At 44.7% G+C, this 288,358-nt stretch overlaps 2 protein-coding genes, 1 long non-coding RNA gene and 1 other non-coding gene across 15 annotated transcripts; 3 read left to right on the top strand and 1 right to left on the bottom strand.

The window, feature by feature from the left end:
* Positions 1–81,132: 81,132 nt before the first annotated feature.
* On the bottom strand, positions 81,133–111,563 carry LOC129474385 (uncharacterized). Of its 4 annotated transcripts, XR_010119483.1 has the most exons (6): positions 111,437–111,563; positions 87,319–87,445; positions 87,072–87,131; positions 83,678–83,872; positions 82,199–82,741; positions 81,133–81,235 (listed from the first exon to the last, which is right to left on the bottom strand). It is a non-coding gene; the product is annotated as an uncharacterized lncRNA (long non-coding RNA). The 4 variants fall into 4 exon arrangements; XR_010119485.1 differs by lacking the exon at positions 82,199–82,741; XR_010119486.1 differs by lacking the exon at positions 87,072–87,131.
* On the top strand, positions 111,462–217,677 carry SHLD1 (shieldin complex subunit 1). Of its 9 annotated transcripts, XM_063634023.1 has the most exons (4): positions 111,625–111,649; positions 126,416–126,506; positions 129,982–130,163; positions 216,786–217,677. In XM_063634023.1, the coding sequence occupies exons 3-4, from the start codon at positions 129,986–129,988 to the stop codon at positions 217,223–217,225; spliced, it is 618 nt and encodes a 205-aa protein (XP_063490093.1). In that variant the 5' UTR covers positions 111,625–111,649; positions 126,416–126,506; positions 129,982–129,985; the 3' UTR covers positions 217,226–217,677. The 9 variants fall into 9 exon arrangements, with proteins under 9 accessions (XP_055121658.2, XP_063490096.1, XP_063490095.1 ...); XM_055265683.2 differs by lacking the exon at positions 126,416–126,506 and having other exon boundaries at positions 111,462–111,649; XM_063634026.1 differs by lacking the exons at positions 126,416–126,506; positions 216,786–217,677 and adding an exon at positions 199,104–199,173 and having other exon boundaries at positions 111,462–111,649.
* Positions 217,678–243,861: 26,184 nt separating this feature from the next.
* Positions 243,862–244,020, top strand: LOC129474963 (U1 spliceosomal RNA). The gene has a single exon (XR_008654705.1). It is a non-coding gene; the product is annotated as a U1 spliceosomal RNA (small nuclear RNA).
* Positions 244,021–273,639: 29,619 nt separating this feature from the next.
* On the top strand, positions 273,640–287,460 carry CHGB (chromogranin B). Its single transcript, XM_055265588.2, has 5 exons — positions 273,640–273,936; positions 278,635–278,681; positions 279,135–279,228; positions 284,440–286,202; positions 287,071–287,460. Exons 1-5 carry the CDS (start codon positions 273,888–273,890, stop codon positions 287,146–287,148), a joined length of 2,031 nt encoding a protein of 676 aa, XP_055121563.2. The 5' UTR covers positions 273,640–273,887; the 3' UTR covers positions 287,149–287,460.
* The last annotated feature ends 898 nt before the right edge of the window (positions 287,461–288,358 follow it).

Raw genomic sequence — 288,358 nt, 5'->3', positions numbered from 1 at the left:
CCGGGTTCAAGCGATTCTCCTGCCTCAGCCACCCAAATTGCTGGGATTACAGGTGTGTGCTACTATGCCCAGCTAATTTTTGTATTTTTAGTAGAGACAGGGTTTCACCATGTTGGCCAGGCTGGTCTTGAACTCCTGACCTTAAGTTATCCTCCAGCCTAGGCCTCCTAAAGTGTTGGGATCACAGGCGTGACCCACCGCACCCAGCCTGTGACATTGTGAACATTAACCTTTGGTAAAAATTTTGCTGCTACTGGTTTGTTTGTTTATTTATTTATTTATTTATTTATTTATTTATTTTGACATAGAGTCTTGCTGTGTCCCCCATGCTGAAGTGCAGTGGTGTGATCTTGGGTCACTGCAGGCTTCATCTCCTGGGTTCAAGTGATTCTCCTTCCTCAGCGTCCCAAGTAGCTAGGATTACAGGTGTGCACTATTATGCCCAGCTAATTTTTGTATTTTTAGTAGAAACGGGGTTTTGTCATGTTGGCCCAGCTGGTCTCAAGCTCCTGACCTCGAGGTGATCTGCTGCTTCAGCCTCCCAAAGTGTTGGGATTACAGGAGTGAGCCACTGGGCCTGGCCAAGACAAGATCTTGTTGTGTTGCTGAGACTATGGGTGCACATCACCATGCCTGGCTAATTTGGGGTGTGTGTGTGTGTGTGTGTGTGTGTGTGTGTGTGTGTGTGTGTGTAGAGATGTAGTCTCACTATGTTGCCCAGGATCATACAGTGATTTTTTTTTTTTTTTGAGGCAAGATCTCACTCTGTCACCCAGGCTGAAGTGCAAGTGATGCAATCTCAGCTCACTGCAGCCTCCGCCTCCCAGGCTCAAGCAATCCTCCCACCTCAGCCTCCCAAGTAGCTGAGACCACAGGTGCATGCCACCATTTTTGGTGGAGGGCAGCTTCTCCCTGTTGCCCAGGCTGGTCTCAGACTCCTGAGCTCAAGCGATCCACCCACATCCACCTCCCAAAGTGCTGGGATTACAGGCGTGAGCCACTGTGCCCAGCCAATACACGGATATTTTAAACCAACCACCAACTATAGCTTCTACCATTATGAGTTGGCTTTTGTGGCCATTATTTCATGAGTCCAATTTTGCAAGTCTATATTTTGTTACAAAGTATTGATTCTTCCAACAATGTTTAGGTAATAGCACAGCTTACCTTGGCAGTTTTGCTATTATCAGCTTCGTTTTGCACTGATTCTTCTCCCAGAAATACTAATTATGAGTTGGATAAAAGAATAATCACTTATATTTATCTCTTGGCCAATTCATGAAAATATTTTGATTATTCTCAGATATTCCACAATTGCTCTACTGTGAGAATCTTTTTTTTTTTTTTTTTTGAGATGAAGTCTCACCCTGTCAGCCAGGCTGGAGTGCAATGGCATAATCTCAGCTCACTGCAACCTCCGCCTTCCAGGTTCAAATGATTCTCCTGCCTCAGCCTCCCAAGTAGCTGGGATTACAGGTGCCTGCCACCACACCCAGCTACTTATTGTATTTTTAGTAGAGACAGGGTTTCACCATGTTGGCAGGCTGGTCTCGAACTCCTGACCTTGTGATCCACCTGCCTCGGCCTCCCAAAGTGCTGGGATTACAGGTATGAGCCACCGCACCCAGCCACTACAGTGATTTTTTTAAACCAACCACCAACTATAGCTTCTACCATTGTGAGTTTCCTTTTGTGGCCACATTATTTCATGAGTCCAATTTTGCAAGTCTATATTTTGTTACAAAGTATTGATTCTTCCAGCAATGTTTGGGTAATAACACAGCTTACCTTGGCAGTTTTAGCTATTATCAGCTTCATTTTGCACTGATTCTTCTCCCAGAAATATTCATTATGAGTTGGATAAAAGAGTAATCACATATACTTATCTCTTGGCCAATTCATGAAAATATTTTGACTATTGTCCTCAGATATTCCACAATTGGTCTATTGTGAGAATCTTCTACCAGACTCAAACACTGTCAATTTTATGTGTTTTATGCACCTCTTTGGTGGCCCTGCTACTCAAAGGAGCTTTCCATGCCTTTTACTCCCCTGGCTTGAGTCCATGCGGCAATTTCCCAAATTATAGTATGCACTACCTAGGCTTCATGTAGGTGACAAAATTGGGTGTTTGCTATTGATTGTTCCTTTAGATAAGGATCAATCCTAAAGGCTGGGCGTGGTGGCTCACACCTGTAATCCCAGCACTTTGGGAGGCCGAGGCAGGTGGATCATTTGAGGTCAGCAGTTTGAGACCAGCCTGGCCAACATGGAGAAACCCTGCCTCTACTAAAAATACAAAATTAGCAGGGTGTGGTGGCACATGCCTGTAATCCCAGCTACTCGGGAGGCTGAGGCAGGAGAATCGCTTGAATCCAGGAGGCGGAGGTTGCAGTGAGCCGAGATCGCGCCATTGCACTCCAGCCTGGGCAACAAGAGCGAAACTCCGTATCAAAAAAAAAAAAAAAAAAAAGAAACAAACAAAATAAAGATTAATTCTATATGCAGAAGACCAAGGAATTGCTGATTTCCAAAGCAATTTAAGTGCCTCAAATGTGAGCCTTTAAACCAATCTTAAATTGGCTGCAGTTTTTTGGGTATATTGCTTTCCAACTTCTTGAATCCATCATAAGATCCAAATGTCTGGAACAAGAAAGGTTCACATGATAAGGTCAAAAGGTCTTCCTTGACCCGTTTCTTCCTTTATGAAATGGGAATTTAACACTACAGGACGTCCTGGTGTGGTAGCTCATGCCTGTAATCCTAATGCTTTGGGAGGCTGACGGGGGAGGATTGCTGGAGACCAGGAATGTGAGACCGATTGGGCAACATAGCAAGACCTCATCTCTAAAAAATAAAAATAAGAAATTAGCCAGCCGTGGTGGCTGACGCCTGTAATCCTAGTTACTTGGAAGGCTGAGGTAGGAAAATTGCATGAACCTGGGAGGCTGAGGTTGCAGTGAGCCAAGATTTCACTGCTGCACTCCAGCCTGGGTGATAGAGCAAGACTCTGTCTCAAAAATAAATAATAAATAAATAAATAATTAAGGGCCAGGCATGGTGGCTCACACCTGTAATCCTAGCACTTTGGGAGGCCTTAGCAGGTGGATTGCTTGTGCCCAGAAGTTTGAGGCCAGCCTGGGCAATGTGGCAAAACTCTGTCCCTACAAAAATACAAAAATCAGCCAGACATGATGGCATGTCCCAGTGGTTTAAGCTACCTGGGAGGCTGAGGTGGCAGGATTGCTTGAGCCTGAGATCAGGTTGCGGCTACAGCGAGCTCTGATCACACCACTGCACTACAGCCCAGCCAACAGAGGGGGGACCTTGTCTCCAAAAGAAAGAAAGAAAAAAATTCAAAAGCCATCTCAAAAGTCTAGTCTTAGGTTCTACAACAGTGATGTTAATTACAGGAGTAACTGGAGAAGTCGCAAACCTTGTGATTTCCAGAATAAAGATTTATAATACATCTGCATCTTAGTCAAATTTTAACCCCTTCCATCCTCCTTACCTGTGGCCTTTCATTAGTTTTACAAAGACAGTTTAGTTTTGGGAAAGGCTGTTATCATTTTTTTAATTTTTTAAATCTTTTTCTTTTTCAGGGTGGGTGAGGGAGCCAGACCCTGTCTTTTTTTTTTTTTTTGAGATGGAGTCTCACTCTGTCGCCCAGGCTGGAGTGCAGTGGCACGATCTCAGCTCACTGCAACCTCCACCTCCTAGGTTTAAGTGATTCTGCTACCACAGCCTCCCGAGTAGCTTGGATTACAGGCACCCGCCACCATGCCTGGCTATTTTTGTATTTTTAGTAGAGACAGGATTTCACCATGTTGGCCAGGCTGGTCTCGAACTCAGGTGATCCGCCCGCCTCTTCCTCCCAAAGTGTTGGAATTACAGGCGTGAGCCACCATGCCCGGCTTTTCTTTTTTCCTTTTTTTCTTTTTGAGAAGGAGCCTCACTCTGTCGCCCAGGCTAGAGTACAATGGCGCAATCTTGGCTCACTGCAACCTTTGCCTCCCAGGTTCAAGTGATTCTCGTGCCTCAGCTTCCCGAGTAGCTGGGATTACAGGCATGTGCCACAATGCCCAGCAAATTTTTTATTTTTAATAGAGGTGGGGTTTCACCATGTTGGTCAGGCTGGTCTCAAACTCCTGACCTTAGGTGATCCGCCTACCTCTGCCTCCCAAAGTGCTGGGGTTACAGGCGTGAGCCACCACTCCTGGCTGGCTTTTCTTTTTCATTAAGAAACATATTAATGCTTTTTCCCTCCAACCCCCCTTTTTTGAGATGGAGTTTCACTCTGTCACCCAGGCTGGAGTGAAGTGGCGTGATCTCGGCTCACTGCAACCTCTGCCTCCTAGGTCTAAGGGATTCTCCTGCCTTAGCCCCCGAAGTAGCTGGGATCACAGGCATGCGCCACCATGCCCAGCTAATTTTGTATTTTTAGTAGAGACAGGATTTCGCCATGTTGGCCAGGCTGATTTCGAACCTGTGACCTCAGGTGATCCACCTGCCTTGGCCCCTCAAAGTGCTGGGATTACAGGCGTGAGCCACCGCCCCCGGCCCAATGAAGCTCTAAAGAAAAATTACCACCTTTAACACAATGTAACATAATTGCAGCTCTTTTTTTTTTTTTTTTTTTTTTTTTTGAGACAGAGTCTCGCTCTGTCACCCAGGCTGGAGTGCAGTGGTGCGATCTCGGCTCACTGCAAGCTCTGCCTCCAGGGTTCACGCCATTCTTCTGCCTCAGCCTCTCAATTGCAGCTCTTTAAGGCATGTGTAATATAGACTCTTTAGAAATCAAAACCTTATAAAACTGCCGGGCGTGGTGACTCACACGTGTAATCCCAGCACTTTGGGAGGCCGAGGCAGGTGGATTGCCTGAGCTCGAGAGTTCGAGACCATCCTGGCCAACATGGCAAAACCCCGTCTCTACTAAAAATACAAAAAATTAGCCGGGCGTGGTGGCGGGCGCCTGTAGTCCCCGCTACTTGGGAGGCTGAGGGAGGAGAATCGCTTGAACTTGGGAGACGAAGGTTGTGGTGAGCCAATATTGTGCCACTGCACTCCAGCCTGGGTGACAGAGTGAAACTCCATCTCAAAAAAAAAAAAAAGTTATAAAACTAAGAAGCCAAAGTTACTTCAGAAAACATTGAACTGAGCCATTTTGTTTCCTCCCTGGTCCATTTATTATGATGATGAATAATAATGTTATTATGATTAATTTTTTGTATCTTTCCAAATGCCTCTCAGTCTTGTGCATTCTGCATTAAAATCGATTCCCCAAGAGAATTCTTTCTACTGCTTAAATGTTTCAACAATTCACTGGCTATCATTTTATCATTTTAGTGAAAATATTGATGACTGTCTACAGAATGAGCTGCTGTTTGCAGGGTATATCCTTACTGTGAACCAAAGAGCTCTAAGAGCGCGGTTACCACACACCAGGCTCAAAAACCCAGCTGCCAACTCCAGGCTGGAAGCCAGCCAAAGTGAGCTAGAACTGGAGTCAGGAAGACAGGGGTTCTTGGCAATGACACCCAATTAATTATGTGCATGATTTAGATGGGGGAAGATTAGAGGCCATGCTTTTGCTCTCTGTTCTACTCCTGACTTGCTGGCTCATACCCTACCTTTGTTATTTACTTATAACATGAAAACGAGAGTGACGATTAACACTTCCTTGCCTTTATCTGTTATATCTCTATTTTGCTTTCCTATAAGCAGGCTTTCAAGGCAAGGAGGTCTTTTTTATTTTATTTTATGTATTTATTCATTTATTTTTTGAGATAGAGTTTCACTCTTGTTGCCCATGCTGGAGTGCAGTGGCACAATCTCAGCTCACCGCAACCTCCATCTCCGGGTTCAAGCAATTCTCCTGCCTCAGCCTCCCGAGTAGCTGGGATTATAGGCATGCACCACCACACCTGGCTAATTTTGTATTTTTAGCAGAGACTAGGTTTCTCCATGTTGGCCAAGCTGGTCTCGAACTCCCGACCTCAAGTGATCTGCCTGCGTCGGCCTCCCAAAGTGCTGGGATTACAGGCATGAGTTACTGTGCCTGGCCCTGGCGAAGACTATGTCTTATTGATCATACCAGTTGTTATGTGCACAGTTGCTGGCACATAACAGTACAAATATACTCACAGAGAGCACTGAAATTTTCAGGAAAAAGTATTAGGTTTGTCAACCCTAGATGTCAATATTTTATTTATTAATCATATAACAATGCTGGGCTTAGCCACTGGAGAGGTTTTTTAAAAAATGTATTGACTTTGGAGTGCATACCCCAACCCAGCACAGGCCCCCACCATGCCCTGTTGCTCACTCACTCTCCTAATCATGCATTTCATATTTCCAGCCTGGCCCAGGATTCCAGGCTTTGGATTTCAGGGTAAAGAACAAACTCCTGATTATCTCAATCCTGTTCGGTAAAGGGAACTTTATCCTCTTTCATGAAAATAGTTGAGCATCCTGACTATGTCCCTTGCTATATTTTCCTGCTAAAAGAGCAAATTAAATCCAAACCCAAGGTGCATGGAAAGAGGGTGGAAATCATCCAAACCACTTGGAATTCACCAATGCTATTATACAATCAATTAATATGATTAGATATAAACAGGCTAAGAGATCAAAAATGAAATAATAAAAATATTTTCCTAACTAAAAAGGAAGACAGACTAGGTGGGGTGGCTCACACCTGTAATCCCAGCACTTTGGAAAGCTGAGGCAGGCCGATCACTTGAGCCCAGGAGCTTGAGACCAGCCTGGGCAACATGGCGAAACCCCATCTCTACTAAAAATACAAAAATTAGCAGTGTGTGGTGGCATGCACCTGTAGTCCCAGCTACTCAGGAAGCTGAGGTGGAAGGATCACTTGAGCACAGGAGGGTAAGGTTGCATTGAACTGAGATGGCACCACTGCACTCCAGCCTGTGTGGCAGGAGGGAGACTCTCTCTCAAAAAAAAAAAAAAAAAAGAGTAAATAAAATAAAAATAAATAAAAAAGAAACGAAAAAAATACCAAGGGAATATAAAAGTAATGATTAGCATTCTAAGGCTTTTTTTTTTTTTTTTTTTGAGACAGGGTATTGCTGTGTCACCCAGTAGCAGGGACTCCAGGTGCATGCCACCACACCTGGCTAATTTTTGTATTTTTTGTAGAGATGGGGTTTCGCTATATTACCCAGGCTGATCTTGAACTCCCAAGCTCAATGAGTGCACCTACCTTGGCCTCCCAAAGTCCTGAGATTACAGGTGTGGGCCACCACCCTAGCTGGTACTTTTTTTTTTTTTTTTTTTTTTTTTTTTTTTTTTTGAGACGGAGTCTCGCTCTGTCGCCCAGGCTGGAGTGCAGTGGCGCGATCTCGGCTCACTGCAGGCTCCGCCCCCCGGGGTTCACGCCATTCTCCTGCCTCAGCCTCCCTTGTAGCTGGGACTACAGGCGCCCGCCACCTCGCCCGGCTAATTTTTTGTATTTTTAGTAGAGACGGGGTTTCACCGTGTTAGCCAGGATGGTCTCGATCTCCTGACCTCGTGATCCGCCCGCCTCGGCCTCCCAAAGTGCTGGGATTACAGGCGTGAGCCACCGCGCCCGGCCCTAGCTGGTACTTTTTAAAATCAGAATAAGTGTTCTTTACTTATTTAATACAAACATTATACCTATAACTCATGATTGGAAAACTGAATTAGGGCCGGGTGCAGTGGTCCATGTCTGTAATCCCAGGACTTTGGGAGGCTGAGGTGGGCAGATCACTTGAGGTCAGGAGTTCAAGATCAGCCTGGGCAACATGATGAAACCCAGTTCCCACTAAAAATACAAAAATTAGCCAGGCACAGTGGCACACACCAGTAATCCCAGCCACTTGGGAGGCTGAGGCAGAAGAATCGCTTGAACCGAGGAGGCAGAGGCTGAAGTCAGCAGAGACTGCACCGCTGCACTCCAGCCTGGGTGACAGAGCAAGACACTGTCTCAAAAAAAAAAAAAAAGACTAAATTATAGTGTGTGCAGTCAACCCATGCCCATCAGAAATGAAAACTATCTCCCAAGTTATTTTATTACTCAGCCAAGTATGGAAAATAGCATTTGCGTGGGCGTGGTGGCTCATATCTGTAATCCCAGCAGTTTGCAAGGCTGAGGTGGGAGGATCCCTTGAGGCCAAGAGTTTGAGATCAGCCTGGGCAACATAGTGAGATACCATCTCTGAAAAAAAAAATTAATAGAGATTAATAAATTCTAATATTAGTTGAGGCTGAGCGCTGGTGGCTTACACCTGTAATCCCAGCACTTTGGGAGGCCGAGGCAGGTGGATCACTTGAGGTCGGGAGTTCGAGACCAGCCTGGCCAATATGATTGAGTTGTATGTTTTACCTCATGGCATGAGTAAAACATACTCATCTTTTAGTAGAGATGGCGAAACCCCATCTCTACTAAAAATACAAAAAACTAGCCAGGCGTGGTTGTGAGTGCCTGTAATCCCAGCTACTCAAGAGGCTGAGACAGGAGAATCGCTTGAACCTGGGAGGTTAAAATTGCAGTGAGCCAAGATCGTGCCATTGCACTGTAGCCTGGGCGACAGAGTGAGACTCCGTCTCAATCAATCAATCAATAGTATTAGTTGATTTTAGATAATTTGTAACCACCCTGTGGGTTCACCTTGCCTGCTATCTACATAGAGCTGATTTCTCAAGACAGGGGAATTGCAATAGAGACAGTAATTAACACAGAGCTGGTACAGGAGACTGGAGTTTTATTATTACTCAAATCAGTCTTCCCAAGCATTTGGGGATCAGAGGTTTTTCTTTGTTTTTTTGTTGTTGTTGTTGTTGTTTGTTTTTTTTGTGAGAGACTCTTGCTCTGTTGCCCAGGCTGGAATCCAGTGGCTCAATGCTCAATCTCGGCTCACTGCAAACTCCGCCTCCCAGGTACAAGCAATTCTCCTGCCTCAGCCTCCCAACTAGCAGGGATGACAGGCACACACCACCACACCTGGCTAATTTTTGTACTTTTAGTAGAGATGGGATTTCACCATGTTGGCCAGGCTGGTCTTGAACTCCTGACTTCAGATGATTTGCCCACCTCGGCTTCCCAAAGTGCTGGGATTACAGGTGTGAGCCACTACGCCTGGCCAGGGTATCAGAGTTTTTAAGGACAACTTAGTGGGTGGGAGGAAGCTGGTGAGCCGGGAATGTGGATTGGCCATGTCAGAGATGAATTATAGGGAGTTGAAGCTGTCTTCTTGCACTGAGTCAGTTCCTGAGTGGGGCCACAAGGTCAGATGAACCAGTTTATCTTTCTGGGTGTTGCCAGCTGATCCATCAAGGGCAGAGTTTGCAAAATATCTCAAGCACTAATCTTAGAAGCAGTTTAGGGAGGGTCAGCATCTTATAGCCTCCAGCTGCATGACTCCTAAACCATAATTTCTAATCTTGTGGCTAATTTGTTAATCCTACAAAGGCAGTCTAGTCCCCAGGCAAGAAGGAGGGTTTTTTTGGGAAAGGACTGTTATTGTCTTTGTTTTAAACTATAAACTAAGTTCCTCCCAAAGTTAGTTCAGCCTATGCCCAAGAATGAACAAGGACAGCTTGGAGGTTAGAAGCAAGATGGAGTTGGTTAGGTCAGCTCAGTTATAATTTTGCAGTGGTGGCTTCAACATTTTTCTGGGTTTGGGGAGAGAAGTTCCAGGCAGGGAATTGACTACAGAAAGGTTCTATAGAAAAATGGCCTCAGGTGGCAGGGCACGGTGGCTCACGCCTCTAATCCCAACCCTTTAGGAGGCCAAGGCGGGTGGGTCGCCTAAGGTCAGCAGTTCGAGACCAGCCTGGCCAACACGGTGAAACCATGTCTCTACTAAAAATACAAAAAGTAGCCGGGCGTGGTGGCACGCACCTGTAATCCCAGCTACTCAGGAGGCTGAGGCAGGAGAATCACTTGAACCCGAGAGGCCGAGGTTGCAGTGAGCCGAGATTGTGCCATTGCACTCCAGCCTGGGGGACAAGAGTGAGACTTCATCTCAAAAAAAAAAAAAAGAAAAGAAAAGAAAAGAAAAATGGCCTCAGATTGGGTGTGGTGGCTCATGCCTGTAATCCCAACACTTTGGGAGGCCAAGGTGGGATGATCACTTAAACCCAGTCCAAGACCAGCCTGGGCAATATGGCGAGACTCTGTCTCTACAAAAACTAAAAAATTTAGCCAAGTGTAGTGGCCTGTGCCTGTGGTCTCAGCTTCTTGGGAGGTTGAGGTGGGAGGATTGCTTGGGCCTGAAAAGTCAAGGCCATAGTGAGCCACAATCACATCACCATACTCCAAGACACTTTGAGACAGTATGACCCTGTCTCAAAAAAAAAAAAAAAAAAAAGGAAAATAAAAGAAAATGGTATCACTGTCTAATAAAGTATCAAAACATCATTAAAATCAGTGATTATGTCCTTAGGTCCCAGATCAAACTCCAGAGAAGCCATTTTCAAATCACCAATTCATGATTCAAATTATAAAATTATAACCAAAGTGAGGACCCATAGTATAAGGCAAACAGCCAAAATTCTTTCCCTAGAAGATCAAAACTCATTTGGAAAATTTTAAAGAACTCAGAGCCCTAAGATTCCTGTGATACCCAGAAATCTCTTTTTGTCTTCAAAATAATGCTGATCTGTAGTATGCCAGTGATAGGGACAGGAGTCAGAGAAATTGTAGGCAGAAAAGGGCAGGGTCCCTGGTAAAGCCCTACCCTCAAGCCTGCAACCTTGGCCCAAAATGAGAACATGCATTCCTGTTTTCCCACTTGAAAGCTGCCTTTTCCAAAACCACCCATGACCCACCCTGCCACTCATCCTGTACCCATAAAAACCCCTGACCCGACTGGCAGAGGGCAGAGAAGGGGAGAAGAGGAGAAGCAGCTGGACATCAGAGACTGCAGTTTGATGTCAGAGAGAAGCAGCTTGACTTCAGAGGGATGGCTTGACAACCTTGCTTCCATCCCCAGCTGGACTCCAGGGGAAGATCACCGTCCCACTCCATCCCCCTTCTGGCTCCCCTTCCTGCTGAGAGCCACTTTCATCAGCAATAAAATCCTCTGGATTCACCACTCTTCCGTTCATTTGTGTGACCTGATTTTTCCTGGATGCTGATCAAGAGCTCAGGTGCCACAGGTGCAGACGCTAAAGGCTGTCACACTGACTTTCTGCCCTCGCTGGCAGAGAGCAACCACCTCACGAAGAAAGAGAGGGCCCACTGAGCTGTTTAACACTTAAGCCATCTGTAGATGGCACAGCTAAAAGAGCACTATAACACACACCCTCTGGGGCCTTGGGGGTCGTGGGTACTCCCCGCTAGACACTGGCAGGGGCCCACATGGAATCTTGCTCCTGTTGGCACCCAAAAGCACTCACTCTGGCACCTGCTCACCTGCGTGCTCCCCCTTCTGTGAGGGGTTGAGAGCTGTGGGCTGAGTAAGCGAGGCATCCCTGTCATGAGGCCCATGATGGGATCAAGGAAAATTTCCTGTTTCACCAGGTTCAGCCAAACCAAGATGCCCACATCTCTTTATATAGTATGAAGTTTTCTTTTCATCTCTGTTTTTTTATAATGTCTCTTTTCATCTCTCTTTTTAAATACTATTGGTGCATATTCTCTGTGTTCTATATACAGAGTCATATCATAAACTATATTATGAATCTATAGTTTCAGAAGGCTTCCCTTTGTTTGCTTCAAGTAATTCTCTACCTTTTGGCCTCAATGAAATATGAGGAAGAGGAGGAGGCAGATGTGATGAACACGAAGCTCTGTTGCACCTCCACAGAAGAGGCCCCACTGTCATTTTCAACACAAGGCTCCAAGGAGAACCCACCAGCACAGTAGGTCGGAAAGAAACACATTTGCTCTCCCTGTCTAGCTGTGAATGTGTTCAACTCAGTTCTGTCTTCCTGTCTCTCTTACAACACTCATGAGAAATATCATTTACAGACACCGCTGTGTACCCATGGGTATCTCGTCCAACAGTTATTAAATGCCCTGGGGCCTTGGCTGCATCTCCTTTCTTGGTACTTCCACCCCAGACAGAACATCATAACATCCATGAGTGGCAATGACATTATTATCCCTGCTCTAATTTATTTTTTAAAATAATTTGCATGCATCAGTATACAACCCAATCTTGCTTACTTGCTTGCTTTTCTTTTCTTTTTCTTTTTTCTTTTTTTGAGTCAGCCTTGCTCTGTCGCCCAGGCTAGAGTACAGTGGTGCCATCTGGCTCACTGCAGCCTCCTCTGCCCGGGTTCAAGCAATTCTCGTGCCTTGGCCACCCAAGTAGCTGGGACTACACATATGCACCACAACTTCTGCCTAATTTTTGTATTTTTTCTAGTAGAGATGTGGTTTCGCCATGTTGGTCAGGCTGGTCTTGAACTCCTGACCTGAAGTGATCTGCCCAGCTTGGCCTCCCAAAATGCTGGGATTACAGGCCTGAGCTACCCTGCCCTGCCCCTAAACTTTCATTATAATCCAAACAGAATTGCATTCAACAGTTACTCAAGCCTGGGTGTGGTGGCTCACACCTGTAATTCCAACACTCTGGGAGCCTGAGGTGGAAGGATTGCCTGAGGCCAGGAGTTCAAGACTAGCCTGGGCAAAATAGAGAGACTCCATGTGTCCCCCCCCAAAAAAAAATAGGCCTATAATCCCAGCACTTTGGGAGGCCAAGGTGGGTGGATCACCTGAGGTCAGGAGTTCAAGACCAGCCTGGCCAACGTGGCGAAATCCCGTCACTACTAAAATTACAAAATTAGCTGGGTATGGTGGTGCATGCCTGTAGTCCCAGCTATTGGGGAGGCTGAGGCAGGAGAATCACTTGAATCCGGGAGGGGGAGGTTTCAGGGAGCCAAGATCACGCCACTGCACTCCAGCCTGGGTGATAGAGCAAGGCTCCCTCCGTCTCAAAAAAAAAAAAAAAAAAAAAAAAGCCAGGCATGATGGTACATGCTTATAGTCCTAGCTACTCAGGAGGCTTAGGCAAAAGGATGGCGTGAGCTGAGGAGTCTGAAGCTGCAATGAGCTGTGATAATGCCACTGCACCTCGGCCTGGGTGAGAGAGCAAGACCCTGACTCTAAAAAAGAAAGAAAAAAAAATTAAAAAAACAAAACAAAACAATTGCTCAAATGCTTCATCATTGAAAAAAGCATTTCATATGTTGGGACTGCCTTTCATAAGTCATATTAAGCCAGAACTGAATTCTCCACCAAGACTGTTAGCAGTTAATAGCATTTTAAATTTTCTTCTTTTGGTATATTGGTATTTTCTAATTTTCTATCATGAACACTTGTTGCCATTTCTTTTTTTTTTTTTTTTTTTTTTTTTTTTTTTTTTTTTTTGAGATGGAGTCTTGCTCTCTCCCCCAGGCTGGAGTGCAGTGGCGCGATCTCGGCTCACTGCAAGCTCTGCCTCCCGGGTTCACGCCATTCTCCTGCCTCAGCCTCCCAAGTAGCTGGGACTACAGGCACCCGCCACCGCACCCAGCTAATTTTTTGTATTTTTTTTAGTAGAGACGGGGTTTCACCGTGTTAGCCAGGATGGTCTCGATCGCCTGACCTTGTGATCCACCTGCCTCGGCCTCCCAAAGTGCTGGGATTACAGGCTTGAGCCACCGCACCTGGCTCTTGTTGCCATTTCAAGTAGAGAATAACTGCATACTAGGCAATGTGCTAAGAATTTTACATGCATTATCTTACTAACTGCTCTCAACCATCTTTGGTTTTTTTTTTTGTTGTTGTTGTTGTTGTTTTGAGATGGAGTCTTGTTCTGTCACCCAGCCTGGAGTGCAGTGTCACAATCTCAGCTCACTGCAACCTCTGCCTCCAGGGTTCAAGTGATTCTCCTGCCTCAGCCTCCCGAGTAGCTGGGATTACAGGTATGTGCCACCACACCCGGCTAATGTTTGTATTTTTAGTAGAGACGGGGTTTCACCATGTTGGCCAGGCTGGTCTCAAACTCCTGACCTCAAGTGATCCACTCGCCTCAGCCTCCCAAAGTGCTGGGATTACAGGCGGGAGCCACCACGCCTGGCCCATCTTTGAAATACTATTGTTAGTACATTTTAGAGCAAAGGAAACAAAAGCCATTAAGGTTAAATAACGTACCTAGTTCAGCTTGGCTGCTCAGCTTCATACAAACCGCTAATTCTCTTAGGCCCTTAGTTTTATGGCCTATAAAACTGAGATAGTATCTCCTTCATTAAATGTAAGGATTAAAAAAGAATGCCAACTGTGAAGGAGTTCTTATGTGAGATACCTGGTCTACAGAAAACAATACTCTTCCTTTATGTTCTCTGCAGATGTCGAGTACTACTATTAAAACAGACTCCTTAGCAATACAGTTCGGAAGATAGCTCAAATGCTTGGTACACCTATCTCTTCTCAACTTCAAGTTCACTGTCCTCAGCCTGGGGACTTGAAATTGGCCATCATGCGAATCAGAAGCCAGCAGAAAACACCATAAATCAGGGCTATTCTCCTTGGAGAGCCAGTTGTTCGATATTTACCTGCATGTACAATTCCTAAATTGAAAGATGATTGATGAACTTACTAATCTGGCTCAAATTCAGGCTTCATTTATTTATTTAGGTAGAATGCTTCAGAACTGGGCTCTGCCTGTCATGAGTGCTATCTTCCCAACTGTAACATGAAGGAATTCCAAGAATGGCAAAAAAAAAAAAAAAAAAAAATGTCTCCCAAAGATTTTTCCCATTTCAGCTGTTTCAATCTGATTAGGGAAACACAATCTATTATACATAACATCTTTGAGTGTTGATGTGAGCTTTTTTTTCTTTTTTCTTTTTTTGGATCTCTATGCTGCCTGTTGCTTCCACAAAAGGCCCCGATTAATGATATATGAATAGTCCAATTTGGGTTTTTTTGAGGCAGAGTCTCACTCTGTCACCCAGGCTGGAGTGCAGTGGCACGATCTGAGCTCACTGCAACCTCTGCCTCCCAGGTTCAAGCAATTCTCCTGGCTCTGCCTCTCATGTAGCTGGGATTACAGGCGATTGCCACGCCTGGCTAATTTTAATAGAGATGGGGATTACCATGTTGGACAGGCTGGTCTCAAACTCCTGACCTCAAATGATCTGCCCTCCTTGGCCTCCCAAAGTGCTGAGATTACAGGTGTAAGCCACTGCTCTCAGCCATGAATAGCCCAATTTGTTTGGCATACTTGCATCTTTACTAACCAGACAGTGTTTCTTCTCCTAAGGGACCATATCTTGTACAAATGCTTGGCATAGAGAAATTATGATATTTTATTAAGGCCAGGTGAGGTGGCTTATGCCTGTAATCCCAGCACTTTGGGTAGCCAAGGAGGGCAGATCATTGGAGCCCAGGAGTGTGAGACCAGCCTGTGGAACATTGTGAAACCCTGTCTCTACCAACAATTTAAAAACAAAAAAATTAACCAGGTGTGCTGGTGCGTGGCTGTAATCCCAGCTACTCGGGAGGCTGAGGTGGGAGGATCACTGGAGCCCAGGATATAACCACCCAACAGGTTCACCTTGCCAGCTGCCTAGACAGAGCCAATTTATCAAGACAGGAGAATTGCAACAGAGAAAGAGTAATTCACACAGAGCTGGCCACAGTTGTATTATTCAAATCTATCTCTCCAAGCATTCGGGGATCAGTTTTTAAACATAATTTGGCCCAGGTGTGGTGGCATATACCTGTAATTCCAGCACTTTGGGAGGCTGAGGTGGGCAGATTCCTTGAGGTCAGGAGTTCGAGACTAGCATGAACAAGATGGTGAAACCCCATCTTTACATTTCAACAACATGGTGAAACCCCATCTCTATAAAATACAAAAAATTAGCTGGGCATGGTGGAGGACACCTGTAGTCCCAGCTAGCCACTGCACCTGGCCAACCCACTGATTTAGAGTGAAATAAATTTATACTATCACAGTTCTGAAGATCAGAGGTCCAAAATCAAGGTGACAGCAGAACCAAGATCTCTCAGAAGGCTGTAGGGGAAAACCTGTTCCATGCCTTTCTCTGAGCTCCTGGTGCTCCCAGCAATGCTTGGCACTTATTGGCTTGTAGACGCATCACTTGAATCTCTGCCTGTGTTGTTGCACAGTGTTCTCCTGTGTATCTCGCTTCCTGTTGTCTTCCCTGTGTGTCTGTCTCTGTGTTTCTTCTCCTTTTCTTAGAAAAGGAGACCAATTAGGGCTCACCCTAATGACTTTATCTTTTTTATTTATTCATTTATTTTTGAGACAGAGTCTTGCTCTGACACCCATGCTGGAGTGCAGTGGCACCATCTCAGCTCGCTGCAACCTCTGCCTCCTGGGTTCAAGCAAGTCTCCCACCTCAGCCTCCTGAGTAGCTGGGGTTACAGGTGCCTGCCACCATGCCCAGCTAATTTTTGTATTTTTTTGGGGGGTGGGGGGGACAGAGGTTTGCTCTTGTTGACCAGGCTGGAGTGCAATGGCGCAATCTCAGCCCACCACAACCTCTGCATCCCAGATTCAAGCAATTCTCCTGCCTTAGCCTCCTGAGTAGCTGGGATTACAGGCATGCACCACCATGCCCGGCTAGTTTTGTATTTTCAGTAGAGATTGTATTTCTCCATATTGGTCAGGCTGGTCTCAAACTCCCCACCTCAGGTGATCTGCCTGCCTCGGCCTCCCAAAGTGCTGGGATTACAGGTGTGAGCCACCGCACCTGGCCTAATTTTTGTATTTTCAGTAGAGACAGAGTTTCACCATTTAGGCCAGGCTGGTCTCGAACTCCTGACCTCAAGTGATCTACCTGCCTCAGCCTCCCAAAGTGCTGGGATTACAGGCGTGAGCCACCACACCTGGCCTAGTGACATTACCTTAATTTGATTACATCTGCAAAGACCCTCTTTCCCAAAAGGTTACATTCACAGGTATGGGGGTTGGGACTTGAACATGTGTTTTTGAGGAACATGAGTCAACCCATAATAGATACTGAGAAGGTTGTTCTCAGAAAATGCTAGATATTTGGCACAGGAGGTTGTAACTAATCAGGCCAAGTTCAAGAGGATCAATCAAGGAACAGACGGGCGGAACAGATGTATAGAGGGAAGCAGAGAGAGAACATCCCAGAAAGTTGAAGACTGTGGTCTCCACGACATCCCTTGTGTCAACTCACCATTCCGTTCTTTATTTTTATTCACCTGAGTAACTTTCTCTTTCTTCTTTTTTTTTTTTTTTTTTTTTTTTTTTTTGACAGAGGGTCTTGTTTTATCACCCAGGCTGGAGTGCAGTGGTGTGATCATGGCTCACTGCAGCCTTGACCTTCTGGGCTCAAGCAATCTTCTGGTCTCAGCCCCTCAAGTAGCAGAAACTACAGGCTTTTGTCAGAGATGGAGTTTTGCCACGTTACTCAGGCTGGTCTGGAATTCCTGAGCTCAAGCAATCCTCCCACCTCTGCCTCCCAATGTGCTGGGATTACAGGCGTGAGCCCAGCCTGGCTTTCTCTTTCTATACTCTAAAATCATTAGAACCCTGAGCAGAAGAGTAATTTTCCCAAAGTCAGTGTGGAATGGGTCATGATTTCTGAAAACAAGCTCACTAGCCAGAAGAAAACTGATAAATACAAAGGAAATGTGATAGGTTCTTTCCTAAAGCAAAATTTGGCTGGGTGTGGTGGCTCACGCCTCCCAAACTTTGGGAGGATGAGGCGGATGGATCACAAGGTCAGGAGTTCAAGACCAGCCTGGCCAAGATGGTGAAACTTCGTCTCTACTAAAAATACAAAAAAATTAGCTGGGCTTGATGGCATGCACCTGTAATCCCAGCTATTAGGAAGGCTGAAGCAGAGAATTCCTTAAACCTGGGAGGCGGAGGTTGCAGTGAACCAAGATCACGCCACCGCCCTCCAACCTGGGTGACAGAGCAAGATTCCATCTCAAAAAAAAAAAAAAAAGCAAACTTTATCCCATAAAAAGGTATCCTTCCATAAATGTCTTTTGTTTCTACTTTTTTTTTTTTTTTTTGAGTCAGGGTCTCACTCTCATTGCCCAGGTTGGAGTGCAATGGTGTGATCCTCCCACTTCAGCCTCCTGAGTAGTTGGGACTACAAGTGAAAGCTACCACACCCAGCTAGGTTTTGTTGTTGTCGTATTTTTAGTAGAGATGGGGTTTCGCCATGTTGCCCAGGCTGGTCTCAAACTCCTAGACTCAAGCAATCCTCCCAACTTGGCCTCCTAAAATGCAGGGATTACAGGTGTGAGCCACTGCGCCCAGACAGTTTCTACTTTTTATGGATCAAAATATCCATTAAAATGGAAGTGACGGCAGGGTGCGGTGGCTCACACATGTAATCTTAGCACTTTGGGAGGCCGAGGTGGGCGGATTGCCTGAGGTCGGGAGTTTGAGACCAGCCTGACCAACATGGAGAAACCCCATCTCTACCAATAATACAAAAATTAGCCAGGCATGGTGGCGCATGCATGTAATCCCAGCTACTCGGGAGGCTGAGGTAGGAGAATTGCTTGAACCCGGGAGGCAGAGGTTGCAGTGAGCCAAGATCGTGCCATCGCACTCCAGCCTGGGCAACAAGAGTGAAACTCCATCTCAAAAACAAAAACAAAAAAACCTGGAAGTGACAGGAGTGTGTTTTGTTTTACACTGTTCCCTGTGGCAAAATTAAAACTGGAAATCCTATGTCTAGACCTAGAATTTTTAAAAATTTACTTTCTTGGATCAAAAATGATCTAAAAAGCAGGCTGAAACCAGTGTTCTGCCTGCAGAACACCCGCAAGCTTTGCTGAGTAGGAGATCTCTCCTGGATCCCACCTCTGCTTCTTTTCCCCCAGATGTCTCCTTTCATGTATGTTTTTTACCAGGCTGAATGTTCCTAAAGGCTTCCCTTGCATCGACTATGGAGCTCACAGCAATTTTTTTGTTGCTTGGAAATGACTACTCTGTAAGGGTGTGTTTCAGGAAAAACTCTCCCAAACTGTGCTTTTCCACTGTTCTCACACCACCACAATGATCGTCAAAGCAGAAGAAGGCTTCTGTGGCCAAATATGTGGGAGTTTTTCCCCATACACCAAGCAGCTGACGCCAGGTGAGGGCCCTACAATTTCATTCTGACTTTATCTACTTGGAGATAGCATCAGATCCCACGGGTTGAGGTCTCAGTCCCCAGCACCGCCTCCCTTGCAGAAGACATCAGTTGCAAGTCTGTGCCACTGGAACTTTGGACCTACCAACGACAAGTTGAAGTCTCCACGACCCCCAATTTGGGTTCCTTTAATTTGCTAGAGAGGCTCACAGGACCCAGGGAAACAGTGATGTTTACCAGTTTATTATTATAAAGGATACAGATGAAGGGATGCACAGATATGAAGAAAGGGGTGCGGAGCTTCCATGCCCTCCCTGTGTTCACCACCTTCTAGAAATCTCCACACGTTCAGCCATCCAGAAGCTCTCCAAACCAATCCTCTGTGTTTTTATGAAAGCTTCATGGCCTCAGCATTCCTTCTGTCAGAGGCATTTGAACCACAGCAACTCCATCTTGAGTATGAGCTGGGTAAAAAAGGCTGACACCTACTGGGCTGCATTCCCAGATCATTAGGCATTCTAAGTCACAGGATGAGATGGGAGATCAGCACAAGATACAGGTCACAAAGACCTTTCTGATAAAACTGTTTGTAGTAAAGAAGCCAGCTTAAACTCACCAAAACCAAGATGGCAATGAGAGTGACCTCCAGTCATCCTCACTGCTACACTCCCATCAGTGCCATGACAGTTTACAAATCCCATGGCAACATCAGGAAGTAACCCTATATGGTCTAAGAAGGGGAGGAATGAATAACCACAATCATGTTTTTGTTTAGCATATATTCATATACATGTTTAGCATATATGCTTTTGTTTAGCATATTTTCAAGGAATAACCATAAAAATGGGCAACCAGGGCTGGGCGCGGTGGCTCACGTCTGTGATCCCAGCACTTTGGGAGGCCGAGGCGGGCGGATCACGAGGTCAGCAGATCGAGACCATCCTGGCTAAGGGTGAAACTTCGTCTCTGCTAAAAATACAAAAAATTAGCTGGGCGTGGTGGCGGGCGCCTAGAGTCCCAGCTACTCGGGAGGCTGAGGCAGAAGAATGGCATGAACCCGGGAGGTGGAGCTTGCAGTGAGCCGAGATGGCAGCACTGCACTCCAGCCTGGGCAACAGAGCAAGACTCTGTCTCTAAAAAAAAAGAAAAAAAGAAAAAAAAAAGGCAACCAGCCAGGCATAGTGGCTCACGCCTGTAATCCCAGCACTTTGGGAGGCCGAGGCTAGTGGACCACCTGAGGTCGGGAGTTTGAGACCAGCCTGATCAACATGGAGAAACCCCGTCTCTACTAAAAATACAAAATTAGCTGGGCACGGTGGTGCATGCCTGTAATCCCAGCTACTCGGGAGGCCGAGGCAGGAGAATTGCTTGAAACCGCGAGGCGGAGGTTGTGGTGAGCCGAGATTGTGCCATTGCATTCCAGCCTGGGCAACAAGAACAAAACTCTGTCTCAAAAAAGGCAACCAGCAGACCAGCAGACGCTGGGGCTGCTCTGCCTATGGAGTAGCCATTCTTTTGTTCCTGCTTTCACTTTACGGACTTGCTTCAAATTCTTTCTTGCCCGAGTTCAACCCCCTCTTGGGGTCTGGATCCGGACCCTTTACCAGTAACACTCGAGTGTATAGGGCAGGACTGTCCCCGGGGAGGGTCCTAAGGCCCACTGCACCCGGCCTCCATGGGTTTTAAAAGCTTCCAGCACTCTAGGCTGGGCACAGTGGCGAGCACCGGCAGTCTCAGCTACTCGGGAGGCGGAGGCACGAGAATGGCTGAACCCAGGAGGCGGAGGTTGCAGTGAGTGGAGAGCACACCACTCTGCATTCCAGCCTGGGCCACAGAGCAAGACTTGTCTCAAGAAAAAAACAAACCTCCAGCATTCTGCTTCATGCTTAAGAAAAATGTTAACAATAAAGATAATGTGGGGCTTTACTTTGGGAGGCTGAGTTGAGAGGATTGCTTGAAATCAGGAATTCAAGATCAGCTGGGAAACAAAATGAAACCCTATGTCAACAACAACAATAAAAAATCAAAAAATTAGCCAGGCCTGATGGCACATGCCTGTGGTCCCAGCTACACGGGGGGTTGAAGCAGGAGAATTGCTGGAGCCTGGGAAATCGAGACTGCACTGAGCCGTGATAGTGCCACTGTGCTCCAGCCTGGGTAACAGAGCAAGACTCTGTCTCAAACAAACAAACAAACGAAAAAGATGTGGATGCTCCTGTAGGGGCCATGGCCCTTGGCCCCCTGGAGGTTTGAAAACCACTGACAGGCAGATTAATTGGAGAAAGGCATACAAATTTATTTAACATGTATACACGGGAGGCTTCAGAATGAAAACTCAAAGATACAGGAAAAAAATGTCGATTTTTATGCTTGGGTTCAACAAAGTATGAACAGCCAGGTAACTGGACAAAAAGGGCAAGATCTAATGTTAATAGACTGAATGAGGGGCCCAGCAAGGCCTGTCTGTCTAGATTCCTGGCCTCTCTGAGTAGCACTACTTCCTTCTGGGTGTGGGGCAAGACCCTCTCTGGAATAGGAGTCTTATGGCCTACAGTCAAACAAGGTAGGCCAGATAATTAGAATTTTTTCTTTTCTTTTTCTTTTTCTTTACTTTCTTTCTTTTTTCTTTTTTTTTTTTTTTTTTGAGATAAGATCTCTCTCTATCTCTCTGCCATGTCTGGTAGCCTTTTTTTTTTTTTTCTTTTGAGACAGAGTCTTGCTCTGTCACCCAGGCTGGAGTGCAGTGGCACGATCTTGGCTCACTGCAACCTCCGCCTCCCAGGTTCAAGCCATTCTCATGCCTCAGCCTCCCAAGTAGCTAGGATTACAGGTGCCCATCACCACGCCCAGCTAATTTTTGTATTTTTAGTAGAGATGGGGTTTCATCTTGTTGGCCAGGATGGTCTTGATCTCCTGACCTCGTGATCCGCCCGCCTTGGCCTTCCAAACTGCTGGGATTACAGGCGTGAGCCACCATGCCCAGCCAGCATGTCTGGTAACTTTTTAAATTGTTCACTGCAACTCCCATCTTCTGGGTTCAAGCAATTTTCTTGCTTCAGCCTCCTGAGTAGCTAGGACTACAGGTGTGCATCACCATGCCTGGCTAATTTTTATATTTTTAGGAAGACAGAGTTTCACCATGTTGGCCAGGCTAGTCTTGAACTCCTGACCTCAAGTGATCTGCTTGCCTTGGCCTCCAAAAGTGCTGGGATTACAGGCTTGAGCCACTGTGCCTGGCCAACTTTTAAAATTTTTTTGCAGAGATAGTGTTTCACTATGTTGCCCAATTTGGTCTCAAACTCCTGGCTTCAAGCAATCCTCCCACCTCAGCCTCCCAAAGTGGAATTACAGGCTTGAGCCACCACACTTGGCCCCAGTTTTATTAAATGCCCATTTATCACGCATAGGGTGTTTGATGTCTCTTCATGTGCCACGGTAAATGAAAATCTTGCATAAGCACTACTGTTTATTACCTCTCCTTCTGAACCTGAGAAGCTGAGCTGGAGGAGGTCACACAGCCAGACAAATGGTTCCATTACAAAACAAGGATTCCTAGTGTTTCCCTGATTAATTCCTTCTTTCATTGTTCTGATTATTTTTGCTACAGAACAAATCACTCCAAAACTTAGCAGCTTAAAACCACCATTTTATTATCTTTTTCAGTTCTATAGGCTGACTGGGCTCAGCAGGAAGGTTCTTGTTCAGGATTTCTATGCAGTTGGAGTAAGATGGCAGCCGGGGCTGGAGTGGGCCTAAAAGCTGAACCAGATTTCCAGAATGGCTCCTCCTCCTCCTCCTCCTCCTTCTTCCTCCTCTATTACTATTATTATTGAGACAGGGTCTCACTGCCACCAAGGCTGGAGTGCAGTGGCTCAATCGTAGCTCATTGTAGCGTCGAACTCCTGGGCTCAAATGTTCCTCCCACCTCAGCCTCCTGAGTAGTTGGGACTATAGTCATGTGCTACCATAGCCAGCTAATTTTTAAATTTTTCATAGAGATGTGTGTGTGTGTGTGTGTGTGTGTGTGTGTGTGTGTTGGGGGGGAGGGGCGGATTCTTACTATGTTGCAGGCTGGTCTTGAACTCCTGGCCTCACTCAATCCTGCCTTGGCCTCCCAAAGTGCTGGGTTTACAGGTGTGAGCCACCATGTCCGTCCAAAGATGGCCTCTTTACTTACACACCTGGTAGCTAATTGGAGTGGCTGAAACAGCTGAGGCTGGTTTTCTCTTTTCAAGTACTTTTCCACATGGCTAAATTGGGCTTCCTTACAGCATGGTGGGTTAAAGAGAATCAGACATCTCACATGGTGACTGGCTTCCCTAGGGGGTTATTTTTAATCTGCCATGATAATGTAATCAATAAAAGATTTTTTAAGTGTAGGGAGGTAAGAAGCCCTGACAAATCCAGGCTGGGCGGTGTTTGATCTGAAGGCAAGTTCTCAGGACCTACTCAACTATATCTCAGCTCCTTTTGCTTCTTTTTGAGACTTAGTCTTTTTTTTTTTTTTTTTTTTGAGACGGAGTCTTTCTTTGTCCCCCAGGCTGGAGTGCAGTGGCGCGATCTCGGCTCACTGCAAGCTCCGCCTCCCGGGTTCACGCCTTTCTCCTGCCTCAGCCTCCTGAGTAGCTGGGACTACAGGCGCCCGCCAACACGCCCAGCTAATTTTTTGTATTTTTAGTAGAGACGGGGTTTCACCGTGTTAGCCAGGATGGTCTCGATCTCCTGACCTCGTGATCCGCCCGCCTCGGCCTCCCAAAGTGCTGGGATTACAGGCTTGAGCCACCGCGCCCGGCCGAGACTTAGTCTTGATCTGTCATCCAGGCTGGAGAGCAGTAGTGCGATTTCGACTCACTGCAACCTCTGCCTGCTGGGTTCAAGTGATTCTCCTGCGTCAGCCTCCCGAGTAGCTAGGGTTACAGGTGCCCACCAACCAAGCCTGGCTAATTTTTGTATTTTTAGTAGACACGGGGTTTCACCATGTTGGCCAGGCTGGTCTTGAACCCCTGACCTCAAGTGATCCATCTGCCTCACACTCCCAAAGTGCTGAGATTATAGGCCTGAGCCACTGTGGCCGGCCTTTTTTTTTTTTTTCTTCAGACAGAGTCTCACTCTGTTGCCCAGGCTGGAGTGCAGTGGTGCAATTTGGCTCACTGCAACCTCCACCTCCAGGTTCAAGCAATTCTCCTGCCTCGGCCTCCTGAGTAGCTGGGACTACAGGTGCCCGCCACCACACCCTGCTAATTTTCATATTTTTAGTAGAGACGGGGTTTTGCCATGTTGGCCAGGCTGGTCTTGAACTCCTGACGTCAGGTGATCCACCTGCCTCAGCCTCCCAAAGTGCTGGGATTACAGGCGTGAGCCACTGCACCCAGCCCCTTCTGCTCTTTCCTACATCTCAAAACATGCATATGCACAGAAAAACTGTCTCCTCTCCTTACCCCCTGCCTTGGATCCATCACATCATGTTTTCTGTTTTCTAAAATTCCTCAATTACATACCTGAATTTAAAACAATCCTCTTTAATATATGTGAACCTTTCCTTCCCGGAGGTCATGAAGCTGTTCCCAGTCATTTAATCCCAGCGGTGTATTAGTTATCTATTGCCATGTAACAATTCACCCCAAACTTAGTGGCTTGAAACAATAAACATTTTATATATTGCAGTTTCTGTGGGCCAGAAGACTAGAAGCAGTTTAGCTGAGTGGTTCTGGCTTGGGGTTTCTTGGGAGGCTACAGACAAGATGTCAGCTGGGGCTGTAGTTATCTGAAGGCTTGCCTGGGGCTGGCAGATTTACTTCCAAGAGGGCTTGCTCACATAGTGCTGATTATTAGCCGGAAGCTTCCGAGCCTCCCTATGAGGGACTGCTTTACTGTTCTCATGATATGATGGCAGCCTTCCTCAGAGTAAGCAATCCAAGAGAGAACAAGGAACAGGCTGCAATGTTTTTGTGTGAGCTAGCCTCAGAAGCCATCCTCTGTCATTTCTGTAATATCCTATTGGTCACATAGGTCAGTCCTATTCAGTAAGAAAGGGTATGAACACCAGGAGGTGGTGGGAGACTGGGCCAAGGGAAAGCTAATATTGAGGGGAGAAAAGAAGAGACAGGCTAAGCGTGGTGGCTCATGCCTGTAATCCCAGCACTTTGGGAGGCTGAGGCAAAAGAATCACTTCAGTCTAGGAGTTCGAGACCAGCCTGGGCAACACGGTAACAACCCATCTCTGCAAAAAATTTTAAAAATAAATTTTAAAAAGGTGAAGAGGCAGGGTGTGGTGGCTCATGCCTGTAATCCCAGCACTTTGGGAGGCCAAGGCAGGCAGATCACCTGAGCTCAGGAATTCAAGACCAGCCTGGCCAACATGGTGAAACCCAGTCCCTACTAAAAATATAAAAATTAGCCAGGAGTGGTAGTGTGCGCCCGTAATCCCAGCTACTCAGGAGGCTGAGGCAGAAGAATTGCTTGAACCTGGGAGGCAGAGGTTGCAGTGAGCTGACTGCACTCCAGCCTGGGCAACTGAGCAAGACTCCATCTCAAAAAAGGAAAAAAAAAAGAAAGAAAAAAGAGGAGACAAAGGAGGTATATAATATTGGAGCCAGGATCATTTTAAGGAAAATTCAAGCACTAATTTGAGTCCCAGAGCTGGGAATGGAGCTGAGGGTCTTGAGACCTGGTTGTCCTTGACACGTCTTGCAAAAGATAAGAGGAGGGAAAACAGAAGTGAGAATGACAGACCCATTTTTCCTCTTTCAATGTTATTTTTGCACTGACAGAAGGAGCAAGCTGCCCTTGCCCTTAAAAGGTCATTTTCAATCTCTTGGCTAAACTAGAAGGAGAATATTTCTCCTGAATAATTAATTGGTTTTAAGAAGATGGAAAGATATTTTTAGCTTCTAAGAAGAAATCAGGGTCACTTGAATGATATCTTTATTCAACAAGGACACAGTCTTTCAGGAAGTTTACTTGTGCCAATGTAATTAGTAGTTGCTTTACAGGACAATGCTGTGCAGGTTTCACGCTGTGATGAAAGGAGATGATTTTCCAGTTACTGTTAATTGAAAATTGAAGCAAAGTGAACTTTGCAATCAAAACAGGAAGGGAAAACCAGACTGCAATAAGACAATAACCTTAGAGCTTTGTTCTTTCACAACACACAGAGAAGAAGCAAAGGGTTTTTTAAACTACTTTCATCTGGGCCAAATTTCTTGGAAGAATGCCTCTGTGTGCTATCCACTTCCCTCTGGCTTGGCTTTTGCCCCCACCACCACTTCACTGAACCTGCTTTCATTATGGCCAACAAGGACTCCATGTTGCCCGATCCACTGGACATTTTTCTGTTTTGTGTTTTCTGATCTCTAAGCAACATTGACTCAATTGACCACTCACTGTTTCTGAAAATACTTTCCTTCTGGTTTCAGGGATGCCATTTTCTCCTTGTTTGTCACCTCCCTGGCCATCTATATAAGGTCCTCCTCCATTATCCAACCTCTAAATGTTAAGGATCCTGGTCAGGCACAGTGGCTCATGCATGTAACTTCAGAACTTTGGGAGGTCGAGGTGGGAAAATCACTTGAAGCCAGGAGTTCAAGACCAGACTGGGCAGTATAGTGAGATCCCCCCCCATCTCAACTTTTTTTTTTTTTTTTTGAGAGGGAGTTTCGCTCTGTCACCCAGGCTAGAGTGCAGTGGCATGATCTCAGCTCACTGCAACCTCCGCCTCTCGGGTTCAAGAGATTCTCCTGCCTCAGCCTCCCGAGCAGCTGGGATTACAGGTGCCTGCCACCATGGCTGGCTAACTTTTGTATTTTAATAAAGATGAGGTTTCACCATGTTGACTAGGCTGGTCTCAAACCCCTGACCTCAAGTGATCCATCTGCCTTAGCCTCCCAAAGTGCTGGGATTACAGGTGTAAGCCACCGCGCCTGGCCCCCATCTCTACTTTTTAATAAAAAGAGAATAATAATAATAAAGCTGAGAATCTTAATCATTGCATCTCTTCCCTTTTTCTTTCCTTTTTTTTTTTTTTTTTTTTTGAGGTAGAGTCAGGCTGGAGTGCAACGGCAGGGTCTTGGCTCACCGCAACCTCCGCACTATCCTGCCTCCCAAGTAGCTGGCATTACAGGCGTGCGCCACCACTCCCAGCTAGTTTTTGTATTTTTAGTAGAGATGGGGTTTCACCACATTGGCCAGCTGGTCTCGGAATCTGACTTCAGGTGATCCACCCGCCTTGGTCTCCCAAAATACTGGGATTACAGGCATGAGCCAATGCACCCAGCCACATCTCTGCTCTTTCTGTGTTTTCTGTCATATAAGCACCGCACATTAAGCGATTGCACTACTGGAGCTCCTCTGTTCTCTTTCTGAGTGATTTTATCCAATCCCATGGCTCTAATGCCATCTCGATAGCAGCATCATCAACATTTTTATCTCCAGCCCTGATCTCTTCCTGGAACTTCAGACTGTTATTACTCACCTGCCTTCTTAATATTCCAACCAGGAAATTCATAGACAGCACAATATATCGCCTGGTGCTCTTGGTTCTTCCCTTCCCAAACCTGTTCTTCCACAGTAGGCCTTACTTGTCTTGTAGGTAGCACCACCTCCTATTAAACCACACTAGTAGGAAATTTCATTATATCTGGATTCATTTTTTCTCCTCACTCTCTACATCCAATTCATCTCAAGTCTTGTTCATTCCGTATCCAAAGCCATTTCATACTTGTCCACCTCCATTACCACTCCATCTCCTTGCCCCCTCCATTGCCACCCCATCTCCTTACCCTCTCCAGGTACCCGAGTACCTGGGAGGCTGAGGCAGGAGAATCGCTTGAACCCGAGATGAGGAGGTTGCAGTGAGCCGACATGGCGCCACTGCACTCCAGCCTGGGCAACAAGAGAGAAACTCCATCTCAAAAAAAAAGAAAGTGAGTCACTAGATACCACAAAGAATATAGGCTCCTTTGTGAGCTAAAATTTCTGGATCTATAACTCGCCAAAGTGATTTATGACTTTTATAAATGTTGGAGGCTGGGCACAGTGCCTGACACTTATAATCCTAGCACTTTGGGAAGGCAAGGTGGGCAGATTGCTTGAGCCCAGAAGCTTGAGACCAGCCTGGGCAACATGATGAAACCCCATCTCTACAAAAGTAGAAAAATTAGCCAGGTGTGGTGGCATGCACCTGTAGTCCCAGCTACTCAAGAGGCAGAGATTGGAGGATCACCTAAGCCCAGGAAGTCGAGTGAACTGTGATTATGCAACTGCACTCCAGACTGGGTGACAGACTGAGACCCTGTCTCAAAAAAATAATAAAGTTAAATTAAAAATTAAATGCAGCCGGGTGCGATGGCTCACACCTGTAATCCCAGCATGTTCAGAGGCTGAGGTGGGTAGATCACAAGGTCAGGAGTTCAAGAGCAGCCTGGCCAAGATGGTGAAACCCCATGTCTACTAAAAATACAAAAATTAACTGGGTGTGGTGGTGGGCGCCTGTAGTCCCAGCCACTCGGGAGGCTGAGGCAGGAGAATGGCGTGAACCTGGGAGGTGGAGCTTGTAGTGAGCAGAGATCACGCCACTGCACTCCAGCCTGGGCGACAGAGTGAGACTCCATCTCAAAAAAAAGGAAAAGTGAGTCACTAGATACCACAAAGGGCAAAATTCCCAGGCTCATCTCTTCCTGAGGAAATGTTGAGGAGGAAATGTAGTTAGTTGTTTGTTTATATTTGTTTCTATAAGGAAGAAAGCTTGAGGTAGAGCTGAAATGCTTTTTGCATTTTCTCATGCCACTTTAATACAGTCTGTATTCAGGACTCAGTGAAAACTTTTAAAAGAATATCAAGAGAAACATTTTTGTTGCTGTCGTTGTCTTAACCATAAGAATCATATGATTGGGCTAAGAGATTTCCCTAAACTGTCCAAGCATGCTGTAGGTGCTAAGGCCATTTTCTTGGCTGCTTCTATTTTTCTTTTTTTTATGACCTATATTGCCTCCAGATTGGCTGCTTCTAAAGGGGTTGTTTGTACTGGGCTCTGAACTGAATTACCCAGTTTAACTTCTATGTAGAAAATTACACCAGCTCTGGCCAGGTGCAGTGGCTCATGCTGTAATCCCAGCACTTTGGGAGACCAAGGCGGGTGGATCACCTGAGGTCAAGAGTTTGAGACCATCCTGGCCAATATGGTGAAACCCCGTCTCTACTAAAAATACAAAAAATTAGCCGGACATGGTGGCGGGTGCCTGTAATCCCAGCTACTTGGGAGGCTGAGACAGGAGAATTGCTTGAACCCGGCCGGGATGAGGAGGTTGCAGTGAGCTGACATGGCGCCACTGCACTCCAGCCTGGGCAACAAGAGCGAAACTCCATCTCAAAAGAAAAAAAAAGAAAAGAAAACAACATCAGCTCTATCTCGAATTCAGTGTCTGGTGAAATTCTGAAAGAACTTAAGAAATGCGAGCTGGGCGTGGTGGCTCATGCCTGTAATCCCAGCACTTTGGGAGGCCGAGGCGGGCGGATCACGAGGTCAGGAGATCGAGACCAAGGTGAAACCCCGTCTCTACTAAAAATACAAAAAATTAGCTGGGCGTGGTGGCGGGCGCCTGTAGTCCCAGCTACTCGGAGAGGCTGAGGCAGGAGAATGGCGTGAACCCAGGAGGCGGAGCTTGCAGTGAGCCGAGATCGCGCCACTGCACTCCAGCCTGGGTGACAGAGCGAGACTCTGTCTCAACAAAAAAAAAAAAAAAAAAAAAAAAAAAAAAAAAAAATGCTATGGGACAGGAGACACAAGACACAACTGTCTTCATTGCTCAACAAATGCTAACAGGGTGTGTGCTTCTGTTCTCAATGAGTCAGACAGACTGGCCAGCTCTGAGCTCTGTTTAATTCGGTCCCACAGTCATGGGCCTCCTTCAAACACTGTCACTTTCAGAAAGTAAAGCAAGACACAAAACAAAACAAAATATCTCAGAGCTGGAAGAGACCTGAGGGATCACCTCCTCCAACATTCTCACTTAAAAAAGAAAAAAATCTAGGCTGGATGCAGTGGCTCATGTCTGTAATCCCAGCACTTTGGGAGGCCAAGGTGGGCAGATGAGTTGAGGCCAGGAGTTTGAGGCCAGCCTGGCCAACATGGTGAAACCCCATCTCAGCCAAAAATATAAAAAGTAGCCGGGTGTGGTGGCGGGCGCCTGTAATTCCAGGTACTTGGGAGGCTGAGGCACGAGAATTGCTTGAACCCAGGAGGCAGAAGTTGCAACGAGCTGAGATGGCACCTCTGTACTTCAACCTGGGCGACAAAGTAAGTTCTTGTCTAAAAACAAAAACAAACAAAAACCTATGACTTCTATTATTACTATTATTACTATTATTATTATTATTTTTTTGAGATGGAGTCTTGTTCTGTCGCCCAAGCTGGAGTGCAGTGGTGCTATCTCGGCTCACTGTAACCTCCGCCTCCTGGGTTCGAGCAATTTTCCTACCTCAGCCTCCCAAGCAGCTGGGACTACAGGCACGCACCATCATGCCCAGCTAATTTTTGTATTTTTAGTAGAGATAGGGTTTCACCATATTGGCCAGGCTGGTCTGGAACTCCTGACCTTGTGATCCACCCACCTCAGCCTCCCAAAATGCTGGGATTACAGGCATGAGCCACTGCACCCAGCTGAAAACCTATGACTTTTAATTCAATTTTTTGTTGTTGTTGTTTCTGAGACAGGGTCTTGCTCTGTTGCCCAGGCTGGAATGCAGTGGTGCCATCTAGGTTCACTGAAGGCTCGACAGCCCGGGTCCAAGTAATTCTCCTGCCTCAAGCTCCCAAGTAGCTGGGATTATAGGCCTGCAACACCATGTCTGGCTATTTTTTTTTTTTTTTTTTTGCAGAGACGGGGTTTCACCATGTTTCTCAGGCTGGTCTGGGCCGCTGTACCTGGCCTGAAAATTTTGTTTTAAAAAATCGTTGACCAATTTTTTGTTTTGGAGTTTTGATAAAACATAGTAGAACTTTCCTACATTCTTTTTTTTTAGACGAAGTTTCACTGTTGTTGCTCAGGCTGGAGTGCAATGGTGCAATCTTGGCTCACTGCAACCTCTGCCTCCTGGGTTCAAGCGAATCTCCTGCCTCAGCCTCCCAAGTAGCTGGGATTTCAGGTGCCCGCCACCACACCTGGCTAATTTTTGTATATTTAGTAGAGACGGGGTTTTACCATGTTGACTAGGCTGGTCTTGAACTTCTGACCTCAGGTGATCCACCCTCCTCGGCCTCCCAGTGTGCTGGGATTACAGGCGTGAGCCACCGCACCTGGCTCCTACATTCTTAATGAATGACTATGTTAGAAAATGAGGCCAGGTGTGGTGGCTCACGCCTGTAATCCCAGCACTTTGGGAGGCCAAGGCAGGTGGATCACGAGGTCAGGAGTTCCAGACCAGCCTGGCCAATATGGTGAAACCCTATCTCTACTAAAAATACAAAAATGAGCCTGGCATGGTGGCATGTGCCTGTAATTCCAGCTACTCAGGAGGCTAAGGAAGGAGAATCGCTTGAACCCGGGAGGCAGAGGTTGCTGTGAGCTGAGATCATGCCACTGGATTCCAGCCTGAGCAACAGAGCGAGACTCTGTCTCAAAAAGAAAAGAAAAGAAAAGAAAAGGAAAGAAAAGAAAAGAAAAGGAAAGAAAAGAAAAGAAAAGAAAAGGAACATCAACTATATATTTTAGGGAGAAAAACTGAAAGAAAGAAATTAGGCCAGGCATGGAGGCTCACGTCTGTAATCCTGGCACTTTGGGAGGCTAAGGCAGGAAGATTGCTTAAGTCCAAGGGTTGGAGACCAGCCTGTGCAACATAGTGAGACCTTGTCTCTGCAAGAAAAATATAAGATAAAATTAGCCTGGCATGGTGGCTACTTAGGAGGCAGAGGTGGGAGGATTGCTTGAGCCTGGGAGGTTGAGGTTGCAGTAAACTGAGAGCATGCCACTGCACTCCAGCCTGGGCAACAGAGTGAGACCCTGTCTCAAAAAAAAAAAAAAGAAAAGAAAAGAAAAAGAAATAAAAAGAAAGAAAAGGAAAAAAGGAATAAAGAAATTAGTTTTTCCACTCTGAAGTATATTTGACTCACACCACAACCCAGGAAGAAACCCAAGGGTGCTTTCGTAGCAACTGTTTATCAATAGAACAAACATTTAGTAAATCTCAACTCTTACTGCTGTGACATGTATATAGATTCTACTTCCTTATTCTCTTGAAAAGGTGACACTGTCAAATCTCTTTATTTTTCCTTCACTCAGCTGATTAGTTCTCATCAAACATTTATGTTGGTCTGTGCGACCTCCCCTTTCTGTGCTCATCCTCTGCCTTAGAGGTCTACACCACATCCCTTCCAAGTATCTTTTCTCCTCCATCCAAGCCTGTCCTTGAATAAGTTCACTTTAGCATAAATAGCTAATGATTAGGCCTTTCTTTCTGCCTTATGATGATGCTTATTACTATGAGATGGAGTCTCCCTCTGTCACCTAGACTGGACTTCAGCGGTGCAATCTCAGCTCACTGCAACCTCTGCCTCCTGGGTTTAAGCGATTCTCGTGCTTCAGCCTCCAAGTAGCTGGGATTACAGGTGCACACCACCACGCCCGGCTAATTTTTGTATTTTTAGTGGAGATGGGGTTTCACCATGTTGGCCAGGCTGGTTTTGAATCCCGTCTCGGCCTCCCAAAGTGCTGGGATCACAGGCCTGAGCCATCACACCTGGCTTTGCTTTAATATTTTATTATTATTGTTATTTTTGAGACGGAGTCTCACTCTGTTGCCCAGGAGGGAGTGCAGTGGCACAATCTCGCTTCACTGCAACCTCTGCCTCCCAGGTTCAAGCAACCCTCCTGCCTCAGCCTCCCGAGTAGCTAGGATTTCTGGTGCATGCCACCATGCCCAGCTAATTTTTGTATTTTTAGTACAGACAGGGTTTCACCGTGTTAGTGAGGATGGTCTTGATCTCCTGACCTCGTGATCTGCCTGCCTCAGTCTCCCAAAGTGCTGGGATTACAGGCGTGAGCCACCGCGCCCGGCCTAATATTATTTTTAATTGACACATACTAATGGCAAATATTTATGGCATACAGTGTGATATTTTGATATATGTTGTTAATGGAAAAACCAAACTCTATAAAATATTTTAAAAAGCTTTATTCTGAGCCAGTATAAGTAACCATGGCCTGGGGAACAGTCTCAAGGGGGCCTGAGAAAGTGTGCCCCAGGCAGTCAGGTTACAGTTTAGTTTTGAACATTTTAGGGAGATAGGAATTGTAGGTAAAATCATAAATCAATATATGGAAGATGTACATTGGCTCAGCCTAAAGAGGCAAAATATCTTGAACCAGGGGAGGAAAGGCTTACAAGTCATAGGTGGATTCAAATTTTTTTTTTTTTTCTTTGAGATGGAATCTCGCTCTGTCACCCAGGCTGGAGTGCAATGGCACAAGCTCGGCTCACTGCAACCTCTGCCTCCCAGGTTCAAGCAACTCTCCTGCCTCAGCCTCCCAAGTAGCTGGGATTACAGGCGCCCACCATGCCCAGCTAATTTTTGTATATTTAGTCGAGACGGGGTTTCACCATGTTGGCCAGGCTGGTCTTAAACTCCTGACTTCAAGTGATCCACCCGCTTTGGCCTCCCAAAGTGTTGGGATTACAGGCATGAGTCACCACACCTGGCCAGTATGTGTATTTTAGCCGGAGGAAAGACATTAGGACACAAAAATGAATCTCTAATGGTGAAATTTGCAACCCTCTCATGGTAAAGAAGATAAATCTGAGGCACCAAGAGGCTGAAGTGACACTACTGGCTGCTGGCATCTTGAGCTGGAGCCTCTTCTTTCCTGTCCCACACCATGCTTCTCTCTTGCCACCTTGACATCCTGCCATGCAGCAACACCTACCAAAAAATACACTTGGACGTCATGGACCTGGGTATGTGAAAGGAAACTAAATCTCGTGACGCCAAAGTAACTAAGCCAAAGGGAAAAGTCAACCTGGGAACTGCGTCAGGCAAACCTGCCTCCCATTTTATTCCTAAATAAGATAGCTACAAAGATTAAAAAAAAAAAAAAAGCTACATCCCTCCCTTGCAGTTAACCCACAAAGAAATTCCCTCTGAGCCTCAAGATCTTTACTCTAAAGCAGTTCTGTTGGATTTCACCCTGGCGATGTAAATTGAAAGCTATCTTCACAGGTGTGGGCCAAAGGCCAGAAATCAGTCATCCCTCTGCTCACCTGAGACAAATGTGTATCTAATTGCTTCTTCTGCCCTACTGTTTATGGAAAAATGCAGATTCACTGAGCCAGACTAAGCCATAAGGGACTACTCCTCTATCCCGCTCTCATGTGTAAATTGTGTATTCAGCGAAAGGCTGATCAGGGACTCAAAATAATGCAACCGCTTGCATCTTATCTATCTAAGACCTGGAAGCCCCTGCTTTGAGTGGTTCTACCTTTCCAGACCAAACAAATGTACATCTTACATGTATTGATTGTTGTCTCATGTCTCCCTAAAATATATAAAACCAAGCTGTACCCTGACCACCTTGGGCATATGTCATCAGGACCTCCTGAGGCTGTGTTACTGGCAGGTCCTTAACCTTAGTAAAATAAACTTTCCAATTTTTTTTTTTTTTTTTTTTTTGAGACAGAGACTCACTTTGTCACCCAGGCTGGAGTGCAGTGGCACAATCCCAGTTCACTATAACCTCTGCCTCCCAGGTTCAAGCAATTCTCCCACCTCAGCCTCCCAAGAACTTGGGACTACAGGCACGCACCACCACGCCCAGCTAACTTTTGTATTTTTAGTAGAGACGGGGTTTCACCATGTTGGCCAGTTTGGTCTCAAACCCCTGACCTCGGGTGATCCCCCTGCCTTGGCCTCCCAAAGTGCTGGGATTACAGGTGAGAGCCACCATGTCTGGCAGAATTATGCTTATAACTCAATAGTCAGTTTTCTGGATTCCTGAAGCACAGCACTTTGAGTTATACGTAGGGCACTCAAGGATTGTTTGACATCCATATCCTGGATCCCACCAGTTCCCTAGGCCTGAGAGGCCTGTCTCTCACTTCTTTGCCTTGGACCACCACACCATTTTTCAGCCTGTCCCCCATGTCCCATCCCCCCAAATCTCCATGATTCACAAGGTATGTGAGTGTATCACATACCTTAAATGGTTGCAGTAATCTCAAACTATGTATGAAATATATGAGTAAAGCATAGAAAAATTAGGCTATGTAAGAAGTTCCTTCTTGTTAAAGGGAATATCTGGCTGGGCATGTTGGCTCACACCTATAATCCCAACACTTTGAGAGGCCAAGGTGGGCAGATCACTTGAGTTCAGGAGTTCGAGACCAGCCTGGCCAACATGGTGAAACCCCATCTCTACTAAAAATATAAAACTTAGCCGGGCATGGTGGTGAATGCCTGTAATTCCAGCTACTCAGGAGGCTGAGCCTGGAGAATCGCTTGACCCTGGGAGCGGAGGTTGCAGTGAGCCGAGATGGCACCACTGCACTCCAGCTTGAGTGACAGATGGAGACTTTGTCTCAAAAAAAAAAAAAAAGGAAAATCTGAAAAGTTCAAATCTTCACTGGGTTTTCTTGTTGGCACACTTCAGTTTCTAAATCTTGCCCCACCAACTCACTTCCTACTTCCTGTCGAACATCCTCTTTGACTGCCATGCATAGCTCTATAGCCCATTCAAAATCCCAGCCCCTGACCACAGGACTTAGTTTTGGGTCCTTGTCTATGTCCCTCCCTGAGCAGTACATGGTCCTGAAACTGGTTTGTTAGGTCTGGAGCAATGCCTTGGGGCAAGGGGGTCAGGACAGTTCTCGAAGTCTTGGCATTCCAAATCTCACCAAAGAGTCCAGTGTGGACATGGATGCCCTAACTACAAATCTTCCTACCAGTGTAGTTGCAGATACAACTATTTTTTTTTTTTTTTTTTTGAGACGGAGTCTCGCTCTGTCACCCAGGCACCCAGGCTGGAGTGCAGTGGCGCGATCTCGGCTCACTGCAAGCTCTGCCTCCCGGGGTCATGCCATTCTCCTGCCTCAGCCTCTCCGAGTAGCTGGGACTACAGGCACCCGCCACCACGCCCGGCTAATTTTTTGTATTTTTAGTAGAGACGGGGTTTCACCGTGTTAGCCAGGATGGTCTCGATCTCCTGACCTTGTGATCCACCGGCCTCGGCCTCCCAAAGTGCTGGGATTACAAGCGTGAGCCACCCCGCCCGACCAAGATACAACTCTTAATTTCTTTTTTTGAGACAGAGTCTAGCTCTGTTGCCCAGGCTGGAGCGCCGTGGCACAATCTCAGCCCACTGCAACCTCTGCCTCCCCGGTTCAAGCAAATCTCCTGCCTCAGCCTCCCCTAGTAGCTGGGATTACAGGCACGTGCCCCCATGGCTGGCTAATTTTTTATATTTTTGACAGAGACAGGGTTTCACCATGTTGGCCAGGCTGGTCTTGAACTCCTGACCTCAGGTGATCCACTTGCCTCAGCCTCCCAAAGTCCTGGGATTACACGTGTGAGCCACCTCGCCCAGCCGCTACAATTTCACATTTCTATATAAGGCAATATTAATTCCTTTTCTTAATTTGCCTTACCCTTTCCCCTTTCCCCTTTCCAGTTGTGTCTTCTCAAGCCTGTTTGGAATATGAAAGAGGGCTGTGACTGAGCTGCTGCGCCTCTCAACAACTGCTCTCAGCTACACAAAGACCCACCTAAAGCTCTGAAATGAATATTGTGTGTGTGTGTGTGTGTGTGTGTGTGTGTGTGTGTGTGTGTAGTTATTACTTTGGGCTATTTGTCTTACATATATTCTATTTCCTGCTTTTTAACAAAAGTCTTGTGACCCAAAGCTGATTCAAAGTATCCATTATTCAGAGTAAATAGAGAGTCATAGTCATCAAATTCCACATGAGATCCTCTGCACTCTCGTGAGTACAGAGGGAGAGGCTCCCTAAGAACTACAATAGAGATCACAATAGTGCTTACCTCACGGGGTTGTTGGGAGGTTTCAGTGACTCATATATAACGCAAGTGTACACACAGAATCTATAAGTAAAATGCTAAGCATGGCACCTGGTAAGTGCTTTATACGTCTTTAAAAATTATTATTATGTATATCATAGCTATGGTTTCTACACGGGATTTCAATTTTTTTTTTTTTTTTTTTTGAGACAGAATCTCACTCTGTTGCCCGGCTGGAGTGCAGTGGTGCGATCTTGGCTCATGGCAACCTCCGCCTCCTGGGTTCACGTGATTCTCCTGCCTCAGCCTCCCGAGTAGCTGGGACTACAGGTGCGCACCACCATGCCTGGCTAATTTTTGTATTTTTAGTAGAGATGGGGTTTCAGCATGTTGGCCAGGATGGTCTTGATCTCTTGACCTTGTGATCCACCCACCTCGGCCTCCCAAAGTGCTGGGATTACAGGCATGAGCCACTGCGCCCAGCCAGGATTTCAATTTTTAAAAATGGCACTGCTCACTTTGGGAGGCCGAGGCAGGAGGATTGCTTAAGGTTAGGAGTTTGAGATCAGACTGGGCAACATAGCAAGATGCTGTCTCTACAAAAATTTTAAAAATTAGCCAGGCGTGGGCATGGGGGCACATGCCGGGAGTCCCAGCTACTCAGGAGGCGAGGGGGGAGAATTACTTGAGGCCAGGAGTCTGAGGCTGCAGTGAGACATAATTGCACCACTGCACTCCAGCCTGGGTGACAGAGCAAGACCTATCTCAAAATAATAATAACAATAGTAATAAATAATAAAATGTCATTGCTTTAAAATTGTTGGAAAATCTCAGCTCCTGATCAAACTTCAAAGTACAGCTGAAGGAAAGTATCAATTGTCAAAGAAAGACCTTTGTACCTTCAAGGAACCCATGCTTAAAGAAAACAAACTGTCTCTCATCATGTAAATCAGCCATGGGTTTTGAAAACCATAAGAATCAATAACAGGCCAGGTGCAGTGGCTCATGCCTGTAATCCTAACACTTTGGGAGGCTGAGGCCAGAGGTTTGCTTGAGCCTAGGAGTTCAAGACCAGCCTGGGCAAAATAGTGAAACCTCATTTCTACAAAAAATTAGCCAGGCTTAGTGGCACACACCTATAGTCCTAGCTACTCATCCAGGAGGGTCACTGGAGCCTGGGAGGTTGAGGCTGCATTGAGCTATGATCTTGCCACTGCACTCCAGCCTGGACAACACTCTGCACTTCATTCTGGACAACAGAGCAAGACCCTGTCTTAACAAAAAAATCAGTAACATTTGTGGAGCACTTTCTATGTGCTGAATGCATTGATGGTTTATTCTCAAAAATATCCCCATAAGGTAGGCTGCAGTATCATTAATGCCATTTTACAGATGGGGAACTTGAAGTGAACTAGCCTAGGAGTAAACATATTGGCTCACCGGTTGGGAAATCCAGGGGAAGCCTGTCTTCCGATGCGGCTGGGCAGGTGTAGTGTGAGCCAGTAGGTCAAATCTTGTGATTATTTCTCGCCTTCTCTTTCCCAGGTCAGCTGTGATCTCAGCAAGCATCTTTCCTCATCATCTCGAGATGTCTGTCAGGAACTCAAAGGCTCCATACACATTCCTCACTCACATCCAATGATGTAGAAACTTCTCTTCTGGTGGATCTTTTGGAAAATTAGGAAAGCTACTTTTTTGTTTGTTTGTTTGTTTTTTGAGACGGAGTCTCGCACTGTCACCCAGGCTGGAGTGCAGGGGCGCGATCTTGGCTCACTGCAAGCTCCGCCTCCCGGGTTCACGGCATTCTCCTGCCTCAGCCTCCCGAGTAGCTGGGACTACAGGCGCCCGCCACCGCGCCCGGCTAATTTTTTGTATTTTTAGTAGAGACGGGGTTTCACCGTGTTAGCTGGGATGGTCTCGATCTCTTGACCTCGTGATCCACCCACCTTGACCTCCCAAAGTGCTGGGATTACAGGCGTGAGCCACTGCGCCCGGCCGGAAAGCTACTTTTTTGAAAGGCTTCAGCCAGCTTCTCATTGTCTCACTGCCCTGACTCAGAAATAATTGTGGCCCAGGGAAGGAGGAGAGGCTGGCTTTTCCTAATGCCTTAAACCTGAGGCTGAGTATGGACTAACTCACCCCAAAATTGCACTGCATAAATAGGGGAGGGACTTCCTTGGGAAAGTTCAGAGTTGTTGCAGATTTGTGTCCCGGGAGCTGATTGTGAGAAGAGCATTCATGCGCAGGTTTATTAGGGGGTGTCCTTAAGACCTGCACCTGTGGAAGGGAAGGCCAGATAGCAAGAGGGGGCGCAGGGAGAAGCTGGGCTGTGAGGCAGAGTAAGGGCTGCAGCCAGCCAGGTGACCCTTCAGACACGCCTGCATTGGAGCAAGGTGGGCGGGAGTGAGGGGGCCAGGCCTTTCTCCCCTCCCCTCCACAAACCAGGTATGGCCTGTGGGATGCCTGGGAAGGAAGCAAAGCCTGGAGCAGGGTGGGTGGCTCTTTTTTTAGAAGAGAGCAGTTCCTGGAGAGGCTATCAGCCATCAGCTGACAACACTTCCAGCAGCTGAGAGAAGAAATCCTTCCAGCCCGAGGAGGAATCTGGGCAGCACATCCCAGGAATCTGGAAGCAGTCATGGAAAAGGAAACAAGTCACCGAGAGGCCAATCCTGGATCTCAACTCAGTCCTTTCAGAGGCCACTGCTACAGCCCGCACCTCATTGCTTCCTGTTCAATGTGTGTTGATTTCTACACACTGACCGCTGTAGGCATTTCTGGAAAGAATCCCAGATCAGAGTTTCTAAGTATCAGCTGCCTATCCACATGCGTCTTGTGAGCAACTAAGAGGGCTGAAGGCAAGGAGGAAACCGGTGGTGATACACCTCATTGGGTGGTTAAAGAGACAAGATGTCTGGCCAGACTCTCACCAGAGAACTGTCCAGTCTGAACAAATGAGGAACGTGAAGAACTTGGAAAGGTTACAAGGAAGTCACCGCAATGATGAATGTTTTCCTGAACCAGCACGGACAGGAAAGAGCAAAGTCTGCAAATCAGGGCTGACCTTGGTGATCTCCGTCTTTTACACTGGGATGCAGAATTCAGCATGCACCCACCTGCAATTTATAAGCACAGGCTCCTTCTGGGAAATGTGCCAAATTATTTCATTCCTGACAAAATAATTAAAATGCTACAAGTATTAGGCTCATGCATTTAGCCATTTTATTTCAGCTGTTTTGTGTGTTCATAGATAGTGAAATTAAAAACACTTGTGGCCTGGCATGGTGGGTCACACCTGTAAACCCAGCACTTTGGGAGGCTGAGGCAGGAGGTCTGCTTGAGCTCAGGAGTTTGAGACCAGCCTGGGCAACATAGCGAGACCTTGTCTCTGCAAATATTATTTAAGCTCACAACTATAATCCCAGCACTTTGGGAAGCCAAGGTGGGTGGATCACTTGAGGCCAGGAGACCAGCCTGGCCAGCGTGGCGAAATCCCATCTCTACTAAAGATACAAAAAAAATACAGGTGCACACCTGTAGTCCCAGCTACTCGGGAGGCTGAGGCACAAGAATCATTTGAACCTGGGTGGTGGAGGTTGCAGTAAGCAGAGATGCGCCACTGCACTCCAGCCTGGGCAACAAAGCAAGATTCTGTCTCAAAAAAAAATTATTAAAAAATTATCCAGGGGTAGTGGTGCACACCTGTGGTCCCAGTTACTTGAGAGGCTGAGGCGGGAGGATCACTTGAGCCCAGGAGGTGGAGGCTGCAGTGAGCTATGTTCATGCTACTGCACTCCAGCCTGGGAGACAAAGCAAGATCCTGTCTCAAAAATGTACAAATAAATATTTTAAAACAGGACAACATTACAAAATACAAATAAAAACACATGTATTGGGGTCAAGCACAGGGACTCATGCCTGTAATCTCAACAATTTGGGCATACAAAGTGAGAGCATCACTTGAGCAGAGGAGTTTGGGGCCAGCCTGGGCACCATAGTGAGATCCCATCTCTACACAAAATGAACATTAAAAATTAGGAGGCTGAGGCGGGAGGATTGTTTGGACCCAGGAGTTCAAGACCAGCCTAGGCTACATAGAGAAACTCCATCTGTATTGTTAAAGAAAAAAAAAATTATAATTAAAAAAAAAAAACCACATGTATTGGAAGAAAATACTCTGGCAGCTTCAAAACACCTGACAAGAGGGGGAAACCTTGATACAGCTTCAGAACTTCAGCCCATGGAAGCTGCATTCAACAAACTACTGAATCACGTCTGGTTCCCATGGCAACAGCCCTGAAGCGGCTTCGCTGAACAAGACTGAATGTGATCAGCTGCCAACATGGAAATATCAACTCTTCCTCTTCTCTGTTTTTCAGCATTTCTCTCACTGACACATTCTGTGTTGCAAAGCAGGCCTTGGAACGCTGCCCGTATCTCCCTCCTAGATTCACCAAATTTCAACGGTGAAGCCCCCCTCCACTGCATTTTTAGTGTAGAACCTTGCCAGGGTTGGGGGTGGGGGAGGTGGGGGCCATTGCATACATTCTAAAGGACAAGGAAAATAATTTCAGAGAGTTCCTTACCCACCTATGTCCCTCACTAAGAGCCCTGGTTTTTCTCTCAGGCAGTAACGCTTCTTTCTGTTGGACTCAAATCAGCATATTTGTGTTCCACAGCAAGACAGATTTCCTAAGTAAGAGAGAAGCTATTTTTAGAGGATCTTGAAAGGGGGGAAGATCTCAGAAGCGACCTAAACTTAGATCCAGCTTTTGGTACAGTGTGCCTCACAGGGACATAGACTGCACGTGCACAGACATTTCTTGCAGCCTGTTATAAACTTCCTGAGATGCCCTCAAAGCCTGCTCTGGGGTGGGGCCCAGAGCTTCCCCCTGGAGGTGCCGTAGATCCTTGCCCTTCTTTCCCTTTAAGAACAGCACACTGTCAGTTCTCCAGCTCTTGAAGAGCCCTACAATGAGGTCAGACCATATCAGTGGTACATCTGGGCTGTCTGTCAATGCATTTGGGTGAGTTCGCTTCGAGGGAAACAGTGTCAGCCGTAGTGAGTTTGTGGTTAGAGATTTACTTGTAGATGAGTGTGGACCCCACGCTGGAGTGCAGTGGCGCCATCTCAGCTCACTGATGGAATATTTGATGATTTCCATCACCAAATGAAGCCAGGGGATGGGTGTGTGGGTGGTTATAATACTATTCTCACTACCATGGTGGATAGTGAGCATAAAAAGTACACGTGGCCGGGCGTGGTGGCTCACACCTGTAATCCCAGCACCTTGGGAGGTGGAGGTGGGCAGATCACTTGAGGCCAGGAGTTCAAGACCAGCCTGGCCAACATGGTGAAACCCCATCTCTACTAAAAATACAAAAATTAGCCCAGCGTGGTGGTGCATGCCTGTAATCCAGCAACTCAGGAGGCTGACACGTGAGAATTGCTTAAGTCCAGAGGCAGAGGTTGCAGTGAGCCGAGATTGTGCCACTGCACTCCAGCCTGGGCAACAAGCAAGACTCCATCTCAAAAAAAAAAAAAAAAGTCGTCTTTGAAGATTTGAAGATTTCTGAAAGAACTACCATTCGACTTGGCAATTGCACTACTGCATATATACCCAAAGGGAAAGACATCATTATATACTAAAGATACTTGCACCCATATGTTTATTGCAGCACTATTTATTCACAATAGCAAAGATACAGAATCAACCTAAGTGTCCATCAATGGATGATTGAATAAAGTAAATGTAGTGTATACACATACACACACACACACACACCATGAAATACGACTCAGCCATAAAAAAGAATAAAATCATATCATCTGCAGCAAAATGGACGGAATGGGAGGCTACTACCCTAAGGGAAATAACTCAGAAACAGAAAGTCAAATACTGCCTGTTCTCACTTATAAGTGGGAACTAAACAATGAGTACACATGGACATTCAGAATGAAATAATAGACATTGGAGACTCTAAAAGATGGGACAGTGGGAGGGGAATGAGGTTTGAAAAATTACTTATTGTAGGCTGAGTGCAGTGGCTCACACCTGTAATTCCAGCACTTTGAGAGGCCAGGGTGGGAGGATTACTTGAGCCCAGGAGTTTTCAGACCAGCCTGGGCAACACAATGCGACTTCATCCCTACAAAAATAAAAGTAAAAATTAGCTGGGTATGGTGGCACACGCCTGTATTCCTAGCGACTTGAGAGGCTAAGGCAAGAGAATTACTTGAGCCCAGAAGTTCCAGGCTGCAGTGAGCTATGATTGCACCACTGCACTTCAGCCTGGGAGACAGAGCAAGACTCTGTCTCTCTCTCTCTTTTTTTTTTTTTTTTGAGATGGAGTCTCGCTCTGTCACCCAGGCTAGAGTGCAGTGCATGATCTCAGCTCACTGCAAGCTCCGCCTCCTGGGTTCACGCCATTCTCCTGCCTCAGCCTCCCAAGTAGCTGGGACTACAGGCTCCTGCCACCACGCCTGGCAAATTTTTTTAGTAAAGACGGGGTTTCACCATGTTAGTCAGGATGGTCTCGATCTCCTGACCTTGGGATCTGCCTGCCTCGGCCTCCCGAAGTGCTGGGATTACAGGTGTGAGCAACCGTGCCCAGCCCTGTCTCATAAAAAAAAAAAAAAAAAAAAAAAATTACTGGCCAGGCGTGGTGGCTCACACCTGCAACAAAAAAAAAATTTCTAGTGGGTACAATGTTCACTATTTGGGTGATGGGTACACTGAAAGCTCAGGTTTACCACAATGCAGTATGTGCATGCAAGAAATCTGCACTTGTGCCTCCTAAATCCATACAAATAAAAAAAAATGGCTGTGTACAGTGGCTCATGCCTGTAATCCCAGCACTTTGGGAGGCTGAGGAGGTTGGATCACAAGGTCAGGAGTTCGAGACCAGCCTGGCCAACATGGTGAAACCCTGTCTCTACTAAAAATACAAAAATTAGCTGGGCATAGCCCTTTATTAATATGATTTTATGCTCATATATATGAATCTGTATGAATTTTTTCTGTGAGAATCATACTCAAGAACTGTCACTTTTTTCTTTGTTTTTTTTTTTTTTGGAGACAAAATCTCACTATATCACCCAAGCTGGAGTGCAGTGGTGGGATCTCAGCTAACCACAACCTCCGCCTACCAGGTTCAAGTGATTCTTCTGCCTCAGCCTCCCAGGTAGCTGGGATTTCAGGCACCGGCCACCACACCTGGCTGATTTTTAAAAATATATTTTTAGTAGAGATGGGGTTTCACCATGTTGACCAGGCTGGTCTTGAACTCTTGACCTCAGGTAATTTGCCTGCCTCGCCCTCCCAAAGTGCTGGGATTACAAGCTTGAGCCACCGTGCCTGGGCCCTTTTCCTTTCTTTTTGTTTTGAGATGGGGTCTTGCTCTGTTACCCAGGCTGGAGTGCAGTGGTGTGATGTGACCACAGCTCACTACAGCCTCGATTTCCCAGGGTCATGTGATCCTCCCATCTCAGCCTCCTGAGTAGCTGAGATTACAGGTGTGCACCACCACACTGGACTAACTTTTTCATTTTTTTGTAGAGACAAGGTCTCACTATGTTGCCTAGGCTGGTCTTGAACTGCTGGGCTCAAGCAATCCTCCTGTCTCTGCCTCTCAAAGAGCTGAGATTATAGGTGTGAGCCGCCATGCTCGCCCCTGTCACTTTTCTGTATATTCCTAAATAAAATTAAATCTGGTTCAACCTCTATTGACTTCAGTGGTAGATAAATTCAATCCCATTTTTCTGGTGAAGAGGTTCCTCCACAATTCTTTAGAATTATGCCAGCACCTAGGGCTTACTCAGTCCAGATGTCTTGCCATCTGATCCACTGGAAGAGGTAGAGTTTTACTACCCAGCTCCCGTGTCTTCTCCCCTCAAGTTTAGGTGGAGCCTGTTTGTCAAGGCCTCTGCATAATACCTAGAGCCCCAAACCAGTTGTATACATGCAGCCATCCCATTCAGAGGCTGTATCTCTACAGAGCTGTAAACCCTTCCTACCAGTGTGCAGGGCAGCTAACACCCTCCATCCTCACTCCACCCCTCATCCTTGTGCAGTGTAGCTCTGCCCTTCAACAAAGAGTTTGACTGTCACCACGTCCTCTCGTAATCCCACGCAGGCCCACCTTCTCTCATAATCCCAAAGAAGATATGTCAGGGCCAGGGCATCTATGGATATGGTGTGAGTGCTATTCCAGTGCAGTAACTCCCTTCCTTACTGTGGTCTTTCTTCTTATACAGCAAGAATGAGGGCCAGGTATAGTGACTCAGGCCTGTAATCCCAGCACTTGGGGAGGCCGAGGTGGGCGGATCACAAGGTCAAGACGATCAAGACCATCCTGGCCAACATGGTGAAACCCCATCTCTACTAAAAATACAAAAATTAGCTGGGCATGGTGGTGGGCACCTATAGTCCCAGCTACTCAGGAGGCTGAGGCAGGAGAATCACTTGAACCCGGGAGGTGGAGGTTGCAGTGAGCCGAGATCACGCCACTGCATTCTAGCCTGGCAACAGAGCGAGACTCCATTCCCCCCACCCCCTCCCCAATAAAAAGCAAGAATGAGAAAGTGGCCTCGTCAATGAAGGATTGCACGGACTGGTACCAAGTGGTTTGGATCTGGGAAGTCAGCTGTAAAATGGAGTTGTCTAGGAATATCAGGGGCCTTACGGCTGGGGCAGTTAGGGACCTTCTAGTCCCTGGGCTGTTGCATTTCCCCACTGGCCAAGTATCCCAGGCCAATAGGCACTGGAGCTTGGGTGCTGTCCTTTCACTGGAATGGGCCTACTGTGTGTCCAGCAGCTGTCTTGGCTATGGCAGATTGGTCCTTGATTTGATGAGAGGCTGAAGACTACGTGTGACTTTGTCTTGCTATCCTGGTCTTGTAGAACTCATCTTTCCACAATGAAGACTTTTTCTCAACCGATGTTGTATAATGTGAAATGTGTCCACCCTCTTGCAGGACACATAGCAGACCTGAAGAGACCCATCTGGCACCACAGCCGATATTCTTCCTTTTTTTGAGATGGAGTCTTGCTCTGTCGCCCAGGCTGGAGTGCAGTGGCGCAATCTCAGCTCACTGCAAGCTCTGCCTCCCAGGTTCACGCCATTCTCCTGCCTCAGCCTCCCGAGTAGCTGGGACTACAGGTGCCTGCCACCACGCCCAGCTAATTTTTTTTGTATTTTTAGTAGAGACAGGGTTTCACTGTATTAGCTGGGATGGTCTTGATCTCCTGACCTTGTGATCCGCCCTTCTCGGCCTCCCAAAGTGCTGGGATTACAGGCTTGAGCCACCACGCCTGGCCACCACAACCAATTTTCAACATGCTGCTGGGTGTGAGATAATCAGAAAAGCATGGAGCATAGGTAGACATTTAATGGTCTTTTGAGTCCAACCTCTACATTTTACTGATAATTAGTTTGGAGAATCCATTGTCCTCCCAAGATTTATTACCCATTTCTCATTTTGAGGAACATTTAACAGCAAGAAGATTGGATCAGGGTTCTGAGTGAGCCCCAAGAACTTTGAGAGCTTTCGAGGTTTGAGTGACTCCTTTGCATTTTGAGTACATATTCCAAGGGCATTTTCCTTTGGCTGTTTGTGATCAGAGATTATTGTGGTCATGATGTACCTGTACATTATTGCTGCAATAGCAAACCACTCTTCTGATTTGCTGGTGTCTCTGTGGGTCAGTCTTTGGGTTGGACTCAGCTGGGCAGTTCTTCTGATGCTCTCACCTGGGGTCATAGTGGTAGGGAGAGTAACAATCCTCCTGAAGATGTCGATTCCCTAATCCTTGGTTTCAGACCTGTGCAAGCTACATTACATAGTAAAGGAGACTTTGCAAATGCATTAAATTTATGCACCTTTGGGTAAGGAAATTATCCTGGACTGTCTGCATAGGTCTAACGTAGTCACCTGGGCCCTTAAAAGTAGAAAAGAAACTCTGGGAGGCTGACATGGGCAGATCACTTGAGCCAGGAGTTCAAGACCAGCCTGGGCACCATGGCAAAATCCTGGCTCTAGGGGAGATTCAAAGCATGAAAGGGACTTGCCTACCATTGTTGGCTTTCAATTAGAGGAAGGGGGCTGTAAGCCAAGGGACAGCCTCTAGAAGCAGGGAACAGCCCTCACTCACAGCCAGCAAGGAGACCTCAGTTCTACAGCCGAAAGGGACTGAATTCTGCCGGTAGCCTGAATGAGTAAAGAAAGAGCTTCTCCTCATAGAGCCTCCAGAAAGGAGCGCTGGTATCTCACTGTGGTTTCAATTTGCATTTCCCTGGTGATTAGTGATGTTGAGCGTCTTTTCATGTGCTTGTTGGCCATTCGTATGTCTTCTTTGCAGAAATGTTTATTTGCCCATGTTTACTTGGGTTGTTTGTTTTGTTGTTGTAGGAATCCTTCATATGGCTCGCATATCAACCCTTTATTATATATATAATTTCAAATATTTTCTCCCATTCTGTAGGCTACCTCTTCAGTCTTTTGATAGTGTCTTTTGATGCACAGAAGTTTCAAATTTTGGTGTAACCCAATTTATCTATTTTTACTTTTGTTGCCTGTGCTTTTGGCATGATATCTAAGAAATTATTGCCAAATCCGATGTCATAAAGCTTTCTCCCTCAATTTTCTTCCAAGAGTTTTATAGTTGGGAGAGTTTTAAGCAGTGAAATGCTATATAGGAGGCTGGACAGGGCAGGGATGTGGGAGGCTGATTGTGTTGAAAGCCCCAGTCTTCATGCCTCCCCTCATCTACACGCTTTGCTGTCACATTGCAGCTCCACCCAACAAGAGGCAACATGCAGTTTCCTACCACTTGATTCTATTTCAGCCACGTACTTGGTAAAGACCTTCTACTCTGACTCTGGGCTTGACCATATGACTTGCTTTGGCCCATAAAATGAGACAGAAGTGATGGCACAGAAGTTCCAAGCCAAGGCTTCAAGGAGCCTTGCAGGTTTCCACTTGCTGTCTTGTGCCTCTGCCATCATCCCGAGAACCTGCCCAGGCGAGCCCGCTGGAGGATGGGAAACACACAGAGCAGAGCTGAATAGCCTCAGTCAACTCAACCAGCTGATCCCCAGACATGGGCGTGAGCCATCAGCTGGTCCCCAGTTAACCCCAGAGGCATTAGTATTGCAGGCCACTGAGGTTTTGTGGCTGTTTCTTATGAAATGTACTCCATAATATCCAATAAGGATATTCAGTAAGGATAATATGGCATTGGATAACAGATACAGCGAGCAGACTGGAAGCAGAGAGATGTGTTAGGAGGATATTACAATAATTCAGGTGAGAGATGATAGCTGTGAAGGTGATGACAGGTGGTTGGATTCTGGATGTATCTTGAAGGTGGTGCTGATGGATTTGCTCTCACATTGGAAATAGGGTATGGGGAAGAGAGACCAGTTGAGGATCACTTCATGGGTTTTGAGCATCTGGAAGGATGAAATTGCCACTAGCTGTGGTAGGATGACTGCAGGAGGAGCAGGTTTGGGGAGGCTATTAGGGACTCAGTTTTGGATATTCACACATTCAGGGATTTGGGGAGAGTTAACACATATCCCTGGACTTTGGGAGTGCTCATAAAGCCAGAGGCTGGCAGTGCTTCTTGAATAAAAAACTGTGGAAAGGGGAGGCCTGATGAAGCAGCCTGTTGTGGATAAGCATGACCCACAAGGAGCGGATGAGGGCTTTCCCTTGGCCTGAGGGCAGGAAGAGTGCATCAAGGGTCCCACGCCTCCTTATGAAGGAGCACAAAGTGGAGTGGCGGGTGGATACCTAGGGCTGCCCAGGTGGTGTCCAGCAAAGAGAAGCTTCCCCCCGAGAAAGGCTAGAGTATGGAGGCTGGTAGAGGCTGAGGGGAGACCTGACTGCCTTTGCCTGAGGGGTGACCTCAGGAGTAGAAAGGGCCCACGTGAAGTCATGTGGCATTCCGAAAGAACGGCACTCACCATCTCAGTGGAGCCCACCGCCTCTATGGGGGCCTCCAGCTGCAGAGCCCAGCCTGAGAGAATCCTCTCAGGAGGGCAGTCAAGGAGGAGGTCAGAGCCTCTTCTCCTCATGAATGCCAACAGTGGAGAACTAGGCTGGAAAGGGCACCTGGGCGAGGTGGGGAGCAGGGAGAATCCCGGAACATAGATTTCCAGCTCTCGGAGAGGAAGAGTCTAACTTTTTTTTTTGAGACAGAGTCTCGCCCTGTCACCCAGGCTGGAGTGCAGGGGTTGCAGTTAGCCAAGATCGCACCACTGCACTCTAGCCTGAGTGACAGAGTGAGACACGGTCTCAAAAAACAAAAAACCAAGAAGTTGGTGTGACTTTGAGAGCTGTTTTGTTAAGGCACCAGTAGCATCTACTGTAGATATCACTGAGGGATGGGAAGGGGGATTCAAAGAGCACGGTAGAAAATGCAATTAGAGAAGATAGAATTTTCTTTTTTTCCACACGCACTAGATTGAATGAAAATAATTTTCAAAACCCCTCTGCCTTGTACTCCCTAATGAACTGATGATATACATGAATTAAACTGTGGGTGGCTTAATAGCTGGAGAGAGGCCACATGTATAGACAGAAATGAACACACATGTATTGCAACAGAAGGGCTCAAGACGCAACAGTGAAATTCACTAGCAGAAAATCGAGGTGAGAAGAAATTGATAATTGTTCTTTTAAACCTACCACTTTTGCTGACTGTCATTAAAAATGTGAAAACAGGTGGTAAAGGAACCATAAGTGATTAGTTTTCTTTCCTTCTGCATGACTATAATGATGTTTGAGAGTGAAACAATGCTCCTAAAATGTATTACTCTTTTGTCCACTAAAAAAAAATGCCCCCTATCTTTAACTTTAGTGGCACAAATCATGTATTTTTCTAATAACCTCAGAAACTCAGTATGATGTCCCCTTTGAAAATAATGGAAAGTTGCCGGGCGCGGTGGCTCCTGCCTGTAATCCCAGCACTTTGGGAGGCCAAGGCGGGTGGATCACGAGGTCAGGAGATCGAGACCATCCTGGCTAACACGGTGAAACCCCGTCTCTACTAAAAATACAAAAAAATTAGCTGGGCGTGGTGGCGGGCGCCTGTAGTCCCAGCTACTCGGAAGGCTGAGGCAGGAGAATGGCGTGAACCCGGAAGGCGGAGCTTGCAGTGAGCCGAGATCCCGCCACTGCACTCCAGCCTGGGCGACTGAGTGAGACTCAGTCTCAAAAAAAAAAAAAAAAAAGTAAAAAAGAAAATAATGGAAAGTTTGTGCTCAGCTCCTTCAGTGTCTGCAGCAAGAGAGCAAATGAGACCCATGAGAATCTGGGGCTCAGGCAAAAGTTCCAGATGACGTTTAAATGCTGAGGTGGGGCCTGTGAAGGAGGGAGGGAGGGCTGGAGACCAGGGGCCTTGGTGATCTGTTTACAACACAAGGGTGACCAGAGCTGTCTGTCTGTAGAGGGCCCTGATGGGAGCAGAGGCATCCCAGACAAACAGGGCTCATGCTCTTCTGGGAATCCCTGCCTCACCATGAAACAGAAGAGGGAGATTCCACCAACTGCTTGGATATGTCCCCTTTACATTTCTCCAGCCCAGATGGTGGTGGTGGTGGTGGTGTTGTTTTGAGCAAAAGTCTTGCTCTGTCACCCAGGCTGGAGTGCAGTGGTGCGATCTCAGCTCACTGCAACCTCCACCTCCTGGGTCCAAGACATTCTCCCCCATCAGCCTCCTGAGTGGCTGGGATTACAAGCGTATACCACCATGCCTGGCTAATTTTTGTATTTTTAGTAGAGATGGGGTTTCGCCATGTGGGCCAGGCTGGTCTCAAACTCCTGACCTCGGGTGATCTGCCTGCCTTGGCCTCTCAAAGTGCTGGGATTACAGGCATGAGCCACCATGCCCTACTCCAGATTGGTAACCCAGTGCTTTCCTTGGTGTATAACAATTACCCCACACTCTTGAGTGTCTTAAAATAGTCAGCAGATGTTAAAAGTTGCATCAGAATCCTTTTTTTTTTTTTTTGAGACGGAGTCTTGCTATGTCGCCCAGGCTGGAGTGCAGTGGCATGATCTCAGCTCACTGGAAGCTCTGCCTCCCGGATTCACACCATTCTCCTGCCTCAGCCTCCCAAGTAGCTGGGACTACAGGCGCCTGCCACCACGCCTGGCTAATTTTTTGTATTTTTAGTAGAGATGGGGTTTCACCAATGTTAGCCAGGATGGTCTTGATCTCCTGACCTTGTGACCTGCCCGCCTCGGCCTCCCAAAGTGCTGGGATTATAGGCACGAGCCACCGTGCCTGGCCTGCATCAGAATCCTTTTTTTTAAAAAAAAGTGACCTTGGACCAGGCGCGGTGGCTCACTCCTGTAATCCCAGTACTTTGGGAGGCCGAGGCAGGTGGATTATCTGAGGTCAGGAGTTTGAGACCAGCCTGACCAATATGGTGAAACTCTGTCTCTACTAAAAACACAAAATTAGCTGGACATGGTGGTGCACACCTGTAATCCCAGCTACTCGGGAGGCTGAGGCAGAAGAATCGCTTGAACCCAGGAAGTGGAGGTTGCCGTGAGCCAAGATTGCACCATTGCACTCCAGCCTGGGCAACAAGAGCAAAACTCTGTCTCAAATAAATAAACAAATAAATAAAAATAAAAAAGTGATCTTGTATTAGTCTGTTCTCATGCTGCTATAAAGAACTTCCCTGGACTGGGTAATTTATAAGGGAAAGAGGTTTAACTGACCCACAGTTCCGCATGACTGGGGAGGCCTCAGGAAACTTACAGTCGTGGCAGAAGGGGAAGCAAGCCGCCTTACATGGCAGCAGGTGAGGCCGGGGGTGTGGGGAGAGGGAGAGAGCACGTGTAAGCACAGGAAAAACTCGTCTAAAACCGTCAGATCGCGTGAGAACTCACTATCACGAAAACAGCATGGGGAACTGCCCCCCATAATCCAATCACCTCCTACCATGTCTCTCTGTTAACACCTGGGGATTACAATTCAAGATGAGATTTGGGTGAGAACACAGAGCCTAATCATATCAGATCTGCTTTTATTTTATTTAATTAATTTATTTATTTATTGAGACAGAGGCTAACTCTGTCGCCCAGGCTGGAGTGCAGCGCCGCCACCTCCACTCACTGTAAGCTCCGCCTCCCGGGTTCACGCCATTCTCCTGCCTCAGCCTCCCGAGTAGTGGGGACTACAGGCGCCCGCCACTACACCCGGCTAATTTTTTATATTTTTAGTAGTGATGGGGTTTCACTGTGTTAGCCAGGATGGTCTCGATCTCCTGACCTCGTGATCCGCCTGCCTCGGCCTCCCAAAGTGCTGGAATTATAGGCGTGAGCCACCGCGCCCGGCCAGATCTGTTTTTAAATATATATAATATTGAATTATATCCGTTCTTATGTTTAAAGTACTAACTAGTAGGAAATACCCAAAATATTAATAATCTTTGTAACTGAGGGATAGGTTTATACTTGATTTTCACTTTTACTTTTTATTTATCTGTAGTGCCTATATTGTCTACAATAAACATGTATTATATATTTACTTTTTTTGTAAGAAACAAAGGTTTTTCTAAACATGGGGAGTGAGACTCAACCCCAGAACTCCCCCCAGAAAGACCATTGAATTTGTTTTCATGAGAATTAAACATTTCTTGAGTCAAAGACACCAAAAATGAACTTAACAGCAGGAGATGAACTGAGAAAAAGTATTTACAATGTGCAGAGCGGAAAAAGAGTTTTATTTTTCTGAAAAAAATTTACTTATTTATTTATTTTGATACAGGGTCTCACTTTGTCACCCAGGCTGCAGTGCAGTGGTATGATCTCAGCTCACTGCAGCCTCGACCTCCTGGGCTCAAGTGATTCTATAACCTCAGCCCCCCAAGTATGAGTGACTACAGGTGCATGCACCACCACAACCAACTAATTATTTGTATTTTTTGTAGAGACGGATTTTCGCTATGTTGCCCAGGCTCAAATTTCTGGGCTATAGGAATCTGCCCACCTTGACCTCCCAAAGTGCTAGGATTACAGGCATGAGCCACCATGCTTGGCCAGGAAAAGAATTTTAATCATTATATACATACACGTGTGTGTGTGTGTGTGTGTGTATACATATATATATAAAACAAGTCAATAAGAAAAATAAAAACAATCAATAGAAAATTGAACAAAAGATAACAGCGATTTACAGAAGTTGAAGAAAAAAGTCCAGTAAATACATGAAAAGATTTTAATCTCATTAAATAGAGGTCGCAACCATTAATAAAATATTTTTTGCCAAAATTTTTTTTTGCTTATCACTTTAGAAAATACCTTAAAAATCAGTAGCAATCAGAGTTTGTGAGGATGGTTATTCTCGCTAATAATACCAAGCATCTATGTGTATACCTACTGTTGGTGGAACTGAAAATTGGCAGAGCCCTTTCTGAAAAGAACTTAGTGGTATATGTCAATACTTTAGGTATGCATGCCCTGTGACACAGTGGTTCCAATTTCAGGTATCTAGTTCAGAGAAATATTTGCCCATGTGCATGAAGAGGTGTGTACAAGAAGAGGCATGAGTCATAAAGTACTGGAAATAACACAAATGTCTAGCATGGAAGAATAGTTATGTAAACTATGATTCATCTGTTCTATTGAAAAACCACACAGCACCTAAAACAATTAGAAAGAGTTATATGTGGTGACATGACAAGATAGAGCACCATAGCTCAGGGATAACCACTGAGGGCCCGTCTGGATTCAAATCGTGTTTCTGAAACTTCCTGTCTGTCAGAACTTGGAGAAGCTGCCTAAAGTGCTCTAGGTTTCCACTTCCCCATTTGTAAAATGGGAAAGATAGTATTATGTGCCTCCTAGGGCTGTTAATGAGAATTAAATGGGCCAATACACGCACAGCATTTTTTTTTTTTTTTTTTTTTGAGACAGGGACTTGCTCTATCATCTAGAGTAGAGAGCAGTGGCATTATCATGGCTCATTGCAGCCTTGACCTCCCGGGCTCAAGCGATCCTCCTACCTCAGCCTCCTGGGACTATAGCTGGAACTACAGGAGTACATCACTGTGCTTGGCTAATTTTTCTTTTTTTGTAGAGATGGGATCTTGCTATGTGGCGCAGGGTGGTCTTGAACTCCTGGGCTCAAGTGATCCACCAGCCTCAGCATCCCAAAGTGCTGAGATTACAGGTGTGAGCCACTTTGCCGGCCATACACAACATTTTGAACTGTGTGTGTCTCACAGTAATTTATCAATAAATACAAACTTTTGCATATTAGAGAAAAGCAAGTTGTAGAACACCAAACATGATATTAAAGCCTTAATACTAAAGGTAATATATGTGCATATGCCTATATACACATAGAAAATGGCCCAGTAGAAAACATGTCTCATTAATAGCAGTGCTTATTTCTGATGAAAGAAGGGACTTGGGTAAGGCTGGGGTAGCAAAGCTGTCATATCAACTCTACACTTCAGTATTATTTACTTTTTTTACAGAAATAAATGTAACTTGTTTGCTGCATGCAGGCACTTGCGCGTGTACGCGCACACACACACACACACACACGCGCACACACACGCACACGCGCGCACACACGCGCACACACACACACGCACGCACACACGCGCACACACACGCACACGCACGCACACACGCACGCACACACACGCACACACGCGCGCACACACACACGCACACACGCGCGCACACACACACACACACGCACACATATATTGGGCAAGGCAATATAGGGTTTGACTCTAGTTCGAAGATTTCAAGAGTACCAAATGTTTTACTCAAGGAATTTGAGCAATTGTGCAATTTTCAACGTGTTTTGTGTCTATTTTGGCTACACAGAGAACTTCCTCAACAACATGGAAACAGATGAGTTTAGGTTGTAACAAGAATAATTTGCAGAAATAGAAAGAAGCAAATAATCTGTTCTGTTAATAACACTCGTCTGTCACCCATGCACTGCCTTTCACAGTTGACTGAGAGCCAATTTTATCTTGCTGTCACATAGAGTGTCCTTTTTATCATTGCAGTTGCACACTTCCCACAATCTTTAGGCAAAGAGGCGGAACTGCCTCATCTACTTGTATAGAATTTATCTTGTTGCCCGGGCTGGAGTGTTCAGTGTGCAGTCTTGCCTCACTGCAGCCTTGACCTCCTGGGCTTAAGCGATCCTCTTGCCTCAGCCTCCTGAGTTGCTAGGACTACATGCATACCACCATGCTGGGCTAATTAAAAAATTTTTTTTGTAGAGATGGGGTCTTGCTATGTTGCCCAGGCTGCTCTCAAATTCCTGGCTTCAAGTGATTCTCCCACCTCAGCATTCTAATATGTTGGGATTACAGGTGTGAGCCACCATGCTCAGCCTCTCTTGTGTTTCTGAAGAAGGTGCTGGTGAAGAGAGGATCTGGGGAATCCAGGTGAAGGAGAACTTTCCAACGCATACAATCCGTCTTGGGCCTCAGGTGACACCCTTGTATCATTCTGAATTAGGAAACACTTCATTTTTTTAAACCTCATTATGCAAGGAGAATATTTTTAAAAATATTTTAAGGCCAAGCGCAGTGGCTTATACCTGTAATCCTAGCACTTTTGGAGGCCGAGGCAGGTGGATCACCTGAGTTTGAGAGTTTGAGACCAGCCTGGCCAACATGGTGAAACCCCATCTCTACTTAAACAACACAAAAAGTACACTGGGCATGGTGGTGCCTGCCTGTAATCTCAGTTACTCGGGAGGCGGAGGCAGGAGAATCGCTTGAACCTGGGAGGCAGAGGTTGCAGTGAGCTGAGATTGTGCCACTGCACTCCGGCCTGGGCGACAGAATGAGACTCTGTTTCAAAAACAAAAAAAATTCAATCAAAACAAAAATAATAATCATTATGATATGATACCCATGTATTAACCACTCAGATTTAATGGATTTGAACATTTTTACACAATAGATTCTGGTATGATTTTTTAAAAAAAATTAAAAAAAAAAAATAAAACTGGCTGGGTGCGGAGGCTCATGCCTGTAATCCTAGCACTTTGGGAAGCTGAGGCAGGTGGATAGCCTGAGGTCAGGAGTTTGAAACCAGTCTGGCCAACATAGTGAAACCCTGACTCTACTAAAAATACAAAAATTAGCCAGTCATGGTGGCACATGTCTGTAATCCCAGCTACTCAGGAGGCTGAGGCAGGAGAATTGCTGGAACCCGGGAGGTGGAGGTTGCGGTGAGCCGAGATCTCACCACTGCACTCCAGCCCAGGCAACAGAGCTAGACTCGGTGTCAAAGAAATAATTAAATTAAATTTAAAAAAAACTATGCAACTACAGCTAACTCCTTCCACCCTGTCCCAATCCTTTCTTGTACTTCCTTTTACAGAGGTAACCAGCTTCCTGAACTGAGAGATATCATTAGTGAGCATAGTTTTATTTTCTTCTTTTTTTCTTTTCCTTTTTATTTAAATAATAGGGACGGGATCTTGCTATGTTGAACAGGCTGGTCTTGAACTCCTGGCCTCAAGCAGTCCTCCCATCTCAGTCTCCCAAAGTGCTGAGATTATAGACGTGAGCCACCATGCCCGACCAACTAGTGAGCATAGTTTTAAATCTCCCCACATAAATACATGCATCATTCAGGGCCTTGACAGGCATGTGCAAACGGGGTCATGGAAGACAATTTCATAAAAGTTCTCTTTGCAAATGTGGAGGCTGCAATAAGGGACCCCAGAAAGGGATGGTGAAGCATCTTGGGGTTAGCAACTGAAGGTTCCCTGCTACAAGAACTCAGGAAGACTTGCCACTGTAGCAGAAGTTTACCGACAGTACTTGTGGTCTTCAGTGAACACATGCAGCCTCCGCAAACCCCTGGCAAAGAGGGAGTAGGCAAGGAGAGGAAGAGAGGTAATTCCCCCTGCCTCTCTCTTCTCCTCCCCTCAGACTCCTACTGGTGCTTCCCATTGGATGAACCCAACCAAAGACAGAGAAAAGAGTTCTCTGATAAAGTCCATAAAGCTTCCCAGGGCCAGAGGGAGGTAGAGAAGGCCAGGAGGAGGATGTGACAGCTGGAGAATATGTGTCCACAAACAACACAAGCATTATTTGTGTTTTACAAATTCTCTTAAACGATATCATACTTTTACATGGTTTTTGTTTGTTTTTCTTGAGGCAGAATCTCACTCTTATTGCCCAGGCTGGAGTGCAGTGGCGCGATCTCGGCTCACTGCAACCTCTGCCTCCTGGGTTCAAGTGATTCTCCTGCCTCAGCCTACCAAGTAGCTAGGATTACAGGCATGCACCACCACACCCAGCTAAGTTTTGTATGTTTAGTAGAGACGGGGTTTCACCATGTTGGCCAGGATGGTCTCTAACTCCTGACCTCAAGTGATCCACCTGTCTTGGCCTCTCAAAGTGCTGGGATTACAGGCGTGAGCCACTGTGCCTGGCCTAATTCATGCATTTATTTTAACTACTCTGTAGTATTCCATTGTTTTGCTATCCCAAGAAAAGTTGCAATGAACAGGCTTAGGTACACACGGCCTGACCCATAAGCTCAAGAAACTTGCTTGGGTATTTATACAGAAGTAAATTTGGCTGGGTGTGGTGGCTCATGCATGTAATCCTAACACTTTCAAAGGTCAAGGTGGGCAGATCACTTGAGGTCAGGAGTTTGAGTCCAGCCTGGCCAACATAGCGAAACCCCGTCTCTCCTAAAAATACAAAAAATTATTTGGGCATGGTGGTACACGCCTGTAATTCCAGCTACTCAGGAGGCTGAGGCATGAGAATCACTTGAACCCAGGAAGCAGAGGTTGCAGTGAGCTGAGATCGCACCACTGCACCCCAGCCTAGGCAACAGAGCAAGACTGTGTCTCAAAAAGAATAATAAAAAAACCTGCTTAAAAAAAAGTAGATTTGTTGAAATGAAATTATGTACATACCAACTTTACTAAGTACTGCAAAATTGCTCTCTATTGTAATTATTCCAATTTTTCACTCCCACAGACTGAGTATAAAAGCCCGTTTCTAGTTCTCCACCCTCACCACAGTTAGTGTTTTCAGGATTGAAAAAGTTGCCAATCTAATGGCTCTGAAATTGTGTCTCATTGTTATTTTAATTTGCATTTCCCTGCTCTATACTTTTCTATGCCTCATAATCTCCAATGGTGACACTGAAATCATGACAAACCTTCTATTATCACAAAGCATGTATTAATGCTGCTAATGTTCACAGAATCAATGGCCATTACAGAATGTGCCTTCAGTTGATTGCTCACACCTCAGACTCCTTGAGTTTTCCATACATACAGCTCATGAATGCCAGATTACATGCTGAGTGATTTCATGAAGGAATGCTTGCCAATCAGCTCCATGAGAAAGCGATTCAAAATGATGTTGGTTTCCTATGTTTTCTTGTCACTTTTGAATAATCCTGTTGAAATGCAAGTCACTTATGGAATGAGCTCCAAGATCTTTTTTTTTCCCACATGAAAAAGACAAGATATGAAACAGCAGGTGTTAGCAGGTTTGTGTTTGTTTAAAATTTAAAAACATGTAAAATGCTTATGAGAGTGTGCCTCTGGGGAGGAAACATAATTTCAGACTTACAGTGGGAAATAGATTTAGTTTTCATATAGAACTCTTGAAAATTTTTCGCCTCTGTTTGTTTTACCACCTCCAAATAGGCTAACAAACCAAAAAAATATGATCTGATTAAAACACAATTTGTGACTTTTTTAAAATCCCAAATTCTTTTGTTTTAACTTGCCATTAAATGGATGATTAAATACTGTTTTGGTCCACTGCGGCTGTTATAACAGAATATCATAGCCTGGGGGGCTTATAAACAATAGAAATCTATTTCTCACAGTTCTGGTAGCTGTGAATTTCAAGAACAAGGCAATAGCAGATTCAGCCTCTGGTGAGGGCCCACTTCCTAGTTCATAAATGGCTGTCTCTTGCTATAATCTTGCATAGCAGAAGGGGACAGGGGAACCCTCTGGGGTCTCTCTCTCTCTTTTGTTTTTTTTTTTTTTGAGACGGAGTTTTTCTCTCGTTGCCCAGGCTAGAGTGCAATGGTGCAATCTTGGCTCACCGCAACCTCCACCTCCCAGGTTCAAGCAATTCTCCTGCCTCAGCCTTCTGAGTAGCTGGGATTACAGGCATGTGCCACCATGTCCGGCTAATTTTTGTATTTTTAGTAGAGACGGGGTTTCTCCATGTTGGTCAGGTTGGTCTCGAACTCCTGACCTCAGGTGATCCACCTCCCTCAGCCTCCCAAAGTGCCAGGATTACAGGCTTGAGCCACCACACCTGGCCTGGGGTCTCTTTTATGAGGACACTAATCCCATTCATGAGGGCTCCACCCTCATGACCTAGTCACCTCCCAAAGGCCCCAGTTCCTAGCCCATTACATTGGGGATTAGGTTTTAAGGTATGAATTTTGGGGGGGCATGAACATTCAGTCTATAGCAAATACAGAGCTATGTGAAAGGGAAATTTCTAAAATCAGAGATTTCCTTTTACTATAAACAATACACACTCTTCTTTCGGTTTACAAGTCATCATAAATGCAGGCCAGTTTAACACCCTGGAATAGAAGGACAAACAGTTGTCAAACTACTGCAAAATTGCTTAGAAAACTTTAGGCCAGTCTCATGTTTTTATTTCAAGGAAGTTGTGAAATTTACTTTTCCATCTATAAAACAGCAGCGTGACTGTGCTCTGTGGAAATCTATTTTTTTATTTAGAAAAAATATTCCATTGTGCATTCCTCCCATATGAGCAACACATTTACCTAGGAAGATAGCAGATGATTTTGTAACCCTAGGTATCCACATGCATGATCACTTTGTCCTCTGCCACGCCTGTGGTAACTCCCTCCACAGTGCCATTAGCGCTTTGCCCTGGTTCCTGGGAAGGGACACATGCTTTTTGGATGAGTGAAAACATTTTCCTGGGAGCAAAACGACTATCCAGATCAATCAAATTCTTTTCCCCATGGACTCAAATACACATTTCCTACCTAACAAGTTTTTTTTTTTTTTTTTTTTTTTTTTTTTTTTTTTTTGAGATGGAGTCTCACTCTGTCACCCAGGCTGAATGGAGTGAAGTGGCATGATCACGGCTCACTGCAACCTCCACCTCCCAGGTTCAAGTGATTCTCCTGCTTTAGCCTCCCAAGTAGCTGGGATTACAGGCAGTCGCCACCACACCCAGCTAATTTTTGTATTTTTGGTAGAGGTGGGGTTTCACCATGTTGGCCAGGCTTGTCTCAAACTCCTGACCTCAGGTGATCCATCCGCTTTGGCCTCCCAAAGTGCTGGGATTACAGGAATGAGCCACCGCGCCCAGGCTTCTTCTTTTTTTTTTTGAGACAGATTGTCCCTCTGTCATCCAGGCTGGAGTGCAGTGGCAGGATCTCGATCTCAGTTCACTGCAACCTCTACCTCCCAGGTTCAAGTGATTCTCATGCCTCAGCATTCCGAGTAGCTGGGATTAAAAGCGTGTGAGACCACGCCCAGCTAATTTTTGTATTTTTAGTAGAGATAAGGTTTCACCATGTTGGCCAGGCTGGTCTCAAACTCCTGACCTCAAGCGATCTGCCCACCTCAGCCTCCCAAAGTACTGGGATTACAGGCGTGAGCCACCACGCCCGGCTTCTATCAACTATTTAAAAAAAATTTTTTTTTTTCATTGATCAATACCTGAAAAAGTGTTTCATTTTGAAGGTAAGTTGTATGTTGGCTGGTTGCTTTTTGGGAGGTGATGTTAAAGGCACTATTATAATAATAGATGTACTAGATATGATTGTTATTTTATGTACCATTTCAATATATGTATAGACAAAATCATGTAATAATTTACACAGTATTTAAAATTTTGAAAGCAGTTTCATAAACTTCCCCCCTCCTTCCTGCATAACAAGTTCTTTTGAACCTACCAGAACAATTTATTTGTTTATTTTTCTTTTTTTTTTTGAGACAGGGTCTCACTCTGTCACTCAGGCTGGAGTGCAGTGGTGTGATCACAGCTCACTCCCAGGCTCAAGGGATCCTTCCACCTCAGTCTCTTGAGTAGCTGGGACCAGCGGTGCACACCACCACGCCTGGCTAATTTTTTGTATTTTTGGTAGAGATCGGGTTTTGCCATGTTGTCCAGACTGGTCTTGAATTCATGAGCTCAAGGAGATCCACCTGTCTTGGCCTCCCAAAGTGCTAAGATTACAGGCGTGAGCCACTGTGCCCAGCCATTCAAGGACAATTCAGAAATCAAAATCCATATGGCTAATTCTATTCATTTACTCATTCTTTCTCCCGGATTTTCACTCAACAAGCATATATTGAGTGTACATTGTGAGCTAGAGACGGGTTAGGTGCTGAGATAGAAAGACGAAAAATCCCAGTAAGATGTCACAGTATAGTAGAAGAGACAGGATGTATGGATAGCTAATTGCAATAAAGCACTACAAGGGCTGTGAGAGTCAGCTATATCCAACCTAGAGTATGTGTGTCAGTTAGCTATTACTGTGTAACAGCCCTTAAATTCTTTATAGCATTCGGTGCCATTTTGCTCATGCATCTGGGAGTTGTCTGGGTGTCAGCTGATCTAGGCAGGCTCAGCTGGGATGACTTGACTTGCCTCCATGTATCTCTAATCTTCCTCCTGGAACTAAAGGGCTGGCCTACACATGTTCTTTTCATTCTTACAGCAGAGGGGCAGGCAGGAACATATGTGGCTTCTTAAGGCCTAGGTACAAAACTGGCACATTGTCACTTCCCATTTTTCACTGGCTAAAGTAAGTCATGTGGCCAAACCCAAAGCCAAAGAGTCAGTAAATATATTCCAGCCATTTAGAGGGAAGGATCACACATTCACTCAGAAAATGGCATGAATAAGTGGGGAGTGAGTGAAGTATTTCAATTAATAATATGACCTTTCAGAGATGGATACAGAATGAGAAATAATTGGTTGAGGTTCAAGCAAAAGATGCTGAGGAAAGTGGTGAGCATCCATATTTTTTACTCTTATAAGTGGTTCACTATCCCCTCCCCTCCCCTCCCCTCCCCCTCCGTCCCTCCCTCCCTCCCTCCCTTCCTTCCTTCCTTCCTTCCTTCCTTTTGTTTGAATGGGGTCTCTTCTGTAGCCCAGGCTGGAGTACAGTGGTGCAATCATAGTTCACTGCAGCCTCCTGGGGCACAAGCAATCCTCCCACTTCAGTCTCCCAAGAAGCTGGGACTACAGGCATGTGCCACCATGCCTGGCTAATTTTTAAAAAATTTTTTGTGGAGTCTGAGCACAGTGGCTCATGCCTGTAATCCCAGCATTTTGGGAGGCCCAGGCAGGTGGATCACTTGAGCCCAGGAGTTTGAGACCAGCTTGGGCAACATGGTGAGATACAAAAAGATTTAAAAATTAGCTGGGCTTAGCCGGGCGCGGTGGCTCAAGCCTGTAATCCCAGCACTTTGGGAGGCCGAGGCGGGCGGATCACGAGGTCAGGAGATCGAGACCATGGTGAAACCCCGTCTCTACTAAAAATACAAAAAATTAGCCGGGCGCGGTGGCGGGCGCCTGTAGTCCCAGCTACTCGGAGAGGCTGAGACAGGAGAATGGCGTGAACCCGGGAGGCGGAGCTTGCAGTGAGCCGAGATCGCGCCACTGCACTCCAGCCTGGGCGACAGAGAAAGACTCCGTCTCAAAAAAAGAAAAAAAAAAAAAAAAAAAAAATTAGCTGGGCTTGGTGGCACACACCTGTAGTCCTAGCTACTTTGGAAGCTGAAGTGGCTAGATCACTTAAGCCTGGAAGGCAGACGTTGCCATGAGCTGAGATCACACCGTTGCACTACAACCTGGGTGACAGAATGAGACCCTGTCTCAAAAAATAAATATAAACGCATACATAAATAAATAAATTTTTTATAGAAGGAGGAGGTCTCACTCCTGGTTGCCCGGGCTGATCTCAAGCTCCTGGGCTCAAGCAATCCTTCTGTCTTGGCCTCCCAAAGTCCTGGGATTACAGGTGTGAGCCACCATGCCTGGCCATGGTTCACTATTATTTCATTAATTTTACTTTGTTCTCTGCGCATAGGTTGTAAATTCCTTGTGAGCAGAACTATAAATTACATGTGCTCTGTGTTCCTCTCCACACTTTGGCTTATACTGGTTTATTAATGGATTGACTATTAATAATGGACTCAGGGAATAGAAACTACAAGGAAGATACGATACCATTCCTGGTTGGATGCAGTGGCTCATGCCTGTAATCCCAGCACACTGGGAGGCCGAGATGGGTGGATCACCTGAGGTTGGGAGTTTAAGACCAGCCTGGCCAACATGGTGAAACCCTCGTCTCTACTAAAAATATAAAAATTAGCCAGGTGTGGTGGCGAGTCCCTGTGGTCTCAGCTATTCAGGAGGCTGAGGCACAAGAATCACTTGAACCTGGGAGGTGGAGGTTGCAGTGAGCCAAGATCATCCCACTGCACTCGAGACTGGGCAACAGAGCAAGACTCCATCTCAGAATAATAATAATAATAAAAGACACAATACCGTTCCTTTCAGAAATGTCTGTTGCCTTTTGTAATCATAGTGATCAAGACTACTAGTTGAATTTAATTAGCCTACTTGAGATAAAACTTCTGAAATGCCTGGATTTCTACTGTGTTGGGATTTTTTTTTTTTTTTTTTTTTTGAGATGGAGTCTCGCTCTGTCGCCCAGGCTGGAGTGCAGTGGCGCAATCTCGGCTCACTGCAAGCTCTGCCTCCTGGGTTCACGCCATTCTCCTGCCTCAGCCTCTCCAAGTAGCTGGGACTACAGGCACCCGCCACCACACCCGGCTAATTTTTTTGTATTTTTAGTAGAGATGGGGTTTCACCGTGTTAGCCAGGAAGGTCTCAATCTCCTGACCTCATGATCCACCTGCCTCGGCCTCTCGGAATTTTTATCCCTGATATCACTATTTCTCATTTAATGGTGTCTCTTGGATTGCAAAATGATGTGATTTACCTTCTTTATCTCTTTAGAAGAAATAGCTCAATGTCTACGTCTGCCTCATCAAAGTATTGGACTCCACATTAAACTAAAGAAATTATCAAAAGACAGTAGTTATAGGATGAAATTCAATTTTTCTGAAGAGTGATGATAAATAGTCTCAGTTGTGTGAGCATCCTACCAAACTGCCTGGCTTTGCTGGCAATAAAAATACATTTCTTATTTTTTAATTTTTTAAAATAAAGACAAGGTCTCCCTATGTTGCCCAGGCTGGTCTTGAACTCCTAGGCTCAAGTGATCCTCTCACCTCAGCCTTCCAATGTGCTGGGATTGCAGGTGTAAGCCACCATACCGGCCATATATTTTTTACTTCCAGAAAGAAGAGTAGAAATTGTCAGTTTCAGTTTTTAAGTCTCTGTATTGGTCACATCTATGAGGTTGTCTCAGAGCAACTATCTTCTGCATGTATGTATGTATGTATGTATGTATGTATGTATGTATGTATTGGCTAGTGTGGCTGAGTTATGCTGTGCTTAAAGCCTCAGAATCATTGCTTGAAACATTATGTTCATCCGGGGTTAGCTAGGGCTCTGTGCCTTGTCACCATCAGCCTCCCTCTAGAACACAGGCCAATGGAGCAACCACCATCTTGAGCATTGCTGGCCGTCATTGCAGAAGGAAAAGAGCTCCAGAGGGTCTTACACCAGCAATTAACACCTTCAACTCAGGCTTGGCGCAGTGGCTCACGCCTGTAATCCCAGCACTTTGGGAAGGCCGCGGTGGGTGGATCACTTGAGACCAGGAGTTTGAGACCAGTCTGGGCCACATGGAGAAACCTAATCTCTACTGAAAATACAAACCAAAAAAAAAAAAATTAGCCAGGTATGGTGGCCTATGTTTGTAGTCCCAGCTACTCGGGAGACTGAGGCAGGAGAATTGCTTGAACCTGGGAGGCAGAGGTTGCAGTGAGCCAAGATTGCACCACTGCACTCCAGCTGGGTGACACAGCGAGACTCTGTCTCAAAAATAAATAAATAAATAATAAATAAATATATAAATAAACCTTCAACCCAGAAGTGGCTCTTTGCCTTAAATTCATTGGCCAGCATTAGTCACATCCTTCACTTAACAATGAGCCTGGAAGGCTCATGAGGGCTCAGGAAGTATAATCCTATCATTTACCTGAAAAGGGGAGAACTGGAAGAAAGAGAAGTACCAGAATATTTGGGTACTACACACAGATATTTACCTTGTTAGTTTCCTGATCCTTAAGAGAACTGGGAATTCTGAGTAGACAGTGAGGAAGTGCAGGAAAAAGTGGGAAAGGACAGGCTACTTGGAGCCTTCACCTGAGCCAAGCTTGCTGAAAATGGGTGAAACCTGTGATGTCTCAACTCTGCCTCGTCTGAATGCTCTGCTGAGCCTGGCTCCTCTGACTCACTTGTTCTGTGATCTAAGCCTCAATTTCTTCAACTTTAAAACGAAGATGATAGCAGACCCTACCTTAGAGGGGGTGTGATGATTATTACATAAGGTAATACATGTGAGTGACTTGGAACAGCACTGTAAAACTTTCTGCAAGGATGGAAACGTTCTACGCTGTCTGATACTGTAGCCACTGGCTACTGAGTGCTTGGAATGTAGCTAGTGCAACCAAGAAACTGAATTATTAATTCTGTCACCCAGGCTGGAGTGCAGTGACATGGTCCTGGCTCACTGCAACCTCCACCTCCCAGGTTCAAGGGATTCTCCTGCCTCAGCCTCCGGAGTAGCTGGGATTACAGATGCCCGCCACCAGGCCCGGCTACTTTTTGTATTTTTAGTAGAGACAGGGTTTTCACCATGTTGTCCCGGCTGGTCTCGAAATTCCTGACCACAAGTGATCCGCCCACCTCGGCCTCCCAAAGTGCTGGGATTACAGGTGTGAGCCACCGTGCCTGGGCTGAATGATTAATTTTATCTAATTTTAATTAATTTAAATTTAAATGTACATCACCACATGTGGCTATAGCTATTGCATGAGACAGTGCAGACTTAAGACTTTGGCCTGGCACCGTGGCTCACACCTGTAATTTCAGCACTTCGGGAGGCAAAGACAGGAGGATCACTTGAGCCTGGGAGTTCAAGACCAGGCTAGGCAACCTAGTGAGATCCTGTCTCTATGAGAAATGGAAAGAATTAGTTGGGCCTGGTGGTGCACATCTGTAGTCCCAGCCACTCTGAAGGCCAAGGTGAGAGGATCACTTGAGCCCAGGAGGTCAAGGCTGCAGTGAGCCGTGATCGCACCACTGCACTCCAGCCTGGGTGACAGAGTGAGAACCTGGCTTTCAACAAAACAAAACAACAAAACAAACATTGCTTAACACACAGGGAGCATTCAACAACGGTTAGCTAAGTGTCAGATTGCTACAGCTAGAGTGGGAGAAGGAGACTCAACCCATAAGTCAAAGAAAATGAGAAAACATCTAGATTTGAAGGAATGACCTCCCACAGAACCTTGCCCCCCTGCATTTTACCTTCAGGTAACAGCTTCAAAGAGAAGATCTGCAAGCATCTAAAGGAAACGTTGGGGATGCTTTGTTCCTCTTGGTCACCTTTGCTTGGGCAGGAAGTCACTCCACATAGAAAGACTTGGCCATGGGCAGCTGGTGGGAAGCACACGTGTGTGCACTCGCCTCACCTTCCAGTTCAGCACCAGCTCCCTTTACACCCTAGCTGCCCTGTGTCCTCATGCTGAGCCCACCGCAGATCCTTGTCCTGCCCAGGACTTCATCCTCCTTGCCTTTAGATCTCCAGTGTCCAATCAGTAAACTGCATCAGTTTCCCAGGGCTGACATAACAAAGTATCACAACCTGAGTGGCTTCTCTGACAGTTCTGGAGACCAGAAGTCAAGGTATAGGTAGGACCGTGTGCTCTGAATGTTCTAGGGGGAGAATCTGTTCCATGCCTTTCTCTTAGCTTCTGGGCATTCCTGGGTTCTTGCATGCATCGCTCCAATAATTTCTATCCATGTCATCACAACAGGGCACTTCCTTGAGTGTCTGTGTTTCCTTTTGGGTCTGTGTCTTGTATTTCTTCTCTCTCTCTCTTTTTTTTTTTGACAGGGTCTTACTCTGTCATCCACCCAGGCTGGAGTACAGTGGTATGAACTTGGCTCACTGCAACCTCTGCCTCCTGGGCTCAAGTGATCCTCCCATCTCAGCCTCCTGAGTAGCTGGGACTACGGGCTCATACCACCACACCTGGCTAATTTTTGTGTTCTTGGTAGAGATGGGGTTTCACCATATTGCCCAGGCTGTTCTTGAACTCCTGAGCTCAAGAGATCCACCCACCTCGGCCTCCCAAAGTGCTAGAATTACAGGCATGAGCCACCGCACCTGGCCTCTTCCCTTCTTACAAAGACACCAGTCATATTGGACCCATTTAATCCAGTATGACCTCATCTTAACCTGATTGCATCTGCAGGGACCCTATTTCCAAATAAGGTCACATTCACAGGTACCAGGGGTTGGGACCTTAACTTATCTGCTTGAGGGACACAGTTTAGCCCACAACAGTCACCATTCCGTCGTGGGCCTATTTTCTGCTGGGTGGCAGCTACTTTATCTGTCACAGTTTTGAGGAGGACTCTTGTCATTCTGTGTGCCTGGTATATTTCTCCTGAGAATAAGTGAGCCGCTGCTAACATAAAGATGATTTAGGGCAAAAATTTTAAAAAGGCACTCCCTTTGGGTAGACAAATTGCAAAATTCATGCTCACTCCATGTGATGAATTACAGACAGTTTGCACTTTCCCTTTCCTGCTTATGCAAGGAAGTGTTACACCCTTCCTCCTTCCCTTTTGTCTGCTTGGAATTGGGTCTGATTGGAATTGGGTTTCGTCAGTTGCAACCAAAGAATCCTGACTGACATAGATGGTACTAGGCGCCACGAATTAATGTGTTGCCTCCCATAACTAATTTCCTGGAGGTAATCCATTCACTTGAATGAAGGTTGGAGCACTGTGACCAGCAGTGCAGCTTTATGGCATTGGCTCTTAGGGATCTCCATGCCCCTCTAGGTCCAGTTTAGGCTGCTCTCTGTTAGACCTGTAGCAGGTGCTCTTGTTGCCACCACGTCCCCTCACTTTGACCTCTCCATCAGGTGGGGCCCTGCTCACAGCCCCTTGGAAGTAGGGGCCCCTACTTCCTCACAAGAGGAAGCCAGCTGCTCAAGAGCTTCCTCTTGCTGCCAGAGCCCACTTTACCACCCACATGGCAGGCCAGAGTGTCCAGGACTTGGCCCCACACTGGAAGCAGCCCTTGCTGCCTGACTGATGGGAGGTGGTATGTTCAACACTACAGCTGCCTTTCCCGGCAGGGGCAGCGTGCAGAGGTATGTTCCACACTGGCTCCCAGAGGTCCCCTGAGGACAAATGCAGCTCAGCTCCCTTTCTCCCCAGTGCCTTAATTAGCTACTCTCTGTGTCAGTCTCCGCCCTCCCCACCGCTCCCCCCCTCCGCCCCACTCCCTTTTCCCCTCCTCCCCACTGGTGTTTCCTGGAGTCACCTCCCACATAAGCTACTTACACAAGAGTCCTTTTCTCAGAGTCAGCTTCTAGGGGTTTCCACCTTAAAATAAGACCTATGCCCACGGTCATCACATGAAGACCTGAGTCAGCCACTGACTGGCCAGACGGCCACGGGTTACCTACTCTGGGCCACGGGTTACCCACTCTGGGCCACCAGTTACCCACTCTGGCCCTCAGTTTCTGTCTGGAAAGAGGTAGCCAGTCACGCTAAAGGGGGACTTCTTTTGGGATAGGCTGTTAGAGAGGCTGATTCGATCATTGATTTTTTTTTTAAAGAAAGCTTATTTTTTTCCTTTGAGTATAAAAGCAAATCATGACGATTATATAATTTTGAAAAACACAAAAATAAATTTAGGCCTGGCATGGTGGCTCATTTCTGTAATCTCAGCACTTTGGGAGGCCGAGGTGGGCAGATCACTTGAGGCCAGGAGTTCAAGACCAACCTGACCAACAGAGAGAAACCCCGTCTCTACTAAAAATACAAAAAAATAGCCAAGCATCGTGCGGCGCACCTGTAATCCCAGCTACTCAAGGGGCTGAGGCACGAAAATCACTTGAACCTGGGAGGCAGAGGTTGCAGTGAGCTGAGATTGCACCACTGCACTCCAACCTGGGAGACAGAGAAACTCTGTCTCAAAAAAAAGAAAAAAGAGAAATCAATTTAAAAAGCTAAAATTACCCAAATTCCACCACTCAAGGATATTTTCTCTGAAAGTAGAGGGCACAGGGTAGCCTGGAACCCTAACGTACCCTGCTTTGCCTCTGGCTATGCTGCAGGACTACAGCCCTAAGATTTCTGCAAATGTCCAGTTGCTGTGTGCAGACACAGCTTGAAATAAACTGCTTGTACAGCATGAGGAGGAAATGTGACTGTCAGACCCTTATGTAACACAGTAGGAAACCCTGAGTGTAAACAGGGTTTTCTTTGTCAAGGAACGGAAATTGGTTTCCAACCAGTGCTTTCAAGGGCAGACCAGGAGCTAGGAAAAGAAATAGGAAGTCATGGAATGGAACAGAGGAAATTAGGAAATGAAAATCTATAGCCTCAGCATGAAGTTTATGAGGAAATTGGACTGTTTTTCTCAAACTGTGCTGGACAAATCTGGGAAGAAAGATTGATTTCTGATCCTAAGAAGACCTGCGGTATGGACCAGCAGGTCAGGCATAAGTGAGGCCTGGTTATATATTTAATAATAACAGAAAAACTTTTGCAAAGGCTGTATCCATACAGGGAGCTAGAGACCAGGTAGAAATACCATATGAAGGCAACCCCAGGAAGTAATAGGAATAATAGGGAAAATGGGCCGGGTACAGTGGCTCATGCCTGTAATCCCAGTGCTTTGGGAGGTTGAGGTGGCCTCGCTTGAGCCCAGAAATTCAAGACAAGCCTGGGCAACATGGTGAAACCCTGTCTCTACAAAAAAAAAAAATAATAAATTATCCAGGTGTGTGGTATGGGCCTATAGTCCCAGCTACTTGGGAGGCTGAGTTGGGAGGATCACTTGAGCCCAGGATGTAGAAGCTGCCCTGAGCCGTGATCATGCCACTGCATTCCAACTCCAGCCTGGGTAACACAGCAAGACCCTGTCTCAAAAAAACCCAAAAACTTAAAATAGGGAGATTATACTGTATTATCTGGGTGGTCCCAATTTAATCACATGATCCCCTAAAACAGAGAATTTTCTCCAGCTGGAGTCAGACAGATGTGGCAGAAAGAAAAGTCAGGGACGTTTTAAGTGTGAGAAAGACTTGACCTGTGAAGGGGCCACATGGAAAGCATGAGAAATAATGCAGGAAGCTTCTTGGAGCAAAGACTGGCCCTCAGCTCACAACCAGCAAGGAAGGTGGGACCCCAGCCCTACAACCACAAGGAACCGAATTTGGCCAACACCTGAAGGGGATCCATTCCCAGGGCTTGCAGTAGGGAACCCAGCCCTGTCACCACCTTGAGTGAGCTTTCTGGGGCCCCGAGCAGATGACTCAGTTGAGCCAGAGTTTGTGAGAGTGGGGCTCTGACCTACAGAACTGTGAAACAATAAATGAAATTGCTTTAAGCCACTAAAATTGTGGTAATGCTATAGCAGCACTAGGAAACCAACACCCTGACATGTCAACTAACCACTGCAAGCCGATGTGAATATGACCTTCATGGAGTGTGTCCCAGGCCATGGGCAGAAGAGGGAATAGCCAGCTCTGCTAAGGAAAGTGAAGAAGGCTTCTCAGAGAAGGCATGCTTTGGGTCCTCTAGAGGTGGACCCTGAGATGAGATTCCAGTGCAAGCAATGGTTTTAGGTGATGCTCCCAGGAAACAACAGTAAGGGAGTGACAGAGTGAGACAGAAAAAGGAAAAAAGTCAATAAAAATGAGTCCGGGTTGTGTGCGGTGGCTCACGCCTGTAATCCCAGCACTTTGGGAGGCTGAGGTGGGCAGATCACGAGGTCAGGAGTTCGAGACCAGCCTGGCCAACATAGCAAAACCTCATCTCTACTAAAAATACAAAAATTAACCGGGCATGGTGGCGGGCGCCTGTAATCCCAGCTACTCCGGAGGCTGAGGCAGGAGAATTGCTTGAACCCAGAAGGCAGAGGTTGCAGTGAGCCGAGACTGTGCCATTGCACTCCAGCCTGGGCAACAAGAGCAAGACTCCATCTCAAAAAAAAAAAAAAAAAAAATGTGAATCAGGCTGGGCATGGTGGCTCCACGCCTGACATCCCAGAACCAGCACTTTGGGAAGCCGAGGCGGACTGATAACTTGAGCTCATGAATTAGAGACCAGCCTGGGCAACATGAAGAAACCCCGTCTCTACAAAAAACACAAAAATTAGCTCGGAGGGGTGATGCATGCCTATAGTTCCAGCTACTCGGGAGGCTGAAGTAGGAGGATTGCTTGAGCCTGGGAAGTCAAGACTGTGGTAAGCCAGGGTCACGCCACTGCACTCCAGCCTGGTGACAGGGCCAGACCTTGTTTCCAAAAGAAAAACAAAACAAAACAAAACAAAACAAAAAAAACAAACTTATCAAGCAAGTTACCATTGTAGGCAGCTGGAGCTTTATCCTTCTCGGGGATGCTGGGAAACTGTAGATTGTGTCTGGGAGGGATGGAGGGACGGGGATTTATGCATCCACTTCCATCAACATTGGTTGGGAGCCTCTTTTGGGGCCATTAATTCCCTAGTACTCAGCCCTTCGATGTATGTATGCAGAGCAGGCACCAACGGTTTCAGAAAACACGCAGGCAAAAGGTTGCAGGTGCTAGCACTTGGCAGTCTGATTGGTGTGCACTGAACCAGTGAGGCCAAGGGGCCAAGGGAAGGGGGAGCACCGGCAGCATTTGAAGGCAGTGAGGGTTTACCAGGCAGAGACCAGAGCAGGTGTTTCAGGCAGATGGAAATGTTTATGCACACAGAGGCCCAAAAACAAGCAAAAGAGTTTTGTGAAGTGGCCAGAGGATTTGAGTCTGGAGTTGGACAAACAGGTTTGAATCCTGACTCTGCCTCCTCACTGCTTATTCTCCTTAGGCAAGTCACTCCACTGCTCTGAGCATTAGCTATATGATGGGAATTATGGTAGCACCTGCCTCATTGTGTTGTCACAAGGATTAAATTATTTTATTTTTATTTTTATTTTTTGAGATAGAGTCTCTCTCTGTGGCCCAGGCTGGAGTGCAGTGGTGCGATCTCGGCTCACTGAAACCTCCGCTTCCTGGGTTCAAGTGATTTTCCTGCCTTAGCCTCCCAAGTAACTGGGATTACAGGCGCATGCCACCACCTTGCCTGGCTAATTTTTGTATTTTTAGTAGAGATGGGGTTTCACCATGTTGGCCAGGCTGCACTCGAACTCTTGACCTCAGGTGATCCACCCACCTTGGCCTCCCAAAGTGCTGGGATTACAGGCATGAGCCACCGTGCCCAGCCACAGGATTAAATTAGGTTATGCTTTACAAGAGTATGGCACCTGGTCAGCCCTCAATAATGATAAGCAATACTTTTGTTGTTGTCCCACCAAGGGTGAATGTTGGCTAGTTGGCTATGCCCACACAAAGAGTGCATGGAGACAAGGGGTCCAGTGTAGTAGTAGGCCGGAAAGCTGGGTAGCAGCTTCGCGGTACCCCGTGAGGTATTTTCAGTTGTAGACTTACCCAGAATGAACCAAGCACAGCTCACACTTGTAATCTCAGTGCTTTGGGAGGCTGAGGGAAGAACACTTGAGAGGCCAGGGGTTCAAGACCAGCCTGGGCAACAGGGAAGACCCAACTTCTACAAAATAGTAATAATTTAAAAAAATAGGTACAGTGGTGAGTGTCTGTAGTCCTAGCTACTCAAGAGGCTGAGGCAGGAGGATTGCTTGAGCCCAGGAGTTCGAGGCTGTAGGGAGCTATGATTGTACCACTGTACTCCAGCCTGGGTGACAGAGCGAGACCCCATTAAAAAAAAAAATGTGAGAGGCTGGGCACGGTGACTCACGCCTGTAATCCAGCTTGACCAACATGGAGAAACCCTGTCTCTACTACAAATACAAAATTAGCCGGGCATGGTGACACATGCCTGTAATCCCAGCTACTCAGGAGGCTGAGACAGGAGAATCGCTTGAACCTGGGAGGTGGAGGTTGCAGTGAGTCAAGATCGCACCATTGCACTCCAGTCTTTTTTTGCCACCAAAAGGGTGGGCGGGAGGGGAAGGCTTATTTTTAGGGAAAGTGAAATAACAATTCAGGACTTCTGAGCCTGAATCTGTGGATCCCAATGAGTCTGAATAAAATTTAGGAGGTCCATAAACTTGGCTAGGAAAAGAATCATTCCTATTTTCACTAACTTCCAACTGAAATTGACCTTCCCCTTCCATGATGAATGTGGGCAACAAACCACAATGATATTAGCAGGAATTGTGATTTTGTCACAAGTAAAAAAAAAAAACAAAAAAGCCCCCAAGTATTTCCAGATTGCAGACATCTTAAAGTATCCTTTATACCCATTACTACTTCAAAATAATGTTTTCTAGACCTGTTTTTAGATTTAGATTTTTGTTTGTTTGTTTGTTTTGAGACAGAGTCTCACTCTGTTACCCAGGCTGGAGTGCAGTGGCATAATCTCGGCTCACTGCAACCTCCATCTCCTGGGCTCAGGTGATTTTACCACCTCAGCCACCCAAGTAGCTGGGACTACAGGCATGTGCCACCACTCCTGGCTGATTTTTTTTTTTTTTGTAGAAACAGGGTTTCACCATGTTCACCGTCCTGGTCTCGAACTCCTGACCTCAGGTGATCCACCCGTCTCAGCCTCCCAAAGTGCTGGGATTACAGGTATGAGCCACTGTGCCCAGCCTGGACCAGGCTTTTTAAAACATCCCACAGACAGAGATATTCTGTGTTTTTACCCCTTCTTGCTGTGATCTTCTTGTGATCAATGTAATTACAAGGGTGGAAGGGCCATAGCGGCCATATCCCAGTTAAAGAGGATGTCTCTTTCCCATTAGGATTGGAAAGGGCCAGGCCCTGCTTAGGTTGTGCATTTGTTCTTGGATGAATCACGACGGAAGCTGATGGATAACTGGGTCATGTTCCCAGCTCTGGGGGTGAGGATATGGCCCCGTCAGCCTCATCAAATCATGTGGAGTCTATTAGTTTCTATTGCCGCTGTAACAATTTACCACAAATTTAGGAGCTTGAAGTTGCACACATTGATTACCTCCCAGTTCCATAGGTCACAAGTCTAAAATGGGAATCACTGGGCTAAAATCAAGGTCATGGCTTGGCTGCCTTCCTTTCTGGAGGCTCTAAGAGAGAATCTGTGTCCTTGCCTTTTCCACCTTCTAGGGACCACCTACATCTCCTGGCTTGTGCCCTATTCCTCCATCCTCAACACCAGCAACCTCCTTCTCATGCTCTTATTTTTCTGGTTCTCATTTTTCTGTCTCCTTCTTCTACTTATAAGGACTTTTGTGTTTATATTGGGTGCACTGGATAATCCAGGATAATCTCCTCACTCCAAGTCAGCTGATTAGCAATCTTAATTCCTTCTGCAACCTTAATTCCCCTTTTCCCTTTTCCATGTAATCTAACACATTTACAAGTTCCAGGGGCTGTGACATGAACATGCTTGAGAGGCTATTGTTCTGCATACTATATAAAATCAACACAATCACACTGAAATAGAGAAAAAAGTGGTTCCCCAAAGGAAGGGATGTTGCACAGGCCAATAAGCAACTGTCTTCTACCACAAAGATTTAAGGGGGCCTGTGCACCGCTCTTGCTGCACTTCATTTATACTTTTATTAAGCATTTGTAGCAGGCGTTTGTGATGTCTGGTGTCACATCTCTGCAATTCACCTGATTTCAGTGCACCTTTGATAGACAGTTCTGTGCACTTTGCCAGTATTATTTCTCAAGCATATATGGAAACACCTCTCTGCTTTCTCTAAGACAGTAGAAGCCAAATTCAGGTGCAACCTGAATGTATCGGGGAATTAACAACCTGGGAGCTACCCTCACCCCACGTGGAATGGGAGCAGTGCCTAGATGCTGCAGCTTCCATCTGCTGGTGTTCTTCTCCTCCTCCTCCTCCTCCTCCTCCTCCTCATCCTCTTCCTTCTTCTTCTTTTTTCTCCTTCCTCTCCTTCTCCTTCATGGAGTCTCCCTCTGTCACCCAGGCTGGAGTGCAGTGGCGTGATCTCTGCTCACTGCAACCTCCACCTCCCAGGTTCTATCAATTATCCTGCCTCAGCCTCCCGAATAGCTGGGACTACAACCGTATGCTACCGTACCAGTTAATTTTTGTATTTTTAGTAGAGATGGGATTTCACCATGTTGGCCAGTCTGGTCTTGAACTCCTGACCTCAAGTGATCTGTCTGCCTCGGCCTCCCAAAGTGCTGGGATTACAGGTGTGAGCCACCACGTCCGGCCCAAGTGGAGCACTTCTTGGTGTGCTTTCTTCATGGTTCCTTCGAAGGTCCCAGCAGGATTCACACACCTCATTCAGACACCTTGTGTTGGCTTTTCCCCCTTTTTGGTTTCATTCTCCCTATTCCTTACTCCTGCTTCCTGGCATCACCTCCCAAATAAACTACCTGGATCCACGCCCTTCTCTCAGATTTTGCTCTTGGGGGAAACCCTATTAGACAGCACGTATTCCTGATGTTTGGCAGAGAGTTACTGATGTGGCTGTCTACACGGTGGAGCCCTGCCAGTACAAACCAGTGCAGTTTGTTTACAGGCATCTGTCCTGATGAGTTAGTGTCCATTCCATTGGCTGATGCTCACGCCACACAAGTCATCTGGCACTACTGAGGTCTATCAGCACAATAACATGAATCACTGTTCCTGATGCACCCTTTTTGGCTGTTTATCAGGTTCCAGTTTAAGACATATGGATAAGGAGTATAAATATCATAAGACGCGATCCTTAGGGTCATGTGCTAAAAGGTCTGTGTACCTATAATGGGGAGGAAAGGTTGTCTGAGGTCATCTTAAAAAAAGAAAAAAAAAGTTCAGGGTGAGAGCAGGGTTGTTTATTTGAGTTCTGGCAATCTCTCTGGGAATTTATTTACATGCCAAGGGAAACATGAGGACAGTGGACTCTAGAAAACTTGTGCCCCAAGCTGCAAAAGACAGCAGGCTTGGGCCCAGAAGGCACCGAGACCTTGCCGAAGACTCAACGAATACCTGATGGCCGAGCACAGTGGCTCACGCCTGTAATCCCAGCTCTTCTGGAGGCCGAGGCGAGTAGATCATCTGAGGTTGGAAGTTTGAGACCAGCCTAACCAACATGGTGAAACCCTGTCTTTACTAAAAATACAAAAATTAGCTGGGCGTGGTGGTGCACACCTGTAATTCCAGCTGCTCAGGAGGCTGAGGCCTGAGAATCACCTGAACCCAGGAGGCAGAGGTTGCAGTGAGCTGAGATCGTACCACTGCACTCCAGCCTGGGTGACAGAATGAGACTTGGCCTCAAAAAATGAACAACAAAAAAAACCCACAAATGCCTGATGACTTTTGATGGCTGTCAAGTGTTCTTTGTCAGCTGATGGGGACATCATTTAATCTATGTACTAGATGGAGATCAGGTAGAAGGCACGAAGTCTCAAGACTTTTATCACCTCTCTAGGTCATACAGCACTCCCCTGCCCCACTGCCTGACCCCATGCAGCATAGGGCCATTCTCTTCACCTCCCTTCTCAGAATCTCAGTTGGTCACCTTGGAGCAGAGAGGCTGTCCATCCTCCAGGGGGAGCACCACCAGCAGATGGCATAGATTTTCCATCACCCACCAAAACTGCAGTGTGACTTTGCAATGGGACAGGAAAAAAGAATGAAAAATCCCAAGGCCCTACTTTTTTACTTAAAAGTACTTTCAAAGGAGATTTTTGGCCAGGCATGGTGGCTCATGCCTTTTTAATCTTAGCACTTTGGGAGGCCAAGGCAGGTGGATCACCTGAGGTCAGGAGTTCAAGAACAGCCTGCCAACATGGTGAAACCCTGTCTCTACTAAAAATACAAAAGATTAGCTGGGCATGGTGGTATGTGCCTGTAATCCCAGCTACTAGGGAGGCTGAGGCAAGATAATGCTTGAACCCAGGAGATGCAGGTTGCAGTGAGCCAAGATCATGCCATTGCACTCCAGCCTGGGCGACAAGAGCAAAACTCTGTCTCAAAAAAAAAAAAAAGAGGGGGGGTGAGGGGAGTTTTTTTGTTTTTTGTTTTTTTCATTTTAAATTTACCATTTATATTTTTGTACATATTGTTAAGGGTCAGCCACACTTAATGATCTTGGAAGAGCAAATCAGTCTTCAGAGCGCTTGCTGTCCTACTTCCGACTTTACTTGTGGCATGACCATGTTCATTAAAATCTCAAAGGAAAAAAACCTTACAAAAAGAAAAGCAAGCCGGGCGTGGTGGCTCACGCCTGTAATCCCAGCACTTTGGGAGGCCGAGGCAGGCAGATCACGAGGTCAGGAGATCGAGACCATCCTGGCCAACACGGTGAAACCCTGTCTCTACTAAAAATGCAAAAATTAGCTGGGTGTAGTGGCGCATGCCTGTAATCCCAGCTACTCAGGAGGCTGAGGCAGGAGAATCGCTTGAACCCGGGAGGGGGAGGTTGCAGTGAGCTGAGATTGTGCCACTGCACTCCAGCCTGGCGACAGAGCAGGATTCCATTTCAAAAAAAAAAGAAAAAAGAAGAAAAAGAAAAGCAAAGCAAAAGGACAACTCTTATTCTGAGCATCTATTAAGTTTTTTTTGTGTATGTATTAAGCTGTATTATGAGTAGTCGGTTTGTATGAAATGGTCAAATAGGCCAAATACAAAAGATTTCTCTCTCTCTCTTTTTTTAGAGACATGGTCTCGCTGGACTGGTGCAGTGGTACAATCACTGCTCATTGTAACCTTGACCTTCCTGGCTCAAGCAATTCTCCCTCCTTAGCTTCCTGAGTACCTGGGACCACAGGTGCACACCATTATGCCCAACTAATTTTTAAAATTTTTGTAGAGACAGGGCATCTCACTGTTTTGTTCAAGCTGATCTTGAACACCTAAGCTCAAGTGATTCTCCTGCCTTGGCCTCCCAAAGTGCTGGGATTACAGGTGTGAGCTGCCGTGTCTGGCCAGGTTTCTCTCTATTTTTCCCCTCTTTTTTTTGTCTATAAAGTTGCCGTTTGTTTATAAATGTTTTCACTTGTTTGATGTATGTGTGAAACAATGTTCAACAATTAACCGGAATTTTATTTTGCTGATATACTCTTTAACAACAAAAGATGTGATAATGAATAATAACTACAGCCACTTACTATGTACCAGGCCTCATTCTAGGCCCCTTATAGATACTGTTTCATCTGTCCTCATAACAATTTCATGATGCAGATAGATGCAAAAACAGAGGCACGAAAGGTCAAGTAACCTGCCCAAAGTCACCCACCCAAGAGCATCTCTATAGCCAGTTGAGAAATCATGACCTTATATAGAAGCATCTCAAAACTAGCCCAATGCTATCAGAGACCCCTGGGTTCTAACAGCCAAAATGACAGCCTCTTCTCTTTTCATTGTGATTTTCTAAAATCACAGATGTTTAATCTTTCTGTAGCTCTGTTTTTGAAACAGTTTTTGACTCTGGGTTTAAGGAGAAAGGTGGCTTATGCTTGTAATCCCAGCATCTGGAAGGTTGAGGTGGGTGGATCGCTTGAGCCCAGGAGTTTGAGATCAGCCTGGGCAACATGGTGAGACCCCGTCTCTACCAAAAATACAAAAAAATTAACCAGGCATGGTGGCATGTACCTATAGTTCCAGCTACTTGGGAGGCTGAGGTAGGAGGCTCACCTGAGCCTTGGAAAGTTAAGGCTGCAGTGAACCATGATCGTGCCACTATAGTCCAGCCTGGGCGACAGAGTGAAACCCTGTCTAAAAAATAAAGAGAGAGAATGCTGTTTTCTCTACTCTTTTCTTTCCTTCTTTCTTCCTTTCTTCCTTCCTTCCTCTTTCTTTCTTTCTTTCTTTCTTTCTTTCTTTCTTTCTTTCTTTCTTTCTTCCTTCCTTCCTTCCTTCCTTCCTTCCTTCCTTTCTTCCTTTCTTTCTTTTTTATTTTGTTTTCTTTGAGATGGAGTCTTGCTCTGTCATCCAGGCTGGAGTGCAGTGGCACAATTTCAGCTCACTGCAACCACTGCCTCCCAGGTTCAAGTGATTCTCCTGCCTCAGACTCCCAAGTAGTTGGGATTACAGGTGCCTGCCACCATGCCTGGCTAATTTTTTGTATTTTTAATAGAGATGGAGTTTCACCATGTTGGCCAGGCTGGTCTCAAACACCTGACCTTAAGTGATCCACCTGCCTCAACCTCCCAAAGTGCTGGGATTATGGGCGTGAGTCACCACGCCCAGCTTTCTCTACCCTTTTCAATGCCAGGTAAATTCCTTGCACTATAGGATTTGCTCACTTGTTCTCATTCCATTGTTTTCTTCTCCTCTTTTTGACTTAACTGGCCTGTCTTCATTTCTTTGTTATGCCTGTGTCTCTTATTCTTAGAGTATTTTATTTATTTATGAAATTATTATTTTTGAGACACGGTCTCATTTCTGTCACCCAGGCTGCAGTGCAGTGGCACAATCACGGCTCACTGCAGCCTCAACCTCCCAGGCTCAAGCGATCCTCCCATCTCAGTCTCCTGAGTAGCTGGGTATACAGGTGCTCGCAACCATGCCTGGCTAATTTTATATTTTTCGTAGAGACCAGGTCTCACTATGCTGCTCAGCCTGGTCTCGAACTCCTGGGCTCAAATGATCCTCCTGCCTCAGCCTCTCAAAGTGCTAGAATTACAGGCGTGAGCCACTGTGCCCCACCTGTAAGAGTATTTTAGGCTGGGTGCAGTGGCTCACACCTGTAATCTCAGTACTTTGGGAGGCCAAAGCGGGTGGATCACGATGTCAGGTGTTGGAGAGCAGCCTGGCCAACATGGTGAAACCCTGTCTCTACTAAAAATACAAAAATTAGCCAGGTGTGGTGGTGTGTGCCTGTAATCCCAGCTACTCAAGAGGCTGAGGCAGGAGAATTGCTTGAACCTGGGAGACAGAGGTTGCAGTGAGCCGAGATCATGCCACTGCACTCCAGCCTGGCTGACAAAAAAAAAAAAAAGTGTTTTAGAGAGTATTTTACCTGTACTGAGTGTGATTTTACTGTGAAGGCAGGAATGTCATGAAGTGAACACAAATGCAATGCCGTTTGGTTGTTAGAGTGCAGCTATTTTGTGCAGGTTGTGAGCTGCACAAAGGTGTGAGTATCGTTATGTTTCTTCAGCATCTCTGTTGGAGCACCAGAATACTTGTCAAATTGCAGGGTAATGACTAAGCACGTGAGGGATGAAGTCACCAAAAACGGGGCTGGCTATGTGACAGTCCTAAAGAAGGCTCAGGTAGGCTGTTGCCAGTTTACAGCTTTACCTTTATTTATATTCTTTTTTTTCCTTTTTTTGGCAGAATCTCACTCTGTTGCCCAGGCTGGAGTGCAGTGGCACAATCTCGGCTCACTGCAATCTCTGCCTCCCAGGTTCAAGCGATTCTCGTATCTCAGCCTCCCAGTACCTGGGACTACAAGTGTGCATCACCACGCCTGGCTAATTTTTTGTATTTTTTTTTTTTTTTTTTTTGAGACGGAGTCTCGCTCTGTCGCCCAGGCTGGAGTGCAGTGGCGCAATCTCGGCTCACTGCAAGCTCCGCCTCCCGGGTTCACGCCATTCTCCTGCCTCAGCCTCTCCGAGTAGCTGGGACTACAGGCGCCCGCCACCACGCCCGGCTAATTTTTTGTATTTTTAGTAGAGACGGGGTTTCACCGTGGTCTCGATCTCCTGATCTCGTGATCCGCCCGTCTCGGCCTCCCAAAGAATTTTTTGTATTTTAGTAGAGACGGGGTTTCACCGTGTTGGTCAGCCTGGTCTCGATGCACCCGGCTACCTTTATTTATATTCAACAAGTGATCACTGAGCTTGCTCAGGCTCTGTGCTGAACATGCGGTTATACCTGGAATCATTCAACAGTGAAAAGATATGAACTTTATTTATCCATGTATTAACGTATACAGTCACCTTGTCATGCCATTCAATAAGTGCAAATATCTTCTATGTGTTCAGAATTTTCTGGAATTTGGAAAAACAAAGATAAATAAGGCTGAGAACTTGACCTGAGGAATTTACAGCCTGAAAAGGAAGATATAAACGAATAGGTCTGATGCAACAGTTCAGAAACATCAAGAACCTGAATCTTCTACAAGAGCCAAGGAGGATAAAAATCAAATAAACTTTTCATTCCTTCTTTACAGTGTTTTTGATGATCTCTATCTAAAAGTCTTGAGTAAATGCCTTTCTAGTTAATCAGTCACCATTGTCTGAGGGCAGGGGCTCACACCTGTAATCCCATCACTTTGGGAGACCAAGGTAGGAGTTTGAGACCAGCCTGGGCAACATAGCAAGACCTTGTCTCTATTTTAATTTAATTTTTTTTTTTTTTTTTTTGAGATGGAGTTTTGCTCTTGTTGCCCAGGCTGGAGTGCAATGGTGCGATCTTGGCTAACCACAACCTCCGCCTCCCAGGTTCAAGTGGTTCTCCTGCCTCAGCCTCCGGAGTAGCTGGAATTACAGGCATGTGCCATCACGCCTGGCTAATTTTGTATTTTTAGTAGAGACGGGGTTTCTCCATGTTGGTCAGGCTGGTCTCGAACTCCCAACCTCAGGTGATCCAGCCGCCTCGACCTCCTAAAGTGCTAGGATTACAGCCGTGATTAAAATGATTTTTTTTAAAAACGGCTGGGTGCAGTGGCTTACACCTGTAATCCCAGTACTTCCGGAGGCCCAGGTGGGAGGATCACTTGAGGTCAGGAGTTTGAGATCAGCCTGAGTAACACAATGAGACTCCCGTCTCTACCAAAAAAAAAAAAAAAAAAAGAAGAATCCTAACAACAATTTAAAAAAAAAGAAAAAGTAACCATCCTTTCTTTCTTAAATGAAGTAATAGCCCAGTTGCCTTTCCCCCTTGTATCTAGTGCTATTTAGAAAGAAATGAGAAACGAAGAGGGAGAAAGCCTAATATAATTGCACACTGACCTGCGAGGTAATTGAGATGCTTTCTCCACACTCCAGGATTTTTCCAAGGATACAAAAACTTTCATTGTTATATTCGTGGTAAGTTTATATTCACATCAGTGTAATCACTAGCTTGAAGTGTCTGGTGGATTTTCCTGCTGATGCTGCTTTGGTGAGTGAGGAACTTTATGCTCCAACAATGGAAAGCCCAAGTCTATAAGAGAATGGGTTCCGGAAACGTCACAGCACTGACGTTTTCATTAGTCTGGAAACTGCATCACTGGAGTTGGTGGAAGTAAGATTTAAGTCTTAGATGTGACTTCTACAGTGAAAATACCAAAGAGCCTTCCTATGAATAATTAAATGGCTGTACTGAGCCAGAGCAACAGCAAAAGATAAAAAGCACCCATTTGTCATCAGCCGGACTTAAAGGGGCCGAGTCCAGTTTTTATTCAACCTGCTTCAAGTGAAACTGCATCGGCCTTCACTCTTTTATTGGCAGGAAGGGAAGCTTTTGGCATCAGATGTTTTTCCACAGGAGAACTGTTTATTTGCTTAGTGAAACTGCAATAATAAAATTAATTAAAAGCTTTTTATCATGTAGCTATAGCACAGAGGAAGTATAAATGGACATTCAAAACGGCAAGATGAGTTCAAGGCTACACAGCATATATAACTATAGTCAGTGTAAGGATTAAAGCAATTAAGATGCTTTTTTTCTTTTAATTTTTTTTTTTTTTAAGATAGGGTCTTGCTCTGTTGCTCAGGCTGGAGTGTAGTGGTGCAATCATGGCTCATTTCAGATTCAAACTCCTGTTATTGAGGGATCCTCCCACCTCAGCCTCCCAAGTAGCTGGGATTACAGGTGCACACCACCATGCCCTGCTAATTTTTGTATTTTTTTAATGCAATGGAGTCTCACTATGTTCCCCAGGCCGGTCCCAAACTCCTCAGCTCAAGTGAGCTTCCCACCTCAACCTCCCAAAGTGCTGGGATTACAGATGTGACCGTGCCTGACCTGAGATTCTTAAAGTGCTTAGTGCTGTCTCATAGGAAATATTATTATGTGGTAGCAATTCTTATTCCTGACCACTTTTCTGTATTCGTTTCCTATTGCTGCTGTGACAAATTACCACAAGCTTAGTGACTTAAAACAACACAGATTTGGCCAGGTGCAGTGGCTCATGCCTGTAATCCCAGCACTTTGGGAGGCCGAGGCAGGCAGATCACAAGGTCAGGAGATCAAGACCATTCTGGCCAACATGGTGAAACCTTGTCTCTACTAAAAATACAAAAATTAGCTGGGCATAGTGATGCCTGCCTGTAGTTCCAGCTACTTGGGAGGCTGAGGCAGGAGGATTGCTTGAACCCGGGAGGCGGAGGTTGCAGTGAGCCAAGATCGTGCCACTGCACTCCAGCCTGGGCGACAGAGTGAGACTCCATCTCATAAACACACACACACACACACACAAACAACAAAAAACTACAAATTTATCTTACAGTTCTGGAGGTCAGATGTTTCAAATGGGTCAGCAGGGCTGCATTCCTACTGGAGGCTCTAGTGGAAAATTGTTTTCTTGCCTTTTGCAGCTTCTAGAGGCCACCTGTGTTCCTTGGTTCATGGCCCCACTTCACTCTGACCTCTGTTTCCATCATCACGTCTCCTTTTCTGGCTCCAATCCTCCTGCTTGGCTCCTATAAGGACCCATGTGATGACATTGTACCCACCTGGATAATTCGGAATAATCTTCCCATCTCAAATCTTTAATCTGATCACATCGGCAGTCACTTTTGTCCTGGTAAGGTAATGCCCACAGATTCTGAGGATTAGGATGTGGTCTTGTTTGGGAAAGAGGACATTACTCAGTTTACCACATCTTCTTTCAATTTCCCTGCTCTAGGCTGGGCACAGTGGCTCACGTCTGTAATCCCAACACTTTGGGAGGCTGAGGCGAGCAGATTGCTTGAGTCCAGGGGTTCAAGACTAGCCTGGGCAGCATGGCGAGATCTCATCTCACAAAAAAATATAAAAATTAGCTGCACATAGTGGAGTGCACATGTGGTCCCAGCTACTCCAGAGGCTGAAGTGGGAGAATTGCTTGAGCCCAGGAGGTCAAGGCTGCAGTGAACTGCACTCGTGCTGCTACGCTCCAGCCTGGGTGAGGCTGAAATGATAGCAGCTTCCATTGACTGAGGGGCTGCTATGTGCTAGCCCTGTGAGGGGATTTAGAAATGACAGAAAATGCATGGGTGTAGCAGATGCAGACCGTGCTGTTATCCTTGCCCTTAGTATTTCTGAGCTCCCTGGCCAGGTTTTCAACTGCCCACAGTTATAACTATCTGCCTGAGGGCCTTCTCTGGCTGCCAGAGCTGAACTTGCCCCCGGAAGGCAGATGACAAGTGCCAAGGAATTAGTCCTCCTCTCTGCCCCAAGCAGCTGTTAATAGATGGCTGATAATGACCCAACTCCCCTGCCCTTTGCTGAGAAAACTCCTAGGTGTGTGTTATACACAGTCTTCTAGAGTACCCCAGTGGAGGCAGGGAGCGGTGGTTCATGCCTCTAACCCCAGCACTTTGGGAGGCTGAGGCGGGAGGATCGCTTAAGCCCAGGAGTTTGAGACCAGCCTGGGCAACATGGTGAGGCTCCCATCTCTATTAAACAAACAAACAAACAAAAACACAAAGTTATAGAGTGCTCCAGTGGTCTGCAGTGGTGACTTGCTTGGTAATAGGCCCTCTCCTCTGTGGTCTGCCTTCCCTTTCTGATCTCATTTTCTCTACTCCCGTTAATGTTTTCTGGATCATCTGCTAAATAAACTACTCACATGTGAATCCTTGCCTCAGGATCTGCTTCTAGGGGAATTCAAGTTAGCATATTTGAGCAATCAAGTAAGTTGTCCAGTGTCCCATGGCTACTAAGTGATAGAAGAAGGTTTTGAACCCAGGTCTGCTGCAGAGCTCCTGTTCTGTAACCACTCCCAGTCACTTCTTGTCTTTTTTTTTTTTTTTTTTTAATTTCCGTTTTCTTTTTCACCTGCTGTCAAACCCAGTCACTTCTTTTAGCTGGATTTGCAGCTCATTGTACCTAAGGGAGACTGTTGACCCAGTGTGTAATAAAGCTAAAAGGTGCCTATTTTCAAGTTCCTGATTTGAAGGAAGAGTGTAGACCCTGATCTGGTGGGGATGGGGATGCTGTGACTCTCAGGCTGTGGCCGTGTGTGGGAGCGCCCTGGGCATCCTTGGGCAGCACACGCAGACTCATGGGTCAGATGGGAATGGCTGGATTTCCATTATTTTTCTGCTTTCAAATTCTGCGGCAGGACATAGTAACAAAAAACCGGCTTAAAAAGTATGTGCATGCATGTCCTTCATCAATACACAATGTGCTTAGGGTAGTACACATCAGGACAGAGACCCAGGACCCAGGCAACTTTCCTAGAATGTGGCTCTACTAGAAGTAGCTTTCCTAGAATATGGCTTTTAGCCCACAAACTGCCTGCACTACCGAAGAAGCAGGAAAAGAAATAGGTGGTCTGTCTCTGCTCCCATTTTGTTTGTTTGTTACTCTTTTTTACACTTTAGAGTTGATATTGTCATAATTTTATTTTATTTTATTTATTTATTTTTTTTGAGACAGAGTTTTGCTCTTGTTGCCCAGGCTAGAGTGCAATGGCATGATCTTGGCTCAGTGCAACCTCCGCCTCCCGAGTTCAAGCGATTCTCCTGCCTCAGCCTCCCAAGTTGTTGGGATTACAAGTGCCCGCCACCACGCCCAGCTAATTTTTTGTATTTTTAGTTGAGATGGGGTTTCTCCATGTTGGCCAGGCTGGTCTCGAACTCCTGACCTCAGGTGATCCACCAGCCTCCGCCTCCCAAAGTGCTGGGATTACAGGCATGAGCCACCGCACCTGACCGATATTGTCATAATTTTAAATCTGATTTCTGATTTCACTAGGAAAAAAATTAACAGGAGAGGCAAGGCTGATTTGGCCAGTCTTTCTACCCCTAAGAGTTTTGTGAAGCTTTTTTTTTTTTTTTTTTTCGAGACAGAGTCTAACTCTTTCCACCAAGGCTGGAGTGCAGTGGTGTGAACATGGTTCACTGCAGCCTCAACCTCCCAGGCTCAATTACTCCTCCCACCTCAGCCTCCCTGGGACCATAGGCGCGTGGAACCACACATGGCTAAGTTGGTTTTTTTTGTTTTGTTTTGTTTGTTTTTCTATATTTTTTGGAGAGACAGGGGTTCACCATGTTGGCCAATCTGGTCTTGAACTCCTGGGCTCAAGCGATCTTCCTGCCTTGGCCTCCCAAAGTGCTGGGATTACAGGCGTAAGCCACCACCTTGGTTTTTTTTTTTTTTTTGAGACGGAGTCTCGCTCTTTCACCCAGGCTGGAGTGCAGTGGCGCGATCTCGGCTCACTGCAGGCTCCGCCCCCCGGGGTTCACACCATTCTCCTGCCTCAGCCTCCCTCGTAGCTGGGACTACAGGCACCTGCCACCTCGCCCGGCTAATTTTTTGTATTTTTAGTAGAGACGGGGTTTCACCGTGTTAGCCAGGATGGTCTCGATCTCCTGACCTCGTGATCTGCCCGCCTCGGCCTCCCAAAATGCTGGGATTACAGGCGTGAGCCACCGCGCCCGGCCCTTGGTTTGTTTTTTAAGAGACAGTCTCACTCTGTCACCCAGGCTGAAGTGCAGTGACCTGATCATAGCTCACTGCAGCCTTGAATTCCTGGACCCAGTTATTTTTGTTTTCTTTTTGTAGAGATGGGGTTCTCTTTATGTTGCCACCAGACTGGTCTTGAACTCCTGGTGTCAAGCAATCCTCCTGCCTCAGCCTCCAAAAGTGCTGTGATTACAGGCATGAGCAACCATACCCAGTAAAATTCTTTACCTTGTGAGGTTTATGTGTTTATTTTGTGTTCAGACACTTTAGTCTTTGGAGAACAAAACCCTGAAAAACAGAGTTGCATTAGCATTAGAATATGAGAAAAAGAAGGGTCACATTCAGAATATTGCAAGGCTACCAATTCACAGAAGGTATACCTGGCACATCCCTCTGAGTATTGGATGCCACTTGGTTTGAATCCTTTACTTATGGGATAAAACCGTAGGTGTTCTGCCTAATCTCTATCAGTTACCTTATCAGTGACACAGGTGATGTTACAGTTGTTGGCTGCATCCCTACTGGAAAGCTGGAAGAATGGTCCACGCTGGTACATTATTCGTGGGTTAATCTATCTCTACAGCCGAACCATCCCAGGAAGCCTAAAAAATGTGAAGGTTTAGGAAATTGAAACGTTATTGACTTTTTACTCCTTGGCATCTTGTCATCCCTCAGTCCCGGCTCTTTTATTGTTGGTTTATAATCCATGGGCTCTCAATCTATCACAATAACTTTATGTTATCTATTACATATGGTATTATATAATAGCAAATATTATATTACCAATATCACGTGTGGTTGGTTGCATAGCATTTATTGCAAAATCATGATTTGGGCACATTTTACTCAAAATATGTTTGAATCAATTAATTTTTTTAAATTTATTTTTAAAGACAGGGTCTCTCTCTGTCACCCAGGTTGGAGTATAGTGGCATGATCATAGCTCACTGCATCCTTGAACTTTTGGGCTCAAGTGATTATCCCATCTCAGCCTCCCAAGTAGTTAGGACTACAAGCGTGCACCACCACACCTGGCTAATTTATTATTATTATGCTTTGTAAAGATGGGGTCTCACTATGTTGCCCAGGCTGGTCTCCAGCTCCTGGGCTCAAGTGATTCTCCTGCCTCAGCCTCCCAAAGTGCTGGGATTATAGGCATGAGCCGTTGTGCCCAGCTGAATCGATTTACTGATTTTGTTTTGTTTTGTTTTTGAGACCGAGTCTCACTCTGTTTCCAGACTGGGGTGCAGTGGCGTGATCTTGGCTCACTGCAACCTCCATCTCTTGGATTCAAGCTATTCTCGTGCCTCAGCCTCCCGAATAGCTGGAACTACAGGCGTGAGTCACCATGCCCACGTAATTTTTGTATTTTTAGTAGAGATAGGGTTTCACCATGTTGGCCAGGCTGGTCTCGAACTCCTGACCTCAGGTGATCTGCCCTCCTCAGCCTCCCGAAGTGCTGGGATTACAGGCGTAAGCCACCACACCCAGAATTCGAACTATTGTTCTAAAAAAAAAAAATAGATTTTACCTTGACCAAAGAGTTTGGGACTAAATATTTTCCCCACTAGAAAAATTTTGAAGTACTTATGTGGGAAAAGGGAACAGCACAGGAAATGTTGCTGAGCAAATCTCTCTACCCCTCTCTTCAGACTGCAGTTTCACGGGGATTCCTACGCCTAAGTGCTAACACGTGTGCCTAGAAAAACAGAGGTGGCATGGATGTTAGAAGGCTGTGTGCAAGTGGATGGCATCCAATCCATAGAGTGCTTAGAGAGCAGTGGAGAAAAGATGAAGGGACAGAGAGATTGTGAAGCCAGATATCCTAAGGCTGTTGAGAGAAGCTCAAGGGGGATTGGGAGTTGGAGACTTCATCCCTCATGTGGCTGAGCTGCAAGAGTAGCTCACTCCTTTCTTGATGACAATTACTCCAAGTCAGATAATATTTTTCCTGGCCTCCACTCAGTAAATTGAAAATGTGCAGCCATTTGAAACTACACCATGACAGTGGCTCATGCCTGTAATCCTAGCACTTTGGGAGGCTGAGGTGTACAGATTGCTTGAGCCCAGGACTTTGAGACCAGACTGGGTTACATAGTGAAAACCTATCTCTACAAAAAAAAAAAAAAATACAAAAAAATTATCTGGATATGGTGGCTCATACCTATACTTCCAGCTACTTGGGAGGCTGAGGTGGGAGCATCATCTGAGCCCAGGAGATTGAGGCTGCAGTGAACTGAGATTGCTCCACTGTACTCCAGCCTGGGCTACAAAGTGAGACTCTGTCTCTAAAAACAAAAGAAAACAAAAAACAAAAACAAAACAAAAAAACTACACCATGGGCCAGGCATGGTGGCTCGCACCTGTAATCTTAGCACTTTGAGAGGCCAAGGCAGGAGGACTGCTTTATGCCAAGAGCTCAAGACCTGCCTGGGCAGCATAGTGAGACCCCCATCTCTAATAATGATAACAATAATAATAAGTTAAACTACTCTAGGTGCAGATTTTGGGGGCACAAGGATTTGCTGTGCACAAGCTGGGACATAGCTGCCTGTCCTGAAAATGGAGGGGTCTTGTCCACTTTCCCACCATACGCTGTGGTCATCCTTTTGACAGCCCACTCCATTGATGGAACAGATAAATCAGAAGTCCTGCTGGAAGGAAACCAATTGTTCAACTCTGCTTTTGCAAAAGAATTCAAGTCATTTAAGGTTAGCCTTAAAATAGAACACCCCAGTAATGTGATCAACATGGAACAAAAGCTTCAGGAGAGACAGGAGGTCACAGAGAAAATGATACCTCTGGCCGGCAACCCTGCAGAGACTTTCAGGAATAAGCAGGTAGCAGGCTCAGAAATGCCACTGATATCTGATGTGTCAGCAGTTTCCAAAGACCCTGGATGTTCCTTGATTCTTTACTACTTTTTTGTGTCACCAAACACTGACTCTTACATAACACAAGTTTCTGAACAGAAATTGAATATAATCTCATTAATTAGATAGGGGAAATGAATTGCAATGTAAACTTAGTGAAGAATTGGTACCTAGACAAAAGAAGGGAGTGTGAGCTCACCAGGGGTATCCACAGTCAAAATGAACAGCGTGAGTATCCTGTGAACATACTGGGACAGAGGATAGGGCATAGGAAGACAAAAAGGGACTGTCATCAACTTTGGTGCTAAATGAAGGGAAGGAGGAGCAGGTGGCCCAGATCTGGATGGGTTTGGATGTTTAATTGCATGAGGAAGCAAGTCAGCAGCTGCGAAGGAGAAGAGGGAAATTTAAAATAATCCTGGTGGCGGGGAGGAGCCTGTATTTGGCTAAAAGACCAGACTCTGTTCAGTGAGTGCAGCTGGTGAGGATGAATTTACAAAGGAGCTGTTGTCCCTACGAGTGACTTTTCCCTGGCAGTTCTTGAGAATAGAGTTATTTGACTTTTTATTGTCTTCTCATGTAAAGGAGTCCCTTCTAATTTGACTTTGTCATTATGGGAACTTTTTCCCTACAGATCCATAAGGAAGAAAGAAATGAAGGGATGGTCAGCAAAAAGCAGTTTAATTACTACTAAAAATAGCATAGGCCGGGTGTGGTGGCTCACAACTATAATCCTAGCACTTTGGGAGGCTGAGGTGGGTGGATCACTTGAGGTCAGGAGTTCGTGACCATCCTGGCCAACATGGCAAAATCCTGTCTCTACTAAAAATATAAAAATTAGCTGGGCTCAGTGGCATGCACCTGTAATTCCAGCTATTAGAGAGGCCTAGGCAGGAGAATAACTTGAACCTGGTAGGCAGAGGTGGCAGTAAGCTGAGATCATGCCACTGCACTCCGGCCTGGGCAACAGATCGAGACTCCATCTTAAAAAAAAAAAAAAAAAAAAGCATAGACAAGGCATGGTGGTTTATGCCTGTAATCCCAGCACTGTGGGAGCCTGAGGTGGGAGGACTGCTTGAGCACAGGAGTTCAAGACCAGTCTGGACAACACAATGAAACTCCCTGTGTAGCTAGGCATGGTGGTACATGCCTTGCAGTCCCAGCTACTTAGTGGGGAGTGGGGAGGGAGAGTAGGTTGGACTGCTAAGGCAGGAAGATCACTTGATCCTGGGAGGTCAAGGCTGCAGTGAGCCATGATCGTGCCACTGCACTCCAGCCTGGGTGACACAGTGAAATCCTGTCTCAAAATAAGTAAATACAAATTTTAAAAGTATGTTCAATTCACTAAGTTTGTCAAGTAAAACAAGTAAGCAACATCAGACACAGAGAGAGGTAGAAAAACTCAGAAGTTTCTGAAAGGGACATTACGGACAACTGTTAGGGGAAGACTGGTGCTAAGTTTTTCTTATCACCTTAATTCAGAGGACATTCTCACTACTTTTTGTAACATGGTTGGGTGACTAAGCCCTTGCTCAGAGTTCAAAGTCCTAATGCTATTAATCTCTGAGATGATTCTCTGAAGAGGGCAGGATGCAGATTGTCTATGTCTGAAGTGGCTGTGGGTGCAGAAGATATCTAAACATTTGCAATTTGTTTGTTCCTTCTTTGCCACAACCCCACCCCCACTCCGTGCAATCTGCAGATTAAATACACATGAATCGTTTCCTGTTATGAAAATCTCTCTTCCTTCCTCCCTCCCTCCCTCTCTCTGTCTCTCTCTCTCTCTCTCTTTCTTTCTTTCTTTCTTTCTTTCTTTCCCTCTCTGGCCCAGGCTACAATCTACTCGGCTTGCTGCTGCCCGCGCCACGGACTGCCTGGGACTACCGGCGCCCGCCACCGCTGCCTGCCTTTTCTCCTTTGGATGCAGGCACGCGTTCGCCATCTTGGCCACGCTGGTCGCCAGCTCCTGACGCCGAGTGCTCTGCCCGCCTCAGCCTCCCGAGGTACTGGGACTACAGACGGAGTCTCGCTCACCCAGTGCTCGGTGTTGCCCGGGCTGGAGGGCGGTGGCGTGGTCTGGCCTCGCGGCAGCCTCTACCCCCCGGCCGCCTGCCTTGGCCTGCCAGGGTGCTGGGATTGCAGCCCCTGCCCGGCCGCCGCCCCATCTGGAAGGTGGGGAGCGCCTCTGCCCGGCCGCCCCGTCTGGGAGGTGAGGAGCACCTCTGCCCGGCCGCCCCGTCTGGGAGGTGAGGAGCGCCTCTGCCCGGCCGCCCCGTCTGGGAGGTGAGGAGCGCCTCTGCCCGGCCACCCACCGTCTGGGAAGTGAGGAGCGCCTCTGCCCGGCCACCCACCGTCTGGGAAGTGAGGAGCGCCTCTGCCCGGCCACCCACCGTCTGGGAAGTGAGGAGCGCCTCTGCCCGGCCACCCACCGTCTGGAAAGTGAGGAGCGCCTCTGCCCGGCCACCCATCGTCTGGGAAGTGAGGAGCGCCTCTGCCCGGCCGCCCCGCCCGGGAAGAAGTGAGGAGCGCCTCTGCCCGGCCGCCCCGCCCGGGAAGAAGTGAGGAGCGCCTCTGCCCGGCCGCCCCGTCCGGGAAGAAGTGAGGAGCGCCTCTGCCCGGCCGCCCCGTCCGGGAAGAAGTGAGGAGCGCCTCTGCCCGGCCGCCCCGTCCGGGAAGAAGTGAGGAGCGCCTCTGCCCGGCCGCCCCGTCCGGGAAGAAGTGAGGAGCGCCTCTGCCCGGCCGCCCCGTCCGGGAAGAAGTGAGGAGCGCCTCTGCCCGGCCGCCCCGTCCGGGAAGAAGTGAGGAGCGCCTCTGCCCGGCCACCCATCGTCTGGGAAGTGAGGAGCGCCTCTGCCCGGCCACCCACCGTCTGGGAAGTGAGGAGCGCCTCTGACCGGCCGCCCCGTCTGGGAAGTGAGGAGCGCCTCTACCCGGCCGCCCCGTCTGGGAAGTGAGCAGTGCCTCTGCCCGGCCGCCCCGTCTGGGAAGTGAGGAGCGCCTCTGCCCGGCCACTCACCGTCTGGGAAGTGAGGAGCGCCTCTGCCCGGCCACCCACCGTCTGGGAAGTGAGGAGCGCCTCTGCCCGGCCACCCACCGTCTGGGAAGTGAGGAGCGCCTCTGCCCGGCCACCCACCGTCTGGGAAGTGAGGAGCCCCTCTGCCCGGCCACCCACCGTCTGGGAAGTGAGGAGCGCCTCTGCCCGGCCACCCACCGTCTGGGAAGTGAGGAGCCCCTCTGCCCGGCCACCCACCGTCTGGGAAGTGAGGAGCGCCTCTGCCCGGCCACCCACCGTCTGGGAAGTGAGGAGCGCCTCTGCCCGGCCACCCACCGTCTGGGAAGTGAGGAGCGCCTCTGCCCGGCCACCCATCGTCTGGGAAGTGAGGAGCGCCTCCGCCCGGCCGCCCCGTCCGGGAAGAAGTGAGGAGCGCCTCTGCCCGGCTGCCCCGCCCGGGAAGAAGTGAGGAGCGCCTCTGCCCGGCCGCCCCGCCCGGGAAGAAGTGAGGAGCGCCTCTGCCCGGCCGCCCCATCCGGGAAGAAGTGAGGAACGCCTCTGCCCGGCCGCCCCCGTCCGGGAAGAAGTGAGGAGCGCCTCTGCCCGGCCGCCCCGTCCGGGAAGAAGTGAGGAGCGCCTCTGCCCGGCCGCCCCGTCTGGGAAGTGAGGAGCGCCTCTACCCGGCCGCCCCGTCTGGGAAGTGAGCAGTGCCTCTGCCCGGCCGCCCCGTCTGGGAAGTGAGGAGCGCCTCTGCCCGGCCACCCACCGTCTGGGAAGAGAGGAGCGCCTCTGCCCGGCCACCCACCGTCTGGGAAGTGAGGAGCGCCTCTGCCCGGCCACCCACCGTCTGGGAAGTGAGGAGCGCCTCTGCCCGGCCACCCACCGTCTGGGAAGTGAGGAGCGCCTCTGCCCGGCCACCCACCGTCTGGGAAGTGAGGAGCCCCTCTGCCCGGCCACCCACCGTCTGGGAAGTGAGGAGCGCCTCTGCCCGGCCACCCACCGTCTGGGAAGTGAGGAGCCCCTCTGCCCGGCCACCCACCGTCTGGGAAGTGAGGAGCCCCTCTGCCCGGCCACCCACCGTCTGGGAAGTGAGGAGCGCCTCTGCCCGGCCACCCACCGTCTGGGAAGTGAGGAGCGCCTCTGCCCGGCCACCCACCGTCTGGGAAGTGAGGAGCACCTCTGCCCGGCCACCCATCGTCTGGGAAGTGAGGAGCGCCTCCGCCCGGCCGCCCCGTCTGGGAAGAAGTGAGGAGCGCCTCTGCCCGGCCGCCCCGCCCGGGAAGAAGTGAGGAGCGCCTCTGCCCGGCCGCCCCGCCCGGGAAGAAGTGAGGAGCGCCTCTGCCCGGCCGCCCCGCCCGGGAAGAAGTGAGGAGCGCCTCTGCCCGGCAGCCCCGTCCGGGAAGAAGTGAGGAGCGCCTCTGCCCGGCCGCCCCGTCCGGGAAGAAGTGAGGAGCGCCTCTGCCCGGCCGCCCCGTCCGGGAAGAAGTGAGGAGCGCCTCTGCCCGGCCGCCCCGTCCGGGAAGAAGTGAGGAGCGCCTCTGCCCGGGCGCCCCGTCCGGGAAGAAGTGAGGAGCGCCTCTGCCCGGCCGCCCCGTCCGGGAAGAAGTGAGGAGCGCCTCTGCCCGGCCGCCCCGTCCGGGAAGAAGTGAGGAGCGCCTCTGCCCGGCCGCCCCGTCCGGGAAGAAGTGAGGAGCGCCTCTGCCCGGCCGCCCCGTCCGGGAAGAAGTGAGGAGCGCCTCTGCCCGGCCGCCCCGTCTGGGAAGTGAGCAGCGCCTCTGCCCGGCCGCCCCGTCCGGGAAGAAGTGAGGAGCGCCTCTGCCCGGCCGCCCCGTCCGGGAAGAAGTGAGGAGCGCCTCTGCCCGGCCGCCCCGTCCGGGAAGAAGTGAGGAGCGCCTCTGCCCGGCCGCCCCGTCCGGGAAGAAGTGAGGAGCGCCTCTGCCCGGCCGCCCCGTCCGGGAAGAAGTGAGGAGCGCCTCTGCCCGGCCGCCCCGTCTGGGAAGTGAGGAGCGCCTCTGCCCGGCCGCCCCGTCCGGGAAGAAGTGAGGAGCGCCTCTGCCCGGCTGCCCCGTCTGGGAAGAAATGAGGAGCGCCTCTGCCCGGGCGCCCCATCCGGGAAGAAGTGAGGAGCGCCTCTGCACAGCCACCCATCGTCTGGGAAGTGAGGAGCGCCTCTGCCCGGCCACCCACCGTCTGGGAAGTGAGGAGCGCCTCTGCCCGGCCACCCACCGTCTGGGAAGTGAGGAGCGCCTCTGCCCGGCCGCCCCGTCCGGGAAGAAGTGAGGAGCGCCTCTGCCCGGCCGCCCCGTCCGGGAAGAAGTGAGGAGCGCCTCTGCCCGGCCGCCCCGTCTGGGAGGTGAGGAGCGCCTCTGCCCGGCCACCCATCGTCTGGGAGGTGAGGAGCGCCTCTGCCAGGCCACCCATCGTCTGGGAGGTGAGGAGCGCCTCTGCCCGGCCACCCATCGTCTGGAAAGTGAGGAGCGCCTCTGCCCGGCTGCCCCATCTGGGAAGTGAGGAGTGCCTCTGCCCGGACACCCATCGTCTGGGAGGTGAGGAGCGCCTCTGCCCGGCCACCCATCGTCTGGGAAGTGAGGAGCGCCTCTGCCCGGCCACCTATCGTCTGGGAAGAAGTGAGGAGCGTCTCTGCCTGGCCGCCCCGTCTGGGAAGTGAGGAGCCCCTCTGCCCGGCCGCCCCGTGTCTGGGTAGAAGTGAGGAGCTCCTCTGCCTGGCCGCTCCGTCTGGGAGGTCTACCACGGAGGCCAGAAGCAATGTGGGGGCTGGACGTGGTGGCTCACGCCTGTGGTCCCGGCACTCTAGGGGGCGAGGCGGGTTGATCACTTCGGACTAGGAGTTCGAGACCAGTCTGGCCAACTTGGCGAAACATGAAGAATACAACAGACAAACCAACCAACCAACTCAATGACAACAAAACAGGTCTACCCTGGAGTCATACTCTAATTTTTTCTATTTTCCTCCCTTTCTGATCCTTTATCCCACTTTCTTTTTCTTCCTCTTCCTTCTCCCTCTTCTTTGTCAAATAGAGGATTGAGTTATTATCACTGATCCATATAAAGTCCCTCTCTCATTTATTTTAACTCCCACCCCCATTTCTATTCCCCGACTTCCCATGTGCAACCTTCCTAATATGTTTGATACGCATCTTTTTGTTTGTATGTATTTTTAGAAAATGTTTATTGTTTTTGTATGCAAAAAAAATTAATAAAAAAAAAAAAAATAAATAAAAAAAAAAAAAAAAAAAAAGAAAAAAAAAAAAAAAAAAAAAAGAAAATCTCCTCGGCCGGGTGCAGCGGCTCACACCATGACTGAGATCACGCCATTGCACTTCAGCCTGGGCAACAGGGCGAGACTCCATCCCAAAAAAAAAAAAGAAAATCTCCTCATGCCCAGGGCTCATAAGAATGGCCTTGGGCCTTAGGGGATGGTAGATTACATGTTAAGAGAATGTGAACATGGCTCAGTTATTTTGTAAAGGGGAAAAGGCATTAGGACCTTGGCATCCTTAATGAGAGCAGAATACTGACTCATGCTCCATAGAAAAGATTAGCAAATCTGTAACAACAGTATTATTTAAAAAAAAAAAAAAAAGCCAGTCCTCTGGGGTTCAGAGGAATGAAAAGTCTCAGGTGTCCTGCCTGGAAAACTATGTGTGCATCTAAGTACTGCCAGAGCCCCAGCTCTGTGGGTCTGCAGGGCTGTGCACCAGAAGACCGAAAAGCTGCTATGGAGTCACTGGTCTGCTTTGATGGGTAGCTGCTGTTTGTTGGGAAACTGCTGTTTTCAGGTAGGGAAGGACGTGATGTCAGGGGGAACCCAGCCAGAGTTGAGATTTCCTTGCTGTTGGAAGATAGATTGTCAGCCTGGGCTTGTTTCTGTGAGTTATGTTGACCTGGAAGTCTTCCAGCCCTTAGATCCATAGGGCTGGTTCTAGGCAAGAAGGTCTGTGTCTCCCTCCTGAGAAGCCTCCGATACCCCCTGATTCTGGGAGAGACTTCTAGGCATCATTCTAATAACCCAGCTTCAAACCTACTGCCCATGCAGAGAGCTGATGTGAAAGTATTTGCATTTTGAAGGGGGACTCCACAGGACTCAAAGAAATGCATTTTGTTTTGTTTTAAAATAGTCTCACTCTGTTACCCAGGCTGGAGTGCAGTGGCACAATCTAGGCTCACTACAACCTCCGCCTCCCAGGTTGAAGCAATTCTTCTGCCTCAGCCTCCTGAGTAGCTGGGACTACAGGCGTGTGCCACCATGCCTGGCTAACTTTTTGTATTTTTTGGTAGAGATAGGGTTTCACCATGTTGGCCAGGCTAGTCTCCAACTCCTGGCCTCAAGTGATCCACCTGCCTTGGCCTCCCAAAGTGTTGGGATTGCAGGCGTGAGCCACCACATCTGGCCAGGAATGCATTTCTAATGGTGGAACTGCAAATATGTAGAGTGAAAAAGATACTTTCGGCAGGATGTTCTACCCTGCGCTGTTCAAATTGCCTGTTAAATAGGAATCAGGTAATTTGTGGGTATTAGTGGGTAGCCATCCACTTCATCCTTTTGAGAGGTTGGCTCTGCCCTTTGGAATTTAGAAACATCCAGCTCACCGTTTTTCTGAAAAGTATGCTGACTTCAGTCAGTTGCAAGGACTTACTGATAATGAGTATTTACACCTAGACACTATTAGTGGACAGCAGGTTAAGTGCTTTTCTCTTTCAGAGAGAAGGTCTTATTACCTCCTTTTTTTTTTTTTTTTTTTTTGAGACAGGGTCTTACTCTGTTACCCAGGCTGGAGTGTTGTGGCATGGTGTTGGCTCACTGCAACCTCCACCTCTCAGGTTCAAGCAATTCTCCTGCCTCAGCCTCTTGAGTAGCTGGGATTACAGGCACCTGCCATCATCACACCCAGCTCATTTTTGTATTTTTGGTAGAGACCAGGTTTCACCATGCTGGCCAGGCTGGCCTCAAACTCCTGACCTCAGGTATTCCACCCAACTCGGCCTCCCAAAGTGCTGGGATTACAGGCATGAGCCACCATGCCTGGCTACCTCCTTTTTATAGAACAGGAACAACAGGAGCCCCAGGAGCTGGTGCTGTGGCCTGCAGGAGACATGAAGTTAGCACTTTGCCTCTCTCCTGAGTCTATATGGCCATCCACAACAAAGGAGGAAGCCAATTAAAGATAATAAGCCTAAGGAAAGCAATGTCTTCAGATTTTTATTTTCTACTTCAATTGAGTTGGGGCATCTGAGTTTCTTAATTACACATTTTTCTTTCATTTATGCTTTTATTAGTGGTTTTCCATGGCTTGGCCTTTAAGAAAGCCACTTCAGCAACGAGGCACTCTGACACTGGGGTTGTTATAACACACATGAAGGATGTTTCTAAAACACACAGAGGATTTGGGTCACAGCTATCCAGTACAGGGTTGTCTGCTGTATCTATTTTAATGATTTAATAATTCATGAGTTCAACATGCTCTGGTTCAATTTTTTTCTTCAATTAATACTAACTTTCAAATTATTTTCTCAGATTGGGAATAGTAATTGTTATTCCTTTTGAGATAATAGCACTCTTCGCAGTTTTTTTTTTTTTTTTTCGAGACAGAGTCTTGCTCTGTCACCCAGGCTGGAGTGCAGTGGCATTATCTTGGCTCACTCCAACCTCCACCTCCCGGGTTCAAGCGATTCTCCTGCCTCAGCCTCCCAAGTAGCTGGGAGTATAGGCACGTGCCACCATGCCAGGCTAATTTTTTGTATTTTTAGCAGAGATGGGGTTTCACCGTGTTAGCCAGGATGGTGTCGATCTCCTGACCTCATGATCCGTCCATCTCGGCCTCCCAAAGTGCTGGGAATACAGGTGTGAGCCACCGCACCCAGCTCTTTGCAGTTTTAGTATTTTAATATCTTTTTAGCCAGCTCTGCCACATATGAGCTCTGTCACGGCTTATCTATTAATATATTCTGTGCCTTAGTTTCTTCATCTGTGAAAGGGACATAATAATAGTGTCCTTTTTTTAAGAGGTGCTGGGGAATGAACCCAGGGAATAACAATATCTTAATCACAGCATTGTAGTGAAGAGTAAATAAAGAAATTCATGTAACTCATGCTCTTACTACAGTTCTGGAACACTCTACCAAGTTTAGCTATTATTAACATTATTATAATTGTTTTGAACTACAAAATTAGTATGTGCTTGTCATCAAAAAAAAAAAGTTCAGGCCGAGTGTAGTGGCTCATGCCTATAATCCCAGCACTTTGGGATACTCAGTGGGATCGCTGAGCTCAGGAGTTCGAGAACAGCCTGGACAACATGGTGAAACCCCATCTCAACAAAAAATACAAAAATTAACTGTGCATAGTGGTGTGTGCCTGTAGTCCCAGCTTCTCGGGAGGCTGAGGTGAGAAGATCACTTGAGCCTGGGAGGCAGAGGTTGCAGTGAGCCGAGATTGTGCCACTGCACTCCGACCTGGGTAACAGAGTAAGACTCTGTCCCCCACAAAAAAAAGAAAAAAAAAAAGGCAAGGCACTGTGGCTCATGCTTGTAATCCTAGCACTTTGGGAGGCTGAGGCAAGACGATCATTTGAGGTCAGGAGTTCGAGACCAGCCTGGCCTGGCCAACATGGTGAAACCCTCTTTACTAAGAAATACAAAAAAATGAGCCAGGCATGGTGGTGCGCACCTGTAATACCAGCTACTCAGGGGCTGAGGCTAGAAAATAGGTTGAACCCAAGAGGCAGAGGTTGCAATCAGCCAAGATCAAGCCACTGCACTCCAGCCTGGGTGACAGAATGAGACCCTGTCTCAAAAAAAAAAAAAAAAAATTTCAAAACAATCCAAAAGATAGAGGTTTATAAAGTAAGAAATGATAGCGTCCTCTCTTGACCCAGCCCCACCCAATCCTGCTTTCTGGAGATAACCACTGTATTTGGACCACAGTCTTTCCAGGCATATTCATGCAATGTCTTAGAACTTTGCCTGTCCCATCTAACAAATTGACCATGACATCTCTCCACAGCAGCTCTGCGGGAAGCACCTCTTTACATAATATGGGTATGATCTGACCTTGCCTGATTTGTATGTGGCTCCAGTATGTGTTTAGAGCGTCTTTCACATTATTATGTAGTTAAACCCTCCTTCTTTTCCTTAGACCTACTGGGTTTTGTCTAATGCTTTTAAAGACCTTTGCCATCAGGAGCATTGAGAAATACACTTGCCAGGATTGGAAAACGAAGAGGTCGGGTGTGGTGGCCTGTAATCCCATCATTTTGGGAGGCTGAGGCAGGAGGATTGCTTGAGCCCAGGAGTTCAAAACTAGCCTAGGCAACATAGTGAGACCTCGTCACTACAAAAAATGAAAAAAAAAAAAAATCAGCTGGGCATGGTGATATACTCCTGTAATCCTAGCTGCTCAGGTGTGTTAGGTGATAGATCACTTGAGCCCAGGAGGTTGAGGCTGCAGTGAGCTGTAATCATGCCACTGCATTCCAGCCTGGGCAACAGAGTGAGACCCTATCTGGAAAAAAAAAATCCACTCAAAGGTATTTGTCAAAAAAAAAATGGATATTCAAAAAGAGAAAAAAAACTGAGTGATTGTTATATCTTTGACAGTGAGATGTTTCTATTAATATGCTTTTTAAGTTGAAAGATAAAGTTGTATGTATTTACCATGTACATGATGTTTTAAAATACACATACATTTTGGAATGACTAAATCTAGCTAATTAACATAGGCATTGCCTTACATAGTTTTCACTTTTGTGGTAAGAACACTTCACATCTGCCCTCTTAGCATTTTCCAAGAATACAAGGTATTATTGACTATCACCACCATAATGTATAACAGATCTCTTGAAGTTATTCCTCCTATTTAACTGGAATTTTGGCCATCATCTCTCCAGACTGTCCTCCTCACAACCACCCCATCTCCTGGTAACCACCATTTTACTTTCTCTCTCTTTTTTTTTATTTTTATTTTTTTTTTGAGACGGAGTGTAGCTTTGTCACTCAGGCTGGAGTGCAGTGGCACAATCTTGGCTCACTGCAGCCTCCGCCTCCCAGGTTCAAGTGATTCTCCTGCCTCACCCTCCCAAGTAGCTGGGATTACAGGTGCGTGCCACCATGACCAGCTAATTTTTGTATTTTTAGTAGAGAGGGTTTCACCATGTTGGCCAGGCTGGTCTCCAACTCCAGACTTCAGGTGATCCACCCGCTTCAGCCTCCCAAAGTACTGGGATTACAGGAATAAGCCCCCATGCCCGGCCCACCATTTTACTCTCCACCTCTACAAGATCAACTTTTTTGGTTTCTACATTTAAGTGAGATCACACAGTGTTTGTCTTTCTGTGACTGGCTTATTTCACTTAACATAATGTCCTCTAGGTTCACTGCATGTTGTTGCAAATGACAGGAGTTTTCTTTTATGGCTAAATAGTATTCCATTGTTTGTATATACCACATTTTCTTTATCAGTTTATCCATTGATGGACACTTAGACTGATTTCTTTCTTTCTTTCTTTCTTTTTTTTTTTTTTTTTGAGACAGAGTCTCACTCTGTTGCCCAGGCTGGAGTGCAGAGACGTGATCTTGGCTCCCTACAACCTCCACCTCCCAGGTTCAAGTGATTCTCCCACCTCAGCCTCTTGAGTAGCTGGGATTACAGGTGTGCACCAACACACTCTGCTAATTTTTGTATTTTTAGTACAGACAGGGTTTCACCATGTTGGCCAGGCTGGTCTCAAACTCCTGACCTCAAGTGTTCCATCCACCATGGCCTCCCAGAGTGTTGGGATTACAGGTGTGAGCCACCGTGCCCAGCCTGGTCAATTTCATGTCTTGGCTATTGTGACTAGTGCTGCAAAGAACATGGGAGTGCAGATATCTTTATGAGGTAGTGATTTCTTTTCCTTTGGATATATACCTGGTAGTGGGATTGCTGGATCTTATGACAGTTCTACTTTTGATTTTTTGAGGATTTTCTATAATGTTTTCCAAAATGACTATACTACTTTACATTCTCACCAACAGGTACAAGGGTTCCCTTTTCCATCCTCACCAGCACTTATTACCTCTTGTCTTTTTTTGTCTTTTTTTATTTTTTATTTTTTTTGAGACGGAGTCTTGCTGTTGTTGCCCAGGCTGGAGTGCAATGGCATGATCTTGGGTCACTTCAACTTCAGCCTCCTGGGTTCAAGCAATTCTCCTGCCTCAGCCTCCTGAGTAGATGAGATTACAGGTGCCCGTCACCACTCCTGGCTAATTTTTGTATTTTTAGTAGAGATGGGGCTTCACCATGTTGGCCAGGCTGGTCTCAAACTCCTGACCTCATGTGATCCACCCACCTATGCCTCCCAAAGTGCTGGGATTACAGGCGTGAGCCACCGTGCCAGCCTGGCCTACAGTTTGTCTTTTTGATAACAAGTATTCTAACCGGTGTGAGGTAATATCTCACGGTGGTTTTAATTTGCTTTTCCTTGATTATTAATGCTGTTGAACTTTTTTCATACATCTATTGGCCATTTGTATGTCTTCTTTTGAGAAATGTCTATTCTGATCCTTTGCCCATTTTAAAATCAGGTCATTTGTTTCCTTGCCATTAAGTTGTTTGAATTCCTTATGTGTTTTGGATATTATCTCCTTATTAGATGCATAGTTTGCAAATATTTTCTCCCATTCTGTAGGTTGTCTCTTCACTTTGTGGTTTGCTGTGCAGAAGCTTTTAGGTTGATGTAATCCCATTTGTCTATTTTTGCTTTTGTTGCCCATGCTTTTGGAATCACTTCAAAGAGTCATTGCCCAGGCCAGGAGTGGTGGCTCGTGCCTGTAATCCCAGCACTTTGAGAGGCTGAAGCAGGTGGATCACTAGAGGTGAGGAGTTTGGGACCAGCCTGGCCAACATGGTGAAACACCCTCTCTACAATCTACAAAAAATACCAGGGCATGGTGGCACGCACCTGTAGTCCCAGCTATTAGGGAGGCTGAGACAGGAGAAATGCTTGAAGCTCAGGAGGGGGAGGTTGCAATGAGCCGAGATCGTACACTGCACTTCAGCCTGGATGACAGAATGAGACTCTAGCTAAAAAAAAAAAAAAAAAAAAAAAACAAAAAAACAAAAAAACAAAAAAAAACTTGAATATAGGCAGCATTATAAGCACATAAAAATCTTTATCACCGGCCAGGCACAGTGGCTCACACCCATAATCCCAGTACTTTGGGAGGCTGAGACAGGTGGATCGTAAGGTCAGGAGTTTGAGACTACCTGGCCGATATGGTGAAACCCCGTCTCTACTAAAAATACAAAAATTAGCTGGGCATGGTCATGGGCACCTGTAATCCCAACTACTTGGGAGGCTGAGGCAGAGAATTGCTTGAACCTAGGAGGCGGAGGTTGCAGTGAGCTGAGAGTGCGCCACTGCACTCCAGCCTGGGTGACAAAGCAAGACTCCATCTCAAGAAAAAAAAAAAAAAATTAGCCGGGCGTGGTGGTGCATGCCTGTAATCCCAGCTGCTAGGGAGGCTGAGGCAGGAGAATTGCTTGAACCTGGAAGGTGGAGGTTGTGGTGAGCCGAGATTGTGCCATTACACTCCAGCCTGGGCAACAAGAGCAAAATTTCGTCTTAAAAAAAAAAAAAAGTCTTTATCACCATATTGTACACACTGATTTCTAAGCATTGCAGTGGTTCCCCTAAGATGAGATAGCACATTTCAATAAACACATAAGAATCAAAAAGAATCAAATTATTCTTTTGTTTTGAGCGGAGTCTCGCTCTGTCACCCAGGCTGGAGTGCAGTGGCGCTATCTTGGTTCACTGCAACCTCTGCCTCCCGGGTTCAAGCGATTCTCCTGCCTCAGCTTCCCGAGTAGCTGGGATTACACGCACATGCCACCGAGCCCGGCTAATTTTTGTATTTTTAGTAGAGACGGGGTTTCACCATGTTGGCCAGGCTGTTCTCGAACTCCTGACCTCATGATCCACCTGCCTTGGCCTCCAAAAGTGCTGGGATTACAGGTGTGAGACACTGCGCCTGACCCAAATTATTCTTTACTATTCAGAAGCATCATCAGTTTCTTTGACAAAAAATTATACTCAAATTACATCTGTTTTCTGCTAACATACCATACTTTTCATTATTTCTAGCATGGTTCAAATAATTAATTTGGGAGGAAAATAAATTTAGAATTGCTGGCCAATAGTCTGTCACTTACTCCATCAAGCAATATTATTTTCATAGTCCTGAAAAGCATTTATTGTTCCCTTTTTACAGATGAGAAAATTAAGGCTCAGAGAGGTTAAATGGCTACGGTCATACAATTGGTTAATAAGAAAGCCAGGATTCAAGCTCGGCCTCCTAATTCCACATTCGGGGCATTTGCTGCTTCACTCTTGAATGTCCATAGTTGAGGGTGGCTCTGGGCCATGAGTCAGTCATGTCTGTCCCTAGCGTAATGAAATCTCATGCTCTCTATTAAGCCTTCACATACTTGAGGTGCCAAGAAATGGATTCTTTTTCCTAGCATCATGGAATATCCACCAAGTAGTGTTTATAAAGTCTTTATGACTTGCCTAGCATTGTGTTAATACTGATTTTAGTTCTTACAGTCCACACTTGCGTAACTGTAATAGGTTCATTACCAGATGCACATGGCAAGTCAGTACACCAAGATGCCAGGTTGTAGCAGAGAAAAAAGTTTATAGGGTGCCGAATGAGGAGATGGAAGGGGAACTTCAACTCTGTCTCCCTGAGGAGTTTGGGGATAAGACTAATAAGGGTTTTGAAGTGGGCCAAAGTGTGGAAGTCATTGACTGGTGGAAGAGTGTAGAAGATGTCACAGACAGGGAGATAAAGAAACTGTATTCTCTGCCGGGCGTGGTAGCTCATGCCTGTGATTTCAGCACTTTGGGAGGCCAAGGTGGGCAGATCACCTGAGGTCAGGAGCTCCAGACCAGCCTGGTCAATATAGTGAAACCCCGTCTCTACCAAAACTAGAAAAATTAGTGGGGTGTGGTAGTACCCACCTGTAATCCCAGCTACTCAGGAGACTGAGGCAGGAGAATCGCCTAAACCCAGGAGGTGGAGGTTGCAGTGAGCTGAGATCGCGCCACTGCACTCTAGCCTGGGCAACAGAGCGAGACACTGTCTCAAAAAAATAAAAGAAAAAGTAAAAGAAACTGTATTCTCATGCTTATTTGGTTCCTCTGTTGGGGGATCTTAAAATTGGTAGGCGTAAGTGGTTTCATTGGAATTTAGGATCTGAAAAACATCTTAAACAAAAGCCTTATGATTCTAATGTCAGAGATCCCATCCATCTTAAAGAAAAGTCTTATGCTTCTAACCTCAGAAATCCTATCCGTAGGAACAATGGGGGTTGCAAATGGTCAGTATCTAGTGATTAATGCATAATTATTGTAACTACATGTCTGCCCAGAATTTTTTTTTTTTTTTTTGAGACAAGGTCTTGCTCTGTCATCCAGGCTGGATGCAGTGGTGTACTCATAGCTCACTGTAGCCTTGACCTCCTGGGCTCAAGTGATCCTCCTGCCTCAGCCTCCTGATTAGCTGGGACTACAGGCACAAACCACTGTGCCTGGCTAATTTTTTTCAGTTTTTGTAGAGATGATGTCTCTACAAAAATGCCCAGGCTGGTCTTGAACTCCTGGTTTCAAATACTTGGCCTCCCAAAGTGTTAGTGTTACAGGCATGAGCCACCAAGCCCGGCCCAGAATTCTTAACCTTGTGAGGATGGCTTCATTTATGTTCATTATAAATGTACAAGAAGTTACTGAGAGAGACACTCTGCAAGTGCTAGACAGGGCATGATGGCTCATGCCTGTAATCCCAGCACTTTGGAAGGCCAAGGCGGGCAAATCAGTTGAAATCAGGAGTTTGAGACTAGCCTGGCCAATGTGGTGAAACCCTGTCTCTACCAAAAATATAAAAATTAGCAGAGGGGAGGGGGGAGGGACAGCATTAGGAGATACACCTAATGCTAAATGACGAGTTAATGGGTGCAGGAAATCAACATGGCACATGGATACATATGTAACAAACCTGCACATTGTGCACATGTACCCTAAAACCCTAAAGTATAATAAAAAAAAAAAAAAAAAAATTAGCAGAGCATGGTGGCACGCGCCTGTAATCCCAGCTACTTGGGAGGCTGAGGCAGGAGAATAGGTTGAACCCAGGAGGCGGAGGTTACAGTGAGCCAAGATTGCCCCACTGCATTCCAGCCTGGGCAACAGAGCAAGGCTCCGTCTCAAAAAAAAAAAAAAAAAAAAAAAATAGGGAGTTTACAGTCCATCTGATATTTTTTTCCCTTGGCTGTCAACTTACTGTTTAATTATGCCTTTAGACCATTGCATGATTGAAAAAGCACTAAGATGTCTTTTTTTTTTTTTTTTTTTTTGAGAAGGAGTTTTGCTCTGTTGCCAGGCTGGAGTGCAGTGGTACGATCTCAGTTCACTGCAACCTCTGCCTCCTGGGTTCAAGTGATTCACCTGCCTCAGCCTCCCGAGTAGCTGGGACTACAGGCGTGCACCAACACGCCCAGCCAATTTTTGTATTTTTAGTAGAGACAGGGTTTCACCATGTTGGCCAGGATGGTCTCAATCTCTCGACCTTGTGATCTGCCTGCCTTGGCCTCCCAAAGTGTTGAGATTACAGGCATGAGCCACCATGCCCAGCCTTTTTCTTTTTCTTTCTTTCTTTCTTTTTTTTTTTTGAGACAGAGTCTCGCTCTGCCACCCAGGCTGGAGTGCAGTGGCACAATCTCAGCTCACTGCGATCTCCACCTCCCAGGTTCAAGTGATTCTCCTGCCTCAGCCTCCCAAGTAGCTGGGACTACAGGTGCCCACCACCATGCCCAACTAATTTTTGTATTTTTAGTAGGGACGGTGTTTCACCATGTTGGCCAGACTGGTCTCGAACTTCTGACCTCAATGATCCACCTGCCTCAGCCTCTCAAAGTGCTGGGATTATAGGCATGAGCCACCGCACCTGGTATAACCCCATCTCTACATAAAATACAAAAGTTAGCTGAATGTGGTGGTGTGTACCTGTAGTCCTAGCTACTCGGAAGTCTGAAGTGGAAGGATGGCTTAAGCACAGGAGGTGGAGATTGCAGTGAGCCTAGATTGTGCCACTGCACTCCAACATCGGCAACAGAGCCAGACCCTGTTTCAAAAAAAAAAAAAAAAATGCCTTGAGACTCATTAATAAAAAAGTTCACCCTTGAACTTTTGTGATGTTTCCTTACCCCTTTCCTAAAGCCACATCCCTAGATGAAAAAGTAATTAGATCAAGGTTCAGAATGGCAAAGAGAGATAAGATAATTGCAAATAACATCATCCTACTTTGAAAGAGCTATTTTGGTCGTTGAACTAAAATGACTTTTTTCTGTTGAAGGAGATTTGGCTGAAGTAGCTGGCTCAGCTGATGGCAGAAAATCAACAAAACATGAAGAGCGTCATAAAATTGTGGCATAACCCAATTTATGCAGTCATTATATAATCAATGGCAAAACAGAAGGGAATCTAAAACAATTTATAATTTACTTTGGGAATGCAATAAACTATTTTGTTTTCTCTGGCAAGATTCTGTTGTGATGCTTATTTCAATTAGTTTTCATTTCTTATGCATGGACTAACCAAAAGTGGCAAGACAGTATGGTCGGAGGCATGCTTATGAAACTGCCTTTGCAAAAGTTACAACTGAGAAAATTATGACAGTGAAAGAGATCTGACCTAACTGACTCCATCTTGCTCCTAACCTCCAAGCTGTCCTTGTTCATTCCCGGGTGCAGGCTGCACTAACTTTGGGAGTTTACGGCTTAACTTTGAAACAAATACAGTAACAACCCTTCCCCAAAACAAATCCCTTTCCTGGGGACTAGACCGCCTTTGCAGGACTAGTAAATAGGCCTCAAGGTTAGAAATCATGGTTTAGGATTCATGAAGCTGGCTGGCAGCAGGGAGTGGGGGAGTCACTTGAGGTCAGGAGTTCAAGACCAGCCTAGCAAACCTGGTGAAACCCCACCTCTACTAAAAATACAAAAATTAGCCAGGTGTGGTGGCACGCATCTGTAGTCCCAGCTACTTGGGAGACTGAGGCAGGAGAATCGCTTGAACCCCTGAGGCGGAGGTTGCAGTAAGCCAAGATAGCAGCAGTGCACTCCAGCCCGGGTGACAAGGCAAGATTCCATAACAACAACAACAACAACAACAACAACAAACTAAGACCAGTGCTTGAGATGTTTTCCAGACCTTGCACTTGACGGATTAGCTGGCATCACTCAGATCAATAAACAGGCTCATCTGGTCTTGTGGCCCCCACCCAGGAATTGACTGAGTGCAACAGGACAGATTCGACTCCCTATGATTTCATCTCTGACTTGATCAATCAGCACTCCCCACTTTCTGATCCCCCTACCTACCAAATTATCCTTAAAAAACTCAATACCTGAGTTTCAGGGTGACTGATTTGAGTAATAATAAACTCTGGTTTCCTGTGCAGCTGGCTCTGCATTTGTTAAACTCTTTATCTGTTGCAATTCCCATGCCTTGATAAATCGGCTCTGTCTAGGCAACGGGCGAGAAGAACTCGTTGGGTGGTTACACTTATATGGCAAAAAAAGTCACTATCGACTTCAGAAATTTGCACCAGAAGCCCACAGAAAGATAAGGCTCATAATGGAAAAGCCACAACAGAATAAATAAGAGTTAATTTATACCCAGACTTTTTTTTCAAGCAAAGGTAGACACTAGCAAAGGCTTTAAGGTTTGTTTCACTGATAACAAGTCATGAAGAAGTCATGCTTCTGAGATTTCTTGGAGGGTATAAAGTTGAGTGGGGTGTGAATGAGGAGTGGGGAACAGGGGAGACCTGGGAAGAGACTTATTTATTCGTGCATACAACAATGATTTCTGAGTACTTATATGTGAGTCACTGAGCTGGGCTCCGAAATACAAGCAGAAAAAAGATAAACATGGTCTTTGCCTTTGAGATACTTACAGTTTGGCGGGAAAAGCAGAAAGGACAAAGGAGTTCAGAGCAATCTGGGTAAACAGAGGAAAGTGAGCTATTCTTTTTTTTTTTTTTTTTTTTTTTTTTTTTGAGACGGAGTCTCGCTCTGTCACCCAGGCTGGAGTGCGGTGGCGTGATCTCGGCTCACTGCAAGCTCCGCCTCCCGGGTTCACGCCATTCTCCTGCCTCAGCCTCTCCGAGTAGCTGGGACTACAGGCGCCCGCCACCACGCCCGGCTAATTTTTTGTATTTTTAGTAGAGACGGGGTTTCACCATGGTCTCGATCTCCTGACCTCGTGATCCGCCCGCCTCGGCCTCCCAAAGTGCTGGGATTACAAGCGTGAGCCACCGCGCCCGAGCTATTCTTACAAAGGACAACTAACTCTTTTCAGATAAGTCAGAGAAGGTTCCTGGAGGAGAAACTGGTTAAAGCTGAGATCGTAAGGAAGATAAACATCAAAGAAGAGAGAAGAGTGTTCGTAAGGGAAGAAATTGCATGGGGGAAAAGCTCAGGAGAGAGGGCAAGCATGGAGTATTTAAGGAAAAGAAAGTCCAGGCATGGTGGCTCACACCTGTAATCCCAGCACTTTGGGAGGCCAAGGTGGTGGATCACCTGAGGTCTGGAGTTTGAGACCAGCCTGACCAACATGGTGAAAACCCAACTCTACTAAAAATAAAAAAAATTAGCTGGGCACGGTGGCACATGCCTGTAATCCCAGCTGCTCAGGAGGCTGAGGCAGGAGAATTGCTTGAACCCGGGAGGCAGAGGTTGCAGTGAGCCAAGATTGCGCCACTGCACTCCAGCCTGGGCGACAGAGCGAGACTCCATTTCCAAAAAAAAAAGGAAAGGAAAATAGTGTATAGGTAAAATATTTATCTTAAGTCCAGGACTCCTAATTTATTGGTTATTATTCCAATGTAGGCATCGATAGGAGGCTATGAGTATACACCACTCTTTCAAGAAAATGGTGAAAGGGGAAAATAGCCCTGAGTTTTGTTAAATTTTATAGGAGTCCATTGATTTGGTCTGACCTCCTCCACTAGGCCCCAACAGGCCAGGCCAAATCAGAACTGAGTTACTTGTGCTAAGTGCCATGTAATCAAATTGAACTTTGAAACAAGCCCATCTTCCAGAAAACGGGAGATTCCAGTCAATCTGAGTAAATATAATAAGGAAGTCTCCTCTGTTTTAACCCTACAAGGAAAGTAACTTTGAAATGATCAATTTACAGGGCCGGGTGCGGTGGCTCACGGCTGTAATCACAGCACTTTGGGAGGCCCAGGCGGGAAAATCACTTGAGGTCAGGAGTTCAAGACTAGTCTGGCCAACATGGCAAAACCCTGTCTCTACTAGAAATACAAAAATTAGCCAGGCATGGTGGTGCATGCCTGTGATCCAGGTACTAGGGAGGCTGACACACAAGAATCGCTTTAACTCAGGAGGTGGAAGTTGAGATCGCACCAGGGCACTCCAGCCTGGACGACAGAGTAAGACTGTCTCAAAAAAAAAAAAAGAACGATCAATTTGCTTTTTGTTCTCTCTGCATTCTTTAGCCCCTTTTCTGCCTATGAAGCCAACCTTGTCTGCTCAGCTCATTGGAACATTCAATCTTACAGAATGAGATGCTGCTTGATACTAGAATTGTAAACAAAAGCCAATTAGATCTTTAAACTAAATCTTAATTTTGTAATTTTGTCTTTAGACTGTCTCTTTTTTGTGGTCCTGCAGTTGTGGCAGTTATGTAGTTATCTGCATGCATCAGAATATTACAACATTTTCATCCTCGTCTTTAATTTCTACTTTTCATATTTTTAAAATGTAGACATTTAAGTTTATTTATTAATTAAAACCATTTTGTAGAGACAAGGTCTCTACTGTGTTGCCCAGGTGGGTCTTGAACTCCTTGCCTCAAGTAATCCTCCCATCTTGGCCTCCCAAAGCAGTGGGATTACAGGGGCATACCACCCCACCCTCTCCAAGACATTGAATTTTTTTTTTTTTTTGAGACGGAGTTTCGCTCTCGTTGCCCAGGCTGGAGTGCAATGGCACGATCTCGGCTCACCGCAATCTCCACCTTCTGGGTTCAAGCGATTCTCCTGCCTCAGTCTCCCGAGTAGCTGCGATTACAGGCTGCACCACCACGCCCAGCTAATTTTGTATTTTTAGTAGAGACAGGGTTTCTCTATGTTGGTCAGGCTGGTCTCGAACTCCCGACCTCAGGTGATCCTCCTGCCTCGGCCTACCAAAGTGTTGGGATTACAGGCGTGAGCCACCGAGCTCAGACGAATTTTTTTTTTTTAAAAGACAAGGTCTAGCTCTGTTGCCCAGGCTGGACTGCAGTGGCAAGAACATGGCTAACTGCCGCCTTGACCTCTCAGGCTCAAGCAATTCTCCCACCTCAGCCCCTCAACTACCTGGGCCTACAGGCATGTGCCACCATGCCTGGCTAATTAAAAAAAAATTTTTTTTTTTATAGAGACACTGTCTCCCTATGTTGCCCAGGCTGGTCTCAAACTCCTGGCCTCAAGTGATCCGTCTCAGCCTCCCAAAGTGCTGGGACTACAGGCGTGAGCCACCGCGCCCGGCCAACATTTAAATTTTTGAATATTTTTTCTGTTCCCTTAGCGTTTACCAAGCACATTTATCGAGAAGCCTCCTCAGGAAACTGCCCAAAATAGCCAAATGTGGCAAGCCTCACCGACAGAAGAAAAGCCTCAGTCAACATGGCCGCGACTGGCTTCCATTGCCCTTCACTGCCCGCAGTAAGGATGGCTCCGGTGACTTCCTTCGAAACTCACATTTCCCGTAAAAAAGATGGCGCCATTGCTTCCGCGTTCCGGTTGCGGATGGTGAGTGTGTTGGGGGGCTTGGCGGCTATTCTCGTCAGTTTTCTGGAGTGCTTTGGAGAGAGGTAAGCGCGGGGTGGGGGGTCACAGCAATGCATCTGATCGTTCTCTCTCAATTAGGATGTTATGGAGGCTTTCCTTGGCATGTCAGGATTTCCTGCCAGCTCCCCGCCCCTTCCGCCCCAAAACAAGGTGTCTGCAGCATCTGCTTTGCGGAATTTGGGGAAATTGTGGGTAGTGAGTATGGATAAGCTTCGGTTTTTTTTTTTTTTTTTAAATTTTTTCAGTGACCTGCCACTTCAGAAGGTTCTGCTGAAAAACAAACAAACAAACAAAAAAACAGCTTTCTTGGGAAATTTCTATTCACCTACCACGTAAAATTTGCCCACTTAAAGCGTAAAAAAAATATCAAGCCGAGCATAGTGGCATTCGCCTGTAGTCCCAGCTGCTCAGGAGACTGAGGTGGGAGAATCGCTTGTGCCCCGGAGTTCCAGGCTGCAGTGAGCCGAGATTGTGCCACTACACTCCAGCCTGGGAGACAGAGCAAGACAACGTAACTAAAAATAAACAATAACGTGTAACATTAAGGTTTTTTTTGTTGTTGTTGCTGTTGACAGAATTGTGCTTCTATTACTGTGATCTCATTTTAGAATACTTTCATCACTCCAAAGAAAAATCCTGCCTCCAGTAGCAGTCATTCTACATTCACCACGTCCACTCTGCCCCAAGTTCTAGATAATTGCAAGTATACTTTCTGTCTGTATAGCCTTGCCAATTCGCACATTTGATATAAATGAAATCATACAGTATGACTGGCTTCTTTCATTAAGTATAATGTCAACGTTTTTGTGACTAGCTTCTTTCATGACTTTTTTTTTTTTTTTTTTTTGAAACGAAGTCTCATGAGTCTCACTCTGTTGCCCAGGCTGGAGTGCAGTGGCAAGAACGTGGCTAACTGCAGCCTTGACCTCTCAGGCTCAAGCAATTCTCCCACCTCAGCCCCCCAACTACCTGGGCCTACAGGCATGTGCCACCATGCCTGGCTAATTAAAAAAAATTTTTTTAATTGAGCCTGAGAGGTCAAGGCTGCAGTTAGCCACATTCTTGCCACTGCACTCCAGCCTGGGCAACAGAGCTAGACCTTGTCTTTAAAAAAGACACGGCACAATCTTGGCTCACTGCAACCTCTGCCGCTTGGGTTCAAGCTAGTCTCCTGCCTCAGCCTCCCGAGTAGCTGGGACTACAGGCGCCTGCCACCATGTTCGGCTAATTTTTGTATTTTTAGTAGAGATGGGGTTTCACCATCTTGGCCAGGCTGGTCTTGAACTTCTCAGCTCTTGATCAACCTGCTTCAGCCTCCCAAAGTGCTGAGATTACAGGTGTGAGCCACCACACCCGGCCGACTGTCTTCTTATACTATGTATAATATTTTTCAAAGCTTGTCTTTGTAGCATGTGTCATTCTGTTAGCAGATAAATAAAACTCCATAAACTATTTTAAAGCGGTTTATTCTGAGCCAGTATGAGTGACCATGGCCCAGAGAGAAAACACAAACCCAAAAAGCCTTGAGTAAGTGATCCCGAGGCAGTTGGGTTATAGTTTGTTTTTTTACATTTTAGGGAGACAGGAGTTACAGGCAAAGACATAAATCAATACATGGAAGGTATACATTGGTTAGACCCAAAAAGGCAGATATCTCAAAGGATGGTCTTAGAAGTCTTACGTGGATTTTAGGGATTCTTTAGCTGACAATTGCTTGAGAGAGTTAAGCTTTGTCTAAAGACTTGAAGTCAGTAGAAAATAATGCTTGAACTAAGATAAGGGAGTTGTGTGGTTCAAGGTCCTTGTTACGTACATGAAGCGTGAGTAGCAGCCTCAGAGAATAGATGGGCCAGGCGCCATGAATAGATGGGCTGGGTTCCATGGCTCACACCTGTAATCTCAACACTTTGTGAGGCCGTGGCAGGCAGATCACTTGAGGTCAGGAGTTCAAGACCAGCCTGGCCAACATGATGAAACACCGTCTCTACTAAAAATAAAAAAATTAGCCAGGCATGGTGGCATGCACCTGTAATCCCAGCTACTTGGGAGGCTGAGGCACAAGAATTGCTTGAACTCAGGATACAAAGGTTACGGTGAGCCAAGATCGCGCTACTGCACTCTAGTCTGGATGACAGAGTGAGACTCCATCTCAAAAAAAAAAAAGAGAGAATAGATGGTAAATGTCTCTTTTTGGAAATTTAGGTGTCAGAATTCATCTTTCCTGGATCTGGGAAAGGCCTAGGAAAGGAAATCCTGGCTGCATTAATGGAGATTCTCTACAGATGCAAATTTCTGTTAACAAAAGACAGAAAGACAGCTTTGTAGCTTTGTAGGGCCATTTTAAAGTATGTCAAAGAAATATATTTTGGGGTTTTTTTTGAGACAGAGTCTTGTTCTGTCACCCAAACTGGAGTGCAGTAGTGTGATCTCAGCTCACTGCAACCTCTGCTTCCCAGATTTAAGCAGTTCTCCACCTCAGTTTCTAGAGCAGCTGGGATTACAGGTGCGCACCACCACGCCTGACTAATTTTTGTATTTTGTTTGTTTGAGATGGAGTCTTGCCCTGTCACCTAGGCTGTAATGCAGTGGCGCAATCTCAGCTTACTGTAGCCTCCACATCCTGGGTTCAAGCGATTCTCCTGCCTCAGCCTACCGAGTAGCTGGGATTACAGGCACGCATCGCCATGCCTGGCTAATTTTTTGTATTTTCAGTAGAGATGGGGGTGTTTCACCATGTTAGCCAGGCTGGTCTCAAACTCCTGACCTCAAGTGATCCACCTGCCTCTGCCTCCCAAAGTGCTGGGATTACAGGCGTGAGCCACCGCACCTGGCTGACATAAAATATTTTTATTTCCTTCAGGGTTTGCTATCTGTCATGTGATGCTATACCAGTGTCAGGTTGGAAGATAAGCCACATTATACCAGGTTAATAAAAAAAAAATCCCGTTTAACAAGATTTTGTGGTCTGTAGGGTGTATCCTAACCTATGTCTTGCATGGCCTAGGTCTTGTTTATAATTTGGTATCTTTTTAAACAATATATATAAATATAAAACATAGAGACAGGGTCTTGCCATGTGGCCCAGGCTGGTGTCGAACTCCTGGTCTCAAATGATCCTCCCACCTCGGCCTCCCAAAGTGGTACAGAAGCTAAAAAGAAATTAATTAGGCAGTTAGCGAGGGTTAGGGAGTCCTCGGTAAAGTTTTCCTTTTAATAAAAAGCAGCCCCAAATCATTTCTAACAAAAAGCAGCCTGAAAAATCAAGCTGCAAGCATAGATAAGTGAGCTGGAAGCTTGCATAGGTAAATGCCGGCAGCTGTGCCAATAGAAAAGGGATTTCTGGAAGCCAGGTATATTCAACATAGAGGTTTCCTCTTCCCTTTTCTTTGTCGCCACGTGTACAAGCAACATGGCACTGGCCAGGTTAAAACTCTATTTGTATAATAAAAGATTAGGGTGGGATGGCCAGCCTGTACGCATGCTTTGTTAAAGGCACATCTGGTCCAACCAACCCTCTGTGCCCTATGTAAATCAGACACTGGCTCCTCATGCTCATCTATAAAACCAACCTCATCTTGCCCCAAATGGGGGAGATCCGTTCGGAACCCCCACCCTCTGCATGGGAGAGCTTTTCTCTTTTCCCTGTTAAACTTTCCTCTCTTAAACACACTCCTTGTGTGTTAGCGTCTTTGACTTCCTTGTCATGAGACAGTGAACCTTGGGTATTACCCCAGACAAACGACACCGCTTCAGAAGTGCTGGGATTACAGGCATGAGCCACCACACCTAGCCATAATTTGGTATCTTATTGCCACAGAGTCTGTTTTGTCAGTCATATGATCTCTTTTTTTTTTTCTTGAGACAGGGTCTTGCTCTGTCACGCAGGCTGGAATGCAGTGGTGTCATCTCAGCTCACTGCAGCCTCAACCTCCTGGGCTCAAGCAATCCTCCCATCTGAGCTTTCTGAGTAGCTAGGACTACAGGCAGGCACCACCATGCCTGGCTAGTTTTTGTATTTTTTGTAGAGTTGGGTTTTCACCATGTTGCACAGGCTGGTCTTGAACTCCTGGGCTTGAGTGATCTTCTTGCCTCAGCCTCCCAAAGTGCTGGGACTACAGGTGTCAGCCCCTGCACCTGGCCGTGATCTCTATTTTAACATTAATGCTGGTCAGTTGTGCCTAAACTCCAAAAAGAGGTGGTTATAACAAGGTATGTCTGACCTCCTTTCCCCATTGTTGATGAAAAAAGCCAAACTCTGTAAAATATTTAAAGAGGTTTATTCTGAGCCAAATATGAGTGACCATGGTCTGTAACACAGCATCAAGAGGTCCTGAGAACTTGTGCCCAAGGTAGTTAGATTACAGCTTGGTTTTATACATTTTAGGCCTCAAAATGTATAAATGTTTGGGGAGAGGGTTTCAGGTTATAGGTGAATTCAAACTGACTGGCAATTGGTTGCTTTGCCTGAAGTGTTGAAATCAGCATAAAGAAATGCTTGAATTGGGCTGGGCGCGGTGGCTCACGCCTGTAATCCCAGCACTTTGAGAGGCCGAGGCAGGTGGATCACCTGAGGTCAAAAGTTCAAGACCAGCCTGGCCAACATGGTGAAACCCCATCTCTACTAAAAATACAAAAATTACCTGGGCGTGGTGGCGCATGCCTGTAATTCCAGCTACTCGGGAGGCTGAGGCAGGAGAATCGGTTGAACCTGGGAGGTGGAGGTTGCAGTGAGCCAAGATCGTGCCACTGCACTCCAGCCTGGGCAACAGAGCAAGACCCTGTCTCAAAAAAAGAAAAGAAAAGAAAAGAAACGCTTGAGTTAAGGGGGGTTGTGGGAGCCAAGGTTCTTATTGTATAGATGAAGCCTCTAAGTAGCAGGCTTTAGAGAGAATAGGTACTAAATATCTCTTATGAGGCCTTAAAAGAGTCTTCTGGATGAGACCTACTAAGACAGGGATCCTCAATCCCCAGGCCACAGACCAGCACCAGTTTGAAGGTGAGTGGCAGGCGAACTAGCATTACTCTCTGAGCTCTGCCTCCTGTTAGATCAGTGGTGGTATTAGATTCTCATATGAGTGTGAACCCTATTGTGAACTGCACATGCGGGGGATATAGGTTGTGCATTCCTTATGAGAGTTTAATGCCTGATGATCGGAAGTAGAACAGTTTCATCCCAAAACCATCCCCCCACCCCCAGTCCATGGAAAAATTGTCTTCCATGAAACTGGTCCCTGGTGTCACAAAGGTTGGGGGTGCTGTAGTAAGGGAAGAACGTTTTCTTTTTCTTTCTTTTTTTTTTTGAGACGGAGTTTCACTCTTGTTGCCCAGGCTGGAGTGGAATGGCATCATCTAGACTCACCACAACCTCCACCTCCCAGGTTCAAGCAATTCTCCTGCCTCAGCCTCCCAAGTAGCTGGGATTACAGGCATGCACCACCACACCTGGCTAATTTTGTATTTTTAGTAGAGATGGGGTTTCTCCATGTTGGTCAGGGTGGTCTCAAACTCTCGACCTCAAGTGATCTGCCTGCCTCGGCTTCCTGGAGTGCTGGGATTACAGGCATGAGCCACCACGCCCGGCAGGAAAAACATTTTGATAGAATGCAAATGTCCCCTCAAAAGATGGCTTTGCAGAGCCATTTCAAACTATGACAAAGAAAATATATTTTGGGGTAAAATCCTTTGATTTCCTTCAGGGCCTGCTGTCATGTGATGCTATACCAGAGTCAGGTTGGAGTTGCGTATCTCATTGCTATGAAGAATCTATTTTGTCACTCTTATGATCTCTATTTTAATGTTAAGGCTGGTCAGTTGTGCCTACACTTCAAAGAGAGAAAAGTATGAGAATGAATCTCTGACCCCCCTTTCCATCCTGGCCTGAACTAGTTTTTCAGGTTTTCTCCGTGGCTCATGTCTGTAATCCCAGCACTTTGGCAGGCCAAGGTGGGAGAATTGCTTGAGCCCAGGAGTTTGAGATCAGCCTAGGCAATATAGTGAGATCCCCATCTTTACAAAAAAAAAATTAAAACAATTTTAAAAATTATATTGATCTTTAGTGGCCTAAATATCAAAGATATTTCTATTTGGGGGATATTGCCATCTTAAAATACTAAGTCTTTTGACCCATGAACATGGGATAGCTTTCCATTCCTTTAGATCTTTCATTTCTTCCAACATTTAAAAATAGTTTTCAGTATACATCTTACACTTCTGTAACATATTTCTAGGATTTTATTCTTTTCTATGCCATTGTAAATGGAATTGTGTTCTTAATTTTGTGTTTAGATCATTTATTGCTAGCATACATAAATATGAATGATTTTTCTGTACTGATCTTGTATCATGTGACCTTGTTTAACTCTATTACTTCTATGAGATTTTTTTAGTGGATTCCTCAGGATTTTCATTTTCTTTCTTTCTTTCTTTTTTTTTTTTTTGAGATGGAGTCTCACTCTTGTAGCCGAGGCTGGAGTACAATGACAATCTTGGCTCACTGCAACCTCCATCTTCCATCAGCCTCCCAAAGTGTTGGGATTACAGGCGTGAGCCACCACATCTGGCCTAGGATTTTCTATATGTAAGATCATATCTGCTAATAGAGATAGTTTTACTGCTCCCTCTCCAATCTGAATGTCCCTGCCTAATTGCCCTGGCTAAGGCTTCTAGTACAATATTGAATAGAAGTGATAAGAGTAGACATCCTTATCTTGTTCCTAATCTTTGAGGGAAAAGCATTCAGTCTTTTACCATGAAGTATGGTATTAATTATGGGTCTTTCTTCCTTTCTTTCTTTTCTTCTTTTTTTTTTTTTTGAGACACAGTTGCTCTGTCACCCAGGCTGGAGTGCAATGGTGTAATCTCGGCTCACTGCAACCTCTGCCTCCTGGGTTCAAGTGATTCTTCTGCCTTAGCAGGAGAGTTACAGGGTAGCTGGGATTACAAAGTACACCACCACGCCCAGCTACTTTTTGTATTTTTAGTAGAGATGGGATTTCACCATGTTGGCCAGGCTGGTCTCGAATTCCTGGCCTCAAGCAGTCTGTCCACCTTGGCCTCCCAAAGTGCCAGGTGTAAGCCACTATGCCCAGCCTTTTTCTCTCTTTATTTTTTTACTTAGCAACCTACTTGATAAACTATGGGTTTTTCAAAAATGCCCTTTATCAGGTTGAGGAAGTTTATTTCTGTTCTAACTTTGTGGAGTGTTTTAATCATGAAAGGGTGTTTGACTTTGTCAAAAACGTGTGTGTGTGTGTGTGTGTATCTGTTTTGGGTTTTGTCCTTTATTCTACTAATGTAGCATATTACAGCAATTATTTTCTTTTCTTTTTTTGAGATGGAGTTTCACTCTTGTTGCCTAGGCTGGAGTGCAGTGGCACCATCTCTGCTCACTGCAACCTCCGCCTCCCAGGTTCAAGCAATTCTCCTGCCTCAGCCCCCCGAGTAGCTGGGATTACAGGCGCCCACCAACACACCTGGCTAATTTTTGTATTTTTAGTAGAGATGGGGTTTCACCATGTTGGCCAGACTGGTCTTGAACTCCTGACCTCAGGTGATCCACTCGCCTCAGCCTCCCAAAGTACTGGGATTACAGGCATGAGCCACCATGCCCAGTCCACATCAATTATTTTCAAATGTTAAAACAACTTTGAATTCCTGGGATTAGGTCCATATAGTCATAGAGTATGATCCTCTTATATGTTGCTAGATTTGATTTCTTGCGCTATCTTTACCTGGTTTTGATGTCAGGATAATACAGGATGCATAGAGTGAATTGAGAAGCGTTTCCTCCTCTTCCATGTGTTAGAAGCATTATCCAGGAGAGGGAGATGCACCTCTGCTGGAAGGAAGGACAAGTGCAGTGGGAGGAAGCAGGGTATATTGGAGAACCTGAAGGAAATCCATTATGTCAGATGCAGGGACAGTGAGGGGGCCCAAGGTACAAGCTAAGGCGGGGGGATTTGGGCTAGAGATGTTTCTTGGTGGTAATTAATGTCTCAGAGAAGGAAAGGAAAGGAGGGTGGGGGGAGGGGGAAGAGAGGGAAGGGAAGGGAAGGGAAGGAGCTTTGGGCCAAGTATTTTGTTTGTTTGTTTGTTTTTTAATTTTTTTTTTTGAGATGGAGTCTTGCTCTGTTGCCCAGGCTGGAGTGCAATGGCACGATCTCGGCTCACTGCAACCTCCACCCCCTAGGTTCAAGCGATTCTCCTGCCTCAGCCTCCTGAGTAGCTGGGATTACAGGTGTCCGTCATCACGCCCGGCCAATTTTTGTATTTTTAGTAGAGACGAGGTTTCACCATGTTGGTCAGGCTGGTCTCGAACTGCTGACCTTGTGATCCACCAACTTCGACCTCCCAAAGTGCTGGGATTACAGGTGTGAGCCACTGCACCTGGCCTTGGGCCAAGTCTTAAGGAAGTCCATTTTGAGATGGAGGATAGAAACAGGCAAAGAGGTGGGAGGACGGTTTGGGAAGGTCATCCTGAAAAGAAAAGAAGTACCTACAAGTTATGAGTTGAGGAAATGAGCCAATTGTGGGGTCTTTTGAGAAGTTTGTGGAGGGGAGAGGAGACTGGCTATGAGGAGAGCAGATGTCAAATGTGTTTTTTTTTTTTTTTTCTCATCTTTCTTTCTTGACAAGTTTGTTTGTTTTTTTTTTTTTTTTTTTTTTTTTGAGATGGAGTTTCACGCTGTCCACCGGGCTGGAGTGCAATGGCGCGATCTCGGCTCACTGCAACCTCCGCCTCCTGGCTTCAAGTGATTCTTCTGCCTCAGCCTCCCAAGTAGCTGGGATTACAGGCACCTGCCACCACGCCCAGCTAATTTTTTGCATTTTTAGTGGAGACGGGGGTTCCATTATGTTGGCCAGGCTGGTCTCAAACTCCTGACCTCGTGATCTGCCCATGTCGGCCTCCCAGAGTGCTGGGATTACAGGCATGAGCCACCGTGCCCAGCCAACAACTTTTTTTAATTAATTTTTTTTTTTTGAAAGAGTCTCGCTCTATTGCCCAGGCTGGAGTGCAGTGGTGCAATCTTAGCTCACTGCAACCTCTGCCTCCTGGCTTCAAGCGATTCTCATGCCTCAGCCTCTCCAGTAGCTGGGATTATTGGTGTGCACAACCACGCCCAGATAATTTTTTGTATTTTTACTAGAGGTGGGATTTCGCCATGTTGGCAAGGCTGGTCTCGAACTTCTGGCCCCAAGTGATCCACCCACCTTGGCCTCCTAAAGTGCTGGGATTATGGTCTAAAATTTTTTTAGACAGGGTCTAGCTCTGCTGCTCAGGCTGGAGTGCAGTGGCATAATCACAGCTGACTGTAGCCTCGACCTCCTGAGCTCAAGTGATCCTCACACCTCAGCCTCCTGAGTAGCTGGGAGCACCGGTACATGCCACCACGACTTGCTAATTGTTTTTTCTTTCTTTCTTTTTTTTTTTTTTTTTGTAGAGATGGGGTTTCACCATGTTACCCAGGCTGGTCTCAAATTATTGGGCTCAAGCAATCTACCTGCCTTGGCTTCCCAAATTGCTAGGATTGCAGGCATTAGCCACTGTGCCCAGCCAACTTTTTATTTTGATATAATTTTATATCTTAAAAAAATGCAAGACTAGTACAAAGAATTCCCAAATAATGTTTTCCAGATTCACCAGTTATCTACTCTTGCACCATTTAACCATTTACTTTATCATTCTCTGTCTCTGTATTTTTATACACACACACACACACACACACACACACACACACACACACATACGTCTATATTTGACAGTATATTGCAGACATCATGTCTCCTTATCTTTAAATATTTAAGTGGCATTTCCAATGAACATCTTCTTTTTTGTTGAAAATGGGAGAGAGTTGGGTATGTTGAAGCATTTAAGTGAAAGGTCCAGTTGAACAGAAAAGAGAGAAGGGATTGTTGTTGCTGAAGGCTTCTGGAAAGGTCTAGAGAGTGGGATGTAAAACCCAGGTGTGTGTGTATGAGGGGGGCCTTTGCTAGGGGAGGGTCAGCTCCACAGTTGCAAGGAGGAGAGGTGAAGTGGAGTGCAGGTGTGGGAGCCTTTGTTGTGTTTGATAGGGGAGTTGAGGAAGTTCCTCTCTGCTGGCTTTTGTGTGTGTGTGTGAATTAAGAACCAAGATGAGGCTGGGCTTGGTGGCTCACACCTGTAATCCCAACACTTTGGGAGGCTGAGACGGGTGGATCACCTAAGGTCAGGAGTTCAAGAACAGCCTGACCAACATGGCAAAACCCTGCCTCTACTAAAAATACAAAAATTAGCCGGGCATGGTGGCGTGCACCTGTAGTCCCGGCTACCTGGGAGGCTGAGGCAGGAGAATTGCTTGAGCCTGGGAGGAGGAGGTTGCAGTGAGCCGAGATCATGCCACTGCACTCCAGCCTGGGCGACAGAGCGAGACTGTGTCTAAAAATAATAATAAGATAAAAAATCAAGGTGATTATGAAAAAGAGGAGGAAGATGTGTGAGTGTTGGAGGAGGGTCTGCATTGAAGAAGAGTGGAGAAAACATGAAGTGGTCAAGGAGAGGAGAAGAGACAGTTATGAGATAAGCATTTTAGTATTCATTTAGTGAGACAGCCTGTTTCAGGTTGACACTTATTCATCTAGAGCACAGCCAATCTGCCCTGTTTGGTGACTCACATGGAGAGTGGGGAGGTGGTTGAGTTCATCTAGGCTGGGGTTTTGCCAAAGGGGTGTGATGAAAAGACAAAATGGGGAGGGGGAGGGAAGTTTAGGACATTAACAAGATTATGGATCATAGAACATACTGGATAAGGATGAAAGAAGCTGCAGCCATAAAAAACAATGAGTTCATGTCCTTTGCAGGGACATGGATGAAGCTGGAAGCCATCATTCTCAGCAAACTAACACAGGAACAGAAAACCAAACACCACATGTTCTCACTCATAAGTGGGAGTTGAACAATGAGAACACAGGGACACAGGGAGGGGAATATCCCACACCGGGGCCTGTTAGGGGTTGGGGTCAAGGAGAAAGAGAGCATTAAGACAAATATCTAATGCATGCAGGGCTTAAAACCTAGATAACGGGTTGATAGGTGCAGTAAACCACCATGGCACATGTATACCTACATAACAAACATGCACCTTCTGCACATGTATCCCAGGACTTAAAGTAAAATTAAAAAAAACAAAAAAAAACAAAAAAAAAAAAGGATGAAAGAAACAAAATGGCCCCTGGATGGGAAACAGAGGAGCAAGTGAACTAGAGGCAGGCTGAGAAGATAGGAGCCTGTAATTTGTTTCTTAATGATTACTATTTTACTTATCAGAGTTAGCCATTAGTGAGCCACAGATACTGTGCTAAATATTTTTCATGTATTAATTTCTTTTTTTTTTGAGACAGATTCTCACTTTGTTGCCCAGGCTGGAGTGCAGTGGTGTGATATAGGCTCACTGCAACCTCTGCTTCCCAGGTTCATGTGATTCTACTGCCTCAGCCTCCCAAGTAGCTGGGATTACAGGTACACACCACCATGCCCAGCTAATTTTTGTATTTTTAGTAGAGATGGGGTTTTACCATGTTGGCCAGGCTGGTCTTGAACTACTGACCTCAAGTGATCCGCCTGCCTCCACCTACCAAAGTGCTGAGATTATAGGCATGAGCCACTGCACCCAGCCTCATGTATTAATTTCATAAAATTCTTATGACATCTCTAGAAGGTAAGTATTTTTTTTTTAATCACTAAAAATTTCAGGTGGCTCATACCTGTAATCCTAGCACTTTGGGAGGCTGAGGCGGGTAGATCACCTGAGGTCAGGAGTTCAAGACCAGCCTGACCAACATGATGAAACCTCATCTCTACTAAAAATATAAAATTTAGCTGGGTGTGGTGGCGGGCACCTGTAATCCTAGCTACTTGGGAGGCTGAAGCAAGAGAATTGCTTGAACCTGGGAGGCAGAGGTTGCAGTGAGCCAAGATTGCACAACAGCCTGGGTGACAGAGTGAGACTCTGTCTCAGAAAAAAAAAAAAAAAAAAATTCTTTTATTTATTGACACCAGTTTTGGTTTAGAAATACCTTCTCTCTTTAGATTTTTCACAACATGCATTTAAGGGAAGGGAATTAGAAATAAATAAATAACAAGCTGATGCCTAAGTCACTTCTAAACTCACCCTAGCCTGAATTAACCCCACAGGCCCACTGGATCTGGGAGTGCAGCGATACTCTCTGAGTGGGTAATGAGGTAGAGGGGTGAGCATTTGGCCAATGGCAGAAATAAAAGTGAGCAAACCAGCAGGTACATTTAATAACAAAAATGTTAGTCTTTCTCACCTGCAGGATTTGGGGACCAGTGCCTGCTCAACACTTTTTGGGTACTTGCTGAGTCCCTTGGCTATTGTGGGGGAGGCACTTGTCATTTCCTGCCATATGAAGGCAGCAGACTGTGAAAGAGAAAGTAAAAATAGCACCACAGGCCAGGCTCGGTGGCTCACGTCTGTAATCCCAGCACTTTGGGAGGCCGAGGCGGGTGGGTCACGAGGTCAGGAGATAGAGACCATCCTGGCCAACATGGTGAAACTCAGTCTCTACTAAAATACAAAAAAATTAGCCGGGTGTGGTAGCGCGCACCTGTAGTCCCAGCTACTTGGGAGGCTGAGGCAGGGGAATTGTTTGAACCTGGGAGGCGGAGGTCGCAGTGAGCCAAGACGGCGCCATTGCACTCTAGCCTGGTGACAGAGTGAGACTCTGTCTCAAACAAAAAAACAACAAAAAAAAAATAGCACCTAATTGCCACGAAGAAGTGTGTCTGTGGCTGGGCACAGTGGCTCACACCTATAATCCCAGCACTTTGGGAGGCCGAGGCAGGCGGATCACCTGAGGTCGGGAGTTTGAGACCAGCCCGACCAACACACAAAAACCCCGTCTCTACTAAAAAACACAAAATTAGCCAGGCGTAGTGGCGCATGCCTGTAATCCCAGCTACCAGGAAGGTTGAGGCAGGAGAATTGCTTGAACCCAGGAGGCAGAGGTTGCGCCATTGCACTCCAGCCTGGGCAACAAGAGCGAAACTCCATCTCAAAAAAAAAAAAAAAACTGTGCCTGTAAGATAAGTATTATCATTGTAAAAACTCGGGGCCCCAGTTCACTCTGCCAGAAGGAACAAATTAAGCTGAAAGCTGAGTCATGCAAGAAGCTGCCATTCCTTTTGTTCCTAAGTAGAATACTACAGGTAAAAGGTTAAATATCTCCACAGGTAGCTACTGTATGTTCATCTTATCTTCTGTAAAGTGCCCATTTACTGATCATGAGACCAATGTGTAATTGACGATTCTCCTGCCTGCTCCTTTTCTCTTGTGACACATGGATGACCATACTCTTCCTCTTTCCCCAAGCCCACTTTTCCCCTTTAAATATTGAAGCTCTCAAATTCATCTTTGGAAAAAGACACAGACCACAGACAGTTTCTGTGATTCTGTGTTTATTTCTTCTGGGTATTTCCTTAAAGTCAGCAAAATAAACTTCTACACTGATTGAGACCTGTCTCAGATACTTTTTGGTTTACATCATTAAGCCATTTTATAGACAGGGAAACTGGCCAGGTGCAATGGCTCATGCCTGTAATCCCAGCACTTTGAGAGGCTGAGGTGGGTGGATCACTTGAGGTCGGGAGTTCCAGACCAGCCTGGCCAACATGGTGAAACCCCGTCTTTACTAAAAAAAAAAAAAAAAAAAAAAATAGAAAAATCAGCTGGCCATGGTGGCATGCACCTGTAATCCCAGCTCCTCAGGAGGCTGAGGCAGGATAATTGCTTAAACCCAGGAGGCGGAGGCTGCTGTGAGCCGAGACTGTGCCACTGCCCTCCAGCCTGGGTGACAGAGCAAGGCTCTGTCTCAAAAAAAAAAAAAAAAAAAAAAAAAATATATATATATATATATATATATATATATACACACATTTCTTTGTCTATTTATAAAACAGGTTAAGTGACTTGCCCAAAGTAACACAGCTAAAAAGTGACAGCAGGGGTTCAAACCCATTCTCTTTAACTCCACAAATGAGTATGATACTCTAATTCATGCTTCCTTCAGCTAACAGAGTGAGTGTTCAAAAATGCAGATTGTAAAGGCCAGGTGAGGTGGCTTATGCCTGTAATTTCAGCACTTTGGGGAGCCAGAGTGGGAAGATGGCTGGCCTGAGCCCAGGAATTCAAGACCAGCCTGGGCAATATAGTGAGACCTTGTCTCAAAAAAAAAAAAAAAAAAAAATTAGCCAAGTGTGGTGTCTCATGCCTGCAGTCCCAACTATTCAGGAAGCCGAGGTAGGAGGATCACTTGAGCCCAGGAGGTTGAGGCTGTAGTCAGCTATGATCACACCACTGCACTCCAGCCTGGGCATCAGAGCTTTTATTAAGATATAAATGAAATAATGTGTTTTAAAAATATGATAAATTGATGAGTGGGTAGAAAGTTGGATAGATGGATCGTCGTGTGATGAAGCAAATCATAGTAAGAGTCTGGGGGTAGCTCTATGGATGTTTGAAACTTTTCATGCAAAATATTTGGAGGGAAGTGGCTGAATGGAAGAAAAATAAGTGAAGTTAAATCACTTCTTATGTTTGCACCTTGATTGACTTGTATTTGTAGGTCTGTAAGAATCTGTAGAGTAATAGAAGAATGGCTGTCTCCTCCTGGTAAACAGGTTTTTATGCACTATACTTAGAGACTTCTTGGTCCTGCAACCCAGGGCACCACAGACTCTCCAGTATTGAAAAAGAGTGTTTATTTATTTACTATTTTAATTTTTTTTTTTACAGACAATGTCTTGCTATGTTGCCAAGGCTGGTCTTGAACTCCTGGCCTCAAGCGATCCTCCCAACTTGGCCTCCCAAAGTGCTGGGACTACAGGTGTGAGCCACTGTGCCCAGAAAAAAAAAGAATGTTTAGATTGCATAGTTCAATAACTTTTTTTCATATTATTTATTTATTTTTTGAGACAGAGTCTCATTCTGTCACCCAGGCTGGAGTGCAGTGGCACAATCTCAGCTCACTGCAACCTCTGCCTCCCAGGTTCAAGTGATTCTTCTGCCTCAGCCTCCCAAGTAGCTGGGACTACAGGTGCACGTCACCACACCCAGCTAATATTTTTCGTATTTTTAGTAGAGATGGGGTTTCACCCATATTGGCCAGGGCGGTCTCAAACTTCTGACCTTGTGATCCACCCACCTCAGCCTCCCAAAGTGCTGGGATTACAGGTGTGAGCCACCATGCCAGGCCACGTAATTAAATCACACTTAAGAGAGGAAAATAAGCACTTCTAGAGAAGGAAGTTGAACCACATTATCAAAAGGTTTGGGACAAAGGATAATCATTACATTCTACTTGCCGGCCCAAGGTTGTTCACACCACAAGAAGGGTTTAATCTGCCTCCACTGCTTGTTTTTTACTTCCATACAAATTCACTGAGTCCCAAATAATGTATTTTATATGCACAAATCCTTTTTTTTTTTTTTTTTTTTTTTTAAGTAGAGACAGGGTTTCACCATGTTGGCCAGGCTGCTCTCAAAATTCTGACCTCGGGTGATCTGTTTGCCTCAGCCTCCCAAAGTGCTGGGATTACAGGTGTCAGCCACTGTGCCTGGTCATTTTTTTTTTTTTTTTTGAGACAGAGTCTTGTTCTGTCATACAGGCTGGAGTGCAGTGGCGCAATCTTGGTTCAGTGCAACTTCTGCCTCCCGGATTCAAGTGATTCTCCTGCCTTAGCCTCCCAAGTAGCTGGGACTACATGCATGCACCACCACACCCAGCTAATTTTTTATTTTTATTTTTATTTTTAGTGGAGATAAGGTTTCACCATGTTGGCCAGGCTGGTCTCAAACTCCTGACCTCACGTGATCCACCCATCTCGGGGTCCCAAAGTGCTGGGATTACAGACATCAGCTACTGTGCGCAGCTGACATATCTTCTTTTTGCGATCCAGTTCCCAGTTTGTGATGTACTTGGCATTTAAGTGATTCTGAAAACAAAGAAAATATAGGTATCACATCAATGTGCTATTTGTTTTCAAAAAGGATTCTATTCATTTCATATTGCTGATGACACTCTCAGTTGATGGTTGATTTCAAGGCACCTTTGCAGGCAGGCAGGATATGCCAGCATCATTCATTGACCCGTTTATTCCCTCCCAGAAGCCTCCAGAGCAGAGTGTTAGGTAACATGAAGGGAGAAGGGGGAGGACAAAGTTGCCTGGTGCAGAGGTGTTTGCTGAAGCTTCAGGCTTGGTTGGCTAATATAGAACCTGTGAAAAGACAGGATGTTCTTGCTTCTTTAGGAAACTTGATCACTCCATTCCTTTCAAGAGCAATCAGCTGATAGCTTGGCTCACTCTCGGCCTGAGCGAATGTGCACAACAGCATGTGCCTGGGTGTCCTCAAACAAAAAGATCTTGCCAGGTTTCACTGTTGATTTGTTTTAATATGCCTCCTATCTTTGCCTAATCGTGTGGTAGTTCAGGCTGCAACACTGGGGCTATGCAGACACAGGATGCTGGGAGGACTTTTGGCTGCGTTCATCCTAGCTTGGCTGCTTTCGAGATGTGTTTCCCTGGGCAAGTGACTTTACTTCTCTCTGTGTCTGGGTCTGACTGTTACTGAGGGATTACCTGCCTCATAGGGTTGTGACAGATGAAACTCTTAGCACAATGCATGGCCTCTAACAAGCATTCAATAAATGGGAACTACTCTTATGATTACACTGCTCATGTTATTCTGAAATTACTTCTTTTTAAAATTAATTATATTTTTTCTCATAGAGCTGGGGTCTGGCTATGTTGGCCAGGTTGGTCTTGAACTCTTGGCCTCAAGAAGTCGTCCCACTTCTGCCTCCCAAAGTGCTAGGATTACAGGCTTGAGCCACCACACCCAGCCTGAAATTACTTCTTTCATTCAAACATATGTTTTTGAGAGCTTTGAAGTTCTGTCATTTTAACAGCTGCATAGGATGCCATAATTTGGATATTGCCTCCTCTGAAAACTATTTATTTTCCTGTCACCTCTAACCCAGTTAATAAAAAAGCCCAGTCACTGAAACTGTCTCTCCTTGTTGACTCTCAGCTCCTCTTTGACACATTTCTCCATTCACTTTTTCTTTTTTTTTTTCTTTTTGAGACAGAGTCTCGCTCTGTCACCCAAGCTGGAGTGCAGTGGTGCGATCTCGGCTCACTACAACCTCCGTGTGGCTATAACTTTTGCAGTTTGAGGTGTGTCAGCAAGACTAGCATGAATTTCTTTTTCCTTCTTCACAATTTCACGGATAGAAGATTCATTGTTATGGTAGATCTTAGTAACCTAGGCATATGATTTTTTTCTTTGCTTATTGAGTTGAGAACTTTTACTTTTTTTTTTTTTTTTTTGAGATGGAGTTTCGCTCTTGTTGCCCAGGCTGGAGTGCAATGGCACGGTCTCGGCTCACTGCAACCTCTGCTTCGTGAGTTCAAGGGATTTTCTTGCCTCTGACTACCAAGTAGCTGGTATTACAGGCACCCACCACCACGCCTGGCTAAATTTTTGTATTTTTAATAGAGACTGGGTTTCACCATGTTGGCCAGGCTGGTCTTGAACTCCTGACCTCAGGTGATCCACCTGCCTCAGCCTCCCAAAGTGCTGGGATTACAGGTGTGAGCCAGTGCGCCCGGCCAACTTTTACCTTTTTGCCTAAAGAAAGTATTTTGTGGCCTATCTTTGGCATATCTGACTTGCTGGCATCACTACTCTTGTGTTTTGGGGCCATTAGTAAGTAAAATAAGGGTTACTTGAACACAAACACTGTGATACCACAACAGTCCATCTGATAACTGAAAAGGCTACTGAATGACTAAGGGGCAGGTAGCATGTACAGTTCAGATACACTGGGCAGAGGGGTAATTAATGTCCCAAGTGGGATGGAGTGGGACAGCATGAGATTTCATCACAATACTCAGAATGGTGCACAATTTGAAATTTATCAATTGTTTATTTCTGGAGTTTTCCATGTAATATTTTTGAACCATGGTTGGGTGAGATTAACTGTAACTGCAGAGAGCAAAATCGCACATAAGGGGGGACTACTGTAAATCATTCTGATTTCACTGTTGTTTGACCTTTAAAATTTTTGGGGTGGGTATGGTGGCCCACACCTATAATCCCATCACTTTGGGAGGCTGAGGTGGGAGGATTGCTTGAGCCCAGGAGTTCAAGACCAGCCTGGGCAACTTAGTGAGACCTGATCTCTACAAAAATAAAAATAAAAATAAAAAACAAATAAAATTCTTCAAGCTCTGTCTCCAATGAAGGATCCTGCTATGTGGTGCCTTTTGTATTGAATTGTTTTCTTTTTTCCATGGCAGGACTATGGCAGCCAGGGACGCCACTTCAGGCAGCCTGTCAGAGGAGAGCAGTGCTTTGGACCTGCCATCAGCGTGTGACATAAGAGATTATGTCCTGCGGAGACCCAGCCAAGAAGCCAACAGCGAGGCTTTCAGTTCTTTGGAATTCCATTCTTTTCCTTATTCTTCTGATGTGGATCCAGGTAATAAGCAGAGTTTAAAAAAAACTAACTTAAAAACAACATACGGGTGTGTGATAGTTTGTTTCTTTCTCTTCCAATAGCAGATCTCTGAGAATGCTTCATTGTCTTAGGCAGAAAAACATCTTACCTAAGCAAAGCTATCAGGAGGAACTTCAAAGGACAGCTTCCCTGGCACAGCAATGACAAGGAGCTGTTTCCTGGATGTCTTTTTGTTATTGTTGCTGTTAATCTCAGGTCTCTTTCTAATCTCCCCCAAAATGAATTCAGAAGCAGGGGAATATTTGGTTCAACAAAGAGAGAGTGGAATTGTTTTCTTGTTTTGTTCTTTTAAAACTTCAGAAAATAGCAATGTGGGCCTGTTACTTGTGGTGAGTAATAAAAATAGAGACTTTAGCATTCCTTGTATGAAGTATGCTCTGGATTTAAGTAACAGCCTTTCTGCAAGGTTTCCTGACTAGATTGCCGAAACATCTATTATTTAAACTAATGATAATTTCCTGATGTAGGTGGTGACCGTCTTTAGTGGTAAAGCCCTCTCTTTCATATTAATTACCTGATCTGAGTCTGGAGGCCCGCAGACCTGGATGTATTTATTTATTCATTTATTTCTTGTTAGTTTTGGTTAATCCCCTAGGTTTATCACACAGACCTGGATTTAAAGTTCAGCTCTGCCACTTACTGGCTATGTGACTCGGGGCATGTTCCTTAACCCCTCTGAGCTCCAGAGTCATCTACAAAATGGTGATCAGAATGCTTGCTCCACCCAGTCAGGTTTAGCTTAAGGTAAACCTGTAAGGTACTTAGCATGGTTTTTCTGCCATCGATGGGTGCTCAGTCAATGTTGTTGTTCTGGCAATTAAGAAATCCAAATGGTCAGGTGTGGTAGCTCACACCTGTAATCCTAACACTTTGGGAGGCCGAGGCGAGTGGATCACCTAAGGTCAGGAGTTCAAGACCAGCCTGGCCAACATGGCAAAACTCTGTCTCTACTAAAAATACAAAAATTAGCCAGGTGTGGTGGCAGGCGCCTGTAATACCACCTACTCGGGAGGCTGAAGCAGGAGCATTACTTGAACCCGGAAGGTGGAGGTTGCAGTGAGCCGAGATCATGCCACTTCACTCCAATCTGAGAAAAAGAGCAAAACTCTGTCTCAAAACAGAAAACAAAAAACAAACAACAACAGAAAACAAATCCAAATATATATTTTTAGAAAGAACTCGTTGTGGGTACTAAGAAAATGTAGGCTTTAATGATGATGAATTCAGTGATGACTACAGGTAGGATGTGTAACTGTCATTGCCTTCAAGAATTCTATGGAGAAATATGTTTAAACTCCTTTGGGATTCTCTTCTGATTTTCAGGACATAGAGTAATCAGGATCAGTAAGTCTCCTGTTTAATTTGTACCTGACTGTGTTAGTTCATTCTCACACTGCTATAAAGAGATACCTGAGACTGGGTAATTTATAGAGAAAAGAGGTTTACTTGGCTCACAGTTCTGCAGGCTGTACAGGAAGCATAGCGGCACCTGCTAGCCATCAATCAGGGCGGAAGGCGAAGGGGAAGCTGGCACTTCACATGGCTGAAGCGGGAGGAAGAAAGAGAGGGGGAAGATGCTACACACTTTTAAACAACCAGATCTCATGAGAACTCAGCACCAAGGGGATGGTGCTATAAACCAATTAGGAGGAACTGCCTCATGAACAAATCACCTCCCACCAGGCCCCACTTCCAACACTGGGGATGACAATTCCACATGACATTTGGGCAGGGACACAAATCCAAACCATATCACTGACCAAGAATTAGATAATTCTTTATCCTTTTCCTTTCTAGACTTAACATCTTAGTTCCTTTAACCTTCCCTTTTTTCCCTGCCATCCTGCTGCCTCTACATGACTTTCCATCCCTAAAACTGATTTTGTTCATCATCCCTGGGTAGCAACAGCATTTCTTAGAATGAGTGAATGGAGGCAGTTAAACAGAACTTTGTGTGTGTATGTATTTATTTATTTAGAGACAGGGTTTTGCTCTGTGCCTAGGCTGGAATACTGTGGTGCCATCATAGCTCACTGCAGCCTTGAACTCTTGAGCTGAAGCTATCCTCCTGCCTCAGCCTCCCAAGTAGCTGAGATTACAGGCTCACATCACCATACGTGGCTTTTTTTTTTTAAATTTTTTGTAGAGACAGGGTCTTGCTTTGTTGCCCAGGCAAGTTTCGAACTCTTGGCCTCAAGTGATCCTCCCACCATGGCCTCTCAAAGTGCTGGGATAATGGGAGTGAGCAACCATATCCAGTTTGAACAGAACTTTAGAAGTATTAGCATGTTGAAATACTTCAAGGCAATGGCTCTATTCCCTTAGGGAATTCAGTGTGGACTCAGTTTTTACTTTTTATTGCCTGTTAGTTGACTAATCTGTAGAAAAGCAACTGTTATTAATTGGAATTGGTTGACAGCTCTAAAAATAAGGAGCATGTTGAAATATTTATATAGGGGTATTTGTTAAAAATATGGATATTCTATGCCAAAAAGGTGGTTTGGGGAACCCATGTCTAAACATGGGAAGGGGTACTCAAATGCTAAGACAACCATTTTACACGGTATTAGTGGTGGTCGTGCTGGGTTAGACAGTCTGGTTGGAATTCTGGTTCTGCTTCTTCCCCTGGTTTGACTTTGGGCGAGCCACTTAGCCCCTCTGTACCTGTCTCCTCATTTGTAAAATAGAGATGATAACAGCACCTCCTTGTTGGGGAGGTGATAAGGTTGTACAAGGTAGTGCATGAGGCATAGTGTGTGGCAGGGAGTGGACTCTCAGGACATCCAATTCCTCATCAGCTGGGGTGCTCAGCACACTACAGTACTGTCTGGTCAGCTCAGGATTTTTTTGTTTTTTTTTTTTTTGAGATGGAGTCTCACTCTGTCACCTAGAGCACAGTGGCATGATCTCGGCTCACTGCAACCTCCGCCTCCCAGGTTCAAGCGATTCTCCTGTCTCAGCCTCCCAAGTAGCTGGAATTACAGGTGAGCGCAACCACACCTGGCTAATTTTTGTGTTTTTAGTAGAGATGGGGTTCACCATGTTGGCAAGGCTGGTCTCGAACTCCTGACCTCAAGTGATCCACCCACAGTGGTCATCCCAGGCATGAGCCACTGTGCCCAGCCAGCTCAGGCTTTTATCACAAATACCATACACTGGGTGGCTCCTCACAGCTCCAGAGGCTGGAAAGTCTAAGGTCAAGGTGCCAGCAGATTTGGTGTCTGGTGCTGTCCCTGTTCTTGATTTGTAGACAGCCACCGTCTTCCTGTGTCCTCACATGGCCTAGAGAGACAGCCTCTTTCTCATGTCTCTTATAAGGGCACTAATGCCATCATGAGGCTTCCACCCTCAAAACTTTATTACCTCTAACTGGGCACAGTGGCTCATGCCTGTAATCCCAGCACTTTGGGAAGCCGAGGCGGGTGGATCACCTGAGGTCAGGAGTTCTAGACCAGCCTGGCCAACATGGTAAAACCCCGTCTCTAATAAAAATATAAAAATTAGCCGGGCGTGGTGGCAGGCACCTGTAATCCCAGCTACTCAGGGGGCTGAGGCAGGAGAATCACTTGAACCCAGGAGGTGGAGGTTGTAGTGAGCGAAGACTGCACCATTGCACTCCAGCCCGGGCAACAGAGCAAGACTCCGACTCAAAAATAATCATAATAATAAATAAATAAACATAAAAAAAAAAAACATTCACATTGGTTTACTCATCCTACCCCGTGGAAGGCTCTGGGTGTAATTATTGCTCTCTGCATACTCCACACTGCAGTGTTTTAGGGCACATTAATAGTGATCACTTCCATTTATTGAGCATTTACTACTTGTCAGGTTTTGTATTGTCAGGCTCCATGCTAAATATTTCACAAACATTATCACTTTTTTTTTTTCTTTTCGAGACAGAGTCTCACTCTGTTGCCCAGGCTGAGTGCAGTGGCACAATCTCGGCTCACTGCAACCTCCACCTCCCTGGTTAAAGCAATTCTCCTGCCTCAGCCTCCCGAGTAGCTGGGATTACAGGCATGTACCACCACGCCCAGCTAATTTTTATATTTTTAGTAGAGACGGGGTTTCACCATGTTGGCAAGGCTGGTCTTGAACTCCTGACCTCACGTGATCCACCTGCCTCAGCCTCCCAAAGTGCTGGGATTACAGGCGTGAGCCACCACACCCGGCCCAAACATCACCACTTTTAGTTCTTATCACAAACCTGAGAAGTGGAAATCATTCCCATTTAATAAGTGAGGAAACAAACTTGGAAAAGTTGGGAAACTTTCCCAGTGTCACTTAGCAAATGACAGAGCTGACTGAATCCAAAGGAAATGTTTCACTTTTTTTTTTCTTTTTCGAGGTATGATCTTGCTTTGTTGCCTAGGCTGAAGTGCAGTATTGTGGTTCCCCTGGACTCAAGCAATCTTCCCTTCTCAGCCTCTGAAGTAGTTAAGACTATAGGCATGTGTCATCCTGCCTAGCTAATTTAAAAAAAAAAATTTTTTTTTTTTTTTTTGTTTAGAGATGGGATCTCACTATGTTGCCCAGGCTGGTCTTGAACTCCTGGGCTCAAGTGATCCTCCCGCCTCAACCTCTCAGTGTTGGGATTACAGGCATGAGCCACCACACCCAGCTAAAATCACATTGTTATTGGGAAAAAAAGAAAGCTTTTTCTAACCTGGGAAGTGACCAAGAGGATGACACCACTGAGTCAAGGAACTGCTGCAAATAAATTTAGGCAAGTTTTGTTAACTTGATAGAACAAACATTTTGGAGAGGTGGAAAGAGTTTTAGGGAGGAATATTAACTTTTTGATACTATTTTATTCAAACTTAAACATTTTAAAACGATTTTTATTTTGCTGTGCACTCTGCAATTCTGTAGTACTTTTATATGTTTTGCCACAATACCTACTAGGTTTGTTTTTTTTTATTTATTTATTTATTTATTTATTTATTTATTTATTTTATTTTTTTGAGACGGAGTCTCGCTCTGTCGCCCAGGCTGGAGTGCAGTGGTGCAATCTCGGCTCACTGCAAGCTCCGCCTCCCGGGTTCACGCCATTCTCCTGCCTCAGCCTCTCCGAGTAGCTGGGACTACAGGCGCCCGCCACCACGCCCGGCTAATTTTTTGTATTTTTAGTAGAGACAGGGTTTCACCGTGGTCTCGATTTCCTGACCTTGTGATCCGCCCGCCTCGGCCTCCCAGTGCTGGGATTACAAGCGTGAGCCACTGCGCCCGGCCAGGTTTGTTTTTAAAAAGGACCAGGGCTGTGAGTGGTGGCTCATGCCTGTTATCTGGCATATCTGGCATATTATGAGGCTGAGGCAGGAGGATCCCTTTTTTTTTTTTTGAGACAGAGTCTCGTTCTGTCGCCCAGGCTGGAGTGCAGTGGCACAATCTCGGCTCACTACAAGCTCTGCCTCCTGGGTTCATGCCATTCTCCTGCGTCAGCCTCCCAAGTAGCTAGGACTACAGGTGCCCGCCACCATGCCCGGCTAATTTTTTTTTTTTTTTTTGTATTTTTAGTAGAGATGGGGTTTCACCATGTTAGCCAGGATGGTCTCGATCTCCTGACCTCGTGATCCGCCCGAGAGGATCCCTTGAGTTCAGGAGTTTGAGACCAGCCTGGACAACATGGCAAAACCCTGTCTCTACTAAAAAAAAATTTTAAAATTAGCCAGGTGTGGTAGTACACACCTGTGGTTCCAGCTACTCTGGAGGCTGAGGTGGGAGAATCACTTGAGCCTGGGAGGTGGAGGTTGCAGTGAGCCGTGATCGTGCTACTGCACTCCAACCTGGGTGACAGAGCAAGACCTTGTCAAAAAAAAAGGACCAGATCACCCAGAGCTTCCCAAGAACTAAGTGAGAATGGTATCTTTCAGCCATGACAGGAGCAGGGAATACACTAGAATCAAATGGAAGCCCAGCCATTCTGTTATTTAATAACACCATCTCTAGTAGATCACCCTAAGCAGAAATAAACATGCTCAGGTTTATCTATCACAAAGAGAACTTCATTTTAACATCACTAGGAGACTTTTACACAGCATGGAAGGCTGTTGATTTTTCTGTAAACATTCCAGAGCAACCTTTTGTGAGAAATTATCTACAAAAGTCAGTTAGGAGGCCGGATGCACTGGCTCATGCCTGTAATCCCAGCACTTTGGGAGGGCGAAGCAGGTGTATCACTTGAGGCCAGAAATTCAAGACCAGCCTGGACAACATGGTGAAATCCCATCTCTACTAAAAATACGAAAATCAGCCAGGCATGGTGGTGGGCGCCTGTAATCCCAGCTACTGGGAGGCTGAGGCGTGAGAATCACTTGAACCTGGGAGGTGGAGGCTGCAGTGAGCCAAGAAGACACTACTGCACTCTAGTCTGGGCAACAGAGTGAGACTCTGTCTAAAAAATAAAAATAAAAAGTCAGTTAGGAGAGGTTATCGCTGGTAATCTGGCCGTTACCAAGCAATGAACTTGAGGTGACAGCTTTAAACTCTGAAGGAGGTCACTGCCCTAACAGCCCAACCTGGTTTACTCCGACCTGACCATTTTCCACCTTAAGTTTCAGAATTGTCCAGGGGCCTGGGTTTTTCATTTATAAGTTGAGTCCATTTTCTTTTCCATGCCTCTTGTTCATAGGTAGCTGTAGTTACGGGTTCTCTCCCCATGGACCTTCAGGAGGCTCTTGCCGACATTTTAATCTAATTCTGATAACTCTGGATCTATTGTTTGCTCAGAGACATGCCCACCTTTACACTAATCTCTACTGGGGTACTGATGGCCACCATTCTATCTCAGATTCTTAACACCTCCAGTTCCCAAGCCAGTTTGATGTTCTTGGTTTGCTTACTTGCTGTTATGTATTGTAAGGAAGTTGATCTTCCAGGGATTGGTAAATATAGCCAAGGTTTCCAGTTGGAGGGTCATTCAGGGTGACTCACCATTGGTCTCTGCCCATCCTGGTATTTACTCAGTGAGGCACACACTGTTGGCTACCTTCATGTAGCTTGTGCTTGGCTCAAAACAGAGGTGACTATCTCAAGAACCGGCAGAGTATGGCAGGTTGTTTACAGCTGAATGGGGGTCTAAGGGTGAACTTGGGACCTGGCTCCCCCAGCTACTGGGTGAAATAGAGCCAAGCTTTGATCATTAGGATTCATTATTAACTTGGCATAGTTTTTACAATTTCTGGTTTTTTTTTTTTTTTTGGAGACAGAGCCTTGCTCGGTCACCCAGGCTGGAGTGCAGTGGTGCAATCTCAGCTCGCTGCAACTTCTGCTTCCCAGGCTCAAGCGATTCTCATGCCTCAACCTCCCTAGTAGCTGGGATTACAGGTGTGCACCACCACACCCAGCTAATTTTTGTATTTTTAGTGGAGACAAAGTTTTGCCATGTTGGCCAGGCTGGTCTCAAACTCCCAGCCTCAAGTGATTTGCCCACCTCAGCCTCCCAAAGTGCTGAATTACAGGTGTGAGCCAGTGCACCTGGCTTGACCCTAAGAGTTCAGTCATATCATCTGTTGTCAAATTCTTCAGTCAAAATCCAGACACAGAGTTGGCAAGGGGTTGGGGTTCACAGTGGAGGCGTGGTGTAGTCTTCTGGTGGCACAGCACAAGCCAGCAACAGGCACGCTGGAGAGAATACCCAGAAATCCAGGCAGTGGCAGGCAGTGTGCAGTCACCTTCTCAGTGGGTAGCAAGGTCCCAGCTTCCAGGTTGGAGTCAGCATCACAGTTCTAACCCCTGGAAGAGTAGTAGGCCAAGGAAGGGTGACCTTAGATTTAGGGTGCAGCAAGGACCACTGCAAAACCCAGTTGCGAGAACATGGGCCCAGGCTTAGGCTTAACTTGTGTAAAGGATTCCCCATTTCACCTTGCAACTGCCCCTGACCATGGGCCTATCCCTGCCCTGCTTTTCCCAGCCAGGCTTTTTGAAGGGGCTGCCTGCCTTCCTCCTCACTTCTTCATCTCAGGATTGCTCCTCATTCCCAGGCACATGGCCTCTACCTCCATTCCCCTCTGGACTAAGCCCGCCCTTACTCAGATGCCAGTGATCTTCCCTAGGAGCCAAACTGGATGGACGCTTCTCTGTCCTTATGCTTTGTGCCCAGCTGCCGCATCACTGTTCATACCCTGGAGGAGCGAATTAGTAGCAAGGACATGAGACTTAAGAGCACTTTCCAGAAAACTATTGGGCTGATAAGAATCTGAGAGTGTTAGAAAAACCTCAAAAGCCAGTCATTCCAGTCATTCCAGTCATTCCAGTCTGAGTATGTAAAGACGGGTAAAACTAGGCTATATATGTCCAATAAAGACAGAGTCCATATGGCCTGAAGTTCCCACTCAGCCATTCCTCATGAAATGATGGGAAAATAAACAACTTTTCACTTAAGGCAGGTGCTGGATTATAAAATCCTCCCCTCAGCCCTTCCTAGTGAGATATGGCAGAAGACCTGCTGCTGCCAAACAGGGCTTCCTGAGGGCAGGTGCAGAGGCTCATGCCTATAATCCCAGCACTTTGGGAGGTCAAGGTGGGAGGATTACTTGAGCCCAGGAGTTCGAGGCTACAGTGAGCTATGATCGTACCACTGCACTCTAGACTGGGGGACAGAGTGAGACCCTCTTTCTAAAGAAAGAAAAATATAGAGTGTTCCTGGAACACCTTTTCCATAACATTCTTCTGTTTAGGACCCTTTGAGATGTCATATTACACTACTTTTGTCTTTAGACTGAGTCTCGCTCTGTTGTCCAGGCTGGAGTGCAGTGGTGCAATCTCGGCTCACTGCAACCTCCGCCTCCTGGGTTCAAGCGATTCTCCTGCCTCAGCCTCCTGAGTAGCTGGGATTACAGGCACCCACCACCCTGCCCAGCTATTTTTTGTATTTTTAGTAGAGACAGGGTTTCACCATATTGGCCAGGCTGGTCTTGAACTCCTGACCTCAAGTCATCCATCCACCTTGGCCTCCCGATGTGTTCAGATTACAGGTGTGAGCTACCACACCCGCCAATCTTACGCTACTTCTTTCCTTCCAGCTCCAATCAAAAAGCTCCTCTGCCTTGTTTTCAGGACTCTGTGTAATCTGCTGCCTGGAATATTTGTTCAAAATATTTAATAACCAATACAGCAGTATTGCAATATTTCAACAACTGGCACGGCTGTACAGGTGCACGCGAGCTGAATAGAGGCCCCTGCTGCTGTCCAACTGCACATTAACATAGGCCTGCCAGTCCTGTCGGGCTTGCCTTTAGGCTGAGCCAACTCTTAATGTCTTAGCTGCATTGTTCCCCTCTCTGGATGTGCCCCCTCCTCCCTGGTCAACTCCAGTCCACTCCAGCGATGGCTGAATTGAATCCATTAATTAGTCCCAGGTACAGACTTGCTGCTGGACTTGAACACCCTGCCTGTTAGATACTTGTTTTCTTTCTCGTTTGCTGCTTGGCTCAAGGGAATCATAGAGTATACAGAATGGAAGAGCTGAGTTAAGAGACAGATGATCTTGGTTAAACCTCTCAAAAGCAAGATCACAAAGGTCACCCGAAGGCCCAGTCCCATGTGTACTGCTGGAGCTTGATAAACTCTGGGTAGCTCATGTGGCGTATCTCACCTGTGCCCTCTGGAACCTTTGTCCTGGAGAGCATCCAAGGTACTTTCTAATATAGGACAAGGAGTTTCTCTGAAGTCGTTGTTAGACGTTAACAATACAGATGTAGGAAATATCAGCCGTTTCCTCAAACTTGAACTTCTGCCTAAGAGCAGTGTCGGGGAAATTGGTTGCATGTAGACAGCAAATTGAATGTTAAACACAATAAGTCTTTGATGATTAAAGGCCATAGCTGGCAGGCAGTTATAAGTTTAGAGTAAATAGTGATTTAATGCACCTTTAGTCTTATTCTGGGAATCTGTCAACATCCCACTCTTCAAAGCCCATTTTGTAACTTGTGTATTTAGGCATTTCATCCAAGGAATTTAGTGTTTAAGAGTAAAAAAATGTTTGTTGTCTTCCTCTCTATAATTCATATTTCTTTGGAATTCTATAAAATTTTATTTCTAAAAGGAATGAATTATAAGCTCTTAGATAAAAAAACTCAACATTTATATACTAATTGTCAAATTCTTGATGTGTTGTTGTTGTAGTTTTAAAATAGGAGTCAGGGTATATTTTAGATATATATATAATGCTAAAGACATTTTATCGGTGCAGTAAGTGATATCCAACCTAGTGGCTAATACCCAGTCACTAGACTGGACCTGAGATACAGAGAGTACGGAGAGGAAAGGAAAGAAGGGAACAATGGGTATTGAACCAATTCTCTGAGAAATAACTGAGGACACAGTTGGGTACGTTTATCGGATACCAAGTAGATGGGCTTTATTTGGAAGGTTTGGGTATTCTGTGTGGCAGTGCTTCTCTGCTTTTGTTGCCTCTTCCTAGATTTGGGGGTTTTTTGTTGTTATTGTTTTGAGACAGAGTCTCACTCCATCACCCAGGCTGCAGTGCAGTGGCGAGATCTCGGCTCACTGCAACCTCTGCCTCCCAGTTTCAAGGATTCTCCTGCCTCAGCCTCCCGAGTAGCTGGGACTACAGGAGCCCGCCACCACACCCAGCTAATTTTTGTATTTTTAGTAGAGACAAGGTTTCACCATGTTGGCCAGGCTGGTCTCAAACCCCTGACCTCAGTTGATCCATCTACCTTGGCCTCCCAAAGTGCTGGGATTATAGGCGAGAGCCACCATGCCCGGCCTCCTAGATTGAGTTATGCAGATCCAGCTATCTAGACTGAATTTTCAGCTCCAAAATTGGATTTTGAGCTCTTTGCATGCTGCTGTTAGAAGGCAGCAGTGAATTTTAATGGTATGGCCTGAGGTGTGAAGGATAAACCATAAGCTATATGACTAAGGCTCACAGAGTTAGAGAAGGTTACAGTCTCTGAGCTGGTGGATCCGCACAGCTCTTTAGGAACTACAAGTTTGAGATTGAGTGGGGTCATGGGCTTGTGGGGCCCTGGATGCTCTACCTTATGCATCCAGGCAGGCATTCATCCAAAGAAAGGGTGCCAGGACCAGGAGGAGTTCGAAAACCACTAAGTGGCCGGGTGCGGTGGCTCACGCCTGTAATCCCAGCACTTTGGGAGGCCGAGGCTTGTGGATCACTTGAGGCCAGGAGATCGAGACCATCCTGGTCAACAAGGCAAAACCCCGTCTCTACTAAAAATACAAAAATTAGCCAGGTTGGTGGTGTGAGCCTGTAATTCCAGCTACTCAGGAGGCTGAGGCAGGAGAATTGTTGAACCTGGGAGGCGGAGGTTGCAGTGAGCCGAGATCACGCCATAGGCACTCCAGCCTGGGCGACAAAGTGAGACTGTTTTAAAAAAAAAAAAAAAGAAAGAAAAAAGAAAAGCACAGAGCTCAGCTAATCCTCTCATTTTCCACATGGGAAAGTTGAATCCCAGGATAATGAAGAAAATCACCCAAGGCCATGTAGTAACCTGGCAACTCCTATTTTCTGGATGACCCTCTGTGCAGACTAACTGTAACTTCTCTATCCCTTCTTTAAAACGAAAAAAGTATAGTTCTCTATAACTTTCAATATGTACTGCTAAATTATGTGTCACATTAAATAGTCATTGGAGAGGATAATAATAGAATTATTTTATTTTTTATTTTTGAGACGGAGTCTCCTCTGCCGCCCAGGCTGGAGTGCAGTGGCGTGATCTCGGCTCACTGCAAGCTCCACCTCCCGGGTTCACGCCATTCTCCTGCCTCAGCCTCCCGAGTAGTTGGGACTACAGGCGCCCGCCACCACGCCCGGCTAATTTTTTTTATTTTTAGTAGAACGGTGTTTCACTGTGTTAGGCAGGATGGTCTTGATCGCCTGACCTTGTGATCCGCCCGCCTCAGCCTCCCAAAGTGCTGGGATTACAGGCGTGAGCCACCGCACCCGGCCCAGAATTATTTTTAAAAGCTCAAGAATGTTATTTGCCACCTGTGACATCTCTTGTTGTTCCTCACTTTTAAGTTTCAAGGGCACGTGCTATGGGGGAAGAGGCTTATTTACTTCTGTGTACTTTGCCTGCAGTCACAGTTTTAAAAAGAAATCCCAACTGAGTTGAAAAACTGGCCGTGTTACTGTCTCAAGCCACACCTCCAGGGCACTTATCTGCCAAGTCCAGGTGCACAGCAGTGTGACCTCATGTTCTGGCCTGATAGCTCCCCTCAAGGGCTTCTTCAAGTAAGCATTCATCTGACTTTTTACTCAGCTGTATCTTCTTAAAATACAAGGAAACAACTTGATTACAATAGTCAGTCCCAAAGACTGTAGGCCGTAAGACTCCCATTTCAAACAGACACTGTCACTAGTTTCATTCATTGTTATGTATTTATAAGATAAAGACTATACACAAGGGAAGACCAAAAGATGGATGGTTTTTCCATTTGTTGTGCACTTACATTTCAGGCATTGTGCTATGCATTTTACACACATTGTTCTTTTGATTCTCACAGCCACACCCAAGAAGTAAATCCTATTATGATCTCCTTGTCACTCATGAGGAAACAGAGTTTTAGAGAGGCTCGTTTCATATTAATGTTACCCACAGACTGGTGGAAATCTGAGACTCAAACCCGGGTCAGGTTGACTGCAAAGGCAGAACTTTAAAGAAATGCAGACATCTAGGTATGATTACATACTATGCATTAAGAATTAAGCTTTAGGCCAGGCACGATGTCTCACGCCTGTAATCCCAGCACTTTGGGAGGCCAAAGTGAGCGGATCACCTGAGGTCAGGAGTTCAAGACCAGCCTGGCCAACACAATGAAACCCCGTCTCTACTAAAAATACAAAAATTAGCCGGGCATGGTGGCGCACACCTGTAGTCTCAGCTACTCGGGAGGCTGAGACAGGAGAATTGCTTGAACCCGGGAGACAGAGGTTGCAGTGAGCCGAGATCGTGCCACTGCACTGTAGCCTGGGTAACAGAGTAAGACTCCGTCTCCAAAAAAAAAAAAAAAAAAAAAGAATTAAGCTTTAAATATTTGCAGTTACTTCTTTAAGTCTGAGCTAGCATCTTTCTACTAAGTCAGTATCTTCAAGCCGACATTGGTACCCTGTCAGGGTGACTGTGACTCCTGGTCCACTGGACCAGCATTTAGTCCACTGTCCACTGAGCTCTCCTTTCCATTTCTCCCATCTTCCTGTTGTGGAAGAAGCTCGAACTACTTGTGCACTAACTGGAGAGAAGGTATTGGGGCTCAGAAAGCAGTACCCCAAAAGGAAGGTCTCTGCAACAGCCTCAGAAGCAAAAGTTTTCCTTTGACCTTGGTCTGCCCACTTGTCTCAGTCTCATTCTCCACCCAAGGCCAGCCGTAGAAGCTAGAATCCCTCTTCCCCAAGGGGGGTCATAGAAACCAGAACCCCCTTTCTCCAAACCAGCCATAGAACCTAAAAATATTACTCTAATTTTCCCTCTGCCTTTCTGGGTAAAACTTGGCCATAAAGAAATTATCTGGCTGGGTGCAGTGGCTCACCCTTGTGATCCCAGCACCTTGGGAAGCCAAGATGGGAGGTTCGCTTGAAGCCAGGAGTTCGAGACCAGCCTGGCCAATATAGCAAGACCTCGCCTCTACAAATAAATTAACTGGGCATGGTAGCATGCACCTGCAGTCCCAGGTACTTAGGAGGCTGAGGTGGGAGGATTGCTTGAGCCCAGGAGGTTGGGGCTACAGTAAGCTACAGTCGTGCCACTGCACTTTAACCTGAGTGACAGAATGAGACCTCATCTCTTTTAAATTAAAAAAAAAAAAAGAAAGAAAAGTTATCTGACCTACCTTGTTTGACTGTAGGTGATAAGACCCCCATTTCAGAGCAGGTCCTGTCCCATGCCTCGAAGGAAGGAGTGCTGCTCAGAGAGGCCAAGAAGAATCTAGACAGAGGCCTTGCTGGGCTCCCCACTGAATCTATTAACATTAGATCTTACCTTTTATGTTCAATCATATTTCTACACTTTGATGTAGTGGGGTCCCCTTTGCCAGTGCCCCCCATCTGCCCCAGTGAATGTGAGCAGGGAAGGGGAATCTCTGGCCCAGGAAGACAAAAAGGCTTCTCAAGCCAGATCATTTGTTGAATTGGCAGGATCCTCTCATGTGTGCCTCCTGGCCACACTGTTATTTTGCTGTTGTAGAAATATGAAAGTCATATTTCTACAACAAAGTCCATAGTTTATTGAACCTAAGCATAAAAAGGGACAATTTCCCCTGTATCTTTGGGTTTGCATTCTGAAGCCTTCGGTGTATACACATTAAATAAATTTGTATGCCTTTCTCCCATCAATCAATCTGCCTCATGTCAGTGATTTTCCACAAACCTCCAGGGGGCCAAGGGCCTTGGTCTCCACGAAGGCATCGCCTTCTCGGTTCCATTTCTCACACCAGGTAGGATCCAGCTTCTTATGTGAAAACCCAGGGAAGAAAACAAGTCAGGAATTTTAACTCCCTTTGCTGGAATAAATGAAGCCCTTGATCACTTTTTCTACCCAGAAGAAATTTTATCGTCTGCCGCCAGAACTCTTCTTATTCTTGGCTCTTTGCCCTTGAAATTGCTGTTTGTCTGCTGAGTGGCTGCCCTTGGCCAACCTTTTAGCTCCCTGGAGTTTTTGATAGTTGGCTTGTGGTAACATGCTTGAAGTTACAAAAACCCAGCTTATTAGAACATAACTTTTAAGGATAAAGGCTTTTATGTTAATTCCTGGGTCCCCCATGTTTGACTGACCAGGTTCATGTTTTGCCCTCTGCCTGGCCCAATCACACAATGCCTGCAGCGTCTGCCTGCTACACCTAGACCCTGGTGTGAGTGGGGAATAAGGGTTGGTCAGTTCCTGGCACATGGTAGGTGTTCAGTAAAGGCTGGTGAATGAATAAATGAAAAACACATAAAGTGAAAGTTGATAAGGTTTAAAAATGGAGATCAAGTGTTTATCACAGTGCCTTGCTCATCCATTTGTAACATTATCATAAAATTTAAAGCTCTGTGTGATCTGTGTAGGATAATCTAACATTTCTAAGTTAAAAGCATATATTATTACATAAGCCCTGCAGATTTGTTTAACTCTTGACTGGAAAGTCAACTAGTCTCTCTTAAAAGCCCCTGGCTTTTTTTCCTTGAAAAGAAAACAGCAGAGAAATGAACAGCTGTAAGGAGATATAATGCTACTGAGAATAGAATATTATTCCTACATTTCCCGATCATGAAGAAAGCATGTTCCTAGTGGAGTTGTTTCTTTTTTAGCAAATGTTTCTGTAATAACCATGTATGCAATTATGGCTTTAAGGATACCCCTAAATTGCTTTCAAAGCTATTTTCTTAAGAAAACTCTATTCCATATTTTAAGCATGTGAGGTTTTTTCCTTCTTAAAAATAATACAATTGAGGGGCAAATTTAAATAAATTATAAAAAACAAACAAACAGAGGTGTACCCCTATTTCTTCATAATATATTCAGTAGTTGTTGTTTTGTCCAGAATTTTCTTTTACAAAGAACTCTTGGAAAATATTAGGGATTGTTAAGCGCAGTATAAATAAGATGAGGAAGTGACCCACAGACTAACACCATTTTAGAAGTAGAGTTTGAGGAAAAATTGGTTAAAATAATGTTGCATGTTTTTAGCCAATAATACCCAGAGAGCTGCTCTGAGCCTAGGCCTGGAGGTGGTGCCTGGCAATTTCTTGCTATCAGGCAGTGTTTGAGTCTACTGCCCTCTGGTGGCTCCTTTTTACACTTTCCTGAGCCTTACTGAGAAAAAGAATTTAAACATACCAGATGTGTGTTAAACCTTTCTCATTTATTCTTTGCAGAGTTCTGTGCCTACTCCAGGTAGAATTAAAAGTTCTCAGAGATTATTTTACTCAACTGAAATCCAAGAAGGTAATTTCTCTTAAGGTCACCACTGTTAGGTATATTCACTGCACATGAATTATATAATTTGAGATCTTTTTTCATTTATCCAGCTGGGTTGATTTCTGGCTAGAATACACACATGAATAGTGATGTCTAATTTTTTGGCTGGGCTCAGTGGCTCACGCCTGTAATCCCAGCACTTTGGGAGGCTGAGGCAGGTGGATCACTTGAGATCAGGAGATCAAGACCAGATTGGCCAACATGGTAAAAACCCTGTCTCTACTAAAAATACAAAAAATTAGCTGGGCATAGTGGCACGCACCTGTAATCCCAGTTACTTGGGAGGCTGAGGCATGAGATTCACTTGAACCCAGGAGGTGAAGATTGCAGTGAGCTGAAATCGAGCCACTGCACTCCAGCCTGGGAGGCAGAGTGAGACTGTCTCAAAAAAAAAAAAAAAAAGAAAGGAAGAAAAAAAATGACATCTGATTTTTCTTTATACATTTGCCAATAAAAGTTGTGCTTTTTTTTTTTGGCAAAGATAAAACCAAGGAATTTAAATTTTACTTTTTTGATGAAATTATAGTACCATTAAAGGATAATTGGCCAGGTGCAGTGGCTCACACTTGTAATCCCAACACTTTGGGAGGCCAAGGTGGGCAGATCACCTAAGGTCAAGAGTTTGAGACCAGCCTGGCCAACATGGTGAAGCCCTGTCTCTACTAAAAATACAAAAATTAGCTGGGCATGGTGGTGGGCACCTGTAATCCCAGCTACTAGGGAGGCTGAGGCAGGAGAATCGCTTGAACCCAGGAGGCAGAGGTTGCAGTGAGTTGAGACTGTGCCATTGCACTCCAGCCTGGGCGACAAGAGCAAAACTTGATTTAAAAAAAAAAAAAAAAAAAAAAAAAAAAAAAAAAAAAAACGGTAATCACAAAATTGAAAGAAAAACAAGCTTTTGGGACTTGTAATCTAATAAGATGGCATGGAACTATTTCTCCTTGTTCTTCCCTGCTAAGCAACTATGAACCCTGGAAATGCAAGAGGCAACCAAAGGAGAACTTGGAGATTTAGTAAGAAGGTGAATTGGTTTTGGGGACCCAGGACTGGAGGAACAATATGGTGTCCGAGTGTCTTCTGTCCTCCTACCCAACTGAAGAAGGCAACCCAGACCCAGTGCATCCTAACCTGCAACTGAGCAACAAGAAGGTGGCCCGGTACCTTCTCCCCAGGACTGACAGGTTATCTATCTGACATGACCAGGAAAGCCCAGCCCCCGGGAGGGGGAGATTAATAGGCGACCACTAAGTAGCCAGAGGAAGTGCTCACCTTCAGAGGGCCTGGGACTTCCTCCCCTGCTGAGTGATAGCTCTATGGCAAGCACGCGCATGTGGGAGGATTCTGCCAGTTCAAGAAATGATCTGGCCTGGGAAGCCTCTTTGTTCCCTTGGGCCAGAGCCTCCCTCCCCTGCCTACATTCACTGGGGAGCTGGGGGGCACTGGCAGAGGGGATCCCACTATATCAGACAGCCCAACCCAGGGACCTTCTTCCCCCCAGGGAGCTTGAAACTTCCTTCCTCCCCAAGAGATTCCCATACCCTGAGGATGAGGCCTGGGAAAACATCTTCCATTCCTTCAGGCAGCACCAGCAGGGGCCTTTGGAAACCTCAGCAGTTCCAGATAAATCAAACAGATCAAAAGAAGCAGCATAAACACTGAAAATTAAACTTTCATTGAAACCACAATCACAAAAGTAGGCCAGGCCCTGCATGCTAACATAAAGGATTTCTTTCTTTTTTTTTTTTTGAGATGGAGTCTCACTCTGTCACGGAGGCTGGAGTGCAATGGCACGATCTCGGCTAGCTGCAAACTCCGCCCCCGGGTTCAAGCTATTCTCCCACCTCAGCCTCCCGAGAAGCTGGGATTACAGACACCTGCTTCCATGCCCGGCTATTTTTTGCATTTTTAGTAGAGACGGGGTTTCACTGTGTTGGCCAGGCTGGTCTTGAACTCCTGACCTCAGGTGACCCACCCACCTTGGCCTCCCAAAGTGCTGGGATTACAGGTGTGAGCCACCATGCCTGGCCAAAATAAAGGATTTCAATAGGACCAAAATTCTCTAAATGTAATAGACAAAATGTTTAGATACAACTAAAGATCACTTGTCATACCAAGAACCAAAAAATTACAACTTGAATGAAGAAAGACAGTCACGGCTGGGCGCAGTGGCTCATGCCTGTACTCCCAGCACTTTGGGAGGCTGAGGTGAGTGGATCACTTGAGGCCAGGAGTTTGAGACCACGTTGGACAATATAGAGAGACCCTGTCTCTACAAAAAATAAAACAATTTGCCAGGCAGGGTGGCACGTACTTTTAGTCCTAGCTACTTGGAAGGCTGAGGCAAGAGAATTGCCTGAGCCCAGGAGTTCAAAGCTGCAGTGGGCTGTGATTGTGCCACTTACACTCCATCTTGAGCAACAGAGAAATGCCTTATTTGACAAGGATTTTAAAGCAGCCATTATAAAAATGCCTCAACAATCAATTATAAGTTCTCTTGAAACAATGAAAAAAACAGAAAATCTTAGCAAATAAATAAAAGTTATAAAAAGAAGCAAGTCAGCCGGGCACAGTGGCTCCCACCTGTAATCCTAGCACTCTGGGAGGCCGAGGCAGTAGATCGCTTGAGCCCAGGAGTTCAAGACCAGTCTGGGTAACATGGCGAAACCTCGCCTCTGCAAAAAATACAAAAATTAGCTGGGTGTGGTGGTGCACTCATGTAGTCCCAGCTACTTCGGTAACTGAGCTGGGAGGATCGCTATTGTCCTGGAGGTCGAGGCTGCAGTGAGCCATAATTGCACCACTGCACTCCAACGTGGACCACAAAGCAAGACCCTGTCTCAAAAAAAAAAAAAAAAAAAGCAAAGGAAATGATATAAATGATAGAGCTGAAAAATATGATAGCCAAACATTGATAAATTGGACCTCATAAAAATTAAAAACTTTTGCTTTGTGAAAGCCCATGTGAAGAGAATGAAAAGACAGGCCACAGACTGGGAGAAAAAATTTGCAAATCCCATACCTGACAAAGAACTAGTTTCTACAATATGTAAAGAACTCTCAAAGCTCAGCTCTCAAAAAAAAATGCAATTCACTTTTACAGGTCAATACACGATTCAGTTTCTCCACATCCTTGGAAGCACTTGTTATTTTCTACTTTTTTGATAGTGACCATCCTAATGGGTGTGAGGTGATATCTCACTGTGGTTTTGACTTGCATTTTTCTGATGATTGGTAACATTGAACCTATTTTCCACATGTTGATTGGCCATTTGCATACCATCTTTGAAGAAACATCTATTGAAATCCTTTGCCTATTTTTAAAATTGGGTTGATTTTTTTTTATTGAGTTGTAGGAGTTCTTTACGTATTCCAGATACTAACTTCTTATCAGATATGTGATTTGCAAATATTTTCTTCCTTTTTGTAGATGGCTTTTTCACTCTGTTGATTGTGTCCTTTGATGTGCAAAGGTTTTTGGGTTTGATGTTGTACTGTTTGTCCATTTTTGCTTTTGTTTCCTGTACTTTTGGTGTCATATCTAAGAAATCATTGCCAAGTCTAATGTCATGAAGCTTTTCCTCTGTGGTTTCTTCTAGGAGTTTTATAGTTTTAGGGCTTATGTTTAGGTCTTTAATCCATTTTTGAATTAATCTTTGTATATTGTGTAAGATAAGGTTTTGAGTTTGTTCTTTTTATCTTTTTGTTTGTTTGTTTTTGTTTTTTTGAGACAGAGTCTCACTCTATCCCTCAGGCTGAAGTACAGTGGCATGATCTCGGCTTACTGCAACCTCTGCTTCCTGGGTTCAAGCGATTCTCATGCCTTAGTCCCCCAAATAGCTGGGATTACAGGTGTGTACCACCACGCCTGACTAATTTTTGAATTTTTAGTAGAGACAGAGTTTCACCATGTTGGCCAGGCTGGTCTCGAACTCCTGACCTCAGGTGATCTGCTTTTTTTTTTTTAAAAAAAAAAAAAGTCTTGGTCTGTTGCCCAGGCTGGAGTGCAATGGTGTGATCCTGGCTCACTGTAGCCCCTGGCTCCTGGGTTCAAGAGATTCACGTGCCTCGGCCTCCCGAGTAGCTGGGATTGCAGGTGTGTGCCAATGTGCCTGGCTGATTTTTAGTATTTTTAGTAGAGATGGGGTTTCACCATGTTGGCCAGGCTGGTCTCGAACTCCTGATGTCAAGTGATCTGCCCACCTCGGCCTCCCAAAGTGCTGAGATTACAGGCGTGAGCCACCACGCCTGGCCTCGACTTTGTTCTTTTGCATGTGGATATGCAGTTTTCCCCTCACCATTTGTTGGAGAGACCCTCTTTTCCCTATTGAGTAGTCTTGGCACCCTTGTCAAAGATCATTTGAGCATATACATGAGGGTTTATTTCTGGGTCTTTGTCCTGTTCCATTGGTCCGTATGTCTGTCTTTATGACAGTGCCACACTGTTTTGATTACTGTAGCTATGTTTTGAAATCAGGAAGTGTGAGTCCTCCAACTTTTTTTTCCTCGGAATTGTTTTTCCTGTTTGGAGGTCTGTATGTATTCTTTTTTGATGTACCCATAAATATATTTTAGTGTGGATAAATATGTACATGTAAATTTATGTATTTTAGTACATTTGTTTATGCATAGATTTTAACAACAAAAAACCTGTAACAAAAACATGCTGTTCTGCAACTTGCCTTTTAAAATTCCATATTAGGCCAGGCACAGTGGCTCATGTTGTGGGTTTTTTTGATGTATAGAGATTTTAGATTCCTATATAGTCAAGTTTATCAATCAATGCTTCTGCTTTAGCATAATATTAGGAAAACTATTCTTGCTTTCCAAGATTATATAAACAGGCACCTCCATTTCTTAGTATTTTTTAAAAGCTTAATTTTCAACTTTGAAGTCTTTATTTTAGGGTAAAGTATGAAACAAGATGATAGCTTTATTGTTTTCCAAATGGAAGCCATTTGTCTCAATGTTATTTATTTAATCATCGTATTCCTTTCTCTCTGGTATTTTTTTTTCTTTTGCTTTTGTTGCCCAGGCTGGAGTGCAGTGACACAATCTCGGCTCACTGCAACCCTTGTCCCTGGTTCAAGTGATTCTCCTGCCTCATCCTCCTGAGTAGATGGGATTATAGGCACACGCCACCATGCCTGGCTAATTTTTTTGTATTTTCAGTAGAGACGAGGTTTCACCATGTTGGCCAGGCTGGTCTTGAACTCTTGACTTCAGGTGATCTGCCCACATCGGCCTCCCAAAGTGCTGGGATTACAGGCGTGAGCCACCATGCCAGGCCCCTTTCTCTCTGGTTTTAGATGTTCCCCTCACTTAAAAAAAAAAAAAAAAATCACATTCTACATTTTCTGATTGTTTGTTTGTTTGTTTGTTTGTTTTGGAGCCTGACTGGTCTGTTTTGACCTTGATTCTATAGCTAGCTAAACCTGCTAGCTTTCTGACCTTGAGCAAGTGACTGCACTTCACTTTTGCTTAGTTTCCTCATCTATAAGATGAGCACAATAGCACTATCTGCTTCATAGGTTGTCAGGATTGAGTGAGATACCTGGAGCTGAGTATACTTAGCAAAGGCTAGCTGTCATTACAACCGCTGCTGTTACAACTAGTGCTGCTACTGGGGTTGGTTTCTGGATTTACTTCTTTCTTGAGTTCTTTCAGGAGTCTAAGACTTCCACTTCTTTATGTTGCTCAGTACGAGGCAAAAAAGTGACTTTTCCTGGGACAGGCCCCTTACAGAGAAGTTATTCGGATTAACACTGACCAAAAGTATCTATAGAATTACTTCTTAGCATTTGCTATGAAAATATATATTTTCTGCTAACTTTGGATATAATTTTAGGCAAATTATCAAATCCTGTTCTTATATAATCTCTTCATTGTGAATGTCATCTGTATTTGTCAACAAATGCCTTCTTATTTGCAAAGTGCTTTGATTTGTATTTGAAAGGCGTTCCTATGTTGTCTTCTACAAATAATCTTATGATGAAGGATCCCTGTTAATCTGGGGTGTCTTTAAGCAAAGCCATGTTTGTGAGACTGTATTAGATACCATGTTTATTAGAGGTCTAATCAGTGAAATGAATGAGACCGTTTTTAAACTTATCTTCTCTGTACCATGCTACAGATTGAGGGTGATATAAATCAGTGAGAACACAGGATTCCTGTGCTCATGGAGTTAATAGTCTAGTTAGGAAAATAAGATATGTAAACTTAAAATACAAAGTGATGGCTGAGCTTGGTGGCTCACACCTGTAATCCCAGCACTTTGGGAGGCCAAGGCGTGCAGATCACCTGAGGTCAGGAGTTTGAGACCAGCCTGGCCAACATGGTGAAACTCTGTCTCTACTAAAAATTCTAAAATTAGCCAGGCGTGGTGGCACACACTTGTAATCCCAGCTACTTGGGGGGCTGAGGCACGAGGATTGCTTGAACCCAGGAAGCATAGGTTGTAGTAAGCCAAGATCATGCCACCGTACTTCAGCCTGAGGGATAGAGTGAGACTCCCTCAGAAAAACAAAAACAAAAACAAACCCCCCCTCCACACACACACAAAACCAAAGTGATAAAATCAGGCTGCATAGGCTGGGCACGGTGGCTAATCCCTGTAATCCCAGCATTTTGGGAGGCCAAGGCAGGCAGATCACTTGAGGTCAGGAGTTCAAGACTAGCCTGGCCAACATGGCGAAACCCCATCTCTACTAAAAATACAAAAAATTAGCTGGGTATGGTGACACATGCCTGTAATCCCAGCTACTCAGGAGGCTGAGGCAGGAGAATCGCTTGAACCCGGGAGGCAGAGGTTGCAGTGAGCTGAGATCACGCCACTGCACTCCAGCCTGGGTGACAGAGCAAGACTCTGGTCTCGCAAAAAAAAAAAAAAAAAAAAAAAAAAAAAAAAACAATCAGGCTGTATAAGTTTCCTAACTACACACAACAAATAGAAATGAACAAACTCATTACAGAAAATATCATCTACTGGCCAGGCACAGTGGCTCCTGCCTGTAATCCCAGCACTTTGAGAGGCTGAGGCCGGCGGATCACGAGGTCAGGAGATGGAGACCATCCTGGCTAATACGGTGAAACCCCGTCTCTACTAAAAATACAAAAAAAAAATTAGCCGGGTGTGGTGGCGGGCACCTGTAGTCCCAGCTACTCGGGAGGCTGAGGCAGGAGAATGGCGTGAACCCGGAACCGGGGGGGGGCAGAGCTTGCAGTGAGCCGAGATCGCACCACTGTACTCCAGCCTGGGCAATAGAGCGAGACTCTGTCTCAAAAAAAAAAAAAAAAAAAAAGAAAATATCATCTATTCTGGGAAAAGCAGATATCTACTTATTTCTCCATGTCAGAATTCTCTATGTAAAGATTAGTTGTTGAAGTTATTACATTCTGGGTGGTGCTAGAAATCATTACTTAAGGAATAGAAATTAGAATGTTATTATACATTTACCAAAGCAAAAGAGCAATAATCCAAATTTTGATCAGATCTTAGAGGAAACATTTTTATAGCTGTTTATTACAAGACCTCAGAGTTTTCTTACTGTGAGCACTCTCAAAATTATCTAAAGTTAAAGTTTTTTTTTTTTTTTTTTTTTTTTTTTTTTTTTTTTTTTATTTATTTATTTATTTTATTTTTATTTATTTATTTTTTTGAGACGGAGTCTCACTCTGTCGCCCAGGCTGGAGTGCAGTGGCGTGATCTCGGCTCATTGCAAGCTCCGCCTCCCGGGTTCACACCATTCTCCTGCCTCAGCCTCCCGAGTAAATGGGACTACAAGTGCTCACCACCACGCCCAGCCATTTTGTATTTTTAGTAGAGACGGGGTTTCACCGTGTTAGCCAGGCTGGTCTCGATCTCCTAACCTTATGATCTGCCCGCCTCGGCATCCCAAAGTGCTAGGATTACAGGCGTGAGCACCGTGCCTGGCCTAAGGTTTTCTTTTTTTTTTTTTTTTTTTTTTTATTAATTTTTTTTGCATACAAAAACAATAAACATTTTCTAAAAATACATAAAAACAAAAAGATGCGTATCAAACATATTGGGAAGGTTGCACATGGGAAGTCGGGGAATAGAAATGGGGGTGGGAGTTAAAATAAATGAGAGAGGGACTTTATATGGATCAGTGATAATAACTCAATCCTCTATTTGACAAAGAAGAGGGAGAAGGAAGAGGAAGAAAAAGAAAGTGGGATAAAGGATCAGAAAGGGAGGAAAATAGAAAAAATTAGAGTATGACTCCAGGGTAGACCTGTTTTGTTGTCATTGAGTTGGTTGGTTGGTTTGTGTGTTGTATTCTTCATGTTTCGCCAAGTTGGCCAGACTGGTCTCGAACTCCTAGCCCGAAGTGATCAACCCGCCTCGCCCCCCAGAGTGCCGGGACCACAGGCGTGAGCCACCACGTCCAGCCCCCACATTGCTTCTGGCCTCCGTGGTAGACCTCCCAGACGGAGCGGCCAGGCAGAGGAGCTCCTCACTTCTACCCAGACACGGGGCGGCCGGGCAGAGGGGCTCCTCACTTCCCAGACGGGGCGGCCAGGCAGAGACGCTCCTCACTTCTTCCCAGACGATAGGTGGCCGGGCAGAGGCGCTCCTCACTTCCCAGACGATGGGTGGCCGGGCAGAGGCGCTCCTCACTTCCCAGACGATGGGTGGCCGGGCAGAGGCGCTCCTCACTTCCCAGACGATGGGCGGCCGGGCAGAGGCGCTCCTCATCTCCCAGATGATGGGTGTCCGGGCAGAGGCACTCCTCACTTCCCAGATGGGGCAGCCGGGCAGAGGCGCTCCTCACTTTCCAGATGATGGGTGGCCGGGCAGAGGCGCTCCTCACCTCCCAGACGATGGGTGGCCGGGCAGAGGCGCTCCTCACCTCCCAGACGGGGCGGCCGGGCAGAGGCGCTCCTCACTTCTTCCCGGACGGGGCGGCCGGGCAGAGGCGCTCCTCACTTCTTCCCGGACGGGGCGGTCGGGCAGAGGTGCTCCTCACTTCTTCCCGGACGGGGCGGCCGGGCAGAGGCGCTCCTCACTTCCCAGACGGTGGGTGGCCGGGCAGAGGCGCTCCTCACTTCCCAGACGATGGGTGGCTGTGCAGAGGCGCTCCTCACTTCTTCCCGGATGGGGCGCCCGGGCAGAGGCGCTCCTCATTTCTTCCCGGACGGGGCGGCCGGGCAGAGGCGCTCCTCACTTCTTCCCGGACGGGGCGGCCGGGCAGAGGCGCTGCTCACTTCTTCCCGGACGGGGCGGCCGGGCAGAGGCGCTGCTCACTTCCCAGACGGGGCGGCCGGGTAGAGGCACTCCTCACTTCCCAGACGGGGCGGCCGGGCAGAGGCGCTCCTCACTTCCCAGACGGGGCGGCCGGGCAGAGGCGCTCCTCACTTCCCAGACGATGGGTGACCAGGCAGAGGCGCTCCTCACTTCTTCCCGGACGGGGCGGCCGGGCAGAGGTGCTCCTCACTTCTTCCCGGACGGGGCGGCCGGGCAGAGGCGCTCCTCACTTCTTCCCGGACGGGGCGGCCGGGCAGAGGCGCTCCTCACTTCTTCCCGGGCGGGGCGGCCGGGCAGAGGCGCTCCTCACTTCTTCCCGGGCGGGGCTGCCGGGCAGAGGCGCTCCTCACTTCTTCCCGGACGGGGCGGCCGGGCGGAGGCACTCCTCACTTCCCAGACGATGGGTGGCCGGGCAGAGGCGCTCCTCACTTCCCAGACGGTGGGTGGCCGGGCAGAGGCGCTCCTCACTTCCCAGACGGTGGGTGGCCGGGCAGAGGGGCTCCTCACTTCCCAGACGGTGGGTGGCCGGGCAGAGGCGCTCCTCACTTCCCAGACCGTGGGTGGCCGGGCAGAGGCGCTCCTCACTTCCCAGACGGTGGGTGGCCGGGCAGAGGCGCTCCTCACTTCCCAGACGGTGGGTGGCCGGGCAGAGGCGCTCCTCACTTCCCAGACGGGGCGGCCGGGCAGAGGCACTGCTCACTTCCCAGACGGGGCGGCCGGGTAGAGGCACTCCTCACTTCCCAGATGGGGCGGCCGGGCAGAGGCGCTCCTCACTTCCCAGACAGTGGGTGGCCGGGCAGAGGCGCTCCTCACTTCCCAGACGATGGGTGGCCGGGCAGAGGCGCTCCTCACTTCTTCCCGGATGGGGCGGCCGGGCAGAGGCGCTCCTCACTTCTTCCCGGACGGGGCGGCCGGGCAGAGGCGCTCCTCACTTCTTCCCGGACGGGGGCGGCCGGGCAGAGGCGCTCACTTCTTCCCGGACGGGGCGGCCGGGCAGAGGCGCTCCTCACTTCTTCCCGGACGGGGCGGCCGGGCAGAGGCGCTCCTCACTTCTTCCCGGGCGGGGCGGCCGGGCAGAGGCGCTCCTCACTTCTTCCCGGGCGGGGCGGCCGGGCAGAGGCGCTCCTCACTTTTTCCCGGACGGGGCGGCCGGGCAGAGGCGCTCCTCACTTCCCAGACGATGGGTGGCCAGGCAGAGGCGCTCCTCACTTCCCAGACGGTGGGTGGCCGGGCAGAGGCGCTCCTCACTTCCCAGACGGTGGGTGGCCGGGCAGAGGCGCTCCTCACTTCCCAGACCGTGGGTGGCCGGGCAGAGGCGCTCCTCACTTCCCAGACGGTGGGTGGCCGGGCAGAGGCGCTCCTCACTTCCCAGACGGTGGGTGGCCGGGCAGAGGCGCTCCTCACTTCCCAGACGGTGGGTGGCCGGGCAGAGGGGCTCCTCACTTCCCAGACGGTGGGTGGCCGGGCAGAGGCGCTCCTCACTTCCCCGACGGTGGGTGGCCGGGCAGAGGCGCTCCTCACTTCCCAGACGGTGGGTGGCCGGGCAGAGGCGCTCCTCACTTCCCAGACGGGGCGGCCGGGCAGAGGTGCTCCTCACCTCCCAGACGGGGCGGCCGGGCAGAGGCGCTCCCCACCTTCCAGATGGGGCGGCGGCCGGGCAGGGGCTGCAATCCCAGCACCCTGGCAGGCCAAGGCAGGCGGCCGGGGGGTAGAGGCTGCCGCGAGGCCAGACCACGCCACCGCCCTCCAGCCCGGGCAACACCGAGCACTGGGTGAGCGAGACTCCGTCTGTAGTCCCAGTACCTCGGGAGGCTGAGGCGGGCAGAGCACTCGCCGTCAGGAGCTGGCAGGCTGAGGCGGGCAGAGCACTCGGCGTCAGGAGCTGGCGAGCAGCGTGGCCAAGATGGCGAACGCGTGCCTGCATCCAAAGGAGAAAAGGCAGGCAGCGGTGGCGCGCGCCGGCGGTCCTAGGCAGTCCGCGGTGCGGGCAGCAGCAAGCCGAGTAGATTGTAGCCTGGGCCAGAGAGGGAAAGAAAGAAAGAAAGAGAGAAAGAGAGAAAGAGAGAAAGAGAGAAAGAGAGAAAGCAAGTTTTTTTTAATTGAACTATTGGTCATAGTTATTAATGTTATTAATATATTATTATAAAAAGGCATAGAGAAATCATAATAAGAAACAGATAATTGCTAAACTATGATTTGAGTTGCCCCTCTAGAGCTTTTTCTTTTGTGGTCTATATGAAAGGCACCCTATGGTTTTTCATTGCTTTATCTCTGCTTTAAAACCCATAGCTAATTCAAATAATAAATTTGAATTTGAAAGATTTTCAGGGTGAGTTAGAAAGGGGGAGATGAGGCTGGGCGCAGTGGCTCATGCCTGTAATTCCAGCTCTTTGGGAGGCTAAGGCAGGTGGATCACTTGAGTCTAGGAGTTTGAGACCAGCCTGGGCAACATGGAGAAACTCCGTCTCTACAAAAAAATACGAAAAGTTAGCCAGGCAGAGTGGCATGCGCATATAGTGCCAGCTACTCTGGAGGCTGAGGTGGAAGGATTGCTTGAGCCCAAGAGACGGAGGTTGCAGTGAGCCATAATTGCGCCACTGCCCTCCAGCCTGGACAACAGGACAAGACCCTGTCTCAGAAAAAAAAAAAAAAAAGGTGGAGAGGTGAGTTAAAGGATAATTGGCTGCAGTTTTACAGTCTACAGTTTTAGACTGTAAATCGGCATATCACTTTTCAAATATTAACTCAACTTTCAACAGGCATGAGAAGCTGAAGTTTGTAACAAGCCAGGAAAAATGAGAAGTATTATTGAATATCTCTCAGCATATTAGGAAGAATTGGAAGAAAAACAGACACAGAGCTCTGGATTCTATTTTTTGCTCCAAAGTAATGATAGGAAGCTTTATTCATCTAACAATGGATGCTGTGATTTTAAAAATTTAAAACTACTCTTCTTGATAAAATAAGGAAAAACAAAAGGGGGAAGGAAAGGAGCTAGGAAAGGAAAGAGGGAGAGGGGAGCAAGGGAGTGATTAGTATGCTTACATTTTATATTCTTGTGAGGATTAAGAATAATGTATGTAAGCTGGGCACAGTGCCTCATGCCTGTAATCCCAACACTTTGGGAGCCTGAGGTAGGAGGATGGCTTGAGCTCTGGAGTTCAAGATCAGCCTGGGCAACATAGTCAGACCCCGTCTCTACAAAACATAAAATTAGCTGGGCATGGTGACGTGTGCCTGTAGTCCCAGCTACTCAGGAGGCTGAGGTGGGAGGATTGCTTGAGTCCTGGAGGTCAAGGCTGCAAGTGAGCTATGAACACACCACTGCACTCCAGTCTGTGACAGAGCTAGAGTCCATCTCAAAAAAGAAGAAGAATGTGTGTAAAGTCCCATATAGTCCCAGTCCCAGCACATAGTAGCTGACGTAAGTGAGAATCTCCACCCGCAAACTTTAAAACTGGTGCTTAAGCATCATGCTAATCGTCCACAGTATATGGATTTGTGGATTGTGTCTTCTTCCTTCCATTTGAAAACTAGAACATTTGCTTATCTCCCTTCCCTCTATCACTTACCCCATCCTTTGTGATGGTTTTTAAGCACTGATCATTTTCCTATATTACTGTGGGGAAGTGGATTATCTGCAATAAATGCCTTGTGTTCATTTCCTTTCCTGCCAGTCAGGCATGCAGTTTTGATAAACTACCTCCCAAGTTCTGAAGGAATTAGGCTTAACCTAAAATAAACCAAACAATAGAATTTTGATAGAAATGGAGCAGAGGCCTGCAGTGTTGTCCCAGGAGCTGTTGAGGGCAGTGGCGCCGGCTTCTGGCCGTGGACAGAGAGATTCAGCATCACCATGTCATTACAGAATGAAGGGAGAGGTGGCTTTGTTAACCACCTTGGCTGCCTGTGATGTGGTGATCAGTTAAGATACCAACATTTCTTATTTACATCCTGTGTTGTTGTTTCTGTGCACCCAAGGGATGTGAACAGAGTGGTGGCAGTGATGGTTACCAGCCCTCTGTCACCACCCTCTCCACTAGAATGCCATGTATTATGTATTTCCACTGAAGGACTTGATTTTAGCACCGAAGAGTGAGTGAGTGGTCGTGTAACCTGTACCTGCAGTCTTGGCCTTGAATTCTCATTTTATTCCTCAGTGCACTGGCTTTGAAATCAGCTGGCTGGTAGCTGTGAGCCAGGCCCATGCCCACTGCTTTCAGCTGGAGCCCTGCACGGCTTTGCCCTCCTGGGTGGCCTTTGCCTGGTATACCTCTCTTGTGCTGGGCTGAGGGCAACTCTTGGTTATGTATGATTATGCTCAAATTGTGATTCAAAATTGACGCAATTATATCATCCTAATTTTAAAAAAAACCTGAAAATGTAGTATTAATTCCTAACTTCTGAAAATTTCTCATAATACCGATCCCAGTTTTCAAAGCAGTTTCATAAGTTACAGAACCCTATTTATTTTTTCCTTCTTTTCTTCTCATTCCTTCCTTCTTCCTTCCTTCCTTTCCTTCCTTCCTTCCTTCTTTTCTTTCTCTCTCTTTCTTCCTCTTTCTCTTTTTTCCTTTTTTTTGAATTGAGGATCTTGCTGTCTTTTGGTAATGCGATCATATCTCACTGCAGCCTTGAACTCCTGGGCTCAAGCCATCCTCCTGCCTCAGTTCAGCCTCCTGTGTAGCTGGGACTACAGGTGTGTTCCACCATGCTTGGCTAAGTTTTTACGTTTTTTCATAGAGTTGAGGTCTCGTCATGTTGCCCAGGCTGGTTGCAAACTTCCAGGCTAAAGTGATCTCCCACCTCAGCCTCCTGAGTCACTGGGACATATTTCTGTGGAATCTCCCAATTTGGCAAAACATTAGCCCTAGAATGACTTTAACGTTGTTGGAAAAGAGGTACCCCTTCAACTTCCTTTTGGAGAATATAGCCTGAGAATTTATGCTCCCTAGAAACCAGAAGTGATTTCAAGCAATGAGCTAGAAAGAGGAAATCTCTCTTCTTTTTGTAGACTTACTGCTACTAGTCTTTGGATGAAGGTCCCCAGTTGGGTATATGTATCATTGTTGTGACACTTGTGATACGGTTAGCCTATTTTTAATGTTAAAGCACTAATCATCCTTTTCTTTTAAAAAATCATTATAAAAATAAATAGTACAAAAGAGTATAAAATGAAACGTAAGGCCGGGCGCAGTGGCTCACGCCTGTAATCCCAGCCCTTTGGAAGGCCAGGGTGGGCAGATCGCGAGGCCAGGAGTTCGAGACCAGCTTTGCCAACATTGTGAAACCCTGTCTTTACTAAAAATATAAAAATTAGCTGGGCATGGTGGCACACACCTGTAATTCCAGCCACTCGAGAGGCTGAGGCAGGAGAATCCCTTGAACCTGGGACACAGAGGTTGCAGTGAGTCAAGATCATGCCACTGCACTCCAGCCTGGGTGACAGAGCAAGACTCCATCTCAAAAAAAAAAAAAAAAAAAAAAAAAGAAACATAAAAGTCCTAGGTCGGCCGGGCGCGGTGGCTCACGCCTGTAATCCCAGCACTTTGGGAGGCCGAGGCGGGCGGATCACGAGGTCAGGAGATCGAGACCATCCTGGCTAACACGGTGAAACCCCGTCTCTACTGAAAATACAAAAAGTTAGCCGGGCGAGGTGGCGGGCACCTGTAGTCCCAGCTACGCAGGAGGCTGAAGCAGGAGAATGGCGTGAACCCCGGTGGGGCAGAGCCTGCAGTGAGCCGAGATTGCTCCACTGCACTCCAGCCTGGGTGAAAGAGCGAGACTCCGTCTCAAAAAAAAAAAAAAAAAGTCCTAGGTCTTCATGCTTCTCCCCAGAGGTAATTATTGTAGATAACTTTTGTGTATCCTTCCATATACATACCTACAGATCTATATACATAGACACACATACGCATATACATGTGTATATTGTACACACACAAACAGCACGTGTATCTTTTTTTCTAAATACCAATGGAATTTTACCATAATATTATCTTGTATCTTGCCCTTTTTTCACTTATTGCTATAATAAGGCAACTCGCCATGTTGGTCCATGTAGCTCTCTCATATTTTTAGTGTCTGCATAGTATCCCATTGTATGATTGGATCATAATTTATTTAACGAGATGTCTATTGATGGATGCTTAGATTGACCCATGTTTTTACTCACAAACAATCTTGCGGGGAATCTCCTCTTACACAGCTTACCTAATGCGTTTGGTGAATGAATATTCTCATTCATGGAGTCAAAGTTGGTAACTATATTGTTGTATTTTGAATATTAGTGATTTAGTAGATTTTAGCAGAAAATATTTTAATGAAATTTAATGGCTAAGTAACAAAAGATCACCTTTATTTGCACAAGAAACATACTTACAGATGGTGAAACTGTTACAGAAGCCAGTTTAGTTGGCTTAATATTATCGGTTAGGAGTTAATTCACAGTAAAATGTTTGTTTTAGAACATCAAATTAATATGCCATGAAGGAATTTAAGGGGGTGGCATTTTTTATGAGTTGCCATAGTGGCAGATACAGAGTTGTGGCACATACATCATGAGAATGTACTTCCAGAGGTAGAATTAAAAAAGAATAATTTCTCATAAGAGGAGGTGAGAAATGATGGGGGTGGATTTTTCTTTCTAAAACCATGCTCATAAGTGATGAAAAGGACAGCTTTTAAAAATCACCAAAGAACTAAGTGTATGACTAAATAGTGGAAAGGATCTTAACGTACATGTTTGCACAAAAATAAGAAACTCATTTTAATTCCATGAAACAAATACTAACTATGGTTTACAGTGAATCTTGACGGCATTCATAGATATGGCTCTCCTTAAATAGACTCTTAGAATTAGATGTATTTGCTCTGAGCTCACAGTTAAATCCTCATTTCCCCTTATGTCACACCCTACCACCAAGTGTCTGATTAGCAGCATCCTGAAAGGAAAAGCCGGCTGCCTCCCATGAGGTGGGTCCCCAGTTCTGTAGTCCAGCTTGCTCCAGAGGTTATTGTCACTCTGCCACTGAAAACAACCCAATACAGTCAAAGCTTAGCAGCTCCAGCTCTAGCTGGATGAATTATCTTCTAACCACTGTTACCCCACATTGTACAACTGCATCCATCCTTCCTCAGTTGTATAGACAACTTAAATATTTCCTCTACACCACTGGTTCTCAACCAGCGGCAATTGCCCCATGCTGCCACCACCAGGGGACATTTGGTGGAGTTTAGAGACGTTTTTGGTTGTTAAAGCCATAGGATGCTACTGGCATCTAGTCGGGAGAGGCCAGGAATGCTTCTAAATATCCTGCAATGCACAGAATAGTTCCCCCACCCAACAAAGAATTATCTAGCCCGATAGTGCTGAGGGTATGAAACGCTGCTGTACACGGTGATGTCACGTACTGAGGTCTCATTGTTATTTCAGTTTTCTGGCATATCTAGTTTATCACATACTACACCTTTGTCAAAAATTGGATTGTTCAGCCAGGCGCAGTGGCTCATGCCTGTAATCCCAGCACTTTGGGAGGCCGAGGCAGGCAGATCATGAAGTCAGGAGTTTGAGACCAGCCTGGCCAACATGGTGAAACCCCATCTCTACTAAAAATACAAAAATTAGCCAGGTGTGGTGGTGCGTGCCTGTAATCCCAGCTACTCAGGAGGCTGAGGGAGGAGAATTGCTTGAACTCGGGTGGTGGAGGTTGCAGTGAGCCGAGATCGTGCCACTGCACTCCAGCCTGGGTGACAGAGTGAGACTCTGTCTCGGAAAAAAAAAAAAAAAAAAAATTGTATTGTTCAATAATGGACCACCTTAGACATCGAGTAATTAAGGGGACTGATATTGTGGTAGAGTGATATTAGCATTAGGCTAGGTGGCAATTAGGAGATAGGTGTTCTAATCTCATTATTGCCTCTAATTAGCTATGGGACCTTCCGAGCCATTTAATTATCTTTTGTGAAATGAGAGCATTTGCCTAAGTTGCCTAGAGTCTTTCTGAGTCTTAAAATATTCCATTACTCTGCCATTGCACATATATTTTTTAAGTGGGATAAGGATGAACAGTAGGTACATACAGGTGTTCCATTGATTCTTTCTGTTTCCCCTACCAATAGACATATTTCTGTAGGCCTGGCATGATGGCTCACGCCTATAATCCCAGCACTTTGGGAGGCTGAGGTCAGCAGATCACTTGAGATCAAGAGTTTGAGACCAGACTGGCCAGCGTGGTGAAACCATGTTTCCACAAAAAATATAAATATCAGCCAGGCATGGTGGTGCATGCCTGTAACTACATCCCAGCTACTTGGGTGGCTGAGGCAGGAGAATCGCTTGAACCCAGAAGGTGGAGGTTACAGTGAGCAGATGTCATGCCACTGCACTCCAGAGTGAGACTGTCTCAAAAAAAAAAAAAAAAAAAAAAAAGACATAATTCTGTTACATAATCTTTTGTTAACTCTGCAGATGTCCTGGCTTTGAGATCATCCTGTATGATCATCCAATGCTGAGAAGTGCTGATGACCTAATAATAATATATCACATGTGACACTTCATTTTCCAGCAACAGTAATATACAGCATTAGTTCATTCATACATCTACTTTTGATCAGACATTTACTGAGGGCTGATCGCTGCCAAGTATTTGATCCATATAGTAATCCTGAAGCCAGGCAGGAAAAGGCTTATTCTCTCCAAATTACGTACCAGAAACCACAGCTCAGAGAGATGTCCCAGGTCATATGACTCCATAAGTGACAGTTCTAGGACAGATGTTTCCAGGACTCCCTAAATTCTTGGAGAGAGCACCTTCCTTCTGTGATCTTGCCAAGTCATAGGACAGGAGAGCCACAGCCAGCAACTGAGATTGGAAACTTTACTTATCAGATTAGAAAACATGTGCCAGAAAGGTGAAATCTCACAAAATAGACACAAACCTCCGGAGTTTTAATTAAAAAGGACAGCTTTTTAATTTCCTTCTCTTCCAGTTCTCTAAATAATGTATCTCTGACATTAAGTGTATTAGGGCCAGACTGGTCTCTTCTGGCAGTAGAATGGTAGACAAAAAAACACGTGCTTTGAAGCTGGAGACCTGAGGCTGGGTGTGGTGGCTCACGCCTGTAAAACCAGCACTTTGGGAGACCAAGGAGGGAGGATTGCTTGAGCCCCAGAGTTCAAGACCAGCCTGGGGAACATAGTGAGACTGTGTCTCTACAAAAAAATTTGAAAATTAGCCAGGTGTGGTGGTGCACACCTTTGGTCCCAACTATTTGGGAGACTGCGGTGGGAGGGGCACTTGAGCCCAGGAGGTCGAGGCTGCAGTGAGCCATGACCATGCCACTGCACTCCAGCCTGGGCAACAATGTGAAACCGAGTCTCCGAAAAAAAAAAAAATGAGGTTGAACACCTGCATTAAATCCCAACTCCACTACTGCCTACTGTATGACCCAAGGCGAGTTACTTTCTCTTAAGCCTTAATTTTCTCATCTGTAAAATGGGGATTACTAATACTTAGTTCATAGGATTGCTATGAAGCGTAAGTGGGATAATATGTATCTGTGAAGCCTAGCCTAGGAACTTGTTTTTATTCTTCTTCTTCTTCTTCTTTTTTTTTTTTTTTTTTTTTTTTTTGAGGACCCAACCTTTTATTTTGCCAAGCAAAAATCTTAAAAACAACCTACACTACTATCTCCACAAATCTATTAGCATTTCATAAAAGAAAGGATATTTTAACATTCAAAATGAAAGAAGGACCTAATCCCAAAATAAAGATCAGTTTTCTATAGTCTCTAGTGTTTTTTTCTCACGTATCCATGGACTATAGGGTTTCATCATGGCCTAGCATGAGTCCATAGGCCACTGCTTGGAAAACTTTTATGTATCTAGCATACAATGCACATTACTGTGCTCAGTGCTTAACAGGCAACTGGAAGATGATAAGAAATATTATTAATAACAGACACTTAGAGGTTTTGATATATGAAACTTTAGAGTCCTTCTTTCCATTTCTAAAAATTCCGACAATTTTTGAACAAGTGAACGAGTGGTCTCTTGTGAGACAACAGAGCCACAAGTCCTCAGGAGCTCAGTACAATTGTGTCTTTGCTTTATAAGATAAATCATCATGAATGAGAAGTAGCTTTGCCATGTGTATCACTTTCACCAGGTATTATGCCTCACCAAATGCAGAGTTCTTTTCTGTTTTCTCCATATTATATTAGATTGTTTACCTGAACCCCGATGACTAGCTTCTTTGAAAGGTTGTGAATGTTGTCCATTCAGTCATTAGCGAAATGCTTATTGTGTATCTACTATGCTGCAGGCCCTGTTCCTAGGGTTGGAGATACACAGTGAACAAAATAGACAAAGGCTCTGCCTTTCTTTAAGGGGCTTTTTATTTTTATTTTTTTATTGAGACGGGGTCTCACTCTGTCACCCAGGCTGGAATGCAGTGATATAATCATGGCTTACCACAGCCTCAACCTCCCAGGCTCAGGTGACACTCCTACCTCAGTCTCCTGAGTAGCTGGAACCACAGGTGTGTGCCACCATGCCTGGCTATTTTTTTCTATTTTTAGTAGAGATAGGGTTTCACCATGTTGCCCCAGCTGGTCTCGAACTTCTGGGCTCAAGTGATCCACTCGCCTCGGCCTCCCAAAGTGCTGGGATTACAGGCGTAAGTCACCACGCCTGGTCTTTAAAGGGCTTTTTAAATTCTAGTTCTTTGGCTGGGTGCTGTGGCTCACGTCTGTAATCCCAGCATTTTGGGAGGCCGAGGCAGGCGAATTACCTGAGCTAAGGAGTTCAAAACCAGCCTGACCAACATGGTGAAACCATGTCTCTACTAAAAATACAAAAAAATTAGCCAGGCATGGTAGCACGTGCCTGTAGTCCCAGCTAATCGGGAGGCTGAGGCAGGAGAATTGTTTGAACCCGGGAGTTGGAGGTTGCAGTGAGCCGAGATTGTGCCACTGCACTCCAGCTTGGGTGACAGAGAGAGACTATGTCTCTAAATAAATAAATAAATAATTCTAGTTCTTAGGATCATGGTTGGAAGGGGCAGAAGGGGTATACAGACACTAAAAGAAATCTGTATCAGCTGGTGCTGTGAAGAAAGAAAAGCAGTGTTAGAGATGAAGGGTGTGATTAAAATATGGTGGCCTGAATAGGCCTCTCTGATAAGGCGATGTGTGTGTACCGTCTGGAAGAATTTTGGTATTAAAGGAGTAAATTAATACATTTTTCTTTTGCTTATAAAGTTAATTCTCTGATGAAGTGCCTCTTCTATTACCTTTCTGTGGAAGAGGAGAAAATGCAAATATTGGAAAAGAGCAAGAGAAATAGTAACATACTTATGGCACTGTTTCCTCCATTTATAGAGCAACAATGAAACAAACAAAAAACCGAATTAAGTGGCTTTTAAACTAAGACACGAGCCTGCTTTTCTCAAACACCTTTTTCTTTTTCTTTCTTTCTTTTTTTTTTTTTTTTTGAGACGGGGTCTCACTCTTTCTCCCACGCTGGAGTGCAGTGGCACAGTCTCAGCTCACTGCAAACTCCACCTCCCTGGTTCAAGCGATTCTCCTATCTCAGCCTTAGAGTAGCTGGGACTACAAGTGTGTGCCACTATGCCCGGCTAATTTTTGTATTTTTTTGTAGAGACGGGGTTTCTCCATGTTGCCAAGGCTGGTCTTGAACTCCTGAGCTCAAGCGATCCACCCACTTTGGCCTCCCAAAGTGCTGGGATTATATGCATGAGCCACCGTGCCCGGCCCCTCAAAACACCTGTTATTACTGCTTTTCCTTTATGGGTATCAATCCAGGAAGCATCTTTGAAAGTGTTAAATATTTACTCACACTGGCAAAAGTAAACTTCATCTGTGAAATTGTCTTATAGGACCCAAGAATCTTAAAGAAAAATATTGACCACTCAGTGGTGGCTTATTTAGGAATATCTGTATATTTTTTGTTAAGTGTTCTAGAATTTAAAATTCTTCCGAGTGCAGTCCCTATAGAATTGAATTAATTCTTTAACATAATTCCAAAGTTGAAAAAGATGAATGACTTGTCTACTTCCAGCTAGATTTTAACTTTTGAGGTAAAATTGCTAACACCCTTTCAGGTAAGTTCTTTATTTCCAAAATTACTTTTTCTTTTTCTTCTTCTTCTTCTTTTTTTTTTTTTTTTTTTTTTTTTTGAGGTAGGGTCTCACTCTGTCACCCAGGCTGCAGTGCAGTGGTGCAATTTCCTCGGCTCACTGCAACCTCTACATCCCAGGCTCAAGTGATCCTCTCATCTCAGCCTCCTGAGTAGCTGGTACCACAGGCGCATGCCACCACACCCACTAATTTTTTGTAGAGATGGGTTTCATCATGTTGCCCATGCTGGTCTCGAACTCCTGGGCTCAAGAGATCTGCCCACCTTGGCCTCCCAAATTGCTGGGATTACAGTCATGAACCACTGCGCCTGGCCCCAAAATTACTTTTTCTAATGACACACAACACCAGAGGATTGGAAGGAAACATCCAGAATTTGCTCCAGTGTTCTTTTTCATTACTTATGTTCTTTGGGGGTTTCTGTGGTTCCAGAAGCCATTCATGCCTGAGAGACAGCGGCCCTGGGGGAGAGTTGAGCTGCTTTCTCTCCTTAGCAGATGAGCTTGTTGGATTGCATTAAATGAGCCCCTTGAACCACTGTGCTCAACCCTGGCTGCACATCGACATCACCTGCGAGCTTTAGTGATCTTGATGCCCAGGACTCATCTCCAGAAGCTCTGATTTAATTGATATAGAGGGCAGCCTGGGAATCAGGATTTTGTAAAAGATCAAGTGCTTCTAATATGCAGCCACGCTGAAAAACCACTGCCTTAGAGCAGTGCTTCTCAAAATGTAATGTGACTATTAACCACCCAGGGATCCTGTTAAAATACAGATTCTAATTCAGTGAAGTGTGAGGTGGAGGCCAATGATGTGTAAATAAGACCACAGAGCAGGAGTCAGCAGCCTCTGGCCTGTGGACCAATTCTGACCCTATGCCTGTTTTTGTACAGCCTGCAAGCTAATAATGGCTTTCACATTTTAAAATGATTATTTTTAAAAAGACGAAGATATAACTGGGCATTGAAGGTCCACAAAGCCTAAAATATTTACTATCTGGCCCTATACAGAAAAAGTTTGCTAACCCATGATCTATCTTCATAAGGTTCCCCATAACCACTGAAGGTCTCTTCTCAGTATTATCCCACTTTATTGGATCCTATAGCCTCTTGTCTTAGGAATTCCCATACTTAGGAATTTGTTTTTATATAAAAGAAATGAGGTCTGGGTATAGTGGCTCATGCCTGTAATCCCAGCACTTTGGGAGGCCATGATAGGCTGATTGCTTGAGGCCAGGAGTTTGAGAGCAGTCTGGCCAACATGGCAAAATCCTTTCTCTACAGAAGATACAAAAATTATCCAGGTGTGGTGGTGTGTGCCTGTAATTCCAGCTACTCCAGAGGCTGAGGCATGAGAATCACTTGAACCTGGGAGACAGAGGTTGCAGTGACCTGAGATCGCACCACTGCACTGCAGTCTGGGTGATAGAGTGAGACTCTGCCTCAAAAAATGGAAAAAAAAAAAGAAAAAGAAATGGCATAAATTGGTAGACTACACAGCCCATGAATTGTTGGTCATAAAATTAACTGCAAATATAAATATTATTTTAAAATTTCAACTCTATATTTTTTAAAAATTATTTTGTGATTTTATTGTAAATGTAGTTCCAAAAAGACGTACTTCCCTTGAATGACAGTTTTTTTATTTCAAGTAAAGATTGCCAGGACAGAGAGAACCAAGAGTCACTGAAGAGTCCCCTTCAGAAATAGTAACGTTCTACTGTGCATATTCAGGGTTTGCCAACAATAATTTGAAAAATAGAAGGTTGCTTTCTACTGAAATGCTGAATGAATAAATTCGGGTGCATGAGAGATTCACTGTCTGTGGGTAAACAAGGGGCAGTGTGAGTCTTAAAAGAGGAAAATTGTTGAGGTCAATATCTACATTTCACAGATGAGGAAACTGAGCTTTGGAAAATGCAAGTGAAAATCTGAGGACCATAGCAAAATAGTGGCAGAACGAGAACTGGAAGTTGTTCTCCTGATTTGGTTCCAGTTCATATTTTTTCTGTGATACTGCATTCTACTCAAGAACTAATATTATGATTAAAATGCCGGACAGTATAAAAGGACCAGTTTAAAAACTATCACAGATATTCCTATTTGTCATACATTATGTTTTCCTTTAAAACCCTGAGGACAGGCTGGGCGCAGTAGCTCACACCTGTAATCTCAGCACTTTGGGAGGCCGAGGCGGGTGGTTCACTTGAGCTCAGGAGTTCGAGACCAGCCTGGGCTACATGGCAACCCTATCTCTACAAAAAATAACAATAAATAGCTGGGTGTGGTGGTGCATGCCTATAGCCCCAGCTATCTTGGGGGCTGAGGCAAGAGGATCACTTGAGCTCGGGTGATGGAGGCTACAGTGAGCTGAGATTGTGCTACTGCACTCCAGCCTGGGTGACAAAGTGAGACCCTATCTCAATAAATAAATAAAATGAAAATAAAACCTTGAGGATATTTATAATATTAGCTGCTTTCACGTCCTTGTTTGTTAATTCCATCATCTTTATCATTTCAAGATCTGTTTCTGTTGACTGATTTTTCTCCTCATTATAGGTAACATTTTCCTTCTTCTTCCCATGTCTAGTAATTATGAGATGCTGGACTTAGTGATATTACATTGTAGAGTGTCTGTATTTTGCTGCCTTTTTATAAAAAGTATCAAAGTTTGTTGTGGCAGGCAGTTAAATTACTCGCTATCAACTTGATCCTTTCAAGACTTGTTTTTAAGCTCACTAGGGATATTTTCTCTCTCTCCTCTCTCTCTCTCTCTCTCTCTCTCTATATATATATATATATATATATACATATATATATATACGTATATATATATATATATATATACATATATATATATATATACGTATATATATATATATATATACATATATATATATTTTTTTTCTTTTTTTTAATATTAGAGATGAGGTCTCACTATGTTGCCCAGGCTGGTCTCAAACTTCTGGGCTCAAATGATCCTCCCACCTTGGCCTCCCAAAGTGTTGGGATCACAGATGTGAGCCACTGCATCCAGCCTAAACTCACTAGGGAGGTTTTTTGAATGGCCTGTACTCTATAGCTAGTTTAGCTTGCTACCAAGGTTTAGCCTTTCTGGGTCTGTACTGAATATCCCAGGTATTCAACAGTCATCTCTCTCTGGCTATCAAAACATGCATGTCTCCCAGCCCTGTGTGAGTTCTGGAAGTTGTTCAGCTCACAGCTTGCCTGGCTGTGCCTGGCATTATGACTTAGTGTTCACTGTGAAATACTCAAAAGAATCCCTATGCTGATTTCTGGAGCTCTTTCTCCGTTTAGCTCCCTCATCTCCAGGACTCAGCTTCACAAATTCCAGGCACCTGAATCTCTGATCTCTGTCTCTTTGCTGAGGAAACTGCTGTGAGGCAGTGAGATTGCTGTGCTCTGTTTGGATTCCCCTTCCCTGCACTGTGGTCTAGAAAGTGCCTCCAGCAGAACACTGGGGGCAATTGTAGGCACATCTTGTGTCCCTTCTCTCAGTGATCAAAGTCCTATACTAACTGTGACCAGGATCTGAAAGCAGTTGTTTTTCGTCCAGTTTTCTTTTCTTTTTCTCCTTTTTTTGTTTTTCTTTCTTTCTTTTTTTTTTTTTTTTTTTTTTTTTTTGAGACAGAGCCTTGCTCTGTTGGAGTGCAGTAGCGCTATCTTGGCTCACTGCAACCTCTGCCTCCCAGGTTCAAGTGATTCTCCTGCCTCAGCCTCCCAAGTAGCTGGGATTACAGGCACCTGCCACCACGCCTGGCTAAGTTTTGTATTTTTAGTAGAGATGGGGTTTCACCATGTTGGCCAGGCTGCTCTAGAACACCTGACCTCAAGTGATCCGCCCACCACAGCCTCCCAAAATGCTGGGATTACAGGCGTGAGTCACTGCACCCGGCCATTTTGTCCAGTTTTCTAGCCATTTCTAGGAGAAGGGCAAATTTGGTATAGTTAACTCTGCCATTGCCAGAGGCTGTTTACTTAGGTTTGTCTTCTAACATTTTTATGTCGTAAGTAAAGGCAGGGATCCTGTCCTCATTTTATAGGTTAGATAATGCAGAGTTGCCAAGAAATAAGAGGCTTGGAATCACATACTTGGTTGGTTGGTAGGTAGGTCATATGATCCAGGAACTCTTGGTCCTTGCAAGGAGATAGAAGGAAATGCTCAAATTTATCTCCCCAGATGGGGGCCTGGGTTGGGGTTTATAAGCATATGGTAATGAGGCGTGAATGAGGTGACTGGATTGATCTTGGAATGAGGTGATTGATTGGATCTTACAATAAAGTGATGATGTTGGGGGTCATGATCTGACTGGAATCCACCATGGGGTGACTCCAGGGCTCAATCTGATTGGATCCTGGATCCTGCCATGCAGCGTCCACTTCTGTTTTGTTTTGCTTTGTTGAGATGCGGTCTTGCTCCATCGTCCAGGCTGGAGTGCAGTGGCGTGATCTCAGCTCACTGCAACCTCTGCCTCCTGGGTTCAAGCGATTCTTGGGCCTCAGCCTCCCAAGTAGCTGGGACTACAGGTGTGCACCATCACACCCAGCTGATTTTTGTGTTTTTAGTAGAAACAGGTTTCTCCATGTTGGCCAGGCTGGTCTTGAAACCCTGACCTCAAGTGATCTGCCCACCTCGGCCTCCCAAAGTGCTGGGATTACAGGTGTGAGCCACTGTACCCCCGCCAGTGTCCACTTCTTAATTCAGTCCCACTCCTCGGTCTGAGCACTTAGGTTCCCCCTAGTGGGACTAAGCATGGTTGCATGCTTGGTTCATTGGGCATGCTCAGGTTATGAGCCCTGAGGGTCCGTGGCAACTGAAAAACAACTCACAACTTTGTTACATAAAAGTTGAACCAGATTGATCTGGTGTGACCACACTCTTACCCTTATCTGTTATTTATCATTCCAAGCTTTGCTTATTAGCTGTAATGTTTGCCTTTGTCATTGCTTCACTTTCATCACATGTAAGAAGTACTCAATGAATGCTTACTGATTTCATGCACTGTAGGGACAACATCGACTATTGTCATATTGAAACATCATGTAGGCCAGTCATGGTGGTTCACATCTGTAATCCCAACACTTTGAGAGGCTGACACAGGAGGATCCTTTGAGGCCAGGAGTTCGAGACCAGCCTGGGCAATACAGCAAGACCCTGTTTCTACAAGAAATAAAAAAAATTAGCCAGGCGTGGTGGAGTATACCTTTAGTCCTAGCTACTTGGGAGGTTGAGGCAGGAGGATCGCTTGAGCCCAGGAAGCCAAGGCTGTAGTGAGCCATGATGGTGCAACTGCACTCCAGCCTGAGTGACCGAGTGAGACCCCGTCTCTTAAAAACAACAACAATAAAATCATCATGTAACTTGCTAAGACAGCCACACCTTTGTGTTATGCCTAAAAAATTACTGAGTTCTGGTGGATACATAATGAGGACTTGACAGTCTTTTTTTTTTGAGAAGGAGTCTTGCTCTGTTGCCCAGGCAGGCTGGCGTGCGGTGGTGCGATCTCAGCTCACTGCAACCTCCACCTCCTGGGTTCAAGCGATTCTCCCACCTCAGCCTCCCCAGTAGCTGGGATTACAGACGTGCGCCACCATGCCTGGCTGATTTTTCTATTTTTAGTAGAGACAACCATGTTGGTTGTCCAGGCTTGTCTCCTGACCTCAGGTGATCCGCCCACCTCAGCCTCCCAGAGTGCTGGGATTACAGGCATGAGCCACCATGCCCAGCCAGTCTTTTTAAGTGCTTCAAATATATGTCACATTCAGCTTCATGTCCCTGATGGTTCCCTGCACCATGCTACACCAATAAACACTCAACAGATACTCTTTGATTCCTTGGTAGATCTTCAGAGATGGAAAGCAAATTCAGTGCATTTATTGAGCAAAAATTCATTGAGCAGCTGCTATGTGTTGGGCACTGTGCTAGCCCCTGGGGATGAAGCGTGAATTAAAGGCAGTGTCGTCTGCCCTCTTGAAGTTCACCACCCAAGAAACCAGTCTCCAAGATGTTCAGATTAACAGAAATTCTTCCACAGTGACATTTTCACCAGGCAAACTCAGAGTTGTTTGACATGAGAAGGTTTAAAAAAGGATAGTTGTGAAAGACCAGGCAAAGTTCACAAAGTGAAGAAGGGAAAATATTATTTCAGACTGATATTAAATGATGGCTTAGCCAGTGCCATACTGTCTCACAGGGAAAAGTTTTATTTATGTCTCCTTTGATCTTTTCTCCTTTTCGTCTCTAGGTTTGATGTACAAGCTTTAGCTTGGGCCTTTGATTTACAGTGTTCTGGAGAAAGAGACCAGGGATGACAAAGCCAACCAGGCTGTTACCTAAAAACCTGATATATTGTCCTAGATCTGGGCTGTCTTAGAGCTACACAAAGAATTTCCAGCAGACTGCTCAGGAAGAGCCTGCTGGGAAGGCAGTTCCCCTAAAGTCCCATAAAATAAAGAGCTTCCCAGTCCTTCTTTGATATCCATGGTTTGCTTAAGTATTGGATGTTAGGGCAGCAACTTCTAGTCCCGTGGAAAATCTTTTAATATCTGTGCTTAATCAACTGAGAAAATAAAAATTTACAGATCCATCAATGACAAATATATTAAACATGGTGCTTTAAAAATTGCCTGCAAGTCTGTGACCAACATTTTTTTAGCCTGTAAAATATAGTTTGTTTAAACTTATTAAGGCTGGGCGTGGTGGTGGCTCATGCCTATAATCCCAGCACTTTGGGAGGCTGAGGTGGGCGGATCACCTGAGGTCGGGAGTTCGAGACCAGACTGGCCAACATGGTGAAACCCAGTTTCTACTAAAAATACAAAAATCAGTTGGGCGTGGTGGTGTGCACCTATAATCCCAGCTACTCGGGAGGCTGAGGCAGGAGAATCACTTGAAGCGGGAGGTGGAGGTTGCAGTGAGCTGAGATCACACCACTGCACTCCAGCCTGGGTGACAGAGCATGACTCTGTCTCAAAACAAAACAAAACAAAACTTCATTATGGTATACTGGATATTGAGGGAGTAATAACAAATTTCTGGAAAACTCAATGGCTTGAAACAACAAACATTGATCATATCAGAGTTTCTGAGGATCAGAAATCCAGGAGGGGCTTAACAGGGTAGTTCTGGCTCAGGGTCTGTCATGAGGTGGCCGCCAAGTGAAACCTTCCCCAGAGCTGGAAGAGCTGCTTCTGACAATACTGCCGCTAGGTGCTTGGCTGGAGTCTTCAGTTTTTCTCCACATGAGCCTCTCCCAGGGCTGCCGAGTGTCGAACTGTGGCAGTCAGCTTCCCCACAGTGAGTCGTGAGAGAGGGAGACAGCCAAACAGAAGCCCTGGGGTCTTTCATGATCTGATCTCAGACGTGATGGGCCATCCCCTCTGCTGCACTTGACAGTCACACAGACCAACCCTGGGACCACATGCAAGGGGACTTCCTGAGGGTGTGAGTGCCAGGAGGTGAGGAGCCATCCTGGATGCTGGCTACCTCACAGGCGACTGGCCAGGCAAAGTTCGTTAACTAAAAGCTCTTTGTGTTGGCTCAGGTGAACTAATATTTACTGCTTCAGTTGTTCATTTTCTTGAGAGATTTAAAGTAAGTGCTTAGGGCCAGGCACGGTGGCTCATGCCTGTAATCCCAGCACTTTGGGAGCCCAAGGCGGGCAGATCACCTGAGGTCAGGAGTTTGACACTGGCCAGCATGGTGAAACCCCATCTCTACTAAAAATACAAAAAATTAGCCGGGCATGGTGGCGGGTGCCTGTACTGCCAGCTACTCGGGAGGCTGAGGCAGGAGAATCACTTGAACCTGGGAGGCAGAGGCTGCAGTGAACCAAGATCGCACCACTGCACTCCAGCTTGGGCGACAGGGTGACTCCATCTCAAAAAAAATTAATTAAAAATAAATAAATGAATAAAGTGAGTGCTCAGAGCTGTGTTGCTTTGTGTGTGTGTGTGTGTGTGTGTGTGTGTCCCTAAGTCCCAGCAGTGAGACAAATTGTGTGGTTCCTTATCATACCTGAGAAGCAGGGAGCAGCCACCAAGAAGACTGTTACAGTGGGTGAATTGTTTATGCCCTGCTTAAGGCCAGCCCCTCCACTTTATCTTCATCCCCTCTCTCCTAGTCATGAACATCACACCCACCGTTAACCCCTCAATCCCGCATTATCGATCTTTCTCTCTTGACCAGCTCATTCTTTGCCACATACAAAGATGATGTAATATTTCCCATCTAAACAAAAAAATCCATGACCCCAGATTCCTCTTTAGATCCTGCCCTGTTTCTCTTTTCCTTTTTATAGCAGAAGGCTATGAAAGATGTGTCTATACTCACTCTCTCCACCTCTTCCCTTCCCGATTCATCTCCAACCCACTCCAGTCACACTTTTGCCTTCCCTCCCCCACCCCACCCCCCACCCCCATATATACTCCACCCCACTGCTATTGTTATGGAACTGTGGTGCCTTCTGTCCTTCCAGATCCAGTGGCCAGTTCCCAGTCCTTTGTATTTGACCAAGCAGCAGCATTTTACACCATTGATCCCTTCCTTCCCGGACACCTGTTCTTCCCTTGGCTCCTGGGACCCCTCGGACCCCTCCCTCAGCTTCTCCTCCTGCCCTCACTGGCTGCTCTTTCTCATCCTCCTCTGCTGGCTCTTCAAGGCACTTCTTACTGACCTCAGGCCTCAGAGGCCCTTTCCCTCCACCCCCTCTGCCTTCAGTCCCTTTTGTATTTTTTGTAGAGACAGGATTTTGGCATGTTGGCCAGGGTGGTCTCAAACTCCTGACCTCAAGTGATCCACCGGACTTGGCTTCCCAAAGGCATGAGTCATAGTGCCTGGTCTAGCATAGACTTTTTTTTTTTTCGAGATGGAGTTTTGCTGTTGTCACCAGGCTGGAGTGTAATGGCTCGATCTTGGTTCACTGTAACCACTGCCTCCCAGGTTCAAGCAATTCTCCTGCCTCAGCCTTCCTAGTAGCTGAGATTACAGGCGCCCGCCACCACACCCAGTTAATTTTTGTATTTTTAGTAGAGACAGAGTTTTGCCATGTTGGCCAGGCTGGTCTCGAACTTCTGTCCTCAAGTGATCTGCCCACCTCAGCCTCCCAAACTGTTGAGATTACAGGCATGAGCCACCGCGCCCAGCCAAAAATCTCATAATGTTCTAAGAAAGTTTACACATTTGTGTTGGGCTGCATTCAAAGCTGTCCTGGGCTGCATGGGCAAGCTTCCTCCACCGCCTGCATCTGTCCCCATAGGCCACCTCTAGAATGTGTTCCAAATAGAGTAATGTCTCACCACCTCCTCCACTCTACCCAAACCCCAGCCACCATCTTCCACAACTCCTGCAGTAGCCTCGTACCTAGGCTCCAGTCCCACGCCTGCCCTCCTTGGTCTCCTTTCCAGCAGCAGCACCAGAATGTCACTTCCACCTGCTTAAAACTTTTCAGTGCACTTAGGACACAATCAAAGCTGCTCCATCAGCTCTCTGGGCCCCACAGGGTCTGGCTCCTCCCTGCCTGGCTATGACTGCTCCTCCCACCTCTTCCCAGACGCACTGGCCTTCTTTCTGGCCCTAACACATGAGCTCACTCCCACCTCCGGGATTTTGCACTTGCTGGTCCCTTAGTCTGGAATGTTCTTCCACTACAGCATGACCTGTTCCCTCACTTTCTTCAGATCTCTGCTCAGATGTGACTTCCAAGAAGCCTTCTTGCCCTCCCCATCCAACCTGGGCCTCCATTCACCTCGCTCTCTATCCCCTTCCTCTGTTTTATCTTTCATTATGGCATTTATCACTGCCTGTGGTTAAATTCCTTATTTATTTGTTTATTGTCTGTTTCACCACTGGAATATAAGCTCCACAGAGCAAGTAGCTTGTCTCTCTTTTTCACTCCTGTATCTCCAGCACCTAGAATAAGCCTGGCACACAGTAGCTGCTCAGGAAATTTGTGCAAAATGATGAATAATTAATTATTTCTCTTGTATGGTCATTGAAGAGCTATGTTTTTGTTGTCATTTGTTTTTTGAGACAAAGCTGGCTCCCAACCTCAACTTTAGGAGATGAAGGTTACATTTTTAAGGGAAAAAAATGTACCCCAAGGAACAATTTTATGACAAAATCTCCAATTTTCTGTAACGTGGATTGAAGTTTGTGTCTTCCCAGTTTTATTCAAAGATCCTAAAATTCATACTGCTTTTTCCAAATCCTAACATTCAGATTGTTTTTCAGATCTAAAGTTGTGGATGAATTCTTGTGACTTCTGTACGTACTTTGACTGCTACGGTCACTCAAAGCTTCCTTTTCAAAACCACAGGATAGCTTAGCTAAACCACGTCCTTTCCAAACTACTTTACCGAGTCCCTCCTGTTATACCCCAAAGAGAAGATGTTCTCCTCTATTAGCAGTTGGAACCTGAAAGAATAAATAATTCAAAATAGATTCAGCCTTTGTTGATTTCCCTGGCTATGAAGGTATGGAACATCGTTGATTAACAAGTGTCGTCGGCTGACTGCCTTCTCTTGCACGTAAAAAATGAGCATACGTATAATCGCGGCAACCTGCCTTTGCCGCAGAGTGAACAGCTTCAGAAATGGACCATTCTGTCTCATCCTGTCTTTACATATGGGGACCCAGCATGAGGCTATTCAGAAACAGCAGAATCGGGTCGAGGCCGGTCAATACAGTCAGTAGCTGTTATTGAACGCCCACCAGGTGGCTGGAGGCTCCTACCTGACCACGTTTCTAAGAGCTGGTTAATGGAGTCCTCATTACAGTCTTGGTTAAGCTAGCACATTTAACAGCCCGCAGTGCAAATGAAAAATACATAGGTCTGACTAGGGAGCATTTTCCCTTTCTGTCTTTTTGCGTAGAGAGAGGAAAGTGATTGCTGTGGAAGTTTCTGACGTTAATAGCCATGTTGACATGTGGCTGTAAGACAACCTGAGTTAAGATGGTGATATGCCACTTAAAATAACAAGGCCAGCACAGTGGCTCATGCCTGTAATCCCAATGCTTTGGGAGGCCAAGGCGGGAGTCTGGGCTTAAGCCCAGGAGATCAAGGCTGTAGTGAGCTATGATTGTGCCATTGCGCTCCTGCCTGGGTGACAGGGCAGAACCCTGTCTCTAAAAGAAAAAAGTAATAGGGTGTGCTGTGCTATTGTTACATTTATAAACCACTCCTTATTCTCCAGAGCATGGTTGTTTTTATGATCTTATCTGCTGCAAGAGACCTTAAATGATATTGATCAATATTTTCCTGACAGTGTAAGTTTTCATTCTCAGAACTGAGTATTATGCAACTGACTACATGGGGAGTGGGGCTTGAATTTTCTGGACCACTCAGGGTTGGGATGTGAGTGCCATTGGAGAGTCCCTTGGCCCACAGGAAGGAAGGGCTGCACATGGGTATAGGGCCACACTGAGGTGCCGTATGAGTGGTGGGAGGCCAGCTGGCATCAAGCACTGTTCTCTACCATCAGTGGGTGTGAATATGACTGCAGGTTATTTTTCTGTGCTGTTCAGGTTTTGCTTTTATTTCTCTTTTGTTGGTCTGATCAAGCCGTTTATTATTTGCAGATGGTAACAAAATATAATTAAGTTGTTTGTTGTTGAAGCTCCTGTAGGAAAAAATTATCTAGTTTTGTCAACTCTGTAACCACAACTCTCCATTTCCCATATTGAAATAGTTATTTATATGATTTTTTTATAATGTGAGGTTCTTAGGAACATAGTTATTATAGCAGAGCTAATTGTAATGTATTTGAATACAAGGATCCAAATCGTTGAGGATTACTGCCATTCTGATACCTGTACAAAATTATGCACTGTCAAAAAAAAAGAAAAAGATTATGCATTGTCATTGAGGCAGTTTGTATAGGATAGCAAGATCTTCTCCAAGTGGCTTTCCTTTGACAGTCCTCACAGATGGCTTTCCTGGGAGTTGCCATCACAGTCCCCTTGCCTCCCCCAACATCTCCAGCTCTGAAGTCCTCCTCCTTGACCTCAATCAGAGTAGTCAGTTCAGTGCAGTAGTTGAGAATACGACTCTGGTACCAGACTCGCCTGGGTTTGAATCTGAGCTTCATCACTTACTAGTTTGGGAGGCTGACCAAGTCACTTGGCCTCTCTGTGTCTCAGTTTCCTCATCTGTTAAATAGGATGCCTCATACAGAATCTTCACGGGTTAAATGAATTCTGTGAAAGCCTGGGGGAGAGTGCCTGGCACACATAGGTTTCACGTAAGTGCTGTGGTCTGTGGCTAGTCTGTCATCGCCCCTCCCTCATATCCCCCCTTCACCACATCACCACCTACCATCCCCCAGTCCCCTCTTTCTCCCAGACCCTCCCTCTCTGCATTTGCCCCTAATGCCTTCAGTAGCCCCCACTCCCACCCCATTTCCTTGCTGCTTGACTGTATCAGCTCAAATCCTGGTGGAGAAGAGATAAAACAGTCCAACCAGGTAAAGTGAGGAGAGCTTAATGAAGAGCTTATGTACAAAGGCATCAATGGGTGTGGCCACCCACAGGGAAAGCACAAAGCCTGGGGCCCGCCACCATGAGAGCGTGTGCTCGCAGCAGCTGTGTGGAGGGGCTGCCTGATGGGAACTGTGGGCCTGCTGGAGGGATGCCGCCAGCCCAGGAAGGGATCCAAGGATGTAAATAGTCCAACCTTGCCTCCTCCCTCCTTCCACCTCCTGCCAGGAGGGCAAGGGCAGCCATCAGCCGTAGTCCATGTAGTCCGCCTCCCAAGGGCAGAGCAGGGTGGAGACGGGGAGAGCAGATATAGACCGGAGGTCAGGTGGAAGAGCTCTGCACAGTGCCCTATGGCACCTCCGGTCTGCAGCCCCCACTCAGCCTGGAGTCATGGGCCCCCGCAGTCTGGCCCACCTGCCTTCACCCACAGGCCCCCCATCTCTGTCCCCATACCCTCCTCCCCTGCCATTCTGCCAGTCTGCAGCCTGCTCACCAAATACACAATAACCTTTGCACTTCTTTTCAACTTTTCACGCCTCTTCCCTTTCCCAGGAGTGCCCTTCCCTCCTAGGCCTGGAGAAATGCTACATAGTCCTAGGATCCAGCCCGAATCCCCTTACTCTCTGCATATTTCCCTTGCCTCCAGTTAGCTTCCCTTACGGCTGATTCGACACGTACTTCATTACGGTGCGTACTTCACTAGGGTGCACTTCATGCCGTGGTCTTGCCGGTTATTTGTGGACCGCTTCCTCTATAAACCAGATCATTCACTCTTTGTGGGTAGAAACTACACCATGGCTATCTCTGCATTCCTTTGTGGTACCTCCAAGTAGTTGAAATAAAAACAAGTGCTCAAAAAATTAGTTGCATCGAAATGACTGATGCAAAGATACGATGAATATCATTTACTTGGTTAAAGGTGGTGTTAGTTATAAAAAGTAGATTCAGCATATTTAACACTGATTAACTACATTGCATGTTGTATGTAACCAAGTCACTCCCTGACATGCCTCCCCCCAACATACATCTAGATTTAGTCACTGCCGTCTCCTCTGAGGACACCCTTTGTGTCACTTATTAGAATTTATCTGTATAATTATTTATCCTGGGTTCTACCTCCTCTTCTAGATCTTTAACTCCATAAGGGCAGGGGCCATATCTGTGTTAGTCATCACAGAGTCTCCAGACCTTAGAACAGTGTATAGTACGTAATAGGTCTTTCATAGCTGTTTGTTGAATGAATAAATATGTTGGTCATAATACATTATAACATATCGTAACCTTAAAGACCTGCAGAGTGGGGACTCTAGGTGCCATGGAAGGGCCTATGAGGTTCCTTTCCACACCCCTCAAACCATTTCCTACTGCTGGAAGGAGTCATTTCTTGATGACCATTCCCCCATCATTAGAGCAGCCACCGGTTCCACTTGCATGGAAGTAGGTCTTATACCAAGAAGAACAAATTTCCTTTTCCTTCTGTCACCATAAGGAATATAGTAATATTGGGGGAATTATTCTTTTTCTGCAATTCTTTTGCTTCTCATTTCACTGTCCTTATTGTGCTGATTTGCAGTTTCTTAAATTGATGGCGCCAAGTAAAATATATTTGATTGTAGTTTGTACCATTTCAAATCGATTTAGTAATTTTGAAAATGTGTAATTGGCATTATCAGGTTTTAAAATTGAAAATTGGCGTGATTTTATGTCATTTTATATCATTTCACTGATGTGATAGTCTAGCCAGATTCTATTATTATTGTTATTATTATTATTGTTTTGAGATAGGGTCTCTCTTTGTTACCCAGGCTGGAGTACAGTGGTGCAATGTTGGCTGATTGCGGCCTCAACATCCCCAGGCTCAGGTGATTCTCCCACCTCAGCCTCCCGAGTAGCCAAGACTACAGGCATGCACCACCATGCCTGGCTCATTTTTTAAATTATTTTTGTAGAGACAGGGTCTCACTATGTTGCCCAGGCTGGTCTCAACTCCTGGGCTCAATCTATCTGCCCGCCTTGGCCTCCCAAAGTGCTGGGATTACAGATGTGAGCCATCATGCCCAGCCCCAGATTTTATTATTAATTGATGAGTTCAGGGAGTTCTTTTTAAAGGTCACAAATGATGTTTGATAACATGAAAAAAGATTATCTTTTGGAAACAGAAAGTAGCAACAGAGCCTACAAGCCTTAATTTATTTAAGCCCTACTATTACTCACTAATCTTTTTATTTGAGGCTTAACATTCTGACAAATATGTTCTGGAAAGGAAATTAAACTCAACATTTGAGATAACAGAGCTCTTATGAAGCTTATATACTGGAGATATTGGAAAAAGATACTAATCTTCCTCTCCCCTCAAAAAGCAAGAAAGCAATTAGTTTGGAGGGACTGTCTAAATAGCATTGTCTAAAGGAAAACCTGCAAAAAAATTGGGCAGATGGTCTTTATAAACTTAGAGAAGATTAAGGCTGCAGCCATGTTGTAACAGGTTTTTATGGACGCATTTGTTGCAAATTAATTGCCTCTTTTCGGCCTTAATAACCTAAATTTAAGTTTGGGGGTTTGCATAGAAGCAATTCAAAGCTCAATACTGTCATGTTTTTCATTAATTTACCAGTGAGTGGTTGGGTTTGTATGAATAATTTGATTTATTTTGAAGCTAAATGTAATTATAAGTTGTGTTTTGCTAGGCAGCTTGTCCTTTATAATAGAATTTGCCTTGAACTACAATATAATTTATTCTACCCTTCTTGGTTAACAGCCTCTTCTTTAGGAAAAAAAAAAACATAGGCAATATCTGTGAAGATAGTATTTTTAAGGTAGATGCAATAGAATGGTTTGGGAGTCTTTCAGTCTTGGGTGATAGAAGATCAGATTTGGTACAGATCTGGTATAGAACCCCATCATTAGGACTAAAAGCAGGCAAAAGCAGAACTGGGCACTCAGTTTTCAGATAAGCTGTTATACCTATTTGTAGTATCTTCAAAAGTGAGCATACGTATACAGTTCTACTTCCAGGTAAGTACCTAAGAGAAATGCATCCATATGTTCACGGAGAGACATGCACTGAAATAGTCACAGCAACACTCATTATAATGGCCCTAATTAGAAACTCTATACATGCCCTTCATCAGATAAATAAATGGTGGTGTGTTCACATCACAGAATACTATTCATCATTGAAAATGAACGAACTGCCACTGTATGCATATAAGGTTGAGTGAAAGAAGCCAGATAGCAAAGAGTACATACTGCATGATTCCATTTATATAAAGTATAAAAGACAAAGCAATGTGGCCAGGTGCGGTGGCTCACGCCTGTACTCCCAGCACTTTGGGAGGCCGAGGCGGGCAGATCACCTAAGGTCGGGAGTTCTAGACCAGCCTGACCAACACGGACCAACATGACCAACCCCGTCTCTACTAAAAATACAAAATTAGCCAGGCGTAGTGGCACATGCCTGTAATCTCAGCTACTCGGGAGGCTGAGGCAGGAGAATTGCTTGAACCCAGGACGCAGAGGTTGCAGTGAGCCGAGATTGCACCATTGCACCCCAGCCTGGGCAACAAGAGTGAAACTCCGTCTTAAAAAAAAAAAAAGCAATGTAGGTGTTAGAATGGTGGTAAGTCTTAGAAGGTAATAGTTGAAAGGAGGCAAAAGGAGGCCTTCTGGGCTTCTGGGGTTCTGGTGCTGTTCTGTTTCTTGATCTCAGTGCTGATTATACTGGGTATATTCAGTTTGTGAAAGTTAATAGAGCTTATGATTTAGTATACCATGAATATTATATACCATGATTTGTAACTCAGCTCCTCTTATTACCGCTTAAATTTTATTTATTTATTTATTTTTTTAGGGACTACATTATGCATTAGGCACTTTGATATATGCATGTTATAATTTAATAAAAGGTAAAAAAAAATCAGTTTGAAAATAAGGCACTGCAATAATTTAAGGAAGAGTTAGCCACCATCCTTCTGTGCTCCACCTCTAGGTGGGTGCTTCGTGCTGACTTATGAGATAAAGAACACCACAGCAGTGCAGACCATTGAAAATGACAGTGATCCAAGGTTAAAGGTTCACACAAGTATTTAATTGTCTTTAAGCAGAACTTTATTACCTACCAGAAGAAACTGTGGAGATACTTCAGCCTAGCCACAGTCTTTTTGTGAAGAACCATAAGCATTTATCCAACTCCCCACCTCCTTTGGGGGTCAACTCAGGTTTCCTGGCTCGGTGAAGTCTTTATAACACCTCTAGCTTCTGTTCTCTGTAAGCTCTGATTTACAGCCACCATCAAAAGAGCATGTCTTAGCGGTTAATACTACTTTAGGTATTTTGTTGCTTTTGAATATTCCTTGACCACAAGTTTGTTGAAGCCAACAGCCTACCTTTCATATCTCCATTCAGGAGACATGAAAGGCTGTGCTGTTGCTTACGTTTCTAGAACCATGCGGTGACTGGCCAGATTTGGCAAACATTTATTAAATGATTTGGCAACAACGATAGACTGGATTAAGAAAATGTGGCACATATACACCATGGAATACTGTGCAGCCATAAAAAATGATGAGTTCATGTCCTTTGTAGGGACATGGATGAAACTGGAAATCATCATTCTCAGTAAACTATCGCAAGGACAAAAAACCAAACACTGCATGTTCTCACTCACAGGTGGGAATTGAACTATGGGAACTCATGGACACAGGAAGGGGAACATCACACTCCGGGGACTGTTGTGGGGTGGGGGGAGGGGGGAGGGACAGCATTAGGAGATACACCTAATGCTAAATGACGAGTTAATGGGTGCAGCACACCAACATGGCACATGGATACATATGTAACAAACCTGCACATTGTGCACATGTACCCTAAAACCTAAAGTATAATAATAAAAAAAAGATACTTTTTGAACCAAGAAAAACAAACAAACAAACAAAAAAAAGATTTCGCAAACATTTAATAAATACTAGACAAGCGATGGACTGTGGCCTTGAAGAAATAGGAAGATAAACAGAAGCCCTACCTGAGGCAGCAGCAAAGATTTGCTTGTAAGTGGCAGTAGTTGTGTTGCTTCCCTGGAGTTGTCTCCATTTGACTTTCCGAATCCCTTTGCTCTCGCTCTCTCTCTCAATTTTCTTGTTTACATGTTCATTGTAGAAGATTAGGAAATGTGAAAAAAGCACAAAGAAGAAAAAGGTAAACACTCACAATCCTTCTACAGAGGGAAGCTCTCACTATTTTGTTGTATTTTTTTTCCTTCTTTGGCTTTTCCTGTAATACATGTGCTTTCATGCTCTGTGCCCCGTGTTCCCCACCCTTTCTCTTCATTTCTTTCTTTGAGACGGAGCCTTGCTCTCTTGCCCAGGCTGGAATGCAGTGGAGCTATCTTGGCAACCTCCGCCTACCTGGTTCAAGTGATCCTCCCACCTCAGCCTCGCAAGTAGCTGGGATTACAGGCGTGAACCACTGCGCCCGGCAAATCTTTGTACTTTCAATAGACACGGGGTTTCACCATGTTGGCCAGGCTGGTCTCAAACTCCTGGCCTCAAGTGATCTGCCCACCTTGGCTTCCCAAAGTGCTGGGATTACAAGCATGAGCCTCTGCGCTGGGTTTCTCTTCATTTCTTGAGAATAATGGAAGTGAAACCAGGAGGCAGACTTCTCCACATCGTTAAAAGTTCCTCGGGCAGAGTGGAACTGCACGTGTTGCCACTTTGGTTTTCTTTACTCCAAATACAAAGGTGTAACTTGGATTAAGATCGGGGCTTTCATGTCTTGCTGGAAAATAGTAAGCCATAATTTGTAACTCAACTCCTCTTATTCACCACTTAAATTTTATTTATTTAATTTTCTTTTTTAGAGACAGGATCTTGCTATGTTGCCTGGGTTGGTCTCAAACTCCTGGGTTCAAGTGATCCACCTGCCTCAGTCACCTGAATAGCTGGGACTATAGGCATGTGTCATCACACCCAGCTACTGCTTAAATTTTTAAGATTAGTTTGGCTAGTATATACCTTATGCTCCAAATCACGAAAAAAAAGTATTCTTCCGGGGTAAAACCATGCAGTCTACTAATATAATCATCCTCAGTCTCATCCTGAAAGCAGGGATCGTAGAAACCTGCTCACCCTGCATGTGTACCCCTGAACTTAAAAGCTGGAAATCAAAATAATAATAAATAAATAAATAGGGAAAAAAGCAGGTATCCAACATATTTTAGACCTTAAAATCCCATTAATCCTGGTCCTCTCCTGAGAATTATAACAGAAGATTTGCTTTTCCAGGTAGAGGGTATCTGAGCACTTGTGCAAGGCTGTGCTGTTGCTTACATTTCTGGAACCATGCGGCGACTGGCCAGTGTTGCATGGCTGACGTGCCCTCCTTCTCCTGACCTGAAGCTCCCGGGCTGCTGTGCTCCTGGTGCATGCACCATACAGTGCTAGTACTCTTGCGCTTTCCTCCTAAAAATAGACTCCTAAAACAGTCCTAAAATAGACTCCTCAGCTTCTCTCCTTTTTTTGACTTTTTTTCCACCAGACTCCTCTGAGCTTGTGCCCAGCTTTGCTTTAGACTCCTGAAATATTTGTTCGTTTTTTAATATCTTAACTTTTATTTTAGGTTGAGGGGTACACATGCAGGTTTATTATATAGGTAAACTCATGACTCAGGGGTTTGGTGTACAGATTATTTCGGACTTCCGAAATATTGAAATAATACTCATTTAAATGAAGTTGTTCATTGGTAAGAAGAAAAATCACTCCTGCAACCCTGACAGACTGTTTCTCCTGACCTTTAAAAGACCTTAATGGGTACCTTGTTTTGTTTGTTCCGCTCTGCCCTGGTTGAGGGCAATGTGACATTTGCATTATCTCTCTAGGCCTCTGCTTAATTATGTTGCTATAAATTACTGTCTGTCCTGAACAGAGTCCATCTGAGTGTCCTGCTGCCTGTAGGAAGAGGGAGATACAGAGAGACAGAGACAGAGAGAAACAGAGAGAGAGAGACAGAATGAGAGAGACGGAGACAGGGAGAAACAGAGAGAGAAAATAGTTTTCTAGAAAAGAGAAAAGAAACATAATTTGGATTCATGTCTAGACAGAGATAGGGAGAAAAAGGGGGGGGGGGCAGGTGAGGGGTGGAATAGTTGTCCAGAAAAGAGAAAAGAAACATAATTTAGATTCACATCTTTGTCATTTCCATTGGTCTAACGCTTAGCCTACATTCAGTTACCTAAAGTGGTCCTATAACCCTCTCTCCTGGAACCCCATTCATCTCAGATAATACTTCTGTCATTGGCATTGAGGAGATGAAACTTCAAGTGGTATTTACATTTGATTCCCTTCAGCTTTGTGACCCTTAGGATCCAGATTATCTGCCTACTTTGTAGATGTGATATTTATGTTCTGCTGATTGTCAGTGAACAGTGCTCAATTTTGGGGAAAGCAGATCAGGAGCTACCATTCCCGTCTGAGCCTTCTCCTGGAGGAGGGTGTCAGGACGCAGCAGGGAACAGAGCTCCCTGCCTCCATGAGAAAGGTTTACGGAAGAGTCTTCCTGCCTCTAGGAGTGGGTTCTCCTATCCTGTGAGTCCTTCTCTTCAAACATAACTTTTCCAAGTTAATTTTTTTCAATAGAGAAATTAGCATGTGTGACTTTTCTGTAGAACTTAGGAAAGAGATTATTTGTATAATAATATAGGCAAAAAAATGTTACAAACTCATCCAGCTGGGTTGCATTCTAATTTGACTAATGAGCTGAGTCAAGTAGCATTCTTTTTTTGTTTTTTTAATTAAAAGTACTTGTCCTCAATGTGAAAAAACAATCTACAGAAGTACAGATGTTTGAGAAGAGTAATGGTAATGAAAACAGTAGTTAGTATTAATCAAGCTTGGTAGCACTTTGCCTGGATTGCCTCATCCCATCCTCTTACAGTTCTGTGGGCTAGATACTGTTGTGCAAAGGTCTTTGGTAAAGATCTGTTTAATGTTTTTCACCCTGTGTCTTAGTCTATTTGGGCTTCTATAACAAAATACTGTAGACTATGTGGCTTATAAGCAATAGAATATTATTTCTTACAGTTCTAGAGGCTGGGAAGTCCAAGATCAATGTGCTAACAGATTCAGCATCTGGTGAAGACCACTTCCTGGTTCACAGAGGGCACCTTCTAGTTGTGCCTTTACATGGTGGAAGGGGCAGGGGGGCTTTCTGGGGTCTCCTTTATGAGTTCCATTCATGAGGGCTCCTCCTTCATGACCTAATCACCTCCCAATGGCCCTACCTCTTAATACTATCACCTTGGAGGTTAGGATTTCAACATATGAATGGGGGAACACATTCAGATGATAGCAGGCCACCCTTCTCAAACTTATTAGAAAACGGAGTCTCTTTTTTTCATGGAACGCCCACAACCATCTCTGAGAACATAGGTGGTGTTCTGTAGACACGGTTTGGGAAATAACAGAAGTCTAGCTCTACACTGCTGGCTAGGGGTTGAGCTGGGAACAGACACATTTGCCTCCCCTTTGTACTATCTAGCTTTCCAGATTCTTCCCACTAGTTGTGTTGATGGTGATTTGGGATTGTTCTTTCACATTCAAAGCTAGGGCTATACACTAATTCATTCATTCTCATTCACTAAAAAATATCTACCATCACGCTGTGCCAGGAGACCATAGCTAGAACAGGGTCCCTGCCTCTGCGAAGTCCCCGTGCCATAAGAAAACAGACAAACACAGATATTCAATGGGAGGTAAGACCTGCCAAGTACCATCTACTGAGCACTGCAGAAGCTGGGGTGGGGGCTGGCCAGCTCTACTTGGGGAACTGGGGAAGGCTTCCTAGGGGAGGGGATGGGCACAGCGTCCCCAGGGAGCAGTGGAGTCCTCCAGGTGAAGAAAACTGGGAAGCGGAGAGTTGAGAATGTGTTTGGCAGCATGTGAGTGCCAGGGCTTTCAGCAGGGGGAGCTGGTGGAGGAGCACAGATGGCCTTTAAAGTCAACTCTGAGTCACTCTCTGAAATTACAGAAATTCGAAGAGAAGGATCTGGAAGTCCTCCAACAAGTTATTTGACCTTCTGGTCTCTCAATAACCATTTGCTATCTAGCTGATAAATGGAAATTCTCTGCGAAATTGTGTTATACAGGAAAAGTTGCAGAAAAATTGTTAGAGAAAGAAAACCATTCTCCTGTCTTCACCTGTAAACCACAGAGCTCACATTTTTCCTAAGTGGCTTTATGCTAGCAAGTTGCCCCTGGATTCTCCATTCATGCCTCAATCTACTAAAATGACTGGTCAGAGGTTAAATAAAACTTCCAAAGCAGGGCCAGGAGTTATTCAGCTTCACTGTGTAAAGGTGGTTGAGATAGAAACTATTTTCTGTCTATTTTTTTTTCTCGTTGCCTTGACAACTGTTTTTTTTTTTTTAAGCTTTTGATTTTTCTCAACAACATGAGCTGCTTCCTTTGGTTGAGCTGAGACATGTGTACAGATTTATATCTTATTCAGAGAGTCTCTAGTGTAAATGTTTATGAGATACCAATTTTTTATTTTTCAGAATCTTCAGTGTTGAACAGAGTAGATAATTGCACAAAACTGTTAGCCTGCCTGATTAACCAAACAAAGGCAAATCAGTAGTGATTTTCCATGTCTGATGTCAAATACTGTAAAAAATGATTCCGATTCATTTTTACACAATATCATGGAATATTTTAATATTTGGCTTTTTAATGTCCCTGACAAGGTCTGTGTGAAAGTTGTTTCCATATACCAGAAGTGCACGTCCTCCTTCCTGCACTTCCCCCTGCTCCCACGGCTCTAGCCACAGTGGCCTCCCATCCTCGCAAAGCTGTTCCCATCTCATGGTCTTTGCCATTTCCTCTGCCTGGAACCTGCCTGCCCCGGATATTCGCATTGCTCACTCCATCCTTGCATTTATGTCTCTGATTCAATGCCACTTTCTCCTCCTGGACCTTCCTGTTTAAAACACCATGCTTACTTCTCATTGGCCAATCAGGACGTGGGAGGATCCCTCTCTGGAAAAACAGTTCAGTCATCCTATATGAAACTCCCCAGACCATAAGCCCTACCCATAGCAAGAGCTTCCAATGAGCATTTTAATGCCTCACCCTTAGATTTGAACTCACAGCCAAAAATCACCAGCTATTTGAGGAAATCCTCCATTACAAAATATAGAGACCAAGACTAATAAATAAAGAACTTGAAAGAAACAGAAACAAGGATGGAGCAGGAGAAATCTGCAACAAAATAAAACAAACAAAAAAACAGAAAATGGGGCAATGGGGCAGAGGAAAGCATCCTAGAAATCATACAAGAAATATAGGAGTGGAACTGAGTGGGGCCCAGGTCAGCAACTATGGAGCAGGCCTGGAGGGCAGCCAGGCCAACTGGAGCAAGAGGACAGAAGATTCTCCGGGAGGGCTGGGGTCCTGAGGAGCTATCCCAACAGGCTGACATGTGGAAATTTGTATTGAGAGGCTACTGGAGGGTATGGGTAAAATCAGGATACAGTTGACTCTTGAACAACACAGGGGTTAGGAGTATTGGCCTCCCCTCCGCCCACCACCTGCAATAATTTTTGACTCTCCAAAACCTTTTTTTTCTTTTTTTATTGTAAGCTCAGGGTTACATGTGCAGGATGTGCAAGTTTGTTACATAGGTAAACGTGTGCCGTGGTGGTTTGCTGCACACATCATCCCATCACCTAGGTATGAAGCCCAGCGTCCATTAGCTATTCTTCCTGATGTTCTCCCTCCCCCCACATGCCCCCCACCTCCAACAGGCCCCGCTGTGTGTTGTTCCCCTCCATGTGCCCATGTGTTCTCATCATTCAGCTCCCACTTATAAGTGAGAACATGCGGTGTTTGGTTTTCTGTTCCTGCGTTAGTTTGCTGAGGATGATGGCTTCCAATTCTATCTATGGCCCTGCAAAGGACGTGATCTCATTCCTTTTTATGGCTGCATTGGCTCCCCAAAACTTCAACTACTAATAGCCTACTGTTGACCAGAAGCCTTACAGATCATATGAACAGTGGATTAACAACACAAATACATTAGTATCTACATATATTTTACACATTCATGACATACCTAATTTTTCTTAATTTTTTTGATATTTTTAGGCTACGCAATTTGTCTGCAAGTTTTTTCAAATTGTTGCAAATCTCCAAAACATTTTCCAATATATTTATTGAAAAGAATTCTCATATAAGTGGACCTGCACAGTTCAAACCCACCTTGTTCAAGGATCAGCTGTAGTTACAAAACAAAGCAGGCAAAAAATACCTATTTACCACAGAAACAATAACGTTGTACAGTAAATGAAACATAGTACATTTAGTAGTGATCGATCTTTGTATAGTTATAATAGTATAAACACTGAATATTGCCCTAATAAAAATTGGATATGAGCATATTTAGAGAATGGGGCAAGGGAAGCATCTGCGTATCTGTGCATATATGAGTTTGTGTGCATGTGTGTGCCTGAGACTTATATTCTTACCTGCTGTAATTGGACGTCGACACATAATGTCTAAAGCTGATACATTATCATATATAAGCATATAATTAGACATATAAAGATTTTAGCCGGGCACGGTGGCTCACGCTTGTAATCCCAGCACTTTGGGAGGCCGAGGCGGGCGGATCACGAGGTCAGGAGATCGAGACCACAGTGACAGCCCGTCTCTACTAAAAATACAAAAAATTAGCCGGGCGTGTTGCGGGCGCCTGTAGTCCCAGCTACTCGGGAGGCTGAGGCAGGAGAATGGCGTGAACCCGGGAGGCGGAGCTTGCAGTGAGCTGAGATTGCGCCACTGCACTCCAGCCTGGGCGACAGAGCGAGACTCCGTCTCAAATAAAAAAAAAAAGAAAAAAAGATTTTAAAAGCCAAAAGGAATAGTAAGTTGGAGTAGTGAATTCTGGGGAATGGAAAGGAAAATGGAAGGAATAGAAAACTATTCTTTTTCATTGTAAGACTTTTAGTCTCATCTGACTTTTAAAAGCTATGAGTATATATTATGTAGATAAAAATAAAAATTAGTTATGAATTAAAAGATAAATTTTGGCAGGGTGCAGTGGCTCATGCCTGTAATCCCAACACTTTGGGAGGCCGAGACAGGCGGATCACCTGAGGTCAGGAGTTCAAGACCAGTCTCACCAACATGGCAAAACCCCATCTCTACTAAAACTACAAAAATTAGCCAGGCGTGTTGGCAGGCACCTGTAATCCCAGCTACTCGGGAAGCTGAGGCAGGAGAATTGCTTGAGTCTGTGAGGTGGAAGTTGCAGTGAGGCAGAGGTTGCAGTGAGCTGAGATGGTGCCACTGCACTCCAGCCTGGGCGACAGACCGAGACTCCATCTCAAAAATAAATAAATAAATAAATAAATATAAAAGATAAATTTTAAGCAGCCCTGCTTCTGTGTACATGTCACTGATAGTTTGATGTACATTTGATTAATATTAAATTTTGTCCAGCATGTGGCTCACATCCTTGTCAGGCTCATTTGTTTAACTGAATCCATTTTAACTTGCTCCTGGAGTAATTAACTCAGACTCAGCTTGCTGGAAGTCATGCTGAAGATATTTATCATTTCCTCCTACAGCATGGAGATAGATTGGACTGTGGCTCATGCTTGTTGAGGTTGTATGCTTTTTAAAAATGGACTAGATGCATGTGATATTAAATTGAGCTCTTTAATTTCTTTAGATTTAATGACGTACCTTTGTCATGTACTTAATCTTCAGCAAATATTTATCCTTCCGAAACTGGCAGATTTGCATTTTATAACTTGTCATGTCAAATGAAATATTTTCTCTTTTCTTTGCCCCAGAAGGATTTCTGCTCAAAATTATCTTTTAAAAAATAGCTGACACATTCTCCTTTGTGGGGAATATTCAACATTTCTATCCTGTGATTTGAAACGGACCCTTCTCACTCCTCTCCAGCTTTAGCCTATACATATTGATATACTTATTTTGGATACAGTTTAATGTTTTTATTCTTATATCTGGGTCACAGAGAGATGAATGGGTAAATGGAGAGATGGATGAATGGATAAGTTAGATAGAAGATGATAGATAGATAGATAGATAGATAGATAGATAGATAGATAGATAGAGATAGACAGACAGACAGACAGAAAAGCAAACCAAAGTATACCACAGATGTGTGGAAGTACATGTTCAGATAACAGAGAATACACTACAAGCTTTAGTCTCAAGCTCCCTAGACCATAAAAGCTTATAGAATGGTCAGCTTTCCAAAGCAGAGGCTAAATAACTGTCATTCTATTGCATCCAACATAACTTCCCAAACTTTGTTGATGTAGGATTAGTAAGATGTTCCATTAGAAACTCCTAAAATAACTTCAGGATACTTTTATGTATTCTTTTCATTTGTGCCATGGAACTAATGTGAGGAGCTGGCAGTTGGAGGTGGTTATCGAAGCCTGGGAATGGATGTCTCCAGTCACTGTTTGGTGGAAGAACCTTTTTCAGGTTGTCCCTGCACCCCCACAATACTTGAGAACACTTTCTAGACCAGAATAAAATGCTCAAGTAAATTAATGACATCTGTTTGCATTTTGAAGATGAGAAACTGTGAGACTTTTAATTCCTAGAGGTAATAGCAGGATAATTGAGTACAGTAAATTAGAAGTTGCTATTTATGAGCAAAAGTATATATGACTAGAGACTTCATCCCCATGAGCTTGCCTGTTCACCATACTGTTATTTTCTTACATGCTTTATTAGTCTTTGGAGCCATACTTCTTGAGTTTGAATCCTGGCTCTGTCACTTAACTAGCTAGCTGCATGCCTTTGAACAAGTTTCTTAATCTCTGTGCCTCAGTTTCATAATTTGTGAATCTATTGATTAGTCCACTCAATACCTATTCCAATCCCCTTTTAGCTTGATTTTTTTCTTCATCTGACAGAGAATGGAAACTTTCCATTTCCAGAATCCCTCGAAGCTGGTGTTCAAGGTTTGTTAACTAAATGCATTTCCATAAACCTTTGAATTCAGACCTAGATTGTGTGGGATGAGAGATGGGACATAGGACCTTCATTTTTCGCTGGTATGGATAGTGGCAGAGGCAGCATCGTTCTGGAACTAGTCGCTGTAGTGATAGCGTCCTGATTTAACAGTCAGCTTTTTTATTGGGAAGCTTCCAGATTGTTAGTTTGGAGAAACATCTGAACCAGCAGCTTCCTAATTCTTTAGGTTCTTAATGGTGATCAAGGTAACAGCCCCTTTGGCTGTTCAGTTCTGCTGAATGGTTCAAGAAGTAATTCCTAAAAGCTAGGCCTAAAGTCCGTTTCTGCAGCTCTCCTAACAATGATGTCAACTATGTGTTCCTTAATACGTCTTTTTGCTTGAAGCAGCCAAAGTGATTTATGTTGGTTGTAACTAAAAATCCAGAAGAATCAACTTACCTAATAGGGCTTTTGTGAGATGTAATAAGGTAAGGCATTTAAAGTGCTTAGAACATTATCTGGATTTTTTTTTTTTAATATTCTTAGGGCTTGTTCTGGCCTTAGTCAATGGAACACCTACAACCATAAATAAAAGATATTTATTAATTTCTTCGTTCATTCATTCATTTATTCATTCACTGAAACAAATATTTAGTGACTGTCTATTCAAGGCATGTTTCAGTGGCCTTAGGATAGTGGTTACCAATTAGAACCATCTAGGAATCTTTTTGAAAAAACTTAATTTCTATGCCACATCCATAACTTACTGAAAACAGCGAGTGTGTGTGTGTGTGTGTGTGTGTGTGTTCACATGCATATGTATACATAAATGTATTTTTAATTGGAATACAATTTACATATAGTAAAGTACATAAATCTTATGTGTTACAGTTTGGTGAATTTTTATATATGTGGGTGTATACCCACATAACCACTACCTAGATCAAAATATAGAAAAACAGAAATTTGCATGAAAGATTTATTGTGTGCATGGGTGTTTTGGGGGCCCCATTAGGAGCTAAAGTTTCAAATGCATTTGAGGTTTTGCCACTTAGAGGTCAAAAAAATTTAGTCATCCAGAATGACCAGTATAATTAGGTTATTTTTCTGTTTCTTTTTCTTCTTCATAGCATCCTTCAAATTTGTATTCCTTTTTAGGTTTATGAATTTATATGTGAAATGAAATTTAAGGAGAACCTTAGATAACAGAAAATTCTAAAATGTTAATAAGGCAGTAAATGTTATCAGTAATAACTCCATGACTCATAATTTCTGCCTCTGTTTATCTTATGATTGGCATAATTTATTGACTAGAAGAACATTTAACTGCTTTCTTGAAGCTTAAACAGCTTCTTTCTCATGATCTCTTCAAAGAGTGAATATCATGAAAGAGTAGAAATAATTATTTTCCCTTTTTTCCAAAAGAGTGTTTGGAATAGATATCTTTGTCTGTGGGCCAATGGCTGCACACCCAGTATTGCAATGCAGAAGCTGTTAGAGCAGCATGCATGAACTAACTTCCTAACTCATTAGGAAGACAAAGTTACTTAAAAGGCAAATGGAAATAGTTGACTATGGAGAAAGAGAACATTGTCTACAAAACATTAATAGCCTTTACAATTTTTATAAAACCAACCTAGAACAACTTTGAAGTTGAATGATTTTGCATAACTGGCTTATTATGGAATGAAACTTTCAGAAACAAAATATAGAGTGGAGATGAACTGTATACTTTTAAGATGATCACGTGTGATTTGAGATCAAAGTCTAGCATTGGAATACTGTTTCAAGGATAGCTGGACTATCTTGGTGAATTAAGCAGATGTGTCACTAAAGGAATAGAAAACCTTGAAATTTTATGTAGCTCCTTCCTCTACCTTCAGATAAAATTTCTGTACATCAGCCTAAGTGATATGAATATTGTCTATTTCAAGCAGTTTTAGAAAATGAGCTTTGGATATAAGGGCAATCTGGGTATGACATTTATTATTTTGGTTGATCTGGCCAGTTAAGAGACTGATGTCTTAACTCCCTCACCATTGCCTGCACGTCCCTAAGTTGGTAATTATTTTCTTGGAACTTTGAAGGCCTTGTTTCATTGCCTTCTTGCTTACAGAACATTGTGATTAATAAATCTGAGGATTTGTGCTTTATCAGTTCTGAGAAATTCCCACCCATTAACTCGTTGTCTCATTGTGCATTGCCTTTCCTTAGTTCTCTCTGTTAGCTCTTTCTGAAATTCCAATTACATGCATGTTGGACCATCTCACTTTGACTTCCATATCTTTTTTTTCTCTATCTCTCTCTCTATGCTAAATTATAAGTAATATCTTCAACTCTGATTTCTATTTTCTAATTGTCTTTCCACTGGACTCTAGTCTTGTTTTACCTATTTGCTGAGGTATAAATACCTAATTCCTATATTTTTTCTTTTTCTGTAACTTAACATTTTCTCATTGTGCTTTTTGTTTTTCTCATTTACCTGTTCATTTTTTGTAGTCTCTTGTTCCTTACTCAAACTGTCAACTTCCTATTTTATTTCTTTAATATATTAAGCATATTTGCCTTATATCCTGATTGTGTTAACACCAATATCTGAAGCCACTATGGGTCTTGTTTGCTGGCTAATTTTGCTTACTCCCACTCAGTAAAGGTAGATTTTTTTTTTCCCTGTGCATTTTGAGCTCATGTTCAATGGAACTCTGTGTGGAGGGTTTCTTTTGATGTTTGGTTGAAAGTACATCCCTCTAAGGTTTACACTTGCTTTCACTAGACATATGAGGGCATGTCAGTCTGGAACCGTATTAAAATAAATACCTGGCTTGGAGGGTTTTAGACCACAAAAATAGTTTCAATTTGAGCACAAACACATGTGAGTTCTGGCTCATGATTTATTGTTTTTTTCTTTTTTTTTCCTTTTATTTTCTTTTATCAGGTTAAATCTTGGGGCAGATATTTCTTTTTTTTTCTCTCTCTCTACCCAGAGCCAAGGCCAAGACAAGTTTTTGTTTGTTTTGCTTTACTATAACCTTTTACAAGGCGTATTTTTTTCCTCTAGTTCACTTTTTCTCTGGTGGCGTGACTTCAGGGCTCTCAGCTTTATGTGGTGATTTCTTGTTAAGCACCCCCACCTTGCCATGGCCCTGGGCTTTGTGTCCTGAACCCTGTGTGGACATTGAAGCTGACATGCTAGGTCTAGACACCAGCTCAGGGTTTGCAGACCTCTCAGAACTTCTATTCTCATTTTGCTTTTGGTCTCTACAGGCTTTCCTTGCTTTGTTACCAGCTCAGTCACACATTTTAAAAGATTTTTCAAAAATATTTTATCCAACATTTTTAGATGTTTGGTAACAGGAAGGATTTTCAGAATATCTTGTCTATCATATTCTTTTGTCAAAAATAAGTAACTATTTCTGTGACCACACTAGAGGTATCCTCGCAAAGGTGGAAATTCAATTCCATATATTCCTCACTTCTAGCCCTTAATAACTCATGTTAGAAAATTTCCCAACACAAATGCATCCCAAACCCATCTTTCTCTGTCACTTAGCCGCAGTTTTCACTTGTCTTCAGTCTATATACCTTTTCTGCATAAGTTGTAGTACGCAAAATTTGAATTTTGTGGCTTTTTTCCAGCTTCTTTAAGTTTTCTGTGTTCTCCAATGTTATGTGCTTCAGGAGAGAAGGCTCAAAGCTTTGCTCTCCTTAAATTCAAGTGTAAATGGGAGGCATGGGTGTTGAGAATGATCTCCTGTAACTGATCTCATGGTGTTTCCTTCTTGTCTTGCCTGTTTAATTCAGTGCTGCGATTCTGACTCAGCCAGCAGTCATTCTGTGAACTCTAGATCTTCTCCACCTATTTTCACAATTTTTTGTTTTATATTTAATGCTGCCTGTTTCTCTTCTTCAGTGTATTTACTAACTCAAACTTTTCCTGAAGCTCTTTGCTTGATTCATAGCTGTCATCAACTTACAAAAACCACTGCCACCATCAGGCTCTCTGGAGGTTGAGTCATTTCAGTCCCACCCACATCCTGGTGCTGGTCCCCTTTAGAGGGATGTGTTTGGGGATGGCTGGAGGGCTCTACCAGCCTGGGCTTCTGTGTTGACACTCCCACACACCGAGGCACCTGCTGTTTCTGCCCACACTAGGATCATGTTTACTTTGCAGAGGGTGCACCAGGGACCTCTGTATAGTCATAGTCCTCCTGCTGTGAGATGGGTAATGTTCACTATGATTCATCCCTTCAACTCTAATGCCAGGATGGGGCAGTAGCTATTGGTAAGGTTGATGTTCCTTCCAGTTACAAATAAATGCTTTTTTGTCTGGAGTTTCCTTTTGATATAATATCTATCACTGTGTAGTAGACATATATATATATATATAATTTTTTTTTTGAGACTGAGTCTCACTCTGTCACCTAGGCTGGAGTGTAGTAGTGCAAGCTCGGTTCACTGCAACCTCCGCCTCCTGGGTTCAAATGATTCTTGTGCCTCAGTCTCCCAAGTAGCTGGGACTACAGGTGCACGCCACCATGCCTGGCTAATATTTTTTGTATTTTTAGTAGAGATGGGGTTTCACCATGCTGGCCAGGCTGGTCTCGAACTCCTGACCTCAGGTGATCCGCCTGCCTCGGCCTCCCAAAATGGTGAGCTTACAGGCATGAGCCACCATGCCTGGCCAGACATATATTAATAGAAGCATTCATTATTCACTTTGAAAAATCCCAGATGTTAAAGAACAAGTACCTTAATACTCTAACAACTCTTCTGTGGGTACTATTCTTGTTACTAAGGTAATAATTATAAAGTATCTTTTATTTATTGAGCGCTTACTATGTGCTAGGCTTCCTGCTAATAAATCATTTAATCCTTACAAGGGTCCTGTGAGGTAGGAGCTGTTATTATCCCCATCTTATAGATGAGGACATGGAGATTCAGAGATGTGAAGTAACTTGCCCAGGATCTCATAGCCAGTAAAGGGCTTCTAGGACTCAAACTCAAGGCTTCTTCCCAAGTCCATGCTCACAGACATCTCTTCTCTTAGGACGAAACCAGATTTCTGATCTATGGCAATGAACTTTCGCAAAGGCCAGAACTTAAATCTACCTGACAAGGTAACATATTTGAAAGTAAAACTGTGTTGCCTGCATTGCACAGAACTGACGTTAGAATATTTTTGCGAAAACTGCTTTGAGAAGCAGCATGTGTAACATAAGAAAATCAATTTTCTTTTGTAGACAAACCTTGCTTTTCACCCCAGGCCATGTTATCCTGCCTGGTCACCTACATTATTTACAGATTTCACTCCTCATGCCTCTTGACAGTTTCTAAAAAGGAAATCTGTCCCCTGAGGATGGAGATATGTCACCAATGAGGACATTCATAAGAAGCTTCCAGAGGGAGTGAAGACTCCTAAGGGGCTCCAGCAGGTTCTGAGTGATGTCATTTTACAAATAAGAGCTCGGCCCTTGGGGTGATTACTTTAAAGGGGAAGTGCTTGGCTGTATCAGTACATTCTAGTGTGTTTGTTTACAATCCATTCTCTGACTTCATAGATATACTTAATGTCGACTTGATATGAGTGAAATCTGTGTACAAAAATCCACATCTAACAAAAATTCTATGGCATATAGAAAACCGCCAGACTTTCCTCATCTGTTACAGATGTTACCTTCTCTGGGAAAGGCTTATTGCAAATGTCAACACTGAAACTGGCTCTGTTTTGATAGAAATCTTCTTCTGTTTCTCTTTAAATCTTAGAACTACCAAATATTGACTTGTTGATTTGGACAGATTGTGGGAGGCCCACAATCTCCTCTTGAAGGAAAAAGGATCAGGTTTCTGCTTCCCCAGGAAATGGGGAATTATCTCTCTGCTGAATATGTATCAAGCAACACTCTGGTGTCATTTTTAAAGTGCTTATATTTTTCTTACCGGTAAGGTTGACGTTTGAAGCATCATCTTAATTAGCTGCTCACATTTAATGTAACTCGGCTGCAGTAAACAGTCGTAATCAAAATAGCAATGTTGCCATAGCAACCAAGATCCAACTCAATTGCTTTTCCTTTCTACTCACAAGTGCTGCTTACCATCTAGGCAAGGATATGAAACAAATCTGCTGAAACCTCCTGTGTGAAATGAAAGTTTAAAAACCACTGGGGAAAAACATCCTTGAATGATTGTTTTAAGTGTTTCAGTGAAGCTCCTGGCTCCAAATGGCTCCTGAAGGAAATTGCCTCCCTGGTTCTCTTGTCTGACAGCTTTGCCTCCTGAGACCTGTTCCCCACACGTGGACGGGATCAGGGGAGCCATAGCTTTATTCCAGCTGAAGCTGCAAGGTCCAGGAAGTGGGAGAGTTGACCCAGATAATCCCCCATGGCTTTTCTAGCTATAAAGTGTTGGGTTCTGACCCTTTAACTTGGTTATTCGTTTATTGCAAAATGCAAAACCACGCTGTTTTAAAACAAGCCTTGGGGTAAGCCTCAGTTTCATGGAAAAGAAGACAGAGGATTATTAATCATTTTTATGCTGTAAGCCAGTAGTTCCTAAATTTTTATTATCTGAATCCTTTAGGGAAGCCCTTAAACTCCCCTGCTCGGTCCATCATCACCAGCACTGGTCTAATGATGTCAAATGATAGCCATATGAAGATCATATTAGGGTTTTTTTTCTTTGTTGTTAATTATTGCATATCTTGGTATGAAGATCATATTAATGAAGAAAATTAATGAACAGATAGACCTTTTCTGTGTTCTAATTGCCAACCCCTTCTTCCAGTGATTCAGGAGACTTGGTCTTGGTCTCAATTTTCTTATCTGGAAAATAAGACACAGTAGAGCTGGATATTTTCCCTGCTCTTGGATCCAGCTTGGTACATGACTTCTTTATTACATAGAATAGAAAACCAGTATCACCTTTTGGTAGTGATAAGCCGACGCCGTGAGGGTTGTTTTGCTTGAGAAAACAAAACAAACCCTGTGGCTTCTCCGAGGTCCTTGTTTCACCCTCACCTTTTTATCGCTTTCCATGTAAGAGATGGGAATAATCTAATTGTGAGATTAATCAGAGAAATCAGACAAAAATGTTTTCTGTGTAATTCATTTTGTATGCCATTAAAAAGAAATAAGATAAAAAGAGAGAGTGAAAAAAAAGTAGGAAAATGGTCAAGAATATGAATAAGCAGTTCACAGAAAAGGAAACACAAGTGGCCCCTAACTATATGAAAAGCAGCTCCGCTACACCAGTTGTCAGGGAAATGGAAACCCAAATTGGAGATACAACTTTAATGTCTGACAATATCAGAATTTGGCAAAGATGTGGAGAAACAGGAAAACCCAAATACTGCTGGTGGGGGTGTAATTGTTATTCTGCAACCACTTTGGAGAGCAATTTGGCAGGATCTAGTCAAGTTGAATATGCACATTCCCTTCGATTCCGTAATTCTACTTTTGGACGTATTTCCGGAGAAAGTCTCCTCCTGATACATGTGCACAAGGTGGTATTTATCAGGAGGCTCACTGAGGCCTTATTTGTGATAGTGAAAAATTAAATACAGCCTACCTGTCTATCAGGAAGAGAATGGATGAAAAATAATGCAGCATGTTCCTATATTACAATACTATAAAGCAGTTTTACATAATCAACAATGGCTAAAAGTAAAAAATCATAAAGTAGCATGCAAAACTTTGTATTTTGAAAACAAAACGCAAAACTTTGCATATTGAAAGTTAAAATGACTACCACACACAAAGCAACATTGTTGCATATGGATATATATACATATATGTGTGTGTATGTGTGTATATATTTATATGATAAAAAATGGTCTGGGGTCTGGGCACGGTGGCTCATGCCTGTAATCTCAGCAGTTTGGGAGGCCGAGGCGGGCAGACCACTTGAGGCCAGGAGTTTGAGAACAGCCTGGCCAACATGGCAAAACGCCCTCTCTACTAAAAATACAAAAATTAGCTGGGTGCCAACTACTTGGGTGGCTGAGGCATAAGAATCACTTGAACCCAGAAGGCGGAGATTGCAATGAGCCGAGATTAATTTTTAAAACTGGGGTGAGGGGCTAGAAGCAATCAAATTATTAGGCTCGTGCAAAAGTAATTGCGGTTTTGGTCAATGTCAAAACCACAATTACTTTTGCACCAACCTATAATATCTGTGAAGAAACAGCCAACTTTAATTTAAGTGTATAATAAGAAGAAAGTTTTGAAGCAAATAGGACAATGTGTTCATTGCCAATTTGGGGTGGTGTGAGCTTGGATGTTACAGTTCTCTGTTAATTTTTCAAGAAAAATATAAAATGCCAAAGTAGAAGATTGCTTACAAATCAGAACATTGGTCTTATTAAATTGCCCTGGCACCTACTTTTAGGACTATTCACTAAACACACCTGTCTCTGTTTTTTTTCCGGCATTCATTTTATTCCTCCATGGTGGCCTCGTAGAGGGCCCCGCCCTCTGCTCATGGCATCTGCTTGTCCTTAGGATGAAGGGTGATGGCATATGCCACTTGCCCTCTGGGTGATTCATCCAGTTTGAACTTTCAGATATAAACAAGTACAGAGACTGGGGTTTCAAAAGCACCTGACCAAACCACCCATCCCTTTGAAATGTTAATTTGTATTAAATATCTTGATATCCACACACTCTCACTTTGTGAGGATGTGGTTTTGTCCTTTAAAGGAACAGTTGCAAATTCTAAAATATATGAATCGTGGATGGCAGGGTTGCTATTAGGAAAAAGGAAGCTTAAACTTATTGTTTTTCTGTCACTAATTTTATGTAATTAATGAGATAGGATGTAAGGTGCCCTAGAACTTCAACCCTGGTGTTACGACGCAGCAGGGAAAAGCCAGACCAAACCAGAAAGAGAACTCAAGCGAGGTGCCGATGGGTCGGAGTGAATCAGGGCCAATTCACTTGCTGGACAGTAACCAAAAGGTTTGTACAGCTAGGAAGTGGGAGAAATGCCAGTAGTGAAAACAGGGAAGAGGAAAGGAGGATTGGCTTGGAGTGTCATAGGACAAATCCATGAAGGTTGAGCCAAAAACAAAAGTCTGTGGACACCTTATTGTTTATAACATGGACTGGGATGATTTCCAGCATCAAATCTCAGCCCTCGGGGACATAACTGTGTGGCAGGAACTTTCCACTGTGAACCCAGGTATATCAGCCCCGCTCCTCCAGCACCAGGTTGCATAATGTGTCATAATACATGTATACATGTGATGAATTGTGTGATCAAGGGCCCTCTAGAAATGAAAAGTGGTGCCATTAATAATTCATTGAGGCTGGGGTGATGGCTTATGCCTGTAATCCCAACATTTTGGGAGGCCGGAGCAGGAGGATCACTTGAGCCCAGGAATTCAAGACCAGCCTGGGCAACATAGCGAGACCCCGTCTCTATAATAATAATAATAATAATAATTAATAATAATTAACTGAGACAACAGGCCTAAACCAGGACTGTCCTTGGCAAACTCCAGTCACTCTAGTGAGTAGCAGTCCCTCTAGTAAGAGCACACTTTTATAGAAAGGAATGCCTGAAGTTGAAAGGTTAGCAGAAGTGTTTACCTGGCTTCTTAGCCTAGCCCCACGCCCTCCAGAGCTTAACCCCATTTCTTCCTCTCTTGTAAGGATTCTCTGCACCTTCCAGACCACCTCTCACTAGGCTCTTGGGCATTCTCATGTCTGCACCTAGCACTGGGCTTCCCCTCCCTGAAGCAGCTTTCTTCCTCGACCTGGTCTGTCTGAGGATGACTTGCCTTCCGAGTCCCAGCTTTTTTTAATTTTAATTTTTTTTTTTTTTTGAGATGGAATCTTGCTCTGTCGCCCAAGTGGGAGTGCAATGGCGCGATCTAGGCTCACTGCAACCTCCACATCCCAGGTTCAAGCAATTCTCCTGCCTCAGCCTCCCGAGTAGCTGAGATTACAGGCATGTGCCACCACACCCAGCTAATTTTTGTATTTTTAGTAGAGACGGGGGTTTCACCATGTTGGCCAGACTGGTCTCAAACTCCTGACCTCGTGATCTGCTTGCCTGGGCCTCCCAAAGTGCTGGGATTACAGGCGTGAGCCACCGTGCCTGGTGCCCAGTCCCAGCTTTACCTCTCATCCGGCTTTACTCTGCATTGCCTCCTGGAACTTGGCCATCCTTCACTGAGCTGAACCTGTGCCTTGGCTGGTGGATGCTCCATAATTATTGAGTATGAAAGGGAGGGACAACTGGGCCACTTTGGAAGGCTGGTCCTTGCTTCTTTGCAGGAGTGGTCTACAGGGGCAGCTGGCCAAGGAAGACAATACAGCACACAGACCAACCAGTATGGACATTTCATGCTTCTCTAACCATGGGGGACATTGTAGCACAGCATAAATCAACATGGCTGCCATCCAAATGCCACCTCATCTCTGGGAGCTTCAACACAAAACTTCAGGAAAGATTACTGGAACCAAAGCTTTCTTAAACCACAACTATAAAGAATGTCTAGCCAGGCATGGTGGCTCATATCTGTAATCTCAGCTATTTGGGAGCCTGAGGCCAGAGGATCACTTAAGCCCGGGAGTTTAAGGCCAGCCTGACCAACATAGTGAGACCCCATCTGTACAAAACAATTTTAAATATTAGCTGGGCATCATGGTGGTGCATGCCTGTAGTTCTAGCTACTCAGGAGGCTGAGGTGGGAGGATCCCTCGAACCTAGGACTTCGAGGCTACAGTGAGCTATGATCATGCCCCTGCACGCTAGCTTAGGTAATAGAGTGAGACCCCTGTCTCCTAAAAAAAAAAAAAAAAAAAAGAAAGAAAGAAAAGAGAAGTCTACACCAGCCGTTGTCCAATAAAAATATTTTGTAAGTTACACAGGTCATTTTAAATGTTCTGGTAGCTACAGTTTAAAACATAAAAAAGAAGAAAAAATAGAAACCTAAACTATTAATTTTAATAATACGTTTTATCTCACTCAATATATCCAACACCTTTTCATTTTAACATGTAATTGATATTTTTAAATTATTGAGATATATATTTGATATCATTTGGATGTCTGTCCCCTCTAAATCTCATGTTGAAATGTAATTCCCAGTGTTGGAAGGTGGGGCCTGGTGGGGGGGGTGTTTTTTAATTTTTAATTAAATTTTAATTTAATTAAAATTAAATTAATTAACGTCTTTAGGAAATATCCCTGAGTAGTATTGTGTTTGGGCCATGAGGGTGGATCCCTCATGGCTTGGTGCTGTCCTCAAAATAGTGAGTGAGTTCTCACGAGATCTGGCTGTTTAAGTGTGTAGCATCTCACACCCCACTCTCTCTCTTGCTCCTACTTTGGCCGTGTGACATGCCTGCTCCAGCTTCACCTTCCACCGTTAATAAAAGCTCCCTGAGGCCTCCTTAGAAGCCTAGCAGATGCCAGTGCCATGCTTGTACAGCCTGCAGAACAGTGAGCCAATTAAACCTCTTTTCTTTATAAATTACTCAATCTCAGGTATTTATTTATAGCAACACAAGAATGGACTAATACAATATTATTTTTTCATCCTAAGTTTTTGAAATCTGATGTGATTTTCTGCTTATGGATCCATTCAGACTGGCTACATTTCAAGTGCCCAATGCTACATATGGCTAGTGGCTGACTGCTGTATTGGACAGCACAGATCTAGATGCACTAGATGCATTATGTTGCTCAAATCACCTTTCTTTTTCCCTTCGCTTCCCTTCCACTCCCCTCCCCTTCCCTCCCCTCCCCTCCCCTGCCCTCCCCTTCCCTTCCCTTCCCATCCGTTTCCTTTCCTTTCTTGGACAGTACAGATCTAGATGCATTATGTTGCTCAAATCACCTTCGTTTCCCTCCCTCCCTCCCTCCCTCCCTCCCTTCCTTCTCTCTCTCTCTCTCTGTCTTTCTTTCTTTCGAGACAGAGTATTGCCCTGTCACCCAGGCTGAAGTGCAGTGGTGTGATCTGCAACCTCCGCCTCCTGCCTCAGCCTCCTGAGTAGCTGGGATTACAGGCATATGCCACCACTCCCAGCTAACTTTTGTATTTTTAGTAGAGACGGGGTTTTGCCATGTTGGCCAGGCTGGTCTCTAACTCCTGACCTCAAGTGATCTGCCCGCCTCAGCCTCCCAAAGTGCTGGGATTACAGGCGTGAGCCACTGCATCTGGCCTCAAGTCACTTTCATTAGAGCGTGTAGACTTCCTTACTTTTATTGCTATTATAAAGTTTTTTAAAAAATCCTTGAACTATGTCAGTCTTTAGGAAATATCCCCGAGTAGTATGTGTGTTGGGACTAGAAAGGAGTTTGGCTACTCATACTTTTAACTTTTGTTGCTTGTGTTTCTCATTCAGAAGTGGTTAACCTTTGTTTCATTCGTTTATTCATTCCACAAATGTACCAAGTTCCTGGGCTCTGGAATTATTAAACATACAGGAAAGAGGTCTATTGTGTATTAAAGGTTTATTATGCCTATGAAACTAAAACTCATCAAATAAAACATACAAATTTTTAAATATACTGGGTATCTACCATGTGCCAGACACTGTGTTAGGCCCTGGGGAAACAGCAGGTAACAAGAGAGACAAAAATCCTTGAGTAGGAGAAGATAGAAAATAAACAAATGGTCAGGCATGGTGGCTCACTTGAGGTCAGGAGTTCAAGACCAGCCTGGCCAACATGGTGAAACCCCATCTCTACTAAAAATACAAAAATTAGCTGAGTGTGATGGTGCATGCCTGCAGTCCCAGCTACTCGGGAGGCTGAGGCAGGGGAATCACTTGAACCTGGGAGGCAGAGTTTGCAGTGAGCCAAGATTGCACCACTGCACTCCAGCCTGAGCGACAGAGCAAGACTCCATCTCAAAAATAAATAAATAAATAATAAATCGTGTGTGTGTGTGTGTGTGTGTATTTAGGAGATATTAGGTTTGTTGTTTTTCATTCAAGACCTTTTATGAAAATAGTTACAAGGCCACGGTTATCTGTTTTTTCCTTAATCTAAAGCTTTGACTGATTGGGTTGTTTAGGTGACAGAGTGATCCAAATTTTTTTTTTTTTTTTTTTGAGACAGTGTCTCACTCTGTTGCCCTGGCTAGAGTACAGTGGTGCGATCTCGGCTCACTGCAACCTCTGCCTCGCGGGTTCAAATGATTCTCCTGCTTCGGCCTCCTGAGTAGCTGGGACTACAGGCATGCGCCACCACACCCGGCTAACTTTTTGTATTTATAGTAGAGATGGGGTTTCACCATATTGGCCAGGCTGGTCTCGAACTCCTGACCTCGTGATCCGCCCACCTCAGCCTCCCAAAGTGCTGGGATTACAGGCGTGAGCCACTGCGCCCAGCTCAAACGTTTATTCCTGATGTAAGTAAACCCTCAGTAGTGGGTTAGGCTGCTGTCATCTACTAACCTGCCCCTTAGTGTCAGAAGGTTTGCCTGGGGATTCCCTGGACTATGGCCCCTGCCTCTGTTGCTCAGGGTGATCTTTGATAAACACCCTAGCCGGCACTGCAACCACCTTTTATTTGCCTGTTCATAGTAGCAGAGTCTCCACTTCTACTTTTTTTTTTTTTTTTTTTGGAGATAGGGTCTGGCTCTGTCGCCCAGGCTGGAGTGCATGGTGTGACCACTGCTCACTGCGGCCTCCGCCTCCTAGGCTCAAGCAATCTTCCTGCCTCAGCCTCCCAAGTGGCTGGGACTATAGGCATTCACTGCCATGCTCGGTTAATTTTTTTTTTTTTTTTTAGATGGAGTTTTGCTCTTGTTGCCCAGGCTGGAGTGCAATGGCGTGATCTCAGCTCACTGCAACCTCCGCCTCCTAGGTTCAAGTGATTCTCCTGCCTCAGCCTCCCAAGAAGTTGAGATTACAGGCGTGTTCTACCACACCCAGCTAATTTTTGTATTTTTAGTAGAGACAGGGTTTCACCATGTTGGTCAGGCTTGTGTCAAACTCCTGACTTCCAGTGATCCGCCCACCTCAGCCTCCCAAAGTGCTGGAATTACAGGCGTAAGCCATCACACCCAGCCTTATGTTTTTTAGTATTTTTTTTAGTAGAGACAGAGTTTCGCCATGTTGCCCAAGCTGGTCTTGAACTCCTGAGCTCACGTGATTTGTCCGCCTTGATGTCCCAAAGTTCTGGGATTACAGGTGTGAGCCACAGCGCCCAGCCTCCACTTCTGCTATGATAAAATTGTCTTCCTTGGTAGAAGCATTCCTCTTTAAGTTACTAAGGCTTCTAAACTAGCAGAACACAGAAACCCAAGAAAGGCAATCAAGCTATGAGTGGGACTTTAGATATTAGCTTTGTAAGAAATATAAGGCAGGGAAGGGAGATAGCAGTAGCCAAGACTCAGGGGAGTGGGAGAAATGTAATTTTTAAAAATTATGATAAAATGCACATAACATGAAGTCTTAATCATTTTGAAGCATATAGTTCTGTAGTATTAAGTTCATTTGTATTGTCAACCAGTCTCCAGGACTCATCATGTAAAACTGAAACTCTGTACCCATTAAACACTAAATCTGCATTTTCACCTTTTCCCCTCTCCCCAGCTTCTGGTAACCACCATTCTGCTTTCTGTCTCTGTGACTCCTTTTTTTTTTTTTTTTTAAGAGACAGGTCTTGTGCAGTCACCCAGGCTGGAGTCCAGTGACAGTGGTGTGATCACAGTCCATTGCTGCCTTGATCTCCTGGACTCAAGTGATCCTCTCACCTCAGCCTCCCAAGTAGCTGGGACTACAGACACGCACCACCATGGCCGGCAAAATTTTTTATGTTTTTGTAGAGGCAGGATCTTGCTATGTTGCCCAGGTTGGTCTCAAACTCCTGGCTTCAAGTGATCCTCCTGCCTTGGCCTCCTAAAGTGCTGGCATTACAGGTGTGAGCCATACCACCCAGCCCTGTCTCTATAAATCTGACCACTTTAGGTACCTCATCTAAGTGGAATCATACAGTATTTTTCCTACTGTGACTGGCTTATTTCACTTAGCATAATGTTCTCAGGGTTCATTCATGTTGTAGCGTGTGTCAGAGTGTCCTTTTTTTTAAGGCTGAATAATATTTCATTGTGTGCACATACCAACACATTTTGTTTTATTTTGTTTTATTTTTGAGACGGAGTCTTGCTCTGTCACCTAGGCTGGAGTACAGTGGGATGATCTTGGCTCACAACAACCTCCACCTCCCACGTTCAAGAGATTCTTGTGCCTCAGCCACCCAAGTAGCTGGGACTACAGGTGCACGTCACCACGCCAGGCTAATTTTTGTATTTTTAGTAGATACAGGGTTTCATCATGTTGCCCAGGCTGGTCTTGAACTCCCGGGCTCAAGAGATCCACTTTCCTTGGCCCCCCAAAGTGCTGGGATTATAGACATGAGCTGCCGCACCTGGCCTGCCAACCACATTTTATTTATCCATTTATCTGTTGATAGCTGGGTTGCTTCTAACTCTTGGCTAATGTGAATATGAGAAATGCAATTTGAAATAGTGTGCCCAGGAAATGTATGGTAAACTGAATTATTGTTCACCAATATTCTCTGCCTCTCCCTACAGGATAATCTTTCATCCTCATCCTTTTGAAATCAGGCTTGGCCATATGACTTCACGTTAGCCAGTGAAATACGAACAGAAGTAATAGAGCTTTCCCCGTCACTGCTGGCTTCCCCATACTCTTTTTCCTCTGCTACAGTCACTAGGCAATGTTGAGATAGTAGCTCGTCTGTTGGTCTGGGTTCTGGAGTGAGGGTGAGGATGAACAGATCTACTTGTATATATGTATATTTGTAGTATGACACAGATCTCTGGGTAATGAGAAGTAACCCTTTGCTGTTTCATGCCCTGGAGATTTGGGGCTTGCTTGTTAGGCAGCATAACCTGGCCCATTCTGACTGAGAAGGTCTCACTGAGTAACATCTGAGCAGAGACCTAGAGGGGGTGATCTGTGGAGCAAGCATGTTTGATGGCAGAAAGTGCAAAGATTCTAAAGAGAAGTTTGTTTCAAGGCTCAGGAAAGAAGCCAGATTTACGAAGGACGCAGTGAAACAGACAGAGTGGTAGGTGCTAGTCAGACTCTCATGCAGCCCATAGGGCTGGGCTGGAGGTGGGACTGAATCTTGTTCACCCAATGATTCTGTTCCCTCCTCCTTTCCTCCATGGAGTATGGAATGGGTGGCAGTAGTGAGGGGGTAGAAAAAGGAATGAAGGAGAAAAAAGTGAGGCATGGAGCAGGAAGATGTTGTATACTAAAAATGGTAGTGTCACCCATGGAGGCACCTTTTCCCGGGCATGGTGAGGCTTCTGAAGTCTGACTTCTGTCATAAGATTAATAGTGCATCTAGAGTTGCTGATAAGTGATCATCGATGACCAGAACGTTGCCCCCTACTCCCCGGTTCACCTTGTTCTTTTCATGCCTGTGACTTTAAAAAATTTTTCTTTCAATTTTATTTTTTAATTGGAAGAAGCATTTTATATTTACAGTTCAACTGATAATGCCAATACTTGTTACTGTACAGTGTATTACAGGATTTGTGGTTGCAAAAAGTTACGTAATTTAAGTTTACTGGTATTGCCACTCACGTAAGTCTAAACTAAATCTTATGTTCCCATTTGCAATTTAATTTGTAAATTAAAGGTTTTGTTTGTTTGTCTTTGTTTCTGGTTTTTTTGTGTGTATGTGTGTGTGTGTGTATTTTTTTTGAGACGGAGTCTCACTGTGTTGCCCAGGTTAGAGTGCAGTGGTGCAATCTTGGCTCACTGCAACCTCTGCCTCCCAGGTTCAAGTGATTCTCCTGCCTCCCGAGTAGCTGGGACTACAGGCGCCCACCACCATGCCCAGCTAATTTTTGTATTTTTAGTAGAGACAGGGTTTCGCCATGTTGGCCAGGCTGGTCTCTAGCTCCTGACCTCAGGTGATCCACCTGCCTTGGCCTCCCAAAGTGCTGAGTCACCATACCCGGCCAAATTAAAATGTTTTAAACATATGAGTCCATTATGAACATCAGTTTAAAAGGGGACCCATGACTATTTTTAGAGCCACACAAGCCCAGGGAGCCTCCAACAGACAAACCAAGGAAGCAGGGCCTGGGAACTTAGGAGTGTGCCATGCAGGGCCCTGAAAAAGGGACGGCTTCCCATCCAAGCAGCATAGAAGGAAATCTAATAAGCCACATACTCCTTCTTTCCTTAAATCCTGATACTTTTTCATTTTAAAAAACTTAAGTCTTGGCCAGGTGCTGTGTCTCACACCTATAATCCCAGCACTTTGGGAGGCCGAGGCGGGCAGATTACTTGAGCTAAGGAGTTTGAGACCAGCCTGGGCAACGTGGTGAAACCTGTCTCTATAAAAAATACAAAAAAGTTAGCCAGACGTGGTGGCATGCACCTGTAGACCCAGCTACTCAAGGCTGAGGTGGGAGGATCGCCTGAACCCAGGATGTGGGCTCAGGCAGTGAGCTGTGGTTGCGCCATGGCACTCCAACCTAGGGGCAACAGAGCAAAACTCTGTCTAAAAAAAAAAAAAAAAAAAAAAATCCAGGCACCCTGGCTCATGCCTGTAATTCTAACACTTTGGGAGGCCAAGGCAGGTGGATCACGAGGTCAGGAGATTGAGACCATCCTGGCTAACACGGTGAAACCCCGTCTCTACTAAAAATACAAAAAACTAGCCAGGCATGGTGGCGGGTGCCTGTGGTACCAGCTAGCCAGGAGGCTGAGGCAGGAGAATCACTTGAACCCCGGAGGCAGAGGTTGCAGTGAGCCAAGATCGTGCCACTGCACTCCAGCCTGGGCGACAGAGTGAGACTCCGTCTCAAAAAAAAAAAAAAGTCTTAGATTTCTTTCAGTTCTGTAACATCCTTGAAACCATACATAGGTCCTCTTAATCAGCAATTGCTAGTAAAAGAAACTCTGGACAGTCAAGCAGGGTGGGTGGGTGGCTATTGATTCAGATGCATGCAGAAGGCAGAATTCTAAATATCAAATCTATTTAGTAGAAACTTGTTACAGTTGAAGGCAAAAATGTTTCACGGAGATGAAACCCTGCTGTGCATTTATGAACCACAGAAATAGCCATGGAAAGTTCTCTGGAAGAATCTCTCATTAGATATCTGGGTTTCTAAAGGCTAATGGCATCTCTCGCAGAACACAACCATTAATCTCAAGTGCTCTATGCCAGTTGACTGTCTTCTGAATTCAAATAAGCACCTACAACTCCTAAATATATAAAAATATTTTTAGGTGTATAACAATCTCAAGTATCAGGCTGAGCGTGGTGGCTCATGCCTATAATCCTAGCACTTTGGAAGTCCAAGGTGAGCAAATCACTTGAGGCCGGGAGTTCGAGACCAGCCTGGCCAACATGGCAAAACCCCATCTCTACCAAAAATACAAAAAATTAGCCAGGCATGGTGGCACACACCTGTGGCCAGCTACTTGGGTGGCTGAGGTGAGAGGATCATTTGAGCCCAGGAGGTGGAGGCTGCAGTGACTTGAGATCATGCCACTGCACTCCAGCTTGGGTGACAGAGTAAGACTTCCTCAAAAGGAATCTGAAGTATCTATATGTTATCTCTTTTCTTGTTGGCAAAGAGAAAATTTAACAATTGGATGCATGCAAAAGCATTGTGATATCAAGCCCTGCCCTCCTCTTCTTCTTGTAAATTTCTAAAGAAATCCTATTCATGATGGAAAATATATTGAAATAAAAAGGGAAGTTCCATTCATTTTAAATAATGCTGGAATCATTGGGACCAGGGCCAATGGTTTTTCCCCTCAACCATTGCTGTGAGGTAAAAAAGCCATCTCAGGGTCTGAGAAGGGAAAATGCATAACTCGAATAGGTACCAGCAAGAAGGGTGCTGTGCAGGGAATGGGGACCAACAGCAAAAGTCTCTTAGGGAGCTCAAGGCAAATCAACATATTACAGTGCAGGGGGATTCAACATTGAGTTCCCACTCCTTTCAAGATCCATCCTTTGACCCAGGGGAAGGGAGAGGGGCGGGGGGACATTATTGGTATTTGGGAGATGGACCATTCTTTGTTTGTCCTGTGCACTGTAGAATGTTTACATCCTTGACCCCACTCACTAAATGCAAGTAGCACTTTGCAATCCCTGACACAAAAACATCCCTAGACTCTCGCTGAAGACATTGCTATCCCCCTTTGACAGTTCTACGAGGTTGGAATATACCAACAGAGAGAATAAGGTGGGGTTTGAACGTAGCTGTGAGGATGCATCACTGAGCAGGAACTGACTAGTACCCATCATTCTTTCCACACATAGGCACATCAGGAAAGGAAAAGCAATTAGCTGCATTTGCTGGCAAAGAAATGGTGACATCCAAAAAGCTACAACAGCCTTATGATTAGAGAGGAGGCTTTATAGTTGGTAGTAAAGCAAATTTTAAAAGGAAATCAAAAACTTAAATGGACTGCAGGCAGCATTCAAAAGAACTGACATAGTAAATGACTCAACCCGTATGTCATTGGTCTTCTGAAGGGGAAGGGTTGTTTCTCTGAAGACGACTGGCAGACTGCCTGACATGTGCATGAAAAATATAGGAGACAGCTAGCTTTTAGCCTCCTTTGTGGACACTGGATTTCAAAATTTTTAAATTAAATGAAACACAGATGAAAATTTTAAATCCTGCATATCAAAGCACATTGACAATTTACTTACCAAGTACGTGCCATGTTGCTTGGCGTTTTCTATTAAAAGTGGACAGTTTTGAGGGTTCAACTTTCCCAGTGTTGCTGGTGGGGATCCCCCGCTCTCTCCCACCCACCCCATTGGCCCTTCCCAGCTTCTGTCTTCCAGCCACCACCCCCGAACCCCTACCCAGGACAAGGTCATCTGTGGGGAAGAAGATAGGAAGGGACCCTTCATCCTGCCATCACGGGACCCCATTCCCTCTCCTTCTCCCTTCAGCTTTCTAACAGCAACATCATTTGTTAGGCAATTACCCAAGCTAAGGCTTCTTATTTGGTTGCTTGATATTAAAGTAGGCCAGCAAAGGAAGTTTTTACATCTGTCACCCTAGAGGTTTGTTTTAATTTTTTTACAACAATTTTTTAAAACAAAGAGCCCTTTTTCATGAATTATTTGAGATTTGCTCACTTGAAGGCCACCAATCCTGATTTTTCTACAAATGAGGACATTCTCTTCTAAAACAATAAAATCATCAAAATCAAGAAATTAACAGTGATGCATTACTACCATCTAATCCTCAGACCCCATTCACAGCTCTCCAGTTGCCCCAGTAATGTGCTTTACAATGAAAAGATGAAGTTTAAAAAAAGTGTTTTTTCGCGTTTGGCTGTCATGGCTGTTTTAGCCTCCTTCATTCTGGGACAGTAACTCAGTCCTTCCTTGGTTTTCACAAACCTGGCACTTCTGAAGAGTACAGGCCAAGAACTCCTCTCCTGCTGCTTCTATGCCATCAGAACAAGAAAGAGACCAGCATCTGTCTCCCTCCCCTTCCACCCATCCTGGAGTCTTCAGTCCAGTGATAGTGTCCTTGGGAAGAACCTGGGTAAAAGCTCTGGGCATAGCAAGGTCAAGGAAAGTTTCTTTACTATTCCTTTAAAAAAAAAAAAAAAAAAAAAAAAAAAAAAAAAAAGACGGGCCTGGGACATAGCTTTAAGCTTTCTGGAAACTAGTGTAGTGGAAATACCATCCCTGCTATCGAATTCCTTACAAAGCGTGTTCTCTGTTTTGGGTGCCCCCTGGCCACTCTGAGTTCTCTCTCTCCTTGAGCCTCCAGGCTGGGTCTCAGGCTGCTGAAGAAAGGCCAGTTGGCAGAGGAGGAGAACTGGAACCAGCCATCTCCATTTAGTTTCTGTTTCTTCTTGCCACTTGCCTTTTGTTCATCAACCCTGCCTCTCCATTGCCGTGGCCCTTTCAGAATAAGATTGCAGGTCACCTCCTCTGAAGAGGGAGCATGCACTCATTCTGCTACCCTTGCACTGCATGTCTCCACTGAGTCCACAGTGTCCCAGTTAATGTCACTACATCATTTCATATCTATGTACCTCCTGTGACTATATTTCAGTTGTTTAATGTCTGTAGTGATGTCTCTTCTTCCTGCTTAGGTTCCAGGTACCTTAGATGAGGGACATGATCTTCAGCATCCATCTGTGTATCTTCAACAACTTGTAATGAGTTGCCTTAATATCAGCTTTCTATAAATATGTGTTGAATGGATGAATGCTTGTCAATGTGTAGGCCTGTGTGTGACTCAAAGAACACATGTCCATATTCTTTTAGAATGTGCTGATACTTTCAGATAATCTCTTTCTCTGATCTTTACATTACCATAGACATTCTAGAAGAGAGATTGTTTAGTAAAACCCTCATTTTAAAGTTGAGAAAGTTGAAGCCCAGAGAGGTTGTATGACATGTCCAAGATGTCATTTCCAGCTAGTAGCAAAACTAGGGCCCAAACCAAAATCCTACCTCCTTTCCTAAAGCTCCACCCACTGCACCATGCACCTTACTTCAGCATTGGTAAGTACAGATGTGTTTATTATAGCTACTGATTGAGTTCGTAGGGGCAGGGAAATGTCAAAGCTAGTGATTTATAAAAGCTTATATCAGGGTCAGGCGTGGAGGTCCAAGAGCAGGGTGCCTGCCTGGTCAGCTTCTGGTGAGGGCTCCTTTCCTGGCTTGTAGACAGCCGCCTTCTCACTGTGTGCTCACATGGCTTTTCCTTAGTGCTTGCAAATAGAAAGAAAAAAGAGATCTCCTTTTCTCTTCCTCCTCTTATAAGGTTATCAATCCTATCAGATTAGGATACTACCTATAGACCTCATTTAACTTTAATTACCTCCTAAAAAGCCTTCACTCCAAATATAGTCACGTTAGGGGTTACAGCTTCAACACGTGAATTTTGTGCAGACATAATTCAGTCCATAGCATAGTGATGGCGTAAAAATTTAAAATACCTCCAACATACTATAATATGATATGAAAATAGTTGTTGTAGTGTGTAGTGGGTCCCCCACCAGGTGACTTAAGAGTGTATGTCTGCTGCTTGAAGCCTGAAGGCTGGGCAGTGAGCCAAGGCCATGGTGCCCAGCTGAGGAGTAGGTGTCCTCGAGAACCCAGACATCCCGGAGAGAATCTGAGAACCTACCAAGGAAAACAGTCCCATCGTGCACACGCACGGATCTCTAAGCTATCCTGCTGCCATCCGGGAGTGCCCTGTTATAAGTCCTAGTAAACTCAACTACTCATCAAGCTGGACTTGTCCAAGTTACTGTTTGGTCTTTCAGCACCTTCCCAGTTTGGGGGTGGGTACTACAGTCCCAAGTTTTTCCTGTAACAGTTGAGATCTATTGGTGACAAAGTTACAGGTACTGCTATTAATACTGTGATTTGCTGCCTACATTCATCATGGGAGGAAATGCTTAATTTCAGGTTGTGGTTAGTGGAAATAAATAAATACATATGTATATTTTTTCCATCCAAGTTCACAGGCACCCTAAATTTCTATACAGGGACATCGGGCTAAGAATCCTTGGTCCACGCAAGTAATATGTTCTTGTTGTGAGCAAGCAAGTGGCATAACCTCAGGATGGTGAGAACAGATTTTGAAATCAGCTGATATTTCCCATTGCCAGTTACTCAGGAACAGTAAGCATGTTGAACTGAAAATAGGCATCATCTGCTCTTGGCTTGCTTTCTGATATTTTTGATTGTGTGTTTGAGTATTGGAATATGTTTTGTCTTACAGACACCAGTAACTTAAATATAGAACAAAATAACTCCTGGACCTCTGAGAACTTCTGGCTTGACCCTGCTGTGAAAGGCCAGTCACAGAAGGAAGAGAACGATGGCCTTCGGAAATCCCTGGATAGATTCTATGAAATGTTTGGCCATCCACAGCCAGGCTCTGCAAACCCACTCTCTGCATCTGTCTGCAAGTGCCTGTCTCAGAAAATCACTCAACTAAGAGGCCAGGAGAGCCAAAAGTATGCCCTCCGCAGTTTTCAAATGGCCCGGGTCATCTTCAACCGGGACGGCTGCTCAGTCTTACAGAGGCATTCCAGGGACACCCACTTCTACCCACTGGAGGAAGGAAGTACATCTCTGGATGAGGAAAAGCCAAACCCAGGACTGTCAAAAGATATTATTCATTTCCTCTTGCAGCAGAATGTAATGAAAGACCCGTAACTGGTGCCGGGCGGTGTGCAGGGTAGTAATGGAGGTGCTGCGCCATGGCCAGCACTGTTGGTGGCCACCCAGATCCCCTAGGGTCTCTGGCCAGCTCTGCATGCCCAATCCCAATTAAGTGCTTTGAGGTTAAAGGCTGGCACCTGTGACCTGGTATTGGAGCCAGTCAGCCCATATGGAGAGCCAGCAGGGTCTGCGAGTTCTCCGTCCTCTTGGCCAAGGCCACTGACTGACTGGGCTACGAGTCAAAAGCCCAGCTTCCTTGCCTCAAGGAAGGACATTCTCTGAGGAGTAATTTATGCTCTAGCACTCCCTTTCCTTGAGATCAGCCTGAGGCTGGGACATTACATGAAATCACACCCTTGCTGGGCTTAATCCCTTTCCCTTTCCTCCTCCCATTTATTTACTGGTGTCTCTGGGAGCCTTTCCTTAATAAACCTCTTATATCTGAATCCTTGACTCAGAGTCTACTTCTGGGAGAATTCAGCCTGAGAGAACATGCTTCTGTGAGATGAGGTTTTAGAAGGATACAAAGCTCTACACTGAATCAGGTATAAGGAATCATATCAAGTTGTAAAACTGAGACCATGTAATTGAGAATACATGTCCTAAAATAATATAAAGATTGAAATACAGTTTAGAAACTTATATCACATCTTGTTCACACCCTTGCCTCCTCTCCAAAGCTAGAAATCCATGTTTTATCATACTAACTGGGTGTGGAAGGAACATTTGGACAATCTAAAATAACAGCTAAAATTCACAATTCTTTTTAAAATCTCTTTGTCTCTTATCAGATTGCAAATGTGAAAGGTGAGAAGATAACAAATGTGCACAACCCACCACAGTATATGTAAGCACAATTATGATACGCTAGGCTGATGCCATGTGGCCTTGTCAAGTTGTGTTTGAAGAGAATAAATAATCCTTTGCCCAGGTGGGGCCCTACTTTCTCTTGTATTCTGCCTGCCTGCACCCTCTGTCACCTTGTGAACGGTTGGCCCCTCACCCCTGCCCTGTCCTTGCCTCCAACACCCTGAGCTCCATTTGCAAAGCCTTGCCCAGAGCAGGACTTGGCCACCTTGTCCCTGTCCTCCAGGCCTGAGCCCTTCCTCACCAGGGAGCTCTTTAAATAGCCAGTGCAGGTTTGCACTGGCAGATGCTCCACTCCGCGGGTCATGTCCTGAACCCCTATTTGAGACTCAGTTGGTAGAATTACATCACCTGGCACCGGGATCTCTGAAGCTGCAATTGGAAGCCTTACGCTAATCCCTATCTCAGCAGCACTTTCAACAAATTGCATTGGCGAAAGGGTTATATTGCCTTTGGGTTGGGGGGAACAACAAAAGAAGCTGGCAGCCCTGAGCAATTAGATTTTGAGACACTTGAGGTGAAATTTAATTGGCCTAAGATTCCAAAAGCTTTCTAGAAAGCTGATTATGCAAATGGGTTGGCCTAAAAGTATACATTGAGAGTGAGTGTGCCATCTCAGGAAGGTCTCCCAGGGGCTCTTGGATGGAGAGAGAAGCCTTTTAAAGGTTAGGAATGACACACTCACACTCAGTCTTCCAGTGCTGGGGAGATTAGATGTAAGAAACAGTGTTCCAGATTGAAGTGTAGAGGCACCCCCTGGAAGGAGACCCAAATGGTAGAAATAGGAAATGAACAGGTCTTTGAGAGACGCTGGAGAAAACAAGACTTCAGGTTTTCCTCTGACAAGCAATCATCTGCTTCTTTCTCCATGGGCATTTCCTATTCTACTGGCCCCCAAATAATCGTGAAGCCAGGGGGACTTATAATTGAAAACCTGACAATTAAATTTTAAGGTAGCTAGCGTTACTGTTTTTTTAACGAGAAGCATATTAATAGATGTCCTTGAAGAATGCTATCATTTTTAGTATGACTCAGTCAGTGCAATGTTTGCAGTTAGTCTCCATGGCTACCTACAGAAGGAAACTGGATTATCTTATGATGTTTTTAAAAGGACAAAAAATACGAGTTATTTGAATCCTCATGTTGGGAAGCAGCAGCTTCTATTTGGCAATGAGATTTTAGTGTCAAACTTTTCATAACCTTTGTTAATATGTGTGCCAAGAGTGCCCAGTGAGAGGATAACCCAAAAGTAGAGAATTTAGAAGTCTCAAAGCCAGAATCACCTTAGGTTTAAAAAGAGTGTGGTATGTGTTTACTTGCATCTGAATAAGTGTTTGTGACAGGTCAATACAAGATATTTGATTCCCTGCAAACTCACTGCTTAATTTGATCTCTGTGAGGTTAGGATGGCATTTTCCATTTATTTCTGTGAATCTTTAATAAAGGCTAACAGATAAGGATATTGAGGCTTTGGCCTTTGGCATTATTGTCTAATTCTACCCTACAGATAAATTCACCAACGTTATACCATCGCATGCATGTTATGACTGGCCTGTGATATCATCTGTGGCTCTTTTCAGGTCTTTGTGAGACATCAGAACTAAGAGCGCAGAAACGTCAGAACCCTTAAGAAGAGAACTCCTACCGATGTCTTAAATTCGTGTGCTATTACTCATTTCATTAGTCTATTTCATTGCATAACCTATATAAAGGCCCATGTAACAGATCTTATTACCAGTAATTGGCACAAAACAATAGAGCTATGCTTTTTTATTTTAAAATAATTTATTTGACAAAATAGAGATGGGATCTTGCTGTGTTGGCCAGGTTGATCTTGAACTCTTGACCTCAAGCAATCCTCCCGCATCGGCCTCCCAAAGTGCTAGGATTACATGTGTGAGCCACTGTGCCTGGCCAGCTTTTTAAACTTTTTAAAGCTTTTAAAACTTTTTATTGGATAATAATAATTACACGAAAACATGCATATATCATACAAGTGAACACCTTGATGATTTTCACAAACAACCTGCCTGTGTAGCCAGCATCCTGATCAAGCAACAGATATTACCCACCAGCCCAGGCCCCCTTTTAAGTAGAGAACTCATGAGAACAGTTTGCTGTGACCAGTGTTTCTCAAACTGCTGGTAGCACAAATAATTTTAGATACTACATGGAAAAACAATGTTTATTTTAATTGGTAATCTATTCAGTTTAATGTGTTAGAAAAATAGAACTCCTACATCTAGTCCATGCTTTCAGATGTATTGCATAGGACAAGCCTAATATAAGTATTTGAAATTTAAAAGTGGACTGAATTAATTTAAAAATTAATAATAGTGCAGGTAACATATATGTCCAATTGTATGGTTTGGAATTCAGTGGTGTATTAATCTGTTCTCATGCTGCTTAGAAAGACATACCCGAGACTGGGTAATTTATAAAGGAAAGATGTTTAATTGACTCACAGTTCCACATGGCTGAGGAGGCCTCACAATCATGGCTGAAAACAAATGAGAAGCAAAGTCTCGTCTTGCATGGTGCCAGGCAAGAGAGCTTGTGTAGTAACTCCGCTTTATAAAACCATCAGATCTTGCAAGACTTATTCAACACTATCATGAGAACAGCATGAGAAAGACCCACCCTATGATTCAATTACCTCCCACCTGGTTCCTCCCATGACACATGGGAATTACGGGAGCTACAATTCAAGATGAGATTTGAGTGGATACACAGCCAAACCACATCAAGTGGGATAGGTGATCCATCATACCCCATTAGTCTCCCACCATTGCTCTTCTGGAATACTGCAAGAAACTTCCATCTGGTCAATCCATATCTACCTTTGCCTCTCTTTACCCTGCAGCCACAATGCAAATTCTTTTAAAAGGCTAAACATGCATGAATAGCCAAAAAATTTAAAAGAAGGAACTAGCCTTCTCAAATGTGAAAACATTTTTAATTCTATAGTAATTAAAGCAGCAAAAAAGGCATAGACAAAAGAAAAGAGTACAGTCCGTAAATAGATATAAATGCCTGTGGAAATTGAGTATATGGCGAAGGTGGCATTGCAAACCCATAAGGAAAAGGTGGAGGTTTTAGCAACTGCTCTTAGTCACTGGCTCCCCACATTGGGGGAGGGAGAGTGAAAAAGGCTGGATTCCCCACCTTATTTCTCATATCAAAATGAATATTAGATGGATTAAAGACTCAAAAAAATAAAATCACAAAAATGTTAGAATAAAACACAGGTGATATGGATACATAAATAGAGATATCTATATATAGATATATTGGAACAGGGAAGATTTTTCTAAGACTGACAAAAAGCCTAAAAATCATAAAGGACAAATTTGATAAAAATGACTGCCCAACCATACGCAAGATCAAAACTAGGAAAAATACTTAGAACACGTCTAACAGAAAGAACCTTTTCAAGAAACAAGTTGTACAAATCATTAGAAAAACAACTGAATGGAAACATTGACAAAAGACATGAACAGGTGGTTAAAAAAAATATATATATATATGTAAAATGATCATGAAATCACGTGCCACTACATTCAAACATAAGGAACTACAACTTTGAACACCAATGAGATAGTCTTTGTTTTTGCGTTTTGTTTCTTGATTCTTACATTTTGTAGGGCTATAAAAAGTTAAAAGGAATCTAGTGCTGGCCACGATGCAGAGAGACAAATGCTCTGATTAACTCTCAGTGGGAAGGTAAATTGCTATGGCTTTTCTAGGTAGAATATGGCAACCTCTATCAAAATTATAAAAGGATTTTTTTTTTTTTGAGAGGGAGTTTCGCTCTGTCGCCCAGGCTGGAGTGCAGTGGCGCAATCTTGGTTTACTGCAACTTCTACCTCCCGGGTTCAAGTGATTCTCCTGCCTCAGCCTCCTGAGTAGCTGGGACTACAGGTGCCCACCACCACACCTGGCTAATTTTTTGTATTTTTAGTAGAGATGGGGTTTCCCCATGTTGGCCAGGCTGGTCTTAAACTCCCGACCTCAGGTGATCCACCCGCCTCCGCCTCCCAAAGTGCTATGATTACAGGCGTGAGCCACTGCACCTGGCCTAAAAGGATATCTTTGACTCAGTAATTCATCCCACTGAATTCCAAGCTTTAGTCATTTTGGGGTACACCACTTTTATACTTTTTTACTTACCTGTATGTCACATGCACTATTATAAATTTAATTTTGCTCATTTAGTCCACTTTTATTTATTTATTTTTATTTATTTTTTTTTTTTTTTGAGACGAAGTCTCGCTCTGTCACCCAGGCTGGAGTGCAGTGGCGCAATCTCGGCTCACTGCAAGCTCCACCTCCCGGGTTCACGCCATTCTCCTGCCTCAGCCTCCCTAGTAGCTGGGACTACAGGTGCCCACCACCACGCCCGGCTAATTTTTTTTTTGTATTTTTAGTAAAGACGGGGTTTCACTGTGTTAGCCAGGATGGTCTCAATCTCCTGACCTCATGATCCACCTGCCTTGGCCTCCCAAAGTGCTGGGATTACAGGCGTGAGCCACCGCGCCCGGCCAAGTCCACTTTTAAGTTGTAAATATTTATATAGGCTTGTGCTATGTAATCTATGTGAAAGCACAGATTAGATGTAGTCGTCCCAGGACTGCGACCAAATCTCTACTACAGCTAGGGCTGCAGCAGTGAACCAGACCTGGAAGATCTCCTCCTAGTGAGGGGTGATGGACAAAAGCAAGTCCATTTCAAATAGTGAGAAGCACTCTGGGATAATAAAGAATGACGCAGCAGTGCCTGGGGTGGCCACTCTGGACACACTGGTGTGAGGAAGACTGAAGAAGTGGCATTTGAGCTTTCAGCTGCAGGAGTCACAATGCCAGGCAGAGAATGGCTGGAGCATCCAGTCAGAGGGAACAATACGTGCAAAGTTAGTGCAAACTCAGCCTGGGATGAGCTGAAGTGTCTGGATAAAGGGAGTCCCATGTGGCTGGAGGACCACCCTCAGAGGCAGAGGGGTAGATGAATTTCAGAAGCAGGCTATGGTTTTTTAGGCCAAGGGAAGGAATTTGAATTTTATTCTAAGAACAATGTGAAGCGATTTAAGGATTTTAAGCAAGAGAATAAGATAGGTGTTCAAATTTATGGAAATTTATGGCTAACATTTTTAAGTGCTGGTAAAGGATGAATTACCTAAATATCCAATAAATGGTGAGATCCCTACCTCACATTATACACAGAGAAAAAACTTCAGATGGATTAAGGATCTAAATGTAAAAAATAACACTATAAAAGTTACAGATGACAATATACCTAAGTGTTTTTATAGTCCTGCGTGAGAAATGCCTTCCTAAAACCGACAGCAATGCAAAATAATAAAAGATTGACAGTTTTTTGTTTTTTGAGACAGAGTTTCGCTCTTGCTGTCCAGGCTGGAGTGCAGTGGCAAGATCTCAGCTCACTGCAACTTCTGCCTCCCGGGTTCAACTGAGTCTCCTGTCTCAGCCTCCTGAGTAGCCAAGATTACAGGCGCATACCACCACATCTGGCTAATTTTTGCATTTTTTTTTTTTTTTTTTTTTTTTTAGTACAGACAGGGTTTCATCATATTGGTCAGGCTGGTTTCGAACTCTTGACCTCAGGTGATCCACCTGCCTCGGCCTCCCAACGTGCTGGGGTTACACAAGTGTGAGCCACCGCACCTGATTAACAGTTTTAACTACATAAAAATTTTAAACTTATTTTTTTAAATAGATCAGGGTCTCACTGTGTTGCTCAGGCTGGTCTTGAACTCCTGGGCTCAAGTGATTCTCCTGCTTCAGCCTCCCAAGTGTTGGGATTATAGTTCTGAGCCATTGCACCTGGCCAAATTTAAAATTTAGAGTGAAAGATATCATAAACGTGATAAAAGCATTGTGGTTTTGTGAGAAAATATCCTTATTTCTTAGAAATGTGTATTGAAATATTTAGACTAAAATATCTTAACATCTGTAAATTACTTTAAATATATTTCAACAGAAACAAGATAAAGCAGATATGACAAAATGTTAACAAGTTATCACATCCAGCTGATGAGTATATGAAGGTTCACTATTCTTTCCACTTTTCTATGTATGAAATTTTCAAACTATTTAGTTAGAGACAAGGTCTCACTCTGTTACCCAGACTGGAGTGCAGTGGCGTGATCATGGCTCACTACAGCCTTGATCTCAAGTCCAAGCAATCCTCCTGCCTCAGCCTCCCAAGTAGCTGGGACCACAAGTGCATGAGACCATGCCCTGCTAATTTTTTTTTTTTTAGAGAGAGAGAGATAGGGTCTTGCTTTGTTGCCTTGGCTGGTCTTGAATTCCTGGCCTCAAGTGATCTTCCTGCTTTGGTCTCCCACAGTGCTGGGATTACAGGCATATGCATTTTGTCTCAAAATACTTGTTTATTCCTTTTCCCCTCTCCATTCTCATTCTCTCAAGTCGCTTCACAGTACATGGCTCTCTCTCACTTTGCTTGCTTTCTCTGGTGGAAAGTCACCCTCCCTGTGTATCTGAGAACTCAGTCCTCATGATCAAGGTCACAGTCAGAGAAAGAACATATTAAGGCCATCGGAATGATGGCCCCTTTGGGATAGATGATTCTGTCTGCAAATATGCTTGTGGACCAAACCAGGCCTGTTTGCTTGTTTAACACCCAAAAGGCCTTATTCTCTCATTGCCTTTTTCTTAAATCCCCGAAAGCTGTGCATCAGAGATAGCAGTTTTACCAGCAACCGAACCAAGAGTTCTCCAAATCCTCCCAGGTGAATCCTTTCCATCTGCTGTCTCAGTAGGCAGTGCATTGATGAAAGCACACGGTTTAGCATTCCTGCCCTGTTATTTTCTCCTCTTCTTCCTTCAGCGTTTGCAGCTGAATGTCAGATGCCTTAAGCACATATTATTATTTCATGAGAAGGTAATTCATGTGTATTCAAACTGTGGGACTTTTCTGGTTGCCCTTACAAGCTCCTCCTGGGATCCTGATTAATTATTGTCACAATGTTTCTCTAGAAGGCATGAGGACCATTAGGATGTCAGGTGTGCAATTGTCAGTTGCTTTGGTTAGAATCCCTGGATGCAAAAATTTCTAACCCTGCCCTGATTTTCACATTATTTTCCCACTATCTCATATCCTCAAGCCTTCTCCTTTTTCCTCTCTCTTTTTCACCGTATATTTAAAGGTCTTCATTATTTTAAGAAAATTGTACACACACACATATCTATGCACTTTTAAAAACTTGATTTAATCATGGTTTACTTCTGTTCAGCTTCTCCTCTCCCCTTTGGTACCATCTTCTAGACCCACAGCCAAAACACAAGAAGCTGCTGGAATTTGGAAGACCTAGGTTGGGAACCCCTGGCTTAAACCAACAAGCATTTGGTAAAAATCCTGAGGCAGCTTCCAGTTTCAGGAGAAGATGTTATAGACTCACTTTTTCTGGCTTCTTCTTGTTAAACACAACCAAGTACCATGGAAAGAATTCAGCAATCATAAAAGGACTCTGAATGGCAGAAAGAAGATAGACGGACTAGGGACTCAGGACTCGAAGAATAACAGAACAGTTGGTTTTCTGGATTTTCTTTTTTTTTTTTTTTTGAGACGGAGTCTCGCTCTGTCGCCCAGGCTGGAGTGCAGTGGCGCAATCTCGGCTCACTGCAAGCTCCGCCTCCCGGGTTCACGCCATTCTCCTGCCTCAGCCTCTCCGAGTAGCTGGGACTACAGGCGCCCGCCACCACGCCCGGCTAATTTTTTTTGTATTTTTAGTAGAGACGGGGTTTCACCGTGGTCTCGATCTCCTGACCTCGTGATCCGCCCGCCTCGGCCTCCCAAAGTGCTGGGATTACAAGCGTGAGCCACCGCGCCCGGCCGGTTTTCTGGATTTTCTTTATCTTCCATATATCCTGGGCACCAGCCAGCCTGAAACCACAGACAGGCATAGGAGAGAGAAAGAGAAGGAAGGGAGGAAGGAAAGGAAAGAAGGGGAGGGGAGGGGAGGGGAGGGGAGGGGAGGAAAGGGGGAAGGGGGAAGGGGGAAGGGGGAAAGAAGGAAGGAAAGGAGGAAGGTAGGCAGGCAAGAGAGAGAGACAGACACACACACACAGAGAGAAAGAGAGTTCTTCTCCCTCTGGCTAAGGGACCAGGAAAGGAGAACTCAGTAAGGAGATCCACACCCAGTGGCAGTGGTGGACCCAATCTCCTCACAGCACTAGCACCAGCAGAAATGAGTTTCCAACCACTCCCCTACTCCACAGCCACAGACAGCAACAGGCTAGTACCCTTGCAGCAGTGGCAACAAAAGAATCCAAACCGGCCAACCCACTTCACATCCCATCCCCACCAGCAGCAGGGGGCTCAATCTGCCCGTATCCGTGGTAACAGTGAAACCCATGCAGGCCGGGTCATCTACTGCCCCACACCAGGTGATGGCAGGTAGGCTCCTTCACTTGCACAAGCAGTGCCAGCAGGCCTGGTATCTTTCAGCCATTCATGCAGAGGCAGAAGGTGGCCTAGGGCATCCCCCACACCCACATAATGACACCAGTCAACCTAGAGAAGTGCCTTCTGCCTCTGTAGGCACCATATGTAGCAACCCAGTAGGAGCTTAAGCAGAGCCCCAAGAGCAAAGCAGACCAGAATAGCACTGCAAAGGCTCAGAAAACACAACTGTCATTAAAACTATAGCCCACAAAAGTAGGCAAAACTGACACAATAAACCTAAACAGGGCGGCTGCCTGCTAAAATAGAAGATTTATATAGAATCAAGAGTCTCGTAACATAACTTGCAAAATGTCCAGGATACAATTGAAAATGACTTGTCATACCAAGAACCAGGAAAGTCACAACTGGAGCAAGAAAAGGCAACAGCTGACACTGATAGTGAAATGAATCAGATGGTGGAACTATCTGGCAAAGATTTTAAAGCAACTGCCATAACGTAGTTTCAGTAAGCAATTATAAAATCCTTTGAAACATATGAAAAAATAGAAAACGTCAGCAAAGAAATAGAAGTTAAAAAAGAACCAAATGGAAACCACAGAATTGAAACGTGCAGCAACAAAATTTAAAAACTCATTGGGTGGGCTCATTGGTAGCGTGGAGATTACAAAAGATAAAGTCACTGACCTTGAGGACAATTCCATTGAATTTATTCAATTTGATCAACAGAGAGAAGACAGATGAGGTAAAGGGTGGGAAGGAAGGAAGGAACTACGAGACAATAACAGAAGACCTAACATTCAGAACCCAGAAAGGCTCCAGAAAGATTTGAGGGCTAAACAAGTATTGAAAACATAAGGGCTGAAAACTTCCCAAATTAGGTGAAAGACAGAAACCTACAGATTCACAAAGCTGAGTGAACCCGAAATAGGACCGATCAAAAGAAATCCTCACCAAAACACATTATAATTAAACTTCTGAAGATGAAAGAAAAAAATCTTAAGAGCAACCAAGGAGGAACGCATTATCCATAGGCAAACAATCTGAATGAGAACAGATTTTTCATCTGAAACCAGGCAGGCTAGAATGAAGTGGCTGAGCATTTTTCAAGTGCTGAAAGAGAAGAACTGTCAACCATGAATTCTATATACAGCGAAACTGTATTTTAAGAATGAAGGAGAAATAAGAGAATGTGTGGCCAGCAGTCCTACCCTTAAAGAATGCGAAAGGAAGCTCTCCAAACAGAAAAGAAATGCTAAAAGAAGGCTGGAAGTTCCGAAAAGAAAGAACAACAGAATGGATAAAAAGAAAAGAAAATATAATAAACTATTCTCCTTATGAGTTTCTTAACTCATATTTGACAGTTGAGGCAAAAATTATAACATCTATTGTGGTGCTTAATAGATGCAGAGGAAGTACTTGAGGTAATTATACTTAAAAAGAGAGGCAGGTTATGACATTATGATGTAATAAAAAATACATATTTTGTCTCTGGCTCTAGTTTCTTGCACAGAGCTGCTAAAACCATTGTAAAGTCCTGAGCAAAAGAGATGCTAAGTGCATCTTTTGTTCTAATATTTGGTCTTTAAGCCCAGGTCCTGACACAGAGCTCCTAATACCTTGGAGTTTCCTGGGGGATGGGAGGGTCTTTTGTTCTATTGAGGCAACTCTTGGTGGATTCCTAGATGGAGGCTGGTGACCAGAAAGACTGAACCATAAGTAGAAGCTTGAAACTTTCAGCCCCACCTCCCATTCTCTGGGAAGGGGAGGGGAGCTGGGGACTGGGTTAATAATAGATCATGCAGACATGATGAAGCTTCCATAAAAATCCCTGAACTACAGGGTTCAGAGAGTTTCTGGGCTGCTGAACACATGGTGGGGCAAGGAAAATGATGTACCCAGAGCGGGCAGGGAAGCTCTGCAGCCCTTTCCACAGACTTTGCCCTGTGATTCTCTTACCTGGCTGTTGATCTGTATTCTTTATCATATACTTTAATTTTAATTTAATTTAATTTTTTTTTTGAGATGGAGTATCGCTCTGTCACCCAGGCTGGAGTGCAGTGGCATGATCCCAGCTCACTGCAGCCTCCGCCTCCTGGGTTCAAGCGATTGTCCTGCCTCAGCCTCTCAAGTACCTGGGATTACAGGCATGCACTGCCACGCCTGGCTAATTTTTGTATTTTATTTTCACCTTGTTGGCCAGGCTGGTCTCAAACTCTTGACCTCAAGTGATCCACCCATCTCGGCCTCCCAAAGTGCTGGGATTTACAGGCATGAGCCACCACACCCAGTCTGTCATATACTTTATAATAAACCAGTAGATGTAAGTGTTTCCTTGAGTTCTATGAGCCATGCTGCCAAACTATCAAACCTAGAGAGGGGGTTTTGGAAATCTCAATTCATAGCTAGAAGTATATGTGACAACGTGGGGCATGAGATTGGTGACTGAAGTGGGGGTCAGTGTTGGGTGACTGGGCCCTTAACCTGTGGGATCTGATGCTATCTGTAGGTAAATAGTGTCAGAATTGAGTTAAATTGTAGCACACTCGGTGTCTGCTGGAGGATTACTTGGTATAAGGAAAAACATTCTTGTATCTGATCACAAAGTGTGGGGTGTGTTGAGTATGAGAGTGGAGTAGGAGAAAGCCGTCAGTTTATTTTTTCCTCCCATACACACAGGTAAAGGGACCTAAATGGAAGTAGTGTTTCAGTATGTCACTGAGTGATAAAATGTCAATATACTAGGCTGCAATAAGATATGTGTATATATTTTAACACCTCGAGCAACAACTTAAAAAAAAACTACACAAAATGATTTATTCAAACACATATAAATAAAACACCAAGGTGACACCCTTAAAAATGTTCAAGTAACTCCTAGAAAGGCAAATAAAAAAACACATTAAAGAAATACTCAAATGACAAACTTAAGCCTTGACATATCAATGATCACTTTAAATGTATACAGTCCAAATACGTAAATTACAGTGTAGATATCGTCAGAATACTCCCCTCCCACAAAAAACAAAAAACCATGGCCCCACTATATACTGTCTAAAAGAAACTAACTTCAAATATAACAACAGGTAGGTTTAAATGAAGAGAATGGAAAAATATATATTACACTAACATTAATTAATTGTAAAAAACAATGGGAGTAGTGGTTCACTGTAAAAAAGTGGGAGTGATGCCTGTAATCCCAGTGCTTTGGGGGGCCAAGAAGAGAGAATCGCTTGAGGCCAGGAGTTTGAGACTAGCCTGGGCAACATAGCCAGACCCTGTCTCTTAAAAAATATATTTTTTAATTAGCTGGGCATAGTGACACATGCCTGTTAGTCCTAGCTACTAGGGAGGCTGAGGTGGAAGGTTGTTTGGGCCCAGGAGTTCAAGGCTACAGTGAGCTATGATTGCACCACCACAATCCAGCCTGGGTGACAGACTGAGATCCTATTTCTAAATAAATAAATAAATAAAAAGCAGGAGTGACTATATTGATATCATATAAAATGAACTTCAAAACAAAGAAAACATATTACACATTTATCAATCTGACAAAGCAATCTTAAATACATATGCACCAAACAACAGAACTCCACAATTATAGTTTAGGAACTTCAGCACCCCACTCTCAGCAATTAATATAACTACTTGTCGTAAAATTAGCAAATATATAGAAGAAATGAACAACACCATCAATCAACAAGATTTTACTTATATTTACAGAATATTCTATCCAGTAATAGCAGAATATACATTCTGTGCAAGCCTCAAAAAGCATTCAGCAAGATAGACAATAACCTGAATGATAAAACACACCTCAATAAATTTAAAATAATTGAAATCATACAGAGATTTTCCTCAACCATAACAGAATCAAAATAGAAATCAATAACAGAATATAACAGGAATGTCTTCAAACACTTGGAAATTAGACAACACACTTCTAAACAAATGAACAAACTTCTAAACCCATGAGTCAAAGGTAAAGTCTGAAAGGGTTGAGGGGGAGACACACAGAAATGAATTAAAAAGAAAAAATACATCATATTAAAGAAGGGTGCAGTTTAAGTAGTGCTGAGTGGAAAATTTATAACACTAAATGCTTGCATTAGAAATTAGGAAAACAAATTCAAATTTAAGTTCTTAGTTCAAGAAATTAGAAAAAGAAGAGCAAAATAGATCCAAAGTAAGCAGAAAGTAGGAAATAATAAAAATAAGAGCAGAAATCGCCAAATGTGAGAAAAAGAAAACAATACAGGAAATCAGGCAAAATGGCTCACACCTGTAATCTCAGCACTTTAAGAGGCGGAGGAGGGAGGATTGCTTGACCTCAAGAGGTTAAGGCTACAGTGAGCCACATGTGCACCACTATACTCCAGCCTGGGCGACTGTGAGACTCTGTCTCAAAAAAAAAAAAAAAATAAGAAGAAGAATAAAAAAGAAAAGAAAATCAATGAAACCAAAAGCTGGTTCTTCAAAAATAAGCTAAAAATCACCGATATCACTATTCTGTATGATAGTGGATACATAAACTTACACATGGGACAAAATTGCATAGAACTAAATATGCACAAGTGAGTACAAGTCAAAATGGAGAAACTGGCATAAGATCTATCAGTATCAACGGCAATATCCTGGTTGTAGATATTATACTACAGTTTTGCATAATGATATCATTGAAGGAAACTGGGTAAAGGATAAATAGGATCGCTGTCAGTTTTTAACAACTGCACATTTATCTACATTTATCTCAAAATAAAAAGTTTAATTTTAAAATGTTGAGGGTCAAAAAGTTGGGCCAGTTTCATCTGAGCAGTTGGGGTCACTCATGCAGCTTCAGTCATCTGGTATATCACCTGGGGCTGAATGCTCCCAGATGGCCTTGTTTGCATTTCTGGTAGTTAGGGCTGGTGTTGACTGGGGCATTACATAGAGGTAGAGTTCCTAGAGGGCATATCCCACCACACAAGCACTCTTCAAGCCTCTGCTTACATCACATGCCCCACTGGGCAAAGCAAGTCACATGGCCATACTCAGAGTCATTATGGGAAAGCACTACACACGGGCATGTAACACAAGGAAGCGTGATTCATTGGCAGCCATTTCTAAAATGATCTCCCACAAAGGGTGAGAATATTTTTCTTTCTTCTTTCTTTCTCTTTCTTTCTTTCTTTCCTTCCTTCCTTTTTCTTTCTTTTCTTTCTTTCTTTCTTCTTTCTCTCTCTCTCTCTTTCTTTCTTTTCTTTTTTTTTGAGATGGAGTCTCACTCTGTCACCCAGGCTAGAGTGCAGTAGCACGATCTCGGCTCACTGCAACCTCCACCCCCCAGGTTCAAGCAATTCTCCCTGCCTTAGCCTCCTGAGTAGCTGGTATTATAGGTGCCTGCCACCACGCCCAGCTAATTTTGTATTTTTTAGTAGAGATGGGGTTTTGCCATGTTGGACAGACTGGTCTTGAACTCCCAGCCTCAGGTGATCTGCCCGCCTCGGCCTCCCAAAGTGCTGGGATTACAGGCATGAGCCACTGCACCCAGCCTGCTCACATATTTTTAAACACCTTTCCACATTTAGATATTTCCCAGCCTTGGAAATACACCTTTCCCAGCTTCCCTTGTCAATCAGTGTGCTGCACACACAGGACTTGGCTCTGCCAACCAGACACAAGTGTGAGGCTCAGAGATTACCTATGAGGAAACAGGCAGGGCATCTGGGCATCCATTTTGTTGAAGCCGAGGCAATTGGAAATAGCATATTTCTGGAGGGGTGGCAACAACAGCTTGACTGTGGCAGAGGTGGTGTGATTCAGGGCTTGGTGAGGGTGAGGGTGGTTTCCTGACCAGGGTGAAGGAAGCCTCGTACAGAAGTCAGAGGCAGCCATATCTCCCTTGCCATTCTAGTTCTGTGGTGTGAGCTGGAAAGTTGTTGATATAATCCCAGCCTATAGCTTATTCTTCTAGCCCTTTCAACATTTTGGTGCATTTCTAGCAAATCCCTCTTCCTTAAATTAGCTAGAGTGGTGTGGGAAACCAAAATATGCCACCCCAAAATATACTTCTTTGGCATATTTCAAGTTGGTTATTCAGAAAAGCTGCAGATGGGAATAGCTCTGAAAAAGCTACCCTCTTGTAAAAGAAATTTACATCTATCTACATTAGTAAAGCAAGCAGGAGATGCAGGCACAGGCTTTCTCTGAGGTTCTCTTATCCATATCTAGGAAAGAGTAACTCACAGGAAAATGAGACTGGCGGTCTGACACTTGTGGTTTTGTTTATTTATTTTAGTTAGGGTCTCGCTTCCTCACCCAGGCTAGAGTACAGGGGCATGATCACGGCTCCCTGCAACCTTGACCTCCTAGGCTCAAGCAATCCTCCCACCTCAGCCTCCCAAAGCAGTGAGATTACAGGCATGAGCCACCATGCCCAGCCTGATACTTTTAAAGGTCTGACAGAGAAACCTTTACCACAGGCTGCCATCTATTTTGTTCTCAGGACTCTGCTACCTGAGAGATTTCATCTGCATAGTAAGACCGGCTTCGCTTGACTTGCTTTTCTTCCCCTCACCCTCCCATAACTTGTTACCACCTACCCCCAGGAGCCTCAAGCTCCTATTTCTTTCCATATATTATAAGAACGTCAGTCGTCTGGCTCTTCTTTGAGTCTCATATTTTGTATGGCTTCTGTGCATTTGCATGTAAATAAATTTATACGCTTTTTATCCTATTAATCTGTCTATTGTCCATTTGTTTTGTAGACCCAAATTATTGAACCTTCAGAAGCAGGGGGAAGAAAAATTCCCTTCACCCCTACAGCAGTGGATTCAGTTGTCTGCAGGTGGTAATGCTAGTGGATAAAAATCTCTTTTTGAATTATCAGCTATATGTCGGTCTTGCCTATTCAAAAATAAACAAAATTGTAATTTAAAAATGAATAATGTAAAAGGGTGTGATCTAAATCTTCCCCAATCCCTGTTTAATGTCTGTCTCCCAAGCAGTCCCTCTCCCTCCTGACCTCAACCTCTCATTTTTCCCAGAAGCACAATCTTGAGCCCTGCTTAATCTGTATGAAACCACTATTTTTATTGGTCAAAATAGCCAAGAACTAGCAATTCCATAGTCTTCAACTTCACACTTGCCATTTGTATTAGTCTGTTCTCAAGCTGCTAATAAAGACATACTTGAGACTGGGTAATTTATAAAGAAAAGAGGTTTAATTGACTCACAGTTCCACATGGCTGGTGAGGCCTCACAATCATGGCAGAAGGCAAATGAGGAGCAAAGTCACATCTTACATGGTGACAGGTAAGAAAGCTTCTGCAGGGGAACTCCCATTTATAAAACCATCAGAGCTCACGAGACTTACTCACTACCATGAGAACAGTAAGGGGGAAACTGCCCCCATGATTCAATTATCTCCACCTGGTCCCTCTCACTACACGTGGGAATTATAGGAGCTACAATTCAAGACGAGATTTGGGTGAGGACACAGCTGAACCATATCATCATTCTTCTGAATTTACCTTCTCTCAAAACTCCAGCTATTATCCATCTGCCAATTTTCAAGTCTTTACCAAGGTTCTATCCTATATAACTCTAATTTCCCATGGAATATTCTACTTATATGTGTCCTTGTCACTTTAAAGAAAATGTATAGAAATCAAATGTATCCTCTTTCCCACAAGTTAATATTCTCATCTGATGCCTCTAATCTGTCCATGGCACTAACATTTTCTAAGTCACTCAGGCTTGACGAAGTGTGGATTCATTATGACTTTTACTCCTAAATGTCTCTCTGTATACAGCAAGAAGTGGTGGTTAAGAGCTGAGACACAGGAGGAGGCCTGCCTGGGTGTGAATTTTGACTTGGCCATTTATTAGTGTATGTCCTTGGGCATGTTATTTAACCTGACTGTGCCTCAGTTTCCTCAACTGTAAAACAGGAATAACAATAGTGCTTAGTTCAGCAGGCACAAATGAGTTCAGATTTTTACAGACAGTTCCTGACTTATGGCTCAACTTAAGGTTTTTTATCGTTACAGTGGCATGAAATCATTCAGTACACTCCTCAACTTTTGATGGGATTACAATTTCATAAACCTATCACAAATTGAAAATATTCTAAATCAAGCGACTTATTTTCAATTTATGAGGGATTTATTGGGCTATAACCTCATCTTAAATCAAGGAACATCTATATAGTATTCAGAACAGCACCTAGTATATAGTGTTTTTTTTTTTAATTTGTTTGTTTGTTTGTTTGTTTGTGACGAAGTTTTGCTCTTATTGCCCAGGCTGGAGTGCAATGGCGTGATCTCAGCTCACCGCAACCTCTGCCTCCCGGGTTCAAGTGATTCTCCTGCCTCAGCCTCCCGAGTAGCTGGGATTACAGGCGTGTGCCACCATGCCCAGCTAATTTTGTATTTTAAGTAGTAATGGGGTTTCTCCATGTTGATCTGGCTGGTCTCGAACTCCTGACCTCAGATGATCTGCCTGCCTCAGCCTCCCAAAGTGCTGGGATTACAGGCATGAGCCACCGCACCCAGCCAGAGAGCATTTTGGGAGGCCAAGGTGCACAGATTGCTTGAGCCCAGGATCTTGAGACCAGCCTGGGCAACATGGCAAATCCCTGACTCTACAAAAAATACAAAAAATTAGCTGGGCTCGGAGGCGTGTGCCTGTAGTCCAAGCTACTTGGGAGCCTGAGGTAGGAGAATCACCTGAACCTGGGAGATAGAGGCTGCAGTGAGCCATGATTGTGCCATTGCACTCCAGCCTGGGGGGCAGAGTGAGACCCTGTCTCAAACACACACACACACACAAACACACACACACAACCTCTTACACCTGCCTTGTCTTTTTCTTCCCAACACCATCACCTGCATCATTTTCATCTCCTTAAGGACCTCCTCAAGGTTCTCCCTGCTGCCAGTTCTCCCCTTTTCAGCCTCTTCCATGCACTGCTGCTACCAAGTTGATTTTCCCAAATCACTAAGGGGATCCTATCTCATCCCCCACAGAAAGCTCCTTAATGCCAACAAAAGGAAACCCCACCACAGGTCCACACTGATCAAACCCAGATGTTCTGCCCTCTCCACATTTCTGAGACTGGACCCGCCAAAACGTTCCTTTCCTTCTCGAGCTCCCACGGCTCTACCCAACTACTCATTTGCACTTTAACTGCTACATAGCAGGACTGTCCTTTAACTGTTAACATGTGTACATCTGCCTTCCTTGAACAGGCAGAAAGTTCTTGAAGGCTGGAGAGCTTATACCACCCATACCAGGCACAGACTAGTGCTGGGTAAATACCAACCAAGACATAATTTTTTTCTGTATTCACACTTCCTTTTCAGCTTCCTGGTGGAGCCATCCTGAAAACATCTTTCTCTTTCCTACAACTGAAACTATAATTTTAAAACCAAGAGCAAGGGGCCAGTGTGGGAGACGGGTTCGTACCTTCTGAAAGACATCATGGCCGAAGGAAGAGTCCAGTTGCAGGTGTGAGAGGCTAAAGCACTTCCATTAACAAGCAGGGTGTCCAGTGAGGCTCATGTACCTCCTCTGAACTTCATTTCCGTGTCTGCAAATGAGGACATTAACAAAGCTCCCAGTCCCCCTCAGGCTTAAACATTCTGTGACAAATCTCTAAGAGGGTGGATTCGGGAAACTAATTTTCAAATTAATTGAGCAGTGTGGAGTTATTGCACGAATTAAACTGCTGTCCATAACAGTTCATTTCCTGAGTTTGTTTATCAACCAATGTTTAATAGGCACTATTTATTCTGCAGTATCATGGGTGGAGTGATATGGAGACACAGAAGTTGTATCTCACCAGATCCATAGCTTCAAAAAAAGTTTATTATGTAATTAGAGTTTATTATATAATAAAAGCTCACCAAGCTCATGACCTGACAAATGACATAGTTTGTTTGCCTAAGCCTTCTTTTGTAAAATAAGAAAGTTTTACTTGAATCATTACGTATAATACCCCTGGGAGCTGTGTGTTCTATGTGTCATTTCTATGTTATTTTATTTGAAATACACACACACAGTATGTTTCAGTGTAAATATATGCATTTAAAATGTATATATTTTAAATATCTCCATCAACAGGCTGATTCTTAAAACTTTTCAATATACCAAATAATGTAGATTTTCAAATATACACAAAAATATAGAGAATTGTATTATGAACTCCATGTACTGATCACCTACCTTCAACAGCCATCAGCTTTCTGCCATTCTTTTTCAGCAGATCCCACCACTACCTCCCTCTGTGTGTGTGTGTGTGTGTGTGTGTGTGTGTGTGCGCACGCGCCAAGACACTGCTCCTCAAGCTAAGGACTCTTTTGTTAGATTTCCGATCTGCCATGGACCAATCAGCTCACACCCAAGCCACACATAACACACCATGCAGGTTCAACAACACCCAAACTAAGTTCTATTCTCATTAGAGTCCACCAATCACTACTTGGATGCCATGGCAATGTCAAAGTACTATAGCCATTTCTAAATACTTGTTGTCAATTTCTGCACTTGTTACTACAGACCAAGAGCACGCAATTTGCAAACTGGCCCCAGTCCTCAGACTTTGAGTAGTACTGCACTAGAGTATTTTAAAATCAAATCTAAGGCGTTTTTATTGCAACTGCAAATTCAGCATGTATCTCCAATGGATAAGTATGTTTTTGTTGTTGTTGCTCTGTCACCCAGGCTGGAGTGCAGTGGTGTGATCTTGGCTCACTGTAGCCTCTGCCTCCCGAGTAGCTGAGGCTCAAGTGATCCTCCCGCCTCAGCCTCCCGAGTAGCTGAGACTATAGGTATGCACCACCACACCCGGCTAATTTTTTGTATTTTTGGTGGAGAAAGCATTTCACCATGTTGCCCAGGCTGGTCTGGAACTCTTGAGCTCAAGCGATCTGCCCGCCTCGGCCTCCCAAAGTGCTGGGATTATAGGCGTCAGCCATGGTGCCCAGCCTTGTACTTTTTAAAAACAACCAGAATATAATACTCCCAAGAAAATAATCAATAATTCCTGAACATCATCTAATATTTAGTCCATATTCAATTTTCCTCCTTGTCTCAAAAATGCCTTCTTACAGTTGGTTTGTTTGAATCAGGATTCAAACAAGGACTTTGCATTTGGTTGACATAGCTTTTAAGCCAAACTATAGTAGTCTCTCTCTCCTTTAAAAGCTGTTTTTAAGCCACTCTCCAAATAGATTGGTTTACCATTAACTATAAAAGGTTTCCTGACCCATATTGCTTCAAGCGGTTTTTGCATGCATTTGCTTTATGCCACAGTGTGACTGTGGCTTAAAAACAAATTACTTCTTCCCCCTAAAAATACCCATAATCTATGCCTATTAGAGGCACATTTACATTACCCAGACTTTTTGCTGGGGTGCCAGAACTATTTAGATTACCATGTATTAAAAAAGTGCCAGTCACTCTCACGGTCTCATCATCTCTGGTTCTCTTTGTCTCCGGTGGGCCCATTCATTGAGCAGATATCTGTGAATACTATTAAATGAACCATGGATGTTCTTGCCCTTGATATGCCAAAGCAGTGTTTACCAGGTACATTCATTTCTTTGGGGACCTATACAGACATATAGTGGGCATAGTGGGAAAGTGAGGAACTGAATATGGCTTGAGATACTCAAGTGACTTGATTTGGACCAGACCCATCTGTGGCTGTCACACAATGACATCTTTTTCCATACCCCTCTCACCTCTAAGGCTACAGAAGCTCAGGTAGCTTTGGGTCTTCACTGGCCAACATTTTAGGAAGAATCATAGAAAAATCATAGAACAGAAAAATAATCTCAGCAACTCTGCAGTCAAGCCCCCTGAAGGGATGGAGACGAAGGCCCCCACAGCTATCTAGATGCCTCCTGGACAAGGGCCCAGGTCTCTGACCTCCAGAGGAAGCTCTGTGTATATGGGATATCAATTTCTATGCCACTCAGGGTTCTCAGTTGCACATAACAGAAGAGGATTCTGGCTGACTTTAATAGAAGGATAGTAGGTGGCTAACAGAATTGACAGGATGGGTAACCAGGTTTTGAAATCAGGTAGGCTCTGAGGGAGGCCGGGCAGCAAGGACACAGCCTAGACCATGCTTCGGGGGCAGTCTGGGTAGGATGTCCCTAACTGTGGCTCTGCTGCCACTCTGGCTGCTGGACATCAACACAACTGAACACAGGAGCCAGATGCCACTGCTGCTTGAAATTCTAAACTATCCCTGAGTCTAAATTAAAAGTCCTGGTGTAGGAAAAAGAAAGAGAGATGAGACTGCTACTGTGTGTATGTAGGAAAGGAAGACATAAGAGACTCCATTTTGACCTGTACCCTGAACAATTGCTCTGCCTTGAGATGCTGTTAATCTGTAACTTTGCCCCAACCTTGAGCTCACAGAAACATGTGTTGTATGGAATCAAGGTTTAAGGGATCTAGGGCTGTGCAGGATGTGCCTTGTTAACAAAACGTTTACAGGCAGTATGCTTGGTAAAAGTCATCGCCATTCTCCAGTCTCGATAAACCAGGGGCACAATGCACTGCGGAAAGCTGCAGGGACCTCTGCCCAGGAAAGCAGGGTATTGTCCAAGGTTTCTCTCCATGTGATAGTCTGAAATACGGCCTCATGGGATGGGAAAGATCTGACTGTCCCCCAGCCTGACACCCGTGAAGGGTCTGTGCTGAGGAGGATTAGTAGAAGAGGAAAGCCTCTTGCAGTTGAGAAAGAGGAAGGCCACTGTCTCCTGCCTGCCCCTGGGAACTGAAGGTCTCGGTATAAAACCCGATTGTACATTTGTTCTATTCTGAGATAGGAGGAAAACCGCCCCGTGGCGGGAGGCGAGACATGTTGGCAGCAATGCTGCTCTGTTATTCTTTACTCCGCTGAGATGTTTGGGTGGAGAAAAGCATAAATCTGGCTTACGTGCACATCCAGGCATAGTACTCCCCTTGAACTTATTTGTGACACAGATTCCTTTGCTCAGGTTTTCTTGCTGACCTTCTCACTATTGTCACCCTGCTCTCCTACCGCATTCCTCTTGCTGAGATAGTGAAAATAGTAATCAATAAAAACTGAGGGAACTCAGAGACCAGTGCTGGTGCTGGTCCTCTGTATGCTGAGCGCCAGTCCCCTGGGCCCACTGTTCATTCTCTATACTTTGTCTCTGTGTCTTATTTCTTTCCTCAGTCTCTCGTCCCACTTGACAAGATATACCCACAGGTGTGGAGGGGCAGGCCACCCCTTCATCCTGGGTGAGAGCATTTGATTTGCTGAGACTAGATAATATGACTGTCCTCTAGTGGCCAGGGACCAGGGACAGGGCATCTGGCTCAGCTCCCTTCTATAGTAGGAAGTAGATCCTGCCTGCCTTCATGACCTCTTCACAGAGGGAAGGGCATTAGGATGCTAAGTAACCCCCACAACCACAAATAACTATTTCACCTCCCCATTTGGACTTCTGTGAGCATATAGACATCACCAACAGTTTTGTTTTTGTTTTGTTTTTCTTGAGACAGGGTCTCACTCTGTCACCCAGGCTAGAGGGCAGTGGCATTATCACGGCTCACTGCAGCCTCTGACCTTCTGGGAACAAGCAACCCTCCAGCCTCAGCCTCCTGAGTACCTGGGACTGCACGCATGAGCCACTATGCTTGGCTAGTTTTTTATTTTTTAATTTCTTGTAGAGACGAGCTCTTGCAGTGTTGCCCAGCCTGGTCTTGAACTCCTGGGCTCAAGCAATTCTCCTACCTTGGCCTCCCAAAATTCTAGGATTAGAGGTATGAGCCACTGTGCCTGCCAGTTCCTTTATTACTACAAAACATGGAGGAATTTCCTATCACTCCTCAAATGAGTTACACCCCCCACAAAAAGCACTGTTCTAAGTGCTGAGTTTGCAAAGGGCTTTAACCTCACCGAAGGGGAAAGAATTTCTTCTTCTGTCTCGCTAGTTCACCGATTGCCTCCTTCTGGCCCAATGTCTGGGGGAAAACCAAAGATCAATCTGTCCACTTGACTTTTGCTCAGATGCTTAGTGTGCAGCACTTTAGCTTCCAGGGGCATGGAAACTTCCTCTCCAAGGGTTCCATTAGTGATTAGATGTGCACTTTAATGTCATGCTGCCACGTATCAGGCTGGGACAGAGATGAACTGGAACATGAGAGATGTGTTGAGGTGACAGCCAGGATTCTGCCATTGTTCTTTCAGTGTATTTCTGATGCCTCTCAAATTCCATAAGGGGAGGTGCTGATGTCTGTGGTTAAGTAACATGAGGCCAGAGCTGACACTGTGGCAGCTGCTCCCAAAGGCACAGAGTTTCTTCATTGCCAGGAAAAGATGTCCTTGAATTTTCTGGGCTGAGGTAAGAAAGTTTGGCAGATCCTGCCTTCTCTGCTTTCTGTTTGCCTTAACGGATTACAAGATAGAAAATAAGGAGCCAGAAGGACCTTCAGAGAATCTATCCACGGCCTGTGTGTTTTAGGTTCCCCCAGAAATAGACTCTCAGGCACAAATTCAAGTGCAAGTAGTTTATTTGAGTGGGAAAGCAAGGAACTGAGACAGGAGCGGGAAAGAAGCAGTAAAAGGTACATTATCAAGCAAGTTACCACTGTGGGCACCTGGAACTTAATCCTACTGGAGCCAGTGCAGACTGTAAGCTTCAAGGTTATCCTGCAAAAGGAGTAAGGCAGCTGGGGTATTTAAACACCAGTCCCCATCTATCTTTGGTTGAAGGCTGAAACTGGGAGGGCACTAATTTCCCAGTGCTTCCAGCTTGCTGTGTGAATGGGCAAAGCAAGCTCTGGCCACCAGACAAAGCCCTCAGGCAAAGAGGCAGATGCTGGCAGTTGAAAGTCAGGTGCCATGGCACAAAATGCTAAGGCCCGAGGGGCATGGGCAGGGCACCCAAAGCATCTGCTGTGCTGTGTCCACTCTCATCTTCCAGACTTATAGACAAACTTCCTGTTCATCACTCATTCAAAGCCCAGCATAAATCTTCCCAGAATCATCCGGGCATGGTAGCTCACGCCTGTAATCCTAGCACTTTGGGAGGCCAAGGCAGGTGGATCACCTGAGGTCGGGAGTTCAAGACCAGCCTGACCAACATGGAGAAATCCTGTCTCTACTAAAAACACAAAATTAGCCTGGCTTGGTCGTGCATGCCTGTAATCCCAGCTACTCAGGAGGCTGAGGCAGGAGAATCATTTGAACCCAGGAGGCAGAGGTTGCAGTGAGCCAATATCGCACCATCACACTCCGGCCTGGGCAACAAACTCTATCTCAAAAAAAAAAAAAAAAATTCTTCCCAGAATCAATCATGAGGTGCACATGCTCCACCAGATTCCTAATTGGTACAGGTGGCTTATTTCACTATTTACTGCTCAATGACTCTCCACCCGTGTTACAGAGTCACTCGAGTTTAATCTTCTTTCAACCCTGCCAGAAAACTCATCAGCAGCCCATGGACCCTGACCACAGCCCTGGCATAACTGAATAAATGCTGACTCATTGACTAACTCTCGTTTCCTTCTATTCAGCAAATGTCCTGGATATTTGGAAATGCCACAGTTCACAGCCAATGCACTTTCAGCAAGTCCTGAAAAATGATTTGGAGAGGTTTACAATTCGCTAAATGTATTGAGTCTGGGATTGGTAGAGAACCAAGACCTTGGGAGAATGAATGTTTCTCTTCTCTGGGACATAGGTCGGGTTCCTTCAGGACTATGGATAGAATTTGCTTAAACTGTGGGTCAGCTAGCTGTGAGTTGGCAACTTGGGGATGTCTGAGAGGCTGGGATTGTGGTGAAAGCAGAAACACTTGCTTAGTTTTGTCTGGTGTATGAACATCCTAGTAAGATTTACTGAAGGAATTGAAAGACCATCTGAGGTTTGCCATGTGATCTTATATTAATAAAAGGATATCTTTGAGTGTCATGTCTTGCTGGTTTTCATCATTTATTTTTTTTCTTTTTCACCCTGAGTATCAGCCTTTAATAGAAATTGTGATATCTCAGGATCAGGTGGTTTCATCAAAAAGAACCTTAAAAGGTCACTTGGGCAGTCTCTCGGTCTCCAGGCTATACCATGCTTAAACTATTCCTAACAGGACGCTGCTTATCCACGGTCTGGAAATTTTTCCAAAAGTGGGGTCAGGCTGGGTGCAGTGGCTCACGGCAGCCTGACCAGGCTGGCCAACATGATGAAACCCCATCTCTACTAAAAATACAAAAATTAGCCAGGCTAGTCTGGCTAATTGGGAGGCTGAGGCAGGAGAATCGCTTGAACCCGGGAGGCAGAGGTTGCAGTGAGCCGAGATCGCACCATTGCACTCCAGCCTGGGCACAGAGCGAGACTCCATCTCAAAACAAAACAAAACAAGACAAAACAAAAGAGGGGTCAAAGAAATGCCATCTGCATTATCAGCACCTATATTTTTCTGCCCAGATCATAAAGTTTATAACATCTACCTTATTTATATCAAATGTGTCATCTATGTCTATATTTACAGCTATATCACTTATCTAGAAGCTGTATCTTATAACATCATTTGCCTCCACATTTACACATACTCTGCCTGCATCTGTGTCCACAGCTTTATCATCCACAGCTACACTTTCATCTTTACTATCTGCACCACCTATACCTATGCTCATATTACATCAATATCTACATCAACATTTTTATCTGTACCATCTGTACCATCTGTACCAGTGGTTCTCAACTGGAGCAACTTTGCCCAGGGACATTTGGCAACTTCCAGAAAGACTTCTTATTGTTACAGCTCAGGGTTGGGAGAAGAATGCCCTCAGCATCTAAGCCAGAGATGCTGCTAAATCCCAGGGATACTGCAAAATCCTGCAACGCACAGGATAGTCCTTGACAACAAAGATATATCCGGCCTAAAATATCAGTAGTGCTGAGGTTGAGAAGCCCTAATCTATGTCACCTACCTCATCTGCATCCATATTTACAGCTATGCCAAGCACATCTGCATCTATATTTGCACCTACTCTGTCTACATCTGTGTATATATCTACACCATCCATCTACATTGGCATCTACGTAATCGACAGCTACCTCTACAGCATCTATAATATCTATGTCAACTACATCGACATCATCCACTCCATCTACATCATCCACATCTACGGGATCTAAACTTTGCATGCACATCTACATCTAATTATATACATGACATAACAATCAACTCATGCTTGTTATATCAAAATGAGTGGTCCTTTTAGACTGGAAGGAAAATTTAATTTTAATTTCTCCCTCCACTGGCCACACACATAAAACATGAGTGGAACAGATCCTTACCTGGCAGGGGAGATACCATGATCATGAAGGTGGTTTTCCCAGGGTGAGGTTCCATTGCACTCCAGAGGTGCTGACCCTGTGATTTCCCCAAATGTGGGAAACGCAACTGCATAATTTGTGGCAGTGGGAACTATGTTCTCACTATCCCCTGTTTTTTTTTTTTTGTTGTTGTTGTTGTTGTTGTTTGTTGTTTGTTTTTTCTGAGACGGAGTCTCACTCTATCACCCGGGCTGGAGTTCAGTGGTGCAACCTCAGCTCACTGCAAGCTCTGCCTCCCGGGTTCACGCCATTCTCCTGCCTCAGCCTCCCGAGTAGCTGGGACTACAGGCGCCCACCACCACGCCCGGCTAATTTTTTTTGTATTTTTTTTTAGTAGAGACAAGGTTTCACCGTGTTAGCCAGGATGGTCTCGATCTCCTGACCTCGCGATCCACCCACCTCGGCCTACCAAAGTGCTGGGATTACAGGCGTGAGCCACTGCACCCAGCTCTCCCGTTTTTTTTAAAAAGGGAGTAGAACAGAGGCCAATCATTGTCTATTATACTCCCTAAAGTATAAGAGGCATGAGCTCTTTTCCAACTTTGTCCTTGCTAGCAAACGCCTCAATATGGTTGGTTAATGGGCTTTGATAAGCAACGAAGGAGGCTTCCATTTTGATTTGGGTCGAAGTGAGAAGTTAAACATGTGCCTGATAAATTTCATCCCTGCTCTGTCTTTGCTTTGCCAGCATTCCAGGGTGAGAGGGCGTCAGATGCAGAGACACTTGTCTCACAATTCATCACAATGGTGATAAAGAATAGTTTCTTCTCAAAAGAGCGATCACTGCACTTAGAGAACCTGATATGGTTGATCACATCTTGTTCCACCGGAACTGGTCTGGGCTGGAAAACATGCAGTTGACACATGGAAAGCCGCAGATCCTGCTATTTCACCCTGGGCTCTTTGGGCCTCAGAATAGTAAAAGACATCTGATTCCATGACCAAAACAGCAGCTCGGGTTGCCACGTTCAGTTAAGCTTCCTTAGGTACATGAGCTGATTTGTCAGCCAAGATAAAAGTCAAGTGATGTTTCTAGATGAAATTGAGAACATGGGAGATAGATAAACAAGAGCAAATCCCTGTGGCTTCTTTAGCCTGTGACATTTACTCAATAACTTTGCTTCCTGGTAGAAACCCATGCCTCCTGGAGACCATTATTTTTCCTCCAGGAACAAGATTGGCCTGAGGCAAAGTTTCAAAACAGACTCTTACTCACCTTTTTGTATTCTCATTTTTTGTAGTGTTTTCAAATTCTCAATAAATATTAATACTTAGAACTTGGAAATGAGAAATCAGAAGTTATTTACTCATTATTCTGCATTTAACATTTTTCGTTTGTTTATTTGTTTGTTTGTTTCTTTTGAGACTGAGTCTGGCTCTCTAGCCCAGGCTGGAGTGCAGTGGCACAATCTTGGCTCACTGCAACCTCCGCCTCCTGGGTTCAAGCGAGTCTCGTGCCTCAGCCTCCCCAGTAGCTAGGATTACAGGCGCCCCCTACCACACTCGGCTAATTTTTGTATTTTTAGTAGAGACAGGGTTTCATCATGTTGACCAGGCTGGTCTCGAACTCCTGGCCTCCAGTGATCCACCTGCCTCGCCCTCCCAAAGTGCTGAGATTGCAGGCATGAGCCACCGTGCCTGCTTAGATTTAACATATTTTAATAAATAAGAAATATTCTGTCTAGTAGTATTTACAAAGAACTATAACCTACAGCAAATATCCAAACCTTGTCAAAGGCTAGCAAACATTCCTAAGGAGTTTTTGAATAATCTAACATTCAAATCTAGCCCAGCAAAGTTAACAGCATCACATAGAAATCACAATTCAAAATCGCCAATTTACAGATTTTTTTGCTTCCAAAAGTTGTTATTTCTGGGAACATCACTCTTAGGGTCTGTGTAAAGTATGCTATAAAAAGTGTGAAGTTCTTTTTTCAATTTTATTTTTTAAACTTTCTCTTTTTTTGTTTTTTTGAGATGGAGTCTCTTTCTGTCACCCAGGCTGGAGTGCAGTGGCACAATCTTGGCTCACTGCAACCTCTGCCTCCTGTGTTCAAGTGATTCTCCTGCCTCAGCCTCCCGAGTAGCTGGAACTACAGGCACCCGCCACCACGCCCCGCTAATTTGTGTACTTTTAGTAGAGATGGGGTTTCACCATGTTGACCAGGCTGGTCTCAAACTCCTGGCCTCAGGTGATCCACCTGCCTCAGCCTCCCAAAGTGCTTGGAATACAGGTGTGAGCCACCGCACCTGACCTAAAAAGTGTAAAGTTCTTAATGTTTATTTTATCTGCAAGAATGCCTCCCAGTTAGCAGCAGACAGGGCCAGGAACCCAGGCCTGTAACATGGTATCAGTTATAAGCAAGGCGGACTGATCAGCCCATGGCACCTTCACTACATGTGCTCTCTGCCTTGCTCTCAGAAATGTTGACCTCAGCCTTCAACTGCTGTGTCAGTTGATCTTGCCTTCAGTGGATCCCTCGATGAATCTTTCAAACCACTGGGGCCTCTGCTGATTGTTAAGCTTTAATTCTCGCAGAATTGTAATACTTTTTTTCCATTTTCTCAACCGATTTGTCTCAGAATTTGGGATGTAGAAGAATATATACGTTGTCCAGAAATGCTGGGAAGGAATTTTCTCATGGCCACAATACTCATCAGGTCATCAGTGGGGACTCCCTCTTTCCTGGCCTGGTGCTCTGACCGCCCAAAGTTTCCTTCTACCTGGTCCCTCTCGGCTTACCCTTTTCCCTTCATCATTTAAGCTTCAAAGATACACACTCCCTACCAGAAAAACTCCAGGATTCTCCAGGCTGGACTTTAGACTTGAAGAGAACAGCAATCCGACTGAAATATTTCACCCTGAAGTATGAATAACTAATATGCCTTCTGTAGGAATTAGAAGCATAATCAAAATGACAGAAATATTTCTGCAAGTGTGGGAAAAATAGTCCAACAAAGCATTCCCTTCAACGATAGCAGAAGCAAAGGTTTTCAAGGGCCACCTAGATGATAAACTATGGGCACTGGGCTGGATGTGAGACCATAAAGAGTGGTGGAGACAGAGTGTGGTCAAACTTCAACTAAAGGCATTTGAATTCAAATGTTTAAAACAACTAACCAGTAAGAGCCAAACATAACTTACTTTAGTGACAGCCAAGCTTGGCCCTCAGGCTACTAGTTTTTGATCCCTCTGTTGAATACTCCAGTGAGATATGGGCCTAATGGAAGCCAATTCTTATTGCTAAGCCAACTTCAGACCCCTGAGAGTTAGAATCACAGATTAAAACATTCTAACCACCATAATTAAAAAAACCAAATAGGTAAAATGTCATCATTTTTAATGTTAGACTATTAATAAATTTAGTAATCAGATGAGAAAAATCATATCCCATATGTAGGCTACGTATTTGTAAACAAGGTAAGGTGAGGAATTCAGAAAATTATAATTACATGCTCCTCCCATTTAACTAGTGCACCTATGTTAGAAATGTTCACTTATATAACATAATTGGTTGATCACCCTTATCCATATACAAATTCAAACGAAATCCTAACGGTAAAATGAGATCATAGCTCACTGCACTACAGCCTTGAACTCCTGGGCTAAGCCATCATTCTGCCTCAGCCTCCTGAGTAGCTGGGACTATACATAGGCATGCACCACTGTGCCTGGCCAGCCATTGGCTTTTTATCCATTAAATATATCCTGAATGCAGTGCAATACTCACCACAGTTACTTGATGTGATTCTTCCCTTTTAACTCTGTTGGAAACATTTTCACAGTCAAAATTTGTCTTATGTGTACAAATGTGCACAATGTTGTCTCCCTGTGGCCTGCTGTTCTAGTAGCCGGATTTTTATTCCCTTTACTGTGATGTTTGACTGCAATGCCGCATAAAAGGCACCATTTGGGGGGAGAAAAGATTTTAATCAACATATACATCAGCTGCTCTATCTCTTCTTAACATGATGGTGGGTTTCCTCCAACACAAAGGGTCTCAGTTCCCCTGTAGAATTTTTCTTAGCATGTCTGTGATTACTTGAAGTATTATTCTTTAATGACTTCCGAATCTCTCTACCAGGTTGAGGTGATCTTTGCAATGCAAAAGATATTGAACTCTACTTGGGCCCTAAAATCTCATTGTCCTTCTTCCTTGATGTAGATATTGAAGATTTTAATATCTCATTTCCATCTCCATCACTTGAGATTGTTGAGATGGTTCTTGCCCACCTGGGAGAGAACATCAGCCAGGCAGAGTGTCACAGAGGAAGGAATGTGAGCATTAAAAGTCAACAAGGCTGTTTCAAATCAGAGTTCTGTCATAAGTAGCTGTGTTACCTTAAGCAAATTGCTTTTTTTTTTTTTTGAGATGGAGTTTCACTCTTGTTGCCTAGGCTGAAGTGTAGTGGCACGATCTCGGCTCACTGCAACCTCTGCCTCCCAGGTTCAAGTGATTCTCTTGCCTCAGCCTCCCAAGTAGCTGGGATTATAGGTGCCCGCTGCCACACCCAGCTACTTTTTTTTTTTTTTTTTTTTTGTATTTTTAGTAGAGACAGGGTTTCACCATGCTGACCAGGCTGGTCTCAAACTCCTGACCTCAGGTTATCCACCCGCCTCTGCTCACAAAGTGCTGGGATTACAGGCGTGAGCCACCATGCCCAACCTGCTTAACATCTCTTAACTGTGCTGTTTTTATCTTTAAGACGAGCATAATGAACTCTGCCTCATAGGAGTATTTTAAGGATTCACAGAAATGATGTTTAAGATGCAGGAAGCACATCATAGGAATGGAGGAGGCTTATAGAAGCCCTCAATACATGGGAATGGTTCTTATCCTTCCCCATCCATTGGGCATCCCTTCTACATTCCCACCTCTTTTTCCTTATTCATCCAATTCTGTGTCAGTTTCCTTAGGCTGCAGTAACAAACTACCACAAACTTGGTGGCTTAGAACTTATTGTCTCACAGTTCTGAAGCTAGAAATCTGAAATCAAGAATCGAGGTTTCAGCAGGACTGTGTTCCTTCTGAATCCTACAGGGAAGCATCCTTCTTTGCTTCTTTCCAGTTTCGGATGGTTGACAGCAATCCTCTGTATTCCTTGGCTTGCATAAGGTTGGTGCAAAACCAATTGCAATTGTTGCCATTAAAAGTAATGGCAATTGGTTTTGCACCAACCTAACGGCTACATATCTCCATGTGTCCCTCTTCACATGACATTCTTTCCTGGGTTTCCTCTGTGTCTCTATATCCAAATCTCCCTCTTCATATAAAAACACCAGTTGTTGAATTTAAGGTCCTGATTCAATATAACCTCACCTTAACTAGTCATCTCTGCAAAGACTCTATTTCTAACATAAGATCACATTCCAAGGGTCCAGATTGACATGAATTTTGGAGGGATGCTATTCCACCCAATATCTTCACTTTGGGATGTCTAAGTCTCGCCCACCAGGAAGGCCCAGCTCAGATTCCATCACCTAGGTGTATCGTCCCTGACAGCTGCTATGACCATCCCATGGTATAAACCATGGGGACACATCTGTCCTGTGCCCAGGGGTTCGCTGGTAAATGTTTAGCAAACAGCTCCACTGAGTAGGTGCTGGCAGGGAAACCCTGATATATATGCAGCTGGTTTATGTGCTGTATTCTCCCACCATGGCCAAGTTCAAGCTACCAACATGATGTTAATCAACTCTTGAAATTTCTGAAAATTTAGCAGTCAGCTCTCTCAAGCTGGTATGAGGCAACTCAAAGATGAGTGGCACACTTCCTTGTAACTACTGTTTTTTCTTTAATGTTACTCATCATCCTATGAAATAATAAGCTTCTCGACATATATTTACTTACGAGCCAGCTCAAAATCATCTCCAGTGGAAGCCTTGAGGGCCCCTGCCAACCTTTGAAATATTTAGTGGCCCAATTTTGTATTTTGTATTTTCCTCCAAAGAAGTACTCATAATCCTGTATTATAATAATGTATTTGCCTCTGAATTCTTGACAGGCTCACTGAGGGCAGTTACTGTGTGTCCTAGTTGTCCCTGAATCCCAACAACTTGCACAATATCAGACTCTCTGCAGGAGCTCACTTGTCAAAATTGAATTGATCGAAAGGATCAGCGTCCAGTCAATGTCTTGTTTTGTCTTCCACAGTGTCATGCACATAGTAGGCACTCAGTACACCTTTCCCCAAATCACACAATATCATAATTTTGGCCCCAAGAGTAGACCACCCACCCTCATGCTGTTTGAAGGCCCTCCCTAATAGTGGCTCCCATACCTGGTTGTGCATCATTCATTCATGCACATGTAATATGCATATTGTTGAATGAATGAATGAAGCACAGCCAGATATGGGAACCATAACAGCAGCCACTATGAGCCAGGTACTGTTTTAGGTGCCTGGAATAGAGTACACAATGAAACAGGCGAAAACTCCTGCCCTCATGGAGCTTAGACTCTAGTGGGAGAGATAGGAAACAAACAAGTAAAACATATGTTGTGTTTTACTGGTGGTGGTAAGTGCTTCGGAGAACAATGGAACAGAAGAAAGGATAGAGCACGCTGGGAGAGGGAGAAAATCTCAGAAGGCCACACTGAAAGGTGGCATTGAAGGAAATCCCTGAAGGAGGGAGGGAAGGAGCATGAGAATCTCTGGCCCTGTATGAGGGCACAGTAAGTGCAAAGGACCTGAGGCAGAAGAATACTTGGCATGTCTAAGGAACAGCACAGAGGCAAGTGTTCCTGGAGAAGAGTACATGAGGGGGAAAGCAGGAGACGTGAGAGACATACTGACAGCCGAATTGTAAAGGGCTGGTAGCCACTGTAAAGACTCTGTCTCATGAGTGACACGAGAGCTGTTGGCATTTTCAGTAGAGGAATGACATGACTTGACTAAAGACATTAGTGTACTCTGTTTAGATATTATATGGAGGATGGATTGTAAAGACACAAGGACAGAAGTAGGAAGATCACTGAGGAGGCCATTCATTGTGCAGGTGAGGGTTGATGATGACCTGTGGCAGTGGTGGTAGTCAATGGAGGTGGAAATCAGTGGCCAGATCCTGGACATATTTTAAAGGTTGAGTCTACAGGATTCTTAAAAAGATTAGCTATTGGATATGAGAAGACAGAGGAGTTAAGAGTGACTCCAAGGTTTGTGGCTGAGCACCTGAAATTATAGAGACACTATTTACTGGGATGAGGAAGTCTAAGGGTGAGCACATTCACATGGGAATATCAAGAGTTTAGTGTTGGACAGGTGAGGTCTGAAATGGATATGCAACATCTAAGTATAGATGTCAGGTAGGCAATTGCATATTTGAGCCAGAATTCAGAAGAGCAATTGGAATTGGAGTTATAAATCTTGAAGATGTCACCTAATTAATGATGATACTTAAAATCAAGAGATGGATGAGAGCACCAAGGAGGAAGAATGGATAGAGAAGAGAAGAAGTCCAGTGCTGAGGTTTGGGACACTCTGATGTTTAGAGATTTGGGGAATGAGGAGCCAACAAAAGAACCTGAGATGAAGAGCTCAGAGAAACAGGTGAATGCAGTGTCTCAGGAACTAAGTAAAAAAAGGATTTCAAGGTGGAGAGAATGATCAGCTGTGTCATAGGCTACTGATAGGTCAAGCAAGATGACTACAGGGCAATATTATGAGCAAATGTATGCCAACAAATAAGAAAACAGATGAAATGGACAAATTCAAAGAAAAACAAAAACTGATTAACTGGACTCAAGAAGAAATAGAAAACCTAGGCCACATATGGTGGCTCATGCCTGTAATATCAGCACTTTGGGAGGCTGAGGCGGGCAGATCACTTGGGCTGAAAAGTTCGAGACCAGCCTGGACAAGAAGCAAAACCCTGTCTCTACAAAAAAATAAATAAATAAAAGCAAAAATTAGCCGGGCATGGTGGTGCATGCTTGTGGTCCCAACTCCTTGGGATGTTGGGGTGAGAGAATCACTTGAGGCCAGGAGGTTGAGACTGCAGTGAGCAGTGATCATACCACTACACTCCAACCTGGGTGACAGGGTGAGAATCTGTCTCAAAAAAAAAAAAAAAAAAAAGGAAGAAGAAGAAATAGAAAATCCAAACAGATCTATACCAAGTAAACAATAGTCAATTAGTAATTTTAAAACTTTCCCCAAAGAAAAGCCTAGTTTCAGATAGCTTCATGGGTGAATTCTATCAAACACTTAAAGTAAAATTAAGATGAATCATTTACAAACTCTTTCAAAAAAGAGAAGAAGAAGAAGAAGAAGAAGCAGTGAAGAGGAAGAGGAACACTTCCCAACCCTGTCAGGCCAGTGATAACCTAATACCAAAACCAGACAATGCCAATGTACCTTCTGATACACATGCAAAAATCTTAAGCAAAGTACTAGCAAACTGAAGCCAACAATATATAAAAGGCATTAGATGTCATTAACAAGTGGGATTTATCCCAGGTATGCAGGGCTCATTCATTATTTAAAAATCTATCAGCATAATATACCTTATTAAGAGAATAAAAGGAAAAAAACTACCACATGATCATCTCATAGATACTGAAAAAGCATTTGACAAAATCTAACAGTCTTTTGTGATTTAAAAAAAAAAAGTCAACAAACTAGAAATCTAAGGAAATTTTCCTGACCTGACAAAGGACGACTATAAAAAGCCCACAGCTAACATCATACTTAGTAGTAAAAGACTGAAAGCTTTCCCCCTGAGATCAGGAACAAAACAAAAATAAGAGAAAAATATCCACTCTTGCCATTTTTATTAAGCATTTTACTGGCAGCACTACACAGGCTAATTAGACCAGAAAAATAAATGAAAGGCATCCAGGTTGGAAAGAAAGAAGTAAAAATATACCTATTTGCATATGACACAATTGTGTATATAGAAAATCCTAAGAAATGCAAACACACACACACAACTACCAGAACTGTTAAGTTCTAGTTCAGAAAGGTTGCAAGAAACAAGAAGAATACACAAAAGTCAATTGCATTTCTATATACTAGCAATGAAAGGAAATTAAGAAAACAAATTCATTTACAATAACATAAAAAAACACTTAAAAATAAATTTAACAAAAGAAATGCAAGACTCCTACACTGGAAACCACAAAACATTGTAAAATTAGATGATACCTAAATAAATGGAAAGACATCCTGTGTTAATGGATCATATGACTTAATATTGTTTAGATGGCAGTATTCTCCAAACTGATCTACAGTTCCAATGCAATCACTATTAAAATCCCCCCCTTTTTTTTTTCAGTAATAGGCAAACTGATCCTAAAATTTGTATGGAGATTCAAGGGGTCCAGAATAGCCAAAATAGTCTTGGGGGAATAAAAAAGAACAAAGTTGAACGACTCACACTTACTACAAAGCTACTGTAATTAAGATTGTGTGGTACTGGCATAAGAATAGACATATAGGTCAATAGAATAGAATTGGAATACAAAAATAAAAACATACATTTGTGTAAAATTGGCACAAGGGTGCCAGGACAATTCAAGAGGGAAAGAATATTCTTTTCAACAATAATGGTGACGCATCTGGATATCCATATGCAAAAGAATGAAGTTGTATCCCTACCTTACATCACATACAAAATGAACTCAAAATGGATCATAGGCATAAACATAAGACCTCAAAGTATAAAACTCTTAGAAGAAAACATAGGAGAAAATCTCGAACCTTAGACTAAGCAATGATTTCTTAGCTAGAAATTCCTAAAGCAAAAGCAACCAAGGAAAAAGTAGATAAATCGGACGGCAACAAAATTTAAAACTTTTGTGCTTCAAAGTACACCATGAAAAAATTGAAAAGACAACGAGAAAATGGGAGAAAATATTTGCAAATTGTATATCAGATTACAGACATATACAAAAGATATAAAACAATTCACAACTTAGCAATAAAAAGATAAATAACTCAATTTAAAAATGAGAAAAGGATTTGAATATATTGTGGGGAGCCAAATTCACATTCCCATGCATTGGCAAAGCCTGCAGACAGGGAAGTAGGTGGCATGGCAAAGACCTGACTGCTGAAGATCCTGTTATGGGGAGCTTCCTGTTCTTACCAGATCAGTGAAGCGCTGTGAATGGCTTTTCATAGTTAATGGTTAGCACAGGACAGACTGCAGAGGCTGCATCAACTGAAGACAAAAATAATTATTGTGTGGACTGTTAATCCCTGGCATGTATAAAAGCACTGAATAAACCAGAGCTTGTCGTCGCTTCCCTATCAGGGAACCGTCCCTCCTAATCCCGCTTCTCTGTGTCTTTCTTTCACCATTCTTCTCACTACTTCTCGGTGCATCCCTGAATAACCCCTGTGGCCGGACCGCTAGAGATGGCGCCCAAACAGGGACCCGAGAAATACTGTGAGAAGAACACCCAGTTCTGGTAAGTTCTGCAGAAGTTGTGAGTATAAACAGTTGTGGGCGCATAGTCATACATTAGGAGTAAAAATGGGACATTCTGGTTCTAAGGAACGAGCTCTTTACATTCAAGTGTTGCAATCTATGATGCATGCCCGTGGGGCTTCTATAAAAACTAAGCAGTTAGAAAAATTCTTGGAGACAGTACAAGAGGCATGTCCTTGGTTCCCTGAGGAAGGCACTATTAACATGGACACCTGGTCAAAGGTAGGGGAAGGCCGGCGGAAGCATTATACTCTGCACGGCCCTGATGGAATTCCTGTAGATACCTTTGGGCTTTTTAACCTGGTCCAGGAGTGCCTTGTGCCTTGCCCTGAGGCTTACAAGCCCCTTGGGACTACATCCAGTGGGGAACCTTCTGCCCCTATCATGCCTGAGGAAAAGTTGGTTGCTTGTCATCAACCGTCTCCAAGAGATGAGAAATTGTCTTGTGAGGAGACTGAAAAATTACCATTGCCTACTTCTCCTGCTTCACCTCTGCTTTCACCAGGGGAAGATGAAGAGACCCTGGTACGTGCTTTTGCAGCTACCTTTATTAAAAAGCCCCCTGGGGCTCCTAATGCTTGCTTGCCTCCCTTAAAATTGAGCACCTTGCCTGCAACTGTTATGTCTCCCCTTGAAGGGGCTCTTCATCAAGCTCATATGTCGGGGGAGACTCTTGAGGGATTTCATGCTTTCCCAGTTAGACTTAATCCACAGAATCAACAGCAATATCATGAACCATTACCTTTTAAGACTTTAAAGGACCTTAAGGCTGCTGTGGTTCAGTATGGGACTACAGCACCCTTTACTTTAGCCATGGTGGAGACCTTGGCAGAGGATGCTTTACCTCCTAATGATTGGAAGGGCATAGCAAAAGCCTGCCTAGACGGGGGTGATTACTTGTTGTGGAAAACTGAATTTTTGGAAAAAGCTGAGGAAATTTCTCGCCGTAATCGCATGGCGGGTAATCAGGTTACTTATGAAATGCTCACTGGCTTAGCTAACTTTTCAGATACTGCTAATCAAATTGGTTGGGAAAGATGGATTTATGATCAAGTATCCAATATTGCCCTCTCTGCCTGGAAGAAATTGCCATCTTCCAAACGCACAGAGGAACTTACAAAAATTCACCAGGGACCTGACGAGCCTTATCAGAACTTTGTGTCTCGGTTATTACAAGCAGTAGGCCGAGTGATTAGTGACTCTGAGACAGGTACTGTTATTGTAAAGCAACTTGCTTTTGAAAATGCGAATGGCGCTTGTCAAGCCGCTATTCGCCCATACAAGAAAAATGGGACTCTGGAAGATTATATTCGCTTATGTTCTGAAATTGGTCCTGCTTTTAGTCAAGGTGTGGCTTATGCTGCAGCTATGAAAGGAGTTCCTGTTTCTCAGATTTATTTGCAGGTGCAGGGTAGGGGCCAAAATAAGCGGCTTCAAAACAAGGGAGGTAATCAAACTTGTTTTAATTGTGGTAAACCAGGACATTTTAAGAACCAATGCCGCCACATGCCCACAAGTTCAGGGAAGTCACCTAAAGTTCGACCTACTTCCTTGTGCCCTCGATGCCAACGTGGGTTTCATTGGATGAACGAATGTAGGTCTCGTACTGATTCTCAAGGCAACCCTCTTTCCCCTCAGGGAAACCAGAAGTGGGCCTCTCCCCGGGCCCGACAAACAATAGGGGCCCTTCAGACAGTCCCTCCAGTGACCTCCATGAGTCCCTTCAATCCCTTTCGCGAGCCACCCCAGGGTCAGCAGGATTGGACTTGTGTGCCACCTCCAGCTACGTACTAACACCTGAAATGGGTCCGCAGCGCATTCCTACAGGAGTGTTTGGGCCTCTCCCTAAAGAGACTGTTGGGTTGATTATTGGAAGAAGCAGTGTCCTCTTTAAGGGGTTAATTGTCTATCCTGGAATAATTGACTCTGACTATACTGGGGAGCTTCAAGTTATGGCTTCCACCTCTCAAGCTGTGGTCACTGTATCTAAAGGTCAGCATGTGGCCAACTTCTACTTCTACCCTATGTTTCTCAAATAGGGCAAACAGCTTCCTTTACTGCGCGTGGCAGTCGCGGTTTTGGTTCCTCTGATGTCTATTGGTTGCAGCCTGTTGATGCCGAAAGACCTACCCTGCAACTTCAAATAGAAGGAAAGACTTTTTCAGGCTTAATTGATACTGGAGCAGATGTTTCTGTATTCAGTTTACAATTTTGGCCTGCTTCATGGCCTCTTACTGCCTCTATAACTCATCTACAAGGTATTGGAATGTCTCAAAACCCCCAGCAAAGTGCACAAGTATTAACTTGGACTGATCAAGAAGGTCACCAAGGAAAATTTCAACCCTATGTGTTACCTCACTTACCTTGTAATTTATGGGGACGTGATGTGTTACAACAAATGGGTGTTTATTTGTTTAGTCCTAACCCCATTGTGTCTCAACAGTTGCTCCAGCAGGGACTGCTCCCCAACCAAGGATTAGGAAAACATAACACTGGCATTCTTGCTCCAGTACAAGTTACACCAAAAAATGATCGACATGGTTTGGGTTTTCCCCAAGGCCACTGATCCTAGCTGCCCCCTTAACTGCAGATGCTATTCAGTGGAAATCTAATGAACCTGTTGGGGTGGATCAGTGGCCTTTAACTCAGGAGAAATTATTGGCAGCCACTCAATTAATTCAAGAGCAGCTCCTTGCTGGTCATATTGAACCATCTACTAGCCCTTGGAATACACCAATATTTGTTGTTAAAAAGAAATCCAGAAAATGGAGGGTACTACAGGATTTGCGGGCTGTAAATGCCACTATGTTACCCATGGGGGCATTGCAACCTGGCCTTCCCTCTGCTACAGCTATACCAAAAAATTGGCCAGCTTTTGTCATAGATCTTAAGGACTGCTTTTTTACAATTCCTCTCCATTCAAGTGATAAAGTTCGATTTGCTTTTAGCCTACCCTCTATCAATTTTCAACAGCCAATGGCTAGGTATCAGTGGAAGGTCTTGCCTCAAGGCATGGCTAATAGCCCTACTTTATGTCAAAAATATGTGGCCATGGCTTTACAATCTTTTAGGGCTCAATTTCCTCACATTTATTGCTTACATTACATGGATGACATTTTAATTGCAGGAGAGGTTTTCGCAGAATTGCGACAAGCCTTATTATTTTTACAGCAGCATTTACCTACCTTTGGTCTGCAAATAGCAGAGGAAAAAATTCAACAAACCTTTCTTCTTATTTATCTTGGTCAAAAAATTGCAGAAACCACTGTTTCTCCTCAAAAGATACAATTTAACCTCTCCAAATTGCAAACACTCAATGATTTTCAAAAATTGCTTAGAGACATAAACTGGGTTCGACCTTTTCTGTCCCTTACTACTGCTGACTTATTACCCTTGTTCAATATTCTAAGAGGAAGCAGTGATCCCACTTCTCCCCGAACTCTTACTCCAGAAGCAAAACTAGCCTTACAACTCGTAGAGTCCGCAATTCAGCAAGCTCATGTTTCTCGCATAGATTACACTCAACCTCTGCTTCTGTTAATTCTTACCACTCACCTATATCCCACAGCGGTGTTTTGGCAACACTCCCCTTTAGAGTGGTTACATCTGCCCTCCACCCGTCACAAGACTATCCAGCCTTATGCAGAATTAGTGAGTCAACTTATCATGGCCGGCCGCAAGAGATCTCATCAGATATATGGAAAAGACCCTGATATCCTCACTGTTCCCTTTACTCAACAGCAAATTGTTTCTCTTTATCAATTCAACCTTCCTTGGCAAATAGCACTTAGCAATTTTACTGGACAATTGTCAACTCATTCCCCTAAACATAAATTGTCAACCTTTTTTCAGCGTACTTCATTTGTTCTTCCTCTTCATCATTGTCATCAACCATTAGCCCATGCTCACCTTTTGTTCACTGATGGTTCAAAAACAGGTGTTGCAGCCGTCATCGCTGACAACCGTCCTTTTCGGTTTCCCGCTACTTATTCTTCTCCGCAGCGAGTTGAACTTTTTGCCGTGTGCCAAGCCTTACGAATGTTCTCCTCTGTGCCCACTAACATCTATACTGACAGTGAGTGGGTTTTTCGCAGTAGCACTCATATCGAATCTGCTACTATTTCTTCCTTGCCTGATGATGAACTTTACCAGTTACTTTCACTTCTACAATCATGTTGTCGACAGCGTACCGCTGCCTATTTTGTAGGACATATCCGGAGTCATTCTCTGTTGCCTGGACCGTTGTCTGCCGGAAATGCAGCTGCTGATAAACTTTGTTTTCTCACGGAAAATGCTGTCCAGCGAGCAGCTAATTCCCCTGCCATACATCATCAAAATGCTCACAGTTTACGATTGCAGTTCAAAATCACTCGTGAAGCTGCTCGTGCTATTGTAAAGCATTGCTCCACCTGCCCTCAACTGCAACCTGTTCCTCATTATGGAGTTAATCCTCGAGGCTTGCAGCCCCTACATTTGTGGCAGGTGGATGTTACTGACTACCCTCCCTTTGGTAAATCTAGTTACATCCATGTGTGTGTAGATACCTTTTCAGGTTTTCTTTTAGCCTCCGCACGCTCTGGGGAGGCTGTTAAAGATGTTAAAGCTCACTTACTCTATTGTTTTCAGACTTTGGGAATTCCCCGGCAACTTAAGACAGATAATGCACCAGCTTATGTTGCTAAAGCTTTTCACTCTTTCCTTGCACAATTTAATATTTCACATTGCACTGGCATCCCTTATAACCCACAGGGTCAGGGTATTGTTGAACGTACACACTCCACCATTAAACATCAGCTTGAAAAAATTAAAAAGGGGGAACTTTACCCCCGCACACCTGCGAATTATTTGCATCATGCTTTATATGTGTTGAATTTTTTGCGCCTGGATGCCGCAGGACGCTCTGCTGCTGAGCGGTTTTGGCATCCGGAGGCATCTACAAAAGCTCTTGTGAGGTGGAGGGACCCACTGACTGGACAATGGCATGGACCTGACCCTGTGCTAATATGGGGACGAGGGAGTGTTTGTGTTTTTCCTGAAGGGTCTGATGGCGGACCTCGGTGGATTCCGGAGAGGCCCGTCCGGCGTGCGGAAGGGATTCCTGGTGAGAAACCTCAGTCTGCACACTCCTCCGAGCAGCCCTCCGGGAGTTCGTCGCGGAGCTCCTCGCCGTCGTCAGCGCCCTCGCCGCCTTGCCTTGGAAACACGTAACTCTCCCTTTCCAACTTGGGGTCAAATAAAGCGGCTTGCAGTTACCGCACAGGATATGCTTACTACTGAAGGCAAGCCTGTCACTCCTGGAAATTTGTTCCTGGCCATGCTGGCTCTCCTGAGCTTCCAGGTATTGCCCACTGAAGGGAAAACTTACTGGGCTTATGTGCCTGAACCCCTTCTTTTGCGTCCTGTTACGTGGAATGATGCTAATGTGCCTGTATATACCAATAACACAGACTTATTTGGGGGCTTAGATGGAGACTTCATTATCCCTGTTTCCACCATATATAATTATACAGGATCCACTGCTACACTGCCTATTTGTCTTTCCTTTACTCCAATGGCTGGCTGCCTTACTCTTGGGCATGAAATTCGACGTGTGGCAGGATATCTGCCTACAGAGTTACATACTATTGTGCAGTGGCAGCTTTCATTCTGGGGATTTTCCACTAAAGCGGTCGCCCCAAACAGCCAACATCCGCCTCATGTCCTTCCCCCATGTCCTGTTGTCGGGCCTGGACAACATGTTGTCTCCAAATATCCTGTATGGCAAAGTTGTGCCTATCTACCTGGAACTCAACATCAAATTCCTCATTATGACATTAATCTTACTGACTGGTCTCGCCCATATGCTTACCTTCCTCCCATTTCTGGGACGCGTAATGTCGCTACTGGAGATTGGACGATGCCTCTTATTACCACTCAGAAGGGACGAGTACAAGAACATATTTAGCGAGCCGCCGCTGCTTTAGGAGTGGTAGAATTCCTCTATCCAGAACAGACCACTCACAAGCGAGTTCGAACTGGGTTGCGTGCCTGTGTGCGTGCCCCCTATGTGTTCCTTTCTGGACCTTTTAATATTACTGTACAAGTCCACATGGGCAAGTTGGTGTCCCCACATTTAGCTCATAGCATTCCCCATCAAGGTGAAAAGGAATACATTATTCATTGCCTGCATTGTAACCTTACCAACTGCGTTACTAGAGACAATTTCAACTTAACTTTGGCTATTTTATAGCAGCCTCCTTTTGTGATGCTGCCTGTTCATCTTAATGAGACCTGGTATACTGATCCTGGTTTTGCTGCATTACAAATAGTTGTTGAGTCTCTCACCCGAACAAAACGATTTTTAGGACTTCTCATTGCAGGAATAGTAGCGCTTGTTACTGCTGTAGCTACTGCAGCAACTGCAGCTGTGGCTATCACCAAATCTATTCAAACTGCTCACTTTGTAAACGATCTTGCAAAAAATACTAGTACTGCTTTAGGAACTCAAGAACGAATTGATTTAAAAATCAATGCAAAATTGAATGCATTAGAAGAGGCTGTTGAATTTCTAGGCATGAGAGAAGAGACCTTATCTACTAGACTTCCCCTAAAATGTCATGCTGATTATGAATATCCATAACAGCTCATGAGTATAATCAATCTCAATGGAGCTGGGAAGAAGTGCAGGCACACCTTCATGGAGTGTGGTCAGCTAACAACTTCTCCTTAGATGTTGCCTCGCTACATAAGGAAATACAAAAGATGCAACAAGCACATTTAGATATCGTGAATCCAAAGGATGTTGCTGATAGCATTTTGTCTATTCTCCGTAAGTTATCCCCTACATCTCATTTGTTTGCTATAATTATCAGTCTAGCCACCCTTGCAGGTATTGTTTTATTAATTCTTTGTGTTTTCCCAGTCTGTCTCCGAGGAGCCTTCTCTGCCATCACCCAGCTCTGGATAAATCATCAACGGCTTCTTTTAGAAAGAAAAGGGGGAACTGTGGGGAGCCAAATTCACATTCCCATGCATTGGCAAAGCCTGCAGACAGGGAAGTAGGTGGCATGGCAAAGACCTGACCGCTGAAGATCCTGTTATAGGGAGCTTCCTGTTCTTACCAGATCAGTGAAGCGCTGTGAATGGCTTTTCATAGTTAATGGTTAGCACAGGACAGACTGCAGAGGCCGCATCAAAGGAAGACAAAAATAATTATTGTGTGGACTGTTAACCCCTGGCATGTATAAAAGCACTGAATAAACCAGAGCTTGTCGTCGCTTCCCTATCAGGGAACCGTCCCTCCTAATCCCACTTCTCTGTGTCTTTCTTTCACCATTCTTCTCACTACTTCTTGGTGCATCCCTGAATAACCCCTGCGGCCGGACCGCTAGAATATATATTTTTTTCAGAGAAGATATACTAATGGCCAATAAGCATGTGAAAAGATGCAAACATTATTAGTTATTAGGGAATTACAAGTCACCATGAGATATAATTTCATATCCATTAGAAAGGCTATAATCAAAAAGTCAGACAAGAATAATTAGTGAGGATATAATGAAATTGGAACCCTCATATGTTGTTGATGGGACTGTAAAATGGTGCAGCCACTGTAATAAACACTTTGGCAGTTCCTTAAAAAGTTAAGCATACAAGTTAGCATATGACCTGGCAATTCCACTCCCAAGTATACACTCAAGAGAAATGAAAACATATGTTGCCCGAAAAGTTGTACACAAACATTTATAACAGCATCATTCAAAATAGCCCAAAAGTAGAAACAAACCAAATGTCCATCAACAGATGAATGCGTAAACAAAATGTGATATATCCACATAATGAATCAGTACTCAGCTATGAAAAGAAATGAAGTACTGATACATGCTGCAACTGGCATGAACATTGAAAACACTATTTTAAGTGAAAGAAGTCAGACACAGACAGCCACATATTATATGATTATATAAAATGTCCAGAATAGGCAAATCAATAGAGACAGAAATTCATCAGCGGTTGCCAGGAGCTGAGGGAGGGGGAATAGGGAGTAACTACTAATAAATACAGAGTTTCTTGTTGGGATGATGAAAAACTTTTTGAAATTAGACAGTGACTGTGGTTGTATAACTCTACATAGATACTAAAGTACTGAATTTTACTCTTTAAAGGGAAGTATTTCATTGTGTATAAATTACATCTCATATTTTTTGAAATCACAATAGCAGCTGCCATGTCTTGAATGCCACCGTGTGACAGGCACAGCAGTAGGGGGTTACAAAAACTAGCTCATTTCCTGCACAGGCCAGGCTATTATCCTTCTTTTACAGATGAGGAAGGCAAGTTTCATAGCTAAGTCACTTGTTCCACAATCACACGGTTGGTAAGTGGCCTAAGTGGGATTTGACCTGAGGTCTCAAACTCTTCACGATACATTATATAATCTTGGACTACAGTGGAGGTGGCTGAGGATAGGTCAGAAATTAATCAGAAACAAGACTAGTCACAAGAACTCAGACTCCAGATTGGGCCAGACCACCTACAAATGTGACCTGATACTGAGCTCTGAGGGGCTGAACTCTGTGTATCTCCCTTAACAGAGCGTAAGGGAGGTTCTGAGACTCAGGCAGGCTGAGCACGTAAGAATGGGGCAAAACGTGTTAGTTTTGGACAGATGAGAACTGTAGAAGCAGTCAAGTGATGCCACAAGATCCTTAACGAGCTGAAATGCAGGCACCCTGATCCAGGGAATCATCACAGAGGTTGGGCAAGATGCTGTCAGGGTCCAGAGATAAACAAGACCCTCCTCCCAGGAGCTCTGGACGGCCTTCCAACCCACCACCCACTTTGCAGTCCTCACAAAAACGTCCACTTCGATGTTATCATGAGAGATATTGTTTCCAGATGAAGCCAGAGCAGAACTGGCCCACTAGGGGCCACAACCCACAGGTTATAAACTGAGGGATCTTGAGAAGGTTCTTAATTAAAGAGTGTCCCTGGGGGAACCTCCGCACTGGGTCTGAAATTCGAATCATGGACTCTGTCCCCTTGGATATCTTCAGGAACAAGTTGTTATGAAATGGTTCCGGGAATAATATTGGTTTGGAGCCTCCTAGCATCCATAGCACTTTGTAATAGCACATTTTGTGCAAACTACCTCTTCACTTTTGGATCTGGTATGGTGGGATGTTAATTAGGTACTCATGGGGCAGGCAGATTATGTAATCTGGGTCATTTGGATGCTTACAACAGGATGACAAGGAGACAGAGCATGGTCTCTGAATTACTTCTTCCTTATCTCCCAAAGTTTTCTTGGTGTCTTCCTTACATCTAGAGGGATCAGGAGAAGTATAAAAGAGGTTATGGAAAGGAAAACTTTGCGGGCCACTGTCTGACTTGGCATTTCAATGCCTGCTTTGAGCTTTGCATGATCATCTATGTATCCTTTTTCCTCAAAGCAAGAAGCAGCAGCAGCCGTGAATACCACTGCATGGATTTACCCACAGCAGAGGGCAGGAGCTTGCGTGTTACACTCTGCCTCTTACGTACTCTCCCTGTTTCTTTCTCCCTTCACCACCCCACTGCCAAAACCGTGTTTAAGCATTTCAATAAAAACACTACATTATTATGTAAACAAGCCACCACTCTAGCTTTGCAGAATGCTATCAATTTCATGAAGTCCTTGGGTAAATTCAAGAATCAAAGGGTTCAGCTTCATTTTTCAATGGCTAAGCTGTTTCTCTGGAGGCAGCTCCCATCCTTCATGATGCCCTAACTATTCTTTTTTTATTTTTTCCTAAGACAGAGTCTCACTCTGTCACCCAGGCTGGAGTGCAGTGGTGTGATCTCGGCTCACTGCAACCTCCGCCTCCCAGGTTCAAACGATTCTCCTGCCTCAGCCTCCCTAGTAGCTGGTATTACAGACGTGCACCACCATGCCCGGCTAATTTTTGTATCTTTAATAGAGATGGGGTTTCACCATGTTGGCCAGGCTAGTCTCAAACTCTTGGCCTCATGTGATCTGCCCACCTCCCAAAATGCTGAGATTACAGGCGTGAGCCACCGTGCCCAGCCAACCTGACCATTCTTCACTCTCTCGTTGGGCTGTAATTGGGTAGATCTTCTGGATGCCTCTTTAATTCCTCTTTTACCTCTAGGCTGGAAACTGGTCCATGTTCCAGTAGACTGAGGCCTAATAGTACCTGAGGTTTCTACTTTAGTCTGTAGGACCTGTAATACCATGTTGCCCCTTGGGTCATATTTCTGCAAAGGTTCTTTGTCTTTTCCAAAATTAACTGTGTATTCTGCCTCCATTGTACTTTGAGGAGTGAGATCAAATCCAGTAAGTTTTCTAATATTTATTTTCATAACTGGTAGGACAAAATGCCTTCTAAAAGACAAAAAGATTAAGGTGAGAGTGGCTCATCCATTAGTAATTTACAGTTTCAGACAGTACCATGTTTATATGGCAATATAAAATTATTTGGTGCTCTTTCTGAGTGGATTGAGTGAATATAAATGGAAGGAAAGTCAGCTGGAGGAGAGGGAGAAAGAGAGGGAGAGCAGGGCCGGGCACAGTGGCTCACACCTGTAATCCCAGCACTTTGAGAGGCTGAGGCCAGAGGATTGCTTGAGGCTAGGAGTTTGAGATCAGCCTGAGCAACAGAGTGAGACTACATCTCTACAAAAAATTTTAAAAACCAGCTGGGCATGGGGGCACACACTTGTAGTCCCAGCTACTCAAGAGGCTGAGGTGGGAGGATCGCTTGAGCCCAGGAGGTCAGTGCTATCGTGAGCCATGATCACGCCACTGCACTCCGGCCTGGGCAATGGAGTAAGACCCTGTCTCTAAAAAATTTAATTAAACTAGAAAGAAAAAGAGAGGGAGAGCAACCCTTTAATAGAACTTAGGAGAAGTGGTTCACCATAGAACTATATCTTTGTTACCCAGACCAAAAATATGGCAATTACATCTTGGGAGGTTTTAGACTAAGCATATTTACATAAAATTAATGGCTCCTCAAGGGCCATTACGAATTACTGAAAAATAAGATATTCACTGTTGTAAAACTGAAATTAACCTACATGAAGTTTTCCTGGAGTCTATATCTATAGAATACATTTTTGTTGAGGAGAGGTCTGCCTGGGAGTTGGTACGCTCTAATATTCACTATAAATAATTAAAAATTCAGCATCTCCAGAAGAATGCCTCCTCTCAGAGCAAAGTCAGCCAAATCTCTCAGAATTGCGGAAGCAGAACCAACTTACGTTTCATGACTCCTGAGGATGAGCACAGAGAGAAGGGCCAGGGAGATGCAGCAGGAAGAGAAGGGGAGGGAGAGCTCAAAACACAGCACAGGACTGCCTCTGGGTTCTCAATATCAGCCTTTCTGGCCTGAAAGTGGTGTGATTTCAGGGTCATGGCCACCACGTCTGGCTTGGTGCTGGAAATTCTACATATTTATGTACATATTTTGTAATAAGCCCAAACTTCAAAAGTCCCTAGAAGGAGTACCATATGAAGAAGGCTTTTTCAGGGGAAGAGGAGAAAAAAGTTGTGAGTATCAAGGCACCAGAGGTGGAAAGAACTTGCTACTAAGAGGTGGAAAGAATCCCAACAGAAAAGGATGCAGGCCTGACATCTCAGCGACCAACTGCTTCGCACAAGTGCTGGAGGAGGGAAGGGTCACACTGCCTGTACTCCCACCAGGTACCCCATCAGATTCCTCCACGGTTACCCCCAGGTTCCCTTCTGCCTTCAGGATCAGAGGAACCCCAAAGCTCCTCCAGTCTTTTTCATTAGTCCTATCCAAGTGGTATGGATCAGGGAAATAGGCAAGGAACCAGCAGCATCTGCTGCACGGTGTGCGTGTGTGTGTGTGTGTGTGTGTGCACAGGCGTGTGCGTGCATATGCGTGAGAACACGTGTGTGAAATATCTCTGTAGTCTCTTAGGGAGCCTGAAATCAAAGGAGACTGGAGCATGCTCTCATCCTGCCACACTGACATAGTCTTTCTGCTATCAATTTAATAAATAGGTATTAAATAAAGGATTAAGAAAATGAGTAAAATGAAGAAAGTGTTCTCTCAGTGGGTTTCAGGCTCTTTCTCTCTGCCTTATCTGTGCATTACCACAGAATAACCTTTGGCCCTAGGTCCAAGGCTTGAGCATCTGTGTGAAGTTAAGTGAAGCATGATTTGGTCTTTTTCTAGCAGCCGTCTACCCAAAGCATCCCAGAATCGAGATACCCATTCTTCCTCCAACTCTGGGGTGGGGGTTGCACTAGGGGGAAGTGTTATGTCACAAGAACATCAACACCCAAACAATCCAAATTCAAATCCCAGTCCCTGGTACGACCATTTCAGAAAGCTGGTAGTATGTGCTGGGAATGGTGGCTCACACGTATAATCTCAGCACTTTGGGAGGTGAAGGTGAGAGGATTGCTTGAGGCCAGGAGACTAGCCTGAGCAACAAAGTGAGACTCCCATCTCTACAGAAAAAAAAATTAGCTGAGCATGGTGGCATGTGCCTGTGGTGCCAGCTACACGGGAAGCTGAGGTGGGAGGATTGCTTGATTCCAGGAGGTCGAGGCTGCAGTGAGCTGTATTCATGCCGCAGCACTTCAGCCTGGGCAACAGAGTGAGATTCTGTCACAAAAGAACAAACAAAGAAACAAACAAACAAAAACACAGTATCTACTAGAGCTGACCCAACAATTTCACATACACATCTAACACGTATCTAATGAGTGTATTAGAAACAAGTGCTTATGTCTGCCAAGACACAAGTACATAAGTGTTCATAGCATATTTATTCATATTTCCAAACTGAAAACAATTTAAATATCCATCAATGATAGAATATAAATATATTGTTTCACCATTCATACTATGGAATACTACATAGCAATGAAAAGGAATGAATTATTGCTATACACAACAGATGTAATAATGAGCGAAAGTAGTCAGATACAAAGGAGCACATACTATTAATACATGATTCCACGTATACAAAGTTTTAAAACAGGCCAAAATAATATATGGTGGTAGATTTCAGAGGAGTGGTTATCTCTGGAGGGAGTGTTGACTGAAGGCACAAGGGAGCTTTCTGGAGTGCTGGGAATGTTCCGGATCAGGGTGTTGACTACATGGGTATATACATGGGCAAAACTCTAATGATCTATATACTTCAGGTGTATGCACTTCATCACTTGACTCTATGTTAATACATTAAATTTTTGAAAAAAAAAATAAATGTCTTAAAATTAATCTTAAGAATTGAATCAAAACCAAATCTCAGCCTGCTTCTTTCCACCAAATGTTTTGATCATAAACAAAATACTTCACGTTTTTAATTTTTAACCTCATATCCTTCACTTGTAAAGAGGGTGTTAAGAGGCCTGAGCAGTCAGTTTCATAATATTTTTTTTTTTTTTTGTAAAAATGCAGTGTGCAGCATTTGTGAAAATGCTTTGGAAACTTTAAATTGTTCTACGAACTGAGTGTGACTTTTGGGGAGGGACATAAAAAAGACCTGCAGGCCGGGCGCGGTGGCTCACGCTTGTGATTCCAGCACTTTGGGAGGCCGAGGCGGGCGGATCACGAGGTCAGGAGATCGAGACCACGGTGAAACCCAGTCTCTACTAAAAATACAAAAATTAGCTGGGCGTAGTGGCGGGCACCTGTAGTCCCAGCTACTCAGAGAGGCTGAGGCAGGAGAATGGCGTGAACCCGGGAGGCGGAGCTTGCAGTGAGCCGAGATTGCAACACTGCACTCCAGCCTAGGTGACAGAGCGAGACTCCGCCTCAAAAAAAAAAAAAAAAAGACCTGCAAGCACCCTTCATTCTAGATCCTTTCCAAGTAATATGTGGCAAACTACAGATTTGTCAAGAGATTTGTGTCTTAACAATTTATCAGACCCAAAGCATAGTTATCCTACTTCTCAATATTAGTTGCTTGATTTTCCTCCAATTATAAGAAGTGAGACAGTTCATCTGACCATCGCATTATATGTAAACCCCAGATTTTTAGAGGAACATTCCCTGCTTTGTCACACCTGAATGGTTGTGGCTCTACCTCTTGCTTTCCCTTGAGAAATGTTCATTTTTACTAATACATATCTGCATGTAAGTCATATGGAGTTACCTTGCCCATAATTTGGTAGATTTTAAAAAATGATTTCCATCCTCTCTTAGGATGAAAGTTGGGTTTCTGATTTCTTAATTATGTTCAAGTGCATCAGGAATCTGACCTAAGAAACCAGGTACTAAATGTGTTCTAGGACCAAACTGCCCAAGGAAAACTACTTGTTGACATAGTCCCCTTTATTAGGAAAACACTTAAATTCACAAGATATCAGTATTTATCCTGTTGGCCACCCACCCATGGACTTCTGCAAATGTCCATTTGCAGGTCAGCAGTTTCCAGAGTGGCTCCAGTTTCATTGGCTGTGGTGCCCTCTTGCCCTCCATTTCTGGAACAGGAGTCTAACCTGCACCTCTCTCAGCTTTACTCCCTGACTGGCTGGTGAACTCTGCTAGAGTAGGTAGAGCACCATTAATGTTGTGATTGATCATGTAGTTTGTTACGACCAAAGAAATATGTATTTACCACTGTGCTTGACACCTAATCACCATTCACATATGCAAACGCAATGAATTTGTGAATTTTAAGAAAAAATCTAAATTCAAAACCTCTACTCCTGGGTGGTTTTGCTCTACATGGCATTTATCTGTAGGTTTGCTTTTCAATTCCCTCCCCTGCTCTTTTCTGTATCACTGAGGGGACTGGCTCTTGCGAACTATATTTCCCAGGCTTCTCTGTCAATTGTTCCCAGGTAGGTTCAACCACTAAAAGGCACTAGCACTAAAAAGAAGAAGCCAAGCTATTTCTGCCCTTTCCTCTTCTTGGGAGGAAGGGGATGCATCTCTAGCAGTGGCTGTTTCTCTTCTGTACTTCCGGCTCCCATCATACAGCCCCTCCGCCCCATGGCCCCAAATCCCACCTACCTAGCTGGCAGAAGTTCCCACTCCTACTAAGTGGCTAATGTTTCTGGGCTCCAGGGAGGCACACCCTTTCTTTATCCTTCCATCCCTATGGGCGTAGCAGTGCCTGCAGTTGGTAATATTTGGGTTTTCTCACGTTCTTCTTTTTTTCCCTTTTTCAACTTTTCTGTATATTGTTTCCTGTATCAAATTCCCTCTGTTGGTTTCATTTTCCCAGCTGGACTCTGATGGAAAATCTATTTCAGGAGCCATATGCAAAACCATGGTTTATTCTAAACCCTAGTTCCTAAAGGAGGTATGTTTGTTTTCCTCCTTAATTATTTGAGAGCATTTCTGAAAGATACTCTTTCCTATGTCTTGTTTTCCTGGTATTTTGTAGTATTTGAAATAAGATTATATTCAGAACATTAACAGCAATCAAAAAGCTAAGTCTAGGCCAGGCACAGTGGCTCACAACTGTAATCCCCGCACAATGGGAAGCGAGGCAGGAGGATCATTTAATCCATGTCAAAACAAACAAACAAACAAAAAACCTAAGTATGCCCAATATTGGAAAGATGCCAACTGTTCCTAAATTGATCTATCGATGTGATGTAATTCCTGTCAAAATCCTGGCTGTTTTTTTTTTTTTTTTTTTTTTTTCATGAAAATAGACAGTTGATTACAAGATTCGTATGAAAATGCAAAGGGCCAAAAATGGCCCATACCATCCTAAGGAAAAACAAGGTGGGAAGACCTTTTTCAAAGACATAATGGCCAGATACAGTGGCTCACACCTGTAATTCCAGCACTTTAGGAGGCCAAGGCAGGCTGATTGTTTGAGCACAGGAGTTCAAGACCAGCCTGGGAAACATGATGGAACCCTGTCTTTGCAAAAAATATGAAAATTAGCCAGGCACAGTGACACATGCTGATAGTTCCAGCTATGCTGGAGGCTGAGGTGAGAGGTTCACTTGAGCCTGGGAGGCAGAGGTTGCAGTGAGCTAAGATTGGGCCACTGCACTCCATCCTGGGTAACAGAGTGAGATCCTGTCTCAAAAAAAAAAAAAAAAAAAAAAAAAACAAACAAAACAAAAAGAAGACTTATTAAAAATTAAGAAGATATGATGATAGAGAAACTGTGGTGCTGCTTCCAGGAACAAATAGTTCAGTGATATGGAATGGACCAATGTTCTGGAAGAGTCTGGCAACATACCTATGGACTGTAGATATTTTTTTCAAAGTGACATTGCAGAGCAGATGGGAAAGGATGATCACTTCAGTAAAAATTTCCAGGACAACTGGGTGATAATATGCTAAAAAATGTGGCTGGGGACAGTTGTTCATGCCTGTAATCCTAGCACTTTAGGAGGCTGAGGCGAGGAGATCGCTTGAAGTCAGGAGTTTAAGACCAGCCTGGGCAACATAGTGAGACCCCTGTCTCTACAAAAAAAATAGAAATTGGCAAAGTGTGGTGGCATATGCCTGTAATCCTACTCAGGAGGTTGAGGTGGAAGGATTGCTTGAGCCCAGAAGTTGGAGGCTGCTGTGAGCCATGATCATGCCACTTTACTCCAGCCTGGTGACAGAGAAAGACCTTGTCTCAAAAAAAAAAAAAAAAAAAAGAATATACCCCTATCTCATGCCATGTTTAGTCTAAGGCCTAGTCCCTAAGAAAAATTTTGGTTTTCCTCCTTCATCCTGCTTTGAGAGGATTCTTAAAAAATGCTTCTCCTTGGCTGGGCCCAGTGGCTCACGCCTGTAATTCCAGCACTTTGGGAGGCTGAGGCGGGTGAATCACGAGGTCAGGAGATCGAGACCATCCTGGCTAACACAGTGAAACCCCGTCTCTACTAAAAATACAAAAATTAGCTGGGAGTGGTGGCGGGCGCCTGTAGTCCCAGCTACTCAGGAGGCTGAGACAGAAGAATGGCGTGAACCCAGGAGGCAGCGCTTGCAGTGAGCCGAGATGACACCACTGCACTCCAGCCTGGGCAACCGAGAGAGACTCTGTCTCAAAAAAAAAAAAAAAAAAGCTTCTCTTTATGGCTGTTTTTTCCCCTTGTACACAGAGATCTAAATGTGAAAGGCAAAAATAATAAAATGTTTGTACAATGATGAAAATTTAAAAAGAAAGCTAAGTCTGAATGTGGGAACTGGCTGTAGGCCAGGGTTGCCTTTTTTTTTCTTCATTCCAACTGACAATAATAAAGAGATCATTCCTACGTCAGGACTTGATGAGTAATAAACTCAGACCAAGCCCCCAGCCTGAGAAGCCACAAGATGACGTTAACATTGTTTAACTCCATGCTTTTCAAGGAAGCAAGAAGAGAAGGAAATCACTGGAAAATCGAGATGCAGATGCTCCTGGAAGGTGGTAACTTTAAAGAATTGTTGGCAATCAGCCCATCTTAAAGAGTATTAGAACCCTTATATAATATCAACTCTAGAGGAAAAATTGCTTGCAGATCTGCAGCCAAGGAACAGCCCTCACTCAACAGCTTCTTTTTCTGTACCTACTGCTCTACAGAGGTTTTAAACAGACTCTTTTGTGCCCCAAATATTCTTTTTTCAATTTTAAAAGTATTTCAGATTTCAGAAAAATGCAAAAATAGTAAAAAAATTCCCTTATACCTTTCTCCTCAATTCCCTGAATGTTAACATTTTGCCATACTTACCTTAGCATTCTCTTTTTCTCTATCTTTATATTTTTTTCTAAAAATGTGAAAGGAAGTTGTACATATGATACCCTTTTACATCTAGTTACTTCAAGATGTGTTTCCTAAAAACAGGGACATTTTCTTACATAATCACAGTACAATTTTCTTTCTCTCTCTTTCTTAATTTTTTTTTTTTTTGTATTTTTGGTAGAGACATGGTTTCACCATGTTTCCCAGGTTGGTCTTGAACTCCTGAGCTCAGGCGATCCACTCGCCTCGGTCTCCCAAAGTGTTGGGATTACAGGCGTGAGCTTCCACACCCGGCCCACAGTACAATTTTCAAAATCAGGAAATCAACACTAATACGACACAATACAATACAATACAGTAACCTATAGATCTTATTCAACATTTATCCATTGTTCCACTAATATCCTTTTAAAGACCATTCTTTTAACTATTCTGTGGCTGTGGTCTCGGTGAAATACTTTCCAGCTTTTTCAGGAAGATGTACCCATTCACTCAGCACATACAAAAAGAATTTGAACCTCATTAGTTTTCAAGAAAAGTAAACTGAAACCTCGCTTGAGCTGTGCATGCAGACATCTTCATTCCCTGAATGAAGAGAGCCCAGTGAAGTCTCACTCCATTCCACAAAGCCTGTGCAGGTCACCTGCCTGCTGCTTCTTCCCGATTCCTCATTAGGCTGAGGGGAACCCACATCAAAAATATTCCGGAAGATGCTTTCACCTTTTTCTCACACATCATAACAAAAATACCTTACTGTCTCAATTTGAAAGCAAGAGAGGATGCACAGGGTTTGTAGCGTCTACTATTTCTTACCAGCAGGTTATTACATGACCCACCCCTGAGACTAAGGCTGTGTTGTAAAGGAGTAAAGACCGAAGGGTAACAACCTGAACAGATGTTCATTAGAAAAGGAACTGGTTAAATACATTCTATCGTATCCATTCAATGTAATACATCATTCAAAAGAAGATGCAGCTGTGTATGTTCCAAAATAACTGAAACCTAAATTATAGGAGCAGTAAAGCTGTGTTGACTGAAAGAGGAATTGAGGAACTTGAGAATTGGAAATAAAGGGGGAAAGGAGACTTTTATAGTAAATCCTTTTGTACCGTCTGATTTTTTTTAACCATGTGTATATGTTATGTATTCAGAGAGGGAGGAGGAAGAGAGACAGAGAATCATGAATAGGAGATATAATCATGGATAGGTAGATGGATATACAGACAAAAAGAAAAGTTTGAGAGAACAGCAAGTCCCATATTCTCCGGCTGCACTTTTAACTTTTAAAGCTATCACTGTCTTTTCCATTTTCCCTGACCAACCATTTAGTTCTCTCTCGTTAGCAGGAGTCTTTTCCTCAGCTAGGTTGAGGAGACACAAACAGACCTCGTCATGCACACATCTCAGCACAACCACACACATGAATATAGTCTCAAACACACGGTTTTAGATTTGATAGTGTGTGGGGGGAGATGCGGAGCAGGCTGAGGCACTCGAAGCGGGACCTCCCGCCTCCCCCACCGTCTCAGATCTGCACTACTCCCCTCGCCCGTCCATTCTTCGGCCCGCCTTTCCCCCGCCCCCGCTCCAGACCCTGCACCCACCAGCCGACCGGACTGGCGTCAATTTCCGCCCATCTGCGTCGCCGCCTGGGGGTGCTGCTTCGTGACGTCAGGGCTGAGCTCGGGGGCGCCCGCTCCCGGCTGCCCGCCCCTCCCGGCCCTGCGGCCCCCGCCTGCCCTTTAAAAGAGCCGGGCTTGCGCCAGCCGCGCCACACCGCGGGGACCAGGAGGCACGCTGGCTTCCCGGGGCCGCTCCATCGCGCCTTCCTCCTGCGCCTCGCTTCTGCGGTCCGGCCGCCATCTTTCTCTGCGCACAGGGGCCGGCGAGCGGGGCCATGCAGCCAGCGCTGCTTCTCAGCCTCCTGGGAGCCGTGGGGCTGGCGGGTGAGTGGGCGCGGCGGGCCGGTCAGCACCGCGGACAGCGCCGGCCTCGCTCTTCCCCGCCGCTCCCGCAGCCAGGCTGGCGGATCCCGGGAGAGAGGGAGGGTTGAGGGGAAGGTTTATCTCTCGCTTCGTTCCTTCTCCTCCCTGGGTGTTTTCCTTCAGCTCCTCCCACCCATTTGACTTGGAAAAAGCTAGAGGGCTTCCTAGCCCAGCCAGGGGAGCCTCAGTCTTTCTGTGTCTGAGTTTTCCTCTAGATAGGAAGGAAGAAAACGTGCCATACCTCCAAGGAAACCCCACATTTTGTATTCGCTTCTAAGATGTCACACTCTCTCTGCCCGTCTAGAGAGATTCTGTTGTCTGATTCTGTATCTGTTTGGCTTTTTAAAGCCAGGAGACTACAGAGAGGCAGGAATACATGTATGATGCTATTTAGTGCCTGCATAATTTCCCTTATTATTGTTACTGTCATGTAAGTATGATGAGATAAAAGTGAGTCCCACATATATATAAGATATATCCCTTTTCTTAACATGTCCATATATAATGTGTGTGTATGTGTGCTCATGTATGTACAAGTTTAATATAATATGTTCCTCTATTTTGTATTTCCATCTCTAGGGACAGGTAATTTCTAATTTCACACTCAAAGGAATTATGTTTTTTTTTAACTTGTGAAAGCCTCAGCAGTCCTGAGAACATGTGCCCCTCATTTTTTAGTTATGAATGGAAACCGCAGTATTTTGACTTCTGTACTCCAGGAAAATCTTAGAGTACAAAATAACCACAAAAGTACCTTTGGAGTAGTAAAAAAAAAAAAGTTTTAGCCAATTTAGGAGGATTGAATTTTAAGTAGTAGATATTTGACTGTTTCCCTTTTTGTAGGGAAGATTGTAGGATTAATCTTTCAAACTACCCTGAATCTCAAACAAATGATCTCTGAAGATCTGAAGTGTGTGTGTGTGTGCGCGCGTGTGTGTGTGTGTGTTGAAGTCGAGTCACCTATGGGTATTGAGATATTGAGACTATTGAGAAGTAAGTATACTAGCACCAAATTAAACTACAGGTTTTCTTCAGCTGTTTTAATGATTTAGAAAATCGTTCATATCTGAGATTGAGACTCCTACCTAGAATTGAGATACTGCCATCCATGAATATGAAGCTTTTATTGGCAGCAATTACTAGATCCAAAAGGTAGAAACAAAATGAAAGCCAGTCGTAATTAATTTTACTGTAAGCTATATACATTTCAGAATTTGCTAAAATTCTTGTCATTCTCACACATTGCCAATAAATGTTCTCAATTTCGTTAAAGAAAATCAAATGAATATTTATAATTATTTCTGGTCAAAATACTTTCAGAAAAGAATTGCTTTGCTTAGGAGGCTGTAGACCACAAAAACAGTGACATTTGTGGGAATGATTTAACTATTGTGGTACAATACTTACAGATCTCTTATGTAACAGAATATTTTAAATAAAAGTTTATATTTTAATAGCAGCTAAAATGACATAATCTTTTAAAAAATTGAGCTATAATTTGTATATCATATAATCCACCCTTTTAAAGTATATAACTCAGTGGTTTTTGGAATATTCGCAGATTGTGCAACTATTACCACTATCAAATTTCAGAACATTTTCATCACCCCAGAAAGATACCACAAACCCATTAGCAAGCACCTCTCCATTCCCACCTCCCCACAGCCTCTGGCAATGAGACATGTTGGCCTTCAAGTAGAGCTGTTAATTTGCAAAATTACAGGGCTGGGGGAAGCCTCAAGAAACCATCTAGCTCATTCACTTATCCTTAAGAACTTCTGAAAGATATGCCCAATCTTCTATGGAAGCTATCGTGCACTCTAAAAATTAATATAAGGGAAGTAGTAAAATGATATCCATATTATTCTAGGTAAAACGGTTTCTTTATCTTTTTTTTCTTTTCTTTTCTTTTTTTTTTTTTTTTTTTTTTGAGACAGAGTCTTGCTCTGTTGGCCAGGCTGGAGTGTGGTGGTGCAATCTCAGCTCACTGCAACCTCCATCTCCCGGGCTCAAGCAATTCTCCTGCTTCAGGCTCCTGAGTAGCTGGGATTACAGGTGTGTGTCACCACGCCCAGCTAATTTTTTTGTATATTTATTAGAGATGGGGTTTCACTATGTTGGCCAGGCTGGTCTCGAACTCCTGACCTCAGGTAATCCACCAGCCTCGGACTCCCAAAGTGTTGGGATTACAGGCATGAGCCACTGCACCCAGCCGGGAAAATGGTTTCTAAATTCAGAAGAGCTTGTTTTAACTTATTTTACAGCTATATTTTCAATCTGATATCAAACCTTAATAGTATTAGATATTAATACATCAGAAGTTACTCTCAGATTTACCACATTATTTGATAATTTTTCTACCATTTGATTGCTTTACTTTTAACACGAGCATTAGGTTTTCTTTTTTTTCTTATATCCCTACAGACAGACAGCATTAGGTTTTCTGTTGTGCCACCTGAATCTTACTGTATACAAAAGTAAGTTGGACTACTTTAAGGATGACAACATGCCTTTGGCTATTACCTTGTTGTCACAAATTTTACTGGAAAAATACAGAAGCACCTAGATGTCTCACCGAGGTGTATAATGTATGTTCAAAAGCAGACCCTAGTTTTTTTTCCCATCAAAAAGATCTGAAGAGCCTCAGTGAGAGAAACGATGGTTTCATAAATACAAACCTAAGCTACAAGTTGTCTAGAGTAATAAAAGAAAAATCTTTCTCTGCCCCCAAATCTGGTAACTATTAATACTTTGGCAATAACAGTAGTTAATAAAAACATCTATTTTACATTTGTAAAAAAAGGGAAAGTATTAGCAAGAAACTGCATTATCAAGAAGGTTTAGTAAAGCTGGATTTTTTAAAAGCCATCTGATTTATTAGGGGAGTTATTCTCTCACAGTCATTTATTTGCAGAGGGTATTACAGATTTCCGGTGGAAAGAGAAAGTGCTGAAATGGGTGTGTTCTCAAATAGCCATTTGGAGGATGAAAGAACAGTTGAGTATATTGGACCTTGGGTACCAAAAGTGGGCCAACTGGATCCTGCCTGATGAGCATTTCAGGTAGAACTTGGGGTCTTCATAGCTTGTTAGCTACTTCTTGAATATTTTTTAATGATTCTAATAGGCTGCATAACTTTGGGCTTCTTGAAACAATTGAAGTGAGCCCAGATCATGCTTTGAAAAGAAAAATTTAGTAAAGTAAGTAAATGAATAGGTGTTTTATTTCCAGGTTGAGCCCCATGATATGTAATTGATAGGGGGTGGGGAATGTTTAAAGAGGCTTAGAGCAAAGCATTTTGCAAGGAAAGGTCGGATTGCTGCATTTGAATGGCTTTCATGTCTGATGTCTGAGAACTTGCCCCAGCTAGCTCTACTCTCTTCTCAGGGACTTAGAATAATTTTCTGCACTAGCTTCTCCTGCTCAGTTGCCTGCTACAGGGAATGCCAGGAGAACTGTAGAGATGGATTATATGTAAATGCTTTGGGCTGTTCTAATGGAAAGGGCTTAGAACAAAGTCAAAGTGAAAAAAAAATTAAAGCAGCTTTGAGAGAGAAAAAAATGGCACTGAAAAATTAAAATTACCTGAAGCATTTTCTGAGAAGACAAAGCAACTTCAAACACTGTTTTAAGATAGACAGAATCCCATGAAATTTTATTGAAATAAATTAAAATTTTTCTTTTAAAATATTCTTATAAACCAATGGTTAAACACCAATTTGCATATAATATTATGGACTTGATGCTGTACTAGGAGGGTTAGATATCTGCCGTGTTCTTTCCATGGTTGCAAACAGTGTGGAGAAAGAGAAACACAATGTTGATACAGATGCATAAACGAGCTTGTTCAGGCAAAGGCCTTGTGGGTAAAAAAATGAGGTAATTAATTATGGAAGACATCCATAACCATGTTTTTATCAAGGAAGTAAGTTTTGGGAGGATATACTTTTGGAAACAGAGATAGGGAGAGAGAGCCACAGATCTTTACCTATTTGGGGTAGGCAGAGAAGGATCAAGGAGGGCATTCTTGTTTTATTAGACTTAGTTTGGTTTAAACTTTTTTTTTTATTTTTGAGACAGAGTCTGGCCCTGTCACCCAGGCTGGAGTACAGCGGCACGATCTTGGCTCACTGCAACCTCCGCCTCCTGGGTTCAAGCAATTCTCCTGCCTCAGCCTCCTGAGTAGCTGGTGCATGGCACCACGCCTGGCTAATTTTTTGTAGTTTTAGTAGAGATGGGGTTTCGCCGTGTTAGCCAGGATGGTCTCGATCTCCTGACCTCGTGATCCACTGGCCTTGGCCTCCCAAAGTGCTGGGATTACAGGCATGAGCCACCGCACCCAGCCCTAGCTTAAACTTTTAATTGAAATAAAATATATAGAAAATTGAACAGATCATGAGTATATAGCTTAATAAGCACACCTATGTAACCAGCACTGAGATTAAAAAACGGGACATTTCCGGTTGCCCAGAAGTCCCCTCCTTGTCTGTGGTCTAGATTTGATTTATACCGGATCTAAAATAGCATTTGTTTCCAAATATATTTAAGACATTACCAGGGGAAAAACAACAACTAATGTGGGGTGATTTTGTCAGTTTGGGGTCACACAGCTTTCAAAAACCAACTCAAGTCATTTTCCATTCTTTTTCTCCTTCAAAGCTGTCAATTCCATGCCAGTGGATAACAGGAACCACAATGAAGAAATGGTAAGTTGCAATGTCAGTCTTAGAATCTAGACTTGTATCTAGACCCTAGATTCTCCCAGTTCCTATTATACCAAACCAAACACATGCACGACATAATCTTACAAAGCCAGGTTTTCATTGCTGACAGAATGTGAGCAAGGGATGCCCCTCCTGCACTGAGCTCCTATCTCCTGTCAGGATGGTTTAGCACCCCTGAGGATAGCTGTGCCATTGGTTCAGAGATGGATGTTTATTTCCCTTCTCCAGATAATCCCAACTCAGTGCCTTCTTGCATTGTTCTGTGTAGAAGTTTGGAAGATTTCATTCTGTTCCCGTAAATCTGTATCTCCGCCCTAAGAATACTGCATCAGCGCAGGTCACGTAGTCAAGTCTTCCTTGACAGCAGCTCTGGGTTGAGTAGTCTGTCATCCAGTGACACCAGCTTCTCCAACCTGCTTTTGGGTTTTCCCCCAGGTGACTCGCTGCATCATTGAGGTCCTCTCAAATGCCTTGTCGAAGTCCAGCGCTCCACCCATCACCCCTGGGTGCCGCCAAGTCCTGAAGACGAGTAAGTGTCCCACACTGCAGGCAGATCTTTGTCGCTGCAGTGATCCTTGATCCTACTCCCTCCATATCACCTTCTACTTTATCTACAAATGACCTGGGGGCATAATGCACTAGGAAGAGTATTGATTGACTAGCCCAGTATCTGGGAGACAGAAGATATGACTCCTAGTTCCTGCTTTACCACTTTGCAGCTGTGTGACTATAGGAAAGACCCTTTGCCCCTCTCTTCCTCAAAGTAAAATGAAGGAGTTGAACTTAGTGATAGTCTTTCAGATGTCTATCTGTTCTTAAATTCCTTAGTTCCATACTTTGGATTTTTAGAACAGGACTTCATTTGAGTGGAGGGGATTTGGGAAATGCTGGTTTGTGATTAGATGAGGAGGGGGGTTATAGCAGTGTTGGAAGATGACAGAGGGGAATTTAAAAATCATTCTTTTCTTTGCCTTTTGCTCTTCTGACAGTGAGAATCAGGAAGCTGATCAGCAAGAAACTTAGAAAGGTGACTTAAAATTCTGGCCTATTTACACAACAAATTAGCTAAGATATTTTAATGCACAGCTTACTAGAATAGAAGGTACCACCAAATAGTACCAGGAGTTCCAGGCCTGAGAACTGGAAGGGTTTCAGGTAGAGGCAGTGCATTCCAGTGAGGCAGACTAATGGCTTTCTGAGTCCAGCCTGTGAAGTGTTCTCAATATGAAACCATTTCTGCTGAAAATAAAATTTGAACAGTAATATAAGCAGTACCCATTGGAAATTGACATTATGAGGTCAATTTTACAAGACTGCAGTCACTGTTATGCATGAAGCCAAACTGATTCAAACAAATCAAGAAAACACTGCCCTCTTCAACACTGTCCTCTGCTTTTAAACTTTAAGTCAGGGTGGGAACAGTAGATTTTATCTTATTTTTTCACCTTTAAAAATCTTTCAGGTGGGCGTGGTGGCTCACGCCTGTAATCCCAGCACTTTGGGAGGCCGAGGCAGGTGGATCACCTGAGGTTAGGAGTTTGAGACCAGCCTGGCCAACATGGCGAAGCCCTGTCTCTACTAAAAATAAAAAATAAAAAAATAAAAAATTAGCCAGGCATGGTGGCAGGCGCCTGTAATCCCACTACTCAGGAGGCTGAGACAGGAGAATCGCTTGAACTTGGGAGGCAGAGATTGCGGTGAGCCAAGATCGCACCATTGCACTCCAGCCTAGGCAACAAGAGTAAGACTCCATCTAAAAAAAAAAAATCTCTCATTGCCACCAGCCTGGCCAACATGGTGAAACCCCATCTCTACTGAAAATACAACAACTAGCCAGGTGTGGTGGCAGGCGCCTGTAATCCCAGCTACTCGGGAGGCTGAGGCAGGAGAATCGCTAGAACCTGGGAAGCAGAGGTTGCAGTGAACTGAGATTGCGGCATTGCACTCCAGCCTGGGTGCAGCCTGGGTGGCAGAGTGAGGCCCCGTTAAAAAAAAAAAAACAAACAAAAAAAAACACAAAAACACCTCTCACTGCCAGACAAGACTTTCTTGCAATAGCTATACATGAGCCCTCATGCATGAAATGGTAAAAAGCAAATAGTGATTGGCCAAAAGAGTAACCTGAGTCCAGGCGCAGTGGCTCACACCTGTAATCCCAGCACTTTGGGAGGGAGATCACAAGGTCAGGAGATCAAGACCATCCTGTCTAACACAGTGAAACCCCATCTCTACTAAAAATACAAAAAATTAGCCGGGCGTGGTGACACACGCCTGTAGTCCCAGCTACTCGGGAGGCTGAGGCAGGAGAATCGCTTGAGCCCAGGAGGTGGAGGTTGTGGGGGCCTGAGCCTTTAGGGACCCTAGAAACAGTGGATGGAAGCTTTCCTACCATTTCCAGCCCACATACCTCTGAGTTTCTTTCCAACTTTTTTCCAGCAGTTACAAGAAGTGAGTAAGAGCAGAGTGGGTCACTAGGCAGAGAGTAAAGGCTGCTCCTTTTGGCAAACCCATCCTGGTATCTCCCTATCCCTTCCTTTGTTTACTAGACCAATGCAAAAGTGAGGGGTCTGTCCCATCAGCTCACCAAAGAACCACAATTGCTTAGGAAAAGTTGCCTATGCCTGCCTGCCAAGATCTCAGTCCTTAGATTATGGCATAGTAACTCTAGCCTCTGCTCCAGCCCTGATTATGCACTGAGGTCTTTTGATGTCTGTTGAGAGAGACGTAGGGAAACTGGGAAAAATCAAATGTATCTAAGGATCCTGGAGATGTTATACCCAGAGAGTGACAGAATGCTGAGATGGCAAAGGTTTAAGAGCTGTTCTGTGGTTGAGCCTTAAACACCAGCCAGGGCTAGACAGACAAATAACACAAAGGAGTAAGGCAGGACAGGAAGTGACTCACAGACTGGAGGGCACATGCCTTTTCTGAGAGGTAGCAGATAATTCTCAGCTCTAATCCCGTTATGGAGAAATACAGACTATGCTGTCAAATCTTGGGATTTTTCAAAAGAAGTTAAAATTTTGATTTTTAAAAGACATCTCCTGGTATTTTCGTATCGCCTCTGAATTCAAATGTACTAAAACTGCTGTTTAGGTCAAACGGAATTTACCTCTGAGGCGCCAGTTTGCAACTTTTGTCCTATTCTAGTTCTCTCTCTCTCGTTGGCATGCCCTAAAATGATCAGAAGACTGGTGGAGCTTTTGCCCAACTGGTTGGATGAATGCCTTTATACAGCTCTGTCCACCCCACGCCCATCTCCACTCCCGCTCCTACTTGCATGTCTCGGAGTCAGCATATACTCACTGAGCAAATGAGTATTTGGGGAGTAGGACAGAATCATTGTTTTATGGATTTAAGAGACCTCAGGGAAGACGTAGTCTAATTTCTTGACAGGTACAGGAATCTCTTTGACTAGGGTTGATCTGGTCATCCTTACAGCATGACAGATGCATTTCCCTGTTTTCGCTTGAAAGTAAGCGTGAGCTTCACACCTTGATTTTACAGATTGACAGTGAGTGTGTGCTGCTAATCACAGCCCTCTTCCAGGCCCACCTGCGGGGGCTTAAAGCTAAATTTAGTAGGAAGAGCTAAGCCTCAGGCACATGCTGCTCAGGCAGTACATATTTAATTGGGAAAAAAATAAAAATACTTCTGTTCCTGACACTTAAGACTCACAAACCAGTAGGCAGTAGGAAAGGGACCACAGTGACTCGGCCCCTGGAGGCTGAGATCTTGTCTGATCAGCTCTATTTCAACCAACTCTCAGAATGATATCAGTATCTGTCTGTCTTAGCTCGGGCTGCTGTATCAAATACCATAGATTGGATGGCTTGAACAACTAACTATTTTTCACAGTTGCAGCGGTTGGAAGTCCAAGATCAGAGTGTCTGATGAGGGCCCACTTCCTGGCTTGTAGATGGCTGCCTTCTGTCACTGTATCCTCATCTGGTGGAGACAGAAATCATCTCTTTCTCATATCTCCTTTCTTAGGGCACTAATTACCTTGATGACCTAATTACCTCTCAGAGGCCCCCACCTCCACATGCTATCACATTGAGGATTAGAGCTTCAACATTTTGGAATCACACAAACGTTTAGTCAATAGCACTGCCCAGAGCCATCATGCTTCCCTGTGCCCATCTGGCTAGCCATGCCCCAATGCCATACACACCACTACTGGCTTTTAAGAGGCAAAGAGACTGGTGACAGATGTACCTTCCCTCAGATGTCTGGAAAAGGCCAGGGACATTTTCATTGCCTCGTAAACATGAGAATATTATTATCATGCCAGACTGGGCTTTAAACAGAGAGGTACAGAGAGTCCACTATTTCTTGGACATTTTTACAAAATAAATAATTTTTTTCCATTTTGCAAATATCATTTCAAAATAACTTATCAGTGCCACCCAATAGAAATATAATGTGAGCCACAAACATAATTTCAAATTTTATAGTAACCACGTTTAAAAAGTAAAAAGAGACAGGTGGAAATTAATTTCAATAATATATTTTATTTTTATCCAATTTTTTTCTGACATATAATTTTATATATCTGATCTATTTGAAATATATATTATCCAATACATCCAAAATATTATTTCAACATATAATGATATAAAAATTGTTGAGATTATTTCACATTATTCTTTATTCTCAGAAGTCTGATGTGTATCTTACATACATAGCATGTCTCAGATCAGACCAGCCACATTTCAAGTGCTCGACAGCACTTGGGCTTATGGTGCCTGCAGTGTAGACCCGGAGCCGTCAGTGGCCTTGGCTTCAGGCATTTATCTGAACTCTGTGACATGGGTTGAAATCCAAGCCCTCCCAGCTAACAACTGAGACAGTGCTAACTGCCTAGCTCCTTTCATGGGGTGCCCTTGAGTTAAGGAGGACTTAGTAAAGGAGCTATTGATATTTGGAAAAGATGGACGAGAACAGCATTCAATTAAAATACCAGTTATACCATGTACTCTGACTCAGGAAACACAAAGATAACTCACTATGCTGAAGTTTGTCCCCAACATCAGAGAACATGTTGGGTGGATGGAACCTGAGTGAAAAAAGAAATGGCCCTTTCCACTGATGTGCAGTTTTCTCAGGCAAGAAACATACACCCTTATCACCAGCTACTAAGTTATAGATCACATACTGCTAGGTTGAGTCTACAGTTGATTGGATAATAAAAGTCTGATATAAACTAATAATTTCAAATGTTTAAATCGTCCTTTGAATCTTGATATTTCTTATTTTGGCTAGTTAACTATCTAGCTGGATTATTGCTAGAGCTGTTCACATATGCTAACTTTTTAACTCCTACTTGAAGAAAATATGGAAAGAATGGTCTTGGATATACCGTGCTGAGTCTCAATGTCTGCAAAAAGAAGAGGTTGGACTGGATTAGATGAATTCTAAGATGATTTCTGCTTCTAAATTCTAATATTTCATAAATCTAGATCTCGATTTCAGTTTGATCATTGGTAGTACCAATGAGAGCAGCTGGCTGGGTATTATGAAGACATAAAAATATAGACAGTTTGTTACTAGATTTAAACACAGTCAAGGAGCTTTCATAGCATTTACTTTCAAAAGGAATCTGAGTATATTCTTCATTAACTTAAATAATTATCCAAGCAATTTTCAGTGTCGTCAGGATTTGTAGTGATTACTGAGGCTGTGCCTGTCGAGCCACAAGTGGTTCTGAAGTTATACCTACTCTTCGTTTTCATTATAGGTAGAAAAGATGTCAAAGAGAAAGAGGCAACTGAAAATGAAAACACAAAGTTTGAAGTAAGATTGTTAAGAGACCCAGCTGATGCCTCGGAAGCCCACGGGTCCTCCAGCAGGGAGGAGGCAGGAGGCCCAGGGGAGGAGGACGTCCAAGGCCCAACAAAGGCAGACACAGAGAAATGGGCAGAGGGAGGCGGGCACAGCCGAGAGCGAGCAGATGAGCCCCAGCTGAGCCTCTATCCCTCCGACAGCCAAGTCTCCGAAGAAGCGAAGACACGCCATTCTGAGAAGAGCGAGAGGGAGGAGGAGGAGGAGGAGGGAGAGAACTATCAAAAAGGGGAGCGAGGGGAAGATGGCAGTGAAGAGAAACACCTTGCAGAGCCAGGAGAGACGCAAAACGCTTTTCTCAATGAAAGAAACCAGGCTTCAGCTATAAAAAAAGAGGAGTTAGTGGCCAGATCTGAAACACATGCTGCCGGGCACTCGCAGGAGAAGACGCATAGCCAGGAGAAGAGTAGCCAGGAGAGTGGAGAGGAGGCAGGGAGCCGGGAGAATCACCCCCAGGAGTCTAAAGGCCAACCCCGAAGCCAGGAAGAATCTGAGGAAGGTGAGGAAGATGCCACCTCTGAGGTGGACAAACGACGCATGAGGCCCAGACACCACCACGGGAGGAGCAGGCCCGACAGGTCCTCTCAAGGAGGGAGTCTTCCCTCTGAGGAAAAGGGACACCCCCAGGAGGAATCTGAGGAGTCAAACGTCGGCATGGCCAGTTTAGGGGAAAAGAGGGACCACCATTCAACCCACTACAGGGCTTCAGAGGAAGAACCCGAATATGGAGAAGAAATAAAGGGTTATCTAGGCATCCAGGCCCCTGAGGACCTGGAGGGGGAGCGCTATAGGGGCAGAGGAAGTGAGGAATACAGGGCTCCAAGACCTCAGAGTGAGGAGAGTTGGGATGAAGAGGACAAGAGAAACTACCCCAGTTTAGAGCTTGATAAGTTGGCACATGGATATGATGAAGAAAGTGAGGAAGAGAGAGGCCTTGAGCCGGGAAAGGGACGCCATCACAGAGGCAGGGGAGGGGATCCACGTGCCTATTTCATGTCTGACGCCAGAGAAGAGAAAAGGTTCTTGGGTGAAGGACACCACCGTGTCCAAGAAAACCAGATGGACAAGGCAAGGAGGCATCCACAAGGTGCGTGGAAAGAGCTGGACAGAAATTATCTCAACTATGGTGAGGAAGGAGCCCAAGGGAAGTGGCAGCAGCAGGGAGACCTGCAGGACACTAAAGAAAACAGGGAGGAAGCTAGGTTTCAAGATAAACAATATGGCTCCCATCACACAGATGAAAAGAGGAAGAGATTAGGGGAACTGTTCAACCCATACTATGACCCTCTCCAGTGGAAGAGCAGCCATTTTGAAAGAAGAGACAACATGGATGACAATTTTCTCGAGGGTGAAGAGGAAAATGAGCTGCCCTTGAATGAGAAGAATTTCTTCCCAGAATACAACTATGACTGGTGGGAGAAAAAGCCCTTCTCTGAGGATGTGAACTGGGGGTATGAGAAGAGAAACCTCGACAGGGTCACCAAGCTGGACCTGAAAAGGCAGTATGACAGGGTGGCCCAACTGGACCAGCTCCTTCACTACAGGAAGAAGTCAGATGAGTTTCCAGACTTCTATGATTCTGAGGAGCCGGTGAGCACCCGCCAGGAGGCAGAAAATGAAAAGGACAGGGCTGACCAGACAGTCCTGACAGAGGACGAGGTATGGTTTGGGGCTTCTGTTTAAAAGTACTTACTCTGGTCAATGTTAGCACATTATGTTCAAGACTATCCGATATTAACGGGGAGAAATTGGTGGGAATTAATCACTATGAAAATGGTGCCCTAGTAACGGAGTGGAGGCCACCTTGGGGGTTGGTTTCCACCTACCTCTAGCCGTCATCCACATCGTTGTCCACCTCACTCGGTTGCATTGCTTCTCAACCTTGTCTGCACACTGGTGTCACCTGCAGAGCGTGAAAAATTACTATGTTAGAGATTCCGTCTACTTAGTGCCTAGGGTGCTGCCTGATCGTCAGAATATTTTAAAGCTTCCAGATGGTTGCAGTGTTCAGCCAAAGTTGACAACTACTGTTCTGTTATCTTCCCCTTGGACATCTGATTGTTCATCACTCTCTCCCTGAGGTAGGGAGAACAGGTGATAGAGAAGTTTACTTGCTTGACTATTTCGTTTGCTGTCTTTATTATTTCACGCCCTACTGCCGTCAGAAATTTGTATCTGGGAGAGAACACTATTGGAGCTGAACCTACCCAAACAATGTTTTTTTCCTAATATTGATTATGTAGGTTGGTGCTTCTCAAAGTTGAATGTACATCAGGATCATGAGGGATTCCTAGCCCCCAGAGTTCCTCATTTAGTAGGTCCCAAGTGAGACCCCAATATCTGCATTTCTGACAAGTTCCTGGCTGATGCCATTGGTCAGGGGACCACACTTTGAGAGTTACTGACGTAGGTTGACTAATGCAGCTTCTAACATGCCTAAAATTCCCCTTTCCACTCATACTGCATCAAACTGCAGCAAAAGAAATTGGTTCGGGACCTCATGCCTCCACTTTTCTGTATTTTCCAGAAAAAAGAACTCGAAAACTTGGCTGCAATGGATTTGGAACTACAGAAGATAGCTGAGAAATTCAGCCAAAGGGGCTGACTGTCATTGGAGCAGTGGGCACTGTTAAGAAGCAGCCATCACATGATCTGTTTTTCACCACTTCACTGAAAGACACCATTTATCTACCCAAGGGCAGAAAGTAGAACTTACTATTCATTAAATGTTTGACACAATTGGAAATGTCTTTAATTCCTGTCAGAATGCTATTGAAAATGTGAATTGCATGACTTGTAGCATATTCTTTTCTGCAAAATACACATATTAACATGCTTGTGGCAATGACTGTGCTACTGTCTTTGGAAAAATGTTTGTCTCAGTTGGAAATAATAAAAGATTCACCTGAGACCAAAAGCTTCATTGTTCTCAGCTGCTTTTGGGCAAAGAGAGAGGCGTGTGACTTTTCAAATCTATTCTTTGAAGTAAATTGCAAAAGATGACCCTAGGATTTGTTGGGTTTTGGATGCATAATAGAATAAAAAAGCAAACCTTTTGAAGTAATTTGCAAGATATAAAGAGAAATAGATTAGAAAAAGACATCTACTCCCCCATGCTGAGAGAGATTACAGGGGCTTGAAGAACCTGTTTCAAAAACAATCATAAGATATTACTTTAAAAATTCCTTAATCTAAAGAGCTCTAGAAGTAGCCAGCCAAAGTTCATTTTTCTGGGCTGAGAAGAAAGCTTGGGTAATGGGAAGAATTCCAGGGTGGGAGTGAAAACATCTGGCCTGTCCAGACAGATCCCTGGCCCCTCAGATCTTGTCGGATTTCTACTCAAGAAGATAGAAGCAGCCAGGTGTGCTGGCCTACACTTATAATCCTAGCACTTTGGGAGGCTGAGGCAGGCAGATCACGAGGTCAGGAGTTTGAGACCAGCCTGGCCAACATGGTGAAACCCCATCTCTAATAAAGATACAAAAAAAAAAAAAAAAAAAAAGCTGGGCGTGGTGGCGGGTACCTGTAATCCCAGCTACTTGGGTTGCAGTGAGCGCAGATCAGGCATTGCACTCCAGCCTGGGTGACAGGGCGAGACTCTCTCAGAAAATAAAAAGATAGAGGCTAGGCATGGTGGCTCATACTTGTAATCTGAGCACTTTGGGAGGCCAAGGCAGGTGGTTTGCTTGAGCTCAGGAGTTCGAGACCAGCCTGGGCAACATGGCGAAACCCCGTCTCTACAAAAAATTTAAAAATTAGCCAGGCGTGGTGTTGTGCGCCTATAGTCCCTCCCTACTCAGGAGGCCGAGGCAGGA

Source organism: Symphalangus syndactylus, chromosome 24, assembly GCF_028878055.3.
Source record: "Symphalangus syndactylus isolate Jambi chromosome 24, NHGRI_mSymSyn1-v2.1_pri, whole genome shotgun sequence".
In the NCBI taxonomy this organism is placed as follows: Eukaryota; Metazoa; Chordata; class Mammalia; order Primates; family Hylobatidae; genus Symphalangus; species Symphalangus syndactylus.
Note: the sequence above shows the minus strand (reverse complement) of the source record. Positions and strands in the feature narration are given on the sequence as shown.

Excerpts from the sequence above, each read along its gene's own strand:
- SHLD1 (XM_055265683.2), top strand. The coding sequence starts at position 111,462 with ATGGCCGCGACTGGCTTCCATTGCCCTTCACTGCCCGCAGTAAGGATG. Across the intron at positions 111,650-129,981 it reads CTGGAGTGCTTTGGAGAGAG|GACTATGGCAGCCAGGGACG; the intron begins GTAAGCGCGGGG and ends TTTCCATGGCAG. Across the intron at positions 130,164-216,785 it reads TTCTTCTGATGTGGATCCAG|ACACCAGTAACTTAAATATA; the intron begins GTAATAAGCAGA and ends TTTGTCTTACAG.
- CHGB (XM_055265588.2), top strand. The coding sequence starts at position 273,888 with ATGCAGCCAGCGCTGCTTCTCAGCCTCCTGGGAGCCGTGGGGCTGGCG. Across the intron at positions 273,937-278,634 it reads GGGAGCCGTGGGGCTGGCGG|CTGTCAATTCCATGCCAGTG; the intron begins GTGAGTGGGCGC and ends TCTCCTTCAAAG. Across the intron at positions 278,682-279,134 it reads GGAACCACAATGAAGAAATG|GTGACTCGCTGCATCATTGA; the intron begins GTAAGTTGCAAT and ends GTTTTCCCCCAG.